At 46.1% G+C, this 226178-nt stretch overlaps 1 protein-coding gene across 5 annotated transcripts; it reads left to right on the forward strand.

The window, feature by feature from the left end:
* The first annotated feature begins 55476 nt into the window (after positions 1-55476).
* On the forward strand, positions 55477-201076 carry LOC147120208 (protein boule-like). Of its 5 annotated transcripts, none has more exons than XM_085985798.1 (11): positions 55477-55626; positions 65653-65805; positions 65919-66010; positions 96563-96617; positions 106617-106692; positions 114988-115115; positions 131156-131236; positions 148289-148336; positions 152749-152877; positions 154684-154782; positions 193467-201076. In XM_085985798.1, the coding sequence occupies exons 2-11, from the start codon at positions 65677-65679 to the stop codon at positions 193623-193625; spliced, it is 996 nt and encodes a 331-aa protein (XP_085841924.1). In that variant the 5' UTR covers positions 55477-55626; positions 65653-65676; the 3' UTR covers positions 193626-201076. The 5 variants fall into 5 exon arrangements, with proteins under 5 accessions (XP_085841924.1, XP_085841923.1, XP_085841927.1 ...); XM_085985797.1 differs by lacking the exon at positions 55477-55626 and adding an exon at positions 55965-56164; XM_085985801.1 differs by lacking the exons at positions 55477-55626; positions 193467-201076 and adding exons at positions 55965-56164; positions 181031-181214.
* Positions 201077-226178: the final 25102 nt, after the last annotated feature.

Below are 226178 nucleotides of genomic sequence, written 5' to 3' on the forward strand. Positions count from 1 at the left end.
CTCTCTCAATTCACAATTCACAATTCAAATCGCTTTATTGGCATGATAAGTTACATCTTATGTTGCCAAAGCATCAAAATACATTTATGGTTTAGCACATAAACGCAGTTCTATTCATACAGTGTATAAACAGGTATATCCCTGAGTGTATAAATATACATTCGCATTGTTTATATATATTCTTTTCTTAGTTTACTGGTTGTCCCTCTGTTCATGGCAAGTTGTAACATAGTGTGCCGCCAGTGTTATACAGTTTCTCTCCTCTCCCAGTAGGAATGGGAGTTTTTGGTTGTCACTCAGATTTCTGAAATCAGGGCATATTTGTGAGAATTTTTGGTAGAAATTCTCCCTGATGCCCTGATATTTTCCACAAGCTGTGAGGAAGTGCATCTCTGTCTCCACCACTCCCTGACTGCAGTGAGAGCATATCCTGTCCTCTCTTGGCAGCCTGGTCTGCCTGTGTCTGCCTTTTTCGATCGCTAGGCTATGTTCGCTAAGTCTGTACCTTGTCAAGGTTCTTCTCAGTTTGTTATCCTTTACCATGGTCAGGTAATCAGCTATGTTGTATTGTCTGTTTAGGGCCAAGTAGCAATTGAGTTTGCTTTGGGTTTTTGTTGTTTCTGCCCAATATGTCAGATATTTTTCCTTTTGCTTAGCGACGATTGTGTTGGGTCGAATTCTTTGTGTTACCCTGTCACTGTCCTGGGGCTGGTTATTGTTAGTATTGTTAGTAGTTACTTCACTGAGTCCCAGGACTAGTTGACTGAGGGTATTCTTCTTTATGGTCAGCTCTTGGCATTTCAGGGCGTCGTAGTGATAGCATTGGGGATTGCTCATTTGTAGGTGATTCCAAAATTTGGTGGCTCTTTTTTGGATAGTGATTATTAATGGATATTGGCCTAGTTCCGCCCTGCATGCATTGTTTACTGTTTTCCTTTGAGTCCGGAGGATACTTTTACAGAATTCTGCATGTAGGATCTCAATTGGGTGTTTGTCCCATTTTGCAAATTCTTGTTGAGTTAGCGGTCCCCATACTTCACTGCCATAGAGTGCAATTGGTTCAATTACTGATTTGAAAATTTTGAGCCAAATGCTAATTGGGATTTCTATTTGGATTGATTTTTTGATGGCATAGAAAGCCCTTCTTGCTTTCTCTTTCAGTTCATTCACAGCCAGTTTGAAGTTTCCCGTAGAACTGATTTTTAAGCCCAAGTATGTGTAGTTAGTGGTTTGTTCAATTTTGGTTGTTCCTACTGTGAAATTTATTTTGGGTCCCTGATGTTTGGATCTTTGCTGGAACACAAGGACTTTGGTTTTTTGGGGATTTATTGTCAGGGCCCAAGTCTGGCAGTACGACTCCAGCAGGTCCAGGTTTTGCTGTAGCCCCTCTTTAGTAGGTGACAGCAGAACCAGGTCGTCTGCATAGAGGAGGAATTTAACCTTGGATTCATATAGGGTGAGGCCGGGTGCTGTAGATTGTTCAAGTAGTTTTGCCAATCCATTTATGTAAATATTAAAGAGTGTCGGTGAGATTGGCGAGCCCTGCGTCACCCCCCGCCCCTGTGGGAAGTATTTTGTTTGTTTGTCTCCAATTTTAACTGCACATTTGTTGTTTGTATACATTGATTTAATTACATCATATGTTTTCCCTCCTACCCCACTTTCGATAAGTTTCAGGAATAAACCGTCATGCCAGATGGAGTCGAAAGCCTTCTGGAAATCTACAAAGCATGCGTAGATTTTGCTTTTGTTATGGTGAACGTGTTTGTCAATTAGGGTCTGTAGGGTGAAGATATGATCGGATGTTCTATAGTTTGGCAGGAATCCAATTTGGCTTTTACTCAAGACATTGTGCTCCTCAAGGAAGTTTATAAGTCTTTTGTTTATGATGCTACAGAATACCTTCCCCAGGTTACTGTTTCTCTCCCCTCCCCCACCTTCTCTCTCCCCTCCCCCACCCTCTCTCTCTCTCCCCTCCCCACCCTCTCTCTCTCTCCCCTCCCCCACCCTCTCTCTCTCCCCTCCCCCACCCTCTCTCTCTCTCCCCTCCCCAACCCTTTCTCTCTCTCCCCTCCCCCCACCCTCTCTCTCTCCCCTCCTCTCCTCCCTCTCCCCCTCCTCCTCCCTCTCACCACCTCCCTACCCCCTCCTCCTCCCTCTCACCACCTCCCTACCCTCTTCCTCCCTCTCCCCCTCCTCCCCACCCCCTTCCTCCCTCTCCCCCTCCTCCGCCCTCTCTCTCCCCCCTCTCCCTCTCCCCTGCCCGAACCCTCATCCCCCGCTCCAATCCCTCTTTCCGCTCCGGGGCCCGGGCCTCAGCACCTGGATGAACGCATTCCCTCGGCCGTCACCCTGATGCCGTTGGCCGAGGCGAACACCCGCAAAGACATGGCCCAGCCGAGTCCAGCGCCCCGGTCAGCTCGAGGTCCGCAGCCGCTGTTCGGCCGCAGGCCACAAAGCACCCGAGCCCAGCGCCGGCGATGGCTCCACGGTGCTCCGTGCCGCCCCATGCACTGACATGGCCCCGCCCTCCCGAGCTGGCTTGAAGAGCGCCGATTGCGGCTGTAAGAGACGGCCGGCGGGCCCGGTTGCCGGGGTAACCCTTCCCGCTCTCCAAGCCCCGCCCGAGATCAGCACTCCCGAGAGCCCCGCCCCGCCCGAGCCGAGCGGGGAACAGAGAGAGACGCCGTGTCTCAGCTGCTCCTGCTGCGCGCGCACCCTTTACTAAGGTAGCGGCGCTCGGCTGAGGCCCGCCCCTCCAGCCTTCACAAAGATGGCAGCGATCGGGGGCTGCTTGTTGACTGGGGCCGGGAGGTGCTTAGCTCGGGCGTGGGTGCGGAGGAGGGGCCGAGGCTTCGAGGCCTACCTGGAAAAACGGGGAAAGGTAGGAAAATTAATGAGATTAGATAAAGGATTTAGAAAGTAATTAACTTTTTAAAAAAAGAATATGTGTTTTAAAAGCAAGGTTTTTTTTAAAGACGCAGAAAGCTGGAAAAAGAAAGGAAAAGTTTGGAATCAAGATGGCAGCGACTCACCTCGGTTCAGAACGATAAGGCCCGCCCACACACGCACCGATTGGTCGACCGTCAGGTCACCGAAGCGTAGGATTGGTCAATCGTCCCGTCACTCGACCGTAGGAGGGCCCGGCCGCACGCGCCACGAACCCGCCGTACGATTGGTCGACCTCGATGTCACTCTATCGCTAATGAGATGCTAATGAGCGGAATGTTGAACGTTTTTTGGATACCGCGGGCGCAATTTTTGTCCGGCCGAAACGTAAATACGCCTATGCCCGGTCCGTAATCGTAAGCTTTCTTTTGACGTGACGCGCGTGTAGGTACGCTCTATAACTTTCGAACGTATAGAGAACGGACAGACAGACAGACAGAAAGACAGACAGACAGACAGAAGAGGTCTTTTATATATATAGTTGAATTGTTTTCTATGCATATAATCAATGTCAAGTTATGGCCCGTAATTTCCGATAGGAGGCTTCCTGCGTGCAGATGCCTCCTATAGGGAAAAAATCTACGCCCTTACCTGAGGGCTCCCGAGGTGCGGCCATTTCTGATCCTGGGCCTCTCCACAGTCGAAATGCGCAGGGCCCATGTATCCCAGGGGCGCATGGGGTTCGCAAGCGTCCCTGGGATCACGTGGGCCAGGCGAGCCAATGGGAGAAGGGAAACCCCCTGCATACTTTTGACAGATAGACCTGTCAAAAGTATGAATGGGGATCACTGAAAAAAGACATTAAAACATTAAATACATTTTAAAAAACCATCACGTTTTTAAAATGAGTTATAATTACATTAAATTAATTATTTTAAACAAAAATTTAATTTTTTGAAAAAAATAATTAAAGTTTTTTACAGGGCTAAAAATAAACTTACCTTTTCCAAAAGTATTTTTAAATTATAAATGAGTGAAAAAAAAATTTTCAAAACTTTTTAAAAGTCTTCTGCTGGTAAAAGCAGGTATAGGTCTTATGCCTGCTTTTACCAGGCGTAAGATTTTTAAGTGATTTCAGCGGGTGGAGGTTCTGCAGAAAGCGGAACTCTCCACCCGCAGAGGCCCTTCTCCAGGGCAGGCATCCGATCTGTCAGGAGGCTTCTGAAACCGGCATGCCTGAAACCGGCATTTCCGATGTCCTTACGGGCGTACACACCTGTAAGGATCGGAAAATAAGAGCCAATGGCCTAGAAATTCAGTTGTTAGCGCCAGCCGCTAGCGCCTGAGGAGGAGGAGAAGTGGGGCGCTAAGCGGCTAGCGCCCGGGCGTGGCGCGATCTGCGCCTCTCGCGAACTTCACTCAAGATTTAGCGGCAGCGCAAAACCGCAGCGCCCGCTCAGCTGCGCGCGCAGATCCTGACGTCATTTCATGGTGCAACGCCCTTGGTGCGCCCCGAACCGGAACTTCAGTGGCGCCGCCCTTCTGTGCACCTGGCGCCCCAGCGACTGGTAGAGGGGAACGGTTCCCAGTCGCTGCGGGGCACTATTTAAAGGGGACTCCTCCTGCATTATAAGTGGCAGCCATTTTGTGGCAATCCTTCTGTGTGAGAGATGGATATTTGGAGAGACAAAGGGAGAGAGCTTTCTGCTTTGACTCAGCTTCAGGCCACAGCTTTGCACTTGGATTTAACTTTCAGTGCCATAGCCTTGAGTCGCCACATATAATGGGGGCTGCAATGGGTGGAAACGTTGGCTTACTGCATTGCATTCAAAGGGCTCAGAGACGCCGTGAGAGAGTGCCAGTCATGGCCAGACGGAGAAGGGCCAACAGGCGTCGGCACAGGAGGCCTTACCCACCCAGGGTATACCGCCAGCAGTTCTCATATCTGAACATGTCTGAGGAGCAGTGTGTTCGCAGGCTGCGATTCAGAAGGGAGATGGTCACTGAGATCTGCCACCTGCTTCGCAGAGATCTGCAGCCACAGCTGAGGAGCAGGACATCTCTGTCGGTGGCAGTGAAGGTGACGGTGGCTCTCAACTTCTATGCCACTGGCTCCTTCCAATCTGCGACTGGGGACATTGCCAACATCTCCCAGTTCGCGGTACATTGCTGCATCCGCCAGGTGACCAATGCCCTTTTCAGAAGGAGACGTCAGTACATCTTCCCCATGACCCTGGACAAGCAGCAAGAGCGTGCAATGGGATTTGGAGGAATAGCGGGCTTCCCCATGGTCCAGGGCACCATTGACTGCACGCATGTGGCTTTGCGGGCACCTCTAGAGAATGCCGAGGATTACCGCAACTGGAAGGGCTACCATTCGCTCAACGTCCAGCTGGTGTGTGACCACAGGCAGCTCATACTAGCTGTCAATGCCCGCTTTCCAGGCAGCAGCCACGATGCCTTCATCCTGCGCCAGACTTCTGTGGCAGACATTTTCGAAGCCCAGGCTCACCCCCGAGGATGGCTTCTCGGGGACAAAGGCTATCCTTTGTGCACCTGGCTGATGACCCCGCTCTGTGCGCCCAGCACCCCTGCTGAAGAGCGATAATGACAGCCATCAAGCTACCAGGAACATCATTGAGCACACAATCAGCGTGCTCAAGCAACGGTCCCGCTGTCTGGACCGTTCCGGAGGAGCCCTACAGTACTCGCCTGAGCGAGTCTCCCATTTCATTGTAGTGTGCTGCATGCTGCACAACCTGGCTATCCTCAGGACTCAGCCACTGCCAGCAGACATTGGAGGACCACCAGAGGAGGAGGAGGAGCACCAAGACGGGAGGGAGGCACAAAGTGCAAGGGCCGTCCGTCGGCGGCTTATTGCAACTCGGTTCTAGGCCCCCTCTCAGGGAATGACTTGTGCCAATGAAAGAACATGAATAGAGCCGCTCCGCAAGCCCTCAGCCGGTCAAGGCAACAAATAGTTCAAAGTGCAAACATGGACAATGTGATTAAAGACATATTTTTACTGTGCAAACTCTGTGCCCTTCCCGCATGACAAACTAATTCAGATAAACCCCCAAAAAAACAGTCAGAGACATAACTGGCTCCCACAACCTTCAGAAAATGAAAAAAACAGTTAAACAAAAATGACCATGATCCTCGGCCTTCATATAAAAAAACAAACACAACAGTCTCGGCCTTCATAAAAAACAAACACAACAGTCTCGGCCTTCATATATAAACAAAACATTCTCGGCCTTCATATATAAACACATTTGGCCACACCTTCTACTTTTTTCCCTGTGAGGGTGATCCGCCTCGCTTCCGCGAATGGCCCCTTCCCGCCCTGCAGCTCCTCCTCAATGGGACCCCAGTGGCTGCAGCAAGGCTGGGGGAAGGCTGCTGGGGGTCAGATGGTGAGACGGCAGATGCCCTTGGGGGACGGCCTGGACCAGCTCTGGGCCTGGAGGGCCCGGCTGCTGACTGCCCCAACTCTGCTTGGGCGGCAGCAGTCTGTCCTACGGGTGGTGGCAGCTGCAGTGGAGGAGTGAGTGTTGGCTGCAGGAATGCTGCTAACCTGACAGAGCACAGGCACTCTCTGGTCGGCTGATACACTGGCACTCGCACGGGCCAGCACTGCAGCATGCGCAGCAATTTGCTGAAGCACAGCCTGCTGGGCTGCTGCGGCGCCCCGCGAGGGCCCCGGCGATGCCTGGCCGATCCAGCGAGGGTGGCAGCAGTTAGTGCCCGTGTGGCCCTGATCTGTGTCTGCATCAGACCAGCCAGTGAATGCACGGCACGACTGAGCACTTGGCTGGAAGCTGCCTGTGATGCAGCAAAGTCCTGTTGACTCCTAGCCTGTGCTGCCGCTAAGTCCTGCAGACTCCTTGCCTGTGCTGCACTGAATTCTTGCAGACTCCTGGCCTGTGCTGCCCCGAATTCCTTAGCACTCCTTGCCAGTGACTCTATGGAGTCAGGCATCCTTGCCACTGCAGCCATGAGCTCAGTGTGCCTGCGCTCAGCCTGGGCGCCCATTTCACCAAGGAGCCACACCTCCTCTCCGCTCAACATAGCAGGACTGGAGGCCACACTCACCCTCCGGGGAGAAGGTCGCTGAGCTTCCCCACCCCTCCCGTGTTGCTGCAGCCCGCTGGGCCCCGGAGCTTCACTCTCCTCAGACCCTTCCCCCCTGCTCCCCTCTAGGGAAGACGTGTCCCCATCATGGCCATGGGCTGCCTCAGCTGAGGGTGGCACTGATGGGCCGGCTTCCTCTTCCCCCTCCTCGAATTCAGAATCACTGACAGTGGCAGCTTGAGGGCCCGCCTCCTCACTTGGCGAATCAGCATCTGAAAGCAGGGAGGCACAAGAGTTGCTTTAGAGTGAGGACAGGGCAGCAGCGAGGGAGGCATGAGTGCTGCTATGCACTGCATTGGTTCGATAGTGGCAAAGGATGCTGGTGTGAGGCACAAGTGGAAAGAGAGAGGTTAAAAAGGTGATGACCTTACCATTGCTATCCAGAACAGGGTCGGCATCTCCACTGGCGATGGGGCCAATCAGCCGGCCTGCCATAATGCGCTCCACACGCTGCTCCAGGTCTCTGAGCTCTTTGAGGTCAGGACGGCCTCCCCGGTCCGTAGCTGCTGCCTGCAATTGTGGGCCAGCTTGCCCTGCAGGAGAAAGGACGGCCTCTAAGTACAGTATCAAGCCCTGATCTTGCCTGCACTGCCTCCCATGGTGGAATAGCCCTGACAGCGTCAAGCCCTCATCTTGCCTGCACTGCCTCCCATGGTGGAATAGCCCTGACAGTGTCAAGCCCTCATCTTGCCTGCACTGCCTCCCATGGTGGAATAGCCCTGACAGTGTCAAGCCCTCATCTTGCCTGCACTGCCTCCCATGGTGGAATAGCCCATACAGTGTCAAGCCCTCATCTTGCCTGCACTGCCATGGTGGAATAGCCCTGACAGTGTCAAGCCCTCATCTTGCCTGCACTGCCTCCCATGGTGGAATAGCCCTGACAGTGTCAAGCCCTCATCTTGCCTGCACTGCCTCCCATGGTGGAATAGTCCTGACAGTGTCAAGCCCTCATCTTGCCTGCACTGCCTCCCATGGTGGAATAGCCCTGACAGTGTCAAGCCCTCATCTTGCCTGCACTGCCTCCCATGGTGGAATAGTCCTGACAGTGTCAAGCCCTCATCTTGCCTGCACTGCCTCCCATGGTGGAATAGTCCTGACAGTGTCAAGCCCTCATCTTGCCTGCACTGCCTCCCATGGTGGAATAGCCCTGACAGTGTGTAAAGTGCTGAATGTGCAAGTGGCTTTCATGAGAGTCCCATAGCTCTTGGGTGAGGGCTGGGCATTGGGGCTTTCAGGTCCCTTTGGCCAGAAACTGAGGTGCACATGCAGGGATGAACAGGATAGTGGAAAGGGTACTCACCCTGACAACCCGAGTGAGGTCGTTGAACTTTTTCCTGCATTGGAGTGCAGTCCAGGCAACCATGCTGTTGGTGGTCACCCTGTTTGCCACCTCCCTCCAGGCTTTTCGGTATTCGCTGGGAAGCGGCCTCCTCCCACTGTCAGGGAAGAGGACAGGTCGCCTACGCTCTACTGCGCCAACCAGTAGCCTCAGGGCACCCTCGCTGAAGCGCTCCGCTCGCTCCCTAGCCTTCTGCATGGTCCTGGGCGTAGAAATGATGATCCAGCAATGGTCAGGCCTTGCTTCAGGGCTGCAGTGTGCAGGGCGTGGCAGCCAAACAAGTCCACCCTCCCCCTTTAAGAGCTGACCGGCGCCAGCGTGTCTGCCTTCAATCAGCAACTCGCCGCACCTGCGCTGCGCCTGCCCTCGGTGTTAGCGCCTCAGCTCGCCAGCTTAGCGCCTTATGATAGTCATGCATCGCCTGCTTTAGCGCAGTACAAACTCTTGGGGCGATGCAACTCAATTTCGGCGAAGGTGGCGCTAAGTTGCGCCGGGCGCTAAATTTAGCGAACGCCCGGCTGTAGCGCCCCAAACGTGGCGATACTGAATTTCTAGGCCAATGTGTTTAGTGTGTCCACAGTTAATAGTAAGGGTTGAACTTAATAAGCAGTTGTACTTAAGTTACCAACTACAGTGGCACCATGTGGTAAAATGTTGCATTTACATGTAGAGATACAATTTAAATCTCAGACACCCTTTCAGAATGAAAAAAGTAAAATTAAATGCAAATTTTGAATTCAATGCTAAATTACACGTGTTTATAATAAAAAAATCATACCTTTTTGCAACTGATTTATTTAAAAGACACATTAACTAATCTCTATTGTGTTTAAAAACATATCCAGAAACCACTGAGGTAAAATGAGAAATCTCCAATCAAGCAGTTAAAAATAACTGATGATTTTGTTGTCAATTTATGATATTTTCTTAAATATACAAGATCTGAAAAAATATATCACAAAGTCAGTTAGTTTAAGGTTACATATGCCAGGGCTCCTCTGATGGCTCAACGTATCCATCCAGTGAGCAGTTAAACTATACAGATCAGAAAGGTCCCAGGTTTGATTCCTGGTCTGTGCTGAATTGCTGATGGGTAGCCAGTAGGGGCTTTGCAATTGGCCTCAGCACCCCAAAGTTAAACAATCACTATAAGGTCATTCCTGTTAGAAGTCTGCTTCTATGGTCAGGTGGCCCCCAGTGCCAGCTAACAAAGTTTATTAGGGATTAGAAAACAAATCATTAAACATTATGGCCTAGAAATTCATTAAGGCGCTGCCAGCTTTGCGGCCAGTTACCGCCTAAAGAGGGCTTCTGCGCCAAAAATGAGTTTGCGCTGATATTCAGCGCAGCGGTATTGGCGGCGGTAGCCGTTAGCGCTGCGCCGGCACCGATGACGTCATCGGTGTGCGCAGTGCCCCGGTTCCGCCCCGAAACCGGCCCGATCCCCATATTTAGTAGCCTCCTCCGAAGCGGCCACAAACAGCGACCAGAAAACGGGGCCGTGCTGTAGCCTTAGTGGGGCGCTTTAAAGGGGAAGGTGCGGCCGGCCGCTTTTTCGGCGGCCGCCTGCCCGCACCTCCTTCCCTGGCCTCCTCCACCACCCCCCCGCGGCATTGCCGGCTGCTTTCCGCGAACCCGGCACTTCTCCGTGGTGCCGGGCTCATTTGCCGGCACTCTCCAGCGGCGATCTCCCCGTTGCAGGCAGCTCCCACTTAAGAGAAGGAGGAGGCCTGCAGTACCGCAGCCTGCCGCTCCGCAGCGGCTGGCGCAGCGGCGCCAAGAGCGCTGAAATTCAGTATCAGCGCCCCAAGCGGAGGCGGGCACACCCTGGTATAGCGCCCGGTTCCAAATTGGGGCGCAAACACTGAATATCTGACGATCGCTAATGGCTCCCCGCCCAGCGCTAACTTTTGGGCGCGAGCGAGCTGGCCACCCCAAAGTGAATTTCTAGGCCTATGTAAATGACTAACAAAATATAGAATTGAATTAAGAGTGCAATTAATATTAATAACATAACCAACTAATCCATGATACTGTTAATAATATTAATCAAAAATACACACATGAATGAATCTTAACTGTTCTTATGCTGTATTATTGCCTATCTTATGCATATACTATGAGATTTTGCTCAAGCAGAATTAATTTCTGAAATTATTTCACATTTCAGACACCATAACCAATTTTATTTTGATAAAGCTTTACACAATGCAATTCATATGAATGAATTTAAGGTTTCAGAAATGTCAATAATAGAATCAAACAGACTAAGTTGGCTGTAGATGTACCTAACAAAGAGTTAAAAAGAAAATTGATGCAAATTTTCTATAATAAGAGTACAATGGCTATATAGTGCAATATTCGTTAAAGAGTCAAACTAGAATGTTAACCTATAGGGGTCCCCTGATGGCTTAGCTGGTAAAGACAGTGAGTAGCAGTGTTAAGCCGATTGGTAAGGTCTTAGATTTTCCTTAATTAGGCAGAGGAAAATTGGCCATGGTTTCTGTTTCTGATCGCTATCCAACACACCATGTGGAAGTGCATGCTTCAAATGAGGAACAGGATAGGAATCATTGGCCCTTTGGTAAATAATCAACTGACATTTATTATCTTGGCTCACACATGAAGAACAGCCATTTGGGTGAATTACCAGTGTGAGGGTGAAAGTAAGTGGCAACTGTGGAACCATAATCGTTCAAGGGCAGCACGGTGGCATAGTGGTTAGCACTGTTGCCTCACAGCGCCAGAGACCCGGGTTCGAATCCGGCCTCGGGCGACTGTCTGTGTGGAGTTTGCACATTCTCCCCGTGTTTGCGTGGGTTTTCTCCGGGTGCTCCGGTTTCCTCCCACAGTCCAAAGATGTGCGGGTTAGGTTGATTGGCTATGATAAATTGACCCTTAGTGTTAGGGGGATTAAATACGTGGGGTTACAGGGATAGGGTGGGATATGTGTTGGTGTAGGGGTTACGGGGATCGGGTGGGATGTGTGTCGGTGCAGGCTCGATGGGCCGAAATGGCCTCTATCTGCACTGTGGGGTTTCTGTGATTCTGTGAATCCCATATTCAAAAGGAGGCTAGGAGGGGAGAAAGCTAATGAGAATTATTTTTTTACATGACTTGGTTAATAGATCATAACTATAGATATTAGTATCAGTAGCAACTATCAGCTAACTGTTTAGGTTCAATATAATTATCTTTATCATTTTTTATTTTCATTGTTACCCTTAATCCACCAATTTTTCCCATCGCTCTATTTCTCCTGGAGATACTGACTCTTTGTTGTGGTGTTGCTTCACAGGCACCAGTCATCCTCTGATTCTTTATCAGAGTGGATATTCCTCACACAGGCCCAGAAAGTGAAGTCTAGACTTTCCCATGTATTTTCACCCATTTTCAGGCAGTTTCTGTGCAAATGAAAATGAGAAATGTTGCAGGGAACCCACCATTTCTAGGATTTTCTGCTGGAAGTGATGGAGGACATTGAATAAGCACACCAATATTGGGGTTGGCATACTCAAATGATAGGTTATCAGTAGCCCTCAGGCTGTGGATTTTTTTTCATCTGTATCAACTGCTTTAGACTTAGCAGCCCTATAGTATTTAAGCCCTCCTCAACTGCCTTACAACACTGGGCGTCAAAAAACAATGGTGTCTCTGATGCCTAAGGTTGCTAATGTATTAATGACAGAGAATGGGTGGGTGAAAAGCTTGCTCCACCACCAAGCTAGTGGGATTCCCAATAGATCTGTCCCTTACCAGGTCAACCAGTAAATCCCAGAAAGAAGGAGCAGCACCCAGCACAACCAATTCCCTGCTGTTTTCCAGTGGGTCGGACACACTCCTGCCAGAGGTACAGCAGGAGTCCTGCAGAACACCCAAGGAAATTCGGAGGCTGGGAGAGGACGAAATCAGGCTCAGCAGTCATGCAAACTTTTGCTTAATAGCCTACTGACATTTTCCAGGCTCACCCATGAATAATGGCCACTTGAGCAAGGTATTGAAGGGTGTCCATGGAACTGTCTCCTTCTTCTTAGGCAGTCCCTCGGAACCGAGGATGTCTTGCTTCCACATTAAAAATGAGTTTGCAGGTGACTGATGAGTCCAATGCGGGACCTACAGTCTCTGTCACAGGTGGGGCAGACGGTGGTTGAAGGGGCGGGTGGGTGGGGTGCTTGGGTTGACGTGCGCTCCTTGCACTGCTTGCGCTTGGCTTCCGCTTGCTCCCGGCGAAGAGACTCGAGGTGTTCGGCGCCTTCCCGGATGCTTCTCCTCCACTTTGTGCGGTCTTCGGCCAGGGATTCCCAGGTGTCAGTGGGATGTTGCACTTTTTCAAGGAGGCTTTGAGGGTGTCCTTGAAGCGTTTCCTCTGCCCACCTGGGGCTCTCTTGCCGTGTCGGAGCTCCGAGTAGAGCGCTTGTTTTGGAAGTCTCGTATCGGGCATGCGGACGATGTGACCCGTCCATCGGAGTTGATCGAGCGTGGCCAAAGCTTCGATGTTGGGGATGTTAGCCTGAGTGAGAACACTGACATTGGTGCGTCTATCCTGCCAATGGATTTGCAGAACCTTGCAGAGGCAGCGTTGGTGGTACCTCTCCAGTGCTTTGAGGTGCCTGCTGTACATGGTCCATGTCTCTGAGGCATACAGTAGGGCGGGTATCACTGCTGCTCTGTTGACCATGAGCTTAGTGCCGGGTTTGAGATCCTGGTCTTCAAACAGTCTCTTCCTCAGCCGACCGAAGGCTGCACTGGCACACTGAAGACGGTGTTGGACTTCGTCATCGACATCTGCCCTCGTTGACAGTAGGCTCCCGAGGTATGGAAAGTGGTCCACGTTGTCCAAGGCCTTGTCATGGATTTTGATAATTGGGGGGTAGTACTGTGTGGCGGGGGCAGGTTGGTAGAGGACCTTTGTCTTACAGATGTTTAGTGTAAGGCCCATGCTCTCGTACGCTTTGGTGAAGGTGTTGACGATGGTTTGGAGTTAGACCTCCAAGTGAGCGCAGACGCTAGTGTCGTCTGCATATTGTGAACTGTACCCTAAAAAAGATTCGATGTCTTTAGGAGAAGAAGGGATGCAAGAAAATTGGCAGAGAAAATGATGAGAAAAACATAAATAAATTAACAAAACAATTGTAAGCACATTTCCCGCAGGAATCACTAGATTGCAATCAATAGTGGAAACACTGACTGATTTTTTTTTCTCCTTCCTAGCTCGAGGTTGCTGACGCCAATTGTTGAGCCACCTACCATCACTCAGTTGTGATCAGCTAACTCTGAGAGCACAGAAGAGAAGTGGAGAATACTGGGGGAAAAAATCCACAGATATTTCAGCTGGCTAATGCAGTGAGTACCTGAGCCAGTATAGACCAGTAAGTGGTGTTAGGATGCTTCAACTGGCTGGAGGGAAACGCTGGTCTCAGCAGTGGCCTAGAGATTTTCGGGGCCTTAATGTCTACATAATACTTGCTTCCAACAAGTCACTAGATAATGATCAGAAGTGAGAACTCAAAGGTGTTGACTAATTGTAGTAGCCTTGTTGTCACCACTGCAAAGCATTGTCTAGCTCAAGCATACAAATGTAAGCAAATAGCTACTTGAAGCACTTAATGGCGTTTCAGGTTCAAACTTATGTTGTTAACATATCTTCAGGGAATCACCACTATAATAAAAAAACAGCGTGCTCAGTTTTAGGAGGTGTAAATTTTTGATGGCATTTTCTTCTTTAGTGGCAGTTGGCAACAACCTAGTGATAACCAAGCATATGTGAATTGAATTCAGAAAATTATCTGAACATAGGGTACGGTTCCACAAGTGCTGCCCACCTCTGGCAGCTTGCCAATTTATTGCATGCATCTATTGTCTTCCATGGCCCTATTTTTAACTGCAAGGGGTTACATGCAGGCATATGAGATGAATACATTTGCAGTTATAGTGCATCTTATATCACAGAAACATCCCAAAGCAGTTCACATAGAATAAATTACATTGTGCAGTCATTGGTATCTGGACAAAGCACACAGGAAACATGCAGAAAAATACCAGTGCAGCAAATAGTTAAGATCAATTTTAATTATTTAAAATGACTGTGACAACAAAGTGGTCAACCAGAAAACAAAAGATCTGGAGGACTCGGAGTAGGGCTTTGGGAAGTAAAGGTGAACATTTTTAATAACATGAACTGGAACTGGCAGGGTCAATAATACACTGGACACTAACGTTGTATATGCTCAAATGTCTGAAAGGTTGGACATGTGCTACAGGTGAATTTTCATAAGATAAAATTAAACCCTTTGCCTTCTACACAGGTAGTCCACGTTATAATTAGCAACTTCTTTTTAGTTCCTCTGTCAGGTACTAAAGTCAGAAGTTGCTTCAAAAAGAATGTTAAAGGGTGTAGGCAGCAAGGAGAGTGGGATTAGATTAGGTGGCCCTTCTGGCAAAAAAACACTAGTACAGATTTGATGGGCCAAATCATTGCATAAACTTCTGACTGTACACAGCATGACTCCTTTTGACCTGGATAAAGTCATGAATTTTAAAGTAAGGAACCTTTTGCATGAATTAATATTTTCCCCTCACTTCCGTATTAAATAGTGATACTTTGGGGGTGATTTTGCCAATGGGAGCGCGTTGGAGGCGAGACTGCTGCTTGTCGGGTTTTAGTCACGCCTCCATCGACTTGTGGCCAACCCACGCTATTTTCCCTTGATTGACCTTGTTAAGCCCGCCCAGCGGGCTTAGCAGGCCAATTAAGGAGAAGCCGGTGACAGAGAACGTCAGTGTATGACGTTTCATCTGTCAAAAATTTTTGACAGATGAATTGTCAGCGTTTGGGGAGGCGGTTTGGAGGCGGGACTGCTGGGAAAATGGCAGAATCTGGGGGCGGGTACCCATCCCGCCCCCAACCCGCCTCTGTGCCATCTTCCCAGGAGGCGGGTACCCGACCCGCGCCGGGTCCCGTCTCCTGGAGGCGGGAAGGGGATTACAGCCACTTAACTGCCTGTTGTTTAAGAGGATTATTCCCCTGTTGTTTGGTGAGTTCTTGTACTCAAGGCTCACCAAACATATTTTCTAAGCAGAAATCAGATGGCTGTTGCATCGGCGAATGCAGCAGCCATTCTGTCATCTCTGCCATTGAGATGCCGGAGCCTCCAGATCCCCAACGATTGAAGCCTGCAGAAGAACCATATGCGACATGAAGAAAAACATTTTTACTCAGCGAGTGGTTAGGATCTGGAATGCACTGCCTGAAAGAGTGGTGGAGGCAGACTCGATCACAGCTTTCAAAAGGGAGTTGGATAAGTACCTGAAGGAAAAAAGTTTGCAGGGCTACGGGGAAAGGACGGAGGAGTGGGACTAGCTGAAGTGCTCTTGCAGAGAGCCAGCACGGGCTCGATGGGCCGAATGGCCTTTTTCCGTGCTGTAATCATTCTATGATTCATTCTAAGTCAGTTTGGTGTGATTAAAATAATTGCGTTAGGCAGCCAGACAGGTTATTTAATTACAGACAGGTCAACACTGCCAGGTAGAATATCAGATGAGTAGATGTATAACATCTAGAAAGCATTAATCATGCACCTTACAATCGTTTAAATGTTTTATTTATAATTAGATGTATAAAATTAAAATTTTGAGCAAAATAGTTCAAATTATATTTATTTTCAACTTGCATTTATACTTGTACTAGCTGGGGGAGCCCGGCTTTGCCAGGGCTGTTTTGGGCCGGGCGGTTTAAATCGAGTCCCAGGCTTTGGGGCCTCTCTGTGTCCCTCTGTGAATCTGGTGCCGGGCAACATTTTAAATCGAGTCCCAGGCTTTTGGGCCCTGTCTCTCTGTCCCTTTGTGAATCTGCTGCCGGGCAACATTTCTACCTTTTAATACCTTCAAAGATGAAAGTGAAAGTACTTATAAAACGTTTTTGGTAAATCTTTTAAAAATAACATAAGAGATACTAACGTTTTCGAAGCTGCATCAGCAGATTTTGAGCTGGAAGTAAATGGTGTTTTTAACTTGAGGCAATGGCTGCCACATCCCTGAGATGAAAACGATTAGTCCCGCCCACACACACACACCGATTGGCCAACCATCAGGGGACTGTACTGTAGGATTGGTCAATCGTGACGGCACAGGATTGGTGGAACCTTGACGTCAGTCAATCAATGCTAAGTAGCAGATAATGAGTTTAATTTTGAAGGTTTTTTGCATAAGGCGTGAACAATTTTCGTCCGACCGAAAAGTAAATACGCTTACGACCGTCCCGGAAGCGTAAGCTTTCTTCGGAGGTAACGCGCGCGTAGGTACGCTCTGTAACTTTCGAGCGCATACCCGGACAGACGCACACCCGAGGACAGACAGACAGATAGACAGACAGATCGATTCGTTTATATATATAGATATATAGATAGATTTAATGTAGGGAAATGTCCCAATGTGCTTTACAGGAGCATAATCAGACAAAATGTGACACTGAGCCAAAGAAGAAGATACTAGATGGGGGGACTAAAAGCTTGGTCAAAGGTAGATTTTAAGGTGAGTCTTAAAGGAGGCTGGAGAGGTGGAAAGGCAGAGAGGTTTAGGGAGGAAATTCGAGAGCTGAGTACCTATCGGCTGAAGGACGGCCGCCAATGGTGGGGCAAAGGGAGTGGGGAATGCGTGAAACCACAGTTGGAGGAACAGAGTTCTTGGATGGGTTGTACGGTTGGAGGAGGTTACCGAGAAAGGGAGGCGCAAGGCCGTGCAGTGATTTGAACACGAGGATAAGAATATTAAATTTGAGGCGTGGTGGACCGGCAGCCGATGTAGGTCAGTGAGCATAGATGTAATGGGTGAGCAGGACTTGGTGTGGGTTATGATACAGGCTTGGATGAGCTCAAGTTTAAAAAGATTGAAAGATGAGAGGTCAGCCAGGAAATCATTGGAATAGTTGGGTCTGGAGGTAACAAAAGCATGGATTATATCAGTCTTTACCTAGAATATCAGGTGGGGAAACCAACCATCCATCCATTTAAGATTTGTTCTTTTGTACTAATGACCAAGAAACAAAACTTATGAGAAAATATATTCTTTTCCAGTATATATTCATTGGTATTAATGTAATTAAAAGGTTTGTTAAATAAACAAATTTAAGTTCATTCAGAATCTACCCCCAAATTTGAATGTTAGTACAGGTAGACTATCCTTTATCCGAACTTCCGAAAACCGAAACCCTCTAAAAACCGAAAGTTTTTTCGTTCAGCGTAAGTCGTGCGCACGACATGACCAGAGTGGCGCACGACTTACGCTGAGCAGGGCAGAGGGTCACTGAGTTCCCTCCTGGGTAGGAGATTGCAGGCCGAGCCGGGCAGTGTGAAGGAGGTATACCGGGAGAGTGAACCCAACAATACAGCAGCCCGTCCGATAGCTGCAGCGGCCTGTCCGATATTCTTTTCTCCCCCCCGACCCCCGACCCCCCGGCAGCCCCCACCCTTTCGGATAAGGGATAGTGTACCAGCCTTTATCCGCACTTCCGAAAACAGAAAACCTCTGAAAACCGAAAGTTTTTTCGTTCAGCGTAAGTCGTGCGCACGACATGACCCGAGTGGCGCAAAACATGACCCGACGCGGCCGATGCTTGACCCACGCAGGTGTGAGGCGTCAGTTGTGTCTCAGTGCTGTCACACGTGTGCCTGCTGCTCTCTTTGATATTTGTTGGTTTTTTACGATTTGTGAAAATGCTAAAAAGAGCTTTACTGCATGTATATGTACAGGTATTTAGCTTAGTTTGTACCTGTATATGTTTGAAGTTTTACTGAATGTTTTCCTTACAAATAAACTGTACTAGAGTATTTATCCCTGTAATACTACAGTATTTATAGTCTTTATTTATCCCACTCAGTGTGAATACAGGTATTCATAAGGTTCGCTGCAGAAATATTAATGTGGTGGCTTACGGGGTGCGGCCCGTAATACCTTCTGAAATCGAAATTTTCCGAAAACCGAAACACGGCTGGTCCCAAGGTTTTCGGATAAAGGATAGTCTACCTGTACAGTGTTCTTCAGGTACCTTCTGCCTCCTAACTGCAGTCCATAACTGATTACAAGAATTTGTGTTTCTCCCTTTTCATAGATAGCTGATGTGTGGAAGATAGAAGAATCTGAGGACTAGAAATTGGGTACCTTAGCGCCTCCCATTAGCGCCTCCGGGACTTACCACCTTGGCACGGCCATGTTAGCGCCGCTGGTGAAATTCACCTGGCGGTTTGCGACGGCGCTAACCACTATGGCCACGCCCACCTGCGGCCGGAGATCGTGACGTCATCCGGCTCCGCATCGCCCCGTCTCAGCGCCTGCCGTTCGCAACGACAGGTAGAGGAGGCGGTTTGCAGTCGGTTGAGAGGAGTGCTATTTAAAGGCTTGAACTTCTGGGGGGTTTTTAGTCAGCAAACAATGTTGCCTTGTCAGTTTGACAGAAGCAGACAGGCATTTTTACCGATTTGAGCTTTTTCTACTTGAAGGAGTTCTGCGCCTGAGAAAAATGTATCACTTTCATTTGGGTTACATTTGATAGTGCAACATTTCTAACACTTAATGGGGGCTGTACTGGCACTGAACCTCACCCTCCAGTGTCACCGTTGGAGGCAGTGGAGGCAGAGAGAAAGATTGCAAAATGTGGCCTGAGGGAGGAGGGCCAACAGGGCTCTCAACAGGAGACCTTGCCCTCCCAGAGTATTCCGGGAGCAGTTCTCCTACATTCATCTCTCAGAGGAGCAGTGTCTTAGAAGGCTCCGCTTCAGCAAGGGGGTGGTCACAGAGTTTTGCCACCTCTTGCAGCCAGACCTCCAGCCTCAGATCAGGACCAGGACGTCTCTTTCAGTGGCAGTGACAGTCGCAGTTGCTCTCAATTTCTACGCCAGCGGCTCCTTCCAGGCTTCAACAGGGGATATTGCAAACATTTCGCTGTTCGCCATCCATTGCTGCATTCGGGAGGTGACAGACGCTCTGTACAGAAGGAGAACGGAGTACATCTCATTCTCCATGACCAGAGAGAAACAGGATGAACGCTCATGTGGGCTTTGCAAGAATAGCAGGCTTCCCCATAGTTCAGGGCGCCATTGACTGCAACCACGTGGCATTGCGGGCACCTCATCACAATGCAGAGATCTTCCGTAACCGCAAAGTTTACCACTCTGAACTTTCAGTTGGTGTGTGACCACAGACAGCGCATCCTCACCGTCAACGCCCGCTATCCTGGCAGCAGCCACGATGCATTCACCCTGCATGAGACCGGAGTCCCAGCACTGATCCACCCACCACATGAAGCTCGTGGCTGGCTGCTCGGAGACAAGAGTTACCCACTCGCCACCTGGCTGATGACACTCCTCCACAACCCCAACACTCCTGCTCAGCACACATACAATGAGAGCCATAGCACCACCAAGAATCTGATCAAACAGACTATCAGGGTGCTAAAGCAGCGATTCTACTGCCTTGACTGCTCTGGAGGAGCCCTGTGATGTGCCTCAATAAATCCGAGACTCAATGTTAGCGGAACAAAACAAGGCTTTTATTAACTTAGAAGGTAACACACAGTGGAGAGGTGTCTTCCATCCAGAGGTCTGCAGTACTGGATATGAGGCATGCTGAGCCTGCTTACATAGGGCCCAGGTATGGGCGGAGCCCTACACACAATACAAGGTGAGGAAACGGAACTGAGGTAAGGGAAATGAAACTGAAACTAAACCACAGTCACAGGCACAATCACACAGAGAATACAGATGAGTGATGAATGGCATATTTCATCACATTCACCCCTTCTATAGATTTAGTCTGTTTGGGGGTTTGATAGTCCTCTGTGACCGGCGTGGCTGTTGTGGTGCCGCTGGGTGTCCCCGGTGGCCTCCTGGGTCTCTGCCGGGGGCGCCGCCAGGGTTGTTGAAGGGGTAGTTGGTGGGGGTACCGTTGGTCGATGTTCTTCCGGGGGTGATGAAAGCGTAGTGGGTGGGTAAGAGTTGCTGTGATCGTTGTTGCTGCTGTTGTCGTGGTTGTTGTCGTTACCGGCTGGGGCGACGTCTTTTATGGACACGGTGTCCTCCCTTCCGTCGGCGTGCCGGACATACGCGTATTGGGGGTTGGCGTGGAGTAGGTGCACTGACTCCACGAGAGGGTCCGTCTTGTGGCCCCTCACATGCCTTCGCACGAATACCGGACCTGGGGTGGAGAGCCATGACGGCATGGATACGCCTGAGGTGGATTTCCGGGGAAAGACAAACATTCGTTCATGAGGCGTGGCATTAATGGCAGTACACAATAGCGACCGTATCGAATGGAGCACATCTGAGAGGACTTCCTGCCAGCGGGAGATAGGGAGGCCCTTGGTCCTTAGAGCTAGAGTGACTGCTTTCCATACTGTCCCGTTCTCTCGCTCCACTTGACCGTTACCCCGGGGGTTGTAGCTGGTGGTACGGCTCGTGGCGATCCCCCTGGACAGCATGTACTGGCGTAGCTCTTCACTCATGAAGGACGCCCCCCTATCCGTATGGATGTAGCTCGGCATACCGAACAGGCAGAACAGGCTGTTGAGGCATTTAATGACCGTGGCGCTGGTCATGTCTGGGCAGGGGAAAGCGAATGGGAAACGGGAGTATTCGTCCACAATGTTCAGGAAGTAAACATTGCGGTCGACGGACGGGAGGGGGCCCTTGAAGTCTAAGCTGAGCCGCTCAAAGGGCCGTGTAGCTTTGATTAAGTGGGCTCTATCTGGGCGGTAGAACCAAGGCTTGCACTCAGCGCAAGTGCGGCAGTTCCTGGTCAGAGACCGAACTTCCTCAATCGAGTAGGGTAAGTTACGGGACTTTATGAAGTGGAACAGCCGCGTGACCCCTGGGTGGCAGAGGTCGTTGTGGAGGGTCTGTAGCCGATCCCCGGTGGCGCTGGCACACATCCCTCGTGAGAGGGCGTCGGGGGATTCGTTAAGGGCCCCTGGCCGGTAAATGATGTCGTACGCGAAGGTGGAGAGCTCGATCCGCCACCTAAGAATCTTATCATTTTTAATCTTCCCCCTCTGTTTATTATTGAACATAAACGCTACCGACCGCTGGTCGGTAAGTAGGGTGAAGCGTTTGCCGGCTAGGTAGTGGCGCCAGTGGCGCACTGCCTCCACGATGGCTTGGGCCTCCTTTTCCACGGAGGAGTGTCTGGTCTCGGGCCCTTGGAGGGTCCTCGAGAAGAAAGCTACGGGCCACCCCGCCTGGTTGAGGGTGGCCGCCAAGGCAAAGTCAGACGCATCACTTTCCACTTGAAAGGGAGTGTTCTCGTCCACTGCCTGTAGCGTGGCCCGCTCAATATCCCGCTTAATGCTTTTGAAGGCGGCGTGGGCCTCAGCAGAGAGCGGAAAAGAGGATGCTTTCAAGAGGGGGCGGGCTTTGTCGGAGTAGTTGGGGACCCATTGGGAATAATAAGAAAATAACCCCAGGCACCTTTTCAGGGCTTTGGGAGTGTTGGGCAGGGGCAGCTCCCGTAGGGGGCTCAATCGGTCGGGGTCTGGTCCGATTTCCCCATTCTCCACCACGTTGCCTAGTATGCAGAGGCGCGTGGTGTTGTAAACGCACTTGTCCTCGTTGTAAGTGAGGTTGAGTTTTTGTGCGGTTTTCAGGAACCTCTCGAGGTTTGAGTCGTGATCCTGCTGGTTGTGACCGCAGATGGTGACGTTGTCGAGGTAGGGGAAGGTTGCCTGCAAGTGGTGGTCATCGACCATGCGGTCCATCTCCCTCTGGAAGACCGAGACCCCATTCGTCACCCCAAAGGGGACTCTGAGGAATTGGTAGAGGCGTCCGTTCGCCTCGAAGGCAGTGTACGGGCGGTCCTCTGGTCTGATAGGGAGCTGGTGGTACGCTGACTTCAGGTCGATGGTGGAGAACACCCGGTATTGGGCGATTTGGTTCACCATTTCTGATATGCGGGGTAGCGGGTAGGCATCTAGTTGGGTGTACCTGTTGATCGTTTGGCTATAGTCGATCACCACCCGTTTCTTCTCGCTACCCCTTACCACCACCACTTGGGCGCGCCACGGGCTGTTGCTGCGTTCAATAATGCGCTCCTTCAGGAGCCTGTCTACCTCGGTCGCGATAAACCGCCTGTCCTCCCAGCTGTACCTCCTGATTTTGGTCGCTATTGGCCGGCAGTTAGGGGTAAGGTTCGCGAATAGCGAAGGCGGCTTTACCTTCAGGGTAGCCAGACCGCACACTGTGAGGGGCAGCTGGGACCCACCGTAATTGAGCGTGATGCTTTGGTAGTGGCACTGGAAATCCAGGCCCAAGATCGCGCTCGCACATAGATTCCTCGTGATTAGTACTTTAAAATTATCGTATACAGTTCCGTTAACGGACAATTGTACCGTGCAGTAACCCATAATGGTCGATGTCTGGGTTTTATCAGCCATAGAGATGGTACCCCGAGTAGGGACCACCTTTAGGGAGAGTTGTTGTGCTAGTTCAGGGTGGATAAAACTCTCCGTGCTTCCACTGTCAATTAAACATTTAACCCCGCACCCGTTTACCTCGATGTCCACCATTGATTTGGATAGCGGGTGCGGCCTGGTCTGGTCCACTTGACCGATGCCACTGTAGGGCCCTGATCGAGACAAGATGGCGTCCACGCTGTCTGCTCGCAAGATGGCGTCCAAGATGGCCGCTCCCACGGCGCACACGCGGCGGTGGCGGGTTTTCCGGCGGGGTTCCCTCTGCACATCTTCCCGAAGTACCCCTTCTTACCACACTTAAAGCAGGTGGTGCCTTTCGCCGGGCACAGGTTTCTGGTGTGCTTCGACTGCCCGCAGAAGTAGCAGTTGGGTCCCCGACGCGTCGCGGCTGTCGTAGGGCTTCTGGGGGGAGAGCGGGGCCCCGACGGTGTCGGGCTGCCAGGCGGGGAAGATGCCTTCCAAGATGGCGGCGCCCTTGGTGCACACGTGGTGGCGTGGGCGGCGCGGGCTGAAGTGTAGGCGTCCGAGTTTCTCTGGGCCACATCCAGGGATCGCGCTGTGTCCACAGCCTGTTTCAGGTCCAATCCCGTTTTTTCCAGCAGTCTCTGCCGGATGTAAGTGGAGCTGAGGCCTGTGATGAAGGCATCGCGAACAAGCTCGTTGGTGTACACTGCGGCTTTTACATCTTGGCACTTGCAGTCTTTGCCAAGCGTTTTCAGGGTGACTAGGAACTCATCCAGCGATTCCCCAGGTCGCTGTGCGCGAGTAGCGAGCAGATGCCCAGCATACGCCTCATTCGTAGGCTGCTGGTAATGCGCCTTTAAGATGTCGCAGGCGGCCGGGTACATGTCGGCGTCTTGGATGAGGGGGTAAACCCTGTGGCTTACCCAATTCCGCAGGATTCCGAGTTTCATACTTTCAGCATCCGTAGCGCCTGTGACGGCTGCGGAATTGTCCAGGAAGAATTCCATACACATAAACCAGTGTCCGAAGCGTGCCGATGCGTCCGAAGCATGCTGGTCCAAATCCAAACGTTCGGGTTTCAAGAGTTGATCCATTGTGTTGAAAAGTAAGTTAATAAAATTGATGTGCCTCAATAAATCCGAGACTCAATGTTAGCGGAACAAAACAAGGCTTTTATTAACTTAGAAGGTAACACACAGTGGAGAGGTGTCTTCCATCCAGAGGTCTGCAGTACTGGATGTGAGGCACGCTGAGCCTGCTTACATAGGGGCCAGGTATGGGCGGAGCCCTACGCACAATACAATACAAGGTGAGGAAACGGAACTGAGGTAAGGGAAATGAAACTGAAACTAAACCACAGTCACAGGCACAATCACACAGAGAATACAGATGAGTGATGAATGGCATATTTCATCACACCCTGCAGTACTCCCCTGATTGAGTCTCCCTTTTCATTGTTGTGTGCTGCATGCTGCACAACCTGGCCATTCTGAGGGCCCAGCCATTGCCACCAGGGATTGCAGGTCCACCTCAGGAGGAGGAAGAGGGACAGGAGGAGGAGGAGCCGGAGGAGGAGGATGAAGAGAAGGAGGAGCAGCAGCAACGTAGGAAGGAGACACTCAATCTTGCTTCTGCAAGGGCCGTTCGTAATCACCTCATTAGACGGCGCTTCCAATAAATGAGATAGCACATGGCCTTAGCGCAGAACAACCACATCATTACAGCCAGCTCGCAGCCCCTATCACTGGGTAAAGGTCAAATGAGAAACATCACAAAATGTGCTACTCTCTCTTATGAAACACAACCAATAATAAACAAACACAACAATTTATCAACAAACTCAACTCTTCCTTAGCAAGCTGAACTATTTACCAACTCAACAATATATTTACAAACACATCAAATTATTTACACACACTCCCCCCATTTGCTAATAACGTATTACTTACTCGCCCTTCCTCAATGATTTCCCTCCCCACCCTACTGCTCCTCTGTAATAATGTCAGCTGTGGCTCAGTTGATAGCACTCTTGCCTCTGAGTTAGAAGGATGTGAGTTCAAGTCTCAGTCCAGGAACTTGAGCACATAAAACTAGGCTGACACTCCAGTGCAGTACTGAGGGAGTGTTGTATTGTCAGAGGTGCCGACTTTCGGATGAGACGTTAAACCGAGGCCCCGGTATTATGGCCAATATTTATCCCTCAACCAACAAAACTGAAAAGGGGAAAAGTAAAGTTAGTGTAGAGTAGTGTTGCATGACGGGGGCTTGGTTCTATACAGACAATGGTCAAGGAGAGCAGGGTGCAACATTACCAGACATAATCAAGGGACGTAACCACAGGGTTGCAAACGCTGCAAGAAACTAAAAATGTTCTGGTCAACAGACGTGGCGAAAGAGCTGATGGTGCAAGATAGCGTATCTGTGCAGACGGATAACCGCAATAGGAACCACATGACTTAGGCAGCTGACGATGAGTCGGGCCACAATAGACATGGAGTTAACAATTCTCAAAATTAGGGCAAGGGTGCACTGACAGCCACCTGGTATTAACAGGAACTGGGACAAACGATGTTGTAACATAGAATGTCCTAGAAAAGAGGCGGGAACAATGTATAACGCGCCATTTGGATGTATAAATATCTGACAACTGCTTGAACTCTCGATATCAGACTTGTGTTGACTATTTAAAATTACTCCACAACAATAACAAAAACAGATTATCTGGTCATTATCACATTGCTGTTTGTGGGACCTTGCTGTGCGCAAATTGGCTGCTGCATTTCCCACATTACAACAGTGACTCCACTTCAAATAGTACTTCATTGTAAAGCGCTTTGAGACGTCCGGTGGTCGTGAAAGGCGCTATATAAATGCAAGTCTTTCTTTCTTAATGCTGCTGGGAGGCTGCTGAGTCTGGGAGCCAGAGACTGCAGATGGCCTTGCAGGACGCCCTCGACCAGCTCTGGGCCTGGAAGGCCCAGCTACAGACTGCAACACCTCAGCATGGGCGGCAGCAGTCTGGAATGGCTGCGGAAAGTGCAATAGCGGAGTGGCAGTGGTGGGAGCAGAAATGCTGTCATCCTGATAGAGGACAGGCCCTTCCTGCTCGACCGACACACTGCCACTCTCCCGGGACAGACCCTCAGCATCCGGAGCAATCTGTTCGAGCACAGATTGCTGGCCTGCTGCGGCATCCGGTGGACTGTGGGTGACCCAGCGGCGATGGCAGCAGTCAGCGCTTGCGTGGCATCAATCTGAGACTGCATGAGAGCAGTCTTAAGATTGGATGCCACCAACCACTGACTCCATTACAGCACTAAGCTGTTGCATTGCTTTGGCCTGTGCTGCAATAGCTGCTGCCACCTCACCCATGACACGCGGCATGAGGTCTGGGTCCCCAGGGTCTCTCTGCGAGGCAACTATCCATTGCAAAGTGCCAAGGATGGGCTCGATGGTTTGGGCAGAGATGAGTGCAATGCTGGAGGCGGACTCCACCATGCTCCTAGCCAGTGCATCCATGCTCTCAGGCACCTTTGCCATTGCACCCATGAGCTCAGTGTGCATGCTCATCGCCTGTGTGGTCAATGCCTCCACATCGAGGTCCTCTTCTACATAAGAACATAAGAACATAAGAAATAGGTGCAGGAGTAGGCCAATCGGCCCCTCGAGCCTGCTCCGCCATTCAATAAGATCATGGCTGATCTGATCCTAACCGCCAATCCACTATCACAGGACCATCTCCTGAATCTAACAGAATTAGACACACGAAATAGGAGCAGGATCAGGCTACATGGCCCCTGGGCCCGCTCCGCTACCCACAGTGCCATGACCGATCCGAACCTAGACTCATGTCCAAATTCCTGCCCGCTCCCAGTAACCCTTAATTCCCTTTACTTCTAGGAAACTGTCTATTTCTGTTTCAAATTTATGTACTCGCACGCGCAGTCAACCTCCAGGGAGATGCCCCACCGAGCTTCCCCTTCCCCGTGGCGTTGCTGCAGCCCGCTGGGTCCTGGAGCTTCACCCGTATCAGACCCATTTCCTAGGCTCTCATCCAGCGACCGCATTGCCCCATTATCAGACTTCTCGCCCTCGGAAGACACAGGCAGTGAGGCTCTGGCTTGTTGTTCCTCCTCCTCTCCCGTGTCGCTGCCACTGGGAGGCTGAGGGGCAGGCTGCTCAGATGGTGGCTGATTATCTTTTTTTGTGAAGACAGATGAAAAGTACTCATTCAATAACTCAGTCATGCCCTCTGTCTCCACAAGATTTCCTTTTTGTCCCTAATAGGCCCCTCCATTCCTTTAACTATCCTTTTACTCTTTATATGTTGATAAAGGATTTTTGGGTTCCCTTTTATGTTACCTGTTAATCTTATCTCATACTCTCTCTTTGCCCTTATATCCTTTTTCAATTTCCCCCTGCACTCTCTATATTCTGCCTGGTTTTCTACTGTATTCTGTACCTGACATTTGTCATAAACCTCCTTTTTCTGTTTTATTTTAAACTCTAGTTCCTTTGTCATCCAGGGAGCTCTAGCTTTGGATGCCCCATGTCCCAAAATCACTAGGATTGGAGGCTTGGCGGACTAATCTCCAATACTACACCTGATCTTAAAGGGAACTTCCAGCATCGGCAATCTCCATCTTTAGCCCTGGCCCCTCTGACATGGGTGCCCAAGTAAGGGGAAGACAGAGGTTTCACCCCTTACTAGGTCCGACGGGAACTCCTAGAAATAATGAAGACTTGGCGCAATGCCATTTTCTGAGGGGTTCCGCCAATCTCCTGTTTGCGTTACAGTGGGAAACAAATGGAACTCCCAAGCACAGCACTGTTTTGACCAATTTTTATGTTTTGAGCGATTATTTTGTTGTATATTATTGTGGACGCTATATCAATGCTAAAAAATATTCATCAGGAAACTGGTATTTGTTACACTCAATCCCCACTGCCTGAAACATGGTTGTCAACATTAAAGATGAGGAGAAAAGCAGCCTGACAACAAAAGAAAAGGGCTGTTATCAGAGAGCAATAGGGCGCCAACCACTTAGAGATACATAGGAGCTTGTGCTACAGTTGTGACAATGTTCTCTCTAAATGGTTAATATTCCACCACCATGAATGCAATCTAAATACTGAGGTTGCTGCAAAGCAAGAGGCATAGTGCGAAGATCTGATTTTCAATAATAATATAAAATCAAAAAATTTTTTTGCCTCTGGTGTCTTATGTCCAGACTTGTCCACTTCAGAAAACCTTATTAAAATCAAGCAGTGCTTCACAAATTAATCTATACATTTGATGTAATGTCTATGCATTTTCAGAAAGTAATCGATAAGGTAAAAATTCAGGTGTATAGTATAAGAGACAATGTCGCAGCATGGATAGAAAGTTGGTGGATGGATAGGAAACAAAAGTTTCAGCTCAGGAGTGATATTCCCCAGAAGTCAGTGCTGGGTCCACTTTTCTCCTCAATATATACAGTTGATTTGGAATTGGGCATAGAGAGCATGCTGATGAATTTTCCTGACAACACAGCAAATTTGCTGACACCGATGGAAAACGGGAGCAAAAATTGCAATTTAGCAGGGTTATTCCTTGTGCCACAAGGACACCTAAAAAACGTCCAACGCCATATTGGCCTTGGACAATTTTCAGGCGTCTGGGGTAGTTTGCCTAAAACAGCCATTAGCCCTTTTGCATATGCTAATGAGGGGCCAAACGCCTGTTTTAGGACCCCTCTGAGAAACTGGTGTGGATGCGGCCTCAGAACCGGCCTCCGCCAATAAAAGGTAAGTTTACCAGCAGCAGTCGGATCCCCTTTATCTACCCTTCCCCCAACCCCGCACTTACTTGAGGACCACGGTCAGCGTGGCAATCAGCCTAAAATTCATGTGCTTAAATGAGCTAGCTACCTGAGATGATGTCCGAGGCCCAATTTCAGGGTGGCCTTGAGCCTCCTGGTTGCACGCTGCCTATGCAGTGCCAATTCTGGGTTTGAAAGCAGGCCCAAACGAATTCCTACCTCACTGGGACTATTACTACTAAAGCAAAGAAGACTAAGATGAGATTTATTAGAGGGTTTTAAAGTTTGGAAGGGTTTTGATTGGATGAATGAAAAAGGATGATTTCCTCTGATTGGGGAGTTAATGACAGAGAGTCATCTATTTAAAATGGTTAGTAAAAGAGCGAGGAGAAGGTATAGGAGAAAATACTTTACACATGTAACCCCTTCACGGTTCTCTAGATATATGTGAGATGTGGTCTCTGTTGTAGACAGTATTCTATAGTCCAGTAAGGAGATCACTACTACAATGGCTTAATTCTAATTATCTTACTTTATAGTTTTAACGTCAGACAGTATAAGAAGATTACGGGTCAATGACCTAAATTAGACATTTGCATACATTAGAATGAATCTAGACATAATAAACATACATTCTCCATTTATATGGATTCAAAGGAGAATCTGTCCCTGTGTCCAAATTCGAGTGCACTCTTTCGTTGGCGCGCTTAAGTTGGAGCTCATGGTATGTATAATGTCTGCAAGACTTACGACTCCGAACCCCTTCGTTGAATTCTCTTCACGATCACTGAATCCCACTTTGAGTTCTGGATGCAGAGCTACTAATACGAAGGGCGGCGGCCGAGTTTGGAAGCCCGGGACGGGATGCGGCAGCCATTTTCCTCCTGAGCCCTCTTTTCAGAGCTCCTGCCCTCTTTTCTTCCAGTCGCTCCCTTAAACTGCCGGGCTCCACCCCTTCCTCCTGGGGTTTCTGCCTGGAGACTGCAACCGTTGATACTCAATCTCGAATGAATTCTCCGTCCCAGTTACTGTAGCGCGTGTTGGTTCACGTTTAGTTTGAAAAGTGCTGTTATCGGTTTGTGTCCGTTTGTTCTCCCCTCTCGAGACCCCTCCAGACATTTTGAACAAAACCGTCCCCGGCGGCTCGCGGAGATTTCGGAACCCCCACTCCGGCCCGCGCGCGCAGCTGTACCCCCACATGGGCAACTCCAACCCAGGGATCCACAACAATGACAATACAGTGTCCAAGCCAAAGACCGACAACCATACCCAGCGTACACAACATTTCCAGTGGGTATTACACTCAGACAGTTGTTAGAGCACAGAATGCTTTCCACGGGGCGTGGCTGAGGGAAACACCATTGCATCTATTTAAGGAAAAAGTGGATAAATATTTGAAGCAGAGGAAGATACAGGACAATGGAGAGAGCAGGCCAGTGGGATTAATTTTTAGACTGTTCTCGAAAACAGCTGGCACTGACACTATGGGCCAACAGATCTCCATCTGTGCTATAAACTTATATGGCCCTATATATGTTTACATTACACATTGTTTGAATGATAAAAGTTCAAAGAAAAGATAAGCCTTATCTTGACAAGCTTACCTAATGTTTGCATGGAAAATTTACACAGCTCCCGAGAGTGTGGCCTAGGTCACCCGCTGTCAAGGGAAAACTGGAAGCCTGACCCTCATGACTTTCACCTGTAGTATAATGAGAGAACCCAGCTCAAAATAATTCATCACACATACATCAGCCTGCATAAACTTAGAAAATGTCATCCTGACAAAAGAACCACAACAGGTGCACATTATCACCTGGAATTTCCCCAGGAGTTCTCCCAATCTGCTGCTGTAGCTTCGGCGGAGACCCCGGCTACACAGCATATTTGAGGTTTCTGCAGATCTTCCATTGAAGTTATGGCAGCAGATCAGGTGAACCCCCAAGGAAATTCCTGGTAAAAATGTTTAATACTGAAGGTCATGACAGAAAAGCAGCAGCCCAACATAGAGTAAAAGTTATTCTACAGGAAAATAGTCAGTGCAGAAACTAAACTAATATAATTTTTCACCAATCCAACAACTTTAGTACTTCTGACTCTAAGGCCTGGAATTTCCTTGAAAAAAAGCGTCCATTTTTGGATGGTGTAGAGGCAGTCTGCCAAGTAAAATGACAAAGCTCTCTGCCGAAACTCCACCCCGTAAAATGGCTATCATGATTTTTCTCCCCTGACCTTGCTGTAACCCTGAGCCACCAGTTAGTAGCGCACCCCGCCAAATTTAAATGAAGGGATGAAATCTCCCCAAGATTTCCCTTTGTTTCTGCCCACTTACCACCTCTAAAAATAATCGTTGCTACAATGGTGGTAGTGCTGAGCCTGTACGGTGTCCCACAGGTGAGAAGAGATTGAAAAATTGAAAGGTCACACAAGAGTGCAATTCTGCAACACTGTTTTAGCTGGAGGTCACTTCCACTGTGTAGAAGATGCAGTATCTGAGTATTTAAAGGTATTTTGTGAAACTTGTTGGAAGTTTAAAGGGAGCTGTGCATAGTAAAATAATGGATTTCCCTCTGAGGATTCCATTATTCCTGTGCTTTAAGGAGGAGGGTGATGAGGACATGGAGGAGGAAAGGTTGGAAGTCAGAAGAGTGTGGCAGCATGCACACTTGCAGCACATGTCCCGTAGGTATCCATCGCCACAGGGTCCACAGACCTAACTGCATTTTTCCTATAGGCAGTGTCTGAGCAGGTTGTGTATTACCCCTGAGACCATGACAGAGATGGCATCTGTTGGAAATTGACCTGCAGCCTTTTTTCCACCACGGGCACTGCCTTGTCTTTGGCCGTGAAGGTGACAAAAGCACTAACCTTCTATGCATCCGAATGTTTCCAGGAAGTCTGAGGACATTAGTCACATCAGGCAGGCAGCAGTACATTGCTACATTATACAAGTCACAGATGCCCTATTCAGGCATGCCTCTGAGTTCATTCAGTTCATGGGCCCAGCAAAACAAGAGAGAAAGCCAGCAACCTTTTCAGAGTGACTGGATTTGCACAATTGCAGGGTGCCATTGATGCCACCCATGTGGCCACAAAGACTTTGGGCAGGATTTTCATTGGGCTATGGAGGCGGGATTGGAGGCGTGTGGGGGGTTAAAATAGCAAAAACTGGCGGGTGGGCCCAACCCCGCCTCCAAGCAATTTTCATTAATTCGTGTCTAATGGTCCCGTCTCCGTCCCGCTGCCAAGAGGCGCGATAGGCTGTTAAGGCCCTTAACAAGCACTAAATTGCCTCTATAATGCCATTTTGAAAGGCCTTTGTGATTTTAACCCTTTTCCCACGTGAAACACGCCTGTTCTGAAACACGATGGTGAAACCTGGCAGGAGCACAATTGGATTGCTGACTATCAGCTGCAGCTCAACCATTAAAGAGTAGATTTGATCAGCCATCATTTACAGGTGGCAGGACTTTGTAGTCTCAGGTCTGGGGGAACTTTTAGAAGGCATAACCACAGCTGTGGAAGTTTGGAGCCTGACACCCATCTCCAGTGTGACCTCCTGGGAAACCCCTCTCGCCACCTTCACTGAGCGCTTCAACTGAGGCATATACCAGAAGCTTGGGAGCCATTTATTTCCTTCCCTTCTGGATATTAGATGAGGACGAAGACCAGCCGCGGCACCAGCAGAACCAGGAACAACAGCAGCAAAACCAACAGCAGCAGCAACAACAGGAGCGCCAAGCTGCTGCTCACCCACCTGAAGCTGCACAGGCCCGTCGGCGCAGGAGATACCCCCCAAACAGGGTCTACAGACACAGGGTCAGCTGCCTCAACATGTCTGAGCAGCAGTGCCAAAGGCGGCTCCGACTTTCGTGAGAGGTAGTGGGTGACATCTGCGTAATGCTGCAACAACACCTGCAGGCCAGAGGACCAGGTGGACAACCCTTACCAGTGGCCGTCAAAGTCACCACCGCACTCAACTTTTTTGCCTCAGGCTCATTCCAGGGATCAGCAGCAGACATCAGCGGCATCTCCCAGGTGGCCGCACACACTTGCATCACGCAGGTAACCGATGCCCTCTTTGCCATCGCGCACAATCACATCCATTTCACCAAGGATCAAGCAAGTGTCACGGCGCGTGCGGTTGGATTAGCTAATCTGGCAGGCTTTCCAAGGGTGCAGGGTGTCGTTGACTGCACACGTGGCCCTTAAGGCACCCCATCGCAATCCAGGTATTTTTGTCAACCGCAAGGGCTTCCATTCCCTCAACGTTCAGCGGGTGTGTGACCACAAGAAGGAAATTTTGCATGTTTGTGCCATGATTCCTTCATACTGCGGCAGTCTAGTGTGCCTCCGCTATTCAGTCCACCAGACCAACTTAACGGATGGCTACTTGGAGACAAGGGCTATTCCCTGAAGACGTGGCTAATGACACCGTTGAGGAGACCATCGAATGAAGCTGAGGAGAGCTACAACTCCAGCCACATGTCCACCAGAGCCATAATCGAGTAAACCATCGGTTTGCTGAAGATGCGCTTCAGATGCCTGGATAGATCAGGTGGAGCCCTGCAGTACTCAGCAGCCAGGGTCTCCAGAATCGTTGTGGTTTGCTGTGCACTTAACATGACACAGCGTCGTGGCTTTCAGATTCCTGAGGACCAAGTGGCTCCTCACATGAGGAGGAGGAGAGTGAAAACGAACACCTTGCAGAGGCCCATCAACATTGCTGCCCGGGATGCAAGGAACGCACTCATCTTGGCCAGATTTGCTTAGCCTAGCCAATCGAGCACTTTTGCCTCACAGCTTCTTACCTGAGCATCGACAATGGCGAAGGACCAGCGGATTCCTAGCAATTTGACCACCATACTGACAATTGCAAGTAATCCTAAGCCCTCAATGTGAAAGTCCCATTCGCGAAATGACACACGCCACAACTACAGCAGTAGCCATCAGATTTTTTACTTACATTATTCATCTGATGGCTTTTTCACAGAATACATCAAATTTCACCCAAGTGACTACCCTTGAGACTGTTTGTGCAGTATCTTTCTCTTACGCGTGCTCCTACGTGGTGCTTCCACTGTGGCTTCAGCAGATGTGGAGGCCCCTTGCTCACTTTCCTGCTGCTCCTGTCTCGACACCTTTGGCGGGCGTCCTCTGGGGTTGCGAACCTGTGTGGGCTCGGCAACACTTTGCTGCTCCTGCAGCTGTGCAGGGGTTGCAACGCCGATCTCAGATGGGTGTGGACTCTTGTGGGGCTCTGACCGAGGTCTCCGCAGTGGCATGGAAGTGTGAGCGATTGGAGAGGAGCCCCCACTTCCTTGATGTCTGCCACCAACTTCCCTCTCATGGGTCAGGTCCCCCTCAGATCTTGCAAGTGGCTTGAGAGCACCTTGCTGCACATCAGGGGGGCCATGGGGACCCGTATCTGCACTGGCAGCCCTACTCAGAAGGACTTCCATGAAGGTCTGGTTTCTCTGTTCAACAGATGATCATCGCTCCTCCAGAGATGTCATTCTATTCTGAACACTCACCATGTTTCCTGCACTCTGGCGACTTATCACCTCCATGGAGGTTGCCATCCTTTCCATGGTGATGCGTTCATGCGCCAATGACTCCACAGAGGCTCTGCTCATGTTCGCTATGGACTCCTCCATTCGCTCCAAACTCGCAGCGACCCTGGAGATAAAACCTGCCAGGGACTCCTGCATCTGTTCCTGGACTTGCAGCACCGCTGATCTTATGAATGGACCCAGAAGCGGAGGGTCGACATGCAGCTGAGCCGAGCTGGCACAGTCCTGCGCCCTCCGACTAGGACTCTCCACTGCTTTCCCTGTCTCCACAATCTGCTGATGCTCACTTGTGAGTTGTGATACACCAGGTGACAACACTACTCTATGTCCCGAAGGTCCCACCGAGGTGTGAGTGTCTGCGCTGGTGCTGGCTGCGCTGAATTCTGCTGATGCTGCGTCCTTAGAGGTTGCAGTTCTTCTGTGGAGTCTTGAGGCTCATGCTGTTCCTCCTGGCTAGTGGGGACGGGTGGTTGCGATGGTCCTGTGGGGGAGGAAAGGGAAGAGTCAGAGATGTGATGCCAAGGTTACATGCACATTGCATATTGCAGATGATCATTAGTCCATCTGTTAGAGCTTCAGAAACATTATCAGCGACTCATGCAATGTCAATGAGAGAGATGGAAAACTATTCTGTCACCAGCTTGCTGTGATGCACCCCTCTGTCCGTCCCCCACTTGCGCATCTTCCTCCACTCCTACGATCTCCAGGACCGCCTCCTCCCAGGGGGTGAAGTGGGCTACTGAGGGTGGCCCTCCTCCTGTCCTCGCTGTTTCTCGCTTATTGTGAGCTCTCTTTTCCTGCAATGAGCGAGACAAGTGGAGGTTGAGTGAGAATGAAGGAGTGAGTGTAGAGATTCCATAGCATAGATACTTAGAAGGAGACAAAGATGGAGTGAGGTTGCAAGACCAAGGGCCTTCCCTGTGTGTTGTCAGTTGTTTTCATAGCATCACAGTGATAGGGAGTGTGAGGGCTGCATAGTCGAATAGTTAGGTGAATGTGACCATAGAGAGAGAGAGAGAGAATGGGTAAGGGTGCATGGATGTCAGTGTCAAGTGGGATGTGGAGGAAGAGATTGCTAAAGCTGAGTGCTGGTGAGGAAAGGCAATGGGGAGCAGATTGAGGGTGATGGGAAATTCATACTCACTTTTCCAGTGCGCAGGTCATGAAATCTCTTCCTGCACTGAATCCAGGTTCTGCGGGTTACTGATAATGAGTTGACCTCCTCTACCACCTGGATCCACACAGCCGTGGTCTGCTGGGGAGGCTTCTTCCTCCCTGAAGAAGGGAAGAGCACCTCTTCATGAGCTCTTGCTCCCTAAACTAAAGCCTGCAAGATAACGTCATCAAACCTCGGAGCAGCCCCAGCTCTCTGGCTGGCCATTCTTCCTCCAGGTCCCTGTTACATGAAAGGCCAAAAGCTTGGCAGTCTGCAGAAGAAGCAAGGCTTGTTGCAGACCTTAAATGCAGCAGCAATGATGACGTCATGGGAGGCGACTTTCAGACTGGAAAAACTCATTTGCCATGGGTTCCCACACGTTGGAACTCAATTGGCCATTCAAGTTAAAATCGCATCAATCTCCCACATCGACTTAGATTCGGGTGGATAACACGAAATGCAGATTACACGACCCTAGCCCGCCCCTGAATTAAAATCCAGCCCATTGTCTTAAATCCCTATCAATTTAATTAACAATGTATTTCATTCCCTGAATGTCCTAATATTAAATGCTGCAAGCTACCTCATTAAGCATGTCAATGCATGCCTCCGATGGAGTAGACAATCCAGGATACCTGCCTGCTCAGCCAAAGCAATGTGACGGAGTGGCTAATATGAGACCAGCAGTACTCATTTCAGCCTTGGGTGGTGACATCTTTTTGGCATCCAAGGACAGAGCAAGGGTTTCCATAATTGTAGTGGCTTGATACATCCTCCATAATTTGCTAATTACAAAGGGATTTGGCCTTCCAAGCACCGAAGTGGTAGAGATCTTGGAGAACAATCCCTTGCTCGTGACGAATAAGTCTGAGAGAGAGGTGGGCCAAGACACCTTGCTGTCAGCAGCATGTGCCATCAAGACCAACTTCTTCCAAAAAAGATGGTATTCTCCATCTGCATGACACAATAAAGCCCTTCATGACCCCTTGCCTTGCTTTCAACCATTCAGCTAATCTGTAATACCTCTAATATCCTCTCTGGGAGAGGACAGCTATAAACATTAATCACCATATTACATAGTATTACATAATAATTACAGCAAAGAAGCAGGCCATTTGGCCCAACAGGTCTAAGCTGGTGTTAATGTTCCACACGAGCCTCCTCCCACTCTATTTACTTCATCTCATGGAGTCATAACGGCACAGGAGATAATTCAGCCCATCGAGTCTGTGCCGGCTCTCTGCAGAGCAATCCAGTCAGTCCCATTCCCCCGCTCTATCCCTGTAGCCTTGCAAGTTTATTTCCCTGAAGTGCCCATCCAGTCTCCCCTTGAAAACATTGAGGGCAGGATTTTCATTCAGGAGTCGGGTTGGAGGTGGGACTACAACTTTCGGGGTTGTAGTCCCGCCTCCATCGAGATGCAGCCAATCCATGTGATTTTAACTTGATTGACCTTGTTGAGCCCACCCAGCAGGCTCAGCAGGCCAATTAAGGGCCACCCGGCAACAGGTGACATCACAGACTGAAATTTCATCTGTCAAGAGGTTTTGACAGATGAAATATCAGCATTTCACAGCTGTTTGAAGCTGTCAAACACTGACAGTCTTACTTCTAACCTGAGTCCTTCTCCACAGACTCAGTTAGAAATCTCTCCTGCACAGAAAGCTGAAGGCTGTCACTTTTGACAGTTCGCAGCCATTCTGCTTTCTGTGCCGGTGAGATGAGGGACTCCCGGGACCTAAAGGAAGGAAGACTGAAAAGGTAAGAAAAGGTCATTTAAACTTCTTTAATCACTTTAGACACACCAAACACACTTACCTTTGTACTCATGCACACATCACTCACCTGAACACTGACATCTCGACCCCTCCAAGTCCTTCAACCCGATGGCCCGCCTCCTCTAACTTGCCATGGTTTGGAGCCGTCGGGAATCCCACACTTCAACCTTAAAAATAGGGATTAGGCTAAAAACTGCCTGTTAACTACCTGTTAACAGGCAGTTAATTGGCACTAATCCCTTCCAGCCTCAGGTAGGCGGGTCCCAGTGCGGGGCGGGTACCCGCCTAATTTGAAACTGGCATGGAGGCGGGTTTGGGTGCGGGATGGGGTTGGGACCCCTGATTTGGGGATTTTAAACCCCCACACGCCTCCAATCCCGACCCCACGGCCCAATGAAAATCCTGCCCTGAGTGTCTCCGCTTCCACCACTTCCGTCAGCAGCGAGTTCCAAGTCCTCACCACTCACTGCGTAAAAAGGTTTTTCCTCACATCCCCTCTGTATCTCTTGCCCAAAACCTTAAATCTGTGTCCCCTAGTCCTTGTACCATCAACTAGTGGGAACAGCCTTTCCCCGTCTGGCCTATCCAAACCCGTCATAATTTTGTACACCTCTATCAAATCACCCCTCAACCTCCGTTGCTCTACTGAAAACAAATCCAAGTTCTCCAACCTGTCCTTGTAGCTAAGATCCCTCATCCTCGGAACCATTCTGGTAAATCTCCTCTGCACCCTCTCAAGGGCCTTCACATCCTTCCTAAAGTGTGGTGACCAGAACTGGACGCAATACTCCAGTTGTGCCCTACCAGTGCTTTATAAAGGTTCAGCATAACTTCTCTACTTTTGTCCTCAATACCTCTGATGTAAGAAAAAGGAGGCTTACCATCAAGTAACTTTAAAGTAAGCTTCCTTTTTCTTACATCAATTTAAGTAACTTATAAACACACTATATACAAGAGAGGTCTTTACCATGCCTCTGGTAGAAGCCTCTTACAATACTGAACAGACCAGTATTTATACCAGTCCAACAGGAAGTGACACATGACAGGAAGTGAGGTATGTACACAGTTCATAGTTCATAGTTCACAGTTCACAGGAAGTGATGGCATAACTTCCCGGAAGTTATTATTTTTATCACAACCTCTATTTATGAAGCCCAAGATCCCATATGCTTTGCTAGCCACTCTCTCAATATGTCCCGCCACCTTCAGGGATCTACGCGCATTAACTTCCAGGTTCCTCTGTCCCTGCACACTCTTTAAAACTGTGTCATTATATTGCCTCTCCCTGTTCCTTCTGCCAAAATGCATCACCTCACACTTCTCTGTATTAAATTCTATCTGCCACTTGTCTGCCCATTCTGCTAGACTTTCTATGTCCTGTTGCAATCGATTGGTATCATCCTCACTGTTTGCCACAACCCCAAGTTTGGTGTCATCGCCAAATTTAGAAATTCTACTCTGAATTCCAATATCCTGGTCATTTATATATATCAAAAAAAGCAGTGACCCCAGCACTGACCCCTGGGAAACACCACTGTCTACCATCCTCCAGTCTGAAAAACAGCCATTTACCACAACTCGCTGCTTTCTGCCCTTAAGCCAATTCCTTATCCAAGCTGTCACTGACCCACCTATTCCATGAGCCTCAATTTTGTTAACCAGCCTTCCATGAGGTACTTTGTCAAACACCTTCCGAAAATCCATGCAGACGACATCCATTGCATTCCCTTCATCAATCCTCCCTGTTACTTCATCAAAAAATTCAATTAGATTAGTCAAACACGATCTGCCTTTTACAAATCCGTGTTGGCTCTCCTTAATTAGCTTAAACCTCTCCAAGTGCCCATTAATTTTTTCCTTGATTATTGTTTCTAAAACTTTACCCACCACTGATGTTAAATTGATTGGCCTGTAGTTGCTAGGTTTGTCCTTCTTATGTTCATTAATAACTAGACATTCTTATTATGAACACAGCTAGCTTCTAGCTAGTCATTTATTCAGTACACATTCTCTAGGTACAGTATCTGTAGAGATGCAGCATGTGTGCTCCTGTGTGCAGGCTGCCATCTTGACTGTAGCCTAGTGCCTCATGGGTAATGTAGTCTTAATATCTGTACATCTGGGTAGTGTAGTCTTATATACATACAGCTATACACAGCTTTACGGCTCCACCTAGTGTCCACTATAGAATGACATGTTATTGATCATTACATCCCCCTTTCTTTGAGGTTTAACAAAATCAATATCAATCAACTTTCAAGAAAACAATAAAGATAATATCAGTAACACTTTTGTTAGTGCTCTATAAACATAAGCATTTTCAAAACAGTCAACACATTTTCAAAGCTTTACATTGTCTATCAGGCTTTTTTACTTCACGTGTGGATCTTCTCAACATGGGTAAGTCTGATGTGTCTTCATGAGATTGTTCTGGCGGTGAATGACAAGATGCAGTTGCGGCATTGTCATCAATCTGGTCTTGAATAGTCTCTTGTGTTTTTAGGAGGGAACGGCGGTTCCTCCTGAGAATCTGTCCTTCCTCAGTTCTAACAGTGTATGACCTTGGTCCTACTTCCTCAAGAACTGTAGCTTTCCTGTTCCATGCATCTGGATCCTCAATCCTGACAACATCATCCCTTGTCAATGGTTTTAGAGTTTTGGATGACTTGTCATAGTATGATTTCTGTTTCAGCTTTAACAGTTGAAGTCTCTGTCTCAGTTTCTCACTTTGCTGTTCTTTTGCACAGCGGGGTAGCGTGGTGCGCAACTTGCGACCCATTAGTAGTTCAGCAGGTGAAGAACCACAGTCTAAAGGTGAGGCTCGGTAGCTCAGCAGGGCGAGATAAGGATCAGACTTGCTTTCTGTCGCTTTCTTCAGTAGCTGCTTGAGAACTTGAACACCTTTCTCTGCCTTACCATTTGACTGAGCATACAAAGGACTGGATGTGATGTGCTGAAAGTCATAATGTGCTGCAAACTGTTGCCACTCCTTACAGTTGAAGCACGGACCATTGTCGCTAACGGCAATCCTGGGAATTCCATGTCTGGCGAAGATGGATTTCACATGCATTATGACACTGCTTACTGTGGTGCTTGAGAGCAGCGCCATCTCAGGATAGTTAGAATAGTAGTCAATCACTATTAGATAGTCTTTACCATTTAAATGAAAAAGGTCCATACCAACCTTTTGCCATGGTGCTGTTGGTATGTCAGCTACTATCATTGGTTTGCTTGTTTGTTTTGGTGTTTCTGACATGTCTCACATTTGCCTATCATGTTCTCAATGTCCTTATTTATGCCAGGCCAATAAACAGTGTCTCTTGCCCTCCTTTTGCATTTTTCAATTCCGAGGTGTCCCTCATGAATCCTTTTGAGCATGTCTTGACATAGAGCCTGTGGAATGACTATTCTGTTCTGTTTTAGTAATAGTCCACTTGCGACACTCAATTCTGACCTTATGTGAAAATATTTTGGACAGGAACCTTTTGGCCAACCATGATGAATGTTCTCTATTACTGTTTGTAATACTGTATCTTTTACTGTTTCTTCTGCTATTTGCTTTGATTTTGTGTCTGACATGGGCAGCGCAGCAGTGACCATACTCACATGAACATCCACATCTTCTTCAGTAGAGCTCACATGACTCATTGTGGGTGCTCGGGATAGTGCATCTGCTAACACTATGTATTTGCCTGGTGTGTAGATCAGTTCAAAGTCATATCTTTGCAGCTTCATCATGAGTCGTTGAATCCTTGGAGACATCTCATTCAGGTTCTTTTTTATGATGGCAACCAGAGGGCTGTGGTCTGTCTCAACTGTGAAGGTGGGAAGTCCATATATGTAGCCATGAAACTTTTCTAGTCCAACTACCAAGCTTAGACATTCCTTTTCAATCTGGGCGTATTGACACTCAGTATCAGTCATAGACCTGGAGGCATAGGCAACAGGCTTCCAATCTTCACCCTCTGCTTGTAGCAAGACCGCACCGAGGCCATCTTTTGATGCATCTGTTGACACTTTGATTCTTTTTGTTGGGTCAAAGAAGGTGAGTACAGGTGTGGTTGTCAGCACTGTTTTGAGGTTTATCCACTCTTGTTCATGTCTTTCCGTCCATGCGAACTCATTTGTTTTATGTAGCAGGTCTCGCAGACAGGCTGTCTTGGCTGACAAGTTAGGAATGAACTTTCCAATGAAGTTTATCATCCCCATGATGCGTAGCACTCCTTTTTTGTCAGTGGGTCGGGGCATTTTGAGTATGGCGTTTACTTTTTCCATATCTGGCTCTATTCCTTTACCAGATAATCTCCTAGGAAAGTGACTTCCTGGACGCCAAACTGACACTTGGCTTTGTTGAGCTTCAGTCCATTCCGGCATATGCTCTGTAGCACTTTAGTCAGTCTCTCATTGTGTTCTTTCAGTGTGGAGCCCCAGATGATGATGTCATCAACATAGACCCGAACTCCTTCCAGACCTTCAATTATGTGTTCCATCGCTCTATGAAAGATTTCAGATGCAGATATTATCCCGAAAGGCATTCTGAGGAAACAATACCTGCCAAATGGTGTGTTGAAGGTACAGTATTTGGTGCTCTCTTCATCCAGTTTTAGTTGCCAAAATCCTTGTGAGGCATCGAGCTTTGTAAAGTATCTGGCACCTGACATTTCACTGGTGATTTCTTCTCGCTTGGGAATCTGGTAGTGTTCACGTTTTATGTTTGCATTTAAGTCCTTTGGATCCATGCATATTCTTAGATCATTGTTCTTTTTCTTTACACATACCATGGAGTTAACCCAGTCTGTTGGCTCTTCGACTTTCCTGATGACTCCTAGTGTGTTCATTCTGTCCAGTTCATTCTTGAGCCGGTCACGCAGGGGTGCTGGAACTCTTCGTGGAGCATGTACCACTAGCTGAGCATCCTCCTTTAGCTGGATCTTGTAAGTGAATGGTAGAACTCCAAATCCTTTGAACACATCCTGGAAATTATTCACTACAGAATCCACCGAGTCATCTGGTCTGCTTATGGCACAGTTTATACGGTAGACTCTCTTGACCAGTTCTAAGTCCTCACAAGCTTTGTCACCCAGCAGTGAATCAAGTCTTTCAGCCACAACAGAAAACATGAGATGATGCACTTTGTCTTTGACTGTCACTTTAAGTCTGCATACACCTAAGCTATCTATTTTCTGTCCATTATAGTCCTTCAGTAGTACTGACTTTTTCTGTATTTTGGGCTTTTCTTTCATATTGTTAATGTCACTCATACTGATTAAGTTTGCTTTTGCCCCAATGTCTAGTTTCAAGGTAACTAATGCTCCATTTACCTGCAGTGGGATCATCCATTTGTCCTCTTTTACTGCATTAACTTTATGTTCAGCATTGTCCATTTCTGAGGGCTGCACATTTTCTGTATCCTTTTTGATATTGTCACATGACACCATTCCTACAAAAAATGTCTCACTTAAATCAGTGTCCTCAATTACATTAACTCGTTGCCCTTTCTTAGTTTTTACTTTTGAAAAGCATTGTTTGGCAAAGTGATTCTTTCCATTACACTTTGTGCACATTTTTCCAAACGCTGGGCATTGTCTTAACTGGTGTTTGTAACCACAGCGTTTACAATTAAAAATGTCATCCTCCGATTGCTTTTCATTTCTGTTCTGCCCACGTTTCTTCCCCTTGTAGGACACAGCACCGACAGCAGCATTATCACTCATTACAATCGCATCATTATTGATTTCACTGAAAGTCTTCGCGTGCTTTCGAGCTAGCTCGCTGGCTTGGCATATTTTCACTGCATTTTCCAAATTTAGTTCGGTTTCTCTCAACAGACGTTCCCTGACTTTTTTATCATGAATACCAAACACAATCTGGTCACGAATCATGGATGATTTCAGCTCAGAGAAATTACATGTCTGTGCTTTCAGTTTCAGATCAGTTATAAAGCTATCAAAAGTCTCATTTTGTTGCTGTGTCCGAGAACGGAAGATGTATCTTTCATACGTCTCATTCTTTTTGGGAGAGCAATGTGCATCAGATTTTTTTAGCAGATCTTCTAATTTTTCTCTGTTCTCCTCTGGACTAAATACAAATGTATTAAATACCTCTATCGCCTGTGGGCCTGCAACCGTAAGCAGCAACGCTATCTTCCTTGCGTCTGGCTTCGTACCGAATCCGATGGCTGCAATGTAGAGTTCGAATTGTTGTTTAAGAGTCTGCCAATTGTAGTCGATGTTTCCTGTGAGATTCAAACGCTCTGGTGGCTTCAAATTCTCCATGTCGCTTTTCACAATTTTCAGCAGATCTTCACCATCCTGGTACCATCTTATGTTCATTAATAACTAGACATTCTTATTATGAACACAGCTAGCTTCTAGCTAGTCATTTATTCAGTACACGTTCTCTCGGTACAGTATCTGTAGAGATGCAGCATGTGTGCTCCTGTGTGCAGGCTGCCATCTTGACTGTTGCCTTCTGGGTAGCCTTGTGCCTCATGGGTAATGTAGTCTTAATATCTATACAGCTGGGTAGTGTAGTCTTATATACATACAGCTCTACACAGCTCTACGGCTCCACCTAGTGTCCACTATAGAATGACATGTTATTGATCATTACAGTCCTTACACCCTTTCTTGAACAATTGTGTCACATTTGCCATTTTCCAATCCTCAGGCACCTCCCCCGCATCTAGGGAAGATTGGAAAATTATGGCAAGCCCTTCCACTATCTCCTCCCCCAATTCCCTTAGCAACCTGGGATGCAAGCCATCTGGACCAGGTGACTTATCCACTCTTAAGCATACCCAGCCTTTCTAGTACATCCTGTCCATCAATTTTCATCCCTTTCATTGCTTCTACCTTTTCCACTTCTACCGATATTTTGTCAGCATCCACCTCCTTAGTAAATACCGATACAAAGTACTCATTGAGTATTCTAGCCTTGCCCCGCGCCTCTAAGCATATATGACCTTATTTGTCCCTAATAGGCCCCACCCCATCTCTTACTACCCGCTTACTGTTTACATGCCACTTACTGTTTATCTCATCCTATCAACATAACCCTTTCTCCCTCATGTACTTATCTAGCTCCCCTTAAATGCATCTATGTGATTTTCCTCAACCACTCCATCTGGTAGCAGGTTCCACATTCTAACAAATTGAGCAGCAGGCCTCAGGTTGGACCACTAGAAGACCAGCTTGCAAAAGTGTTGTAACGGGAATGGGGTGAAAGAAAACAAATCTAAGGTGGCTTTGCCCATCTCAACCCGACTGTAAAATGTATTTCCTGCTGGTCGATCGTGGAATTGTTTTCACAATTCCAACGTTTGAAATGACTGCACCTTGAATCAAAGAGTAACATTGGGAAAGTCTAATGTAAAGGAAGTGATGGTGTGGTGGCTTAGAATGCTGGATTTTGGCATCTCTAAGACCTGGAGGCCGAATTCGGGTAGATAGGGTACTCCCGATCATAACTTCGGCATGAGAGCTGCGGAAAACCTGAAAAATATAATTTCTGCCATTTTTCCGGGGTTTCTGCAGCTCTTCCACTGAAGTTCTGGCGGACAAATGGGAGAACCTCAGTGGAAAATTAAGCCCCTGGTCTTGAATCTACCCAAAACCTCCCTCCACAGGTAAGAGTCCCACGTAAAATCAATTTGGACCAATTCCAAGTAGGCACAAGGCCTTGCTACCCATCATTCTACATTAAGGTGTCAGCCTTGCCTCGATGCGAGCACTCTTTCATTTGAGTCAGAAGGTTGTGGTTCAAGTCCCAATCCAGAGACTTGAACACAAAATCTAGGATGACACACCAGTGCAGCACCAAGGCTGCGCTGCACTGTCGGAGGTGCCAACCTTCGGATCGAACAGGACTCCTGTTCCAGGAGGCCTCCCTGGAAAAATACACAAAAAGAACAAATTACAAAAAAAATATGTTTACTACCATCTTGTTCCTTCATTATGCCCTCATACTACCACTACTTCTTATCGCCATAACTACTCTGTGCATTTTCTTTTCACTCGTGACCCTAACTTCTTACTCCTACATGGTGCTACGTTAGTGACCAGAGGTTGTGAAGTTTGTGGCTGAAACTGTACCGATAGAGCCCTTGAGGACTGAAGTGGCACTTGTCTCAGTGGTGCCAATGGTGCCTTGCAGAACGTGCTCCTATTGCCATGTTGTTTATGTGAATAATGCTTACTGGGCCTAGACCAGAAGCTCGCTCAATGCTGGCATTGGAGGGGGCATCATTGATTTAGGCACATTGTCACTGTAATAAAAAGTAGTGACATCTGTGCCCACTCCTTGCAACCCACTAGTGCTGGGCACAGGCTCAGTTGGGCTAATGGTCTGTGTGAGAGCAGGCCGTGCGCTCTCTTCTCTTAGGCAGTCCCTCGGAACCGAGGATGACTTGCTTCCACACTAAAAATGAGTTCTCAGGTGACTGATGAGTCCAATGCGGGACCTACAGTCTCTGTCACAGGTGGGGCAGACGGTGGTTGAAGGGGCGGGTGGGTGGGGTGCTTGGGTTGACATGCGCTCCTTCTGCTGTTTGTGCTTGGCTTCCGCTTGCTCCCGGCGAAGAGACTCAAGGTGTTCGACGCCTTCCCAGATGCTTCTCCTCCACTTTGTGCGGTCTTGGGCCAGGGATTCCCAGGTGTCGGTGCGGATGTTACACTTTTTCAAGGAGGCTTTGAGGATGTCTTTGAAGCATTTCCTCTACCCACCTGGGGCTCTCTTGCTGTGTCAGAGCTCCGAGTAGAGTGCTTGTTTTGGGAGTCTTGTATTGGGCATGCGGACAATGTGGCCCGTCCGTCGGAGCTGATCGAGCGTGGTCACACAGGCCATGCAATTAAGTGCTGAAAGCCCAGAGCTAAGGTGCTCTTCAGGGCATCTTAGTAAGCAGTCATTACTGTCACTGTGGAAGCAAAGCAGCCCTTAGGGCCTATTCCTGACATTTTGAGGCTGCATTAATCTCCTGCCACAATGGGTGTTCCTCACGTCATGCCATATCTCCTGCATTTTGTGCAGTTGTGGTCTGTGGAGTTCTCCAACTTATCTACCATCCACAATACAAGAGGAGACAATCTCCACTGTCTGCATATGAGGTCTATCTTCCTGAATCATAGATTTTTTTTAAACTGGACCTGGCACTTTGGGTTACTCAGCTGAGGGTAGTCATTTCTTCCCTCTCCAGGAAGAGTTGACTTGTTTCCTCATCATTCCCTCCCAACTCCTCCTGCTCATGGGTGCTCTATGATTTACCCAGTGATATACCCTCTGTCTCAGTGGTGCTCTTCTCCTGGATGGGTGTATCTGGGCTGGTGCTTGAATAAGGTGCCATGACAGAATGAATACTTCAGGTGGAGGAATTGGCCTTCTAGAGGTGCTAAGCTGCTCATTACGTAGATAATTCTCCCTATAAGCATTCAGTGTCTGTGAGGGACACAAAGGACATCCATATTAGGAGGGTGCACTCTGTGTTGTGAATCAGAAGATCTGACTGAGCAGCAATAGGAAGCCTTTCAAGTTGTCAGAATGTCTGCAGACAGCAAAACCTCACAGTTCCATATGTGATTCATCCCATTACCAACCTGAACTTGGCAGTTCTCTTCCAAATGCTCCATCCCCCACAACCTCCTTGGTGTTGTCTCCTTGGTGGGGCCTGATCCTTGCCATTTCTCCTCCTTTGCCTCTGGTTGTGCACATGCATGTCCTTTACACAGAACATAAAGATTTATAGCTACAGACTAATTCACAATGTCTTTTCACCCAGGTGTCTGCAAGCATTCCCTTGTGAACATTCTATCAGGTGCAGGCATTGCAACAGACTCTTCATTTCTCAAACAATACAGGAAATGTGATATGAGACAGTGGAATGGTCGGAGAGGAGGTGTACCTGTGAAGGAGATGGTGTGGGTCTCGTGCCTACTGACAATCTCATTCATTTCTTCTTTTACACTATGTGGCTCTGAATGGTGTGGAGGTGAGTCATGCTTCCAGCAATATTTCAGCATCTGCATGGGCACTTGGCTTTCACTTACCTTGGCCAATTTGGTGAGGTAACTAAAATGTTTCCAGCACTAAATAGCTGTGTATGAGGTGATAAGAGTTGGCACTGACCACGAGAGCAACCTCCCTCCAGACTGCCTGCAGATTTTTTTCTGGAGCACGATTCCCTGGGTGCCAAAGAACTTTTGTCTTTTTGTCCCTATCTCTGCCAACAAGACCTCCATCATAGCTTGAGAATCTTGGGGCCTTGGAATCCTCCATGTGGTGCTCCACCTTCTGCCATCACTTTTCTGCCTTCAGGTGTAGCTCCATCCCTCTCTCGCCACCCGCTTCTTATTCACTTGCTATGCTTCTGGCCATTCCAGCAGTCTTTGGACTGGTCAGATGCTGGCAGGATCCTATGGGCCAGTGGAAGTCCTGGCCTGCCATTTTTCTATCACAGGAAACCCCAGCCCTAAAACTGCAAAACAATGACCCTGTAATGCTAAATTAATTAAGTTTTAACAACTGACAACAGCGTATTACCATATTTTATTACTCATACTGAAGGTGGAATTTCTCTGTGTGATGTGTAAGGAAATCATAAACTGATTCATTTTTAAAAGGGTTTATGATTTAGTTACGTATAGTACACGGAGGAAATTTTCCCCCTCAATTAGTCAACAGTAACAAACAAATGAGTATTACCTCAGTATCTAAACATGCTACTCTTAGGTGCAATAGTGTTTTTCAGCAGCCTTTAACATCAATGCGTAGTATTTTTGGGGGGCTGTTTAATTTGGTTGAAGATTATTTTGTTAAGTTTCTTCTTCCATTTTGGGGCCTTTCTACACCATGAAGTCTGCCAATGCCTTTTTGAAACACTGCCAGGAAAAGATCAAAGTTGCCAGGTGAAGTGCATGACTTACAATAGCGTGCAGCTGCTTGAGATAACTCTCCCACTACTTCTTCTTCATGCCTGGTATTTTTAGGATACCCATTTTCCAGTGTGTGGGGGGGGGGGTCATCGATAATGGCTGTCCCCCTCAAGAGCTGATATGAGTACCTTTTAAGCCTGGTGAAAGGCCCCAACCCCTCATCAGCCAAAGGTAATTGATCCCAGGGGGAGGGGGGCGGGTATCCAACACCATTTAAAAATGTCCCATATTCTATTGGCAGCCAAAGATGAAAAAAATTAGCCTGTTCATTGGACCATTCCCAGACTGCCTCTTCCTACAGAGAGCAGCATGGCACTGCAATTTTACAGGAGATTGTAGGAGTGGGTGAAACCAATGTATGTTGCAGGTGCCAGTACCTCGCCCCATCCATGCAGATGATCCACCCTGAGGATTTGTGATAGGGTCTATTCCCATCGATTCCTAGATCCTGCTCCATCACTCTTCTGCCAGTGATGTAGCCTTACAGGATTTTCAGGGCAACTCTGTTCTGTATATAAGTAGGTCTAAAATTTGTTTGGAAGAAGCAGAAGACCCTATTGTCCGGTGCCATATGTTGGTCTTGAAAATAGCATGGTTAAATATCAGTGCCATTCCCTCATTCCATCTGATATGTCCATAGGTGTATTTTTGATCATTTAAAAATAAATTCCTTTAAGGCTGTCAAGTTTGCGGATGACACCACGGTTGTAGGCCAGATCACCAACAACGATGAGTCAGCCTACAGGGAGGAGGTCCAGCATCTCGTGAAGTGGTGCGCCGATAACAACCTGGCCCTTAACATCAAGAAAACCAAAGAAATCATTGTGGACTTCAGGAAGTCCAAAGGCGGAAGTCACACCCCCATCCACATCAATGGGGCTGTGGTGGAAAGGGTGGACAGCTTTAAGTTCCTCGGAGTCCACATCATGGAAGACCTCTCCTGGTCCCTCAACACCTCCTCTCTGGTGAAGAAGGCCCAGCAGCGCCTATATTTCCTAAGGAGGCTGAAGGGATGTAACCTGTCACCCCTGATCCTCTCTAACTTTTACCGCTGCACTATAGAGAGCATCCTGACAAACTGTATCACAGTATGGTATGGCAGCTGTAGCTACTATGACCGGAAAGCCCTGCAGCGGGTAGTCAAAACTGCCCAACGCATTACCGGCACCCGGCTACCGACCATAGAGCACATATACCAGAAACGCTGTCTACGGAGGTCACGGTCAATCATCAAAGACCCTACCCACCCCAGCCACAGTCTGTTCACCCTCCTGCCATCTGGGAGACGCTACAGATGCATTCGCACCCGTACGACCAGATTTAGGAACAGCTTCTTTCCCAGGGCTGTCATCCTACTGAACTCCACAAATAAACTCTAAAGCCTGCACATCTGCCAATGCACTTTATTATGGTTATGTTTATGTTAATATACTACAAGCCAAATGTATGTTGAATGTTTAAATGTCTTAATCCAAATGTACACTCTCGGGAGCCGCAAGCCTACATTTCGTTGTACTGCACTTGTGCACTAACAATGACAATAAAAGTTGATTTGATTTGATATCAGGAATAGGAATTTATGTACTGCAATTTTTTTTTTAAAGCATAGAACTGAAATTCTTCAGCACTGGGGGTGCAAACCTGCCATTAGCTTGGCAGGCAAAGTAGAATTTGGGGCAGTTACACCAAGTCCCTGTCACTTTTTGCCCTTCCACAGGTATTGGAGGTGGGCTTATAGTACACCTGTCTGCAAATCTGTAGACGCCTTGCAAATGAGGGAAATATGTCAAAGCTGTGCATCACCAGCATCTAGCATTGTTAGGATGTTGGAGGCATTTAAATTTTAAAATACAGTGTTGTCCCTAAAACAATTGATCACAATGTGATTGACTGCAGTATGAAAACCCCTCAAAAGGGACAATTTTTTTCTTGTAATTTCATTAGGCAGGTGTGCTGCCCAAGATTCATTTCCAAAAGGCGTCTCGGTGAATTTCAGAACTCATATCTTTTATGACATAACAGTCTAGATGCAACATTCAATAATGAGGGGGCATAAACTCAGGGTTATCACTAATAGTAAAGTGGCCAGTTAGAAGAATTTCTTTCACATAGATTATCAGAACATGGAATGTGTCGCTATATTGTACAATGGTAGTTGTAACAAGTCTCACACACATGAGATTCTTGAGCCACTTGCTAGGCAAGAGTAGCAGAGGTGGTTTTCCATTGCCTTCCTCACATTTTTTATCTTCGGAGTACATTCTCCTAGGTGGGCTGCAACCAAGGCTATAGAGCCCCACCTACTCTTTACCATGTGAGGGGGACACCCACATCCATCAAATGCAAGTACCCCTGCTGGATGGCAATCCAGTTTTCAGAGCCATTGCTCTGGTCTCAGCTCTTGAGTCTGTCTGGAGTGAGGCCTGAACCTAACCTCAAAAAATTAGAGGCAGAAATAATATAACTGAGCCAGTGACCACTCTGTTCATACGCAAGTACCCTGCTGGATGTCTACCCAGCATTTAGGGACCATATTCTAGTCTTCACTCACCAGGGCTATCTGGATTGGGACTCGAACCCTTTACCTTCTGACTCAGAGATGGGAATGCTGCCATGAAGCAAAAGGCCCGTCCCAGTAGAAACTATATTAAGAATTTGAAAATGAAGAATATAAAAGGATATGGAGAAAGGAAGGGGGATGGAATTAGAATAGATAGCTTCAATTGAAGAGCCAGCAGTAGCACATAAGAAATGGGCTGAATGGCCTCCGTAGGTACTATAATTTCATGATTCCTGCCTGGTTATATAAGTATTTGGCTGGAATTTAGGTACTGGTTCAAATAGTTTTTCTGCCTGCATATGAACTGTGTTATCAGAAAGGCAGCTGGATTAAAGTTAAGCCCATCAAGGTTTAGAGTGACAATATATTTTTCCTATTGCTATATTTGGGGTTAGTTGTCATAAAATAAATTCTCTCCTAATCAGCACGAGTTACATAATAGATTAAATTTTAATAATTTCATAACTATTGGGATTCGAATTTCCTTCAATTAACAATCCTCCACATATTACTCCTTCTTGCCCACTCACTTATCCCTTTGCAGCCTCTTTGTGTCCTCCTCGCAGCTTACTTTTCCACCTAGCTTTGTATCATCAACAAACTTGAATAAATTACACGTGGTCCCTTCATCTAAGTCATTAATATAGATTGCAAATAGCTGAGGCCCCAGCACTGATCCTTGTGGCACCCCACGAGAAACAGCCTGCCAACCTGAAAATGGCCCGTTTATTTCTACTCTTTTTCTGTCCTTTAACCCATCCTCTATCCATGCTAATATATTACCCCCAGCCCTTATCTTGTGCAACAACCTTTCGTGTGGCACCTTATCAAATGCCTTTTGAGAATCCAAATATACTGGCCCAGAAATTCGGGTCGGGGGCTTCCCGCGGGTGCAAGCCCCCGACCTGCACTTAACGTACCGCGCCGGCTGTTGAGCTGTGGGCCCGTGTGGGATTCCGATCCTGGACCTCCTCCAACTGCCGGCGCACAGTGCTTGCGTATCCCAGGGGCGCAGTTAGTTCGATGCATCCCCTGGGATCACGTGGGCCATGGAGAGCCAATGGTAGCAGGGAATGCTTCATTCATAAGTTTGACAGGAACCTATAAAAACTGTAAGCCCCAAAACATCATTAAATCTTCAAATAAATTGAAAAAAACATCACATTTTTAAAATAAACTATAAATTACATGAAATAACTATTTTAAACAATAATTTAAATTTTTGAAAAAATTAATTACATTTTCTAACGGGGCTAAAAATAAACTTACCTTTCTTTAAAGTATTTAAAAATAATAAACCTGTGGAAAAAATGTTTTAATTTTAATTAATTCACCACTTACCTTGTAAAAAGCAGGCCTTGGGACTGCTTTTTACATGTCTAACTTCTGGAGGCTAACCCTCCCGGGAAAACCTGCAAAAAAAACGTAAGTTCGATGCGCACGCGCTGCCACTCCTGCGCACGCGTTCGACTTCTGAACCCCTTCTTTCAGGGGAACGGAAGTGCCGGTTTCCCGCGCATGCGCAGTGCATGCACAAAACTGGCACTTCCATTGGGCTTACGGGTGAGTACCCCATGTATACTCACCTGTGGAGACCCAAATTTCTGGGCCACTACATCCACTGGTTCCCCTTTATCTACCTTGCTAGTTACATCCTCAAAAAACTCTAATAGAGTTGTCAAACATGATTTGCCTTTCATAAAACCCTGCTGAATCTGCCTAATTATATTAATGGCCAAGAAATTGCGGTCGGCAGCATAGCTATGGAGTACGCCGCCAACCTCCGAAAGGAATTTGCACTTACCTGGTGCGAGTCCCCACACGTAAACTTGCTGTCAGACGCTGCAGAGTTGTGTGCAGTGTAGTGGCCCACGGATTCCAAGGATGTACCATGTACATAAGTGTACCTGGGATCACATGGGGCGGTAATCCAATCAGCAAACAGAAATCTCTGATGTTCATTCATAAAATGTTTTGTCTTACTCACCTGGTAAATTAATAAATAAATCATCCCGGTAAATTAATAAATAAATCAGTCTTTCACTCACCCCGGTAAATTAATAAATAAATCATCCCAGTAAAGTAATAAATAAATCAGTCTCTCATTCCTGGTAGAGTTGTGTTGGGATCGGGAGATAGTTAGGTGGATATAGGTTTATTTTGAAGAGATTTTTTTTTATCATGACGGGTCTTTATTTCAGGCTGCTGCATATCCTCCTTCACCTTATGCTGTACAAACAGGCTCCTGCACCTGTTTGCACCAGCCGCAAAATTTTCATATGTAATTGTTGGGCAATTAGCCCAACTCTGCGCCAGCAATAAGGATTTCCAGTCGGAGTGGATGATCTGTCAAGTCGGAACTTCACAGATCGCAAGTTCAAGATTTAGCGCATGAAATCCCGAACTTGCTATCCATTTCAAAGGCGGTATGACAGCGTACTCTGAGAGTACGCCGTCATACCGACCATAAATTGTGCCCCATTATGATTTTCTAAGTGCCCTGTTACCACTTCCTTAATAATGGATTCCAGCATTTCCCAGACGACTGATGTCAGGCTAACTGGCTGTAGTTCCCTGTTTCTCTCTCCCTCCTTTCTTGAATTGTGGTGTTAAATTTGCTACCTTCCAATCCACTGGAACAATTCCAGAATCCAAGGAATTTTAGAAGATCACAACTAACGCATCCACTATCACTGCAGTCACCTCTTTTAGAACGCTAGGATGTAGGTCATCATGTCCAGGGGATTTGTCGGCTTTTAGTCCCATTCATTTCTCCAGTACTTTTTCTGTACTAATACAGGTTGAGCGTCCAAAATCCGGAGTTCCGGAATCAGGACTCCGGGACGATTGGTGGCAGGGTCGTCCGGAATCCGTAAAATGTTCCGGAATCCGGACACCCTGTCAAACTGCAACCTGGGCCCAGGCATTTTCGGACTCGGAACGTGTTTCTGATATCCGAAGTCTGGAAACGCCTGAGCCCAGGTTGCGATATTTCCGGACTTCGGACATCAGAAACACGTTCCGAAGCCTGGAAAAACACGAAAACTGGCTTGGCCTCGGTCCCGAGTTTGCCGGATTCAGGACGCTCAACCTATATTAATTACTTTAAGTTACTCACTCTCGTTAGACCCTTGGCTCCCCACTATTTCTGGTATGTTTTTTGTAACTTCTACTGTGAAGACAAGGCACATGTCAGGAGTGTGATGGAATACTTTCCACTTGCCTGGATGAGTGCAACCTCAACAACACTCAAGAAGCTCGACACCATCTAGGACAAAGCAGCCCGCTTGATTGGCATCCCATCCACCACCTTACACATTCACTCCCTCCACCATTGGTGCACCGTGGCTGCAGTGTGTACCATCTACAAGATGCACTGCAGCAACTCACCTCCCAAACCCGTGACCTCTACCACCTAGAAGGATAAGGACAGCAGGCGCAGGGGAACACCACCAACTCCAAGTTCCCCTCCAAGTCACACACCATCCTGACTTGGAAATATATCGCCGGTCCAGCATCGTCGCTGGGTTGGTATAGACGGGTTGGTCAGATGGGCAGAACAGTGGCAAATGGAATTTAACCCTGAAAAGTGTGAGGTGATGCATTTTGGGAGGACTAACAAGGCAAGGGAATACACAATGAATGGTAGGATTCGAGGAAGGACAGAGAATCAGAGGGACCTTGGTGTGCATGTACATAGATCCCTGAAGGTAGCAGGACAAGTAGATAAGGTGGTTAAAAAGGCATATGGGATACTTGCCTTCATTAGCAGAGGCATATAATATAAGAGCAGGGAGGTTATGATGGAGCTGTACAAAGTGCTAGTTAGGCCACAGCTAGAATACTGTGTGCAGTTCTGGTCGCCACACTATAGGAGGGATGTAATTGCATTGGAGAGGGTGCAGAGCAGGTTTACCAGGATGTTACCTGGGCTGGAGCACTTCAGCTATGAAGAGAGGCTGGACAGGCTGGGGTTGTTTTCCTTAGAGCAGAGAAGGCTGAGGGGGGACCTGATTGAGGTGTACAAAATTATGAGGGGCATAGATAGGGTAGATAGAAAGGAACTTTTCCCCTTAGTAGAGGGGTCAATAATCAGGGGGCGTAGTTTCAAGGTAACGGGCAGGAGGTTTAGAGGGGATTTGAGGAAAAACTTTTTCACCCAGAGGGTGGTTGGAATCTGGAACTCACTGCCCGAAAAGGGCGGTAGAGGCAGGAACCCTCCACAACATTCAAGAAGCACTTAGATGAGCACTTGAAACGCCATAGCTATGGACCAAGTGCTGGAAAATGGGATTAGAATAGATAGGGCTTGATGGCTGGCATGGACACGATGGGCTGAAGGGCCTCTTTCTGTGCTGTATAAATCTATGACTCTATGGGTTAAAATCCTGGAACTCCCTCACTAACAGCACTATGGGAGTACTTTCACCACACGGACTGCAGCGGTTTAAGAAGGTGGCTCACCACCACCTTCTCAAGGGAAGTTAGGGATGGGCAATAAATGATGGCCTTGCCAGCGCCATCCACATCATGTGAATGAATAAAAACAAAGTAAATTTTGCACTTACTTAGTTTGAGCGAACAAAATTGCATGAAACACAACTTACATCTCCATCTTCAATTTAGTTTTTTTTCTGTTTGCCAACAGATGATGAAATTGTAAAACACTGGATCATTTGTGTGTTTTGTCAATACAGTCTAAAATTACATTTTGCGTTTAGAAACAAAAACAAATGATCTAGCGAGACAAGTACTATTTGGGCCTGTGGGATACATGTAACCATTCAATAATTAATAAATCAAACAAGCTGCATAATAAAAGTGCTTTTTCCAAATGGTTTGACACATTATAAGTAAGACGTCGTTTCAATTTCCTACTGAAGGTTTGTCCGTCAACTGATACTTCAGAGGAATGCTGGGCAAGGGAGCCGCACGAATGGTGATGTGAGAGCAAAAGTTCAGCCACACGCACCCTCTCCGATGGGGGAACTGCAATCCCTCCGCTAACGAGCCCCCGAGCGCACCACGCAAGTTGCAGTCAGTAACTTCGGGGTAGGTGTGCGCTTTCTTTCTCAACGCAACCGTTCTGGCATAACCAAAATACTGTCGCACATTAAGCTCACGATTGACCTCATCAGTTACACTGACACTGAACTAACTGCAAGATGATTGACAACAGCAACAGTTGCGCGGTGACTTAAGGAAAGTAAAACTTTCCAGAATGAAAGCGACAAAACACGGATTTTTAGTCTTAATTGGATGCAAAGTTTCTTGTTGCTAAAATCTGCTTTGGAAACACATGAGCTGTCGCTGGCACTGAATATTTAATAATATTTAAAGCGGACTCAGACCCCCTCGGATTTGATTGGTTTGGTTTGTGAGTGGAGCCGATGGGGGTTTTGACCGCCCCCGGTCACTGACTCGATGTGGTACAACCCGGTAATTTAAGGTGCTGCCAGTTGCCCACAAACCCAAGTACAGAACCAACGGGCTTCTTTTTGCGCGTTGAGTAAAAACGGTGCCCCCCCCCTTCCTCCTCCCCCAAGAACCTGAAGCCGACCTGTCCGTGCAGATGGACAACGAAGGAGCGGTGAGTGGAGCCTGGGCAGCGGCCCCACGACTGCCGCTCTGGGGCAGAGCAGGTCTGTGGGGTGGCGGGGAGACGGCAGCAAGGAGCGGGCTGAAGTTGTTTTCCATGCACTTGGGGAGCTGAATTGTGTCCGCTCCAGTGATCGACGTTACCAGTCCGATTATAACCGGATCGTAATCGCAGGCGTAGCGCTCACTCGGCCGTATGTTTATACATAATAATAACTATTAATAAATCTGGCCAAGGGAAAGACTCCTCGACATTAGAGTTTGGACTGGGAGCTGGACGAGGCTCGCAAGGCGTGCCGGCAAAACATGGCCACGCCGCGGCTTTAGCTCGACGCCAGTTTGAGGGGAGCTGTTGCAGGCACCCAGATTTGGGGCTAAGATTTCGTTTTCAGTGTATTTCTTTTTGAATTTAAAGGTATTTAACGACATTGCGTGCTCCAATGGGTTGATTTACGGGAAGGAAAGGTGCGACATTCAGTTGGTTCACAATTTTCGTCATAGGAACTTATTTTAACAGTAAGATTGAAGTGACAGTTTGAACGATACGATCTTTGAATTTGGTCGTTGTCTGATTTGGTAATTTTCCACATTAAATCCCGCTTAGTCGTGAATTAGTTCGGGGGGGGGGGAAACAATGATAATACCTTTATAGTTTGATGCTAACTTACGCTCCCGGCGATCTTTACTGTGGGATTTATACTATAACGGCCATAATGAGCAACTCCGACATTTCCGTCCCCATGGAGGATTTTTTGTTGGTGTTTTTGTTTTTTTTGTTGGGGGTTGCGAGCGTCGCCTGGCCGCAGCTTCCCGCCAAAAGCCGTTGCGCGGGCGCATTGGTTCCAGTTCTCGCCAGTTTGGGCAGATCGGGCCGGACACCCGAGGGCGGGCTCTGCGCTTTCAATCGGCGTGGCCGGGCAACATCACCATTGGTGTGCAATAAAATTAGACCTGAGGTTCAAAAAAACCTGTTCCAAAAATTAAATAGGTGAGCAAAATTAAAAACTTTAAAAAAATGGTCGATAATGGGTTGGGTCAAAGGAGATTCGTTGTACCGATTTCAGTTAATTTAATGTCGAGACAAATCTAGAAATTCGGTGATTGAAAGTAACGCTTTTTTTTTAGTTGTTATTAATATTTCACGCATTAATTTTTTAAAAACACTAGACAAACCGGACACGGTCATGGTCGGTGTTGGTCGTCGTGTTGCGGTTAGGAGGAGGCTGGGAGGGAGCCGCGTGCACAGTCTAACGGCTTCGGGCGCGCGCCTCGGCGCGGCTTCCAGCCCGATAATTATGTTTGAATGCGGTTCACCCACTGGGGCAGCAAAAACAACTCCAGCACATCCACTGGGGTTTTTCTTTATTATATAAATATATATAATATAATATAATAATTTGCTCAGATTAAGCAACATTATCAATTGTGATTTCTTTTTATTGGTGACGTATTTTTGAGCAGTTGTGTTTTTTTTAACCGAGCTGTGTTTCGTTGGGATTTTCCTTAATACAGTAAATGGGGATAATTCAAAAGTTTAGCGAGCTGTAGCCCACTATCCATATCCAAAACAAAAAAAAACCTTCTAGAGAATGTCTAAGTTTGTTTTCAAACGGAAATTCATGGATTCACTTATTGAAACTTTGGAAATGAACTATGCATGGTTCTTGGGAGTGCAGGTAAGAGCTTCTCGTGGTGATGGAGAAGTTCAACTATTTCTCCAAATATTGTTAACGTAGAACATGTAAAAATATATTGGGTGAATGGTGGAAAAATCCAGAAGAAACGGGGCAGGTGAGAAAGGTGCAAAATTTAGATATTTCAAAATAATGAATTAAAAATATTTTTGTATGAAACTAGTCACGGTTTTTTTAATAAAACGAAGTGATGAAATTATACTTTTTCCAAGTTTCTTCTGGATGTTAAAAATCAGTAACAAATAAAACCATTTAAAGAGGATCAAATTTAATGTTTGTTTTGGCATTCTCAGATTTCATGAATGGTTTACACAACCTTTCCCATTCCAAGATAGTAACAAAAATATCTGTCATGAGTTTTAACGCTAACATTTTAATTTATACCATGTACTTACTGCACTGATGTAACATCAGGTATATAAAATTGCTACAATCATTTTTATTTAATTGTAGGAATGATATAAACTCTGCTTTCATAGAAACATAGAAGATAGGAGCAGGAGTAGGCCATTCGGCCCTTCGAGCCTGCTCCGCCATTCAATGAGATCATGGCTGATCATCCAAGTTCAGTACCCTGTCACTGCCTTCTCCCCATATCCCTTGATCCCTTTAGCCTCAAGAAATATATCCAACTCTTACTTGAATATATTTCATGAACTGGCCTCCACCGCCCTCTGTGGCAGAGAATTCCACAGGTTCACCACTCTCTGGGTGAAGAAATTCCTCCTCATTTCAGTCCTAAATGGCTTACCCCTTATCCTTAGACTATGACCCTTGGTTCTGGACTCCCCGGCCATCAGAAACATCCTTCCTGCATCTAGTCTGTCCAGACCTGACAGAATTTTATAGGTTTCGATGAGATCCCCTCTCAATCTTCTAAACTCCAGTGAGTATAAGCCCAATCGACACAACCTCTCCTCGTACGTCATTCCTGCCATCCCAGGTATCAGCCTGGTGAATCTTCGCTGCACTCCATCCATGGCAAGAACGTCCTTCCTCAGGTAAGGTGACCAAAACTGCACACAATACTCAAGGTGTGGCCTCACCAAGGCCCTGTACAACTGTAGCAAGACATCCTTGTTCCTGTACTCGAACGCTCTTGCTACGAAGGCCAACATACTATTTGCCTTCTTAACCGCCTGCTGCACCTGCATGCTTACCTTCAGCGACTGGTGCACAATAACACCCAGGTCTCTTTGCACTTCCCCTTCTCTCAATCTATTGCTGTTCAAATAATAATCTGCCGTCCTGTTTTTGCCACCAAAGTGGATAACCTCACATTTATCCACATTATAGTGCATTTGCCATGTTTCTGCCCAATCACCCAACCTGTCCAAATCGTACTGGAGTTTCATGACATCCTCCTCACAGCTTACCCTTCCACCCAGCTTTGTGTCTCTTTTCAATTTTTTCCCTTAATAGTAATTTAAGTATATACTGACCAGTTGAGAAATGTGATTTTACTCATAGTAGAATTGCAAACTATTGTTAGGATAGACAGTCTGTATGCAATGGAAAATGATTTTTTGAATAGCATGGCCTAACACACCAGAACTCAATAGGCTCTTTGAAAAGTCGGACCAAAAACAACACAAAAGTATTCTTTTTACCTTATTTCTGTTTGCTTATACTACTGATCTTAAACGCATTTTTAAATGATAAGTAAAATGTTCCTGTATAAATTAAATGCTGTGAAATGTATTGGAGATTGCAAAAAAAAAACCTATAAGTCAGAGGTTAGAACAGAAAACAACTTGGTAAAATGCTTGTTTGTGCTTCAGTCTTGGATTCCGATGACTGGTTACACACCCAAAATGTCATAATTTTGTCTTCTTGCGTATGCTGACTGATCTTCAGTGCATTTAAAATCAGAAATTTACAGTACAGAAGGAAGCCATTTGGCCCATTGTGCAAAGAACTATCCAACCTAATCCCACTTTCCAGCTCTTGGTCAAGTGCATATTCAAGTACTTTTAAAATGCAATGAGGGTTTCTGCCTCTACCACCCTTTCAGGCATTGAGTTCCAGACCCCCACCACCCTCTGGGTGAAAACATTTCTGTTTAACTCCCCTCTAATCCTTCTACCAATTACTTTAAATAAATGCCCCCTGGTTATTGACCTCTGCTAAGGGAAATAGGTCCCCTCATAATTTTATACACCCCAAATCAAGTCTCCCCTCAGCCTCTGTTCCAAAGAAAACAACCCCAGCCTATTCAATCTTTCTTCATAGCTAAAATTCTCCAGTCCTGGCAACATCCTCGTAAATCTCCTCTGGACCCTCTCTAATGTGGCATCCAGAACTATACGCAGTGCTCTAGCTATGGCCTAACTAGTGTTTTATACAGTTCTAGCATAATCTCCCTGCTCTTATATTCTATGCCTCGGCTAATAAAGGAAAGAAAGTATTCCCTATGCCTCCTTAATCACCTTATCTATGTGTCCTGCTACCTTCAGGGATCTGTGGACATGCACTCCAAGGTCCCTCTGTTCCTCTGAACATCTCTGTATCCTACCATTTATTGTGTATTCCCTTGCCTTGTTAGCCCTCACTAAATGCATTACCTCACACTTCTGATTGAATTCCATTTGCCACTTTTCTGTCCACCTGACCATGTCTGTTGATATCTTCCTGCAGTCTACAGCTTTCTTGCTCACTTTAAACCACATTGCCAGTTTTTGTATCATCTGCAAACTTCTTAATCATGCCCCCTATGTAGATAGAAGTCTAAATAATTGATATATACCACAAATAGCAAGGGACCCAGCTATATACCGCAAGCCCTGCGGAACCCCACTGGAAACCGCCTTCCAGTCACAAAAACACCCGTCGACCATTACCCTTTGCATCCTGCCATTGAGCCAATTTTGGATCCAACTTGCCACTTTCCCTTGGGTCCCATGGGCTTTTATTTTTCTGACCAGCCTGCCATGTGGGACCTTGTCAAAAGCCTTGCTAAAATTCATGTAGGCTACATCAAACGCACTACCCTCCTTGTTACGTCCTCAAAATTCAATCAAGTTAGTCAGACACTACCTTCCCTTAACAAATCCATGCTGACTGTCCTTCATTAATCCACGACTTTCAAAATGACGATTTATCCTGTCCCTAAGAATGTTTTCCAATAATTTGCCCACCACCGAGGTTAGGCTGGTTGGCCTGTAATTACTCGGTCTATCCTTTTCTCCCTTTTTAAACAACGGTACAACGTTAGCAGTCCTCTGGCACCACACCTATAGCCAGAGAGGATTGGAAAATGATGATCAGAGCCTCTGCTATTTCCTCCCTTGCCTCTCTTAACAGCCTGGGATACATTTCATCCGGGCCTGGTGATTTATCTACTTTCAAAGATGCTAAACCCCTTAATACTTCCTCTCTCACTATGTTTATCTCCTCATAATTCACACTCCTCTGACTTAACTGCAAAATGTCTACATCGTCCCTCTCTTTTGTGAAGACAGACGCAAAGTATTCATTAAGAACCATACCAACGTCTTCTGCTTCCATAGTCAGGTTACCTTTTTGGTCTTTAATAGGCCCCACTCTTTCCTTGATTATCCTCTTGCTCTTTATCTATTTATAAAACATCTTTTGGGTTTTCCTTGATTTTACTTGCCAATAGTTTTTCATGCCCTCTCCTTGCTTTCTTAATTTCCTTTTTAACATCGCCCCTGCACTTTCTATACTCCTCTAGGCTTTCTGTAGTATTGAATTCTCGGTATCTGACAAAAGTTTCCCTTTTTTCCTTATCCTACCTGTATGCTGCTTGACATCCAGGGAGCTCTAGATTTGGGAGTCCCACCCTTTCTCTTTGTGGGAACATATTTGCTCGAAACCCTCACTATCTCCTTGAATGCCTCCCACTCCTGACATTGATTTAGCATCAAATAGCTGTTTCCAGTCCACTTTTACTAAATCACATCTCAGCTTAGTAAAATTGGCCTTTCCCCAATTGAGAACTTTTACTCCTAGCCTATCTTTGTCCTTTTCCATAACTACACTAAATCTAACTGAATTATGATCACTACCACCAAAATGCTCTCTCATTCATACCCCTTCCACCTGCCCAGCTTCATTCCCTAAAACAAAGTCCACAACTGCCCCCTCTCTTGTTGGGCTTGCTATGTACTGACTAAAAAAGTTCTCCTGAATGCATTTTAAGAATTCTGTGCCCTCTGTACATTTGACAAATTCTATCCCAGTTAATATTGGGGCAGTTGAAATCCCCTACTATTACTGCCCTATTGTTTTTGCACTACTCAGAAATTTGCCTACATATTTGCTCTTCTATCTCCCGCTGACTATTTGAGGGTCAAAATGCACTCCCAGCATTGTGATTGTCCCTTTGTGGTTCTTCAGTTCAACCCATATGGCCTCATTTGATGATCCTTCTGACATATCATCCCTCCTCACAGCTGTAATTGTTTCTTTAACCAATATTGCGACCCCCCTCCTTTTTTTTAATCCCCCTCTCTATCTCGTCTGAAAATCAGTAATAGCTATGATATCATACTTCCACGTGCTCATCTGCCTTATTCACTAGACTTCTTGCATTGAAGTATATACCATTAAGCACTGTGGACCTCCTTTATAGCACTTCCTGTTTCTATGCCAAGTTTATCAGTTGTTCTGGCCCTGACAACTAGTTAGAGCAATAAGTGAGGTGAAGGAAACAATAATGGAAATTGAAGAGATGCTGGATTTAATGAGACAAACTGAACAAGTTAACAGGTTGGAAAATTATTAATAAACAGTAATAGAAAAATATTGTAGAACAAGAAACAAGCTAATGTGTATACATAATTTTGATTGACTGCTTTGTAAGTGTTAAGGTAGTCAGAATCCTGGACAGTAGGAAAATGTGTTACTAACGAGATGATGTTGCCTACTCAAAGTACAATTTGCAATATGACTGTGTTCCAGAGTTCTTAAAATCAGATTGATTCAGAAAATGTGAAGCAAAAAACTCAAAGATAGGAGCTAGCTGTATTTGATCTGATGACATTGACACAAGAGAAATGTTCATTATTATTGGAACAGACAGCTTCTTCGGTGTTCTTAAAATGTTATCCGTTGAAAAATCCTCAGTAGAAACATAAAATTGTTAACTGATTTATTTATCTAGATAAACAGTAAAATGTTCACTTGTACAAAAGAGCGAACCATTCATCTAATTACTAGAGTTGAAAAGGCCAGTTTCTGGTCCTTGGCTCGTGGTGGCTCAGGAATGGGCCTGCACCAGGCTGAATTTCGGTGTGGCTGCCTAGCATTGCTTCCTCTTTTTCACAAGTGAAAGCACAATTACGTGATGATTCCTGCAATGCCACTGGTACCGTGCCCTGGTTCTGCCTGGTTTGTGATCAGTGGAACAGTTGGCCCAATGGTGGATGGATAGCTGCAGAGGTGTCTGGAGCTGGCATCTTCTCCAGGGCCCCTTGCAGTTATGAGATTTCCCTTGCATTGGCACATAGGATCAATGGACTCTCTCATGACTCCTGCAGTCGACATCAGCTGGGGATTGTCCTCTGCCCCACGCATAGGTGTGATGCTTGGCTAGCATCTTTCTTTTCATAGCTAAGAACTGACCTTCTGAACTTGCACTTGGGCCCAGCAAACTCATTATTTCTCTTGCTTCCTCATGCTCTGTGATCCACCCAGTGCAATATCCACATTCCCACTATCTATTTCCCGAGGCTGAATCTCTGAGTTGGTGAATTGGAGAGAGAGAGCAAATGATGGTATGAGTAAGTTTACAAGCCATGGCCTTGTAAGTTGAGTAGTCTGGCACGTCCTCCTCTTCTGCTTCTCCTGTGATTTGTCTGGAGAAGAAGAGGAAGAGAGGTTATAATGGGTCCCCGGCAGATAAATACTAAATTGTAGAAGGAACAAGAATTCCGTTGAATGGAGGTAGACTGCTGCTGCAGCAGGAGATGGAAAAGAAAGACATTAACAAGAAGTGGCTACAATTGGCACTGGCCCTGTGACTTCTCTGTCCCTGACAGGCAACACACTCTGCCTCCCCAGGAGTTCCACTACCGCTTCCTTGTAGCATGCCAGATGCCTACGGTCAGGTAATATCTGGTGATGACTCTTGGGCATTAAGTGCCATCTTGCCCTGCAAGAAGGACGCAGACAGCATAAAAGGCCTGTACTTCTCATGGCATTCTGTGCATTCCGGGTGTCAACAGGCAGAGAATGTTGCAAGGATAAGGAAACAGATGTGGAGTGAAAATTGGAAGGGTCAACATGCATGTGAGTCTTGTGAAAGGAAGTGCACATGTCTTATTTGGAAAAGCAAGAGGGAACCACAATGCAAATTGCATGCCTCTTGTATTCCATGAACACTTGAGGTGATGAGTGGATTGGCACACATGGTAGTACAGTGCATTCCGCAATGGTGGAGAGATGCTGTTGCCTTACCTTCCATCATTGGGTTATTAAACTTCTTGTAGAATTGCAATGCTGTCCAGGGTGTCAACAAAGTTGCACTTAGTGCCACCTCCTTTGACCTGGCTAGAGCCAGTGATATCAGTAGCTTTTCCCATGCCCTTCAAGAAGGCATTCCCCCTTCTGCTGCACCTGCTTCAAGGGGATCTCCGGCTCTCCATCAGAGTAACTGGCTACTTTGCAAAACTACAAAAAGATTCTCTGATCCTTATTTCATTTAGGAGGGTTGCCTACTTCTCATTTCCTTTTTAAAAATATATATATTTCATCCAATTGCAATAAATCAAACAGTACCACCTTGTCTTTTGCACTGGAGTTTCTTTCCTGAGCAATGAAATTGATGCTGGCCCCTTGAGCTACTGCAAGCTTTTATAATTCTGCATCAGCTAGAGCTTTCTGCCCCCTCCCCTGCTGCATAATTTACTTATGACAGGCAGAGTTACATTTTTATGTCTGCCCATCACTCTAAAGTGAACTTACCCTGGAGATTGGGTTGTGGTCAATAATAGAACTTTGCAGTAGCCATTCTTGCGTCTTCCACAGCTATTGCTTTCTGCCATCCATATATTCAAATGTGAATAACAAAGATAACCACCCAAAGGGAGAGATAAATTTAAATGGATTGTAGGGGGGAAATCGGACAGGGTACTGAACCCTAGATATTGGCTTGCATCTGCCAGCAGCTAGCCAAAGAGCATTATTGGAGACTGGAACATTGGGGGTGATTTTGTCAATGGGGAGCTTTTGGAGGCGGGACTCCCACTTGTCGGCATCAGTCCCACCTCCAACAACTTCTGGCCAACCCACGCTATTTTCCCTTGATTGACCTTGTTAAGCCCGCCCAGCGGGCTTAGCAGGCCAATTAAGGGAAAGCCAGTTGCAGAGAACGTCAGTGTATGATGTTTCATCTGGGGACCTATATGCTGGGTGGGGGGGTTGCGGACGAGATTTGAAAGACAGCAGTTGTAATCCTGCATCTATTCACAAAGGAAAATTAACACAGGCATTGGACTACCTTGCTGACTTGCAGAAGGTACATAATCTGGTGAGACCTATGTGGAAGAAGGAAACTAGCAGGATTTCATACTCTCAAACTAAAATTTTAAAATATTACCTTGAGTTTGACGGTAGTTTTTGAAATAGCATTTAAAATTTGGATTTGAAAACGGCTTAATTCCACACTCTTCCAAACTCCCATTATAAAACCCATGAAAATAAAAGCCTTGCGAGTGACTATATATTTGCAGTACTTTGTTCCAGGAACTGATATTAAGTCAATTATGGCATGTTTTGTAGTTTTGGTGAATTGATGGTTTTAAAAAATCCTTTTCTTTTACAGCAGCAAAGTTCTAATCTGCCACAAATGGATTCTTCATCTCCATCTCCAAACCCAGTTTCCCCAGTGCCACTGAACAATAACAATCCAACCAGTGCCCCAAGATTTGGAACAGTCATTCCCAATCGGATTTTTGTAGGAGGAATTGATTTTAAAGTTAGTTTCTTATGCATTCTCATACAATAGTTGTAATTCTTTATTTTCACTAAATAAAGTTTGTAGATTAAGGACTATTTGTGTTTCAGGCAAATTTTTATTTTTTTCCACAGACAAATGAAAATGATCTAAGAAAATTTTTTGCTCAGTATGGAACAGTTAAAGAAGTCAAAATAGTAAATGACAGAGCTGGAGTTTCTAAAGGGTGAGTATAAAATAATTTTGAATAAAAAGCAGTTTTTAATCAAAAATGGCATGAGGAAGGGCTAATGGGGGGATGCTTCTTTGTTTGATTGTTGTGCACACGAGAAGTCAGAAATGTATAAGCGATTAAAAACTTTGATTCAAGTTCTCAGCAATCCTACCAAATATTTTCAGGAGTCTGCACAATTGATGGGAAATACAGACTGAATTTTTCTAGTTCGGCCAAGACATTAAATTATTAGAGGGCTTCTAGTGTTTCCTTGTTAAAATATTAAAGATCTGAGCTTAAAACACCCAGCATTCTAGACTCCATAAATTAAATAAACTCAGATGCTTAGTCTGCCTCATGCAGTTTATGTGTGAGTTTGTCTGGCTGATCAACCTCAGTGATGCTTGCTTCTGTGTCACACTTGTACAGGACATGACAAATAACCGAGGTTCCATGTTCAGGAAAAGAATACCAACACAAGGTATTCTTTGAGCAAGATTACAGAAAAGTAAATTTTAGGCTTTAAGGAGGATTAAATGGAAAGTAGAACTGGGAAATCTTTTGTTGTGGTTACTTCTGAGATGTGGAAAGAAAGTCCATAATTACAAGGAAAAATATACATGGAGCAGAACAGGTTAAGGGGAGATTTAATAGAGGCGTTCAAAATCCTGAAGAGTAAATATGGGAAAACTGTTTCCGGGGCAGAAAAGGGTCAATAACCCGAGGACACAGTTTTAAGGTAATTGGCAAAAGAACCAGAGGCGGCATGAGGAAAACCTTTTTTACGCAGTGAGTTGTTATGATCTGGAATGCACTTTCTGAAAGGGTAGTGGAAGTAGATTCAATAATTTTCAAAAGGGAATTGGATGAACACTTGAAGGGGGAAAATTTGCTGGGCTGTGGGGAAATAGCAGGGAAGTGGAACTAATTGGATCTCTTTCATCGAGCTGGCACAGGCACGATAGCCTCCTTCTGTATTGTTTCATTCTATGGTTAAAATTACATTGACTAAGAAAGTCTAAAAAATTAAAGATAAAGAGAATTTTAAAAGGTACAAGTAAATAGAGTAGGAAGGAATGGAAATCATACAAAAGTCAGTTTATGACCATAACTAAAATGAGTATTAGATGGTGAAGAGGACAACAAAAAGGCAGATTGAAGAAGTAGTTAAAGAAATGTTTTAATTGAAACCGTTTGACAGAATCGTAAAGGTCGGATTAATCCTTTAAATAGTGACAGGTAAGAACTGATGACTAGAACTTTACATGTGTATGTCTGAAATGGGTAGTTTTGTAGAGGAATTTATGGGCTGGATCTTACCTGAGGAGGCGCGTTGCCGGGTTCTAGTCCCACCCCCAGCGACGTCTGACGACCTGACGCTATTTTCCTCTGATTGGCCTTGTTAAGCCCGCCCTGCGGGCTTGCCGGCTGATTAAGGGAAAGCCGGTGTCGGATGACGTCTGTGCATGACGCTTCATCTGCCGGTTTTGTTAAAGTGACAGGCCCCATAATTATTTGACAGATGGTTTGACAGCATTCAGGTGCTGTCAAACACTGACAATCACTGTCCAAAGGTGAGCCCTTGCACCCAGACTCACCAATGACTCTCCTTAGGAGAAAACAGATGGCAGCTGCATGTAAGATTGCAGAAGCCATCTGTCAATTCTCCCGATTGGATGAGGCTTCCCAGAAACATTAAATCTTGTCACCTGCAGATACATATAAACAGAATAAAAATATTTCTCACTACCTTTTCTCACCTGTCATACTTACCTGTGCACCATTGCACCCATCACACTACCTCTGCAGCTGTTATTTGCACACTTACACTGCAGCAGACCCACAGCTTGCCTCGCTGACCCTGACGGGGTTTCCCGCCATCGGGAAGGCCGCACAGCAGGCTGAAAATGGGGAAAAGCCTCTGAACTGCCTGTTAACAGACAGTTACTTGGCTCTAATCCCCTCCCCGCCGCTAGGAGACAGGTCCCTGTGCGACTCGGGGACCCGCCTCCCGGGAAAATGGTTCGGAGGCGGGTTGGGAGCGGGGTTGGGACCTGCTCCCAATTTTTCCCATTTTCCTGGCAGACCCGCCTCCTCAGGGCTATGTAATAAACTAATAAAACACCTGAAAGCAGCAGATCTTTGAATTACCTTTAACAGCCTCTGAAATTAAAAGTAGGATCAGAGGACAGTGAAAAGTAAATTATGAGATACATGAAGTAAATCGGGAATAATGTCTTTCCTCAAAGTTTAGACTAATTTGCCAGGTGGGGTAGTAGAGCAAAAACATTAGGGATGTTCAAAGTGTAGTTTATGATGTTGTGATGGAAGAGTTAGGACTCCAGAAGGATGAGCTTCAATGGGCTGTTGGCCTTCTGTTTTTAAAAAGTTGGGTTGGAATTTTATGTTTGGGAAATGGTAGATACGTGAAATTAATTCTTCAGGTTTGGGAAATGGTAGATACGTGAAATTAATTCTTCAGGTTTGGGAAATGGTAGATACGTGAAATTAATTCTTCAGGTTTGGGAAATGGTAGATACGTGAAATTAATTCTTCAGGTTTGTCTACAACATGAAGACTTTAGACAATGCCAAACTCGCTCATTTTGGTTCAGAAATTTGACAAGCGTAGAGGTCAGTAAATCATGTTTTATGAAGAAGTTCAGAATACAGGAAACTTTGGTTTATCCGGAGGTTGTATGTCCGGAAACCTCGATCTAATGGCAGAAATCAGCAGCCGTTTTGGTTAGGTTTTTTTTCTTCTCCTAGCATTTTTTTTAACAGTCAGGCTCTGGAAAGCGTCTCTGTAGCTTAGCAACAGCTTCAGAGACACTTCCAAGGTAGGGGCCGAGTGTTTACAAGCTGTTGCTAAGCAACAGTGTTTGTTGTCAGATACAGAGATGAAAACCTCCGTATCCTTCAACATTAGCGCTGGTCTATCCGGAAGTTTTGATAGATCGGCAGCAGCTCGGTCCCGTCGGTGCCGGATATCGCAAAGTTTCCTGTAATAGGATCAGATATTTGGAGTGTTGACAATATTACAGCAGTTAAAGGAAAAGGTATGTGTAGGAGACTCATTTTTATTCTTACTACTTTTCATATTATAGTGGAAATGGCATATTTAAGACATTTTGATTTTTTTTTAAACAAACTTAATTTTCTTTTTACCTGCTGTGAGGTACAGAAGGTTGTGTCTCCTTGCTTACTAGGTCACTCAGACATCACAGATGGGTGATGTCCTGAAGTGGACCCATTAGAAACAATGGGGTGTGATTCAGACTGGCCTAAGAACTAGTATGGAGGGACTCCAGGAAGTTACACTACCATCTTGCTACTTTGCATACCAAGCCAGTAGAGTAGTGTCCGAGGGGCTCTTGGCTTTCAGGTTGATGTGAATTTGCAGCTAAGGTTGTTTTGAACAGAGCTAGGCACATTCGGACGCATACCGTTAGTAGCATAACAGGAATCTCGGAGAGTGGCGTTACCTTGTGTGACTCCAGCAGACAACGAAACTTTCCATTTGTTCACAAATAAGTTAATCAGGTATAAAATAGGTGAGTACTTTCAATAAAAACAATGTTTTTAGAGTTATCTTCGCTTTAATGCTAGGAAAACATTCCAGTTTAGGCATCGAGTCCACCAGTCTCATGGACCACTGAGTGAACATGCTACTAAAAATCATCCTAGAAAGAAGCTGATTTTGAGAATTATCAAGGTACATTTTGGTTTTAGAAGGGGGAAAGAAACGTGCAAAAGAATATTTGGTTTAGGAATGAATGCTAAGTGAACAATAGAAAGAAACGTATATTTATACATAATAGATTGAGAAAGTGTTTGAAGCAATGAAGATAAATGGATATCCTGCAAAAATTTGGAACTAATTAGAAAACATAAAGTTGATTGAAATCTTTGGTAGGAAAGGAAGTATTAATAGAGTGTAATGGGTCTGATTTTGCTCTGCTTTGCACTCAGGGAACACTCTGTTCCTGGGTTCAAAGCATAAGAAAAAGATGTGGGGACCCTTGACTCAAGTGGAGCAGGTGCAATCATGTAGCTGCTCTGCAAATCAGTCAGGAGGGACCTAATGGTGCCTCCCACCTCATTTCATACAGGTACACTGGATGAGCACCCAAATGCAGGATGCCCTGAACATTAGGCCTTTTGCTCAGTCCCACTTAGATTGGATGATCTGAAAGGGGCAGGCACATGGAGGACTTTAAAAGGCAAGTTACTTTTTTCACAGGTTCCCTATCAATTTTCAGGGCTGCAAGCCTTCTGATATGCACTTTTGGACAGCAGTCTGTGCTGCTGTTAGGCCTACAGAAGTGGCTGGATTTCTGCCCCCAATTCTGGCTGCAGGCCCCTACCAAGGGGTAGGCCTGTATCTGAAGAATCTTGTCCTGTACTGATGGCCTGAACACAGAAATACAGGTGGGTTCAGGTCATGTCAGGCAGAGTGAACTTCGTGTACACTTCCTCTGATTATTAATACCCATGTAGGGTGGGGTGGGGTGGGGGTTGGCAATAGAATCAACCCCACTAAGTCAACAAAATGGCAACAGATCAGAACATCAGTGTTCCATTACTCAATGTTTTCAACATGTATACTTTTGAATTTATCTGAGAAGTCCATCTGCGTGTTTAAAAAGTGGATTCAAGGTCAATGAAAAATTGATGAAACAACCAAAGGTGCACCAATAATACAGCACTGACTGCAAATACAAAGTTGCCATTTTATAAGAGATAGTTAAGGAAACGAATTGGATAAGTTTGATACGCATATTGAAACTAAATGGTAAGAAGACAAAATCAAAAGTAATGTTAAAGAAGACGTCCCAGAAATTGACCTTTGAGTATGTTGTCAGACAAACTTAAATGGCCAAACAACAACAACTTGTATTTATGTAGCACCTTTTTAATGTATTAAAACGTCCCAAGGCGCTGCACAGGAGTATTTGACACCGATCCACATAAGGATAAATTAGGGCAGGTGACTAAAAGCTTGGTCAAAGAGGTAGGTTTTATGGAGCATCTTAAAGGAGGAAAGAGAGGTAGCGAGGCGGACAGGTTTAGGCAGGGAATTCCAGAGCTTAGGGCCTAGGCGGGGAATTCCAGAGCTTAGGGCCTAGGCAGCAGAAGGCACGGCTACCAAAGTAACAGAAGTTAAACAAGATAGCAATTAACACACAGATTAAGGATTTCTTTGCCATTGGTGATACGATGCAGTATGTTTAAGTGTTATGTGTAGTCGACTGTTACATGGAGATGAATGAAAGTGTAACTTTTGAATGCCGAGGAAGACAGAAGGGAGACAATTTTCCATTGTTTTACGACCAGAGTACGCTTATTTCCTAGGCCCAACGCAGAGGAAAAGGGGGCAGAGACCTGTGATACTAGGTTCCTAGTCCCTTTGTGCTCTACCTGGTGGGTGGGATGGTGCTCGCACCTAGAACGTTACAAAGCATTGCATTTAACACAGTAATGAATGGGAATGACATCACCATACCTCCTACCTCATTTTCCTGTGTCTCCCCTAGAGTTAGTGGGCCTTATTGCTTGCCTTCTCAGGCAGCCATGTTCTGGAGGCAGCAATTAGATGTTTTTTTTATAACAGCCAGCAAGACTGGCATGAGCCAGAAGGTCCACTAAGAGTGGGTTCCCCTGACAGCAGTCAGAAGGCCCCGAAGCAGCTTGCTATTAGTGCTGTTATAGGCTTCTCAGGCCTGCAGCAATTGTAGACATTTCTTCCTTGCTTCTTGCTGCAGACCACTGTCAAGGGGCATTCCTGCGCGGGAAAGCATCATGCCTTAGAAATTACCTAAATACGGGCAGAGTGTGGGAGGAAAATGGACTGCAAGATGTTTGAGTTATCGTGCTACAGGCAGGCTAAACATTGTATTTTTAAAAATGATTAATAAAGAGAATTTTTGAATTAATACAAGAAATGAGAAGTGATCAGGTTAATTATGGTAAGAACAACATAGTGTGGGCATGTTATTTTAGGGGTCAGAAGGAAAGTTGCCAGAGTTGTTACTATCTAGAAAAATAGATTATAATAGATCAAGATTATGCAAAGAAGAATGTGGCTAGTTTGTGTGATGGAATGGGCAAATGTACAAGGAAGGGCTTATTCAATCTACCTGTGCAGAGGCTGTAAATTATGTAGAGCACGGATTGCCAATCTCTAGAGCAGAAAACGCACATAGAGACAAGCACTAAAGACAACTTTGAGTATTGTCAGTAGCAATATGCACATTATAGGATTAATATAGCGGTATATAATCACCATTGGTGAAATAAAACCTACCTTTTGCTAATAATTTAGGGTTAAGGCAGTTAGTTTAAGTAACAATGGCCCAGAAAATTCGTGGGGACATGATCCCGGCAATTATTTTGGGATCACGCCAATTATTGACCCCACCAAAGTTTGAAGTCCGGGAGGAGCCCCAGGAGCCTGCCTTTTGGCAGTGTGTAGACACATCTGTGCCCTCTACCCCATGAACGGTAGTTCTGTGGCGTACCGATCACAGAACGGACACAATCCGCTTTCCGGTCCGTAGACTATAAATCAGGCATCATGCCTTTAAGAAGCATCACACCTTTAAGAAACTCGGTCTGCATATAGTTAAGCCCAGAGCGGGGGAGGGGGAGTCGAAGCTGTGCACTGATGAAAGGCAGTTGTACTTTGTGTGGTCTCTGACTCCATTTTGTGTTCAGCATGCAGCCTCAACAATTAAACCTTTTCTGTTGAACCTCTCCGAGTTCAGTATTTTTTGCTAGGAGTACGTAGACTCCTACAGTTCAGTATTATTAACGTTTTAATGATATCCAAATTGGCCAAGGTAACTGATGGCATATGTATCCATGCTGAAAGCATAACCACCTCTACATCATCGAGTACCACACAGTGTAAAAGAGAAGACGAATGAGGCAGTTAATAAGTACGAGATACCCTCACTAAACCTGCCCACCACAGCTACACAACTCTCTCCTACCATTCCACTACCACTATCCATATTAACATTTCCTATAGTGTTTGAATGAAAAGTGAAGAGATTACTGCATTGGCTACACCTGAAAGAATTATCACAATGGACTGTCTGTCTGCAGACACCTTGGTGAAATGAAATTGTAAATTAGTCTGTAGTCTGTCTAAATCTTTGTATTGTTTGCAAAGGAGAAGCATGTGCACAACCAACAGCAAAGAAGTCCCAAGGGTGGAGGAATGACATCCAAAGCTCTACAACTCTTAAGCAGACAAACTTAGGAGGCATTGGGAGATTCAGAAGTCAGAGGGGGGCTGTTACATTCAGGTTTGTAATGGATGGATGTGTGCGTTTATTGTCTTCAGACAGTCTAGTCACATCTTCCCATTCACAATTTAGAGCAGATTCTCTTATGTCCTTTGTATCCCTCACCTGAATGTTTAGAAAAAGAAAAATCTGGTGATCAACTTGACAGTTCCCAAGCATCCGTTCATCCACCTGATTCGTCAACTCCATCACAGCACCTTACTTATTCAAGCACCAACCCAGATACACTCACTTGGGAAAAGACATAGCGAGACAGGGTATATCATAGGTTGAATCACAGAGTACCGGTGACTACAAGGAGACAGGAGGGAAAGATGAGAAAAAAGCCAATTCAGCCTGGAGGGGACAGCTTCAGTTGAGGAGCCCAAGGACCAATATGTCAGGGTCCTATTCTGTAAAAGACCTGTGATTCAGGAGGATGTGCAGACAGTGGCGACAGTCTCCTCTCGTATTCTTTTCACAATTCGCACCTCCCTTGGAGAATAGTGTGAAGTAGTGGAAGGATTAGCAGGCTGATCAGCAGTCTGAATGGCTAAAACGTGAACACTCCTTCCATGGCTGTAATCAGCATTTATTCCAGCTGATCGGATGGTTTGTTCTATACAACGAGAGTGTTTTGTGGGCTCGGACAGCCCATACAATGATGTTGGAGGGCATCCACAGGGCACGTGTATCCCGCTGGATGTCCATTCCGAACCGGAGCTCTGGTTTCCGCTTGCCAGGACTGTCTGGAGCGGGGTTTAAACCCTGCGCCTTCTGCCTGAGGTGCGTATGCTACCACTAAGCTAAAGGCTCACTCCTCTCTCACGTACTGCTTATGGTGGAGTCTATGAGCCACATCTGCAGCAGAATGCAGGAAATATTGCATGTCGTGAAGATGTCTTTTTGAGTGTGGCAGACCAGGAGATTACTGTAGCACCAAGACATCAGGATGGGGTCCTGAGGGCAGGTGTTGCTTCTGGATTAGCAGCAACAACAACTTCCTTAGATGCCCTAGCTCCGGGCTTTCAATACTTAAATTGGGCATATTGGGCCTACTCTCATACAGACGATTAGATGAACTGAGCCCATGCCCTGTACAAGTGGGCTGCAAGGAGTAGTTGCAAATGCCGTCGTTTCTCCTGATAATGACAGTGCGGCTGCGTCAGTACAGACCGTGCCAGTGCAGGAGAGAGTTTCTGGTCTGAGCCTGATCGACTTTGGACAGGCAAGCAACATGATGCAGCGTCAAGAACATAAGCCTACCTGAGACAAGTGCCATCTCCGTTCTTGAGAGCTCCCATCAGTTCAGTCCCAGCCACAAACCTTATGGCTCCTGATGCTGAGGTAGTGCCACATAGGACTAAGAGGTTAGTCACATGTTGAGTTTTACGCACAAGGAGTAGTCCTGACCAGTAGTAGAGCATAATGAATGAACAGAATTTAGCATTTTGATGTGTTTGCTTATTATTTCTGTAGAGGTCTCCTCTTGGGCCATAATTTGCGTCTGCCGTTAGCTAGACTTGCCGTTGCACATTTAGGTTTTTTAATTTTTTGCATGGCAAGTTGCTGAAAGTGCGAGCTGATAACTTCACAGCAAGAGAAACCGGGCATCTGGGACCTGAGTAAACAGGGCAAGCAACTGTGTCTCCTTAACCAATCGGATTGAGGGATTGTGAAATTAACTGTCAAGGACTAAGAAGGAAGTGTAAATTAAAGTGGGTGCATTCAATGTCATCAGGTACGGAAAGAGAAATAAAGGAAGATTGGATGAAGAGAGAAAAAAGAAAAGTTTACATTTTTTTTGTACATTCTTAAGATCTGCAACAACAATTAAAAGCTGAAGGAACGAGACTCAACACTTGTACTAGTTCATTTTCAGTGCCAGAGAGGTTGATTGGCAGTAATTAACACTTAACATGTTGTGAAAAGGGTACTCTGACTGGAATGGACAAGGCTTAACTTTCTGGAGTGAGTTTAGTTTGTATCTACTGTGCAAATACAGTAACTTCATGCCATTAAATGCTTTCAATGGTGAAGCAGACAGCGAGATGCCGTTCAAACAAAGCTAACTTCAAAGTGGCACAACTCAGACAGCAACTTTTTGGATTTTTGAGTTTAACCACGCATCTGCCTCTCACCTGAAATTGCTGTACCATTTGTGCATAAATAACAGCCTCATTGATATTTTGACAGCAAAATCTGGGTCCTTTTGCAAACTTGCATCATACAAGAAAGATGTGTCCTCTTCTTGCAGAATATTGGAGGTATCACAGAGTTGGATAATAGTTATGAGAGTACCTTTCTGGTGGAAGAAGTGTGTGATGATTTCCTGTCTGATGGTGCTTGCCCTATACTACCTCCTCTCCTGGGCATCCTTGTCATGATCAACTGATTGGTTTTATCCACCTTCTGGAGTGGGAAGGTCCAATCCCTTTTGTAATGCCAAATTATGAAGGCTGAAGAAAGCTAATATAATTCTCATTCCTTACCCAGAGCCTGATAATCTGCATCCCAGCGTACTAAAAGAGGTACCATGGAAATAATGGATGTATTGGTTGTCATCTTCCAAAATTCTATAGATTATGGAACAGTTCCTGCAGATTGGAGGGTGGCAAATGTAACCCCACTATTTAAAAGAGGGAAAGAGAAAACTGGGAACTACAGACCAGTTAGCCTAACATCAGTAGTAGGGAAAATGCGAGAGTATTATAAAGGATGTGATAACAGGACACTTAGAAAATATCAACGGGATTAGACAAAGTCAACATGGATTTATGAAAGGGAAATCGTGTTTGACAAACCTACTGGAGTTTTTTGAGAATGTAACTGGTAGAATAGATAAGGGAGAACCAGTGGATGTGGTGTATTTAGATTTTCAGAAGGCCTTTGATAAAGTCCCACAAAAGAGGTTAGTGTGCAAAATTAAAGCACATGGGATTGGGGGTAATATACTGACATGGATTGAAAATTGGTTAACAGACAGGAAACAGTAGGAATAAATGGGTCTTTTTTGGGGTGGCAGGCAGTGACTAGTGGGGTACCGCAGGGATCAGTGCTTGGGCCCCAGCTATTCACAATATATATTGATGATTTGGATAAGGGAGCCAAATGTAATATTTCCAAGTTTGCTGACGACACAAAACTAGGTGGGATTGTGAGCTGTGAGGAGGATGCAGAGGCTTCAAGGCGATTTAGACAAGTTGAGTGAGCGGGCAAATATATGGCAGATGCAGTATAACATGGATAAATGTGAAGTTGTCCATTTCGGTAGGAAAAACAGAAAGGCAGAGTATTTAAATATAGTGATAGATTGGGAAATGTTGATGTACAGAGGGACTTGGGTGTCCTTGTACACCAGTCACTGAGAGCAAACATGTAGGTGCAGCAAGCAGTTAGGAAGGCAAATGGTATGTTGGCCTTCATTGCAAGAGGATTTGAGTACAGGAGCAAGGATGTCTTACAACAGTTATACAGGTCCTTGGTGAGACCACACCTGGAGGACTGTGCACAGTTTTGGTCTCCTTACCTAAGAAAGGATATACTTGCCATAGAGTGAGTGCAGCGAAGGTTCACCAGACTGATTCCTGGGATGACAGGACTGTCGTACGAGGAGAGATTGGGTCAACTAGGCCCGTATTCACTAGAGTTCAGAAGAATGAGGGGATCTCATTGAAACGTATACAATTCTGACCGGGCTAGACAGACTGGATGCAGGGAGGATGTTTCCCCTGGCTGGCGGGTCTAGAGCGAGGGGTCTCAGTCTCAGGATAAGGGGTAGGACATTTAGGACTGAGATGAGGAGAAATTTCTTCACTCAGAGGGTGGTGAACCTGTGGAATTCTCTACCACAGAAGGCTGTGGAGGCCAAGTCACTGAATATATTTAAGAAGGAGATGGATAGATTTCTAGACACAAAAGGCATCAAGGGGTATGGGGAGAGAGTGGGAATATGGTATTGAGATAGAGGATCAGCCATGATCATACTGAATGGCGGAGCAGCCTCGAATGGCCTACTCCTGCTCCTATTATTCTATGTTTCTTACTGGACTGGACTGTCTACCCAGTCAATGGAAACAGGACTTGAGAATCCCGATGGTTTGTTCAATAGTTCATTATACCTGGTTTCAGCTTCTCTGTGAATGAAATAATTTCTGTTGATGCAATTCATGATACTTTCAGACAAGGCCTTCATTACCACTTGGGTGGCATCATTGGGGAAAATTAGCCAGTCTAGTTAAGTTAATTGATGTCTGCTGGGTCGATGGTGAAGTTAATAAATGCAGAGGCTTGTCTGAGCAAGGCATCTGTCACCTGTTTAATGCTCCAATCCACTGCTGATTGACTGATGTGACTAATGTCACTAGAGGCTCCTTGGAAACATCCAGATGTTTAAAACTTTATTGCTGTTAACGAGCTTCACAGCCATTGACAATGCTGTGCTGCTACTAGAAAAAGCTGCATGTTAGGTTCCTACAGCTGCTATATCTCACTGCGTCCAGTGGAAACTTCTCCGACGCTGTCTGAGAAAAATCTAGATAAGACCATCTTGGTCTGTAGACCTTATGCTGTGAACACTAATGGGTCAGGTGTTGCTGCACCTTTGTCATTTCTATCCTCTCCATGTTTTCATCAACCCTCAAAGCACAGGAACAGTTGAATCCCAAGAGGAAAATTATTTATTTTCCTAATTTAGCAAATGGCTGTCAGTACAAAGATTTTCAAACTTTTATGCATTGGAAGTCACACCCAGCCAAAACTGTTGCAAGAACGCTTCCATGTGACCATTGAACTTCCTGAATCTTTCCTGCCTCTTGGACAACATACTTCACTCAACACTGTAACCTCCATAGCAACAGTGTTTCTCGGGGTGATAAATGAGCAAAAAAATCAAGGAAAATCCATGGATAACTGTATTTGTCCGGACAGGCTGCCATTGGACAAGTCATGGTTATTGCGGTTGGGGGGGGGGGGTGTAATTTTAGCAAAGGTCTTTCCTCCCCAGTTTAATTATCAGACCATCTCTATCAACCAAAAATGGGCATTTTCCCCTCAAATTCAGGGCATACAATTATGATTGGAAAACAAGACCCCTGATATTTGTGGGGCGGGGGGCTTCCTGGGAAGGCAGCGGTCCTGCCAAATTTAACGGCAAACCTCATATTTTTTAATTCAGTGCCCTGCCCGGCAGCCAGCTGCCAGGCAAGAGAGCCTACGGTAGAAACTGCAGGTGTGGATGATCCCCGACAATCAGCAAAGATTGTGGAGCATTAGCAAAGATCGCAGGGCATAAAGAGTTGAGGGTTCGGCATCCTAACTGCACAGTGGAGCCTGATTTAAATATCCCGCCTTTCGAGAGCAAGACACAGCAAGCAACCCGCTGCTGTAAAAATGGTGGCAGGTGCATACAAGGTGGGTTGGAGTCACGTTGGGGGTTAAAATTCCCACTTTTCCACCCCCCCCCCCCCCCCTCAAATCTCTCTTCCACCATGTCATCAAACTACCAGACAATATATACTTTAGAATCCTAAAAAGAAGTGAGAGGAAATAGATGAGGCTCTTTTTTTAGGTGCTCCATAAGTACAGCAGTGTAATTGTGGAATAAAGAAGAGCAAATGTTAACTGGATAGTCAAAAAGGGGAGACATTAGGATTATGAACCAGCTTAGCAACAGTAATATGGAAATTACAATCTGTAGAATGTCACCAGTATTTTTAGAGTGCAGAGACTATAGGGTAGTCCCCTTCCTGGACTAGTTGTATCAGACCTCTGCCCCGCATGCACTGCCGTGAGAATTCCTGGGGCTTCAACACTATGCATAACTGGACATGTGCCTATACTAGGCATAGGTCCAGCGTAATGAGGCTGGAAGCGGTTTTTGTGGCCTCCCACTTCGTTTTATTCTAAGTACATAGATTGGGCATCCTAGTGTAAGAGCCTGCACTGTTTCTCCTATGAGCTGGAGGTTCTGCAGGAATCCCAGGGCAAACTGAAGACCAAATAGCCATCTCCAGATGTTTTGCTGCTCTTCCCCAGGACAATCTTTAGGCATCAGGGCCACCTGGCTGCTGCTCTTCTATGTTTCCTTCCTTACTTTTAGGTGCCAAACCCTGCCAAGATGTGGGCCTGCTGCTGGAGTTCTCCTAGGCTGTGTAAATAGCCCAAGGGAGAAAATATTGGAAGCTGCATCCTGCTGAGCACCCTTGAGATTTGTTTTACCTTTCATTTGGAGTCTTTCAGGAAAACAATCCACATGTGCCTCTGTTCCCTTTTCACAGAATAAATTAATCAATTTCTCGGTAGACCAACTCAAAACAAAAATTTGAACAGACCCTTGTACTGTCAGAGAAGTTGCAAACATTACACGGGTCTGTACATGTTCAAAGTGCTGATAGTTGAATACTCCAAGCAAATGCATGCCTGTACCAGTATGTCACTTTGTGCCATAATGTAACCGTGTTGATCCCCTTATCTAGATTAATTTGTTTACAAGGCCAACAAGGGAGCCTGGACTATTATTGGCAGATCAGAAGACCCATTGCCATCAGTTGCTGGCAGCTGGTAAATTTGTGTTTGGTTGTGCTGGCCACCCACAACATCTGCGCTTCAGAAATTGATGACCGAAATAAAAGTTATTTTTGTTAAAGAAGCAGTCAGCGTTAGTTGTGCCTCTTGATTTTAATGGAATTCTTTGAAGAGATGACTAAAGTAAGGGCCATAGGGTTGCAGCTTATTTAAAGTGGGCCTCTTCCTGGCTTTTTCTGTGGTAGACATTTTTGCACCACTCGTTCTGAGAGAGATTTTGAGAGAGACAAAGAGACTTCTGCATTGAGTCAATGAAGTAGTTTTAGCTACTGAGCATAAATTTGCAGGTACTTCGGTTTTTGACCTTCATTACTTTGATTGCCAAGAGGCTATGGGGGGCTGTACTAATTGGGGGTGTTGTCCTCCGCCAGCAGAATCGGAGGCCACAGCGATGCAGAGAGAGAGTGGCAATCATGGCCAGACGGAGGAGGGCCAACAGGCCTCTGTACAGGAGACCTTACCCTCCCAGGGTATTTCGCCAACAATTCTCATACCTTAATATGTCTGAGGAGCAGTGTTTGCGAAGGCTGCACTTCAGCAAGGAGGTGGTCACTGAGCTCTGCCACCTGCTGCAGCCTCAACTGAGGAGCAAGACGTTTCTGTCGGCAGTGAAGATAACAGTGGCTCTCAACTTTTATGCCACCGGCTCATTTCAATCAGCTACTGGGGACATCGCCAATATCTCCCAGTTCGCGGTCCATTGCTGCATCTGTCAGGTCACAAATGCCCTCTATAAAAGGAGACGAGAGAGTACATCTCTTTCCCCATGACCCCGGACAAGTAGCATGAACGCGCTATGGGCTTTGCAAGGATAGCGGGCTTCCCCATGCTGCAGGGCGCCATTGACTAAGCATGTGGCTTTGCGTGCTCCGCATGAGAATGCAGAGGATTTCCGCAACCGAAAGGGGTTCCATTCTTTAAACGTGCAGTTGGTCTGTGACCACAGACAGCTGATACTTGCTGTCAATGCCTGTTATCCTGGCAGCAGCCACGATGCATACAGCCTGAGCCAGACGACTGTGGCAGAACTTTTCCAGGCACTGCATCACCCAGGTGATTGGTTTCTTGGGGACAAGGGACATCCACTGTGCACCTGGCTGACGACACCGCTCTGTACGACCAACACCCTTGCTGAGCTGCGGTACAACGAGAGCCATCTAGCTACCAGGAACGTCGCTGAGCACACAATCGGCGTGCTCAAGCAACGGTTCTGCTGTCTGGACCATTCTGGAGGAGCCCTGCAGTACTCGCCTGAGCGAGTCTCCCTCTTCGTTGTTGTGTGCTGCATAACCTGGCAATCCTCAGGACCCAGGCAATGCCACCAGGCCTTGGAGCACCACCAGAGGAGGAGGAGATCATCAGCAGCACCAAGGCGGGAGGGAGGCCCACAGTGTAGAAACTGGAAGGGCCGTCCGTCAACGGCTGATAGCAAGCCGCTTCTAGGCCCCTGCTGAGGAAATGGCTTCTGCCATTGAGAACAACATGAATGAAACCAACCCCTAAGCCGGCCAAGGCAGCAATGATTGCAAAGACCAAATACGTACACTTTGAATACAAAAACTTATTTATTTTACAAACTCTGTGTGTGTCATTTCCTCATGACAAACTAATAGAAACACCAAAAAAACAGTCATTAACATAACTGGTTCTCACAACCTGGAGATAATGTCCAAAACACTAAACAAAAGTTTGACCACGAGTCTCCGGTCTTTAATAAAAAAATGACCAACATTTTGTCACACCTCCTACTTTTTGCCCTTCGAGGGTGATCTTCCCTTGCGCACTTCCCCCCTTCCCACCCTATTGCTCCTCCGTAATGGGACTCCAGTGGCTGCAGCAAGGCTGGTGGAAGGCTGCTGAGTGTCAGAACCTGAGACTGCAGATACACTTGAAGGACGGCCTTGACCAGCTCTGGGCCTGAGGGCCCGGCTGCAGACTGCACCAACTCTGCATGGGCGGCAGCAGTCTGTCCTACAGGCAGTGGCAAGTGCAGTGGAGAAGTGACAGTGGTGGCAGCAGGAATGCTGTCATCTTGAGAGAGGACAGCAACTCCCTGCTCGACCGACACACTGGCACTCCCACGGGGCATCACTTCAGCATCCGGAGCAATCTGCTGGAGCACAGATTGCTAGCCTGCTGCGGCGCGGTGAGAGCCCCGGGGAAATGTGTCCGAACTAGCGAGGATGGCAGCAGTCAGTGCTCGCATGGCCTCAATCTGAGTCTGCATGAGAGCCGTCAGAGATGGGGTCACGGCAGCCAGTGACTGAATTGCAGCACTAAACATTTGCGTGGCATCCGCCTGTGCTACAGCAAAGTGCTCCACACTCCTTGCCAGTGATTCAGTGCATTCGGGCACCCTTCTCACTGCACCCATGAGCTCAGTGTGCATGTCCACCGCCTGGGTGTTTATTTCAGCAATCAGCCGCTCCTCCTCTGTCCAGTGCAGTAGGACTCGCTGGCATACTCTCCCTCCGGGGAGAAGGCCCTCGAGCTTCCCTACCCCCATCGCGTTGCTGCAGCCCACTGGGTCCTGGAGCTTCACCCTCATCGGACCCTTCCCCCCCTGCTCCCCTCCAGGGAAGGCATGTTCCCACTGTGGGCATGGGCTTCATCGGGAGAGGGTGGCGCTGATGCTCTGGCTTCATCTTCCTCCTCGCCTGCAGCTTCACTCCCACTGGCAGCTTGAGGGCCCATCTCCTCAGCTGGTGAATTCACCATCTGAAAGCAGGGAGGTACAAGAGTGGCTTTAGCGTGAGGACAGGGTGGCAGTAAGGGAGGAATGAGTGCAGCGATTTAGTAAGTTGGATTGTAAGGGCTGGATTTTAATTCAGGGGCGGGCTGGGGTCGTGTAATCCGCATTTCGTGTTATCCACCTGAATCTAAATCGATGTGCGAGATTGATGCGATTTTAACTTAATTGGCCAATTGAGTTCCAACGTGTGGGAACCCATGGCAAATGAATTTTTCCAGTCTGAAAGTCGCCTCCCATGACGTCATCATTGCTGCTGCATTTAAGGTCTGCAACAAGCCTTGCTTCTTCTGCAAACTGCCAACCTTTTGGCCTTTCATGTAACAGGGACCTGGCCAGCCAGAGAGCTAGGGCTGCTCCGAGGTTTGATGACGTTGCCTTGCAGGCTTTAGTTTAGGGAGCAAGAGCTCATGAAGAGGTGCTCTTCCCTTCTTCAGGGAGGAAGAAGCCTCCCCAGCAGACCAAGGCTATGTGGGTCCAGGTAGCAGAGGAGGTCAACTCATTATCAGTAACCCGCAGAACCTGGATTCAATGCAGGATGAGATTTCATGACCTTCTGCGCACTGGAAAAGTGAGTATGAATTTCCCATGACCCTCAATCTCCTCCCCATTGCCCTTCCTCACCAGCATTCAGCTTTAGCAATCTCTTCCTCCACATCCCACTTGACATCCATGCACCCTTACACATTCTCTCTCTCTCTATGGTCACATTCACTTAACTTTTCGACTATGCAGCCCTCACACTCCCTATCACTGTGATGCTATGAAAACAACTGACAACACACAGGGAGGGCCCTTGGTCTTGTAATCTCACTCCATCTTTGTCTCCTAAGTATCTGCTATGGAATCTCTACACTCACTCCTTCATTCTCACTCAACCTCCACTTGTCTCGCTCATTGCAGGAAAAGAGAGCTCACAATAAGCGAGGACAGGAGAAGGGCCACCCTCAGTGGCCCACCTCCCCCCCTGGGAGGAGGTGGTCCTGGAGATCGTAGGAGTGGAGGAAGAAGCGCAAGTGGGGGACGGACAGAGGGGTGCATCACAGCAAGCTGGTGACAGAATAGTTTTCCATCTCTCATTGACATTGCATGAGTCGCTGATAATGATTCTGAAGCTCTAACAGATGGACTAATGATCATCTGCAATATGCAATGTGCATGTAACTTTGGCATCACATCTCTGACTCTTTCCTTTACTCCCCCACAAGTCCATCGCAAGCACCCGTCCCCATGAGCCAGGAAGAACAGGCTGAGCAGCTAGATTCCTGAGAGGAAGCTGCAACCTTTGAGGGCGCAGCGTCAGCAGAATTCAGCGCACCCAGCACCAGCGCAGACACTCGCACCTCGGTGGGACCTTCGGGACATAGAGTAGTGTTGTCACCTGGCGTATCACAGCTCACAAGTGAGCATCAGCAGATTGTGGAGACAGGGACAGCAGTGGAAAGTCCTAGTCGGAGGGCACAGGACTCTCCCAGCTCGGCTCATCTGCCTCTGGGTCCATCCATAAGATTAGCGGTGCTGGAACTCCAGTAGCAGATGCAGGAGTCTCTGGCAGGTTTTGTCTGCAGGGTCGCTGCGAGTGTGGAGCGAATGGAGGAGTCCATAGCGAACATGAGCAGAGCCTTTGTGGAGTCATTGGCGCATGAACGCATCACCATGGAAAGGATGGCAACCTCCATGGAGGTGATAAGTCGCCAGAGTGCAGAAAACATGGTGAGTGTTCAGAATGGAATGACATCTCTGGAGGAGCAATGGTCATCTATTGAACAGAGAAACCAGACCTTCAAGGAAGTCCTTCTGAGTAGGACTGCCAGTGCAGATACGGGTCCCCATGGCCCCCCTGATGTGCAGCAAGGTACTCTCAAGCCACTTGCAAGCGCTGAGGGGGATCTGACCCCTGAAAGGGAAGTTCGTGGCAGACATTAAGGAAGTGGGGGCTCACACTTCCATGCCACTGCAGAGCCCCACCAGAGTCTACACCCATCTGAGATCGGTGTCTCAACTCCTGCACGGCCGCAGGAGCAGCAGACTGTTGCCGAGCCCTCACAGGTTCGCAACCCCAGAGGACGCCCGCATCCCAGGCAACAATGTTCTCGCATACTGCTGCCGCTGGTTGATGGGCTTCTGCAAGATGTCCGTTTTCGCTCTCCTCATCTGAGGAGGATATGTGACGAGCCACTTGGTCCTCAGGAATCTGCAAGCCACGAAGCTGTGCCATGTTGTGAAGTGCACAGCAAACCACGACGATTCTGGAGACCCTGGCTGCTGAGTACTGCAGGGCTCCACCTGATCTATCCAGGCATCTGAAGTGCATCTTCAGCAAACCGATGGTCTGCTCGATTATGGCTCTGGTGGACATGTGGCTGTCATAGCTCTCCTCAGCTTCGTTGAATGGGCTCCTCAACGGCGTCATTAGCCACGTCTTCAGGGGATAGCCCTTGTCTCCAAGTAGCCATCCATTAAGTTGGTCTGGTGGACTGAATAGCGGAGGCACACTAGACTGGCGCAGTATGAAGGAGTCATGGCAACTGCCAGGGTACTTGGCACAAACATGCAATATTTCCTCCTTGTGGTCACACACCAGCTGAACGTTAAGGGAGTGGAAGCCCTTGCGGTTGACAAAAATACCTGGATTGCGATGGGGTGCCTTAAGGGCCACGTGTGCAGTCAATGATGCCCTGCACCCTTGGAAAGCCTGCCAGATTAGCTAATCCAACCGCACGCGCCGTGACACTTGCTTGATCCTTGGTGAAATGGATGTGATTGTGCGCGATGGCAAAGATGGCATCGGTTACCTGCGTGATGCAAGTGTGTGCGGCCACCTGGGAGATGCCGCTGATGTCTGCTGCTGATCCCTGGAATGAGCCTGAGGCAAAAAAGTTGAGTGCGGTGGTAACTTTGACGGCCACTGGTAAGGGTTGTCCACCTAGTCCTCTGGCCTGCAGGTGTTGTTGCAGCATTGCGCAGATGTCACCCACTACCTCTCACGAAAGTCGGAGCCGCCTTTGGCACTGCTGCTCAGACATGTTGAGGTAGCTGACCCTGTGTCTGTAGACCCTGTTTGGGGGGTATCTCCTGCGCCGATGGGCTTCCAAGCGCTGGCCCCTTCTGGCCTGTGCAGCTTCAGGTGGGTGAGCAGCAGCTTGGCGCTCCTGTTGTTGCTGCTGATGTTGGTGGTGCTGCTGTTGTTCCTGGTTCTGCTGGTGCCGCGGCTGGTCTTCGTCCTCATCTAATGTCCAGAAGGGAAGGAAATAAATGGCTCCCATGCTTCTGGTATATGCCTCATTTGAGGAAGCGCTCAGTGAAGGTGGCGAGAGGGGTTTCCCAGGAGGTCACACTGGAGATGGGTGTCAGGCTCCAAACTTCTAAAAGTTCCCCCAGACCTGAGACTACAAAGTCCTGCCACCTGCAAATGATGACTGATCAAATCTCTTTGTTGAGCTGCAGCTGATAGTCAGCAATCCAATTGTGCTCCCGCCAGGTTTCACCGTTGTGTTTCAGAACAGGCTTGTTTCACGTGGGAAAAGGGTTAAAATCGCAAAGGCTTTTCAAAATGGCATTATAGAGGCAATTTACTGCTTGTTAAGGGCCTTAACGGCCTATCCCGCCTCATGGAGGCAGGACGGAGACGGGACCATTAGACACGAATTAATGAAAATTGCTTGGAAGCGGGGTTGGGCCCGCACGCCAATTTTTGCAATTTTAACCCCCCACACGCCTCCAATCCCGCTTCCACGGTCCAATGAAAATCCTGCCCAAAGTGTCAAAGGCTGGTGTTGTGAGGGAGAAGTGGAAGGAGAGAGGACAAAAAGGTGATGACCTTACCATTGCTGGCCAGAACGGGGTCGGCCTCTCCAGTGGCGACGGGACCGATCACTCGGCTTGCCACAATCCTCTGGACGCGCTCCTCAACATCGCTTAAGGGTTGAAGCTGAGGCCGCCCTCCACCCATCTGTTGCTGCTGTCTCCTATTATGAGATAGCTTGGCCTGAAAGAAAAAGGACGGCGTCTGAGTAAATATACAGCCATGGTCTTGCCTGATGTGCCTCCCATAGGTGAATAGCCCTTACTGTATGCAAAGTGTGGAATGTGCATGTGTGTTTCACGAGAGGGCCATAGGTGTTGGATGAGTGTTGGGCATTGGGATTTTAAGACCCTCTGGCCATAGAGTGAGGTTGAGATGGAGATGTATTGAAAAAAAGCCACTAACCCTGACGACCCAAGTGAGGTCGTTGAACTTTTTTCTACATTGTATATGGGTCCTGGGCACCATGCTCCTGGAGGAGACGCTCTGTGCCACCTCCCTCCACATTCTTCTGTAATCGCGCGGCAAAGGCCTCCTGCCACTCTCTGGGTACAGCATTGATCTGCGCTCCACCGCGCCAACCAGAGCCTCCAAGGTCCGCTCGCTGAAGCGCTGTGCTCGCTCCCTGGCCCTCTCCATAGTTCTTGGCTGCAAGATTTAGGCACAGGTCTCTCCAGGCCTAAATTCAAGGTTCCAATGAGCAGGGTGTGGCTGGAGAGCAAGATCGACCCTTTCCTTTAAAAACTGTCTGGCGCCAGTGTGTGTGTGTTCCATCGCTAACTGATAGCACCTGCGCTGCACCCGCGCTCTGAGTTAGCGTCTCGCTCCTCGGCCTTTGTGCCTTAAGAGAGGTGCATAGCGCCTGATTTAGCGCTCCAATCAACTCCGGGGGCGATAAAAGCCGAGTTTGCAGTCGGAGGCGATAATTAGCGCCTGGCGCTAAACTTTGCGCACGGCCGACAATCGCGCCCCAAACGGGGCGATACTGAATTTTTCCCCCCATGGTTCAAAGTTGCTTGTAATTCAGAACCAATTGTGATATACAGGAAACTTTGTGTTATCCGGAGGCTAACTGTCCGGAATGCTCGAGCCACCGGCAAAAATCATGTGCCGTTTTCGTTAGTTTTTTTTCCTTCTCGTTGCTTTTTTCCTCAGCAGTCAAGCTCTGCAAGGTCTGCTGAAGCTGTTGCTAAGCTACAGAGACGCTTGGAGTGTTTAGAAGCACAGGGTTTGTTGACAGATACGGAGCTCAGAAGCTTCCGTATCTTTCAACATTAGCGCTGGAGTGTCCGGCAGTTTTGAGGGAACGGCAACAGCTCGGTCCCGTCGGTGCCGGATAGCACAAAGTTTCCTGTAATTGGAAGTCTCATAAAGGTCACTAGAATGGTTGGTCTGGGGATAAGAACAAAAACAGATTTATTGATAATGATTTAACTTTTGCTTTGGACCAAGGAAAAAATTCATCCTCTTAATTCACAATTTTTTTGGAAAATATTATGTAAATAATTAAGTGTTGCACATAGTGTAGGTCCTAAGCATGCACCTAGGATGTCATTCCCCTGGCAGGGAACCTCCTTTCACCTCCCCCACCCAAAACCGAGCTCAAGTGTGTGCTTGACCCAACTAACTGTTGTCTGTTAAGTATGTTGATGTGCTCAAATTTGTAGTTATCGCTGGACAACTGGGAAAAGATGTTCCCTGTGATTTTGTGGATGTTGGTATTAGATTATTACATTTGTTTGCTTTTTTTCCCCCCCATATTTTATCCCATTTGAAATTATGCCCCAGCATGGCATCAGGTCCTACCCAGCTAACCGCTAACCCTCATAACTTAGCATTAATTAACAAATATTTTTTACTTTGATCCTAAGTCTCGTTGCTGTGCAAGTCTGCAATATTTTTAATAATCCCAATTTTTTGCATTTCCAAATTTAGAAGGGATGCACAGGGTCGAGCTCTTCCTGGTGACTGCACACTTCATGGGTTGCAAAATTTCTCTTTTGTGTTTTGTTAGGCCGTTTTTTTAACTGGTATTGCAGTAATCTGTGTGTTACATGGGTAACACTTCTTATAAATATAAAACCAAATATCTTTTGATTCACTAGGAGTAGTGCCATGGGAGATCACCTAGTTTTAAAGAGGCCTTGACATTTGGTACCCCTAAAAGAAGCCCATTTCTGCTTCTTTGTTGGCAGGATACTGAAGTTCAAAATGTTTGCATTGGTTAAGCCATGTTCCAGAAGTCCAGGTGATGACTCCGTGCTATCTGGTTCATACAATCACAATGAGTTCCAGTTGCAAAGTTGGCTCATTTTTGGGCTTGATAAACAGTTGATGTAAATCTCAGCACTGGCATGTGATGCAGTCAGGGTAATTATGTGTGAAGTTCCTGTACTGAGTAAATAGATTTTCTATTCCTAATGGATGGAAAATATAGCCTTTGATTGATCTTATGATCACTCCTGCAAGTATTGTGAAAAGTGATCAAGGACTCTTTTCACAAAAGCTATTTTAAAGTTGTCTTTGTTCATATTCTCAGCCATGTAGAACTTTGCTTCAAAAACTGTCTGTGTGGAGTTTTCACATTCTCCCCGTGTTTGCGTGGGTTTTCTCCGGGTGCTCTGGTTTCCTCCCACAGTCCAAAGATGTGCGGGTTAGGTTGATTGGCTATGATAAATTGACCCTTAGTGTTAGGGGGATTAAATACGCGGGGATAGGGTGGGATATGTGTTGGTGTAGGGGTTACGGGGAACGGGTGGGATATGTGTCGGTGCAGGCTCGATGGGCCGAAATGGCCTCTATCTGCACTGTGGGGTTTCTGTGATTCTGTGAAGACGAGGTTTTTACAAGTTGTTAAGGCACAAGACATTTGGGCATCCATTGCTGCTGAGTGCTGTACTTGGACAGTCGTTGGCAGTTTTCTGAGTAGGCTGGGGTCTAAAGAGTAATTGAAATTATCACGCAAGAAGAAGCCATTGGGCCAATTGTGCCTGTTTGAGAAGGAAGATCTCTGAAAATTGAAGATCTGTTACTCTACCATCATTCCAAAATCCATATGACAGCCTAACTGGAGCTGTACATCCTACAGAATCAGAGAAGAATTTTTAAGAATGAGAAAAGGTCTTTAGGACCTGCAAGCCTATCTCCTTTAAAGAGATCAATCACACCTACTCACCATATCCCTCAATCCCTTTTTTTCCAGAAGCACATTTAAAAGGAGTGATACCACAATTCGGCACTGCCAACAAGGAGCGATACTCGCAGGAACTCGCCTATCTTGGAAAATCATGGGCTGCACTTCCTGGGAGTGCTGGATTGTAGAATTATCGCTTAATTGTTTCAAAGCCATTTTTCTTTCATGGAACCAATGAAGTGTGCAGCACAAAAGGAGGCCATTTGGCTGAGTGTTTTCTGGAGCAACCCAAACTAATCCTGCTGTTTCTCTATATCCCTGTATCTTCCTTTATTTCAAATGTTTACCTACTTTTTTTCTCTAAAAGGTGCAATGGCCTTTGCCTCACAGTGGCAAAGCATTCCTTGCTGTGACAATTCTCTGCATAAATAAATCTTTTCTTAATTTCTCTCCTCACTCCCTGTGATAGTTTTAATTTGATGACCCATGTTACAGATTCCCCAATTGTAAGAAATAAACTTTTCCCCATTCACCCCAACAAAATGTTTCATAATTTTAAAAACTTCTATTAAATCTCTTCTTGGCCTTCTCTGTTCCAGTGGAAAAATACTTATTTCACAAACTATTACCCTATGGATGAAAAAAAGTTCTGTTTTACTTTACTCCTAATCTTCAGAGGAAAAATAGTTCAAGACAACTAGAGTAAAAATTATATTTCCAAGGTGCTATAAATGAGGCTGGGTATCTTACCATAAGAGATCTCATACTAAGATGCTTTTGACTTTAGAAATATAACCAAAGCACTGTAGAATTTCAACACATTTTAGACTGAAGGATCATTTTGATGGAAATATTAAAGATGGTAACCCTACCAACATTTGGTTTAAGCTGTATCTTGGGACACAGGATAATGGCCATGACCACTTCTTTTATACTGGGATTTGAGAGGCTGCAGAAATTACTTAAATTGATTGTAGTGGGAATTCATTACCATTCCAACTACTAATCAGTCTCACGTTGGGTAGAGAGCTCAGAAAGTGCCATTCCATAGAGATAGCAGCTACAAAGTGATCTGTAATTTGGATGATTGACTGTCCAGACCTTCCACTCCAGAAACTGCATAGAAGGCACTTGAAAAATTTTCAGTAAGACTAAATTTCCTCCAAAACAGAAAAGTTATTTGGCGTATTCCTGCTAAAACTAGATCATTTCAGAACTATGCAGCTTGAATCCTCCCACCTGCTGGCATGAGAGCCACATAACTCAGCCTTGATGCTATGGGCAGATCAAAAGATTGATGTTTGCAGGTATTTTATGGTACCTGATACAAGATTGTTCATGAGACCCTTGTAGAACTAAACCTACTAGATGCATTGATGCCTGAAACACTTATTGAAGATTTTGCAATAAACGTAAAAGCAGAAAATGTCTTTGTAGACAACATCCTTAAAATTACAATATGATATATATTTATTGTGAACAGTTTAATGCTCCCAACCCATGTTCCCATTCAAATATTAGAGAGGAATTTCATTAAACATTTGTATTCTAGTATCATATGACAATTTCAAGAATTGAATGCAGGCATGGCACCCATCTCTTACCCTTTTCACCAGCATCTTCCCCGCAGATGTACCCATCCAAAGGTGTATGGGTTTACCCACAGATATCTTGGAACCCAAACAGAATCAAGCAACCAGTAATTCATTTCAGTTCTGTTGTTCACAGAAAATATTAACAAGCTGGTGTGGAGTTGGACAAATTCCTTATTTAGCTTCTCATTCAGCCACATGTCTCTTCTATCAATGAATTTTTAACTCAATCACTATTGAGCATACGGACCCAAGCTTCCAATTCTTCTATCTTCTCTTTCATCTCTTTAATTAGCAAGCAACATTCCCAACAATATTCCTTTCTAAGTAGTCAGATTGATGGTTGTCTTAATATTGCAATATAAACACACCATTGCTCTTCTTTCCATTTCCTTTTGTTCAGGCTGGATGCTGGTCATATTTACATAAACCAGTAAACCTACAGCAAAATCTGATGGTATATTTATTAAGGCTTTATAAACTATTAAGCTGAAGTATTTTTGAGAATTTTTTGCTGCCATCCCTGGCTCAACTAGTTCCTTTGTTCTTCACAGAGTAGTAAGGAAAAACACACTGAGTCAAAGAAGGAAAGATGAGAGGGGTACCAAAAGCTTGGTCAACAAGGTGGGTTTTTAGTAGTGTCTTGAAAGAGGTGAATTCCAGAGTGGGGCCTTGGTAGCTGAAAGCATATCTGCCAACAGTCAGGCAAAGGGTTGGAGGAAGTACAATAAGCTGGCATTAGGAACAGAGAGTTCGGGAAGGAGGCATTGTAGAGCTGGTAAAGGTTACAGAAGTAGGGAAGGGCGAGAACCTGAAGGGAAATAAACTTAAGGATGAAAATTTTACATTTGGTGAATCAGGAGCCAACATATGTTGGTGAGAACAGGGTTGATGGATGAGTGGGATTTGGTGTGGGATAGGATACAGGCAGCAAAGCTCTAGCTAGGCTGGAGTTTGTGGACAATGGGAAGGCAGCCAGGAGGACATTGGAGTAATCAAGTCTGGAGGTGACAGAGCCACGAGTGAGGGTATTGTGGAGATGGGCTGAGGTATGGGTGAAGGTAGACAATGTTACTAAGGTGGAACTAGGCAGTCTTTGTGATGGAAGGATATGAGATTAAATGTGACGCCAAGAATGCAGTCATGTTTGAGATAATGGCTGGTGAGTTGGGTAGATTCGATGGCAAGGGTTCAGAGATTGTGCTGCAGGCTGAAGATGACGGCTTCATTCTTTCCAATGTTTAGATGGAGGAAATTAGTGCTCGACCAAGGGTGGTTGCTGGACAAGCAGTCTGGTAGCACAGAGGCAGTTAAGGGATCAAGCGAGATGGTAGATAGCTAGAGCTGGGTGTCAAGCATACATGTGGAAGCTAATCCTGTTTCTATGGATGATAATGCCTTGGGGACAGCATGTGGGTGAGAAAGGACCAAAGGATGGATCCTTCGGGGGACTCCGATGTTAATGGTACAAGGGTAGAAGCCATTGGTAGGGATGTTGCGGCTACAATCGGATAAATCGGCTGATAAGTGGCAGGTAACATTCGCGCCACAGAAGTGTCAGGCAATGACTATCTACAACAAGCGAGAGTCTAACCACTGCCCCATGACATTCAAAGACATTACCATCGCCGAATCTCCCACCATCAACATCCTGGGGGTCAACATTGACCAGAAACTTAACTGGACCAGCCACATAAATACTGTGGCAACAAGAGCAGGTCAGAGGCTAGGAATTCTGCGGCGAGTGTCTCACCACCTGACTCCCCAAAGCCTTTCCACCATCTACAAGGCACAAGTAAGGAATGTGATGGAATACTCTCCACTGCCTGGATGAGTGCAGCTCCAACAACACTCAAGAAGCTCGACACCATCCAGGACAAAGCAGCCCGCTTGATTGGCAACCCATCCACCACCTTAAACATTCATTCCCTCCACCAACGGCGTAGCATAGCTGCAGTGTGTACCATCTACAAGATGCACTGCAGCAACTTGCCAAGGCTTCTTCGGCAGCACCTCCCAAACCTGTGACCTCTTCCAACTAGAAGGACAAGGACAGCAGGCACATGGGAACACCACCACCTCCAAGTCTCACACCATCCTGACTTAGAAGTATATCACCAATCCTTCGTCAGTCACTGCATCAAAATCCTGGAACTCCCTAACAGCACTGTGGGAGTACCTTCACCACACAGACTGCAGCAGTTCAAGAAGGCGGCGCACCACCACCTTCTCAAGGGCAATTAGGGATGGGTAATAAATGCTGGCCTTGCCAGTGTCGCCCACATCCCATAATCGAATAAAAACAAAGTAAAAATATAACCATGCAAGAGCAGTCCCACCAAGCTGCACAATGGAGGAGAGGCGTTGGAGGAAGACAGTGTGATAGGCTGTCAAAGGCTGCAGGGGTTGAAGGCCACGACAAAGGATAGTGCACCAGTTACAGAGAATGTTGTTCCACTGTTTTCCACTTGAACTTCTGCATTTTGATGACCAGAACACTGCAATTCCTTATCTCCCTCACTCCTTTCTCCTACAGCCTTCACAGGTTTAAAACCTAAGCTTCATAACATCTAATAATTACCTCCTGATTTATGTTCTTTTCAGTATTGATGGTGACCCATCATTAGAGGTAGTAACAACTTCCTGGAATGTAGTACAAAAAGAAAATACTGCAGATGCTGGAAATCTGAAATAAAAACAAAATGCTGGAGATACTCAGCAGGTCAGGCAGTATCTGTGAAGAGAGAAACAGAGTTAATGTTTCAGGTCGATGACCTTTTGTCAGAACTGGAAAAAAGCAGGAAATGGAACAGATTTTTATGCAAGTGTAGGGGCTGGGGAAGGGGATGAAAGAACAAAAGGGAAGGTCTGTGATAGGATAGAAGGCAGGAGAGATTAAGAGATATTCAAGGCAAAAGGAGATGGCAATGGGACAGGTTAAGAAACAAAGGATGGCTCTAGATGAAGTGTGAATTGTGCTGGCAGAATGAAAGACAGCTGCCATGTGGGAGAGAAGAAAAAAAGACAGACAAAAAGTGTGGATATAAAAAATATATATATGATAGGGGCCGGGCTTATGATCTGAAATTGTTGAACTATATGTTGAGTCCAGAAGGCTGTAAAGTGCCTAATCGAAAGATGAGGTGCTGTTCCTCGAGCTTACGCTGAGCTTCAGTGGAACAATGCAAGAGGCCGAGAATGGTGAGGTCTGAGTGGGAGTGGAGCGGAGAATTAAAGTGACAGGCGACCGGAAGCTCGGGGTCCCCCTTATGGACTGAAAGGAGGTGTTCCGCAAAGCGGTCACCCAATCTGTGTTTGGTCTCCCCAATGTAGAGGAGACCGCATTGTGAGCAGCGAATACAGTATACTAAATTGTTAGAAGTACAAGTAAATCGCTGTTTCACCTGGAAGGGGTGTTTGGGGCCCTGGACAGTGGGAAGGGGGGAGGTATAAGGGCATGTGTTGCATCTCCTGCACTTGCACGGGAAGGTGCCGGGGGAAGGGGTGTTGGGGGTGATTGAGGAGTGGACCAAGGTGTCATGGAGGGAGCGGCCTTTGGAATGCGGGGAGGGGAGGGGAATGTATTTACTTTGCTTTGACCCAGACATGCAACTCCTAACAAACATAAACAGCATGGTGTAGCAGCATTTGAGATGTATTCACCACTAGGATCTAATCACAGATAATCTTGAGTTGTCTACCCACCTGTAGAGGCCAGGAATATGCATTTGGCATTGCTGGTGTGTATGGGCCATCTCCCAGCATCATTGCATTAACTGCACAAGCAGTGCACTGCAGTGTAAAAATCATACACAGCTTGAAATACACATACACATGCGGAGCAGGCTCGAGGGGCCGAATGGCCTATTGCTCCTATCTTCTATGAAAGGAACTACCCATATGTGAATGTCGTACATCCTCATTATTAAATCTGCCCCACAGTATAAATGGGACAGTGGCCCCAAAACTTCTGAAAGGGTGGAATGCTTGTTTATTGTCCTGGGGTCAGGAAGTTAGGGCAGAATTCAGTTTCACCAGAATTCTATCCAGTTTAGGAAATCCAGCAAAATTTGTTATGGGAGGGGTAATGGGCAAAACTTCCATCCAGGCCTCCCATGGAATTCTATTCTTTACGCCCTCAGCAGAACTCTTACCAGCTGAGAGATGGTATCAGTTCTGTGACGGCCCTTTTAAAGTCCCCAGAACGGCACAAGGAGGGGATTGATTACGTTCTTTATTTCTAATCTAAACATCGGCATAGATTGAATGGCCTGTTTCTATGCTGTAAATACTTTGTAATAATTACTGCAGACGGAAGAGGACAGAACTTTTCTGAAATTCTTAGGCTCTTATATGGTTTCTTCATGACATAGAGCCACTCTGATTTTTGCAGTGCTGTTGAAACAAATGCCGCTGGTGTGCCCTTACAGGCCCACCCTGATTATGATAATGATACCATCTCCACAATTTGGGACAGTCAGCATCTGTCACTGGGCTTGCAAAATTTCCACTCCACCCAACTTACATTGGTTGAGTCAGAACATTAGAATTTCAGGGACACTTTTACTGAAGAGAATGCTGGCTGACATTAGGTGATAGTTACCCACTTTTGGTATTGTTAATACTTAGATTTTATGTGGACATTGAATGCTCAGGAAACAAAGGGTAAATTTTGTCAGACTGCTTTGGTACAGTCTTACTCGATGAGTGCAGGTCAGAGAATTTGTGTATGCAGATCAGCTCGTCCAATTCACAGCACTCCTAATTTTTCAGTGATTAAAATGAATATAAAACTCTTCATGTTTTTTATTTCTGTTTAAGCTTGCTTTTTTGTGAGTTTTTTTTGTTCTCAGTCAAAAATTGAGGTGTGATTCGAAGCAAGCCTCTTGTGTAAAGTGGGAGTATGGAAGATTACCTGACCAGGATGACAACTATATGCTGTCAAAATCTTTTTAATCAACAATGTCCCAAGTGTTTTTCTTTGTTTCATGGCAGAATATTGTCCACGGCTGTTGAAATTACATAACAAATGAAGACCATACTTATTTGGGGGAAGTTACCATTTTAAGAAACTCTGGAGAAAAGTTTTTACAGCTGGGGTAGCTTGGGAGAATGTGATTTTCAAACTATTCATAAGAAATTTCATAAGCGCGATGTTTCATCTTCTGAGCTTTTTGATTTTTTTTAAAGCTTTTATGCCGATAGCAATTCATTTTTCAGTCACTACTTTTTCCTATCCATTTCAATGGTTAGCACAAAGTTTTTCCCTGACCTAAAATTAAAATTTTAAAATAGATTTGCATCACTGTCAGATATCAATGACCTGCATCATTTTTCCTGTAAGTTCCTTAAATTTGTCACAAATACATCTAAATTAATGTTAAAATTTCTGCCCGTACTTTCCTTTAGGTATGGGTTTATTACCTTTGAAACCCAGGAAGATGCTCAAAAAATTTTACAAGAGGTAAGAGCCAATAATTTTCATTTTACAAAAATCTTGTATGTTAAAAGTGTAGTCACTCTTTAATTGTTCTCCACATGTCCTGGTTCCATCCTAATAATAATCGACCTAAGAGGAAAAAGAATTTGGAGTCTATCTCTTTAAAAAAAATCTTTTAAGGTATGTATCAAACCAGTGAAGTATTTCCTTTGTATATGACTTTATCTTTCTGTATCATATGTGTAATGCTCCCCATTGTTCATCCAGTTTTTCCCATACCTAATCAATTGGTACTGAGGCCTTTATTGCTGCTGCAGCTAAGATCATCTAACCCAGGAAAGACCAAATTGACCCTGGGACATTCCTGGCTGCATGCCTCTGGAGTATATTTTCCTAAAATATCATAGGAGAAGGTTATACCGTGAACTTAAATGGTTTCTTTTTCAACAAAATGTTTATCCCAAGTATTTTCTAAAATCTTTGTGAATGCAAAACCTGTTGTCATGAACAGTCACGATTATTACCTCCCAACAAAGTTTTCCATTGTGGCTAGTTTCTGTTTCTCACTAAGAAGACATGATTTAATGAATTAGTAAAAGCCATGGCAATAGATGTCCCTTTGTACATCGTCAAGGAAATTACTTAGCGTTCAGACCGAGTTAGTACACTGAATGTGATATTTGGACTTGTGCTGTATGTGTTTTTTTGTAAAAGCTAAGGGTCATGGTATTAAAGGTAAAATGCTGACAGGAGCAGCGCAGTGGGAGAAGAATAGAAAGCAGAGGTTAGGATGTTTAATGGTGTGCCCCAGTGTTAGCCTCTTGTTCTCTCCCCCTCATAAGAAGTATCTGTTGAAGCTATTTGCAGTATTATTCCATATTCACAACATTTAAAAGAAAATCTTATCAGAAGGAGCTCAGAAAGAAAGAAAGCCTTTCATGGCTTCAATACATCCCAAAGTGCTTTATAGCCAATGAAGCACATTTTGAAATGTAGTCACTTGTTGAAATGTAGGAAACATGGTAGCCAATTTGTGCACAGCAAAGTCCCACAAACAGCAATGTGATAATGACCAGATAAATTGTTTTTGCAATGTTGAGTAATGTGGAACCTGCATAATAGGCCAAATAGCTTTCTTCTATGCTGAAATTTCTATAATTCTGTGGTTTATGCCATCCTAAAGTTGTACAGTATTGCCCTGCATCGGACGTCTTTTTTTTGCGGGGGGGGGTGGAATTATAATTGCATGCTTCCCATAAGGGACTTGCATTGTTCCCAGTGTCACATGTCATGTTTTGGATAAAACCAAATCGAACAGACATTGATGTCCAATGGTGACCATCTGTGCAGACTAGTCTGAGATCAACTTTATTTTATGGGGAGTCACTTATTTCCTAATACATTGAAATACCAAAGAGTAGTATGGATTATATTCCATGCTTGCAACAAGGCTTTGTACCACCTTCATGCCCACAGTTTTCTTTGTAGTGGCACTACAAATGAGAGTTGTAAGATACCAATGTCCCATATTATCTTTGTGATGTGTTTGTGTGGTCGCATTCATCGAAAGCAATTTCAGTCTCCACATATAAAATAGAAAATACTTTCATCTCACAGTGGAAAATCAAATTAATAAGTCACATGGTGTCAGGTAGTCCCACCCCTTTCCCAGCTGTGCTGACTCATAACCTCACTTTATTTCCTCGATTCTTTTTCCTCCCTGTAAGCAGCAAATGTCTTTGCTGCTGCTTCCTACAGAGGAACAGTCTGTATTGTTCATTGATGTTATTTCAATTAGTTTTCCAGGCATTTCCATAAATTGTATCTATTCCCTCAACTTTTTAGTCATTCTGATTGAATTTCTCCTAGTTTCAAAAATTTGGGCAGTGTGCAATTGGACAAATAGTTTCGGACCAGCTAGCCTTTTTAAGCTGTTTATGTTCAGTCCTTGAACTTAAAAATACTCCTCGCTTTGCAGTTGATGCTAGCACCTAGTTTCAGAATTTTTGCAGAATACCACAGAACCGCTCTGGTCACTGACTCCCACAATTTTTGTCTTAGGCAACCTCCATCCAATCATGAAGTCTCAGGCTCGCTCTCGGGCTTGCAGAGATTAGCTGAACCACTGAAAAAGAACCATGAATTCTAGAAAATCCAAATTCAATTCAGGCGGCGCAGGTTAACCTGAGGATCCATTTTGGGAAGATCCACGCCCCAAATTTGAAACATAATTCAAGTAAGACTCAAACATTTGGCTAAGTGCCCCTCTCTTACCCTTCTCCCTTTTTCACTAGTTGAACTCCATTTCACTGTAGCTTGGATGACTCCGAGGGAAGGAGGCCCATGAAGAGCATGGTGCAGGCATAGTGGAAGGAGGTGGCCTTGTCAGTAAGTGCCACCTCCATAATCCCACATGACTGCTCAATGCTGGACGAAGTTCAGTGACCTTACCAGGTTGACCAAGATAAGAGGAGGTAGCCACAATTTGAACAAATGCAGTGTTATATGCATGGTTCACATTTCCACCCACCTTACCCTCCCTGTGTTGAGCACTATTTCCCACTTCCCTACAATGTCCAGGAGTGATCAAGAGACTCTTCACACCCCTACCTTTCCCTTGTAAGTGTTACTTCATTCACAGCCTAGCATGTTGGGAAGCAATGAAAGACTCACAAATGCACTTGCTGACTGACAGATGGGTTGCATTCCATATGATGACATGCAGAGTGCCTTCACACACCCTACTTTCTTCTTAAAGGAGAAAACAGACACCAACCAGAGACGGTGAACTGCTACCAATGGAGGAACCTCAAACCTCAGGCCTCAAAACAAGAGGAGGAAACTATGGAAATATCAGGTAGCATAACAGGGAACCAGTGGGAGATGAAGAAGTAGGAGGCAGGTGCCAGCTGCAGGTTGATACACTTCGTATCATCTCTCCCCAGTTGCTGCTGCTCAGATGCAATATCATAATGCATTGCCAGTGCTTAAAGCTCACAACTTGTTTTCAAAATTCATTTGTCATTGTGCAACTCATCTGCTCCTGCTAACCTCTCTTTTTGTGCCCTCCTAGGTGTGCCATGACAACGTGCAGCAACAGGACTCCTGGTCCCTTTGTTCAGCAACACCTGACTCCTGTTTATCAACCTCATCAGTGCATCTCTTCCTTGCAAGCACCAGCCCAGATACACCATACCCCCTTCCCTGTGAAGCTTAATTAGTGAAATATGGTAAACACAGAGAACTAGTATCCAAGAGGAGCTTGGGTGGAAAATGAGGAGGCAGCTGTTGCTAACAAGAGTATCAGGAGACAACTGCCCTCCACTGAGGACCCACAGATCTCAGGTATCCAGCAGATACAAGAAGTGTGCTGCCAGAGAATCAAACATGTCCAAGCAGTGGAGACAAAAACCCAGAATGTGCTGCAGACAGTGGATCACTTGGAAGTAGTCCACTACTCATATCTGCAACGCGTTGATGAGTACACAGTCAAGCAGTCAACCCTGGACCACATGGCAGCACCAGCACAATCAGTAGCAACCCCTCCAGCAGAGGATCTAAGGACATTCGTAACTTCTGGCATGATAGCTGTGACTACTGCCCCAGACGCCTTGGATGTCAGAGTAGGGAGGGCTGCAGGAATGATTTGATTGGTACCACACAATCTGCTTACTTGCTGATCAGTGGCCTGGCAGTTGTGCACATATATATTGATGCTGTTTCTCAGAACCGTGCCAGATATATGCACTCCCCCAGCCCCCTCAGATGCCTGTACACGTGAGAAAGCAGGCCACGTCCAGGCTGACCTTGCAGCAGTGCAAGGGATACATCCTGCAGGTGGTCCCTCTGCTGCCCTGAGACGAGGGCCACATCAACTCCCCGTCCCAGGCTTCAACTGGAAAACACCCGCCAGCTATCTCAGAACTTCCTGCTACTGAAAGAGCAACAATGAAAAGGAGGTTGGAGTTGAAAGGGCACATACTTGTTTGCACAAAGAGGAGGCATGCTGTTTAAAAAAAATAGTAAAGCACAGGAAATTTGTTAGTAATAAAAGAATACGAATCACTGATGGCTTAGGGAAATGTAGGGAATGCCTGTGAGAAAGAGAAGCAGAATATTTTCCAAGTGGTACTAATGATGTGCAGGTTAGGTTGATTGGCTATGATAAATTGACCCTTAGTGTTAGGGGGATTAAATACGTGGGGTTACGGGGATAGGGTGGGATATGTGTTGGTGTAGGGGTTATGGGGATCGGGTGGTATATGTGTCGGTGCAGGCTCGATGGGCCGAAATGGCCTCTATCTGCACTGTGGGGTTTCTGTGATTTCTGTGAATGGAGCAGAGCTATATGTCAACATATGAATGAGGTGTCATAGTTGCAACAGGGTAACCATGATGACAGGATGGATTTTTACAGTTGGCAAAGAGTCCTCTTGCAAATTATTTTCTCTCAATCAAGGCCATAGCTGTTTGTTGGTCTTGATCTCCTACCTCTTCCTCCTCTGGGACATTGATTAGCAGTCCTATATACAGGTAGATGGCAAACTTGTGCAGCATACAGCAGCCCACACTTCTGTGAAAGATCGTACTGAGCTATACTGGAGCACTCGTCTTGATGTATCCGGGCACCTAAAATGTGGCTTCAGAATCTCTTTGGTGTGCTCAAAGATAATCCTGGTAGCAGCATGTTTCATTGTATTAGCGTTCTTAGTCACCCAGCTGCCATCCAGACACCTGCCTTTGACTGGTTCTGGAAAGGGGCACATATTACAACATGGGTCTCATCGATGGTACCTTGCACATGGGGAAATCCAGTCACTCTGTAAATATGTGCAAGGTCCATAGGATAGATTAACTGGGCTGTTGCTACCAACAAGGCATCAGTCCCCTGCTTGATGCAGCCAAGGGCTGATAATGCAAATGTACCCTGATTCTGCCAGAAAGGAATCAGTGGCATAGAAGTTCAGTTGCGCCGTGAATTTTACTGCTGTTGGTAGAGGTGTATTGAAGGCTTGGACATGCAGGTCAGTTACTGTCTCACGAGGGAATTGCAGCCTTCTCAAATACTGCTGAATTGTGAAATTTGTAGACTCAGGTGTGGGTATCTGTGGTTGGGTGCAAGGTGCAGTCTACATATCTTTATCACCCTGCTAATCTTCATGTTCTTCTCATAAGAGGCATAGGGCCCAAGGGGAACACCATAGTCTCCAATGGTGAATTTATGAAGATATGCAGCCCCAAAGCAATGCTGAACACTGCTTAGCAAGGTTGAGGTGCAGAAAACGTATTGTGTAGTGGCATTATAAGACTGCAAAAATTTACACGGTGCCTTTATCAGTATTTCCATCTTGCTATTGCTGCCATCAACCAGTAGTGTCTCGTTTGTACAGATGTTGCTTTATTGAAATGAACCTCAGCCATTAGTGTATGAAAGTCCACAACAGTTACCATCGCTGCCTAATTTTAATCCAGTTTTGATATTGCAGGTTGCCCACAATCCTGGCAGATGATCGCCCTTTTTTTACTGATGAGGAATTGGCGCTAGGCCTTCCGACCGAATTTTCCTTCACCGCCCTCCCCGAATCTGCCACAAAATGGGCAGTAAACAGGAGGAAACTTTAGGCTTTGATCTCTTGTGTCTCTCTGTTCCTGTAACAGTCTCTATCTCTCATTCTTAATTCTTTATGTATCCCTTTTTCACTGTATGGCTGTCACACACTTCCATTGTTTTCTCTTTCTGTATGTCTCATTTGCTCTTTTTCTCACTCTGTGTGCCTTTGCTTCCATCTATATGCTCTTATCTATAAGTCTTCCAGTCTTACTCGGTCTCATGCTTTTTCCTTTCACCTTCTAAGGAGACCTAAAGTCAGTGTCTTGGCTCTGACCCTCTGATACCTGCAGAAATTTATCTCTTACAAGATTGCAAAGGAGTGAGCAAGGGTACCTGCATCTGGGAGCTCAGGTTGAGAGGGAGCAGCAAAGCTTTATCCTTCCCTCAGCCTGTGTTTGGAGTTGCTGCAATATGTGCCAATGGGAAGGAAAACTGCCCGAGGGAGATGAGGTTTGGAGCTGGAAAAGTGTGAGGGATTGGGAGCTAGGTCCTGGGGCTGCGAAGGCATGAAAAATAAGCCACGGTTCATTTTATCCATATAGGGCAGGAAGCCGAGCACTCTCAACTAATTGCTCCCTGGTAACCATTTGATTGATAATTAAAGGGCACCTGGTGCCTATGGCTAAATCAGAATGCTAGAAACAAATGGACAGCAGACATACAATTTTATATAAATCTAGTTTTGCTAAGCTGGCAATCATGTTTTGTTTGCAAATAAAACCTTATGTAACCAGCCTCTAAATGGGTATCGGCAAAATGAGTTGTAAAATGTATTTCCTTATTCAATTCCTATCCTGAGCAGGAACTACCACAGAAAGCTAAAGCACATTCTAATTGTGCTATGGCCAACATGTGTAAAGTAGTATGCTCGGCGCTATATGCAGGGCAGCCACATATTTTCATCAATAGTTCAAGAAAACTCGTCAAGGCTTCTTCGTCATCACCTCCCAAACCTGCGACTTCTACTACCTAGAAGTACAAGGACCAACACCTCCAAGTTCCCCTCCAAGTCACACACCATCCCGACTAGGAACTACATCGCTGTTCCTTCCTCGTCTTTGGGTCAAAATCCTGGAACTCCCTACCCAGCAGCACTTTGGGAGTACAGGAAACTTTTTTTATCCGGCACCGACAGGACTGGCGTGGTGCCGGTTGATCAAAAAGTCCGGATTACAGAGAGGTATACTTACCAAGGTACGAGAGCCCCGTACACGGCCACAGATCCAGGCGTCCCTGTTGCATGGCAACAGGTGCAGGAGCCCCGGTTACACGGCCACAGATCCAGGAACCCCGGTTACATGGCCACTAATATGAAGTAAAACTTACCTGAACCTACTCCTGAATTTTGCCGGTTAAGAGAGATTTCCGGTTATTTAGGTGCCGGTAAAAAGAGAGTTTCCTGTACTTTCCATCACATGGACAGCAACGGTACAAGAAGGCGGCTCACCACCACCTTCTCAAGAGCAATTAGGGATGGGCAATAAATGCTGGCTTTGCCAGCAACGCCCACATCCTGTAAATGAACAACAAAAAAAAGAAAATGTGCCTTGGTGCTGTTCTGAGTTGGATACCACATTAGATGATTGAAAACTCACTGGCCTTTGTGGCAATTTAGTAAAGCTAATTTGTATGTGGAGGTTAAATACATAAGGAGAATGTTAAATGACCTATTTCAGGTATAGTCTTAATTATTTTGAATGCAATTCAACCTCTACATTTAAAGTTCCAATGCTTCCTGCCCTGTTTATTTTTATGACGAAACAAAGCTTGGAACTTAACAGTATGTTTGTTTCTAAATTTCATTGTTTTAAAGTTAATCACTGCTGCCTCCTTGAGTCAAGGATTATATTATGATTCATAAGGATGCCCTTGTATTCAACTGGGTTTGGGAAGATCATGTGACCCAAATGGCTTCTCAATGTGTCCAGATTTCTTTAAAGGACTGTGTCACGTATGTTTTTCTTTCCTTTGGTGCCATAGTATTTTTCTGAGGAGATTGAACTACATTCAATAATAAACGGTCATTCTAACATGATATGAAAAAGTTCCCCGCTTCTCGAAAGTGTTTATGGTGGGAGTAGTATAGCTTTAAGTGCTAGAAGGGGATTGACTGTCAGTTTCAGGGAAGTTTTCAACATAAAATTAAATTACAACTAAAATTACTTGTTTTTCTCTGGTGATATGACCAAGGAATGGATCCTACTTCGTGATATTCTTAAAATTGTGACATGCTCTAAAACACAATGGGCTAGATTTTCAGTTGCTTGCGCCAGCAGTTAGCGCCTTAAGAGAAGTGATTTTCGGGCGCTATGCGTGTAGCGCCCGGGCGCAGTGCAGTTTGCGCCCCGCCCCAAATTAAGTTGCCCGTTAGCGCCGGCGCAAAGTTTAGCGGCCGCCCGGATGCGCGCGCAGAAAATGACGTCACATCCTCGTGCAACGCCCTTTGGCCGCCCCGAATCCAAACTTCAGTCGGACCGCCCCATTGTGCGGCTGGCGTCCAGAGCGTTTGTAAAATGGAACGCAACACACCCTGGGGAGCGCAAATTAAAGGGCACTCCTCCTGCACTATAAAAGGTAGTCTGCATGTGTTGTGGAAGGATCCAGTGTGTTCTGAACGGTGTATTTATGTTTCCGGCCACCACCTCCTCCTCCTCCTCCACCACCGCCAAACCGTGCGCTGCGCCCGAGCCCGGGTGTAGCGCTCTGCACCGCCGGCTTAGCGCCTAAAGATAGTAGTGGAACGCCTCTCTTAGCGCTCCACCAACCTCTTAGGGCGATTCCACTGAATTTCCGGCAACGGGGCGCTACTTTGGGGCGGGCACTAAGGCTAGCGCCCCAAAACTGTCTATACTGAAAATCTAGCCCAATGATGGAAGGATCTGCAACCCAATTCCACTTGAGCTCATTGGAGACCCATTTGTATTTTCCACCCTCCTTTAGAAGATTATATGATGGGGATCATCCTGAAACCAAACTCTTGTTTGGAATTGAAATTGATTTTACACATGCTCCTATCAACTTCACAGATAGTTTTGCAGTGTCATCCTAGCAATAGGTTGATGTTACCAGTCAGGAAATTTGCACTCTCCAAAGTATTCAAGAGTGATTTGCAAGGTATGTGAAGAAGTATTGAAAGCTAAAGGCAGATTATTTACTACTTTTGCAGTAGTCATTTTCCAAATAAAGTTCTCCACAGTTATTCTACTGTACTCCTCACAAGAATCTTCTGGGACTGCAAAAAGTCTGCATAATTTAAATTGAATGTAATGGCCTGTATTTTCCGATCCCTACGGGTATGTACATGCAAAGCGCATGCGCTGAAAACCGGCATTTCCGATCTGTCAAGAACAGATCGCACGCCTGCCCTGGAGAAGGGCCTCCATGGGCAGAGAGTTCCGCTTTCTGCAGAACCTCCGCCTGCTGAAATCACTTAAAAATCTTACGCCTGGAAAAAGCAGGCGTAAAGCCTGCTTTTACGAGCATAAGAGTTTTAAAAAAAGTTAAAAAACAATTCCCACTCATTTATAATTTAAAAATACTTTTAAAAAAGCTAAGTTTATTTTTAGCCCAGTAAAAAAAATTAAATTTGTTTAAAATATTAAATTTAATGTAATTTTAACTAATTTTAAAAACGTGATTTAAAAAAAAATTATTTAATGTTGTGATGTGTTTTTGGAGTGATCTCCATTCATACTTTTGACATGTCTAAGCTGTCAAAAGTATGAAGGGAGATTCCCTTCTCCCATTGGCTCCCCATGGCCCATGTGATCCCAGGGACGCTTGCGAACCTCCTGCGGCCCTGGGATACGTGGGCCCTGCGCATTTAGTCGTGGAGAGGCCCAGGATCAGAAATGGCTGGACCTCTGGAGCCCTTGGGTAAGGGCGTAGATTTTTCCCAGATCGGAGGCCTCCGCATGCAGGAAGTCTCACATCGGAAAATACAGGCCAATATCTTCTGAAAAAAAGAATCTGTGAAATGCCACTTTGGAATCATTAAAAGAAGTCCTGCGCAAGAATGTTCTAAAAGCCACATTCTCAATTGAGATGATAACATCTTTGATTCTAGGTGGGAGGAAAGCTTTGTTTGAGGAATAAGGGCCAAGATACCTTTGGTTACTCATGCCTTTTTTTTACATTACATGTTACTCCCATTTTATTTACCACTGATATTGAGTGAAGTTCAATCAAAAATGATATTTCATTGTAGAATATTTGCAAGTAATGGATACAGAATGAATATAATATTGCACATGATGATGGCTGACTAATGTAATTTGTTGCAGTGTGATAATAAGTTTTACAAATATGTTTCCCAAATTCATGTTACTTTTAGTTACTTTCTATAGACATTATTTCTTACAGATATGACATTAAGTTACAATATTGTGGACATTTATATCTTATCCTTTCAGGCAGAGAAGTTGAATTATAAAGATAAAAAACTGAACATTGGTCCAGCGATAAGAAAGCAACAAGTGGGGATTCCACGTATGTATACTAGATAATTCTCCCCATTGTTGGTAACTAACTCAGAGAAAGTATGCAGTGTTTCATAAGCATCAGTCATGAAAAGCATCAAAACTAGAATTCTTCTTATTTGGTCAACCTTCACATAAAAATTGGGGTGAACTAGCAGGGAGCATCTTCCTCTGAAGTTATGTTGGTTTCCAGGCAGGTAGTGGGGCAGAAAATTGGGCACAGTTAAGGCTGTTTTAAGGAATACTCTAGTCTGCTATGTTTTCTTTTAAACTGTACAAAATGTAATTAGCAACCTACTAATGAAAATCAACGTTCTCAAATCCCACATGTTGGTTTGCTTGATTTAGGAGTATGCTATTTGTCTGTAATTAATAACTCACTATTTTTTCTTAAAAATAAGAGTTTCATTTATTGTTCTTACTTGTTGCTTGTCTCCATTTTGCTTTTCCTACCATTTTGTGTAGCATTTTAGATAATTGCAGTGGCATAGTATAACATTTTCAATAAAATGACTGGACTTGCTCCTGCATAACCTATGCATGGCTATGACTGGTTTTACTGTTTCTGTTTAGCAATAATGCAGCTTTTTTGGAGAATGTCCTGATGATAAATACAAGAGGCAATAGCAGATTGAGACAGTCAAGTAGGAGTTAGCCGGTTGGGCATCTGGCAGGAGGAGGCAGTTTGGGACCTTGGTGGGAGGAAGCATAAGATCAGTAGTTGGGACTTCTTGCCATCCTCCATCTGAACAGGCCATGTACACCACAGGTTGAGTACCACTGGGTTAATGGCAGAAGAATCTGAAAAAGTATACGACTAGCCAGTATGTATGTTTAATTAATGTGCACCTGAGTGAACTTCACTGTAGTAAGTTACATTGCTTATTTGCCATCTTGCACAAAATGGGCAAATTAACAGGCATTCCCATGTCGGGTCAGCTTTCCACTTACTTTTTCATGCACAATCCAATGCATTTTGCATGTGCCATTGCACTTGGGATTACAACAATTTCTTTCGATAATTGGGGAGGTGGCAATTCTTTTCTAGTTTATACTTTTGATTGGATGCAGAACACCCCCACACCCCTGTGATACAGAAATTGGATTACCCTGATGACACAAACCCCCTTGTCCTTTCCATCTTCCCTACTTTTATTGTGTTCCCCTCCCTCATCCTTTTCCCCCATCTCTTTCCCTTCCACTCCACTCTTCTCTCACCTTCTCTCCCCTTTCCCTTCTTCTCCGCCTTCCTCTCCCCCACACAGTCGTCCTCACCCTTTGTCCTTCCTCTCTCGTCTGACTCCTCTTCTACTCCACCTAGATTTAATTATCTTCCTACCCAGAAATTGCTGCAATAACGGGTTTGGCGATGAACAACGTTAATTAGACTTTTATGCTCACCATTAACATTGCACAGTTTGCGCCGCCAATTGCTGGAATGTCGATAACAGTACGGCGATGTCAGAGTCGCATCTGGGACTTTGTGCATATCGTGCCTAATGGCTTATCTCTGACCAATTAAAGAAAAGGATAGAGAAAGAAGCAGAGCAAATGACGGAGAGGGAAATAGGGTGAATTAGAGTCAAACTAAAATATATACAGAGGAATAAAGAGATGTAACGAAACAGTGGATTGAGAGAGAGAAACAGATAGAAAGGAATAGTAAGTAAAAAATTAAAAAGTATAAGCAAGTTGTGTTTGGGAATTGCTGTATTGGTTCCTGAGAAGTTAATAAGTGAATGACAGGGTAGGTGTGTGAAATGTAAAAAGATTCTTGACCTATGAAATAATAGAACCAGCCATCTCAACCATCATAATCAGGAAAACCCTGGTGATGGAGACCTTTGAGAACCATCGGGCCAGTGACACCTTTTTCCTCTCAAGCATGCTACATTTAACACATGTTATTATCTGAAAGAAATTTATCTCATTTGTATTTGAACGAGTGACACTCTTGAGTGTCAACAGCTTTGCACCCTGAAAATTATTGCCTTCCGACACCCAACAGGAGCATGGATGGTAAGACTGGCACAAAAATACTGCCATGTCAGATAAAAAGTTTTTAAAAACCTCTAGAAACAATTCACTTCCTGCTGGAGTGAGACTCCACAGCTTCATTGTTACCTTTCTGGGCTTCCAAGGTTGAGTGTCATAAGACCATAAATCAAGTCATTAACAGGGTCCTCTACGACATTAATTACCAGACCTAAATGACTGTGACTAATTTGTAATAACTTTGTAATTCCATTAAGTTCAATGGGGAGCCTCGTGGCGAGAAGGGACTTTTATTGGCTTTGGCAAAGCTCATGGCAGAGCGCCGCAAATAGTACAGCAATTTGCAGAGAATCTGAACTCATGGAGCATCTCACTGCAAATTCCTGGCTTTTTTACAAATTAATGGCGAACGCTATTAATAATGACACATCCAGCAATTTCTGGCCCAATATATAAGCACGGAGAAGTAGTATCAGTGGAATGATGTAACAAATTATCTCATCAGGTAATGGGCAGAAGAATTAAAAGACATTAAAGAAACAAAGCACCTGTGAATACCTAAGGAAGCAAAGACTTAAAGAAAATGGGAGAGGTGGAAAACATGGGGGTCAGTTGTGAAATTAAAACAGGCTTGAAATTGGAATAGAAAATACTGACCAAGCACAATGGATCCATGTAATGTCCGTGTGTAATTGAGACACGGACTGCAGAAGTTGGTTATAACAGGTGTTTACTGAATGGAGACAAAACTGGAACTACTATACAAAGTTACTACACAGGCTTATATACAGGGGTGGTCACTGCTGGTACTGCAGTATACAGGGGCTGCAGAATATAGTTCCTTCTTCAAGGTACATACACTAGAATTCCTCCCCTTTTAGCTAAACAGTACATAACATTCGATTAATAATTAAATAACATATTTACAATTACAGTTGCTATATACATTAGCTGAAGTTAATCAATTATAAATTCAGTCTTTGAGGAGGCATCCTGATTCTGTCCAGATAACACCTCTTTGGGGTATCAGGTTCTTCTGGCAAAGTTGATTCGAGATCAACGTCATTGTTTGGTTCGTCTGCTTCCAATATCACCAATTCTGAGGTAGATGCAATTGGTACTTCGGTTTCATCACCAGGTGTATAGGATCGTGGTGTAGATTTGACGTTTTCCAGTGACTCTAGAATCTGGTCAGCATGGCGTCTTACAATGCTCTCGCCAACATCCACGGTATACATTAGAGGTCCTTGCCGTGTGCAGATCGTTCCTGGCTGCCATTTCTCTGTGCGGTAGTCCCGGGCCAAAACTGGTTGACCTACCTTGAAACTCCTGGTTGGCCTTTCATTCATATTCTGAAACTGCCTGTTCTCCACATCTCTTCTGATGTTTGGCTTAACCAAATCCAAGCGGCATCTTAGTCTTCGATTGAAGAACATCATGGCTGGAGTTTGGTTGGTAACCGCATGTGTCGCATTCCGGTAGGCAAACAAGAAGTTATCCACCTTGTGTTGTAGGGGTATGTCTTCATTACACATTGCCTTGATAGCCTTCTTGAATGTTTGAACGAACCTCTCAGCCAATCCATTGGTGGCTGGATGATATGGGGCGGATGTGTAATGCTTAACACCATTGTTCTTTAAGAACCTCCGGAACTCTTCAGACACAAACTGTGGTCCATTGTCGGAGCAAATCTGTTCAGGCAGCCCATTTCTGGCGAATATGGTTCGTAAGACTGTGATAGTTTTTTCTGTGGTGGTTGAGGACATTTTTATTACCTATGGCCACTTTGAATGTGCATCCACCGCAATTAAAAACATCGAGTCCATAAAGGGACCAGCAAAATCAATGTGTACCCTTTGCCATGGAGATGAGGGCCACTCCCATGGATGTAGAGGGGCTTGTGGTGGGGCGTTTTGGACCTTCTGGCATCCTGCACAGCTCTTGGTCATCTCTTCGATTTCTCTATCGATTCCCAGCCACCACACAAACGCTCTGGCTAAGTTCTTCATTTTTACCCCTCCCAGATGACCCTCATGAAGCTCATTGAGCACTCTATCCTTCAATTTGGGTGGAATTACTACTCTGGATCCACACATCAAGGTTCCTCGGCACACTGACAGCTGTTCTCTTCTCGGCGAGAATGCTGGCAACAGTGGTTCGCCATGTGCTGGCCATCCCTTCACCGTTAAATCATAGACCCTGGAGAGTGTCGGGTCATTTCGTGTTTCCTTTTCTATGTTTGCATTCGTCACAGGTAGACATTCGACTATGGTCGAGTGAAATATCTCCACAGGATCCACTGCAGGTGCTTCTTCCACCGTCGGCAATGGTAGGCTCGACAATCCATCAGCATTCCCATGCTGTTTAGTTCCTTTGTACTCGATGTCATATTGGTGTGCCCCTAGGAAAAGGGACCACCTCTGTCGCCGTTGTGCTGTCATTATCGGGACGCCCTTCTTAGGGTTGAAAATGGAGACGAGGTTGATGATCAGTTAGTAGAGTAAATTTCTGTCCGTGCAGGTAGCGATTGAACTTCACCCCCCACACCAGGCTGAGGGCCTCTCTGTCAATCTGGGCGTAGTTACGCTCAGCTGCAGTTAACGAGCGTGACGCAAAAGCTATCGGCCTCTCTGAACCATCAAGGAATTTATGTGACAGTACCACTCCAACGCCGTAGGGAGACGCATCACACGCCAATCTTATCGGTAGTGATGGGTTGTAGTGAGCCAATACTTCTCTTGAAGTGATCAGGCCTTTACACTTCTGAAAGGCCCGTTTACATTCATCGCTCCATTTCCATGCTACTCCAGTTTGTAGCAGGGTGTTCAGTGGGTGCAGAATTGTGGACAAATTCGGCAAAAACTTATGGTAGTAATTCACCAATCCGAGGAATGACCTCAGTTGCGACACATTTTCAGGCGCTGGAGCCTTAACTACCGCTTCAATTTTGTCAGGGGACTTCTGTAACCCCTCTTCATCAATCACGTGGCCACAATACGATATTTGTTTCTTTAAAAACTTGCACTTGGGGCGATTGGCTCGTAGCCCATGTTCTCTTAGTCTAGTGAGCACCTGCTCTAGGTTGGCAAGGTGTTCACTGTCATTTTCACCTGTCACTAGGATGTCGTCCAAGTAACACTGAGTCCCTGGGATCCCTTGCAGGACTTGTTCCATCGCTCTTTGCCATATAGCCGGAGCTGATGCTACTCCGAATACCAGTCGATTATACTGGTAAAGACCTTTGTGAGTGTTTATCGTGAGATATTTCCTAGAGGATTCTTCAACCTCCATCTGCAAATATGCTTGTGCTAGGTCAATTTTTGTAAAACGTTTCCCTCCAGATAGTGAGGCGAAAATATCTTCTATCCTCGGAAGAGGATACTGTACTGTGTGAAGGACTGGGTTCACAGTCACCTTGAAGTCCCCACAGATGCGAACCTTCCTTGGCTCCTCAGACTTATTGTTTAACGTTTTCTTCATGACAGGAGCGATGGGTGTCGCCCACTCGCTCCAGTCTACCTTAGATAACACGCCTGCATTCTCCAGCTCTGCCTCGACGGCTGGGCGAATTGCATACGGTACCGGTCTTGCTTTGAAAAACTTGGGAATTGCATTCTCTTCTATTTTTATCGAGACGGTTACGCCTTTAAGAGTTCCCAGTCCTTGTTGAAATACCTCTTTAGCGTTAGCTAAGATTGTTGACAATCGTCCAGGTGTGACGTCGTCATCCTTTTTACCAGCCACAGTCAGTGCCTGAATGGAGTGCCAGTCTAAACTTATCTTTCTGATCCATTCACGTCCCAATAATGGTGGTCCACCATCTTCTTGCAGTATGTACAGATACAATTTCTGTATTTCCTTGCCGTTGTATTCGACAGGCACCCTTATTTTCCCTCTGGGGTATACTTTCTGCCCCGTATATGTCTTCAAGACAATGGATGTGTCTTTCAAGGGTATGTGTGAGAATAGCCGCTTGTAGTCTCGTCGATTCATGACGGTCAGGGCTGATCCTGTATCCAATTCCATTTTGACTTGGGACCCTGCTATCGTGAGGGTGACCCAAATGGTTCGGTGATCCTCTTTTGCGATTACGTTGTGTAGTTTGAGACAGCTTAGTCTCTTGTTCCCGGATTCACTATCGCTCTTCTGGTCTTCGGAACTACTGTCCGTCATCTTTTGTACTTTCCTGTACTGTTCCTTAGTAGTCTTTTTGTTGTCGTTAGTCTTATTCCCGGACCTGCAAACTCGTGCAATGTGTCCCATCTTTCCGCATTGCCTGCATGTTTTGTCCTTGGACCAGCAGTCCTTCTGGTCTTGGGTTGTTCTGCCGCAGCGATAACATTTTTCAAATCCCCGTGTCATTTCATGGGTGTCGTATTCCTGTGGCTTTTGCTGTATTTCCGCAGCTCCCCTTGCTGCTGCTTCGTACGATACTGCCACGCTGAAAGCCTTATCTAGCGTCAGCTCTTTCTCTGAGAGTAACCTCTTCTGGGTTCCTTCACTCAGGAGTCCACAGACAAATTTGTCCCGTAGGGTATCTGCCAGTCCTGCTCCGAACTGGCAGTGCTTTGATAGCTTGCGTAGTTCCGTAAGGTAATCAGCATTGCTCTCATCTTTATGCTGATTTCTCTTGTGGAATTTAAATCTTTCTGCTATCAGCAGCGGTGTAGGATTTAGGTGTTCCTGTAGGATATCAACAATTTCGTTAAAACTCTTCGCCATCGGTTTGACTGGAGTGAGCAGGTTCCGCAACAGCCCGTACGTTCTTGCGCCCATTAAGTTTAGCAGTACCGATGCCGTTTTCTTATCGGCTACTTCATTTGCCTTGCAATATACTTCGACTCCACATACGTGGTCCAGTCTTCTATTGCATTATCGAAGGCAGTGATATTGCCAGTCTTCAGCATCTTGGAGATCTAAGATGGCGCCTCCTGCGCTTTCTGCCTTTTCCGCTGTTGCTGGCGTTTTTATGCCTTGATGGCGACGCCCTATGGTCTTCGCGCACTTCCCCCCGCGCTGCTGCCAACGCCGCTCTCCGCGGTCCCCGTGGCAAACTGCAGCTCCTCGCAGCTTTCTGCGCTTCTAATTTCTTTTTCTTTTCTTTTAATTACTGTTCCCGTCGTCAGAGCAGACCCTATGGGACACTTCCCTCCCATTTCTCGGGTCTGTACGCTGCCCAGCTTCGTAGCACCGGCCGCGCCCTGTGTGCTCCACCCTCTCTCTCTCTCTCTCCTCTTCCCGACAACGCTGCTCGGCCCCGTTGAAATGCCACCCGATCGAGCTCTAGCTCGCCACAGCCCAGGAAGGATCAGTGTACTACCTGCCACCAGCCCGATTAGCTGGAACACCATAGACTGGATAACCAAGCCCAGCTCTCGACAGCCTCTCCTGCAAATCTTCGAATTCGATGAATCAGAGGGCGGTTGCCCACGGTCGACGCCCGTTTCTTCTGTTTGTTTTTTTTTTCTTTTTGGATTTCTGCCTTCTGGCTTCGACCTCTAATAACTTCGCTTCAGGGATGGATCCCCGTGAGGTGGTGCAGAACTGTAGGTAAGTTCGGATCTGTTCGTCGCCAATGTAATGTCCGTGTGTAATTGAGACACGGACTGCAGAAGTTGGTTATAACAGGTGTTTACTGAATGGAGACAAAACTGGAACTACTATACAAAGTTACTACACAGGCTTATATACAGGGGTGGTCACTACTGGTACTGCAGTATACAGGGGCTGCAGAATATAGTTCCTTCTTCAAGGTACATACACTACAATCCATGAGCCCTGAAAAGTGAAAGAACAGGTCAACAGGGAGGTCTTCAGTTCTAATGAAGAGTATGCACATGACATGTTGACTGTTCTCTCCAGAGAAGCTGATTAAACTGCTGTGTGTTTCCACCTTTCAGATTTCCAGTATGTGCAATATTTTGCTTTTTACACTCAGTGCTGCTTTGTTTCTTTAGGCTCTTTCAGGTCAAAATGCACTTGTTACAATGAATTTAATATCTTTGCAGCAAGACTCACATGGGTGACATTCGCAATGCATCAAAACAAAATGTTTCTCTAGCAATTTCTCCCCCGCCCCCCAGCAGAATAATGTTGATGCCACTACCACCCCAGAATGATGTGAGATGCCTTTGAATAGTTAGATAATTTTTCTTTGAACTCCTTCAGATAATAATTGAAAACTTGTTTTGGGAATTGTGTATTTTAGAGACTCTTAATTTTCTGATGGCTCCTCTGCACTGATCTTTATATATTTATTTCAGTACGTATGTGATTTTTTTTTACTGAGACATTTCTGTATGCTAAATAGGAACAAGCTTAATGCCAGCAGCTGGGACAATGTATTTAACCACTTCAACCGGATATCCTTACACATACCACAATGGAGTGGCTTACTTCCATAGCCCAGAAATCACTTCTGTTCCACAACCTTGGCCTGTGAGTAAATATGTATTTTAATATTTTCGTTTTTGGCTGGTAATGAACTACAAGGTATAACAAATATTGCCCAGTTTGACATATTTAGTGAATGTTATTAATAATGGGAATAGTTCAGTTATTCAGTCATATAGAACTCAGGATGGCACAAGGTTTATATTTCATGTTATCTAATTACACAACATTGGGGGAGCAAGAATGATTTAGTCTCAGTGCTATTACCTCTCCCTGATGGTGTTAATCAACAAAGCTCTACTCATGGGCACTTTAAATGCACTTCTGTTTAAAATGAAGAGTTCAAAAGATTTAAAGTGCTGGATAGCAGAGAGCTTGTTGAGTACAAGACCAGCTGGTAACCTCCTCCAGTTTCAGGCAGGAGAGGCACACCACTGGGAGTCGTGTGGGCAGGAACAGGAAGAATGTGTTACTTGGGTATCTTGCACACTAGTGAGTATTTCTCCCCAAGCAAGAAACAAATATATGAAATTGTTTCTGCCATGCTATTTAATAAGTTGTACCCCATTGGGGTTTTTTGTTCAACTTTGCTTTTGTAAGGGCTGTCTTGTACAGTGTTAAGAGAGTGTAAAAGTAGTGTTGGCTGTAATAATTCTATATAACATGTAAATACTACATTGGGAATTCTCACATTAATTATTGCATAATGTAGCTTTTGTCAGTTGGATTATTAAGAGATTGAACCCTTGTAATGAATTCAGCCAGTATTTGATTTGAATTGATATGATAAGTAAACAGTTGACCAACGCTGGAAATTTTCCACAGCTCTAAAGCAACTGTAACATAAAAGATTTTAAGAAAAACTACCCACTCACCTGTGGGATTGCACAGAGGGTGTCAACACCAACAATAGATTTCAGTTGAAGCAGAGTTAAAGGATGGAGATAATTGGACTAGGGTGTACAGACGTATTTTAGTTACCATTTTAAAATCCTGCATTCTACGCCCTTAATTTTATACTTTGTTATAGTTAAGTAGCAAATGTACAGCCATTTGGAGAAACGAGCTGATTGGAGCATAGGAGTGTCTCTGCACTGGAGGCAGAGGAGCTACAATTCCACCATTGGCAGAAGGGTATAATTAAAGCATGACATGTTTACATGGGACTTTCCATTATAAATGTGGATATAGGAATTTATAATGAATAAGTTGGTGGGAAGTGCACACAGGCATAAGATTTTTAATATACTAGTTGATCTTCCAGATCATTGGATACATTGGGCTGGATTTTGTCATTGGGGCGGGCTGGGGTCGTGTCATCCACTTTTTGTGTTATCCACCCGATTCCAAATCAATAGACTGACATCTCTGGAGGAGCAATGGTCAGCTATTGAACAGAGAAACCAGACCTTCGTGGAAGTCCTTCTGAGTAGGACTGCCAGTGCAGATACGGGTCCCCATGGCCCCCCTGATGTGCAGTAAGGTGCTCTCAAGCCACTTGCAAGCGCTGAGGTGGATCTGACCCATGAGAGGGATGTTGGTGGCAGAGAACAAGGAAATGGGGGCTCCTCTCCAAGCGCTCACACTTCCATGCCACTGCCGAGTCCTCAGTCAGAGCCCCACCAGAATCCCCACCCAACTGAGATCGGCGTCTCAAACCCTGCACAGCCGCAGGAGCAGCAGACTGTTGCTGAGCCCTCACAGGTTCGCAACCCCAGAGGATGCCCGCCAAAGGTGTCAAGACAGGAGCAGCAAGAAAGTGAGCAAGGGGCCTCCACAACTGCTGAAGCCACAGGGGAAGCACCACGTAGGAGCACGCGTAAGAGAAAGATACTGCACAAGTAGTCACTTGGGTGCAATGTGTTTATTTTTTAAATGCCATCAGTTGGTTATTGTAAATAAAAATTCTGATGGCAATGGTTGCAGTTGTGGCGTGTGTCATTTCACTAATGGGACTTTCACATTGAGGGCTTAGGATTACTTACAATTGTCAGTATGGTGGTCAGAGTGCTAGGAATCCGCTGGTTCTTGGCCATTGTCGATGCTTTGGTAAGAAGCTGCGAGGCAAAAGTGCTTGATTGGCTAGGCTAAGCAAATCTGGCCAAGATGAGTGCGTTCCTTGCATTCCAGGCAGAAATGTTCTCGTGTACTGCTGCCGCTGGTTGATGGGCCTCTGCAAGATGTTCGTTTTTGTTCTCCTCCTCGTGAGGAGCCACTTGGTCCTCAGGAATCTGCAAGCCACAACGCTGTGCCATGTTGTGAAGTGCACAGCAAACCATGACGATTCTGGAGACCATAGCTGCTTAGTACTGCAGGGCTCTACCTGATCTATCCAGGCATCTGAAGCGCATCTTCAGCATGCCGGTGGTTTGCTCGATTATGGATCTGGTGGAAATGTGGCTGTAGTTGCAGCTCTCCTCAGCTTTGTTGGATGGGCTCCTCAATGGCGTCATTAGCCACGTCTTCAGGGGATAGCCCTCGTCTCCAAGTAGACATCCGGTAAGTTGGTCTGGCGGACTGAAGAGCGGAGGCACACTAGACTGGCGCAGTATAAAGGAGTCATGGCAACTGCCAGGGTACTTGGCACAAACATGCAAAATTTCCTTCTTGTGGTCACACACCAGCTGCACATTAAGGGAGTGGAAGCCCTTGCGGTTGACAAAAATACCTGGATTATGATGGGGTGCCTTAAGGGCCACGTGTGTAGTCAACGACGCCCTGCACCCTTTGAAAAGCCTTCCCGATTAACTAATCCAACCGCACGCGCCGTGACATTTGCTTGACCCTTGGAGAAATGGATGTGATTGCCCTCTTTGCCATCGTGCACATCGGTTACCTGCGTGATGCAAGTGTTGCAGCCGCCTGGGAGATACCGCTGATGTCTGCTGCTGATCACTGGAATGAGCCTGAAGCAAAAAAGTTGAGTGCGGTGGTGACTTTGATGGCCACTGATAAGAGGTGTCCACCTGCTCCTCTGGGCTCCAGGTCTTGCTGCACCATTGCGCAGAGGTCACCCACTACCTCTCGCGAAAGTCGGAGCCGCCTTTGGTGCTGCTGCTCACTCGTGGAGGTAGCTGATCCTCTGTAGACCCTGTTTGGGGGGTTTCTCCTGCGCCGACGGCCTTCCATGGGCTGGCGTCTTCTGGCCTGTGCAGCTTCAGGTGGGTGAGCAGCAGCTTGGCGCTCCTGTTGTTGCTGCTGCTGTTGTTCATGGTTCTGCTGCTGCTGCGGCTGGTCTTCGTCCTCATCTGATGTCCAGGAGGAAAGGAAATAAATGGTTCCCATGCTTCTGGTAGATGCGTCCGTTGAGGAAGCGCTCAGTCAAGGTGGCAAGAGGGGTTTCCCAGGAGGTCACACTGGAGATGGGTGTCAGGCTCCAAACTTCCACAGCTGTGGTTATGCCTGCTAAAAGTTCCCCCAGACCTGAGACAACAAAGTCCTGCCACCTGCAAATGATGACTGATCAAATTTCCTATTTAATGGTGGAGCTGCAGCTGATAGTCAGCAATCCAATTGTGCTCCCACCAGGTTTCACCGTTGTGTTTCAGAGGAGACATGAATCACGTGGGAAACGTGTTAAAATCGGAAAGGCCTCTCAAAATGGGATTATAGAAGCAATTTAGTGGTTAAGGGCCTATCCCGCCTCTTGGATGCAGGACGGAGACGGGATCAGAAACCACACATTTGGTAAAATTGCTTGGAGGCGGGGTCAGGCCCTCCCGCCACTTTTTGCAATTTTAAGACCCCACACGCCTCCATTTCCGCCTCCTCGTGCCTAGCAAAATCCAGCCCATTAAGTTGGAGAATATGTTCATTCTCTTATGTTTCAGCTATCTTCATGTTACTGTTTCTAGTTCTTTCTCTTCTGTTTCTGCCCTCCTAACTCTTTGACCTCGATTTTCCTGGAGCTGTCAGGCGGGGTTTCAGGCATTGGGGGGGGGGGGGGAACACAAAAATAGGGGGTCGCGACCCCCCTGCCTGATTCCCCGCCCCGTCCGACTTTTGCCCCGGCGTTTCAATGTGACACGAATCAGTCCCGCCCGCAGCAGGCGGGACTGGTCGTCTGGAGCCTAATCAGCAATAATTGGCATCTATAATGCCATTTTAAGGAGCCCTTGCAATTTTCAGCCTTTATCCACGTAAACCACGCCTGGTGGGCACACCGCTGATGAAACCTGGCGTGAACAATGTCGGCTTGCTTACTTTCAGCTGCAGGTCAATCAGGAATGAAGAGATTTAATCAGACAGCATTTGTCGGTTGCAGGACCTTGTTGTTTCAGGCTTGAGGCAACTTGTTCAAGGCTTAGGCACAGCTGTGGAAGGTTGAAGCCTCACACACTTCTGCAGTGTGAGCTCCTGGAAGCCCCTCTCACCACCTTCAATCAGCTCTTCCTCAACGGAGGCATCTGCCAGAAGCATGGGAGGCCTTTTGTTCCTTCCCTTCTTGGCATTAGAGGATCTCCAACAGCAGAGGAGGCTGCAGCAGTGTGATGAAATATTCCATTCATCACTGCCTGTGACTGTGGTTGGTTTCAGGTTCCCCCTTACCATTGTATTGCCTGTGACTGTGGTTGGTTTCAGGTTTCTCCTCACCATTGTATTGTGTATTGGAATGTATGGAATGTGTTGTGTGTAGGGCTCCGCCCATACCTGGCCTCTATGTAAGCCAGCTCAGTCTGGCCTCACAGCCAGTACTGCAGACCTCCAGGGAAGATACCTCTCTCCACTGCGTGTTATCTTCTAAGTTAATAAAAGCCTTGTTTTGTTTCGCTAACATCGAGTCTCGGGATTATTGAGGCACATCAATTTTATTAACTTATTTTTCAACACAATGGATCAACTCCTGAAACCCGAACGTTTGGATTTGGATCAGCACGCTCCGGACGCATCAGCACGCTTCGGACACTGGTTTATGTGTATGGAATTCTTCCTGGACAATTCCGCAGCTGTCAAAGACGCTACGGACGCTGCGAGTATGAAACTCGGAATTCTGCGGAATTGGGTAAGCCACCGGGTTTACCCCCTCATCCAAGACGCCGACACGTACCTGGCCGCCTGCGACATCTTAAAGGCGCATTACCAGCAGCCTACGAATGAGGTGTATGCGAGGCATCTGCTCACCACTCGCACACAGCGACCTGGGGAATCGGTGGAGGAGTTCCTAGGCACCCTGAAAATGCTTGGCAAAGACTGCAAGTGCCGAGATGTAAAAGCCGCAGTGTACACCGACGAGCTTGTTCGCGATGCCTTTATCACAGGCCTCAGCTCCACTTACATCCGGCAAAGACTGCTGGAAAAAACGGGATTGGACCTGAAACAGGCTGCGGACACCGCGCGATCCCTGGATGTGGCCCAGAGAAACTCGGACGCCTACTCTTCAGCCCGCGCCGTCCACGCCGCCACGTGTGCACCAAGGGCGCCGCCATCTTGGAAGGCATCTTCCCCGCCCGGCAGCCCGACACCGTCGGGGACCCGCTCTCCCCCCAGAAGCCCTAAGACAGCCGCGACGCGTCGGGGACCCAACTGCTACTTCTGCGGGCAGCCAAAGCACACCAGAAACCTGTGCCCGGCGAAAGGCACCACCTGCTTTAAGTGCGGTAAGAAGGGGCACTTTGGGAAGGTGTGCAGAGGGAACCCCGCTGGAAAACCAAAACCCGCCACCGCCGCGTGTGCGCCGTGGGAGCGGCCATCTTGGACGCCATCTTGCCCGACTTCGTGGGGTCCGCCATCTTGTGAGCAGACAGCGCGGACGCCATCTTGTCTCGATCAGGGCCCTACAGTGGCATCGGTCACAGTGGACCAGACCAGGCCCCACCCGCTATCCAAATCAATGGTGGACATCGAGGTAAACGGGTGCGGGGTTAAATGTTTAATTGACAGTGGAAGCACGGAGAGTTTTATCCACCCGGAACTGGCACGACAACTCTCCCTAAAGGTGGTCCCTACTCGGGGTACCATCTCTATGGCTGATAAAACCCAGACATCGACCATTCTGGGTTACTGCACGGTACAATTGTCCGTTAACGGGACTGTATACGATAATTTTAAAGTATTAATCATGAAGAATCTACGCGAGAGCGTGATCTTGGGCCTGGATTTCCAGTGCAACCACCAAAGCATCACGCTCAAGTACGGTGGGTCCCAGCCGCCCCTCACAGTGTGCGGCCTGGCTATCCTGAAGGTAAAGCCGCCTTCGCTATTCGCGAACCTTACCCCTAACTGCCGGCCAATAGCGACCAAAAGCAGGAGGTACAGCTGGGAGGACAGGCGGTTTATCGCAACCGAGGTAGACAGGCTCCTGAAAGAGCGCATTATTGAATGCAGCAATAGCCCGTGGCGCGCCCAAGTGGTGGTAGTAAGGGGTAGCGAGAAGAAACGGATGGTGATCGACTATAGCCAAACGATCAACAGGTACACCCAACTAGACGCCTACCCGCTACCCCGCATATCAGAAATGGTGAACCAAATCGCCCAATACCGGGTGTTCTCCACCATCGACCTCAAGTCAGCGTACCACCAGCTCCCTATCAGACCAGAGGACCGCCCGTACACCGCCTTCGAGGCGAACGGACGCCTCTACCAATTCCTCAGAGTCCCCTTTGGGGTGACGAATGGGGTCTCGGTCTTCCAGAGGGAGATGGATCGCATGGTCGATGACCACCACTTGCAGGCAACCTTCCCCTACCTCGACAACGTCACCATCTGCGGTCACAACCAGCAGGATCATGACTCGAACCTCGAGAGGTTCCTGAAAACCGCACAAAAACTCAACCTCACCTACAACGAGGACAAGTGCGTTTTCAACACCACGCGCCTCTGCATACTAGGCAGCGTGGTGGAGAATGGGGAAATCGGACCAGACCCCGACCGATTGCGCCCCCTACGGGAGCTGCCCCTGCCCAACACTCCCAAAGCCCTGAAAAGGTGCCTGGGGTTATTTTCTTATTATTCCCAATGGGTCCCCAACTACTCCGACAAAGCCCGCCCCCTCTTGAAAGCATCCTCTTTTCCGCTCTCTGCTGAGGCCCATGCCGCCTTCAAAAGCATTAAGCAGGATATTGAGCGGGCCACGCTACAGGCAGTGGACGAGAACACTCCATTTCAAGTGGAAAGTGATGCGTCTGACTTTGCCTTGGCGGCCACCCTCAACCAGGCGGGGCGGCCCGTAGCTTTCTTCTCGAGGACCCTCCAAGGGCCCGAGATCAGACACTCCTCCGTGGAAAAGGAGGCCCAAGCCATCGTGGAGGCAGTGCGCCACTGGCGCCACTACCTAGCCGGCAAACGCTTCACCCTACTTACCGACCAGCGGTCGGTAGCGTTTATGTTCAATAATAAACAGAGGGGGAAGATCAAAAATGATAAGATTCTTAGGTGGCGGATCGAGCTCTCCACCTTCGAGTATGACATCATTTACCGGCCAGGGGCCCTTAACGAATCCCCAGATGCCCTCTCACGAGGGATGTGTGCCAGCGCCTCCGGGGATCGGCTACAGACCCTCCACAACGACCTCTGCCACCCAGGGGTCACGCGGCTGTTCCACTTCATAAAGTCCCGCAACTTACCCTACTCGATTGAGGAAGTTCGGTCTCTGACCAGGAACTGCCGCACTTGCGCTGAGTGCAAGCCTCGGTTCTACCACCCTGATAGAGCCCACTTAAAGCTACACGGCCCTTTGAGCGGCTCAGCTTAGATTTCAAGGGCCCCCTCCCGTCCGTCGACCGCAATGTTTACTTCCTGAACATTGTGGACGAATACTCCCGGTTCCCATTCGCCTTCCCCTGCCCAGACATGACCAGCGCCACGGTCATTAAATGCCTCAACAGCCTGTTCTGCCTGTTCGGTATGCCGAGCTACATCCACACGGATAGGGGGGCGTCCTTCATGAGTGAAGAGCTACGCCAGTACATGCTGTCCAGGGGTATCGCCACGAGCCGTACCACCAGCTACAACCCCCGGGGTAACGGTCAAGTGGAGCGAGAGAACGGGACAGTATGGAAAGCAGTCACTCTAGCTCTAAGGACCAAGGGCCTCCCTATCTCCCGCTGGCAGGAAGTCCTCTCAGATGTGCTCCATTCGATACGGTCGCTATTGTGTACTGCCACCAATGCCACGCCTCATGAACGAATGTTTAGCTTCCCCCGGAAATCCACCTCGGGCGTATCCATGCCGTCATGGCTCTCCACCCCGGGTCCGGTATTCGTGCGAAGGCATGTGAGGGGCCATAAGACGGACCCTCTCGTGGAGCCAGTGCACCTACTCCACGCCAACCCCCAATACGCGTATGTCCGGCACGCCGACGGAAGGGAGGACACCGTGTCAATAAAAGACGTCGCCCCAGCCGGTAACGACAACAACCAAGGCAATAGCAGCAACAACGACCACAGCAACTCTTACCCACCCACTACTCTTTCATCACCCCCGGAAGAACATCGACCAACGGCACCCCCACCAACTACCCCTTCAACAACCCTGGCGGCACCCCCGGCAGAGACCCAGGAGGCCACCGGGGACACCCAGCCGACACCCGCGACACCACAACAGCCACGTCGGTCGCAGAGGACTACCAAACCCCCGAACAGACTAAATCTATAGAAGGGGTGAATGTGATGAAATATTCCATTCATCACTGCCTGTGACTGTGGTTGGTTTCAGGTTCCGCCTTACCATTGTATTGCCTGTGACTGTGGTTGGTTTCAGGTTTCTCCTCACCATTGTATTGTGTATTGGAATGTATGGAATGTGCTGTGTGTAGGGCTCCGCCCATACCTGGCCTCTATGTAAGCCAGCTCAGTCTGGCCTCACAGCCAGTACTGCAGACCTCCAGGGAAGATACCTCTCTCCACTGCGTGTTATCTTCTAAGTTAATAAAAGCCTTGTTTTGTTTCGCTAACATCGAGTCTCGGGATTATTGAGGCACATCAAGCAGATCCAGCAACAACAGCAGCAGGAGCGACAGGCTGCGGCTCACCCACCTGAGGCAGCCCAGGCCAGAAGGGGCCAGCGCATGGAAGGCCGTCGGCGCAGGAGATACCCCCCGAACAGGGTCTACAGACACAGGGTGAGCTACCTCAACATGACTGAGCAGCAGTGCCAAAGGCGGCTCTGACTTTAGCAAGAGGTAGTGACTGACATCTGCGCAATGCTGCAGCAAAACCTGGAGCCCAGAGCACCAGGTCGACACTCCTTACCAGTGGCCATCAAAGTCACCACCGCAGTCAACTTTTTTGCCTCAGGCTCCTTCCAGGGTTCAGCAGCAGACATCAGCGGCATCTCCCAGGTGGCCGCACACACTTGTATCACGCAGGTAACCAATGCCCTCTTTGCCCTCGCGCACAATCACATCCATTTCACCACGGATAGCGCAAGTGTGAGGGCGCGAGTGCTTGGATTAGCTCAGCTGGCAGACTTTCCAAGGGTGCAGGGCGTCATTTACTGCACACATGTGGCCCTTAGGGCACCCCATCGCAATCCAGGTATTTTTGTCAACCGCAAGGGCTTCCACTCCCTTAATGTTCAGCTGGTGTGTGACCACAAGAAGGAGATTTTGCATGTTTGTGCCAAGTACCCTGGCAGCTGCCATGACTCCCTCATACTGCGCCAGTCTACAGTGCCTCCGCTATTCAGTCCGCCAGACGAACTTCAGGGATGGCTACTTGGAGACAAGGGATATCCCCTGCGGACTTGGCTAATGACGCCGTTAAGGAGACCAGCCAACGAAGCTGAGGAGCGCTACAACTCCAGCCACATTTCTACCAGATGCATTATCGAGCAAACCATCTGATTGCTGAAGATGCGCTTCAGATGCCTCGATAGATCAGGTAGAGCCCTACAGTACTCAGCAGCCAGGGTCTCCAAAATCATCGTGGTTTGCTGTGTGCTTCACAACATGGCACAGCGTCGTGGCTTGCAGATTCTGCAGGATCAAGAGGCTCCTCACAGAGCCGCCTCGGATGAGGATGATGCTGAGGAGGAGGAGGGGGCCAAAAACGAGCATCCTGCAGAGGCCCATCAACCAGCGGCACCATTACGCGAGAACATTGCTGGCCGGAATGCAAGGAACGCACTCATCCTGGCCAGATTTGCTTAGCCTGGTACATCAAACACTGTAGCCTCGCTGCTTCTTACCTGACCATGGACAGTGGCCCATCCCTGCGCATTTCTACCTATTTGACCAGCTTGCTGACATCTGCAAGTAAGGCCTCAATGTGAAATCCCCATTCGCCAAATGACAGACGCCACAACTGCAGCAGTTGCCATCAGATTTTTTATGTACAAGAACTGATGGCATTAAAACTATATACAAAACTTTTCACCCAAGTGTCTACCCTTGTGATTAGTGGTGCTTTATTTTTCTCTTACGCGTGCTCCTACGTAGTACCCCTGTGGCTGCAGCAGATGTGGAGTCCCCTTGCTCACTTTCCTGCTGCTCCTGTCTCGACACCTTTGGTGGGCGTCCTCTGGGGTGGCGAGCCTGTGAGGGCTCGCCAGCAGTCTGCTGCTCCTGCGACTGTGCATGGTTGAGACGCCTACCTCACTTGGGTGTGGACTCCGGCGGGGCTCTGACCGAGGGCTCTGAAGTGCCATGGAAGTGTGAGCGCGTGGAGAGGAGCCCCCACTTCCTTGAGGTGTGCCAACAACCTCCCTCTCATGGGTCAGCTCCCCCTCAGCGCCTGCAAGTGGCTGGAGAGCACCTTGCTGCACATCAGGGGGGCCATGGGGACCCGTATCTGCACTGGAAGTCCTGCTCAGAAGGACTTCCATGAAGGTCTGGTTTCGGTGCTCAATAGAGGCCCATCGCTCCTCAAGAGATGTCATTATATTCTGAGCACTCACCATGTTTTCCATACCCTGGCGACTAAGCTCCTCCATGGCCGTAGCCCTCCTCTCCTCGGCCGCAGCCAGCCTTACCACGGAGGTAGCCATCCTTTCCGTGGTGATGCGTTCATGCGCCAATAACTACACTAAGGCTCTGTTGATGTTCGCTATGGACTCCTCCATTTGCTCCACACTCGCAGCGACCCTGGAGACAAAACCTGCCAGAGACTCCTGCATCTGTGCATGGAGATCCATCACCTCTTCTCTTGCGGATGGACCCAGAGGCATAGGGTCGACATGCAGCTGAGCGGAGCTGGCAGAGGCCTGCGCCCTCTGACGAAGACTCTCCACTGCTGTCCCTGTCTCCATAATCTGCTGATGCTCACTTGTGAGCTGTGAAACACCAGGTGACAACACTACTCTATGTCCCGAAGGTCCCCCCGAGGTGTGAGTGTCTGCGCTGGTGCTGGGTGCGCATACTTCTGCTGACGCTGCGCCCACAGAGGTTGGAGCTTCCTCTGAGGAGTCTGGCTGCACAGCCTCTTCCTCCTCGACAGTGGGGACGGGGGCTCTGGATGGTCCTGTGGGGGAGTAAAGGAAAGAATCAGAGATGTGATGCCAAGGCTACATGCACATTAGATTTTGTAGATGCTCATAAGTCCAAATGATGTAGCTTCAGAATCATAACAGCGACTGATGCTATGTCAGTGAGAGAAATGGAAAACTATTCTGTCACCAGCTTGCGGGCTTGCTCCTGTCTCTCCTTCCCCAGCTTCCGCAGGCACGTCAGCCCCAGCAATCGCCATCACTGCTTCCTCCCAGGGGGTCAGGTGGGCAATTGAGGGTGGTCCTCCTCCGGTCCTCGCTCGCTCTCTCCTGTTGTGAGCTCTCTTTTCCTGCAATGAGGGAGACAAGTGGAGTTTGAGTGAGAGTGCAGGAGTGAGTGTAGAGATTGCATAGCATAGATAGATACTTAGAAGGAGACAAAGATGGTGTGAGGCTGCAAGACAAAGGGCCCTCCCTGTGTGTTGTCAGTTGTGTTCCAAGCATCAGAGTGAGAGGCAGTGTGAGGGCTGCATGGTGCAATAGCTAGGTGAATGTGAGCATAGAGAGAGAGGGAATGGGTAAGGGTGCATGGATGTGACTGTGAAGTGGGATGTGGAGGAAGAAAGTGCTGAAGCTGAGTGCTGTTGGGGAAAGGCAATGGGGATCAGGTTGAGGGTGATGGAAACTTCATACTTATTTTCCTGTACGGTGAAGGTCATGGAATCGCTTCCTGCACTGCATCCATGTTCTTCTGGTGACTCCCTGAGAGTTCACCTCTGCTGCCACCTCCATCCAAGCAGCCCTGGTCTCATTGGGAGGCCTCTTCCTCCCTGAGCTAGGGAAGAGGACCTCCCTGTGGGCCCTAACCCCATCCACTAATGTCTGCAGTGACGTTGCGTCAAATTTGGCGGCAGCTCGGAGTCTGCCACTGGCAACAGCTGACGCAGGCTCCTCTGCCATACTGGATGGCTCGTTGGGAAGCCTGCAGAGGTTGAAAAGTTTGCTGTAGACTTTAAAAGCACCATGAATGATGACATCATACTGTGGGGCTTTCTGACTGGAAATAGTCAATTAGCCAGGGTGCCCACACGCTGGAAATTAATTGGCCAATTGTGCGAAAATTGCATCCAGCTGACAGACCCATTTAGATTCGTGTCGGAACCCGACAAGTCCCCGCACCTGCGGGAAAATCGGCCCCTTTGTTTCTTTCTCTGTCCTCTTCTGTTTCTCTCTGGGATCAATTTTCATGTATGCTGCAAATCGGACAGGGAAATTGATACACTTGCCCAAATTCAGTAGCAAGATGCCTGAAGAATATTGCTGGTCGGGCATTATTTAAATCTCATTCGCTCACGTTGGTAGTGTTGATTGGCAGCTTGCCGCTTTGGAGAGTGGGATTTCCAACGGGTCCAATACCTATTTAAGGCAAACTTGCACCTCTTAAAATAAGGTGCGTATTGTTTGAAAAAAAATATCGCCCTGCTTTTTGGGACATTCAGTGACAGTTATCTTCTGCGAAGGCTCACAGGTTCTGCGATGCAGCAATGCAGGGCTGGGTGGAGCAACTGTGGGCCTAGAAACTGGTCCTCTTCCCCACAAATGGCAGAAGGGCAACCATACAGATGCTGTAGCAGGCTTGGAACAAGATAACGGAGAAAGTCAGTGCCAGGTGTATTTATCCCCAGGATGTGAGCAGTGCCTAAGAAGTTGAATGAACTTAGCCAGACAGCAAAGGTGACAATGATGTTTTGCAATCACATTTTCTCAAGAGGAGACCTAGCCAGAACACTCTTTTCCCATCTCCTCCCCCCACCGCTCCCCGCCCCCCGACTCCATATGCCTCTCCCAGTCATAACAGAACAGTGCAGCAATCGTCCTTCTCTTTGTGATCACATACACACCTGCTGCCACAAAGAACATTTTATTGATGTAGTAGGCCTTTATTTAAATATACTGTAATGCGGCTAATGCCTGTTTCAGTTGGCCGTCTATGTATAGGCCTCTGAAAATGGCGGATCGGGAGTAGGAATGGGGTGGCAAGTGCTCAGATTTTCATAGCACTACCGACCCATTCTCGTGGCTAAAATGGTCCCCTTGGTCTTTTTCTTTCCTTTGGGTGGGAAATGACTGAGAAAGGAGCCATCAACAGCTGCAAGATGTACAGAGTAGGGATTTCAGGAAAAATGTGGCCCACATTCCCATTCCTTCCCCCAATCATTTATGTTTTCACTACACCTACACCTTCTCACTACATCCTCCCCTTCCTTGGTCCCATTACTACCCATATCTTTTGCCCTTTCAACAAACTGTTTAACCCCTGTATCCTCCCCTCTCTTATGCTTCACAGTCACCTCACCCTTAAAACTCTATCCATGTTCTCCCAGGAATGGGTGGCGAAAGGCTCCCTGAACCTGTTTACCTTCTCCCGCTCCATGCCTTCCCTTCTTATCTGCTTCCCCTTCCTATCTGCTTCCTTCAAAGAGGCTATGTTTGTTTTCAGATTTCAACTTGTGCTTCTTTTAAATCAAATTAGAATGAGAAAAGACTGACCCTGATTTTAACTGCCCCCACCCTGGCAGAAACCGGGGAGGGGGAGGGGGCAGTTAAAATAACGCCAGTCAGTCAGTTACCCCCTTTGATCACACTTCTTTCCACGTGTCCCCATATTCACCTGCTCTTGAGCAGGCGAGCAGGACACCCACTGGAAGGAAACAAGGTCCTACTTTAAATATGCTGATCAGGTCCAATGATGTCGTCAGGACCCGATCTGCAGTTTCAAGCTGAGGTCTGAGTGTTTGGGGGTGGGGTGAGCAGCGTCTGCTTTCCTGCCAGGCGAAACCTGTTGGGAGCCAAATCCTGGCCTCCACCCCGATCGCAACCAGATCCCCCACTAACTGCCCCGGCTGCAGCTGCAAATTCCTGTTCCATGCCAGGAGTCTGCAGCAGATTATTTAAATGAGGTCCTGCCATTAAGATCGGCAGGGCCTCCATGCCCCCGGCCTTGCCAGGTTGTCCCTATCTCCCCATTAATATCAGGGCCACAGTCTCTCTTACACAAAGCTATTAGCAATTAGGCCATTTACCTTTTGTAACTGCCAACACAACATAATTGAGTAATTGATTGCCTCCAAAATTCAACTTTTTTTTTCTAATTTGAGCGAACATAAGTATCAAATAAGATACTGTCTGGTGGTCTTCCCACATCTTCATCAACGCAGTCTTTTTCACCCTCTCTGACCTCCAATCTCTCTCAGTCCCTCCCCCAGCTTAATACACTTAATAGAACAGAAAATAAACACTGTCAAGTGTGTAATCAGCAAGGTTATCTTTTTAACTCTCAAACATACAACCTCTCAGTGTTAAAGAAATGATAAATAAAGATTTAAAAATTTATCCTTTTGCTTTCCATAATTTGAGGATAAGCTCCTGAGCAAAATCTGCCTGAATATAAAGAAAGGTATTTCATCAGTACAGCTGACTGAATGTTGCATCCTGGGAAATTAGGTACATTGCTCATGTTCAGACTACACAATACAAATTCAGCTCATCGTCACATTCTGGGCAAAAATAGCAAGTCCAAGCCCAGGCTTCTGGGAGAGGCTGAGGCCTTCCAAGTGAAAACGTTAATGAAGGTATTAAAAGGCGCAAAAGACAACTCTAGATAAATGTAATCCTATTATGACAAATGTAATGTTTTGAATTTTTATTTAATATAAACTAGAAATTTCAGTTAAAGAACTTGGACAATGGAAATTTTAGTTACAGAGAAAAAAAAGGATTAAAATTTTCAGAAAGCATTTTGAGCAATTTGTGGGGAAAAGCCACCCGATAGCCAGATTGTCCAATCACAGAGTTATACATTGATGTCGGTGATTTCCATTATAAATGTGGACATGGAAATTTATAATGGAAAAGTTGACAAAAAGTGTGATGGAGTGACAACAGGAAATAATGTTTGTAGATAGGGCGTGTGCTCAGACATTTTTAAATAGATAAAATAAACAATATGAAATCAAATGTTACATTAAAAATAACAATGTATGATTTTAAAATGGGGTCTGAATTATATATGTATGCTCTGCTCCAATTATCCCTTAACGCTACTTCAGGTGAAGATTACACTTGGTCCTGACTCTGAACAATGCTACGGGAGATCAACTATTGTGCATAAATGAGGACTTAGGAATTTAGGTACTGTCAAAATTTGCTAATGATACCAAATGACAATACCTGAATTATTACCTAAAGATTACCTAAATTATGATTCTGAAGGGTCATGCTGAGTTAAATAGCGATAATTTGGCAACACTGGTCAGTGAGTTGATCATGAGGAAACAAAGTTAAAATAATCACAAAAACAATTAAATGGGAGGTATGGGGAAAATTCACAGTGATTAGAATGAACCCGAGTCCATAAATTCTTTTAGAAGGGAATTACATACAGTTACTTGAAAAGAGGAATATTACATACAGTATGGGGAGCAAGCAGAATAATGGGACTAGACTAGCTGGCTCATTAGAAAAAATATTGACAGATTTCATGGACCGAATTGGATGGGTCGAATAAGCATCTTCTATTCCGTAATTCAATAATTCTGTAGTCTGCTGGGGAGGAAAAGACTGTCCTTCATTAGAGGGATTCAGATAATATAAAGTCTTTAAGCATTTGAGTTCTGTATGTGTCATCTTTTAAGGTACTGTTTACGGTTATTCTTTTCCATCAGCCTCGCTCTATTTCTAGCTCACCGGTAATGGTAGCTCATCAAGCTCAGCCAATTTATCAGCAGCCAGCATACCACTATCAGGTAGGAATTTGTATTAGTCAAATAGTATTCAGTCTGTTTAGTAAAGCAGTGAATGAAGGTTTTGCTGTTCTAAAAGGGATTCGATATTATAAATTCATGCTCCTGGCAGGGGGCTTAGTGTGCCAGGAATGCCCATCGGATGTGGAGGTAACGCAATTGGTGGGACTTCCCGTTCATTAATTTTAATGGATGAAAAATCCTGCAGTTCCTAAAATCTACCCATGTCTTTTTTCCCTTTCAATCTTTTAATATGAAAGAAAAAATTGGTGAATATGCAGTAATCTAGCGCACAGAATAAGGTAACTTCAGTAATATATTGAAATTACTATATATTGTGTGTGTTCTAATTTTCTGAATGAATGAGTGCACTTGGCATATTGTGTACCCATGGCACACAATTTTCTGAATATTTGCCTAAGTGCCTGTGGACTCTGTAGCCTCCCTACAACCTCACAGTATTGCAGAAACTATGCACCTCATTACAGGAGAGCACGGAACTCTCTTCCTGATTGCATTTCAGACCCCTTCCAATTGGATTGTATGCAATAGTGGAAAAAAAGCTGATCATCTAAAAGTTCAAGAAAGAAATACACAATTAGGCTAATTGATCCATTAAGAGTTCTGACAAATTACTACCAATCTCCAGGGTCAGATGACCCTGACTACTATTCCCAGTTGGATCAAAGTGTTTGCTAAACTTATCAGCCTTAGATTGGTTAGTTGTGTTGGAAATACAAACATGTAATTAACTTAACGATATATTAGATTAATCTCTAATTTCGTACGAACCCAGTAAACATGTTACAAGCAAGGTGTTTTCTATTTTACATTCTCAGGATTGCATTCACTGTGAAATAAATAAGATAGGATGCCTTTAGATAAGAAAGTATAGGACTGCAAAAATTGGCGGAACTCAAGGTGAAAAAAGGCACAGCCCTGATGACATAGAAACATAGAAGATGGGAGCAGGAGTAGGCCATTTGAACCCTCGAGCCTGCTCCACCATTCAATGAGATCATGGCTGATCATCCAAACTCAGTACCCTTTCCCTGCCTTCTCCCCATATCCCTTGATCCCTTTAGCTTTAAGAAATATATCTAACTCCTTCTTGAATATATTTAATGAATTGGCCTCCACTGCCTTCTGTGGTAGAGAATTCCACAGGTTCACCACTCTCTGGGTGAAGAAATTCCTCCTCATCTCTGTCCTAAATGGCTTACCCCGTATCCTTAGACTGTGACCCCTGGTTCTGGACTCCCCCGCCATCGGGAACATCCTTCCTGCATCTAGTCTGTCTAGCCCTGTTAGAATTTTATAAGTTTCAATGAGATCCCCTCTCATTCTTCGAAACTCCAGCGAGTATAAGCCCAATCGACCCAATCTCTCCTCATACGTCATTCCTGCCATCCCAGGTATCAGTCTGGTGAATCTTCGCTGCACTCCCTCCATGGCAAGAACATCCTTCCTCAAATAGGGCGTCCAAAACTGCACACAATACTCAAGGTGTGCTCTCACCAAGGCCCTGTACAACTGCAGCAAGACATCTTTGTTCCTGTACTCGAACCCTCTCGCTACGAAGGCCAACATACCATTTGTCTTCTTAACCGCCTGCTGCACCTGCATACTTACCTTCAGCGACTGGTGCACAAGGACACCCAGGTCTCGTTGCACTTCCCCTTCTCCCAATCTATTGCCATTCAGATAATAATCTGCCTTCCTGTTTTTGCCACCAAAGTGGATAACCTCGCATTTATCCACATTATACTGCATCTGCCCAAATCATACTGGAGTTTCTCGGCATCCTCCTCACAGCACACACTCCCACCCAGCTTTGTGTCGTCTGCAAACTTGGAGATATTACATCTAGTTCCCTCGTCCAGATCATTAATATATATTGTGAATAGCTGGGGTCCTAGGACCGATCCCTGCGGTACCCCACTAGTCACTGCCTGCCACTTGGAAAAAGACCCGTTTATTCCAACTCTTTGCTTCCTGTCTGCCAACCAGTTCTCTATCCAAGTCAGTACCATGCCCCCAATCCCATGTGCCTTAACTTTACATGCTAATCTCTTATGCGGGACCTCATCGAAAGCCTTCTGAAAGTCCAGATACACCACATTCGCTGGTTTTCCCTTATCTATTTTACCAGTTACATCCTCAAAAAATTCCAGTAGATTAGTCAAGCACGATTTACCTTTTGTAAATCCATGTTGACTTTGTCCAATCCTGTCACTGTTTTCCAAGTGCTCTGCTATTACATCTTTTATAATGGACTCTAGCATTTTCCCTACTACCGATGTCAGGCTGATCGGTCTATAATTCCCCGTTTTCTCTCTACCACCTTTTTTGAATAGTGGGGTAACATTAGCTACCCTCCAATCCATGGGAACTGTTCCAGAGTCTATAGAATTTTGGAAGATGACCAGCAATGCATCTACTATTTCTAGGGCCACTTCCTTAAGTACCCTAGGATGTAGATTATCAGGCCCTGGGGATTTATCGGCCTTCAATCCCATCAATTTCCCCAACACCATTTCCCTACAAATACTGATTTCATTCAGTTCCTCCCTCTCATTAGACCCTATGTTCCCCGACAGCTCTGGGAGGTTATTTGTGTCCTCCTTTGTGAAGACAGAACCAAAGTATGTATTTAATTGGTCTGCCATTTCTTTGTTCATTCTGACTGAAAGGGACCTACGCTTGACTTCACCAATCTTTTTCTACATAAGAACATAAGATAAGAACATAAGAAATAGGAGCAGGAGTAGGCCAATCGGCCCCTCGAGCCTGCTCCGCCATTCAATAAGATCATGGCTGATCTGATCCTAACCGCCAATCCACTCTCACAGAACCATCTCCTGAATCTAACAGAATTAGACACATGAAATAGGAGCAGGATCAGGCTACACGGCCCCTGGGCCCGCTCCGCTACCCACAGGGCCATGACCGATCCGAACCTAGACTCATGTCCAAATTCCTGCCCGCTCCCCGTAACCCTTAATTCCCTTTACTTCTAGGAAACTGTCTATTTCTGTTTTAAATTTATGTAATGATGTAGCTTCTACTGCTTTTTGGGGCAGCATATTCCATGGACCTACCACCCTCTGAGTGAAGTAGTTCCTCCTCATCTCAGTTTTGAAAGAGCAGCCCCTTATTCTAAGACTATGCCCCCTAGTTCTAGTTTCACCCATCATCGGGAACATCTTCCCTGCATCCACCCGATCCGACCCCTTCACAATCTTATATGTTTCAATAAGATCGCCTCTCATTCTTCTGAACTCCAATGAGTAGAGTCCCAATCTACTCAACCTCTCCTCATATGTCCATCCCCTCATCCCCGGGATTAACCGAGTGAACCTTCTTTGTACTGACTCGAGAGCAAGTATGTCCTTTCTTAAGTATGGACACCAAAACTGTACGTAGTATTCCAGGTGCGGTCTCACCAATACCTTGTACAACTGAAGCAATACCTCCCTATTTTTATATTCTATCCCCCTAGCAATGAAAGCCAACATTCCATTGGCCTTCTTAATCACTTGCTGCACTTGCATACTAACCTTTTGAGTTTCGTGCACCAGGACCCCCAGATCCCTTTGTACTTCAGTACTTTCCAGTTTCTTGCCATTAAGATAATAACTTGCTCTACGATTTTTCCTGCCAAAGTGCATAACCTCACACTTTCCAGTATTGTATTCCATCTGCCAAATCTCTGCCCGCTTACTTAGCCTGTCGATGTCCCCTTGAAGGTTTTTTATGTCCTCCTCACTCACTACTTTCCCCCCCATCTTAGTATCATCCGCAAACTTTGATATGTTACACTCGGTCCCCTCCTCCAAATCGTTAATATAGATTGTAAAGAGTTGGGGACCCAGCACTGACCCCTGCGGAACACCACTAGTTACTGATTGCCAGTCTGAGAATGAACCATTTATCCCAACTCTCTGCCTTCTGTTAGATAGCCAATCCTCTATCCATGCCAGAACATTACCCCCAATCCCGTGATTTTTTATCTTAAGCAATAATCTTTTGTGTGGCACCTTGTCAAATGCCTTTTGGAAGTCTAAATACACTACGTCCACTGGTTCCCCTTTATCCACCCTATATGTTACTTCCTCAAAGAACTCCAGCAAATTTGTCAAACATGACTTCCCCTTCATAAAACCATGCTGACTTTGTCCTATTAAATTATGATTATCCAAATGTCCTGTTACTGTCTCCTTAATAATGGACTCCAATATTTTACCTACCACAGATGTTAGGCTAACTGGTCTATAGTTTCCAGCCTTCTGTCTACTGCCCTTTTTAAATAAGGGCGTTACATTAGCAGTTTTCCAGTCTGCCGGGACCTTTGCTGAGTCCAGGGAGTTTTGGAAAATTATTCCCAATGCATCCACAATCCCTACCGCCACTTCCCTCAAGACCCTAGGATGTAAGCCATCAGGTCCAGGTGATTTATCCGCCTTGAGTCCCATTATTTTACCGAGTACCACTTCCTTAGTGATTTTGATCGTGTTTAGCTCCTCCCCCCCCCTTTAGCCCCCTGTTTGTCCAGTGTTGGGATATTCTTAGTGTCTTCTACTGTAAAGACTGATGTAAAATATTCATTCAGTGTTTTTGCCATCTCCATATTTCCCACCATTAATTTCCCGGTCTCATCCTCTAAGGGACCAACATTTACTTTAGCCACCCTTTTTCTTTTTATATAACTATAAAAACTCTTACTATCTGTTTTTATATTTTTTGCTAATTTACTTTCACAATCTATCTTCCCTTTCTTAATCAATCTTTTTGTTATTTTTTGCTGTCTTTTAAAGTTTTCCCAATCCTCTATCCTCCCACTAGATTTGGCTACCTTATATGCCCTTGTTTTTAGTCGAATACTATCCTTAATTTCTTTACTTAGCCACGGATGGCTGTCTTTTCTTTTACACCCTTTTCTTCTCAGTGGAATATATTTTTTTTGGAAGTTGTAAAATAACTCCTTAAATGTACACCACTGATCATGTATCGTCTTACCCTTTAATCTATTTTCCCAATCCACTCTACTCAATTCCGCTCTCATACCTTCATAGTCTCCTTTATTCAAGCTTAGCACGCTTGTTTGAGATCCAACCTTCTCACCCTCTAATTGAATATGGAATTCAACCATGTTATGGTCACTCATTCCAAGGGGATCCTTTACTAGGACATTTTTAATTAATCCTGTCTTGTTACACAGGACCAGATCTAAGGTTGCTTGCCCCCTGGTCGGTTCAGTTACATACTGCTCAAGAACCCCATCCCTAATACACTCAATGAAGGCAGCCCTGCCCAATTTGATTTGTCCAATTAATATAGTTAAAATCCCCCATAATTATAGATGTTCCCTTATTACAAGCCTCAACTATTTCCTGATTGATACTCCGTCCAACAGAGTTGCCACTGTTCGGAGGCCTATAGACTACGCCCACTAGTGTTTTTTTCCCCTTATTATTCCTTACCTCCACCCAAACTGTTGCATTATCCTGATCTTTTGACCCAATATCATTTCTCTGTATTACAGTGATTCCTTCCTTTATTAACATAGCCACCCCACCTCCCCTTCCTTCCTGCCTGTCCTTCCTGATCGTTAAATAACCTGGTATGTTTAATTCCCAGGCATTGTCACCCTGCAGCCATGTTTCTGTAATGGCCACAAGATCATACCCATATGCAGTTATTTGTGCCATTAACTCGTCTATTTTGTTACGAATGCTACGTGCATTCAGATAGAGAACTTTCAAATATGTTTTGTGACACTTAGTTCCTGCTTTTGCCCTTTTTATTACTTTACCTTTTACTCCATACCTTCTGCCCCTTCCTGACACGCTCTGGTTTTAAATTTCCCCACTGCTACCTAAGTCTATGACCTTCTCTGTTGTCATTTTTATTATTTGCTCTCTAAGAACCTCCCCCCCACTAGTTAGTTTAAAGCCCTCTCTACAGCCCTAGTTATATGATCCGCCAGGACTCTAGTCCCAGCACTGGCCAAGTGAAGCCCGTCCCAACGGAACAGCTCCCTCCTGCCCCAGTACTGGTGCCAGTGTCCCAGGAAGCAAAACCCATTTCTCCCACACCAGTCTTTGAGCCACGCATTTAACTCTCTAATTTTATTTATCCTAGCCAAATTCGCTCGTGGCTGAGGTAATAATCCAGAGATTATTCTCTTCACATATCTATAGAAGCTTTTACAGTCAGTTTTTATGTTCCCTGAAAGCTTACTCTCATACTCTATTTCCCCCCTCTTAATTAATCCCTTTGTCCTCCTTTGCTGAATCCTAAACTGCTCCCAATCCTCAAGTTTGCCGCTTTTTCTGGCCAATTTATATGTCCTCTCCTTGGATCTTATGCTATCCCTAATTTCCCTTGTTAGCCACGGTTGAGTCACCTTTTTTGTTTTATTTTTATGCCAAACTGGAATGAACAAATTCTGTAGTTAATCCATGCGATCTTTAAATGTTTGCCATTGCCTATCCACCGTCAACCCTTTGAGTAACATTCCCCAATCAATCCTACCCAACTCGCGCCTCATCCTATCGTAGTTTCCTTTATTTAAATTCAGGACCCTAGTCTCTGAGTCATGCATCCTAGAATGCTCAGGGAAGTCAGAAGAAAGAGTATCTTGCAAACATCCTTAGATTTGGATGTGGTGCCAAAGGATTGGAGGGTTGCCAGTGCAACACTTCTGTTCATAAAGGGATAAAGTAACTGTAGACGGTGAGCCTTACATCAGAAGTGAGTAAGCTTCTAGAAGTCATAACACAGGATAAAAAGACATGGGTTAATTAAGAAAGGCTGACATGGATTGCACATCATAGCTCACAAATTTAAGAGCTCTTTCGGAAATAATGAAGTATATTGATATTGGGGCCAAAATTAGTGAGCTCCCCAAACTGGGTGCAATTCCAGTGGCGCACTGGAACAGAAAGGCACTAAGGGCTGTCCTAAATTCGTCCTCGGGCCTCATCATAATAATACAGGCAAGCTGCAGGTGCCAATTAGATGCAGCTCTCCTATTGGTGCCTATCCAATATTGGCATGCACCGAGACCCACAGGTGAGTTTGGGAGGGTGAGAGGGCGGCTTGGCAGTGGTCCGCAGTTGTTTTGTGGTGGCAGGAGAAGCACTCCAGAATTGCCACTTTCTGTAAGTTATGGGGGCTTTTTATGAGCGGTCTCCAGCAGCCCCTTTAAGGACCCTTGTTTAGGCTGTTCAAGACACAGAAATACCAGTCAAAGCTTGTGCATCACCTGTGCCAATTTCAGGCGGCTATCAAGGCCGCCAGAAAAAGGCCCCAACCAATTTAACAGTGACCCAAACTCATGAGATTGGGTGCAGGTTCTCTGCTCTGCTAAATTGGTCATCAGTGTGCCCATTTTAGGCCCTTAAAATGGGCACAACTATATTGAATTCAGACTCCATTGTGTCCAGATTTGGATGCCTTACTTTAGGATAGATGTCAAGGCAATGGAGAGTGCAAAAGAGATTCACTTAGATGATACCTGGGATAAGAGGCTTTAGTTTTGAGGAGGGCATAAATTTAATATTGTCACCAAAAAAAGCGAGTGGTTCGGGGAATTTTTTCCACAGGTGGTGGTTTAGACGTGGAATGCTCTGCCAGAAACTGGTGGAAGCAGAAGCAATAATAACACTAAAAGGGAAGTGGACATATACTTGGGAAAAAAACATTTAAAAGGGTACGAGGAAGAGGAATGGGAATATGTCTGTAGCTCTTTCACAGACCCGGCACAGATCCGGGGGATTGAATGGTCTTTTTCTGTGCTGTAAAAATCTATGTGGGCGATGCTGGTAAAGCCATATTTAATACCAATCCCAAGTTGCACAAGATGATGGTTTTATTCTGAACCACTGGGGCCTGGTCATGGAGGCTTTCAAAATTGTGTTTGCTCTGGTGGCAGAGGGGGAGTATTGTATACACCCTTAGCATGGCAATCTTTAATTTTGACTGGATTTTAATATCTTGAAAAGTTGTACGTAGATATCGCAAAAATAAACTTACATTTATTTTCAGGTGAAAAGGCTTTTTCCATTTTTATTTAACTGAAAAAGAATCAGATATTTAACCTTCAGGATTGCTGTAAAATTTATTAATGAAATAACTAGAACAAATACGTGGTTCCCCCAAAATGTATTAATGAAATAAAACCAATAAATAATTTAATTAATTATTATGCAGTGGACTGGGGAAGTATTTTTAATGTAATTTATACAGTAGCAAAGCTTATTAAATTAATTGAGCAAATGTTGGGCTGGGAAGATTTCTACAAAATAAGTTACAGGTGGGCCAGGCCAGGAATATTTTAAAGTTTTTTTTATTGTAGCCAGGAGCAGGGCCGGGAATAATGCGGCCAGGAACCGTTTTAAACTAATTTATACAGCAGTGGACATTTAGTTGTGTGGAAACAGAGCCAGGAAGATTTTATTTTAAAATTGAAATTGCAGCTAGGAGTGGAATGGGAGGAGCAGAGCCTGGAATATTTTAACCTAAGTTTTTATTCTGGTTGGGCAGGGGAACAAGGCCTGGCGAGCATTGCTAGGCCAGCATGGTTTTGCAGCCAGCAAGGGAGTCTGAGGCACAGGGCCAGGCAAGGAATGTTACTCATTATTTTTGTTTTTAAATTGAGAGCCAGAAACGGGGCTATGATATTTTTTTATTCTTGGGAGTGGTGCCAAGAGCAGGGCCACATAAATAATTTTGAATTATTCTCAGGGGAAGGGCAAAGCTGGGAGCAGAGTCTGAGCATCCCATTGCTATCCTTTTGTTCTCCTGTTTACCTATTTGTTTACCCCTTTACTGCCGTCTTAATTTTGCCCCTATCTGTGAACTCAACCTTTCTGGTCCCCTTTGTTCAACCTTTATTATATCCTCAGTTTCCCCTCTGTAGCTGCTGTTTACACTGCATCTGTGCAAGTAGACAAACTGCAACCCTACGAATCCGTCCTCTTTCTGATGTCTCTCCTTCTCATCGCCCTCCCAAGTCTTAGGCCTAGAAATTCAGTTGCGTTCGCCAGCCATTAACGCCATAAGAGGGGTAGATTTCCAGCACTAGGCACTTAGCGCCCGGGCGCAGGCCGGTCTGCGCCAACGCCCAACTTCAGTTGACATTTAGCGCCGGCGCAAAGTGTTTGCGCCCGCTCAGCTGCGCGCGCAGCTTATGACGTCATTTCGTCGTGCAACGCTGTTTGTGCGCCCCAAACCGGAAATTCAGTGGCGCCCGCCCAATGTGGGCGTGGCGCTGTTAAGAACTGTGAAGTGGAACGCAGCAGAGGCCCTGCGGGCCTCGGGGAGCGCTAATTAAAGGGCACTTACACTGAACTATAAAGGCCAGCCATTTTGCTGCAATGACTTTAGTGCTTTGGATTTCTGGACAGAGACCAAGGAACAGACCTTACTGATTTGGGACAACATGGGAGAGGTATTTTTGGCTTCTGGCCAGAGCTTGGAAATTTGACTCTTTGTGATTTCACTGTTTGCAAGTTTATTATGGGGGCTGCATGGGGTTCCAACCCTCAGTTCCAGCATTATGTGCGAAGGGCTCGCAGACGCTGTGTGAGAGGGCCAGCCATGCCTAGACACAGAGGGGCCATCAGGCGTCGGCAACGTAGGCCTTACCCACTCAGGGAATACCGGCAGCAGGTGTCCTATCTCACCATGACTGCCGCGCATTGTGTTAAGAGGCTGCGCTTCAGAAGGTAGGTGGTTGCAGAGATCTGCCAGCTGCTTCACAGAGATCTGCGTCCACAGCTGATGTGCAGGACGTCTCTGTCGGTGGAAGTGAAGGTCACGGTGGCTCTGAACTTTTATGCAAGCGGCTCCTTCCAAGCCGCTGCTGGGGACATAGCGAACATCTCCCAGTTCGCCGTGCATCACTGCATCCGGCAGGTCACCGATGCCCTTTTCGCAAGGAGACACCAATTCATCTCCTTCCCCATGACCCTAGAGAGGCAGGAGCAGCGTGCAGTCGGATTTGCCAGGATCGCCGACTTCCCCATGGTGCAGGGCACCATTGACTGCACGCATGTGGCTATGCGGGCACCTATCGACAATGCCGAGGATTACCGCAACCGGAAGGGCTACCATTCCCTCAATGTACAGCTGGTGTGTGACCACAGGCAGCGCATCCTAGCTGTCAATGCCCGCTTTCCAGGAAGCAGCCACGATGCATTTATCCTGCGCCAGACTACTGTGGCTGACATGTTCGAGGCACAGCCTCCACCAAGGGGATGGCTTATTGGGGACAAGGGCTACCCTTTGTGCACATGGCTCATGACCCCGCTCCGCGCGCCCAGGACCCCTGCGGAGGAGGCATACAACGAAAGCCATCAAGCCACAAGGAACATCATAGAGCAAACGATTGGCGTCCTGAAGCAACGGTTCCGCTGCCTGGATCGATCCAGCGGATCTCTACAGTATTCGCCGGATAGAGTCTCCCAGTTCGTCGTCGTTTGCTGCATGCTGCACAACCTGGCTATCCGCAGGACTCAGGCACTGCCACCTCACATTGGGCCACCACCTCAGGAGGAGGACCATGAGGAGGAGGAGGAGGAGGAGTACCAGCCCAGAAGGGAGCCACAAGGGCCGTCCGCCGGCGGCTTATTGAACGACACTTCTAGGCCCCCTGTCAGGGAATGGCTTGTGGCAATGAACGCACCTGAATGCAGCCGCTCCGCAAGCCCTCAGCCGGTTAACGCAACAACCACTTGAAACATGACACCTGGACAAGCTGAATAAATAAAAAGCTTTATTTAACAAACTCAGGGCCCTTCCCACATGAAACAGAAAAACAGACAAGACCCCCCAAAAAACAGTGAAAAACATATCTCACTCCCACAACCTGGGGAGGAATAACAAAACTTGTCAATCCAATTGGCCTTCATCTTCGGCCTTTCCAAAATAAGCCCCCCCCCCTCCAGAACACAAACACCCCCATATAAAAAAAACAGTTGCCGACACCCTCTACTTGGTGTGCCGAGAGGGCGAGTCCTTGTGCAGGCTTCTCCGGCCCCTGCCCGACCTGTTGCTCCACCTCAACCTGGGCCCTGTAGGTGTTGGAAGGCTGGGGAAAGGCTCCTGAGGGCCGCAATGCGTAACGGCAGATGCCCTTGGGGGTCGGCCTGGACGAGGTCCGGCCCTGGAGGGTCCGGCTGCTGCAGCTGTGGCTGGGCAGCATCAGTGTCTGCAGCAGCTCGTCGCACCTTGGCTGGGGGAGTGGCAGTGGCGGCTGCATCAATGGGGGCAAGCTGGCTGATGCCAGGCGCTCGCTGGTCGCCAGAGACATTGGCACTCGGCCGGGCTGCCACTGCAGCAAGCGCAGCAATCTGGTGGAGGCCAGACCGCTGTGCTGCAGCAGGGCGGCGGGTGCCCTGTCGATGCTTCCGTGACACAGCGAGTGTGGCAGAAGTGAGTGCCCAAACTGCCCTGTTCTGTGCCCGCATCAGATCAGCCAGTGTCTGCACGGCACCACTCATGAACTCGCGACTCGCGTCCTGTGCTGCCGCGAGTTGGTCGACACCCCTGGCCTGTGCTGCCACGAGTTGCTCGACACCCCTGGCCTGTGAGTCCCCGAAAGCGGCCGCACTATGAGCCAGGGACTCAATGGCCTGAGGCAACTGTCCCACAACCCCCATGAACTCGTGGCGCCGCTCGGAGGCCGCGGACATTTCATCAAGGAGGCGCACCTCCTGGGCGAGGACCGTCTCCGGACTGGAGGGCGGACTCTCCATCTGGGGAGAAGGCCGCCGAGCTGCCCGACCCTTCCCGCGTGCCTGGATGCCACTGGGCCCAGCAACTGCCCTTCCCTGCAACACTTCCCCCCTCTGGGGAGAAGGCAGCCGTGCTGCCCGACCCTTCCCACTTGCCTGGACGCCACTGGGCCCAGGAGCTGCACCCCCCTGCAACAGTTCCCCCTGGCTCTCCTCCAGGCAAGACGTGTCCCCTCCATTGCCATCCCCTGGCGCGGATGAGGGTTCCCCCGATGTGCCGCCTTCCTCTTGGTCCTCGTCGCCCTCCTCTTCCGAGGGACTGGCACTCTCAGCTTCATGGACCTCCTCCTCACCAGCTGAAAGCAGGAAGGCACAAGAGTAGCTTTAGAGTGAGGACAGGGCGTCAGCGAGGGAGGCATGAGTGGTGGCATTATGCGCATTGGTCGGACAGTGGCAAAGGATGTAGATCTGAAGCGCAAGGGGAACGAGAGAGGTCCAAACGGTCATGTCCTTACCATTGGGGCCCAGCACAGGGTCGGCATCTCCAATAGCAACGGGGCCAACCACCCGGCCACGCATGAGTCGAGCCACGCGCTCCTCCAGGTCACTGAGCTCCTGGAACTGGCCACGGCCTCCCCCGGTGACATTCCGGCTCTTCATATTCTTGGCCAGCTTGGCCTGCAAGAGAAAGGACGGCCTCTAAGTACAGTGTGTTGCCCTGTTGTTGTCTGCACTGCCTCCCATGGTCGATTAGCATGGCCAGTGTGGTGCCCTGTTGTTGTGTGCACTGCCTCCCATGGTCGAATAGCTTGGCCAGTGTGTAAAGTGCAGAAAGTGCTATTGATGATCATGCCAGTGCCATAGCTGCGGGAGGAGGGATGGCCATTAGGCCTTTGAGGTCCCTTTGCCCATAATGTGAGGTGCACATGCAAGGATGAGGAGGACACTGGAAAGGGTACTCACCCTGACCATCCGAGTGAGGTAGTTGTACTTCTTGCGGCATTGTTCCGCACTCCTGGGGACATCGCTGGTGGATGACACCCTGTGGGCGATTTCCCTCCAGGCTCTCCTGTACTGCCTCCTGGGAGCCTTCTTGCCACTGTCCGGGCACAAGATCTCTCTTCTCTTTTCAAAAGCCTTAAGCAGCACCCTCAAAGCATGCTCTGAGAAGCGCTGCGCTCGTTCACGGGCCTTCTGCATGGCTTCAGGCGCTATTTGGGTCCACCAGCATTGTTCAGGCCTAGCTGCAGCGCTCCACTATCCAGGGCGTGGCAGCAGACAAAGTCGACCCTTCCCCCTTTAAGAGCTGGCCGGCGTCAGGGTGTCTGCTGTCAATCAAAACATGACCGCACCTGCGCTGCGCCCGGCCTCGGCGTTATCAGTCCGCACCGCCGGCTTAGCGCCTAAAGATAGGAGTGCAACGCCAGTTTCAGCGCTCGCCCAAACTCCTTGGCCAAATCTACTGAATTTCGGCGAAGTGGCCTACACTTTCCGGCGGGCGCTAACTTCAGCGCCCGCCCGACTTTAGCGCCCCAGAAGTGGCACGACTGAATTTCTAGGCCTTACTGTTTCCTCTCAAATCCTCTTGGTACTTGCACAAAAGCTCAGGTGGTCTTCTCAGCCTTAACCCTCACCTCACTGTCTCCCCTCTGTAGCTGCTGTTGCTCCTTTCTCTGACAGTCAACAAACCTCAACCCCCCGCCCTTTTTTCTCACCCGACCCCCATCACCTTTTCCCCCCTGCTATTTAGCATTATACACAAAAGCACTGTGGAACTCCTATGCTACACCAAGGTGGGAAACCGACGAAGAGCATGATAGAGGCAAGATGGGAGGTGCCGGTGGAAGTGTACCAGTAGGATGGGGAGCAGGGGGCCAAGGACAGAGAAAGCAGGCCAGGGGCAGATGTTCAAAGAAACTACAACAGGAGCAGCTGAGGAGGGAGGCAGAAGGCACCTAAAAGAAGAAAGAGTGTGAAACAGGTCTGAGATTGGGGAGTGGGAATGAATAGGACTTGATTCAAGGAGGAGAAAGAAGGGGACCTAAAGAGCAAAATATAAAATTGAAAAATAGAAGGCGCAGGCATTGGCAACAAGTTTTAAAATAACAAATTAGGTACTTAAAGATTTACTGTGTTCCACCATGAGGCAGAATAGGCACGCGGTGAGAATTGGAAGGTGCAACAGAGTCTAGTGGTGGAGGCCTGTTTATACAGTGACAAGTAATCATTACAGATAAGTGTTGACATTGTTAACATGAAGATTCCCATTGGAAATGTTTACATAGTAAATTAACAGTAGAAACATCTACATAAGTGTTACTGAAATAGTGACATGAGAAGTAACGGTAATGTGGACAGGAAGTGCATGCAGTAGCAATATTTGTAATGATGTTCGTTGAGCTCCCATGCTGTTGCACATGGAGGGCCAAGACAAACATAGTCCGGGGGGGGGGGTTGGAGAAATTGAGTCACGCGCGCCCCCTCGGCCAAAATTGAGTGGTAGCAGGCGCTCCTAGAAGCGCCTCGCCTCCCTCTTGGGGCGCTGCGAGGGAATATCGCGGCACATCGCACCGCGGTATGGCAGACCTTCCTTCCCTTCTTAAATGAGAGGGGCCTTACGCAGCGCGGCCCAGCTGGGCCACCGGGGATTGGAGTGCCAGCAAAAGAGCCCGGCACTCAAGAGAAGTGCTGGGTTCATGGAGCGCAGCTGGCACTCCGTGGGTTGGGGGGGGGGGGCGGGTCAGGAGGCCGGGGACGGCAGCGGAGGCAGGTGGTCAGCAACAAAAGTGGCCAGCCGGCACCTCACCTTTAAATAGCGACGCCCCGGCCGCAGGTAGGCCCCCCTGACCCCGTCGGACAAAGTATCCGGCGGTAAGTATGGGGGCGGTGCGCACGGCGATGACGTCATCGCCGACGGCGCAGCGCCACAGGGCGATAACGGTTCCCGCCGCCACTAACCTCCCGCTGAATTTCGCGGGAGGCGTTGACGGCGCCCCGCCCGGGTGCTTGGCACTAACAGGAGGCGCAAAGCAACCGAATTTTTCTCCCAGGGGGTTAAATTGAATAACCAGCAAAAAACGGGCATGGGGATCGAGGTGCATGATTAACCCGTGCCAGTTCATTGCGATGCACGCAGCACGTTAAATTCATGCTGGCTGCTGTTTTGAATGACTGCTGCATGCAGCCAGCATTGTCCATGCTGTCCCCCATCCCCCCATGGCAGACGCAAGAGGTTGAAAAGTAGAAGGATGTGGGTAGTGAGGAATTCAAGGAAGTGGTTGAAGATGGCCTTGATAATGATAGAGAGGCCTCAGAAAATGGCACGGTCGAAGAGTTGACCGCAAATATGAGTAGGAGAGTTTATATGGAAGGAGAGGTTTAGGGAGGATAGTAAATTCAGGAGAGGACGAGGGTAGCTGAGGTGGAAATTGAAATTGCAGAGGATGAGAATTCACTTTGTGCAAAAGCTGAAGGAGGATATCTCAGTGAGAAACTCGAGGTGGGTCTTTGTTGGGAGGGCTGGTAGAGAATGAGAATTTTACAAGAGGGGTGGAATAAGGTAAGGTACTTGAAGGTGGAGAAGGTACCAGAGCAATAGTGGATGAGACCAAGATGTCGTTTGGTAATGAGGACCACACCGCAGCAGTTTGGGCAGTGCAGGTGAGGAGGCTTTAGTAAAGGGGCAAGGTGTCAACACTTGAGCCATTTCAGTCAAAACATGGATTTCAATGCAATCATCCATGTCGCGGGTGAGTAGATATTCTGGAGGAAAATAAGGAATGGTGCAGTGACTGTTCTGTTGGCAGAGTCGAAGGGGACAGTGCTAGGTTGAGTGAGTGCGACAGGAAGGAGGTTGGTGAGATTAGTTCCTAGCGGGCACTCTGGGTGGAAATGTCAGTAAGCGAAGAGGATGGGGCATTTGGGGTTGCTACTCTTAAGGAGGCGGTGACAATTGCCTCGATGGGCCCTTCAGAGAATGCCAAGAGACACACGGGGCATCTGTGAGCTTATTCAACAAAGTGAGAAGGAAGTAATGAATTTGGATCCAGAGTGGCAGCAAAATGTACATGCAATTAGACAGAGGGAATTCAGATTACATAGGCATGGTAGAGAAAGTCACGTCCTGGTCATAAACGGGACAGGGAGGAGATGATATGAAACAATAAATTAAGTTCTGAGGTCCTGTGATACAGTGAAGTTGACTTGTAGATGGGGGAAAAATCAGCGTTGAGGACCCACAGTGTCCATTTGGACACAGTTGTAGAGACGCTGTCCAGTGGAATCAGAAGGCTGAGGAAGAATGGCAAGTCAACAGTGATCCAGCAAAAGTTGATCCAGGGGTCCAGCAGGTGTTTGCAGTGTGCACCAGCAGATCTAGCATACCAGCAGAGGAGCAAGGAGCAGTGGGAGTAACATCCAAGGACTAAACAGACATCCAGAGAGACAGGAAAAAAAGAAAGAACCATGGGATCAGTGCAGATAAGGTTGTTTGGTCTGAGGAACAGCTGTAGGGAGATGAGGAGCACCCAGATTCGAGGACCTTTAAAGAGTAGTTTATAAAGGTCTAAAAAAAATTAATCTTCCCCTTCTTTATAAAATTCGACAATTGTTTTGAGTGCAGTTTTACTTCTGATTCTACCTTTATAAAAGTATTGAGGTGCTGTCAAACACTGACAATCACTGTCCAAAGGTGAGCCCTTGCACCCAAGCTCTCCAATTACTCTCTCCTTAGGATAAAACAGATGGCAGCTGCAGCTGAGATTGCAGAAGCCATCTGTCACTTCTCCCGATGAGATGAGCCTACACAAACACTTCACAGCTTGTCACCTGCAGAAACATCTAACCACATTAAAAATTACTTTCACAACTTTCTTAGCTCTGATACTAACCTGTGTCCAATTGCATGCTTCACACCACTTCGGCAGCTGTCATCCAAACACCAACATAACAACAGACCCACAGCAAGCCTCACTTACCCTGGCAGGGTTCCCCGACATCGGGAAGCCCGCAACAGCAGTCGAAAAATTGGGAAAAGCCTCTTCGCTGCCTGTTAACAGGCAGTTAAGTGGCTATAATCCTCTTCCCGCCACTAGGAGTCGGGTCCCTGCGCAAATCGGGAACCCGGCTCCCGGGAAGATTGGTTGGGAACAGGCTTGGGACCCACTCCCATTTTTTGGGATTTTTCCAGCAGTCCCGCCTCCTCAGGGCTGGTAAAATCCAGCCCTCGTTTTCTGAAAAGAAATCAGAATATTTTAGATAATTGTTATTGTCAAAGAGAATGTATATCATTACCTGCTATTTTTGTTTGCAGGCACCAGCTCATTGTCTCGCAGGCCAGTGGCAGTGGGGATTGCCACAGGTAAAACGTTTAATTATTTGTTTTTGCATGATTAGTAGGCTATTTTTATATTTGAAGTAAATGTAGCAACGAAAAATGTCAGCGCACCAACTTGTTAATAGCTGATGTTTGGAGTTTAGGACCCTCTCTGCTCTTTTGAAAAAAAGGTTCTGTCTGTTTGATGCAGGGTTGTAAATAAAGATGCCTGCCAGACAAGTTTTCAGCAGCTTTATGAATGGTAAACTGAAACTGCACGGTGGCTATTTAGCTTTTTTGTTGAAGTTAATGAAGCTTGTCAAAAATACCCCCAGCAAAAACAATGTAATTGAAATCCATTTAGTTTTTGAGGTACTGTTGCTGAATTTTAATGTGGTGCTCACAAGTCAGCCTGTCAATCAGATCATTAGTGTGACAAGACCATATTGAATCTGAAATTTGTAGCCAGCCTATCTCAAGCTGGTCCTGACCCAAAAGGAAAGGAATTCTCAGAGATAATTAATACACACACACACGTTATGGGGGGGGAGGGTTCAGGTGAAGGGGAATTTAGAAAGTCAGAGAAAAGAAAAGGTAATAGTGCAGGGTAGCGATAGGGGTCATGAGAACCAGAGTGTGACGGGAAGAGACAGAGCATACAAACTTAAGAGTGCATCAGCAAATACAGTCAAAGTAGAGAAAAATGGTAAAAAGACAAAATTAAAGGCTCTTTATCTGAATGCTCGCTGCATTCGTAACAAGATAGATGAGTTGACGGCACAAATAGAAATAAATGGGTATGATCTGATTGCCATTACAGAGACGTGGTTGCAAGGTGACCAAGGCTGGGAACTGAATATTCAGGGGTATTTGACATTTTGGAAGGATAGACAGAAAGGAAAAGGATGTGGGGTAGCCTTGTTAATAAAGGATGAGATCAGTGCAGTGGTGAGAAATGATATTGGCTCAGAAGATGAAGATGTAGAATCAGTTTGGGTGGAGATAAGAAATAGTATGGGAAAGAAGTCACTGGTGGGAGTAGTCTATAGACCCCCTAACAGTAGCTACACGGATCAGATGAAAGCTCTGCAGTCGTGAATGGTGGTGGAGCATTAAACAACTAACGGTAGGAGGAGGCTCCATGAATATCTCCATCCTCAATGATGGTGGAGCCCAGCATGTGAGTGCAGAAGACAAGGCTGAAGCGTTGGTGGGAGTAGTATATAGGCCCCCCAACAGTAGCTATACTGTAGGACAGAGTAAAAAAATGAAGAAATAATGGGGGCTTGTAAGAAAGGTAATGCAATAATCATGGGCGATTTTAATCTTCATAGATTGGACAAATCAAATTAGCAAGGGTAGCCTTGAGGACGAGTTCATAGAATGTATTCGGGATGATTTCTTAGAACAATACATTGTGGAACCAACCAGGGAGCAGGCTATTTTAGATCTGGTTGTGTAATGAGACAGGATTAATTAATGATCTCATTGTAAAGGACCCTCTAGGGAAGAGTGACCATAGCATGATTAAATTTCACATTCAGATTGAGGGTGAGAAACTTGTATCCTAAACTTAAAGGCAATTACAAAGGTATGAAGACAGAGTTGGCTAAAGTGGACTGGGAAAATAGATGAAAGGGTAAGACTATAGATAAGCAGTGGCAGACATTTAAGGAGATATTTCATAACTCTCAGCAAAGGTTTATTCCAGTGAGAAAGAAAGACTGTACGAGAAATTTGAACCATCCGTGGCTAACTAAGGAAGTTAAGGATGGTATCAAATTGAGGGAAAAGGCAGACAATGTTGCAAAGATTAGTGGTAGACCAATCGATTGGGAAATTTTTAGAAACTAGCAAAGGATGACTAAAAAAATAAAGAGGGAGAAGATAGATTATGAGAGTAAGCTAGCTAAAAATATAAAAACAGACAGTAAGAGCTTTTACAGGTATATAAAAAAGGAAGAGAGTAGCTAAAGTAAATGTTGGACCCTTAGAGGATGAGACTGGGGAATTAATAATGGGAAACAGGGAAATGGCAGAGACTTTTGAACAAATATTTTGTATCAGTCTTCACGGTAGAAGACACTAAAAGCATTCCAATAATAATTGATAATCAAGGGGCTATAGGGAGGGAGGAACTTAAAACTATCACTATCACTAGAGAAAGAGTACTAGGCAAACTAATGGGACTAAAGGCTGACAAGTCCCTTGGGCCTGATGGCCTGCATCCTAGCGTTTTAAAAGAAGTGGCTGCAGAGATGGTGGATGCGTTGGTTGTAATCTACCAAAATTCCCTGGATTCTGGAAGGGTCCCAGCGGATTGGAAAACCACAAATGTAACTCCCCTATTCAAGAAAGGAGGGAGACAGAAAGCAGGAAACTATAGGCCAGTTAGACTAACATTGTCATTGGGAAAATGCTGGAATCCATTATTAAGGAAGTAATAGCAGGACATTTAGAAAATCATAATAAAACCATGTTAACTCTGCTTGATTGTATGAAAGGGAAATCGTATTTGACAAATTTACTAGAGTTCTTTGAGGATGTAACGAGCAGGGTGGATAAAGGGGAACCAGTAGATGTAGTGTATTTGGATTTCCAGAAGGCATTCGATAAGGTGCCGCATAAAAGGTTACTGTACAAGATAAGAGCTCACGGTGTATGGGGTAATATATTGGACTGGATAGAGGATTGGCTAACTGACAGAAAACAGACGGAATAAATGGATCATTTTCAGGTTGGCAAACTAACTAGTGAGGTGCCACAGGGATCAGTGCTGGGGCCTCAACTATTTACAATCTATATTAATGACTTGGATGAAGGGACCTAGTGTACTGTTGCCAAATTTGCTGATGATACAAAGATAGGTGGGAAAGAGAGTTGAGTATACAAAATGTCTGCAAAGGGATATAGATAGGTTAAGTGAGTGGGCAAAAAATTGGCAGATGAAGTATAATGTGGGAAAATGTGAGGTTATCCACTTTGGTAGGAAGAATAAAAAAGCTAAATATTATTTAAATGGAGAAAGACTACAGAATGCTGCGGTACAGAGGGATCTGGGAGTCCTCGTACATGAAACACAAAAAGTTAGCATGCAGGTACAGCAAGTAATTAGGAAGGCAAATGGAATGTTGACCTTTATTGCAAGGGGGATGGAGTATAAAAGTCGGGAAGTCTTGCTACAACTGTACAGGACGTTAGTGAGACCAAACCTGGAGTACTGCGTACAGTTTTGGACTCCTTATTTATGGAAGGATATACTTGCATTGGAGGCAGTTCAGAGAAGGTTCACTAGGTTGATTCCTGAGTTGAAGGGGCTGTCTTATGAGAAAAGATTGAGCAGGTTGGGCCTATTATTGGAGTTTAGAAGAATGAGGTGTGATCTTATTGAAACATACAAGATTCTGAGGGGGCTTGACAGGGTAGGTGCAGGGAGGAAGTTTTCCCTCGTGGGGGAGTCCAAAACTAGGGGGCATAGTTTCAGAATAAGGGGTCTAACATTTAAAACGGAGATGAGGAGGAATTTCTTCTGAGGGTCGTGAATCTTTGGAATTCTCTACCCCAGAGAACTGTGGAGACTGAGTCGTTGAATATATTCAAGGTGGAGATAGACAGATTTTTGAAAAACGGGAATCAAGGGTTATGGGGAACGGGCAGGAAAGTGGAGTTGAGGCCAAGATCAGATCAACCATGATCTTATTGAATGGCGGAGCAGGCTCGAGGGGCCGAATGGCCTATTCCTGCTCCTATTTCTTAAGTTCTTATGTTGTATTTTTCCAGTTTTATTTATAGTATTTGAAAAAACTGACTTTAGTGAAAAAGTTTTACCTGTAGAGATGATAAGTAATTGGCATCAGATTTCCTGCATTCTGCCACCTCTTGGTTTTACTGACTAATGAAAGTGAAGCATCCCACAAAACCAGTGATAAAAACTTCTGACCAGGATTGCTTATATAGCATTATATACTGTACAGAAAGGTCTGGAGAAAGGATGCGACTTACTAGGTTACCATGAAACATTAAATAAGAGACATTGTGCCATTTTTGTACTTGTTTGGCTGATGCCCTTTTTATCTATGTATGCGGAGCCTGAGGTAGACTCAAAAATGAAGGACTTACTGAAGAGGGGTAATTTGACTTCTGTTGTTCACTTACAAAAAAATATAACAAAAGCCATGTATCCTTCTGAACAGTTTTACTTTTAAGTGAAAACCAAATGAGGCGTTTTGCATGCTTGTACTTTGCAGTTTTGGTGATACAGTAGAAATCTGGATTTTTGTATCACACCGTCTCATGTACACTTTTTTGTATCACATCATCTCATATACACACACACACACACATTTTCACAAACAAAATATTTTCTAGAACTTACTCAAATGGCCTAGTGTTTTAAATTGATGTGTAACTTTATCAAATACTTGAGTGCCATTTACATTGCTTACTTATTTCATTAGTCACCAGCTTCTACAGCCTCTGTTTTATATCTACAACCATCTGAGATAATATATCAACCAGTGGAAATGCCTCAGGATGGCGGATGTGCACCTCCTCCACTTCCAGTGATGGAAGCCTCTATGCCAGAGGTAAGATGACTAACTGGTTAATCAAAATAAAAACAAATTGCTGTATTTAACAATTGATTCAGTACCTTGCAGTGTAATTTCTAACTTTCTTTGTTAAATAAACTGTTGATGATCGCCTTTGGAATTGCTCATGAACAAAAAAAAACATTTAAACCCATCTCCGTATTAATGTTACTTTCTCTGTGCATTTCTATTTTTTCTGACATGTTCTGTTTGCCTTCCACTTTCTGTTTTTCCTCACATTTTTATATTTTGTCAGTGGAGTATACTCTTAACTATTCTTGGGGAATCAGGCACAGGAAAGAGGGAAAAAGGTGGAGACCGGTCACGCCAGGTCTCCACCCACATTGCACTGGGATTTACTGGAGCTTCCCCAGTGAGTGTAACTAGGCTTGTGCCTGTAGTAGACTCGAGCCCAGTATTGGTACTTTAATGAGGCATGAAGAATGTTTCTAGCATCCCACCTTATTCTTGCTCCATATTCAACTGTTGGGCACTTGCAGGGGTGCCTGAAGATCCTTGGTCCAACAGCCTGCCTTTGTGCTCATGCAGACCAAAGGATCTGCAAGCTTCCTCAGGCTGTTGAAGATTAAGCTAAGTGAAAATTTTTACTTAATGTTCCCCGGGCCATGCAAATTGGAAGGAAAAGTACGGCATCAACTTCCTCGTCTGTGGTGCACTGTGCTTATCGACCAGTTTCACTGTGACTCTAATTCACTCTTTGTCCTTGTCTCTTATTCTCTGTATACCTCTTATGCACTTTGGCCTCGATATTATACCCCCCGCCCACCAAATGGCAGGCAGGAGAGGGTTGGCGAGTTTTTAAAAAAAAATTAAATCGGAGATACATCCCCAACCTGCCGCGTACGCACCTGCTGCCATTTTTAAGGTAGTGAGTTACGTGGTGTGCATGTGTCCTGTCTTGGAGAGGCGGGGCACTTCATCATTAACATATTTAAATCAGGCTCCCACAGTTCAATTGGGAACCCAATTTAAATGTAACAGCTGCCAGCCAAGTTTCCCAGGACTTGGGAAACCTGGCAGTGAAATGGAGACAGGAGTAGCCAGCTCCAGCAGGCAAGTGCTTTTTAGAGCACTCCTTGTAGGCCAGGAGGAGCAGGAGTGCTCCCCCCAACCCCTCGAGCAAACCTTCTGCCGATCGCAGCTGCGATCGGTGATCTCTCTTTTCCCTCCCCCCCTGCCCACGCTCCAATCCCGAGCCCCGATCTCTCCTTCTCGATTGCCTGGCTCTGATCACCCCACACCAAGCTCCAATCTCTCCTGATTATCAGGGACCGTCCCCATCCTTCTAACTCAGAGGCAAGAGTGCAACCACTGAGTTAAGACTGACACCTGTAGATGATACGATGCAGGTTGCATAGTTTACGTAGATTGGAACGGAGGTAGGTAGTGAGAGCATCGGGAAAGTCTTCCTTTGTTTGTCTGCCACTCCGTATTCCCTCACGCAGCTTCAATCTCTTTCTTTCGTTGTGCTTCACACTGTCCTATTCCTGCCACCTCCCATGGGGCGAACTGGAGTAAAGCTTAGAGCTCCAAACATCTGATAATCACAGAAATAATGTTGTCTTGATGCCGGGGTTGGTGGTGTTGTCTTGGTGCCTTAAGACAATAACACATTCATTTCAAATTTTTGTCCTACTTCAATTTAGGTTTTCCAAAAGGTAATCAGTAGTCATTCTGAGGGGAAATTAGGATATTTTGTGAGCATTGCCCACTTTTGTACTTTGTCAGATCATTGTGTAGTGTACGGTATTAGGTTAGTAATTGGATCTTTTTGCCCCCTAGCCCTATGCCGATCACAGTGTTCAAGCACCGTACCACCAGGTTTACACCCAAAGTCCTATGACAGTAGCAGCACCTGTGATGCAGCAAGAACAAGTGAAGGTAGGAACACATTTTTCCCCCCAACTATTTTGGTTTCTCCCAGGCAAACACCAGAGATGGGGGGAGAAAGATGATCAGCCACTAAAAGGAAAGGGTGACACATTGGCCACTTTTTCTTTTCTCTGATGGCATGATCCCATGCCAAGAACTTGTGTTAGTAATTGCCGGTGCAACCTATGTCATGTGATAAAAAGGGCCATATCTTGTTGGAGTGAGGCATCTTCAGCGTCAAAAAAAAAATTGCACCATAACTTGAGTGAGTGTGAGATGATAACAGCACGAGGGTATCTGGGACCTTAGTGAATAACAGGAGCAACAGTGTGTCTCCTTAACTAATGAGATTTAAGGATTGAGAAAGAAACAAAGGAACAATGGAGAAGGAGGTTGAGTTAGAGCCAAATCAGGTACAGAAAGAGAAATAAAGAGGGAAAGACAAAAAGGAAAAGCAAGGGTAAGAAAGGACACTTCAAAAATACTCTCAACAATAATTGACTACATGCAGGAATGAGATTGACTACATGCAGGAATGAGATTGACTACATGCAGGAATGAGATTGAACAGTTTAAATTGTTGCCTTTTTGGGCCAGAGTGTTAATGCAATGATCACATTATTAAAAGGGTACTTGTGCCTTTTATTACCAGACTTAACTTTCTGTGGAGTTTAATGGGCAATTAATGTGCAAATCCAGCAAGTTCTTAAAAATAACTGGGAGGCTAAGGGCATGATGCCATTCGTGCAAAGCAAATGGCAGAGCAGCATACCTCAACCAGCAAGTTCTGGAGATTCACAACTCATTGCATAGGTCTTGGGAGGCAACATTGGGTCGCGCCCCCTTTGTGGCGCTGCCTTCGCCAGGGCGCTACTTTTAGTGCCTGGAAAAAGTTAGCGCCCCCGCACCCAGAATTCACTGGTAGCGCTCCAAGAGGGAGGCAGGGCACTTCCAGCAGTGAGTGAATATCACAGCGCAACATGCCGCAGCGCCACCGTACTGCTGCAGGCTTTCCTCCCCTTTTATTAAAGGTGAGGGGCCTTGCACAGCACGACCTGGGACCCAGCTGGGCCACCAGGCATCAGTGTGCCGGCAAAAGAGGAGTGCCGGGCTCACGGAGCGCAGCTGGCACCCCACGGGGGAACTTCACAGGAGGCCGGGGACAGCAACGGGGGCAGGTGCTGGCAGGCGGCCAACAACAAAATGGCCACCTGGCACCTCCCCTTTAATTTGCACCACCCCGGCCGCACATACACTCCCCATGACCCTGTCGGACATGATGTCCGGTGGTAAGTCAGGGGGTGCTACCGAAGATCGCGGCCAGGGCGCTGCGCACGGCGATGATGTCATCACCGGAGGCACAGCACCGCGGGGCGCTAACAGTTACCGCCACCGCTAACCTCCCGCTGAATTTCACAGGAGGTGTCAGTGGCGTCGCATCCGGGCGCTCGTTGCTTTGCGCCCCATTGGCGCTAACGGAAGGCGCAAATCAACCAAATTTTTCCCCCTTAATCTTTACAATTACAATCTAGTAAACAGCAATCAACATGTTGAATGGTCACATACCGCAAGGACGGTTGAATGTCACAGGATAAAAGTATTGTAACAGCTGCCTGAATACCTGGTACCTTGAGAAGCCCCCCTCACCTGCTGTTTTCTGTTAGGCCCAGCTGCTACTTATGCTGGTTGTTGAGGCTGCTGTTGCTGCTCCTGTTCCTCCATCCAAATGAAACAGGTAATAATAGCACCCATGATAAGCAGATAGACCTCACTGAGGATAAGTAAGGCTAATAATATCAGAAAGTAATTTGGGCGCTGGAAATTATCTTAGCAATCCAAACAACACAATGGCGTACAGATCCAATTACCTGCAGCTGAGTGCTCCTTTAAATACTGTTGAGACACCAATCCTGCTAGGTTTTACTACTGGGTGGGGTGCGTCTTCTGCAATTTCATGTTAAAATGACATTGCCTGTTGCCCCAATTACATCTTAGGACCTCGATTTGCATGTAGTCTTGAAACTCAGGCAGGCGCCTCAGCCAACTAAAAAAAGAACTGCACGATTAAAATGGTGGCCAGCGGGATTTGAGCTGTATGTCCTTTGCAGCGATTTTAACTGCCCCTGCCCTGTTCCTGCTGGACAGGGCAATTCAGGATTAAATTTGTGCACATTCAGAGATGATGGGGACATGCAAGAACAACCAGCCCAGATTTATTAAAAGCAAGACATACTTGACAAATTTAGTAGTTTTGTTTTGAAGAAACCATTGATTGTATAGGTAAAGTGAATACAGTAGGTGCAGCATATATGGATTTTCAAAAGGCATCCAGTAAGGCGTCTTGCAGGAAGATTGTTATAAAAGTTCAGGCATATGGTATAAGGAAATGTAGCAGTATGGACAGTAAGTTATTTGGCGGACAGGAAACAATGGGTTAGTTGTTAAACAACGTTGCTTGGAAGTGGTATTTCCCAGGGGCATTCAGTGCTGAGTCTCCTTTGGTTCTCAATGTGTGTATATATATATATATATATAATATAAATATATAGATGATTTGGATTTGGGGCATAGGTAGGAAGATATCAAATTTGGTAAGCAAACAGCAAGGGGGGGAGGCGGCAGAAGATATCAGGAGGACATAGACAGGTTGGTGGAATTGGTAGCCAGGTGCAATTAATGCAGAAACATGTGAAGGAGTGCATTTTAGGAGGAAAAACAGATAATGAGAGTATGAAATCATTTGAAAAATGCTGACGAATGTGGAGAAACAGAGACTGGAGGGGAAAATGGGCCTCACTTCGCCCATTTATCAGGAGCGAAACAGATCCTCAACATTTATAGCATAGATCGCAGGTGACCGAAATGAACCACAAGTGCTTTGGTCACCATATTGGTGTGGGTGCCCTTTAGGCGCCCCAGGCACCACCGGCCTGAATGAAGTGTGGAGCCAATTAAAGTATTATAATGAGAGTCCTTGCATTAATTTGGGATCGATTTGGGAAATTGGTTTGTGCCGGCAGTTCTTAAGCCCACCTGGTAAATCATGGTGAGAATAGTTGGGAAGCAACCTTCACAAGTGCTATTTGAAGGGATTCACACTTAAGTCTGGTTAGTCATTTCAAGCTGCTAGGGTGCTTGTTGGGCTGGTTTTGGCTTCAATTGAAGGGCTTAAAAAGTCTTTGCTGTCATCGGTGTTCTGCTGGGTCAGCCATTGGGGCTGCCAGATGAGGAGCAGCAACACCAGGAAGGGAGAGTCCACAGACCTGCAGTTGCAAGAGCTGCACTTGGTCATACAGAGTGTGTAGGGTGATATTGGAGTGGGAAGGGGAAAATGAGGACAGCACCTCCTGGCAACTGCTGTGGTGGCCCAGAGAAGAAAGAAAGTTCCTGCACTTGGAAATATCAGTGATAGTTTAAGAGGTGGATGTACAAAAACTCTGCGTGACACATCCTGCAGTGGCTGCGGGCCCGACTCACCCCCTGCCCATGATGTCCAGGACCACCTCCTCGAGTGGGAAAAGGACATGGATGTAGGCTCTCCCTCTGCCTGGTCCCTTGTATTGTGTGCCAGCTTGTCCTGCAAGAAAGAAGAGATGTACCTAGCACTATGGTGTTAGTGGTAGGCTAGTGAAATGTTTTGAGGATGTGCATGTCATGATCAAATGGTGTGGACATAGTGGGAAAGGTGGCAGAGTTGTAGGGAACTGAGGGAAGAAATAGTGAGGCGATTAGCAGATGTATGAGTAGTAGCAGAAGGAGGTGTAGTGAAGTGTGGTTTAGTGATTGCAGGAAAGTGTAGGGAAGCGGGGGAAAGAAAGCTTGTGAGTAATTGGGCTACAAGTGGTGCGGAACTGAGGAGAGTAATGCAAGATATGATTTAGGAATTCTCCCTTAGCAACCCTGCTGAAGTCATTGAACATCTTGCGGCATTGCAGCCATGTACTAGATGCCACCTCTTGCCACTGCTGCTTGGACACTTGTCTGAAGACTCTTCGGCCTCACTCACTCACTCAATCCTCTGGTGGACCACCTCCACCAGGACCCCCAGTGCAGCATCTGAGAACCTGGGGACAATTCACAACAACTGTTTTAGGCATATTTGAAGTGTCCATGGCAGATTTATTTATTCCAGTATTCACCACCAAAGTGCACCTCTTTAAGAGGTACAGGGTGCCTTTAAATAGCATCATAGAGACGTCATTTTCAGGGCTCCAGTTAGGCAAGCTGCCAATGAACAGCACGAGTAGTACTGGCAGTTGGCCTATTCAATGTTACTGAGGCACAGGACCAATTTCTCCACATAACGCGCCCACATGTTCAGGCACAGACTGATTTGGTACCCAAAAGGTCAGGGACCAATTTCTACCCTCAGGTGTAAACACATAATTCCCTGAAAGTGTGAGCACAGATAGAAAGCTATTTTTTTTTTTTAAAAGGCCAGTAGAATTCTGGGATTTATAAATTTGGAGCATAGAATACAAGAGCAGAGTGGCAATGGTAAACTTGTACAAGACAGTGGTTAGACCACATTTACAGTACTGTGTGCCATTTTAGCCACCCTATTAAAAAAAGAATATTAAAGCCATAGATTCAGCAGCATGATACCAGGGATGAGAAACTATAGTTATGAGGATAGGCTTGAGATATTGCAGTTATTCTCGGTGGAGTATAAAGAGGATAAAAGGAGAGATATAGAGGATTTTAAAATTAATAAAGGGTTTTAGTTGGATTAGTAGGTAAATATTTTCTCAGTAATCATAAAATAGTACAGTACAGAAGGAGGCCATTCGGCCCATTGAGTCTATCAAAGAGCAAACCAGTTAGCCCCACTCCCCTGCTCTTTCCCCATATCCCTGCAATTTTTTCTCCTTCCAAGTATTTATCCAATTACCTTTTTGAAGGCTACTATTGAATCTGTATCCACCACCCTATCAGGCAGTGCATTCCAAATGTCGCCACTGGTTCCTTTGCCAATCACCTTAAATCTGTGCCCTCTTTATCGACCCTTCAGCCATTGGAAAAGGTTTCTCATTATTTACTCTATCTAAACCCTTCCTGATTTTAAACACCTCTACCAAATCATCTCTTCGCCTTCTCTGCTCTAAGGAGAACAACCCCAGCTTCTCCAGTCTATCCATGTTAACTGTAATCCCTCAAACCTGGAACCATTCTAATAAATTGCTTCTGTACCCCATCCAAAGCCTTCATGTCTTTCCTAAAGTGTGGTGCCCAGAATTGGACACAATAATCCACCTGAGACCTATATAAAACTCATGTTTTATATAGGTTTAACGTAACTTCCTGGCTTTTGTACTCTATGGGGTCAATTTTCTGGCCGCCATCGGGCGGCTTTTCATGCGGCCGGGGGCCGAAAATCAGCGAAAAAGCGGGTCAGGACCCCCCCCCCTGCCTGATTCCCCGCCCCGTCCGACTTTCAGACCGCCGTTTCCCCGCGCCCCGCTTCAGTCCCGGCCGCCGCTGGCGGGACTGGTCGTCGGAGCACTAATAAGCAATTACCAGCTTGTTGAGGTAGTTTCTCCGGCGCCTTTGCAACTTTGGGGCTTTCCCCACATCAAACCCGCCTGCGGGGAACCCCGCTGCTGAGAGCTGGCGTGAAGCTTGCCGGCTTGCTTGCTGTCAGCTGCAGGTCAATGGAGAAGCTGCGATTTAAAGGGACAGCACTTGTATGTTGAAGGACCTTGTTGTTGCAGGTTTGCGGCTACTTCTTCAAGGCTTAGGCACAGCTGTGGAAGGTTGCAGCCTCACACACTTCTCCAATGCGATCTCCTGGGAAACCCCTCTCGCCACCCTCACTCAGCGCTTCCTCAGCGGAGGCATCTACGAGAAGCATGGGACGCCTTTTTTTCCTTCCCTTCTTGCCATTAGAGGATCTCCAGCAGCAGAGGCGACAGCAGCAGAACCAGGAACAGCAGGATCAGCAACAGGAGCACCAGGCTGCTGCTCACTCACCTGAAGCTGCACAGGCCAGAAGGGGCCAGCGCTTGGAAGTGGCTTGAGAGCACCCTGCTGCGCTTTAGGGGGCCATGGGGACCCGTTTCTGCACTGGCAATCCTACTCAGAAGGACTTCCATGAAGATCTGGTTTCTCTGTTCAACAGATGGCCAACTTGATGAGATGTCATTCTCTTATGAGCACTCATCATGTTTTCCGTACCCTGGCGAGTTATCTCCTCCATGGAGGTTGCCAACCTTTCCATGGATGCGTTCCTGCACCAATGACTCCACAAAGGCTCTGCTCATGGTCGCTATGGACTCCTCCATTCGCTCCACACTCGCAGCGACCCTGGAGACAAAACCTGCCAGAGACTCCTACATCTGTGCATGGAGATCCATCACATCTTCTCTTGCGGATGGACCCAGAGGCAGAGGGTCGACATGCAGCGTAGCTGAGCTGAGCTGGCAGAGTCCTGCGCCCTCCGACGAGGACTCTCCACTGCTGTCCTTGTCTCTAGAATCTGCTGAGGCTCACTTGTGAGCTGTGAAACACCAGGTGACAACACTACTCTATGTCCCGAAGGTCCCCCCGAGGTGTGAGTGTCTGCGCTGGTGCTGGGTGCGCTTACTTCTGCTGACGCTGCGTCCTCAGAGGTTGGAGCTTCCTCTGAGGAGTCTGGCTACACAGCCTCTTCCTCCTCCACAGTGAGGACGGGGCTCTGGATGGTACTGTGGGGGAGTAAAGGAAGGAGTTAGAGATGTAATGCCAAGGTTCTTCTGGTGACTCCCAGCGAGTTGGCATCTGCTGACACCTGCATCCATGCAGCATTGGTCTCAGTGGGAGGCCTCTTCCTCCCTGACCTAGGGAAGAGGACCTCCCTCTGGGCCCTAACCCCATCCAATAATGCCTGCAGTGAAGCCTCGTCGAATTTGGAGGCAGCTCGGGGTCTGACACTGGCCACAGCTGCTGCAGGCTCCTCTGCCATCCTGTATGGTTCATTTGGAAGCCTTCAGAGGATGCAGTGCTTGCTATAGACCTTGAAAGCACCACGAATGATGACATCATACTGTGGGGATTTCTGACTCGAATTGGACAATTGGCAAGGCTTCCCACATGCTGGGAATTAATTGGCCACTTGAGGGAAAATTGCGTGGAGCTGGCTGACACTTTTTTAATGTGTGTCAGAAACCCCACATTCGGGGAAACCCGACCATTTCCCACACAAGCCGAAAATCGGGGCCTATGCCTCTGTTCATAAAGCCCAGGATCCCATATGCTTTGTTAACCTGTCCTGCCACCTTCAAAGATTTGTGCACAAACACCCGCAGATCTCTCTGTTCTTCCACCCCCTTTAAAAGCCAATTTTGTAACCATGCTGCTACTATCCCTTTTATCCCATGGGCTTCGATTTTTGTGAACAAACCTAATATGTAGTACTTTATCAAAATCATTTTGAAAGTCCATATACACAACATCAGCTGCATTGCCCTCATCCACCCTCTCTGTCACCTCATCAAAAAACTCAATCATTAGTCAAACGTGATTTACCCTTAACAAATCCATCCTGGCTCGCCTTTTGTTCATGCTTATTCAAGTGGCTGTTAATTTTCTCCCAGACTATTGTTTCTAAAACCTTCCCCGCCACCAACGTTAAACTCATTGGCCTGTAATTGCCAGGTTTATCCTTCTCCCTTTCATTGAACAAAGGTGTAACATTTTCAATCCTCCAGTCTTCTGGCACCATCCCTGTATCTGAGGAGGATTGGAAGATTATGCCATTTCTACCCTTACTTCAACAACCAAGGATGCATCCCATCTGGACCGGGTGACTTATCCACCTTAAGTACTGCCAGCCTTTCTAGTACCTCCTCTTTATCTATTTTTATCCCATCCAGTATCCCGGCAACCTCCTCGTTTACCATAGCTTTGGCAAAGTCCTCTTCCTTGGTAAACACCGATGCAAAGTACTCATTTAGTACCTTAGCCATGCCTTCTGCCTCCACCAATAGATCTTTATTTTGGTCCCTAATCGGCCCCACTGCTCCTCTGACACCTCTCTTACTGTTAATATGCCTTCAGAAGACCTTTGGATTTCCTTTTATATTAGCCGCTAATCTATTCTCGTACTGCCTCTTTGCCCCTCTTATTTCCTTTTTCACTTATCCCCTGTACTTTTTATATTCAGTCTGACTCCCTTGTATTATCAAGCTGACACCTGTCATACACCCCCTTTTTCTGCTTTATCAGACTCTCCAACTCCTTTGTCATCCAAGGAGCTCTGGCTTTGGTTGCCCTCCCTTTCCTCCTTGTGGGAATGTACGTAGACTCTACCTGAACCATTTCCTCTTTCAAGGCCGCCCATTGCTCCCATACATTTCTGCCTGCCAGTCTTTGACCCCAATTTACCCAAACCAGATCCCTCCTCAATTTTATGAAGGGTCATTAATTTTAATTGTGTCATTAGGATTGAGGTCAGGAGAAATTTCTTATGCATGTTAGAGCATGAAAGGTTTTGCCTCATTGGGTAGTTGAGAGAGAAACCATTGCACCGTTTAAAGGAAGAATATTTAAAAATGAAAGCCGAGGAAGATACAGCACTATGAGAAGAGAACGGGCAGTGGGATTAGTGTTGAGAGTGCTCTAGCAAAGAGACAGTACAGACACAGTGATACAAATAGCTTCAATCTGTGCTGTAAACTTCTGCAGTTAAATATGGCAGAGATCCAAACTGAATACAGTGGAACTGCCAGCCCAAAACCCGGCAAGAGTGCAGAACAAAGCGACAAGACATTCCCAGCAGGGCAAGAGCTAACTGCACAAATGGACCCTTTATTTAGGTATCTTCATGGTGACTTTCTATAACAAGAGGTTGCCAGAGTTCTGTTCCAAATTTCATGATGTCACCGTTACAGCCATAAATTGTCCCATCAATCCTATGGCAGAGACAGTTTCTTCCTTCCATTACCTCTTAAATGTGTGTGGGTCATTTACAAGATATGGTAGGACTTAGTCTTTGGATCTCGTAGTCCTGGCTGCTAACGGATCTATCAGGTTCCAATAGATAAATTGTCTCTTGACCCAGATGAAAGGTCAAATCTGTCGCACTGATAGCTGGGTTTCCATTTGACAGCATGACTCTTGAAAGCACTGCCATAGAACAGTTTAAGTTTTAGCAGCCTAGTGATAATGCTGTTGACTTTCAAGATGATTTCCATCTTGAAAGCATACTATACTAAATAGAAGTCTTTTGTACATTTGTATCAAGACCATGACTTCAACTCTGTAGAGTGTGATGTTCCTGCAATCCTTTGATACCAGAAATTGCTAAATTATGGGCATTCTCCAAGTTAACTAAGAATTCATGTTACTGCGGTCTCTGCCTGACATCTGCCTCTTGTCAGATGCAGTTGGTGTGAAGCACCCATGGCCTCCTTTTCTATGAAGCATGCTTGAAAGGCGCAACCATTTCTTCCTCACGTTCTCCCTATTGGGTTCTGAGTAAATTGATGTCTGAATCATTTTCTTTGTACTAAAACTAAGTTTGCTAGCCTTCCTATCAGTATTGAACGGTTTGTGAACTATGTGTTGATGGCAAATCCTGTTTGGCATGTGAATGGGCAGTTTTTAAGCCTCATCCTGTATTTTTGTTATATTTGTTCTTGAGTTCCACTTGAGGAAATCATGATGCTGAAATTTTATTTACTGCCTCAGATTTCTTTCATTGAAGGGAGTTGGTATGGACAAGCCTAATCATGCAGGTAAGACAGAACACTGTCATCAATGCAGACAGATGTTTTGTTCTTTAAAGGAACAAGACTTAACAAAAACCCATTAGGAAACATTATTAGCAAATTAGGTGATGGAGTCATTTTTCTTTGTACTTCATCTTGGGAGAACAGGTGCCCCAAGAAAAGTTGGAGCGCACTGCTGGCAGAGTGGCCATTCTTGGGCCATATGCTCAGGCAACCTTATGAGGTCATCTGCAGGCAGCTACCTGGAGCAGCTTGCATGTAGGCTGAAATTCTATTCTGGTCTCCACACTAACACATTGTATGTGCACTCCCAGTACAATTTCAGGAAATGAACCAAAGGTCTCCCAGTTCTGGGGGAGGTGGGGATGGCTCTGTTTAGCAACAGAGCCCTGGAGATGATGTTAAGGGAGGTCCTGGCAAGGACCTGTGTCACTTTTGGATATGAGGGGCACCCTTCTCTGCCAGCTGCAATGAGGAACTTCTGCCCAGAGCTTGCTCCTCTGCAATTAAATGAAGTGAAGTAGGTGTGGCTAACCCTCCTGCTACATTTTCCCCAACTTCCACCCCAAACCCAACCCTAATTATTACTGTCACTATATAAATGGTGGTACAAGTCTGGGAAGAGGTGGCTGAGCAGGTCAGAACTTGGTGCAGGGCTTCTGTGACCTCACAGCAGGTGGCCAGATATACTGAGGGAATGCTCAGTGACGGCGACATGACAAATGATGTGTCTCAGGTTGACTCATTATCCATGCCAACCCCCGCATTTTCTCACTAGCTGGCACTTAAGAAGAACATTGGGTTAGGTAGTACAAGACACTCTGGTCTGGATTCCACTCAGATTGACAGGTTAGTGCAGGGCAGGACTTCTGCTGCCCAAATACTGAACTTTCCTCCCAGTGTCCTCATTGTCCAGGACTAAGGAGCAGTAATACTGATCCTCAGTGGGTTACCACCCTAAGAGGGAGGAGAAATAATGCTGTTGCAGCCTTTAAAAGGCTGTAGCTGGTTAAAAGGGTTGACATTTTTAACAGCATGAAGTATAACTGCAAGAATGTGTGAAAGAGGAGTAGCCTTGGCCGAGGGCTGTCAGCAGCAGGAAGAGCTCCCAGATGCACCCGTGGAGATTTGGATGGCTGAAGTAAATGCTAAAAGGATTGATTATTGGCCACCGAGGAAATGATGCCAAATATGAGGGTGGTTTAGGCCTTGTGGAAGGAGGTTATTGAAGCTGTCAGTGCAGCCTCCACCATCCCAAGAACTGCCACACTGGAGCAAGAGCCTTAATGACCTCATTGGAGTGAGCAGCCTATTCCTCCAATGGTGTGAAACACAGAAGAGCTAGTTTAGCTGTACACACTGACATTTCTCCTTGACAAAATGGTGGCTGTGTGTGAGGGAATTGTAATACTGCAGAGAAAGCACATGAAGCTGACACTACTTAGGATGAACCTTGTCCTGCCTTCACCAACCTTCGCTCACTGGCTCCACAGACTGTCCTGTCTGCTTATTATTTACAGAGCTTGTTCTCAGTTGGCAGTATTGGTGTTCCTCTCCCAGTTGCAATTCTTTATCAATAGTTATTCGCAACCTATACCTTTGCAGAGAGAGAAGAAAATGTTGAAGGAATGTGTGGCATGGACACCTTCCCCCCGCATAGGAGCACATGCATCCCATGATGAGTCGTGCAGGAGCATTACACTTTTTAATGATCTGTGCTTCCAAGACGAGCAGAACCCCTTCAGGCAGGCTATGTGAGTTAACAGAATGGTTGAGAGTTAAGATGGGGCTCGAGTGTTTACAGAGGTTGTCTTTTGCATAAGTAAGTTTCCCTGACACACAGGTGATGACAGAGAAGGAGCATGAGAGAACATAAGACGTAGGAGCAGGAGTAGGTCATTTGGCCCCTCGAGCCTGCTCCGCCATTCAATAAGATCATAGCTGATCTGATCTTTGCCTCAACCCCACTTCCCTGCCCGCTCCCCATAACCCTTCACTCCCTTACCATTTAAAAATCTGTCTATCTCCACCTTAATTATATTCAATGACCCAGCCTCCACAGCTCTCTGGGGAAGAGAATTCCAAAGATTCACGACCCTCTGAGAGAAGAAATTCCTCCTTGTTTCCATTTTAAATGGATGCCCCCTTATTCTGAAATCATGCCCCCTAGTTCTAGATTCCCCCACTAGGGGAAACATCCTCTCTGCATCTACCCTGTCAAGCCCCTTCAGAATCTTATATGTTTCAATAAGATCCTCTCTCATTCTTCTAAACTCCAATGAGTATAGGCCCAACCTGATAAACCTTTCTTCATAACACAACGCCTTCATCTCCGGAATCAACCTCGTGAACCTTCTCTGAACTGCCTCCAATGCAAGTATATCCTTTCTGAAATAAGGAGACCAAAACTAGGCAGTACTCCAGGTGTGGTCTCACCAACGCCCTGTACAGCTGTAACAGGACTTCCTTACTTTTATACTCCCATTCCCTTTGCAATAAAGGCCAACATTCCATTTGATTTACTAATTACTTGCTGTACCTGCATGCTAACTTTTTGTGATTCATGTACAAGGACCCCCAGATCCCTCTGTACCTCAGCATTTTGTAATCTCTCCCCATTTAAATAATAATTTGCTTTTTTATTTTTCCTACCAAAATGGATAACCTTGCATTTTCACACATTATACAGGAAACTTTCTGGTATCCGGCACGGACGGGACCGAGCTGGTGCCAGTCTATCAACAATGCCGGAGAATCGAGCGCTATAGTTAAAACATACGGAGCTTCTGAGCTCCGTATCTAGCAACAAACCCTGTTGCTTAGCAACAGCTTCAAAACAATCAGCACAGCTTGCAAGCGTCTCTGCAGCTTAGCAACAGCTTCAGTTAGATGCTTGCACAGCCAGAAATGAGTTTTAAAAAAAAAGTAACTAAAAGTAAAAAAAGTTATCTGAACCGACTCCTGAATTTTGCCGGTTAACCGACATTTCCGGTTAATTAGTGGCCAGTTAATCGAAAGTTTCCTGTACTCCAACTGCCAGATTTTTGCCCACTCACTTAGCCTATCTATATCCCTTTGGAGAGTCTTTGCATCCTCCACAAAATTTGCTTTCCCACCTATCTTTGTATCATCAGCAAATTTGGCTACATTACACTCAGTCCCTTCATCCAAGTCATTAATATAGATTGTAAATAGTTGATGCCCCAGCACTGATCCTTGCGGCACCCCACTAGTTACAGTTTGCCAACCTGAAAATTACCCATTGATCCTGACTCTGTTTTCTGTTAGTTAGCCAATTCTCTATCCATCCATGCTAATATATTACCCCCAACCCCATGAGCTCTTGTGCAGTAACCTTTTATGTGGCACCTTATCGAATGCCTTCTGGAAATCCAAATGCACGACATCTACTGGTTCCCCTTTATCCACCCTGCTCGTTACATCCTCAAGGAACTCCAGCAAATTTGTCAAACATGATTTCCCTTTCATAAAACCATGCTGACTCTGCTTGACTTTATTATGATTTTCTAAATGTCCTGCTACCATGTCCTTAATGATGGACTTCAGCATTTTCCCAATGACAGATGTTAGGCTAACTGGTCTATAGTTGCCTGCTTTCTGTCTCCCTCCTTTCTTAAATAGGGGCGTTACATTTGCGGTTTTTCAGTTTGCTGGGACCTCACCGAAATTTTGGTAGATTACAACCAATGCATCCACTATCTCTGCAGCCACCTCTTGCGAGTCAGCAGAGAGTGCTGTGAGTTTGGGTAAGTGTGAGAGTTCTTTAATTGTTATTTCTCTTTAAATCATTCTTGATAAGATTACTTAAGCAGTTTAAGTAAAGGGGAAAAGTTAAATATTTGGGATTCTGTTGGTTTAAGAAGAGTAAAACAAGGTTACACTGCAGTAGGAGTAAATTGGCACAGCAGGCAGTGGAAACCAGTTTTCTAACCAATCAGCAGGGGTGACTCATTTGGCTGTAAACAAACAAACAGTATAAAAAGACCAGTGCTAGTGCGAGCCAGCACTGAGTGCGAGTCAGCAGAGAGTGCTGTGAGTTTGGGTAAGTGTGAGTTAGGGTAAGTGGGGTGTTAGGTGCTCTTTTCAAACTTTAACTCTGTGGGTTGTAGTTAATAAGGCCTTTCTGGTGCAGAGTGACTGTTGGTAAACCATTTAACTGCTGTAATTAGAGGGATTGATTTAATTTAAATCCAATTAATTAAAGGGGATACTAGCATCTATAATCGGGCAGAGGGTGTCCATAACTAACAATAAAAAATTTAATTAATTACATAGAATGGAGCAGGTGATGTGTTACTGTTGTGAGATGTGGGAGCCAGTGGACCCCATTGAGGCTCACGGTGATTACGTCTGTGACAAGTGTCTGCTGCTACAGGAACTCCAGCTCCGTGTTGATGAGCTGGAGTCTGAGCTTCAGACACTGCGACATATCAGGGAGGGGGAGAAGTACCTGGACTCTGTGTTTCAGGAGGTGGTCACACCTATGAAGTTAATTAATTCAGATGTAGCCCATGGTCAGGGACAGGACGGTGTGACTACGAGTGAGGCATGTACGGGGATCCAGAAGGTAGTGTTGGAGGAGCCGCAGCCCTTGCTCTTGTCCAACAGGTTCGAGGTTCTTACTCCCTGTGGGGACAGGAGCAGGGACTGCAGGGAGGATGAGCAACCTGGCCACAGCACCGTGGAACGGGGGGCCATTCAAGAGGGGGGAGTAAATAGAAATGTTGTAGTGGTAGGGGATAGTATTATTAGGGGGATAGATAGAGTTCTCTGCAGCCGAGAGCAAGACTCCCGAAGGCTGTGTTGCCTACCCGGTGCCAGGGTTAAGGACATCTCCTCTGGGCTGGAAAGAAACTTGCAGTGGGAGGGGGTGGATCCAGTTGTCGTGGTCCATGTTGGTACAAACGACGTAGATAGGACTAGGAAGCTGGTTCTGTTAAAGGAGTATGAGGAGCTAGGGGTCAAATTAAAAAACAGAACCTCAAGGGTAATAATCTCTGGATTATTACCTGAGCCACGAGCGAATTTGGCTAGGACAAATAAAATTAGAGAGTTAAATGCGTGGCTCAAAGACTGGTGTGGGAGAAATGGGTTTTGCTTCCTGGGACACTGGCACCAGTACTGGGGCAGGAGGGAGCTGTTCCGTTGGGACGGGCTTCACTTGGCCAGTGCTGGGACTAGAGTCCTGGCGGATCATATAACTAGGGCTGTAGAGAGAGCTTTAAACTAACTAGTGGGGGGGAGGTTCCTAGAGAGCAAATAATAAAAATGACAACAGAGAAGGTCATAGACTTAGGTAGCAGTGGGGAAATTTAAAACCAGAGCGTGTCAGGAAGGGGCAGACGGTATGGAGTAAAAGGTAAAGTAATAAAAAGGGCAAAAGCAGGAACTAAGTGTCACAAAACATATTTGAAAGTTCTCTATCTGAATGCACGTAGCATTCGTAACAAAATAGACGAGTTAATGGCACAAATAACTATATATGGGTATGATCTTGTGGCCATTACAGAAACATGGCTGCAGGGTGACAATGCCTGGGAATTAAACATACCAGGTTATTTAACGATCAGGAAGGACAGGCAGGAAGGAAGGGGAGGTGGGGTGGCTATGTTAATAAAGGAAAGAATCACTGTAATACAGAGAAATGATATTGGGTCAAAAGATCAGGATAATGAAGCAGTTTGGGTGGAGATAAGGAATAATAAGGGGAAAAAAACACTAGTGGGCGTAGTCTATAGGCCTCCGAACAGTTGCAACTCTGTTGGACGGAGTATCAATCAGGAAATAGTTGAGGATTGTAATAAGGGAACATCTATAATTATGGGGGATTTTAACTATCATATTAATTGGACAAATCAAATTGGGCAGGGCTGCCTTCATTGAGTGTATTAGGGATGGGTTTCTTGAGCAGTATGTAACTGAACCGACCAGGGGGCAAGCAACCTTAGATCTGGTCCTGTGTAACAAGACAGGATTAATTAAAAATGTCCTAGTAAAGGATCCCCTTGGAATGAGTGACCATAACATGGTTGAATTCCATATTTAATTAGAGGGTGAGAAGGTTGGATCTCAAACAAGCGTGCTAAGCTTGAATAAAGGAGACTATGAAGGTATGAGAGCGGAATTGAGTACATAAGAACATAAGAAATAGGAGCAGGAGTAGGCCAATCGGCCCCTCGAGCCTGCTCCGCCATTCAATAAGATCATGGCTGATCTGATCCTAACCGCCAATCCACTCTCACAGAACCATCTCCTGAATCTAACAGAATTAGACACACGAAATAGGAGCAGGATCAGGCTACACGGCCCCTGGGCCCGCTCCGCTACCCACAGGGCCATGACCGATCCGAACCTAGACTCATGTCCAAATTCCTGCCCGCTCCCCGTAACCCTTAATTCCCTTTACTTCTAGGAAACTGTCTATTTCTGTTTTAAATTTATGTAATGATGTAGCTTCAACAGCTTTTTGGGGCAGCATATTCCATGGACCTACCACCCTCTGAGTGAAGTAGTTCCTCCTCATCTCAGTTTTGAAAGAGCAGCCCCTTATTCTAAGACTATGCCCCCTAGTTCTAGTTTCACCCATCATCGGGAACATCTTCCCTGCATCCACCCGATCCAACCCCTTCACAATCTTATATGTTTCAATAAGATCGCCTCTCACTCTTCTGAACTCCAATGAGTAGAGTCCCAATCTACTCAACCTCTCCTCATATGTCTATTCCCTCATCCCCGGGATTAACCGAGTGAACCTTCTTTGTACTGACTCGAGAGCAAGTATGTCCTTTCTTAAGTATGGACACCAAAACTGTACGCAGTATTCCAGGTGCGGTCTCACCAATACCTTGTACAACTGAAGCAATACCTCCCTATTTTTATATCCTATCCCCCTAGCAATGAAAGCCAACATTCCATTGGCCTTCTTAATCACTTGCTGCACCTGCATACTAACCTTTTGAGTTTCGTGCACCAGGACCCCCAGATCCCTTTGTACTTCAGTACTTTCCAGTTTATTGCCATTAAGATAATAACTTGCTCTACGATTTTTCCTGCCAAAGTGCATAACCTCACACTTTCCAGTATTCCATCTGCCAAATCTCTGCCCACTTACTTAGCCTGTCTATGTCCCCTTGAAGGTTTTTTATGTCCTCCTCACTCACTACTTTCCCCCCCATCTTAGTATCATCCGCAAACTTTGATATGTTACACTCGGTCCCCTCCTCCAAATCGTTAATATAGATTGTAAAGAGTTGGGGACCCAGCACTGACCCCTGCGGAACACCACTAGTTACTGATTGCCAGTCTGAGAATGAACCATTTATCCCAACTCTCTGCCTTCTGTTAGATAGCCAATCCTCTATCCATGCCAGAACATTACCCCCAATCCCGTGATTTTTTATCTTAAGCAATAATCTTTTGTGTGGCACCTTGTCAAATGCCTTTTGGAAGTCTAAATACACTACGTCCACTGGTTCCCCTTTATCCACCCTATATGTTACTTCCTCAAAGAACTCCAGCAAATTTGTCAAACATGAATTCCCCTTCATAAAACCATGCTGACTTTGTCCTATTAAATTATGATGATCCAAATGTCCTGTTACTGTCTCCTTAATAATGGACTCCAAAATTTTACCTACCACAGATGTTAGGCTAACCGGTCTATAGTTTCCAGCCTTCTGTCTACTGCCCTTTTTAAATAAGGGTATTACATTAGCAGTTTTCCAGTCTGCCGGGACCATTGCCGAGTCCAGGGAGTTTTGGAAAATTATTACCAATGCATCCACAATCCGTACTGCCACTTCCCTCAAGACCCTAGGATGTAAGCCATCAGGTCCAGGTGATTTATCCGCCTTGCGTCCCATTATTTTACCGAGTACCACTTCCTTAGTGATTTTGATCGTGTTTAGCTCCTCCCCCCCTTTAGCCCCCTGTTTGTCCAGTGTTGGGATATTCTTCGTGTCTTCTACTGTAAAGACTGATGTAAAATATTCATTCAGTGTTTTTGCCATCTCCATATTTCCCACCATTAATTTCCCGGTCTCATCCTCTAAGGGACCAACATTTACTTAAGCCACCCTTTTTCTTTTTACTATCTGTTTTTATATTTTTTGCTAATTTACTTTCATAATCTATCTTCCCTTTCTTAATCAATCTTTTTGTTATTTTTTGCTGTCTTTTAAAGTTTTCCCAATCCTCTATCCTCCCACTAGATTTGGCTACCTTATATGCCCTTGTTTTTAGTCGAATACTATCCTTAATTTCTTTACTTAGCCACGGATGGCTGTCTTTTCTTTTATACCCTTTTCTTCTAGAGTAGATTGGGAAAATAGATTAAAGGGTAAGATGATACGTGATCAGTGGTGTACATTTAAGGAGTTATTTGACAACTTCTAAAAAAAATATATTCGACTAATAACAAGGGCATATAAGGTAGCCAAATCTAGTGGGAGGATAGAGGATTGGGAAAACTTTAAAAGACAGCAAAAAATAACAAAAAGATTGATTAAGAAAGGGAAGATAGATTATGAAAGTAAATTAGCAAAAAATATAAAAACAGATAGTAAGAGTTTTTATAGTTATATAAAAAGAAAAAGGGTGGCTTTGGAAAATGTTGGTCCCTTAGAGGATGAGACCAGGAAATTAATGGTGGAAAATATGGAGATGGCAAAAACACTGAATGAATATTTTGTATCAGTCTTTACAGTAGAGGACACTAAGAATATCCCAACACTGGACAAACAGGGGGCTATAGGGGGGGAGGAGCTAAACACGATCAAAATCACTAAGTAAGTGGTACTCGGTAAAATAATGGGACTCAAGGCGGATAAATCACCTGGACCTGATGGCCTACATCCTAGGATCTTGAGGGAAGTGGCGGTACGGATTGTGGATGCATTAGTAATAATTTTCCAAAACTCCCTGGACTCAGCAAAGGTCCCGGCAGACTGGAAAACTGCTAATGTAACACCCTTATTTAAAAAGGGCAGTAGACAGAAGGCTGGAAACTATAGACCAGTTAGCCTAACATCTGTGGTAGGTAAAATTTTGGAGTCCATTATTAAGGAGACAGTAACAGGACATTTGGATAATCATAATTTAATAGGACAAAGTCAGCATGGTTTTATGAAGGGGAAGTCATGTTTGACAAATTTGCTGGAATTCTTTGAGGAAGTGACATATAGGGTGGATAAAGGGGAACCAGTGGACGTAGTGTATTTAGACTTCCAAAAGGCATTTGACAAGGTGCCACACAAAAGATTATTGCTTAAGATAAAAAATCATGGGATTGAGGGTAATATTCTGGCATGGATAGAGGATTGGCTATCTAACAGAAGGCAGAGAGTTGGGATAAATGGTTCATTCTCAGACTGGCAATCAGTAACTAGTGGTGTTCCGCAGGGGTCAGTGCTGGGTCCCCAACTCTTTACAATCTATATTAACGATTTGGAGGAGGGGACCGAGTGTAACATATCAAAGTTTGCAGATGATACTAAGATGGGAGGGAAAGTAGTGAGTGAGGAGGACATAAAAAACCTGCAAGGGGACATAGACAGGCTAAGTAAGTGGGCAGAGATTTGGCAGATGGAATACAATACTGGAAAGTGTGAGGTTATGCACTTTGGCAGGAAAAATCGTAGAGCAAGTTATTATCTTAATGGCAATAAACTGGAAAGTACTGAAGTACAAAGGGATCTGGGGGTCCTGGTGCACGAAACTCAAAAGGTTAGTATGCAGGTGCAGCAAGTGATTAAGAAGGCCAATGGAATGTTGGCTTTCATTGCTAGGGGGATAGAATATAAAAATAGGGAGGTATTTGTTAGATCCGTGGTTCAGTGGATAAATAATTACACGGATGCTGTACATAAACAAATAACAGGTCTTTACTGGAGGAGGGTAATTTCTAGACTGGGGTACAGAGGCATGCGCACAGCTTATATACCGGTGTGGTTACTGCCGGTACTACAGTATACAGGAGCTGTAAAAAGTAGTTCTGACTTAAAGCACATACACTACAATTCCTCCCTTTTTAGATTAATAATACCCCTTAATATTCAAATAACAATTACATTTTTACATGTACATTCAATAACAAAAGTCCATTTATAGATTCAGTCTTTGGGGCGGCTTCCTGACCCTTTCGGGATAGCGCCTTTCCGGAGGTTCTTGTTCTTGGTGCAGAGGCGATTCTGACCCCTTTTCATCGGGTAGTTCATCGGGTTCCACTGCTACTGGGTCCGAAGTAGATGCTACCGGTATGTCGGGTTCATCCCCAGGTACTCGAGACATGGGGTTGACGCCTTCCTGTGACGCTAAGATCTGATCGACGTGGCGTCTCACAATGTTCTCCCCGACATCCACTGTGTACATTAATGGCCCCTGCCTTGTACATATCGTTCCGGGTTGCCACTTCTCTGTTCGATAGTCACGGGCCAAGACTGGTTGCCCTACATTGAAGCTCCTTGTCGGCTTCTCGTTGATGTGCTGGAATTGTTTGTCCTCAACATTTCTTCGCACATTTGGTCTGAGCAAGTCCAGACGAGATCTCAACCTTCGGTTAAAGAACATCATGGCCGGGGTCTGGTTGGTAACTGCATGTGTCGCGTTTCGGTAGGCTAATAAGAAATTGTCCATCTTATGCTGTAGTGGAATTTCCTCGTCGCACATGGCCTTTATCGCCTTCTTAAAGGTTTGTACGAACCTCTCAGCCTATCCATTGGTGGCTGGATGATACGGGGCGGATGTGTAATGCCTTACCCCATTCCTTTTCATGAATTTTTGGAACTCGTCGGACACAAACTGTGGTCCATTATCAGAGCAGATCTGCTCTGGCAAACCGTTTCTGGCAAATATGGTCCGTAGGACTGCAATCGTTTTCTCTGTAGTGGTTGAAGACATCTTTATCACCTCAGGCCACTTTGAATGAGCATCCACTGCTATTAAGAACATTGAGTCCATGAATGGACCAGCGAAATCAATGTGCACCCGTTGCCATGGAGAGGAGAGCCACTCCCATGGGTGTAGAGGGGCATGTGGTGGTGCATTTTGGACCTTCTGGCATCCTAAGCAGCTCTTAGTTAGGTCTTCGATTTGTTGATCGATTCCCGGCCACCACACATAAGCCCTAGCAAGGCTTTTCATTTTCACTCCCCCCAGATGACCTTCATGTAGCTCCTTTAGCACTCTCTCCCTTAACTTGGGTGGAATCACCACTCTGGATCCACACATCACTGTCCCCTGGCATACTGACAGCTGTTCTCTTCTGGATGAGAATGCTGGCAACAGTGAGTCGCCATGTGTTCGCCATCCCCTCACCGTCAATTCATATACCCGAGACAGCGTCGGATCATTGCGGGTCTCCTTCTCTATATCCGCGTTTGTTCCTGGCAATCGTTCAATTATCGACGAATAAAATATCTCGATAGGGTCCACTGCTGGTGCTTCCTCCACCGTAGGCAGTGGCAGGCGCGATAGCCCATCGGCGTTCCCATGCTGTTTCGTGCCTTTATATTCTATTTCATATTGATTCGCCCCTAGAAACAGGGACCATCTTTGTAACCGCTGTGCAGTCATTACTGGCATGCCCTTCTTAGGATTAAAGATGGAGACAAGTGGTTGGTGGTCAGTCAGTAAGGTGAACTTCTGCCCATGCAGATAATGGTTGAATTTTTTTACTCCCCATACTAGGCTAAGGGCCTCCCTGTCAATCTGGGCGTAGTTGCGCTCGGCTGAGGTTAGTGACCGAGACGCAAAGGCTACTGGCCTCTCCAACCCGTCTGGGAATTTGTGCGACAGCATTGCTCCAATGCCGTAGGGTGATGCATCACATGCCAAACAAATTGGTAGTGCTGGGTTGAAATGGGCCAACACCTCTTTTGGCGTGATCAATTCTTTGCACTTCAGGAAAGCTCATCTACGTTCGTCATCGCACTTCCATGGTACCCCTGTTTGCAGTAGGGTGTTCAGCGGGTGTAATACCGTAGACAAATTTGGTAAGAGCTTGTGGTAATAGTTTACCAGCCCGAGGAATGACCTCAGTTGTGACACATTTTCCGGTGCTGGAGCCTTGACTACTGCCTCAATCTTGTCAGGGGACTTATGTAACCCCTCTTCATCGATGACGTGGCCGCAATATGAGATCTGTTTCTGGAAAAACTCGCACTTGTGGCAATTAGCTCGTAGCCCATATTCCTTTAATCTGGCGAGCACCTTCTCCAAGTTAGCGAGGTGATCACCGTCATTTTCGCCTGTGACCAAGATGTCGTCCAAATGACACTGGGTCCCTGGAATCCCTTGCAGGACCTGATCCATCGCCCTTTTGCCAGATAGCCGGAGCCGAGGCTACTCCAAACACCAGCCGGTTGTATTGATAGAGACCTTTATGGGTGTTGATCGTAAGGTAATGTTTCGAAGCTTCTTCTACCTTCATTTGCAAGTACGCCTGGGCTAGATCAATTTTGGTGAAGCGTTTACCACCAGATAGCGAGGCGAAAATATCCTCAATTCGTGGAAGCGGATATTGCACCGTGTGAAGGACTGGGTTCACTGTCACCTTAAAATCCCCACAGATGCGGACCTTCTTTGGTTCCCCAGGCATATTACTCAACGACCTCTTCATTACAGGAACGATGGGTGTAGCCCACTCGCTCCAGTCCACTTTGGACAGTACTCCTGAACGTTCCAACCCTTCCAGCTCTGCTTCAACCACTGGTCTGATCACATAAGGCACTGGTCTGGCCTTCAGAAACTTTGGGCTTGCATTATCCTCTATTTTAATTGTTGCTGTTATTCCTTTTAGTGTTCCTAGTCCCTCCTGGAACACTTCTTTTGCGTCAGTTAGCATTTTTGACAGTCGTCCAGGTGTGACGTCGTCATCCTTTTTGGCCTCCGCCTTCAGTGCCAATCTAAATGTACCTTCCGGATCCATTCACGTCCTAGCAGTAGTGGTCCTCCATTTGGCAATACATATATATCCATTTTAGGTATTTCCTGACCTTTATATGTCACTTTCACCCTTACTTTTCCTTTGGGGTAGACTTTTTGCCCCGTATACGTCTTCAAGACAATCTCTGTAGCTTTCAAGGGTATGTGTGAAAATAGCCGCTTGTAGTCTCTTTGATTTATGACTGTTAGAGCTGACCCTGTGTCCAATTCCATTTCCACTTGGACTCCGTCTATCTTGAGTGTAACCCAGATAGTCTGGTGATCCTCCATTTCGGTTACATTATGTAGTTTCAGACAACCCAGCTCCTTGCTTCCGGAGTCTGTGTCACTTTTCTGTTCGTCTGAACCACTGTCCATCACCTGGTGTACCTTTTTGTACTTCTCCTGTGGAGATTTCTTACTGTTGGTTTTCTTCCCAGACCTGCAGACTCTTGCTATGTGTCCTGCTTTCCCACACTGTCTGCACACTTGGTCCTTGAACCAACAATCTTTCTGGTCATGTGTTGTTCTGCCGCAGCGATAGCACTTCCCTGTTCCATAGGTCATTTCGTTGGTGCCGTATTCTTGCGGTCTCCGTTGTATCTCTGCAGCGCCCCTTGCGGCTGCTTCGTGTGATACTGCCATATTGAAAGCTTTGTCCAGCGTAAGGTCCTTTTCTGATAGAAGCCGTTTCTGGGTTCCTTCACTTTGTAGCCCACACACAAACTTGTCCCTTAATGTGTTTGCTAGTCCCGCTCCAAACTGGCAGTATTTCGATAGCTTGCGCAGTTCCGTTAGGTACTCAGCATTGCTTTCGTCTTTGTGTTGGTTCCTTTTATGGAACTTAAATCGTTCTGCCATCAGCAGCGGTGTGGGGTTTAAGTGGTCCTGTAGGATTTCTACTATGCTTTCAAAATTCTTGTTCTCCGGCTTCTCTGGGGTTATTAGATTTCGCAGTAACCCATAAGTTTTTGCACCCATGGAATTTAACAGAACCAGTGCTTTATTAGCATCTGGCACTTCATTCACCCTGCAGTACACCTCAATACGTTCCACATATGTCGCCCAATCTTCGACTTCATTGTCGAACGTAGAGATACTGCCACTCTTCGGCATCCTTGGTTGTGCGTTAACTGTCCCCAATGGCGCCTCCCGCGCCTCCCCTTCTCCGCTGGCACAAAATGGCGTCTCCCGCGCTTTCCTTCCTTCCCGCGCTCGCCCGTCTTCTCCGCTGCGGCTTCGCAAAATGGCATCTCCCGCGCTCTTCCTTCTTCTCCGCGGCTCAATGGTGCCTCCCGCGCTCTCCCTGCTTCTCCGCGGCTCAATGGCGTCTCCCCTTGCTTCGCCCCGCGGACCCTGATCAGCCCGTGATCCCTGGCTGTGCTCTGCGCGTTCTTCTCTTGATATTTGTCGACGCCGCTCTGTCTAGAACCCAGCTGTTTCTTACCCTCTCTCCGGTTTGCAGTATTTTTCCTCAACGCCGCTCGGTGATCAACCCCCGGCTGCGCCCTGCTCTCTTCACCCTCTTTCTTACCCCATCGACGCTGCCCGGCTCTCTCTCTCTGCCGTCGGTTGGCTCCAGCCGCCGCTGCTCGGGAAGGGTCTGCTTTGGACCTGTCGTCGGTCTCTTACTGTTCGTTGTGGCTGGGGAACCAAGCCCGGCTCTCCACAGCCTCCCCAGCGAAGTTGGATCCCTGCCTGACTGCTGGGCGGTTGCTCGCGGTCGACGCCCGTGTTCCTGGACTCGACTTCTCTTTTTTTTATGTTGCAGGTAGATTCGCATCAACACTCGTCGCCACTGTTAGATCCGTGCTTCAGTGGATAAATAATTACACGGATGCTGTACATAAACAAATAACAGGTCTTTACTGGAGGAGGGTAATTTCTAGACTGGGGTACAGAGGCATGCGCACAGCTTATATACCGGTGTGGTTACTGCCGGTACTACAGTATACAGGAGCTGTAAAAAGTAGTTCTGACTTAAAGCACATACACTACAGTATTGCTTCAGTTGTACAAGGTATTGGTGAGGCCGCACCTGGAATACTGCATACAGTTTTGGCGTCCATACTTAAGAAAAGACATACTTGCTCTCGAGTCAGTACAAAGAAGGTTCACTCGGTTAATCCCGGGGATGAGGGGATGGACATATGAGGAGAGGTTCAGTAGATTGGGACTCTGCTCATTGGAGTTCAGAAGAATGAGAGGCGATCTTATTGAAACATATAAGATTGTGAAGGGGTTGGATCGGGTGGATGCGGGGAGGATGTTCCCGATGATGGGTGAAACTAGAACTAGGGGGCATAGTCTTAGAATAAGGGGCTGCTCTTTCAAAACTGAGATGAGGAGGAACTACTTCACTCAGAGGGTGGTAGGTCCATGGAATATGCTGCCCCAAAAAGCTGTAGAAGCTACATCATTACATAAATTTAAAACAGAAATAGACAGTTTCCTAGAAGTAAAGGGAATTAAGGGTTACGGGGAGCGGGCAGGAATTTGGACATGAGTCTAGGTTTGGATCGGACATGGCCCTGTGGGTAGCGGAGCGGGCCCAGGGGCCGTGTAGCCTGATCCTGCTCCTATTTCGTGTGTCTAATTCTGTTAGGTTCAGGAGATGGTTCTGTGATAGTAGATTGGCGGTTGGGATCAGATCAGCCATGATCTTATTGAATGGCGGAGCAGGCTCGAGGGGCTGATTGGCCTACTCCTGCTCCTATTTCTTATGTTCTTAAGACCCAAGGATTTAGGCCATCGGGTCCAGGGGTCTTGTCCACCTTTAGTCCCATTAGTTTGCCTCGTACTTTTTCTCTGGTGACAGTGATTGTTTTAAGTTTCCCCCCCCACCCCAATAGCCCCTTGATTATCCATTATTGGGATGCTTTTAGTGCCTTCTACCTTGAAGACCGATACAAAATATTTGTTCAAAGTCTCCGCCATTTCCCTGTTTCCCATTATTCCCCAGACTCATCCTCTAGGGGATCAACGTTTACTTTAGCTACAAGAAGCTCTTACTATCTTTTTATATTTCTTGCTAGCTTACTCTCATAAGCTATCTTCTCTCTCTTTATCATTTTTTTAGTCGTCCTTTGCTGGTTTTTAAAAATTTACCAATTCTCTGGCCTTCCACTATTGTTCGCAACATTGTATGCCTTTGTTTTCAATTTGATACCATCCTTTACTTCCTTAGTTAGCCATGGATGGTTCATCCTTCTTTTCGAGTCTTTGGGGGTGATTTTGCCAGCCCTGGGGAGGCGGGTGTGCCGGGAAAATGGAAGAATTTGGGGGCGGGTGCCCAACCCGCCTCCATGCCATGTTCCTAGGAGGTGGGTAGCCGTCCCGCGCCGGGTCTCATCTCCTTGGAGGTGGGATGGGATTAAAGCCTATTAAATGCCTGTTAACAGGCAGAAAATAGGATTATGCCCTTTTTGCCTTCACAAGTGTGAGCTTCCTGAAGGCTCTGAAACCTGCCGGCGAGGCGAGTAGGGGGTCTGTGGGGGTGCAAAAGTGTGCTGTGAAGGTAAGTGATGGGTGCAAGAGTGTAGAGGTGAGTATCTGAGGTAAGTGCAAGGTGTTATTAAAAGTGTACTTACCTTTGTTTCTTCCTGCAGGCTTCAGTCGGTTTGTATGCGGAGAGTCTCGGACATCCGCGTTGGGAATGACAGGTGGCCGTTGCATTCACAGATGCAACAACCATCTCATTTTTGTAAAGGAAAGAAGTTTGATGGGGTCTTGTATTCACCTGACGAAGGAGCAGCGCTCCGAAAGCTTGTGATTTCAAATAAAGCTGTTGGACTATAACCTGGTGTTGTGTGACTTCTTACATTTGTCCACCCCAGTCCAACTCCGGCATCTCCACACCATTACTATTGTTGACAGCAAGGTTGCTGCAGCTTCAGACATTCGTTCAAAAATTGATGTCCCCTTTTAACCAACTGCAGCTCTTACAGACTGCAACACTCTCGTCTCCAATGGGGATCTGTATTACTGTTCCTAACACACCCTGCATGGTTAATGAGGGCCTCAGGAGGAAAGCCCTGTGATGCATTGGCAGGATCATGTGGGCAGGCTATAATTCTGCTCTGCTGCTATGGGAAGAGAATTCAGCCCTAAAAGTCTCAACAGAACCTCCAGAGCACTAAACAACTAAAATTGATATGTGGGTGAAGGAGAACAAACCTTCAGCTCCAGCAAACAGAATGACTACCTCAGTGCAGTATTTGCCTCAGGGATACCACTGTGCTGCTTGTACCATCTTTTATATAGTGACAGTAATAATTAGGGTCGGGTTTGGAGTGGAAGTTGGGGGAAATGGAGCAGCAGGGTTAGCTACACCCGCTTCATTGCATTTAAATACAGAGGAGCAAGCTCTGGGCGTAAGTTAAAGAGGAATGCCACTATTTTGGAGAAGATTCTGATCCTATTTTCTACCAGCAGAATGTGACGGCAGCCATTACCACCCCAATTTACTGAGTTAAGTCCCCCAATATCGCACAAAATAACATAATTTCTGAGTACTTCTCCAAAAGATTGTAAAGTTACCCAACTGGTAAATCAAAGGAAAGTACAACCCTCAATATCCAGTGTCACCAAGGGGAATCATCAGGGAAAGAAAAAAATATATAGTGAGGCCCCATTAACCCTTGCCCAATATTAATTTACATACAGGCACAGATCCAATGTAAACACAACAAATTGGACATAGTTATGAGGGATATTGGTGTTTTCTTAGAGGATAACTGCCTTTATGCTGGAGTGTGTGCCTGCCTGTAAATTAATATTGGATGAGGGTTAAGGGGCCTTGCTGTGTATGTGATTGATGTGTCACTCCTGGGGAAACCTAATTCAGGAATTAATTGTGTTAAGACATGCCTCTAGTAGTGCACAGTGGCTCTGTATGGACCCTGATTTACAGGAAAGCAGACCTAATACTCCCAGTGAGGACAGTGAAGCCCTGTGTGCTGCTTTTCTTCAACTGGTTGTCAAGCCTGTCTAATCTGGCACCTCTACGGCAGTAGTCAGGATATCTGTGCAAGAAACAGACTGCTCTTAGGGCCTCTACTGTAGATGTTCCTGGAGCTGAATATGCTCTGGTGGAGTGCATTACTGTTATGGTCCTCCAATATACTGCTTACGTTGTTGGTGAACCGCAATCTGCAGCGCTCTTGTCTGATACAGCCACCAATGTCTGCACCATTGGCACTATCTTTCTTTCAAATGCAAGGTTGATGAGATGCACATCACTCGGTTCTTCAGTTGAGAGGCAGAGCTCCTGATCCGCTGGCTAGCAATGTTTTCTTGTGTGCCACCAGCAGTGGCTGCTGCTCACTTGCAGTGTTTCACCCAGTATAGTCCCCTCTGAATGAGTCTCGAACTCTCCCAGGTGGATATCTCTGTGCTGCTGCTTGGGATGCATGGAGTGAGTGAGGGTGCATACTCCCAAGTGCTGCCTCTTGATTTTGCACCTCATCTAATATAGGAAATGATGTTAGAACGGTTTCCTGGGCAGCCTAACTCATGTACAACTTTCAGTAACCAGAGTGACATGAGTGTTTCACGACATGGTTCAGTGACATTTAATGAATGAAGGAATCAGAATGTCATGATGAACCTTAGCTGGTGCATGCCCTCCTGTTCCCTGATTGCCTCCCTACCCAGAATGTACACCGCTTCCTCCTCAGAGAGTTATAGGTCTCAGGTTCAGAGGGTGTCATGTCGGACCAATCTTTCTCTGCTGTTACTGGCTGCCTTCTTGGAAAAAGAAACCATAGGGCGAAATTAGCATCAGTTACTGTAAAACTCGTGTCAGCATGAAGACAATAATAAGTGTGATGATGGGTATATGTAGCAAGCACTTAGATGCTAACTTTTTTGCTTGGGATGCCTGGCATTGAACTAGGTCTGCCAAGAACATATATCATGAAATTGCACATCTGCAGCCCATGATTTTCAGTACATTTAAATTAATAGATGTAAAATCATAAGCTGCAGATGTGCAATTTCCAAGTATGTATTGCTGGTGGCCATGGTTCTGTACCAGGAGTGCCCAAATGAAAAATTTGCCCTTGCACTCCATGTGAGGTTATTTCTCAAGATGAATGCATGTCAGGCTGTGAGTAAAACACTTCCAGGTGAAAGCTAGGGGTGTAAAGGGTACCTCATATGGGCATGGATGATAAAAATTTGAAGCACTTTAACGGACTGATGGGGAGTTGATTGTAAATGGCAGACATGCTTAGTATGGTGCATCCTTGGTTGGTGAAGCTGACCTGCTAAGCTTATGAAACATTTTGCAGCACTGATTTCTACGAATCATATGTTAAATTGGCATAGACTTCTGGCCACCTTCTTACATTTTTCTGCTCTCATTTTGTCAGTTTCTAAAGGGCCTCATTCCTGAGCTGGACTTTCTGAAGCAGCACTTCAACGTGGGAATCCACAAAGCAGAGGGCTCTGTGCCCTGCAAGCGTGCTCTCTGACATACTTAGATGAAGAAATTGTTTTGGTACCACCAAACTAAATTTTGTGTTGCAGCTCCTTTAGCTGTTGTAGATCTTCTTATTCTGCAGCATCTTGCTATTTCTGTTCCAGAATTGGTCAGCTCCCAGTACCTGTAGCTCACCCAAGTTTTTTTTTTAAATCGCCTTGACCCCAGAAATTTCAGCTTGGTCGGTGCTCAAATTGGACATGTCAGCCCGCAACACCAGCCTTTGATTGAACTCCGCAATTAGTTAAGAGTCCAAGAAATGTTGGCAATATTCAGAAATGGTAGATTGCCTGTTGTTTCTTTGGCTTAATAGTTTTTTGTGCCTAATCTGTTAACACAAACAGTTGACCTGGATATGTAGTAGATAGATGACAAATATGGTTTTGATTACCTTGGAGTAACCTTGATAGCTTCTGTTATCAATTCTACTAACAGTTAAAAATGGATCTACTGATGCTTCCATACAAGAAGCCAATTTTCCTCTGCTTAATGCCCTGTTTGTACCTATTTCTGAGACCTAGGTAGAGGTAAAAGGAGTGGCAACTCCTTGCACTTGACGTGATATTGTGCCTTAAACAGGCGCCGAGATTTAATGACATTTAAAAGAGTTGTAAGTGATGACAATCTGGTATCTTCATGTTTCCTCCTGAAAGCTGGTTGGAGATCAGGTGCTAATATCGCTCATACACTGGTTGTTCTCAGCAACAAGACTGTGTCTGAAATCAAATGGTCACACATAGATCCACAAACACAGGAATCAACTAGGATTGTGACTGGCAAATTGACATTTAGACAGTTAAGAAACCTCAGTTTAAAATTCTATCACTGAAATAACGCTTATTGTGCCCAGTAGCTTTTAAGGAGAGCTGGGGAGATACATACAGGTTCAGAATCTCACCAACCCGCTTAACGCAATGGGTGTCCAATTAGAAAATAGGTGGAAGAGGACGAGGAAGACTAGGAAGAATTTTTTAATGCCTGAGAAGTGTGGCATCATTACAAGAGGAAGGCTGCTGCTCACCATAACACTGTGAATCAAATATATTGGCCACAAAGGAAATATCTGCACCTGACTGGGGAGAAATGTCTGGATGCTTCAATTCACCAGGGAGGCAGTAACAGAGTTGTGCAACATACATTAAGAAATTAAAAAATAGGAGCCGGAGTAGGCCAACTGGCCTCTCGAGCCTGCTCCACCATTCAGTAAGATCTTTTACCTCAACTCCGCCTTCCCACACTATCCTCATATCCCTTGGTTCCCTTAGTATCCAAAAATCTTACTGATCTCTGTCTTGGAATATACTCAATGACTGAGCCTCCACAGCCCTCTGGGATAGAGAATTCCAAAGATTCACAACCCTTTGAGTGAAGAAATTTCTCCTCATCTCAGTCCTAAATGGCCGAGCCCTTAATCTGAGACTGACCCCTAGTTTCAGACTCCCCAGCTAGGGGAAACATCCTCCCAGCATCTACCCTGCCCAAGCCCCTTAAGAATTGTATATGTTTTAGTGGGGGAGTCTAGGACAAAGGGATATAACCTTAAAATCAGAGCCAGGCCATTGAGAGGAGAAGTTAGGAAACACTTCTTCATGCAAAGGTAGAAGTGTGAAACTCCCACAAAAAGCAGTAGATGCTAGCTCAATTAATAATTTTAAATCTGAGATTGATAGATTTTTGCTTGTGAAGGGTGTTAAGGGATATGGAGCCAAGGCAGGTAAATGGAGTTAGGATACAGATCAGCCACAATCTTATTGAATGGCGGAACAGGCTTGAAGGGTTGAATGGCCTATTCCTGTTCCTATGTTCCTAATCAATACCTATTTTAATACTTTGACGTTCCACATGTAGCTGAAAACTGCCCTGTCTTACCCTGCCTTTACCAACCTGCTCTTGGCGCTTCCCCTTTTCTCACAGCCTTTCTGTGTGCCATCCAATGAACTGCAAAGCTTCCTTATTGTATGCACTGAAACGTTGCAAATGGGGTACATAAGAATTGGGAGCAGGAATAGGCCATGTGGTCCCTCAAGCCTGCTCTGCCATTCAATAAGATCATGGCTGATCTTCGACCTCAACTCCACTTTCCCACCCGATCTCCATATCGCTTGATTCCCCTCGAGTCCAAAAATCTATCTATCTCAGTCTTGAATATACTCAACAATTCAGCATCCACAGCCCTTTGGGGTAGAGAATTCTAAAGATTCACAACCCTGAGTGAAGAAATTCTTCCTCATCTCAGTCTTAAATGGCTGACCCCTTATCCTGAGACTATCTCCGCCCCCCCACCCCCGGTTCTAGACTCTCCAGCTAGCAGAAACAACCTCTCCGCATCTACCCTGTCAGTACCCCTCAGAATCTTATATGTTTCAATGAGATCACTTCATTCTTCTAAACTCTAGGGAATATAGGCCTAGTCTACTCAATCTCTCCTCATAGGACAGCCCCCTCATCCCAAAAATCAGTCGAGTGCAAGTATATCCTTCCTCAGGTAAGGAGACCAAAACTGTACACAATACTCCAGGTGTGGTCTCACCAGGGCCCTATATAATTGCAGTAAGACCTCTTATACTCAAATCCTCTTGTAATAAAGGCTAACATACCATTTGCTTTCCGAATTGCTTGCTGTACCTAATGTTAACTTTCTGTGATTCGTGTACAAGGACACCCAGGTCCCATTAAACACCAACATTTCTCTCACTATTTAAAAAATATTCTGCTTTTCTATTTTTCCTACCAAAGTGAATAACTTCACATTTCTCCACATTATATTCCATCTGCTATGTTCTTGCCCACTCACTTAACCTGTCTATATCCCTTTGCAGCCTCTTTGCGTCCTCGTCACAACTTACTTTCCCACCTAGCTTTATATCGTCAGTAAACTTGGATACATTACACTCGGTCCCCTCATCTAAGTCATTAATATAGATTGTAAATAGCTGAAGCCCAAGCACTGATCCTTGCAGTACCCCACTAGTTACAGCCTGCCAACCCGAAAAATGAACTGTTTATTCCTACTCTCTTTTCTGTCCGTTAAACAATCCTCAATCGATGCTAATATATTACATAGAAACATAGAAGATAGGAGCAGGAGTAGGCCATTCGGCCTCTCGAGCCTGTTCCGCCATTTAATGAGATCATGGCTGATCATCCAAATTCAGTACCCTGTCCCTGCTTTCTCCCCATATCCCTTGATCCCTTTAGCCTTAAGAAATATATCTAACTCCTTGAATATATTCAATAAGTTGGCCTCAACTGCCTTCTGTGGTAGAGAATCCCACAGGTTCACCACTCTCTGGGTGAAGAAATTCCTCCTCATCTCAGTCCTAAATGACTTACCCCTTATCCTTAGACTGTGACCCCTGGTTCTGGACTCCCCCGCCATCGGGAACATCCTTCCTGCATCTAGTCTGTCTAGTCCTGTTAGAATTTTATAAGTTTCAATGAGATCCCCTCTCATTCTTCTAAACTCTAGCGAATATAAGCTTAATCCCATGAGCCCTAATTTTGTGTAATAACCTCTTGTTTGGCACCTTACTGAATGCTGTTAGATAGGACCTTAGAGCCCAACACAGCATTGCCAGTGGCAGTGAAGGTAACGGCAGCCATAAATTTATTTTGCCTTGGGCTCTTTCCAAGGGCCAGTGGAAACATCAGCCTGCAGTGCTTCTCTGCATGAAACAGATGACGGATTCATTGTTTGCCAGAGCAAACAGATACATTAGTTTCCCCACGGCTTAGAGGAGGTAGCAGGCTTTTCTGAACGGCAGGGTTCCCAAAAATCCAACGTATCATTGATGTCACTCATATAGATCTATTTACCCCAGCACACAGGAATGCTCCACACATGAATCACAAGGGCTTTTATTCCATCAATGTTCAGCTTGTGTGTGGCCATATATACTGTATACTGCAGGTGAATGCCAGATTCATTGGCAGCATTCATAATGCATTCATTTAGTGACAGTCCATTGTGCCACCATTATCGGAAGATAGCCAGCAAGTCAAGTGTTGGACATTGAGGGACCAAGAATGCCTACTACTGCCTTGGCTTATGACCCCACTGAAACATCCCTACACACCAGCTGAGAATAGACACAATGAAATGCATGCTTCTACCTGATCCATTACAGGTAGACTACCTTTTATCCGAACAACCAAAACCCTCTAAAAACCGAAGGTTTTTTCGTTCAGCGTAAGTCGTGCGCACGACATGACCAGAGTGGCACACGACTTACCCTGAGCAGAGGGTCAGCGTAAGTCGTGCGCACGACCCCGACCCCGACTCCCGCTGACCCCCCCGACCCCCGCCGCCGACGACCCCCACTGTGGACCCCCACCGACCCACCCCCGACAAATTTCCCAGTCTTATAAAATACCTTCCGAAATCCGAAATTTTCCGAAAACCGAAACACGGCTGGTCCCGAGGTTTTCGGATAAAGGATAGTCTACCTGTATTAAGTACACTATAGGCATGTTGAAACAACATAAAAGAGGAGGTAGTGGAGAAATTGAATAGGATAAAAATTGATAAGAGGAGGTACTTAAAATGTTGGAAGTGCTCAAATTAGGAAAGTCACCCAGTCCGGATGGGATGTCTCCTAGGTTGCCGAGGGAAGTAAGGGTGGAAATTGCGGAAGCTCTGGCTATAATCCATCTTAGATGTGGGAGTGGTGCCAGAGGACTGGAGGATTACAAATATTACACCCCTGTTCAGAAAAGAAGAGAGGGATAAACCTGGTAACTGCAGGCCAGTCAGCCTAACGTCGGTGGTGGGGAAACTTGTGGGACAAAATTAATTTGCACTTGGAAAAATATGAGTTAATAAATGAAAGCCAGCAAGGATTTGTTAAAAGCAAATCGTGTTTGACTAACATGATTGAGTTCTTTGATGAATTAATGGAGAGCGTTGATGAGGGTTGTGCTGTCATTGTTCTGTATATTGACTGTCAAAAGGCATTTGATAAAATACCACATAACATTATAGGACAGTGGCTGCGTGGATATGAAATTGGCTAAGGGACAGAAAGCAGAGAGTAGAGATGAACGGTTGTTTTTCAAACTGGAGGGAAGTATGCAGTGGTGTCCCAGAGATCGATGTTGGGACCACTACTCTTTTTGATATATATTAACAACCTGGACTTGGGTATACAGGGTATAATTTCAAAGTTTGCAGGTGAAACGAAACTCAGAAATATAGTGAACAGTGAGGAGGATAGTAACAGATTTTAGAAGAACATGGGCAGACACAAGGCAGATGACATTTAACACAGAAGTGTGAAGTGATTTATTTTGGTAGGAAGAATGAAGAGAGGAAATATAATCTAAATGGTACAATTTTAAAGAGGGTGCAGGAACAGAGAGACCCGGGGAGGTGTCCGTTTACAAGCCTTTGAAGGTGGCAGGACACGTTGAGAAGGCTGCTAAAAAGACATACAGGATCCTTGACTTTATAAATAGAGGCATAGAGTACAAAAGCAAGGAAGCTGTGCTAAACCTTTATAAAGCACTGGTTAGGCTCCAGCTCGGGCATTGTGGCCAATTCTGGGCACCACACTTTAGGAAGGATGTCAAGGCCTTGGAGAGAGTGCAGAGGAGATTTACTAGAATGGTACCAGGGATGAGGGGCTTCAGTTACGTAGAGAAGCTGGGGTTGTTCTCCTTTGAGCAGAGAAAGTTAAGGGAAGATTTGATAGAGTTGTTCAAAATCATGAAGGGTTTTGATGAGAGTAAATAAGGAGAATCTGTTTCATGTGGCAGAAGGGTCAGTAACCAGAGGACACAGAATTAAGGTAATTGGCAAAAGAAGCAGAGGTGACTTGAGGTGAAAAATTAACCGCAGCGTGTTGTGATCTGGAATGCACTGCCTGAAATGGTGGTGGTGGAAGCAGATTCAATAATAACTTTCAAAAGGGAATTGGAAAAATTTGCAGGGCGAAAGGGAAAAAGCAGGGGAGTGGGACTAATTGGATAGCTCTTTCAAAGAGCCGGCACAGTCATGATGGGTCAAATGGCCTCCTTCTGTGCTGTATCATTCCATGATTGTTGATGGCTTGACATTTTTGGGGTATCCTTCAGTATAACCCAGCCAAAGTTTCACAGATCACTGTGGTCTTCCGCTTTTTCTGTGTGGAACAGACGGAGCAGAAGCTCTCTGAAGAGCAGCTGGAGGGCAAAGCTGATGGCTTCACCTTATTGCACAGCATTCTTTGCCAAACAGCTAGCATAATAGGATGGAAGTGAAAAGAAAGGATAAGTGTACAAATTCTGAGTGGTCCATGTATACTTCCTCCTTCCCCATCTGCTGCCTACTCCTCCAAGTTCTATCCCTGAATTTGGAGGACCAACTTCTCAAACAGGATACAGCTTTGCTGCTGCCCCTCCAGTTATGGGCATCTGCCTCCTGTTAGGCGTTATCTTCTACAGATACATGCATTGGAGCTGTGAAATTAGTGATATGGAATTGTTGTGTTCTGCCAATGTATGGAGGGGCTCTCCATATGTATTGTGAAGATGGAAAGGTGCAACGATCATTGAGCTGTCTTGTTTATCATTACACTGAAAGATGTTGGGCAGGATTTTCATTGGGCCGTGGAGGCTGGATTGGAGGCATGTGGGGGGTTAAAATCCCGAAATCAGGGGGCACAAACCCATCCCGCCTCCATACCAGTTTCAAATGAGGCGGGTACCCAACCTGCACTGGGACCCGCCTCCCCGAGGTGGGAAGGGGATTAGTGCCAATTTTTTAGCCTAATCCCTATTTTCATTCTCTCCGGAACAGAAAGCTGAATGCTGCAATTTTTGACAAATCGCGGCTATTCTGCTTTCTGTGCCGGTGAGATGAGGGTCTCCCGAGACCTGAAGGAAGGAAGGCTGTAAAGGTAAGTAAAACTTTTTAAACACACTTACCTCTGCACTCATGCACCCATCACTCACCTGAACACCGGACATCTCGACCCCCCCCAAGCCCTTCAGCCCGACGGCCCGCCTCGCTAACTTGGCGTGGTTTGGAGCCGTCGGGAATCCCACACTTCAAGTCAAAATCGCGTGGGTTGGCTACAACTCGATAGAGGCGGGACTACAACCCCGAAAGTTGCAGTCCCGCCTCCTCAATGAAAATCCAGCCCGTTGTGTTGGACAAGAGAGGTGCTGGAAAGTGCACAGTACAGCATCATGGATATCTGGAAGGATTGAGAAAAGAATTAAAGAATGCATGGGTAAGAAAGAAGAGATTCTGATACTAATAATTGGCACAGTGCTTAAGTATGCACTAGCACTGCCAGATCCTGCTTTGCCCCTTCTGGTGAGGTCAGCTGTGGCTCAGTGGGAAGCACTCTTGCCTCTGAGTCAGAAGATTGTGGGTTCAATTCCCACTCGAGGGACTTGAGCACAAATATCTAGGCTGACACTCCAGTACAGTGCTGAGGGAGGTGCGGTCTTTCGGATGAGACATTAAACCGAGGCCCCTTCTGCTCTCTCAAGTGGATGTAAAAGATGCCATGGCAATATTTTGAAGAAGAGCAGGGGAGTTATCCCTGATGTCCTGGCTAATATTTATCCCTCAATCAACATAACAAAAAACAGATTATCTGGTCATTATCACATTGCTGTTTGTGGGAGCTTGCTGTGCGCAAATTGGCTGCTGCATTACCAACATTACAACAGTGACTACACTTCAAAAGTACTCCATTGGCTGTAAAGCACTTTGAGACGTCCGGTGGTCATGAAAGGCGATATATAAATGCAAGTCTTTTTTCTTTTTTGTTGAATTTTTTCTGGCATTGCAGATATATCCTCTGGATGCTGCTCATAGCATTAAGGCAGCCCCCTCTTGCCATGCTTTTCGCCCTGGTTTTAAGACTGTCTCCCTAAGCTGCAACTCCTGTAGCAATATTCCAACAGCATCTTTTATCAAAGCAGGGGGCCTTGTTTCCTCCAATATTGCAGCCAGACACCTGAAGCAACTTATAAAAGAGCAATATACTTTTAATCTAATGCAAACAGACAAAAAAAATTGTAACTGATGCAGTCAAACCCCCATAAGAAAAATGGGTCTGTAAGGCCTGCAGCAGCACACAAAGTTCATAGCAATTGGATTTGGATGCACAGCTAGGTACATCCAATGCACAGCCATGATATGTAAATCCCCAGAGTCTATAAATATGCTCCGCTTCAGTCAGGTTTGGTTGGAGAATGCATTTGCAGTGCTCTGATTGACTTGCACTCAGGTACAGGGGAAAAGGAAAATCAGCCGAACTTATAGGGGGTGATTTTCATTCAGAAGTCGGGAAGGAGGCGGGAATACAACTTTCAGGGTTGTAGTCCCGCCTCCATCGAGATGCGGCCAGTCCACGCGATTTTAACTTGATTGACCTTGTTGAGCCTGCCAATTAAGGGCCACTCGGCAACAGGTGACGTCACAGACTGAAATTTCATCTGTCAAGACGTTTTGACAGATGAAATATCAGTGTTTCACAGCTGTTTGAAGCTGTCAAACACTGACAGTCTTACTTCTAACCTGAGTCCTTCTACACAGACTCAGGTTAGAAATCTCACCGGCACAGAAAGCTGCAGGCTGTCACTTTTGACAGTTCGCGGCCATTCTGCTTTCTGTGCTGGTTAGATGATGGACTCCCGAAACCAAGAGGAAGGATGGCTGAAAAGGTAAGTACAGGTAATTTAAACTTCTTTACATACTTTAGACACACCAAACACTTACCTTTGCACTCATGCACCCATCACTCACCTGAACACCGACATCTCGACCCCTCCAAGTCCTTCAACCCGACGTCCGACTCCTCTAACTTGGCGTGGTTTGGAGCCGTCGGGAATCCCACACTTCAAGCTTTAAAATAGGGATTAGGCTAAAAACTGCCTGTTAACTACCTGTTAACAGGCAGTTAATTGGTACTAATCCCTTCCCGCCTCGGGTAGGCGGGTCCCAGTGCGGGGCGGGTACCCGCCTCCTTTGAAACTTACATGGAGGCGGGTTGGGGGGCGGGATGGTGTCGGGACCCCCGAATTTGGGACTTTAACCCCCCCCCCCCCCCCCGCACGCCTCCAATCCCGACTCCACGGGTCAATGAAAATCGACCCCATAGAGTTTAGCTTTCCTTTCAAAAACTGTATAAGTGAATATTCTGAATTTGTGTCAACTTTTCCACAATATGTACTGAGTCCCAATCTGTGCTTTAAGTAAGCATTTGTAGTATTAATGGTGGCTTTTAAAAATCCAGGTTTGGGTCTCGTAGCCACAAAAATGTATGGAGGCAAAAAGGCAATGAATTAGACTAGGAATCTTTTATAAGTCTTTTGCTGAAGCAGATTATTGTCCAATTTTATTTTGTAAACCATTTTATTCAAATTCATTAATAGATATTTTTGACAATGGTGGTGGTGATGATAGCATTACCATACTTTCTTGTAGGAGCCCTTGCTTTGATAAAAAGTTTAATTTTGTTTTGGTGTTGTGATTAGTTAAGACTAGCATTAGTACCTCATGTAGCATTATCAGTAATGATAATAAGTATGGTTGTCAATGATCCTGTGCTTTTTTTTGCCTCCAGGAATCTAGGTTGCATCCTGTCAGAAGAAATTTTTCCCAACCTCCACCAGTTGGGATAAAACCTCGTTACACACGCAGTCCACATTATCATCTGAGGAAGGAGTATAGAGCAGAAGATTCTATTCTTACTCCACCTTCTTCAACTGAATCTGTTAAGTAGAAGAATTTGTAATACCATTGTTGTATTGGAACACATACGTATGAAAGGAGACATAATTGATAAGTCTTAATCTTTGAAAGTACATGTAAGAAGTGATTCTTAAAGATATAAAAATTTAATTGGTTAAATAGTGTAGGTTTAAATATGTAACTAAGGCATCTTGGTTTGTAAATTGGAAAAATGTTATGTTATCAAACATGCCACAGTTAATATGTCTGAGCATGTCTGCATTTTATACTTCAAACTGAAGAGATCTTGCAGTATAAGTTGAACCAGAATATTTTTAAGAATCATGGCAACAGTGTGAATTCTTAGAAGTTGCAAATAATCCAGACCAGGCATAATATGTGGCTGTTGGGTACAGAGCAGTAGTTATGCTGATTTTGAGAAATAGCAGGAGGTTAAAAGTGAAAATTTATTTAACAGGAAGAAGGAAACAAGCCTCAGTTTGAGCTTGAATGTCGCACCTCTAATTTTTAAGAAATTTTAATGTTTACATGTTTTTACACCTTTTCCTTTGTATTATTTGTTTTCCACATAGATTCATACAACCTAAATTGTTTTTTTACTATTTGTGTTGTATATCTTTTATTTATAGTAATGTGTTTTGTAATATTATTTATATGTAAAGTTTAAATTATAGTATGTTAATTTAGACTGGATTCTTTTTACCCTTTGTCACTCAATGTGGAGGAGTTACTTAGTGTGTAAGGCTTGAGTAAAAGCCCTGACTTTTGGACCACTTACTTTTGCACATAGTACCTTTTATTGTGTTGCCTTTATACATATCCTTCTAAAATGTCATGTTTTTACATAGGTAGGATAAACAATTAATAAAGTATAATGTTGAAGTATTACTGTTTTACTGTAGTTTAGCTTGTTAGTTGTAGCTTAGGTATAGTTAAGTAATTATTAGAGTTCTAATGTAAGGCAAATTGGTGCATCCTGAATAATCAACTGGCATCATAACATTTAAGTGCATTTACTATTTCACCATAAGACGGAGGTATCTGTGAATGCATGTGTTCTTTTAAAAATAGGTTTTCAATTCCACTTGTGCTAATATAAAGGTAGTGTAAACATTTATGTCAGACATTTTGTTTTTAAAATTGGCAATATCCAAACTTAACAATGCGATTAGTAGTCAATTTTGAGCGCATGGGGTTGATTTTAACTGTTCCCACCAGGCAGGAAATGGTCACCCGATTTACACACCACCCAATTTTCCTTTTTCATTGAAGTCAATGGAAAGGAAAATTGGGCGGGGTGTAAATTGGGCAGCTGACATTGCTGTACGTTTCCTGCCCAGTGGGAACAGTTACAATTGCATCCCCACCCCCTAACCCAATCTTGTGTCGGAACAAGATTTTGTAAACAGCGTTAGGTGTTTCTGCTTGGGGACAGTATCTCAAATACCTGTACACGACATGTTTCCCATAGGTAAATTCTTTACTGTGAATAGTTGGGTTTTGCATCCCACAGAACTGAAAGTTGGTGAGTTCACATCAGGAAGGAATCACCATGGAGCGTGATTTGGAAATAATATTTGTAGTTTTTGAAGTGATAGTGGATGCATTTTGCCATTTGTAGCAGAAAACTCAGCACAAATTTGAAAATTAGCATTGCAATTTAATCCTCCCAAATACAGGAAACTTCGCGATATCCGGGACCGGCGTGATGCCGATCTATGAAAACTTCCGGACAGACCAGCGCTAATGTTGAAGGATACGGAGGTTTTCATCTCCGTATCTGACAACAAACACTTGCTTAGCAACAGCTTGTAAACAGTCGGCCCGTACCTTGGAAGCGTCTCTGTAGCTTAGCAACAGCTTCAGAGAGGCTTTCCAGAGACTGACTGTTTAAAAAAATGCTAGGAGAAGAAGAAAAAAGAAGAAAAACCTAACAAAACGGCTGCTGATTTCTGCCATTAGATCGAGGTTTCCGGCCATACAACCTCCGGATAAACCAAAGTTTCCTGTAATGCTGGTTGCAATTTCCAGTTTCATTAAATAGATTGGCTGTTCATTTTCTAATTACGTATATGTTCCAACCTTGTATTGCTGCAAAACTCTTTCAGAAGGATTGAAGCCAGTACCTCTGGTGCACTAAATTTAGATCTTCCTTCAGTATCTGACAAGTTGGTGGCTGAAAACATTACAAAACTTCTGAAGCTAAATGCCAGTGTAGCCACGGTGTCTGACTTTGAAATGTCTGCTTCTACTATTATGCTGTTTGAAGTAGGTCTAGTTTCCACTACAATAATCTCCTCCTCCCCAAATCTGATATTCTGGGTTTGAAAGTTTGATCAGCCTCCCTTACCTTTTAATCTCATCTGGCTAGGTCGGTGTTTGCTACTGGACACACGATCAAGCTTGACTTTCCACTAAATTGATTGTTTGCTCACTGCAACAATGGTGACCCATTCTATGTGCCATAATATTTCACTTTCACCATCACAAAACGATCCTAATCTTTCAGAGAATTGGCTTCCTACTTCAACTCTTAATCATTATCTGATCGCTAATCTATGCCAATTCATCTTCAGCTACTTTTACTTGCTCACCATCGTACAGATTTTTGTTCTCTTCTTCTTCCTCATCCTCTACTCTCTGATCATTTTACCCCATTTTTGGGAATTGTAGACTGTCCGTATCCTACTTGTTGTCTCCTTATATTGGGAGGTTTTTAATCATTTCACCTGTACCTTTAAGAGGAAGGAAGATTGTGATTCAAGAAGGTACAAGCTGCAATTCTGGGAAAGGCAGCAGATTGGTTTATAAAGGCTGATTCTGGTATCTTGCAGGCCTGGTTATTGCTTTCTTGTTTTGTGAATGGACATGACCTTCCATGCACACCTAGCTGTAGAGCCCTTTCACGGTAAATCATGGGGTTTCATTGCAAATGGATCATTTCTGACGTCAGATAACCAAACATGATTGCTGGCCAGCTGCAAAAAAGCAGCTGATGTTTCCATGAAGCTTGGCCACCCTAACGGCTGAAGAGACAAAGCGTGAGATTGACCTTTCCTTTTTGCCCAGGGAAGATACAGCTCCCGCTGCCAAGAAACGGGAAAAGGAATAGAAACCTGTAACACTGGGTCTCCACCTGCATCTACCAGATGGTAACTGCCACCTGCGGCACTGTATCCCAATGAGTCTGTGCCTTCAGGAGAGAAGCGGGGAAGAAAAATTGGGATCTGAAGAAAACAAGGCATTTTAAAATAAATATGTACAAAATAAGGTACATACCTTACATTGGATGGATTAATTACAGTTCAGAATTTATTCTTATTCTCCGTACTTACAGATTCCTCTTACCCCTCCATTTCATATGCACTATTGCTATCCAACCAGTGTGCTAACGGCATGCTTCCTTGCCCGTCTCTGTTTTACTGTATAACTCTAGGAGGTGCATCCTGTAACCTTATCCTCTCCTGTGGAGATTGAGCTGAGAAATTCTAAGCCAATATGTTAAAAATATCATAAAAATCCATTAATTTTAATAGTCATAACTAATGCCTACCTTACAATAATTTAAAGTTGCATTTTCTATTTAAGGGATATGAATGACAGTCAACCACTAATTTCAGCTATTTAAAAAGACATGTTAACAGTAGACCTTGGTTACAGCAGTCAGATATCATATGTGATGGCATAACACTTTTCATGTTACCTTCTCCTTTACTGAAACTACATAAAACACCATCACTATACTGTAGTTGACCAGTTGATCCGTAACTATGCCCACGTTCAGCAAGGTGCAGTCCACAATTTCTCTGGGATAAAATCTGTATTCTTTACTCAGATCGCACTATTAAATTATTATAAATATGTGTTAGAACTAGATTTTGGTTCCTAAATCATTTATAATGGCAGTATTCCAGTTAACCATGGCAATACAGAATGTTGAGAACCTAGGAGCTTTTTTCTTATGTGAAGTTGAGTCAGCACTATGGCCTGTTATGCCTTAAAATGGATTCCCTGTATGTTTGTATTACACAGTGAGTAGAATTATACAACAGTTTTGTTATTACATCTTTTGAGAGTAATGGAAGATAATTAATTATGATGTGCATAAGTAGGTTGTAGCATGAAAATCAACCAACTTAATAATCGCGTATATGAGTAAGAAATTGTGGAAGTTTGTTTACCAGTTCTTCCAAATACTAAACAAGCAGTTATAGCTAAAAAGAAATTCTCCCTCCCCAAAGATTAATCTTATCCCTCTAGTTTATTTTCTCTGCACTATTCCCTCTATTATCAGACACACCACATGATACACTGTTTTGCAAAAGGATGGGTAAACTGCTTACTTTTAAGACTTACCTTGGTGCACCCTACTCCCGTAACAGAGCAGTGCCTTGTTATACTACTGGTCTGCCAGCAATTTGGTTTTCATTAGATTTTTAAAAGTCAATTTATCTAAAAACTTATCTACAACTTTTCATCATTTTCATAAGTTTGTAGAACTTGGAAGACTAAATAACCATGAAGGACATATTTGCTCAATGTCACTTGTAGTCTTTGTGTACTCTCCTGGCTTAACTAGTCTTTCTTATGCATGTGATGCAAAACAAAAGATAAATGGTTCGATATTCAAGATCTCCTGTCAATAGTGTTTAGTTTTCTTCATTTATATGTAGTGTCACATAATCAGTATTACTAGTATCTTGTATGTAGGTCACATCTTTACAGTGTTTCAGGACCTACAAACATAAGGGTAGAATTTTATGGCTAATGCAAATGACCTTGCTACCTCATGTAAAAGTTGTGGATGGAAATTTTACATCAGTGCAACATAAACACCATTTTTTACAATAGTGGATGTTGGAATGAAAATATATGACTAAATTTAATGCTAAGCTGATCTTATTTATATTAACTCCCAAGTTGATTGTGACATTAATTTGTTTTGTTGGGGGTAATTTTCAGCTTTATCGCCTGGGCAATAATCTGGCAGTGGGGATTGTCCGCCCTTTGTAGAACCCACCCGATTTTCATTCCATTAATTTCAGTGAGATGAAAATCAGATGGGTGATCCGGCCAGTCAAGTTGAAAATTACTCCATTGCCTCTGAACTTATTTGTGAATCTAAACTGTGACCTTTGATTGCTTCCACTGTTAGGGTACCAGTGTTGCACTGTTATCTAGCATGCCAGCAGTCAGAATATCATTTCTGTACACAGCTGCAAAAATGTTATCCAGCCATTGAGTTGTGAGGCAAGTGCCCAAATGCAACTAATTTATGGTTTCTATAAATTAGTTAGTAAGTTAATTTTTAGTGTCACCCTTAAAATAATCCATGGCTTGTAACAATTTGGATTTTAGAAGTACCATTTTACTCTTGAACAGCTTTATAGTAGTTCCACAAGTGCACTTTGTTCCCCATGTCCTGGAAGCTGTACACTATACATGATCTGTCCTTGTAAAGGCTGCATGACCCAAGATTAACAGATGTAGTACACTACATACCAAACGTCATGCATGGTGCAACCTACATTTTTAGTTCTGCAGTAGACAGCATATCACAACTCAACTCAAATCAAAGCATTTAACAGCTAAAATTACTACTGTATTTAGAGTTGAAAGAACACACAAACATAAAACAAGATTAGGCAACTACTGCACAGTACAATGAACAAGTATAAAAGCCCTTTACAAGGGATTATTTTATCCTCTCAAATGGTCCACCACAGAATTTGAGATGCAGTATTTTGTAGGTTTAAATCATAAAACAGTCCATCAAATTCTCAAACTGCCATGGTGGGATTTAAACACGATCTCTGGATTATTAGTCCAGGCCTCTCAGTTACTAGTCCAGTAACATAACCACCACACTGTTTGCCCACAATACAACAGTAACTACACATCAAAAGGTAATTCATTGGCAGTGAAGTGCTTTGGGACATCCTGAAGATGTGAAAGGCATTATATAAATGTATGCCTTTTTTAACTTGCCTTCTTCCAGACCCAGCAAGGTCTTTCAGGTGAGCTGTCTCTTAACAAAATCTTCCAGTTTTTAAGCCAAATTCCTCTTTGGTCTCCACATTTAAGGTAACATAAATAACAGATAAAAAAAAATAGAATTTCAGGCATACTGTTAACAATGAAGTACTATTAGATTAATTAAATCCAGTATAACAAAAAATCTCTATAGAATGCTAAAGTAAAGTTGGCTGAACATTCTGAGTCAAATGTCAGGCATGCATTTGAGAACACAGCTGCCCTCGTCATATCTAAAGCCATTTCGTAAGAAAGTTTAAAATACGATCTCTGTGTGTGTGTTACAATATACAAAGTTTTCAAACAGACATCTTTTCAAAGGACCGTGGTGTTAATTAGATTATACAAAAACAATTGATGAAAAGCACCCTCTGAAACAGAACCTGATGGCCAAGCAGACAGGGGTTGCAGACATTCACCTAGGAACTTACACAGTGTCACTTCTTGTTACATTATATTTAAAAAAGTGAATAACTTCAGTTTTTGTCAAATAGCCGTATGATAAATCCAATGTTGATTAATCATTAGAAGTACGGTATTGTTCAAAATGTAACATTAAAACTGTCCCATAATGTCAAATTAAAATTTTAAGTGATGGAACACACACAATTACAGATTTTCCTGTTACTGTAGATAAAATACATTAAGCACAAATAAAATGTAACTTCTGAAGATGTACCATTGTTATTGGAGATAATTTGCTACAAATGTTACAATTGAAACTGACTATATGTAATCGTGAACAAACTAAACTCAGTTCAATGCATCACATCCAACATTACTCCGTTCAGTGTTTCCTGATTATATTATCTCATCACCATGTAAAGCTCTTTACAAAGAGGGAACATTTTACATGGATTATGTGGAAGTGAGGTGTCAAATTTTACACACAATCTTTTTAAATTTTATTTGTAATGTTTAATTTGAAACAACTACAAGGAAGATGGTCATTATCACATACTTCCCTTATTGTACTGCTGTACAACTTTTACTGTACTCGTGTAAAACTAAGAAATTATGTCCAAATGACTGCTTTGTGAAATATTTAAAGTCAGATGTCTTTAAACAACTAAGTCTGTTCACATTTATGCAAACCTGATGTTGTAGCATGGTTAATTGTTCTAACATAACCATATTTTTGAAAATTAAATTCCTAATGAGGATTAACGAGTGTTTTTAATGTGATGCAGATTTGAGTTTGGTTTGGTACCGAACTGCAGCTAAAGTGTAGCTTTGTAGTATTTAAATACTAAAGTAAGGCAACAACTTGTTAAAAATGTAAAGAAAAAATACCATATTTGACCAGTAGAATATATTGTTAAGATGTAGCAAAATGTAAGGCTTACAAAATAGACATGACCAGCAGCTCAAAAATGATTGTAATGTCTTAAAGTAGTCTTGTTTATGTAAGTCCCATTGTAAATAAACAGTTCACTATTATGGTTCAAAGTTTCTGTGTATAACTGAGCTGTGAAAGGAATAATTAGCAATCTTGTTGTGCGAGGCCCCTTGGGGCGGAGCGATCATAATATGATAGAATTCTTCCTTAAGATGGATAGTGAAGTAGTTGACTCAGAGACTAGGGTCCTGAATTTAAATAAAGGAAACTACGATGGTATGAGGCGCGAGTTGGGTAGGATTGATTGGGGAATGTTACTCAAAAGGGTTGATGGTGGATAGGTAATGGCAAACATTTAAAGATCGCATGGATGAACTACAGAATTTGTTCATCCCTGTTTGGCATAAAAATAAAACAAAAAAGGTGACTCAACCGTGGCTAACAAGGGAAATTAGGGATAGCATAACATCCAGGGAGAGGACATATAAATTGGCCAGAAAAAGCAGTAAACCTGAGGATTGGGAGCAGTTTAGGATTCAGCAAAGGAGGACAAAGGGATTAATTAAGAGGGGGGAAATAGAGTATGAGAGTAAGCTTGCAGGCAACATAAACACTGACTAAAAGCTTCTATAGATATGTGAAGAGAAAAAGATTGGTGAAGTCAAGCATAGGTCCCTTGCAGTCAGAATCAGGGGAATTTATAATGGGGAACAAAGAAATGGCTGACCAATTAAATACATACTTTGTGTCATAAATCTCATCATCGAGAAACTACCTATGAAATAACACTGGACGGCCAGCTGGTGGCGCCGTCCAAGGAGTATAAATACTCAGGCGTTGGCCCCAGCTTGCCAGGGACATTTTGTAAAGACAAGGAGCTAGTGGATACAACTAGTCTTCCATGTTCTGAAACAAGTTGATTAAAGCCTTGCTTTATGCTCAAACCAAGTGCGTATTGAGTTTTATTACGTCACTTTGGTGCTGTCTTCACAAAGGAGGACACAAATAACCTCCCAGAGATGTCGGGGAACATAGGGTCTAATGAAAGGGAGGAACTGAATGAAATCAGTACTTGTAGGGAAATTGACAGGATTCAAGGCCGATAAATCCCCAGGGCCTGATAATCTACATCCTAGGGTACTTAAGGAAGTGGCCCTAAAAATAGTAGATGCATTGCTGGTCATCTTCCAAAATTCTATAGATTCTGGAACAGTTCCCATGGATTGGAGGGTAGCTAATGCTTCCCCACTATTCAAAAAAGGTGGTAGAGAGAAAACGGGGAATTATAGACCGGTAAGCCTGACATCGGTAGTGGGGAAAATGCTAGAGTCCATGAAAAAGATGTAATAGCAGAGCACGTGGGAAAACAGTGATAGGATCGGACAAAGTCAACATGGATTTACAAAAGGTAAATCGTGCTTGACTAATCTACTGGAATTTTTTGAGGATGTAACTGGTAGAATAGATAAGGGAGAACCAGTGGATGTGTATTTGGACTTTCAGAAGGCTTTCGATAAGGTCCCACACAACAGATTAGCGTGTAAAGTTAAGGCACATGGGATTGGGGGCAAGGTACTGACTTGGATAGAGAACTGGTTGGCAGACAGGAAGCAAAGAGTTGGAATAAACGGGTCTTTTTCCAAGTGGCAGGCAGTGACTAGTGGGGTACCGCAGGGATCGGTACTAGGACCCCAGCTATTCACAATATATATTAATGATCTAGACGAGGGAACTAGATGTAATATCTCCAAGTTTGCTGACGACACAAAGCTGGGTGGGCGTGTGTGCTGTGAGGAGGATGCCGAGAAACTACAGGATGATTTGGACAGGTTGGGTGATTGGGCAGATGCAGTATAATGTGGATAAATGCGAGGTTATCCACTTTGGTGGCAAAAACAGGAAGGCAGATTATTATCTGAACGTCAATAGATTGGGAGAAGGGGAAGTGCAACGAGACCTGGGTGTCCTTGTGCACCAGTCGCTGAAGGTAAGCATGCAGCTGCAGCAGGCGGTTAAGAAGGCAAACGGTATGTTGGCCTTCGTAGCGAGAGGGTTTGAGTACAGGAACAAGGATGTCTTGCTGACGTTCTACAGGGCCTTGGTGAGACCACACCTTGAGTATTGTGTGCAGTTTTGTTCGCCTTATCTGAGGAAGGATGTTCTTGCCATGGAGGGAGTGCGGCGAAGATTCACCAGACTCATACCTGGGATGGCAGGAATGACGTATGAGGAGTGATTGGGCTTATACTCGCTGGAGTTTAGAAGAATGAGAGGGAATCTCATTGAAACTTATAAAATTCAACAGGACTAGACAGACTAGATGCAGGAAGGATGTTCCCAATGGCGGGGGAGTCCAGAACCAGGGGTCACAGTCTAAGGATAAGGGGTAAGCCATTTAGGACAGAGATGAAGAGGAATTTCTTCACCCAGAGAGTGGTGAACCTGTGGAATTCTCTACCACAGAAGGCAGTTGAGGCCAATTCATTAAATATATTCAAGAAGGAGTTAGATATATTTCTTAAGGCTAAAGGGATATGGGGAGAAGGCTGGGACAGGGTACTGAGTTTGAATGATCAGCCAAGATCTCATTGAATGGCGGAGCAGGCTCAAGGGGCCGAATGGCCGACTCCTGCTCCTATCTTCTATGTGTGCATTGTTAATCAGTTGTGACGTGACTTCCTGAATTTATATGTAGATCATTTAACAGATGCTGTTTAATACAGAGGCCGGTAATAAATTTTAGGAACAAACATCAAGAATAGAAATATACTTTAAAAATTGGATATTCCCCATGCAGTGCAAAGGCAAAATGATCTAGATGTGGAAATATATAAATCCTCAAAAGTAAGTAGACACGTTTAAAAAATCAAATCAAAAGGCAATTGGTTTGTGATTGAGAAAAAACTGACGTAGCACCAAGAAGTTATAGTGATTCTGTACAAAATGATGGTTAGCTCATATCTGGACTACTGAGTGTCGTTACATGTTAACAGTAGGATGGGCATAATAGTTCTGGAAAATGTGACATACAGATATTCCAGCAGAGTATCAAGGGTGAGGGGATCCCACAAGTCGGTAACCTCAAGATAAGCACTTAAAGGGAGAGATTAGAAGAAATGTTTTCACACACAGTTATCAGAATGTGAATACCAGAAATAATTAATGCTAAGTTGATTCTTGCATTCAGAAAGTACTGGATGATTACTCAAAAGAAGACTTGACTATTCCAATGCACTCCTGGCTGGCCTCCCACATTCTACCCTATGTAAACTTGAGGTCATCCAAAACTCGGCTGCCCATGTCCTAACTCGCACCAAGTCCCGTACACCCATCACCCCTGTGCTCGCTGACCTACTTTGGCTCCCGGTTCAGCAACGCCTCTATTTCAAAATTCTCATCCTTGTTTTCAAATCCCTCCATGGCCTCGCCCCTCCCAATCTCTGTAATCTCCTCCAGCCCCACAATACACCCGATATATCTGTGCTCCTCTAATTCTGCCCTCTTGAACATCCCTGATTATAATCGGCTCAACCATTGGTGGCTGTGCCTTCTGTTGCCTAGGCCCTAAGCTCTGGAATTCCCTGCCTAAACCTCTCTGCCTCACTACCACTCTTTCCTCCTTTAAGATGCTCCTTAAAACCTACCTCTTAGACCAAGCTTTTGGTCACCTGCCCATATTTCTCCTTATGTGGCTCGTTGTCAAAACTTGTTCGGCAGGATTTTCATTGGGTCTTGGAGGCGTGTGGGTGGTTAAAATTGCAAAAACTGGCGTGCGGGCCCAACCCCGCCTCCAAGCAATTTTCATTAATTCGTGCCTAATGGTCCCGTCTCCGTACCACCTCCAAGAGGCGGGATAGGCCGTTAAGGCCCTTAACAAGCCGTAAATTGCCTCTATAATGCCATTTTGAAAGGCCTTTGCGATTTTAACCCTTTTCCCACGTGAAACATGCCTGTTCTGAAACACGACGGTGAAACCTGGCGGGAGCACAATTGGATTGCTGACTATCAGCTGCAGCTCAACCATTAAAGAGATTTGATCAGCCATCATTTGTAGGTGGCAGGACTTTGTAGTCTCAGGTCTGGGGGAACTTTTAGAAGGCATAACCACAGCTGTGGAAGTTTGGAGCCTGACACCCATCTCCAGTGTGACCTCCTGGGAAACCCCCCTCGCCACCTTCACTGAGTGCTTCCTCAACTGAGGCATATACCAAGTAATCCTAAGCCCTCACTGGAAGTCCCATTCACGAAATGACACACATCACAACTACAGCAGTAGCCATCAAATTTTTTATTTACATTATTCATCTGATGGCTTTTCCACAGAAAACATCAAATTTCACCCTAGTGACTATCCTTGTGACTATTTGTGCAGTATTCTTCTCTTACGCGTGCTCCTACGTGGTGCTTCCCCTGTGGCTTCAGCAGATGTGGAGGCCCCTTGCTCACTTTCCTGCTGCTCCTGTCTCAACACCTTTGGCGGGCGTCCTCTGGGGTTGCGAACCTATGAGGGCTCGGCAACAGTCTGCTGCTCATGCGGCTGTGCAGGGGTTGAGACGCCGATCTCAGATGGGTGTGGACTCTGGTGAGGCTCTGACCGAGGGCTCTGCAGTGGCATGGAAATGTGAGCACTTGGAGAGGAACCTCCAATTCCTTGATGTCTGCCACCAACTTCCCTCCCATGGGTCAGGTCCCCCTCAGCACTTGCAAGTGGCTTGAGAGCACCTTGCTGCACATCAAGGGGGCCATGGGGACCTGTATCTGCACTGGCAGTCCTACTCAGAAGGGCTTCCATGAAGGTCTGGTTTCTCTGTTCAATAGATGACCATCGCTCCTCCAGAGATGTCATTCTATTCTGAACACTCACCATGTTTTCTGCACTCTGGCGACTTATCACCTCCATGGAGGTTGCCATCCTTTCCATGGTGATGCATTCATGCGCCAATGAATCCACAAAGGCTCTGCTCATGTTCGCTATGGACTCGCAGCGGCCCTGGAGACAAAACCTGCTAGAGACTCCTGCATCTGTTCCTGGAGTTCCAGCAGCGCTGATCTTATGGATGGACCCATAGATACATAGGAGCAGGAGTAGGCCATTCGGCCCCTCAAGCCTGCTCTGCCATTCAATGAGATCATGGCTGATCATCCAAATTCAGTACCCTGTTCCTGCCTTCTCTCCATATCCCTTGATCCCTTTAGCCATAAGAAATATATCTAACTTTCTTGAACATATTTAATGAATTGGTCTCTACTGCCTTCTGTGGTGGAGAATTCCACAGGTTCACCACTCTGGGTGAAGAAATTCCTCCTCATCTCTGCCCTAAATGGCTTACCCCTTATCCTTAAACTGACCCTTGGTTCTGGATTCCCTGACCATCGGGAACATCCTTCCTGCATCTAGTCTGCCTAGTCCTGTTAGAATTTTATAAGTTTCAATGAGATCCCCTCTCTTCTTCTAAACTCCAGCGAGTATAAGCCCAATCGACCCAATCTCTCCTCATACATCAGTCCTGCCATCCCAGGTATCAGCCTGGTGAATCTTCGCTGCACTCCCTCGATGGCAAGAACATCCTTCCTCAGATAAGGCGACCAAAACTGCACACAATACTCAAAGTGTGATCTCACCAAGGCCCTGTAGAACTGCAGCAAGACATCCTTGTTCCTGTACTCAAACCCTCTCGCTACGAAGGCCAACATACCGTTTGCCTTCTTAACCGCCTGCTGTACCTGCATGCTTACCTTCAGCGACTGGTGCACAAGGACGTCCAGGTCTCGTTGCACTTCCCCGTCTCCCAATCTATTGCCATTCAGATAATAATCTGCCTTCCTGTTTTTGACACCAAAGTGGATAATCTCGCATTTATCCACGTTATATTGCATCTGCCATGCTTCTGCCCAATCACCCAACCTGTCCAAATCATACTGGAGTTTCTCGGCATCCTCCTCACAGCACACACGTCCACCCAGGTTTGTGTCGTCTGCAAACTTGGAGATATTACATCTAGTTCCCTCGTCTAGATCATTAATATATATTGTGAATAGCTGGGGTCCAAGGACCGATCCCTGCGGTACCCCACTAGTCACTGCCTGCCACTCGGAAAAAGACCCGTTTATTCCAACTCTTTGCTTTCTGTCTGCCAACCAGTTCTCTATCCAAGTCAATACCTTGCCCCCAATCCCATGTGCCTTAACTTTACACACTAATCTCTTATGCGGGACCTTATCGAAAGCCTTTTGAAAGTCCAAATACACCACATCCACTGGTTCTCCCTTATCTATTTTACCAGTTACATCCTCAAAAAATTCCAGTAGAAGACTGGAGGCAGAGGGTCGACATGCAGCTGAGCCGAGCTGGCAGAGTCCTGCGCCCTCCAACTAGGACTCTCCACTGCTGTCCTTGTCTCCACAATCTGCTGATGCTCACTTGTGAGCTGTGATACACCAGGTGACAACACTACTCTATGTCCCGAAGATCCCACCGAGGTGTGAGTGTCTTTGCTGGTGCTGGGTGCGCTGATTCTGCTGACGTTCCACCCTCAGAGGTTGCAGCTTCCTCTGAGGCGTCTTGAGGCTCATGCTGTTCCTCCTGGCTAGTGGGGATGGGTGCTTGCGATGGTCCTGTGGGGGAGTAAAGGAAAGAGTCAGAGATGTGATGCCAAGGTTACATGCATATTGCAGATGATCATTAGTCCATCTGTTAGAGCTTCCGAATCATTATCAGCGACTCATGCAATGTCAATGAGAGAGATGGAAAACTATTCTGTCACCAGCTTGCTGTGATGCACCCCTCTGTCCGTCTCCCACTTGCGCATTGTCCTCCACTCCTACGATCTCCAGGACCGCCTCCTCCCAGGGGGTGAAGTGTGCTACTGAGGGTGGCCCTCCTCCTGTCCTCGCTCTTTCTCGCTTATTGTGAGCTCTCTTTTCCTGCAATGAGGGGGACAAGTGGAGGTTGAGTGAGAATGAAAGAGTGAGTGTAGAGATTCCGTAGCATTGATACTTAGGAGACAAAGATAGAGTGAGGTTGCAAGACCAAGGGCCCTCCCTGTGTTTTGTCAGTTGTTTTCATAGCATCACAGTGATAGGGAGTGTGAGTGCTGCATAGTCAAATAGTTAGGTGAATGTGACCATAGAGAGAGAGAGAATGGGTAAGGGTGCATGGATGTTGCAGTGCATCTTGTAGATGGTACAAACTGCAGCCACGGTGCGCCGTGGGGCAGTGGTTAGACTCTCGCTTGTTGGAGATTGTCATTGCCTTGCACTTGTGTGGCGCGAATGTTACCTGTCACTTATAAGCCCAAGCCTGAACGTCGTCCAGGTCTTGTTGCATGCAGGCATGCTTCATTATGTGAGGAGTTGTGAATGGTGCTGAACACTGTACGGTCATCAGCGAACATCCCCATTTCTGACCTTATGTTGGAGGGAAGGTCATTGATGAAGCAGTTGAAGATGGTTGGGCCTAGGACACTGCCCTGAGGAACTCCTGCAGTAATGTCCTCGGGCTGTGATGATTGACCTTCAACCACCACAACCATCCTCCTTTGTGCTAGGTATGACACCAGCCAGTGGAGAGTTTTCCTCCCGATTCCCATTGACTCGGTCAAATGCTGCCTTGATGTCATGGGCAGTCACTCTCACTTCACCTCTGGAATTCAGCTCCTTTGTCCATGTTTGGACCAAGGCTGTAATGAGGTCAGGAGCCGAGTGGTCTTGGCGGAACCCAAACTGGGCATCAGTGAGCAGGTTATTGGTAAGTGCCGCTTGATAGCGCTGTCGATGACACCTTCCATCACTTTGCTGATGATTGAGAGTAGACTGATGGGGCAGTAATTGGCCGGGTTGGATTTGTCCTGCTTTTTGTGGACAGGACATACCTGGGCAGTTTTCCACATTGTCGGGTAGATGCCAGTGTTGTAGCTGTACTGGAACAGCTTGTCCAGAGGTCCTGCTAGTTCTGGAGCACAAGTCTTCAGCACGATAGCTGGGATGTTGTCGGGGCCCATAGCCTTAGTGCACTGAGCTGTTTCTTGATATCACATGGAGTGAATCGAATTGGCTGAAGACTTGCTTCGGCGATGGTGGGGACCACAGGAGGAGGCCGATATGGATCATCCACTCGGCACTTGTACACACCACACCCTGCAGACTTCAGTAACTTTAAAGAATTCCAGAAAACACCAAACACTTGTATAATCACAGTAACAGCCAGTAGAAATAAATCAGCAACTAACCTGAAAGTAGTTGATGACCCTTTTAAATAGCACAGGGGGTTGTTCCTGCTGCTGAACGAGCTTAAGAGAGGGCGTTAGCTGGAGCGTTGAGCTCCAAAATGTCAGCGTTGGCTGCTGATTACATGGTGATTGACATGTTGATCTGCCTATTCAGCATACTTCTGGCGGACACTCACTGTGCACACGCTAACGCTCTCACCAATATGGCGTCAGGCACGACTCGCACCAGAAGTGTGCGCGCACGCCACAGATGCCATTTCAAACCTCTAAGGGCACCTGTAGCACCCAAGCAAGCACTAACAAAAGTACCAGTTAAAACAAATGAAATTTGACTAATTAGGGTTGGATTTTTCTCTTTATTGTGTCATGGGAATGCTAATTTCCCAACCACACTGATGAACAAAACGGGGCAGACAGCTTTAAATCAGGTCTCTGGCTCCACTGCACGATCCTTTTATTTTCCAGGTGGGTGGTTACTGTACCTGGGCTTGTCGTCAGTGCAAACCCAGCGTATACATTTAGATGAGATAGAATGGAGTTTCCAGCCTATCCTGAATTTTTCGGGACGTCACTCATTCGGCACTCGGGTAAATGAGCAACTATAAAAACCAGGCACAGGCTTGTGCTGGGATTTTTGTGGACCTGGTGGCAGCACAAAGGTGATGCTAATGATCTGAGAAGGTGCTTTGTAAGTTTTTTGGGATTCCCCTCCGCCAGGTGATCTTGGGGCCTTTCAGGGTTTCACTACACTCCTTTTTTCCTGGCCTGCTTTTTGGTGCTAAGTGCAGCCAGCATGGCACAAGATAGGAAATTCAAAAGCACCTCTTGCAGGTAGGTACTAAAGAGATTAGACCAATTAGTAGTGTATCTCTAGTCTTTAAAATAATCAGGATCGACTGCAAACCAATATGGTGGGTATATTGGGGGGAAAATTGAGTCGCGCACCCAGGGCCAAAATTCATCGGTAAAGCCCCAAGAGTTAGTAGCGCCCCGCTTCCCTCTTGGGGCGCTGTGAGGGAATATCGCGGTGCTATGTGCCGCAGTACTGCAGGCCTTACTCCCCTTCTTAAAGGGGAGGGGCCTAGCGCAGCACGACCTGGGGCCCAACTGGGCCACCAGGGATCGGGAGTGCCGGCAAACAAGCCGTACACTCAAGAGAAGGACCGGGCTCACGGAGCGTAGCCAGCAGTCCGCAGGGGGGCTGCAGAGGGGGACGGCAACGGGGGCAGGTGCTGGCAGGCGGTCAGCAACAAAAATGGCCGCCCAGCACCTCGCTTTTAATTAGCGCCGCCCTGGCCACAGGTAGGCCCCCTGACCCCATCAGACATAGCGTCTGGCAGTAAGTCGGGGCGCTACCGAAGATCACGAGCGGGGTACTGCGCACGGCAATGACGTCATCGCTGCGCGCTAGTGGTTACCACCGCCGCTAACCTCCCGCTGAATTTCGCAGGAGGCGTTGGCCGCGCCCGGGTGCTAGTTGCTTTGCGCCCCGTTAGCGCCAAAAGAGGGCGTTAACGGGAAGCGCAAAGCAACCGAATGATTCCCCCATTGTGTTTAATCAGAGTTTAAGACGGAATATAACATGCTAGTATACAGCAAAAGCATACGACCGTGACAAGTAGCTGGTACTGTCCCAATCGGACAGACGGCTGGCGTGCGAGAACAGTTCTCTGGCTTGCGGCCTCTCTTCCTCTCATCTAGAGCCTCCGAGTTGGTGAGCATGAGATCACTCTCAAAAGAGCATTCAACCAGCCCAACTTCTGCTTAGTTCTTCCCTCCACTGTCTGCGCAGACAAGCCCTCAGGGTGTTACTTTTATTCTCTTTTTAGGGGTGGGCCTGAGGTCAAATTACTGACAAGACCATTTAACCTATATAGGTTCCCCTAAAACCTCAGTACCCAATGTGGTGTAGAGTTCTTTGCCTCGACTTCGAGATGAAGATCCTCCCTCCAGGAGGGGTCTTCACAATCATTACACATGCTTTATTGTTTATATGTTTTGAAGGCCTACCCATCGGAATTTCTCTTATCTCGCTCGTCCCTATCCTCCCTAGTTTGGAGTCAGACATGCCATTCTCAGCCATCAGATGTTGGTAACTGCTTGTTATCAGTTATTTATGTTCATGCAACTTTAGCTATGCAAAACTAACTAGTTAATTATCAAACTATTGTACCATGGAATGAATCATTAAATTCCCAAAGATATCTTCTATTCTCATACACTGGTTAACTTACGCATTTTAAAGCAGTTTTGTTAAACAAAGTCAAAATCCTAACTTAGCATTATAATATGGTTATTAGCAGTAATGGAAGAAACATAGGTATTGGGCCTTGGTTGGTTAAATTAAAGATACATAAACAATCTTCCTAGCACATAAACAACAGACAGCTATCCTGGAAACAATGTCATATGTGACCGTCACAGTGCAAAATGTTATAACATCCGCAGGGAACCAAAACATAAGCAGATTCTAAGCATCTATCTAATTATTCTAATACTAGACTGAAGAGACTTTTTGTCTCCAGTTCTAATACAATCATGTAAACACGGCATTATTCGTGTCACAATGTTATCCGCATAACCAAATACATTTTGGACACCCCTGATTTCTAACAACTATGGGTTTCAGGTGTGCTGCACCTGTCAGGAGCCCCGGAGGAAAATTAACAGAATTCACTCACGAGAAATCAGTGGCCCTGATGTTACTCCATACATAAATGCCCCTATTAGAAAGTAGCACTATACTCTGACTGGCCATGAGCAATGTCATAGCAGGTCTGGTATATTTTTCTAGGAATTTGTAGCTGTTCTAAAATGGCTCTGATGGCTTCCTGGGAGAGATTTCTTTTGTCTTGATCTCTTGAGACTGGTTGAGCAAATTCTGCCTGGCTAGAGTGGACTTCGATATATTCAAAGAAAACATCTCACCTCTGTTTATATATTGATATATTTATAAAGACAAACCTTTGTCAAAAAAGGTTGAATTCTCTCCATGTACATGGGTTGGCTATTGCAGGAAAGAGTTAGAGCCATGTTCTGGACTGGCTGTCTAACTGGGGGAGGATGTAATTGCGTAACAGCTTGTTTATTGAAAGGAGCCAGAGCTTATTAAAAAAAAACTTGCTTAATGAGGGGAGACGCTGACATTGCTCCTAATAGCTGAATTATTAAGATATAAGCTTTGTTTTTCAAAAGCCAGCTGGGCACACACTATGTCAAAATGTCCTGATTAAAGTAGATGTTTGATGGTGCTATCAATGAAGATGGTATATGAGCCATTTCCTGCCATTGTGCCTGTTCTGATTTTGAATGGACAGTTAGGTCTCCAGAGGGATCACAGGGTGATAACAAATGTGACATTTTCAGATGATTAGTTTAGTTCACTTGGAGGGCACACATCTGAGTCATGGCAACAAGAGAAGACAGTGAGTTTAGGTTTTTTTTATTCATTCATGGGATGTGGGCGTCACTGGCAAGGCCAGCATTTATTGCCCATCTCTAATTGCCTTTGAGAAGGTGGTGGTGAGCCACCTTCTTGAACCGCTGCAGTCCATGTGGCGAAGATACGCCCACAGTGCTGTTAGGGAGGAAGTTTCAGGATTTTGACCCAGCGATGATGAAGGAACGGCAATATACTTCCAAGTCGGGATGGTGTGCGATGGTGTCCAGTAATATAACCACTATGCTACTGTTCCTTCTATGTTTGGACCAAGGCTATAATAAGGTCTGGAGCCTAGTGGTTCTGGTGGAACTCAAACTGAGCATCGGTGAGCAGGTTATTGGTGAGTAAGTGCCGCTTCATAGCACTGTCGACAACACCTTCCATCACTTTGCTGATGATTGAGAGTAGGCTGATGGGGTGGATTGGATTTGTCCTGCTTTTTGTGGACAGGACATACCTTGGCAATTTTCTACTTTGTCGGGTAGATGCCAGTGTTTAGCCAAGCTGTTCCAGTACAGCTACGAGGCGCGGCTAGTCCTGGAGCACAAGTCTTCAGCACGACAGCCAGGATGTTGTCGGGGGCCTGTTGCCTTTGCTGTATCTGGTGCGCTCAGCCGTTTCTTGATGCCACATAGCATCAATCGAATTGGATGAAGACTGGCTTCTGTGATGGTGGGAACCTCAGGAAGAGGCTGAGATGGATCATCCACTTGGCACTTCTGGCTAAAGATAGTTGCAAAAGCCTTGTCTTTTGCACTCACGTACTGGGCTCCACCATCATTGAGCATGGGGATGTTCATGGAGCCTCCTCGTCCCGTTAGTTGTTTAATTGTCCACCACCATTCACGACTGGATGTGGCAGGACTGCAGAGCTTTCATCTGATCCTTTGATTGTGAGATGACTTAGCTCTGTCTATAGCATGCTACTTCTGCTGTTTAGCATGCAAGCATTGTCCTATTTTGTAGCTTCACCAAGTTGGCACCTCATTTTTAGGTATGCCTGGTGCTGCTCCTGGCATGCTCTTCTACACACCTCATTGAACCATGGTTGGTCTCCTGGCTTGATGATATTGGTAGCATAAGGGATATGCCGGGCCATGAGGTTACAGATTGTGGTGGAATACAATTCTGTTGCTGCTGATGGCCCGCATTGCCTCATGGATGCCCAGTTTTGAGCTGCTAGATCTGTTCTGAATCTATCCCATTTAGCACAGTGGTAGTGCCACACAACACGATGGAGGGTGTCCTGATTGTGAAAACAGGACTTTGTCTCCACAAGGACTGTGCGGTGGTCACTGCTACCAATGCTGGCATGGACAGATGCACCTGCGATAGGTAGATTGGTGAGGACGAGGTCAAGTAGGTTTTTTTCCTTGTGTTGTGTGGTAAACCATTGTCGTTCACTGTGTTCACTGTTGTTGTTGTCGTTCACTCTTGTTTCACTGTTATACCTGACTATGCCTCAGCTGACTCCGCCCTTGGCTACCTGGTATAAGGACGGCTGCACGGCAGCTCTCTGCCATTTGGTCGTCCACTAGAGGCATAGTCCTGATCTGTTTGTAGTTGCATTCAGTAGTTAATAAAAGCCTGTTGTTCTGAACTCTACTCGGCCTTTTATTAGAATCGATAGCGCATCAATTTTATTAACTACTGACAAAAAAAAACGATGCTGCAGATACTTAAGATCAAGTGCCTGGAACTCGACCCGCAAGAACTGGACTCGCCTGCTAAGTTCTCACACTGGCTGAACTGTTCTGAGTCTTTTCTGGCTGCATCCGGCGAGACCGACGCCGACAAGCTCAGGGTGCTGAATTCGAAAGTAAACCACCGAGCTTTTGCCCTTATCCGGGACGCTACGAGCTACCAGGGGGCTATCGACATTTTAAAGGAACAATATGCACGCCCAGTCAACTATGTTTACGCAAGACATCTCCTGGGGTCCCGCAAACAACAGCCCGGGGAACCCACAGAAGCATACATACGGGCGCTGAAGGAACTCGGCCGAGCCTGCGAATGCAAGCAAGTATCAGCCACGGAACATACGGAGGAGCTCATCCGGGATGCCCTCGTTGCGGGCCTCAGGTCCACTCACACACGGCAGCGACTGCTGGAAAGTAGCGAGCTCGACCTGAAGAAGGCGATTTCACTCACCCTTTCGTTGGACGTAGTCCATCGGAACATGGAGGCCTACTCCCCGGACCGCGCGGCCGCCTCGTGGATGTCGCGGCGGCCGCCATCTTGGGACGTGGCGCCGCCCCGGGCCCCGGCCCCAACTGCTGCAGCGATGTCCCGCCCGAGCCAGAAATGTTATTTCTGTGGCCAAACCAAACACCCCAGGGCGCGCTGCCCGGCGAAAAACGTTGTCTGCTCTGCCTGCGGTAAGAAGGGACACTACGCTGGTGTCTGCAGAAGTCAGAAGACCCCTACCTTCAGCAGCGCCGCTTGCGATTCGTGGGAGCGGCCATCTTGCCTTCCTCCAGCCTCGTGGGGATGGGGACCATCATGGGCGCCGCCATTTTGTCCTTCTTCTCCGACGCCGCCATTTTGCCAACGGGCCCCCGACTCACCCACCGCCTCACCGGGGTTTTACAGCAACGCTCCCGACTCCACAGCGGCCTCCATTACGCTGGATCAATCCAGACCCCATCAGCTAGCCAGGTCCACGATGGACATCCAGGTAAATGGCCGCGCCACAACTTGCCTTTTTGATTCCGGGAGCACGGAGAGCTTCATACACCCTGATACGGTACGGCATTATTCCCTCTCGGTCCTGCCAGCGCGCCATCGGATCTCCATGGCCTCAAAATCTCACTCAGCAGACGTCGGCGGCTACTGCGTAGTGACCCTTTCGGTGAGGGGCTCCGTTTATAAAAATGTAAAGCTCTTCGTCCTGCCACATCTCTGCGCTGCCGTTCTGCTGGGGTTGGACTTTCATTGTCACTTTAAGAGTGTCACCTTGACATACGGTGGACCTTTTCCCCCACTCACTGTCTGCAACCAGCAGTTTTTAAATTGCCCACCGCGCCCCACCTGTAGTCTCTCCACCCTCAAAATCACCCCCCCCCCCCCCCGTTCGCTAACCTCACCCGCGACTGCAAGCCTATCGCCACAAAGAGCAGGCGATACAGCACCGGGGACAGATCCTTCATAAGATCTGAGGTGACGCGGCTCCTGAAGGAGGGGATTATTGAGGGTAGTACCAGCCCCTGGCGAGCTCAGGTGGTAGTCGTTAAGACCGGCAACAAGCAGCGCCTGGTCATCGACTACAGCCAGACAATCAACAAGTACACCCAGTTGGACGCATACCCTCTCCCCCGCATAGCCGACATGGTTAATAAGATAGCGCAATATCGCGTTTTCTCGACCATTGACCTGAAGGCAGCATACCACCAAATCCCTATCCGCCCTGAGGGGACCGCCAGTACACAGCTTTCGAGGCAAACGGCCGTCTTTTTCACTTCCTCAGGGTTCCTTTCGGCGTCACCAACGGTGTCTCCGTCTTCCAGAGGGAGATGGACCGGATGGTCGACGAGAATGCGTTACAGGCCACGTTTCCCTACCTGGACAACGTGACCATCTGCGGCCATGACCTGCAGGACCATGACGCCAACCTTGATAAGTTCCTTCGCACGGCCCAACTCCTAAACCTCACGTACAACAAGGAAAAGTGCATATTCCGCACAACCCGCCTCGCTATCCTTGGCTGCGTGGTGGAACACGGAGTCATCGGTCCTGACCCTGACCGGATGTGCCCCCTGATGGAACTTCCCCTGCCCCACTGTCTCAAGGCCCTCAAAAGGTGCCTGGGCTTCTTTTCCTATTACGCCCAGTGGGTCCCTCATTATGCGGACAAAGCCCGTCCACTTATCAAGTCCACTTCCTTTCCTCTGACGGCGGAGGCCCGCTCAGCCTTTCACCGTATAAAAGATGACATTGCCAAGGCCACCATGCACTCGGTGGACGAGTCCATCCCCTTCCAGGTGGAGAGCGATGTATCCGACTTTGCCCTGGCCGCTACCCTTAACCAGGCGGGAAGACCCGTGGCCTTCTTTTCACGAACCCTCCACGGCTCCGAACTCAGACACTCCTCTGTGGAAAAGGAGGCCCAGGCCATTGTGGAGGCAGTGCGCCACTGGCGGCACTACCTGGCTGGAAAACGATTTACCCTGCTTACTGACCAGCGTTCAGTTGCTTTTATGTTCAATAATAAGCAGAGGGGCAAAATCAAAAATGACAAGATTTTGAGGTGGAGAATTGAACTTTCCACCTACAATTACGACATCTTGTACCGGCCCGGGAAACTCAACGAACCCTCAGATGCTCTATCGCGAGGCACATGCGCCAACGCGCAGATCGATAGACTACGGGGCCTCCACAACGACCTCTGCCACCCGGGGGTCACCAGGTTCTTCCACTTCATCAAGGCCCGCAACCTGCCTTACTCCATCGAGGAGGTCAGGACCATGACCAGGAGCTGCCCAGTCTGTGCAGAGTGCAAGCCGCGCTTCTATATGCCTGACAGAGCAAACCTGATCAAGGCCACCCGCCCCTTTGAGCGCCTGAGTGTCGACTTTAAAGGGCCCCTCCCCTCCTCTGACCGTAATGTCTACTTCCTCAACATAGTTGATGAGTACTCCCGTTTCCCTTTCGCCATCCCCTGCCCGGACATGACCACCGCTACGGTCATTAAATGCCTGCACAACCTCTTTGCTTTGTTCGGTTTTCCCAGCTATATTCATAGCGACCGGGGCTCGTCCTTCATGAGCGACGAACTCCGTCAGTACCTGCTCATGAGAGGTATTGCCTCAAGCCGGACCACCAGCTACAACCCCCGGGGGAACGAACAGGTTGAAAGAGAGAACGCGACGGTCTGGAAGGCGGCCCTCCTAGCCTTAAAATCTAGGGGCCTTCCGACCTCCCGTTGGCAGGATGTCCTACCTGATGCGCTCCACTCCATCCGGTCACTGCTGTGTACTGCCACCAACGCCACCCCCCATGAGCGAATGTTCGTTTTTCCCCAGAGCTCCACATCCGGTACCTCACTACCACACTGGCTGACGTCCCCAGGGCCCGTCCTGCTGAGGAAGCATGTAAGGTCCCACAAAACGGCTCCCCTGGTAGAGAAGGTTCACCTCCTCCATGCCAACCCCCAGTACGCCTACGTGGCATACTCGGACGGGCGGGAGGATACAGTCTCCATTAGAGATCTGGCACCCTCGGGGTCCACTGACTAGTCACCATTGCCCTCCACCACGACCCCCTTCGACACGGCCCAAAATTCAGTAGACCCAATTCTCACCCCTGTCCATTCCACCCCAGTAGACGGCATGCCGCGACCCCAGGACCCGCCGGAGTCCACTCGCCCACCCAACACCAAAGGGGACGATACGCCGGTGCTCGATCCCATTCAAGACGCGTCGTTGGAAGCTGTACCATCTCAACCGTCGCCACGAAGATCTCGACGGCAAACGAGGCCGCCCGACAGACTCACCTACTCGAACTTTTGATACACTTCACCCCGCCGGACTTAATTTTAAACGAGGGGTGAATGTGGTAAACCACTGTCGTTCACTGTGTTCACTATTGTTGTTGTTGTTGTCGTTCACTCTTGTTTCACTGTTATACCTGACTATGCCTCAGCTGACTCCGCCCTTGGCTACCTGGTATAAGGACGGCTGCACGGCAGCTGTCTGCCATTCGGTCGTCCACTAGAGGCATAGTCCTGATCTGTTTGTAGTTACATTCAGTAGTTAATAAAAGCCTGTTGTTCTGAACTCTACTCGGCCTTTTGTTGGTTCTCCCACCACCTGCCGCAGGCCAGGGTTCTCCCACCATCTGTCACAGGCCCAGACTGGCAGCCATGTCCTTCAGGTCTCGGCCAGCTCAGTCAGTAGTGGTGCTACCGAATCACTCTTGGACATTGAAGTCCCACACCCAGAGTACATTCTGTGCCCTTTCTGCCCTCAGTGCTTCTTCCAAGTGTGTTCAACATGGAGGAGTACTGATTCATCAGCTGAGGGAGGGCGGCAGGTGGTAATCAGCAGGCGGTTTTGTTGCCCATGTTTGAACTGGAGCCATGAGACTTCATGACGACCGGAGTCAATGTTGAGGACTCCCAGGGCAACTTCCTCCCGACTGTATACCACTGTTCCGCCACCTCTGGTAGGTCTGACCTGCCGGTGGGACAGGACATTTCCAGGGATGGCGATGGTGGTGTCTGGGACGTTGGCTGATAAGTATGATTATGTGAGTATAACTATGTCAGGCTGTTGTTCGACTAGTCTGTGGGACAGCTTTCCCAATTTTGGCACAAGTCCCCAGATGTTAGTGAGGAGGACTTTGCAGGGTTGACTGGGCTGGGTGTGCCTTTGTTGTGTTCGAATCCGGTGCCCAGGTCGATGCCGGGTGGTCCGTCCGATTTTATTCTTATAGTTTTTCGCAGCGGTTTGTTACCACTGAGTGGCTTGCTAGGCCATTTCAGAGGGCAGTTAAGAGTCAACCACATTGCTGTGGGTCTGGAGTCACATATAGGCCAGACCAGGTAAGGACAGCAGATTTCCTTCCCTAAAGGACATTAGTGAACCAGGTGGGTTTTTACGACAATCCGATAGTTTCATGGTCACCATTACTGATACTAGCTTTTTATTCCAGATTTATTTAATTAACTGAATTTAAATTCCCCAGCTGGCATTGAGCTCATGTCTCCGGATCATTAGTCCAGGCCTCTGGATTACTAGTCCAGTAACAACCACTATGCTACCGTTCCCTTAGTTATAAACTAAAACAGGAAGCCAGCTACATTTGAACTTATTGGCTGATCTTAAGAACTGCCAGAGACCATGGATGCCCAGCGGGTCAGCTTGCACAACAGGCATACTTACCACACCATCAAACACCCTCCAGCTAAATATTTAGACAGATAATTAAACCTCAATTTGTCTAAGGAGCAGTGCATCGGGAGGCAGCGCTTCAGTAGAGACGTTGTAACCAAGTTGTATCTTGTGCTTGAAGCAAACCTCAGATAGTACTCCGTGAAGGTGGGCACTGCCTTCAATTTCTATGCATCTGGATCCTTCAATATGCACACAGGTGATATCACTTACATCTGCTGTCTCCTGCATACTGAGTCAACTATGGCCCCCAATGCAACAAGTCATCTGTTCCATAGAATGGCCACCCACATCTCATCCAATATTTACCAATGTTGAATTTCAGCTGTCATTAATCTTCTTCCCTCCAATGAACCATTATACAAGACAGGAGGAACAACCACTCTCTGGGCATGAAACTTCCTAAGTGCTACCAAATATTCCCTGTAAATGTTTTGTGTATGTGGCCCTATTGTGCATTACCATGCTTCGATTTACTGAAGCAATTTGACTTACATGCTCTTGAACCTAGTCTGTTATTCCTTCTACATGCTTCTGCAGTGGCTGAAATCAATGGCGTGGCTGTGTGCTGAGTATCAACTACAGTCTTGAGATGGAGCTGGTCCACAACCTCTTTCAGCTGGGTCTGGAGATGTCCCAGCTGCTGGCTGCACCGTGTCTGCAGGTGTTGCCTGGTTCTGCTCACTTTCAGACTGAAGGGGGTTGGCAGGAAGAACCAAGTGTGGAGCTGCCCAGTCTGCACCCTTATCTGTGCGAGCTCCAGCCATCCCCTTCCTGCTAAACCCTGGCTTCTGTGCCCTCTGATCTGTATAAAAGTGGAACAGAGAGCACTTATGAGCAATGTTCCTGTTAAGCGGCTGCACAGCTATCTGGAGGTCCCGCACAGGCCACTTGCCACCTTTACAATAGAAAACCCGCACATGCGCAGAAATTTGAATGGGCCGCACAGCCCTTTAAAGGGGCCACGCACCCAAAAAGAAAAAGAAAATTAGAGGGAACATTGCTGATAAGATCTGTTTTTTAACTTTGAGATCTATTTTTTAGCTTTTGGTGACATTTCCCCACAATCTACCTGCATCTGGAAACCAGTGAAGAGAGTAGGTTATATAATGAAGACCAAAGTCTGTGCCAATGGGGTCTCCAGCGCAGATGTCCCTGGAGTTGACATGCACTCAGAGCCATGTATCAGAATGGTTGATTGGTGACCAGAGACATCCCCTGTAGTCATGGTTAATAACTCCAGCACAACACCCGTAGATGAAGAGACAACAAAAATAGAAGTCCATGGGACTACAAAAGTGTAGTGGAGAAGACCATTGCATTCTGAAGTCTCATTTTAGATGCCTGGACGAATCTGGTAGAACGCTACCATACAGCCCAGCAAGAGTGACAAGAATTATTACAAAAGCAAAATACTGCGGATGCTGGAAATCTGAAATAAAAACAAAATACTCAGCAGGTCAGGAAGCATCTGTGGAGAGAGAAACAAGAGTTAACATTTCAGGTCGATGATCCTTCGTCAGAAATGATTGCTGCCCCAACTGCCTCATTAAGACCTGCATTCCCAAAGGTAATGTATCTTGGGTCTCAATAAGAGAAAACTCACATTTCATCACCTCAGCCCACTATGTCACATGAATCTAGGAAAAGGACCTCTGAATTCTACGTGATGAATTTTTGCTTTCCACTATAATATTTTTGAAGCAATATAAATAATTTTAAACATTGACTGCAACTGCTTCTTACTGTGTCAGACCATTGTGCCAGCTAGCTTACTTACTCAAGCTCCTATTCTACTTCAACAAGATAATCCCTGAATGATACATGTTTCAGGGGTGGGTGGCTAGGAAGATTCCCCTGGAGTCTTCAAGGACTGAGGTGATTCACGTCTCAGTGAAGCTGCTGTTCCTGAGGGGTTCACTTCTGGTAGCCTTTCTCTTGCAATTTCAAAAGATGCGATGCCTAGGTCTGAAGCTCCCTCATGCTGGCACTGGAGGGTGCCTTAAGGAAGTAGGCTCAAGGTCATAGAGTCATAGAGTTTTACAGCACAGAAAGAGGCCCTTCGGCCCATCGTGTCTGCGCCGCCCATCCCTCCCTGTCCAGTCTAATCCCATTTTCCAGCATTTGGTCCATAGCCTTGTATGCAATGGCATTTCAAGTGCTCATCCAAATGCTTCTTGAATGTTGTGAGGGTTCCTGCCTCTACCACCCTTTCAGGCAGTGAGTTCCAGCTTCCAACCACCCTCTGGGTGAAAAAGTTCCTCCTCAAATCCCCCCTAAATCTCCTGCCCCTTACCCTGAATCTGTGCCCCCTTGTTATTGACCCCCCTACTAAGGGGAAAAGTTCCTCTTTATCTACCCTATCTATGCCCCTCATCATTTTGTACACCTCAATCAGGTCCCCCCTCAGCCTTCTTTGCTCCAAGGAAAACAACCCCAGCCTGTCCAGTCTCTCTTCATAGCTGAGGCGCTCCACCCCAGGTAACATCCTGGTGAATCTTCTCTGCACCCTCTCCAAAGCAATCACATCCTTCCTATAGTGAGGCGACCAGAACTGCACACAGTACTCCAGCTGTGGCCTCACCAGCGTTTTGTACAGCTCCATCATAACCTCCCTGCTCTTATATTCTATGCCTCTGCTAATGAAGGCAAGTATCCCATAAGCCTTTTTAACCACCTTATCTACCTGTTCCGCTGCCTTCAGGGATCTATGTACATGTACACCAAGGTCCCTCTGACCCTCTACTTCCTAGGGTCCTACCACTCATTGTGTATTCCCTTGCCTTATTTGTCCGTCCAAAATGCATCACCTCGCACTTTTCCGGGTTAAATTCCATTTGCCACTTTTCCGCCCATCTGACCAACCCGTTAATATTGTCCTGTAGCCTGAGGCTTTCCTCCTCGCAATTTACCACCCCACCAATTTTCGTGTCATCCGCGAACTTACTGATCATACCCTTTACATTCTCATCCAAATCATTAATGTAGATCACAAACAGCAAGGGACCCAGCACCGATCCCTGAGGTACCCCACTGGACACAGGCTTCCAGTCACAAAAGCAACCTTCGACCATCACCCTCTGCCTCCTGCCACTCAGCCAGTTTAGGATCCAACGCGCCAAGGCCCCCTGGATCCCATGGGCTCTTACCTTCTTGACCAGTCTCCTATGCGGGACCTTGTCAAAAGCTTTACTGAAGTCCATGTAAACCACATCCACAGCATTTCCCTCATCCACACACCCAGTCACCCCCTCGAAAAATTCAATCAGATTGGTCAGACATGATTTACCCTTGACAAAGCCATGCTGACTATCCCCGATTAATCCTTGCCTCTCCAAGTGGAGACTAATTTTGTCCCTCAGAATTTTTTCCAATAATTTCCCTACCACAGATGTTAGGCTCACTGGCCTGTAATTCCCTGGTTTATCCCTGCTACCCTTCTTGAATAATGGTACTACATTAGCTGTTCTCCAGTCCTCTGGTACATCCCCTGTGGCCAGAGAGGTTCTGAAAATTTGTGTCAGAGCCCCTGCAATCTCCTCCTTTGCCTCACACAACAGCCTGGGATACATCTTGTCCGGGCCTGGGGATTTATCCACTTTTTGGCCTGCTAAAACCGCTAGTACCTCCTCCCTCTCGATGCTAATATGTTCAAGTATGTCACAGTCCCCTTGCCCGACTTCTATATCTACATCGTCTTTCTCCATAGTGAACACTGAGGCAAAAAATTCATTTAAAACCCCACCTACTTCATCTGGCTCTACACACAGCTTGCCACTTTGGTCCCTAATGGGCCCTACCCTTTCCCTGGTTATCCTCTTGCCCTTAATATACTTATAAAACATCTTAGGATTTTCCTTTATTTTGCTCGCCAGTGTTATTTCATGGCCCCTCCTCGCCCTCCTAATTTCCTTTTTAAGTATGCCCCTGCACCTCTTATACTCCTCTAGGGCTTCCACCGTCTTTTGTCTTTTGTAACTGCCAAAAGCCCCCCTTTTTTTCCTAATGCATTTTTGTATATCCTTTGTCATCCAAGGTTCCCTTTGCTTGTTGGTCCCACCCTTGACCTTTACAGGAACATGTTGGTGTTGTGCTCTCTCTATTTCCCTTCTGAAAGCCTCCCACTGTTTTGATGTGGATTTTCCTATAAGTAGCTGCTCCCAGTCCACTTTTGCCAGATCCTGTCTTATCTTATTAAAATCGGCCTTCCCCCAATTTAGAACCCTGATTTCCGGGCCGTCTTTGTCTTTTTCCATGACCACCTTAAATCTCACCGAATTGTGGTCACTATCGCCAAAATGCTCTCCTACAGACACTTCCACCACCTGCCCGGCTACATTCCCTAGAATTAGGTCCAGTACCGCCCCCTCTCTTGTAGGACTTTCTACATGTTGGCTCAAAAAGCTTTCCTGGATGCACTTTAAGAATTCTGCTCCCTCCAAGCCTTTCACACTCTGACTATCCCAATTTATATTGGGGAAGTTGAAATCCCCCACTATTACTACCCTATTATTTTCACACTTTTCTGATATCTGCCTGCATATCTGTTCCTCTATCTCCCCCTGACTGTTTGGGGGCCTATAGTACACTCCCAGCAAGGTGCTTGACCCCTTTTTGTTTTTAAGTTCTACCCATATGGCCTCATTAGAGGAACCCGCTAATATATCATCCCTCCTTACAGCAGTAATAGACTCCTTAATTAATATTGCAACACCCCCTCCCCTTTTACACCCCCCTCTGTCTCACCTGAAGATTCTATACCCCGGAATATTTAGCTGCCAGTCCTGACCCTCCCTCAACCATGTCTCCGTGATAGCAACAATATCGTACTCCCATGTGTTCAACAACAACTTCAGTTCATCCACCTTATTTGCAAGACTCCTTGCATTAAAATAAATGCCTTCCAGCCCTGCCATATTCCCTTTTGCCTTCACATCTTTGCTCTGCCTTCCCTGCTGACTTGTTTTTTCCTCCTTATTTGGCTGTACATCACCCCCTACTATAGCTCCACTCTGTATCCCATCCCCCTGCCGAATTAGTTTAAACCCCCCCCAGCAGTGCTAGCAAACCTCCCCGCAAGGATATTTGTTCCCCTCTGGTTCAGGTGTAAACCGTCCGACTTGTACAAGTCCCACCTTTCCCAGAAGCAGACCCAGTGATCCAGGAAACTAAAGCCCTCCCTCCTGCACCATCCCTTTAGCCACGCATTCATCTGTTCTATCCTCCTATTCCTATACTCACTAGCACGTGGCACCGGGAGTAATCCAGAGATTACAACCTTTGTAAATAGTGACATCTGTTACAAATGTACAGATGTCTCCTTGTAGCCCACCAACACTTGGCACAGGCTTAAATGTGCTACTGTGTTGTAACAGACCAGTCCCAATTAAGTTGAAAACCTGCAAAATTGTTGTGTTAAGGCTGATCCTCAAAGCATCTTTTGAAGTGATAGCTGCCACTATCTGCCATTCAATAAGGCCATGGCTGATCTTCGACCTCAACTCCACATTCCCGCCCGATCTCCATATCCCTTGATTCCCCTAGAGTCCAAAAACCTATCTATCTCAGCCTTGAATATACTCAAAAATTCAGCATCCACAGCCCTTTGGGGTAGAGAATTCCAAAGATGCACAACCCTCTGAGTGAAGAAATTCCTCCACATCTCAGTCTTAAATGGCCGCACCCTTATCCTGAGTCTATGCCGTCTAGTTCTAGACTCTCCAGCTAGGGGAAACAATCTCTCAACATCTACCTTGTCAATCCCCCTCAGAATCTTACATGTTTCAATGAGATCACCTCTCATTCTTCTAAGCTCCAGAGAATATAGGCCCAGTCTACTTAATCTCTCCTCATAGGACAACCCTCTCAACCCAGAAATCAATTTAGTGAACCTTTGTTGCACCGCCTCTAAGGCAAGTATATCCTTCCTCAGATAAGGAGACTGGAGGGTGTTCCTCCTCTAGTTGCATTTCTTTGCCGCAGGTTGAGTGTAACCTTTTTCTTTGCAAGGAGAGAACACAGTGATGAAGGAATCTGATTGCCAATCACACTTCTTTTCATCCAGGTGTCTGCATCCATACAATGGTTATAATGCTTGAAGGTACAGGCTCCTTTTAAAAAACCCTTCAAGATTAGCATAACCCTTTATGGAAGTCAATGTGAATTTAGATGTCTAAATGTCCACATTCCATAAGAATTCAACTGCATTACAGTATGTAACTAATATTCGAACAAGCACCATGCATAAATAAATTATAGGTCCATTATTTATTTACTATTTCTATTTTTTTATGAAAACTAGCCTTATTTAACTATTAATATAACATGGATACATGGGGGATGAAATTGGTCTTTGGAGATAGTGAAAAATGGGCAATAGTGAACCGGTAGCCTGTTTTATACATCGCCCGATTTTCTTTTCCATGGAAAACAGGCTGCCAATTTGCAATTGCCTGTTTTGTGCTATTGCCAAAGACCAATTTCACCCATGGTAGCCTATTTAAACATGCATAACACTCAAGTATGCATCTCATTCTGCTGGATTTTAACCAAGGTAATAAAAAAAGTGCCGATTTTTATGGAGCCTTTCTTCCAGCGCATATCATATACTGCATTCTTCAAATGCTCCCGACAATATGTAGTGCTGAACCTG

Source organism: Somniosus microcephalus, chromosome 4 (assembly GCF_052327205.1).
Source record: "Somniosus microcephalus isolate GS21.2 chromosome 4, FLI_Smic_1.0, whole genome shotgun sequence".
In the NCBI taxonomy this organism is placed as follows: Eukaryota; Metazoa; Chordata; class Chondrichthyes; order Squaliformes; family Somniosidae; genus Somniosus; species Somniosus microcephalus.

Excerpts from the sequence above, each read along its gene's own strand:
- LOC147120208 (XM_085985797.1), top strand. Across the intron at positions 106,693-114,987 it reads GCAACAAGTGGGGATTCCAC|GAACAAGCTTAATGCCAGCA; the intron begins GTATGTATACTA and ends TATGCTAAATAG. Across the intron at positions 148,337-152,748 it reads GGCAGTGGGGATTGCCACAG|TCACCAGCTTCTACAGCCTC; the intron begins GTAAAACGTTTA and ends TTATTTCATTAG.